The sequence below is a fragment of the Xiphophorus maculatus genome, chromosome 5 (assembly GCF_002775205.1).
Source record: "Xiphophorus maculatus strain JP 163 A chromosome 5, X_maculatus-5.0-male, whole genome shotgun sequence".
Lineage (NCBI taxonomy): Eukaryota > Metazoa > Chordata > Actinopteri > Cyprinodontiformes > Poeciliidae > Xiphophorus > Xiphophorus maculatus.
The window spans coordinates 23,255,655-23,544,012 of NC_036447.1; the positions used below are offsets into that span (position 1 = coordinate 23,255,655).

General features: G+C 39.7%; 6 protein-coding genes and 1 long non-coding RNA gene across 15 annotated transcripts; 4 read left to right on the forward strand and 3 right to left on the reverse strand.

Annotated features, from left to right (window-relative positions):
• The first annotated feature begins 46,078 nt into the window (after positions 1–46,078).
• On the forward strand, positions 46,079–49,359 carry LOC111608651. Its single transcript, XM_023334140.1, has 4 exons — positions 46,079–46,210; positions 46,512–46,879; positions 46,966–47,062; positions 48,667–49,359. Exons 2-4 carry the CDS (start codon positions 46,546–46,548, stop codon positions 49,034–49,036), a joined length of 801 nt encoding a protein of 266 aa, XP_023189908.1. The 5' UTR covers positions 46,079–46,210; positions 46,512–46,545; the 3' UTR covers positions 49,037–49,359.
• Positions 49,360–50,289: 930 nt separating this feature from the next.
• xpnpep1 (X-prolyl aminopeptidase 1) lies at positions 50,290–62,985 on the reverse strand. Of its 2 annotated transcripts, none has more exons than XM_005806510.3 (20): positions 62,850–62,985; positions 60,492–60,616; positions 59,664–59,727; positions 59,169–59,273; positions 58,932–59,024; positions 57,067–57,210; positions 56,774–56,869; positions 55,844–55,925; positions 55,089–55,299; positions 54,311–54,400; positions 54,129–54,179; positions 53,828–53,886; positions 53,057–53,134; positions 52,900–52,971; positions 52,730–52,790; positions 52,561–52,630; positions 51,783–51,956; positions 51,175–51,251; positions 50,960–51,058; positions 50,290–50,640 (listed from the first exon to the last, which is right to left on the reverse strand). In XM_005806510.3, the coding sequence occupies exons 2-20, from the start codon at positions 60,606–60,608 to the stop codon at positions 50,521–50,523; spliced, it is 1,863 nt and encodes a 620-aa protein (XP_005806567.1). In that variant the 5' UTR covers positions 60,609–60,616; positions 62,850–62,985; the 3' UTR covers positions 50,290–50,520. The 2 variants fall into 2 exon arrangements, with proteins under 2 accessions (XP_005806567.1, XP_023189907.1); XM_023334139.1 differs by lacking the exon at positions 62,850–62,985 and adding an exon at positions 60,774–60,893.
• Positions 62,986–67,198: 4,213 nt separating this feature from the next.
• Positions 67,199–78,235, reverse strand: LOC102220097. Its single transcript, XM_023334707.1, has 10 exons — positions 78,072–78,235; positions 74,375–76,445; positions 73,718–73,817; positions 72,827–72,904; positions 72,315–72,419; positions 71,443–71,575; positions 71,139–71,253; positions 70,466–70,590; positions 68,903–68,983; positions 67,199–67,757 (listed from the first exon to the last, which is right to left on the reverse strand). Exons 1-10 carry the CDS (start codon positions 78,109–78,111, stop codon positions 67,663–67,665), a joined length of 2,943 nt encoding a protein of 980 aa, XP_023190475.1. The 5' UTR covers positions 78,112–78,235; the 3' UTR covers positions 67,199–67,662.
• Positions 78,236–84,105: 5,870 nt separating this feature from the next.
• On the forward strand, positions 84,106–84,439 carry LOC111608588. Its single transcript, XR_002752749.1, has 3 exons — positions 84,106–84,165; positions 84,247–84,287; positions 84,350–84,439. It is a non-coding gene; the product is annotated as an uncharacterized LOC111608588 (long non-coding RNA).
• Positions 84,440–91,510: 7,071 nt separating this feature from the next.
• On the forward strand, positions 91,511–205,060 carry LOC102216510 (gamma-adducin). Of its 7 annotated transcripts, XM_023334603.1 has the most exons (19): positions 91,511–91,662; positions 109,094–109,130; positions 109,268–109,311; positions 122,257–122,354; positions 160,736–160,982; positions 175,713–175,851; positions 176,475–176,626; positions 177,599–177,679; positions 184,147–184,296; positions 184,394–184,537; positions 184,835–184,933; positions 186,229–186,405; positions 188,974–189,225; positions 189,348–189,452; positions 190,920–191,006; positions 192,420–192,443; positions 192,870–192,987; positions 196,473–196,565; positions 199,873–205,060. In XM_023334603.1, the coding sequence occupies exons 5-19, from the start codon at positions 160,788–160,790 to the stop codon at positions 200,112–200,114; spliced, it is 2,058 nt and encodes a 685-aa protein (XP_023190371.1). In that variant the 5' UTR covers positions 91,511–91,662; positions 109,094–109,130; positions 109,268–109,311; positions 122,257–122,354; positions 160,736–160,787; the 3' UTR covers positions 200,115–205,060. The 7 variants fall into 7 exon arrangements, with proteins under 7 accessions (XP_023190371.1, XP_023190373.1, XP_023190372.1 ...); XM_023334605.1 differs by lacking the exons at positions 109,094–109,130; positions 109,268–109,311; XM_023334604.1 differs by lacking the exons at positions 91,511–91,662; positions 109,094–109,130; positions 109,268–109,311; positions 122,257–122,354 and adding an exon at positions 122,434–122,527.
• A 29,370-nt stretch (positions 205,061–234,430) lies between these two features.
• mxi1 (MAX interactor 1, dimerization protein) lies at positions 234,431–274,550 on the forward strand. 2 transcript variants are annotated; one of them, XM_005806508.3, is made up of 6 exons: positions 234,431–234,855; positions 237,831–237,933; positions 246,552–246,581; positions 266,922–267,036; positions 269,590–269,788; positions 270,786–274,550. In XM_005806508.3, the coding sequence occupies exons 1-6, from the start codon at positions 234,630–234,632 to the stop codon at positions 270,947–270,949; spliced, it is 837 nt and encodes a 278-aa protein (XP_005806565.2). In that variant the 5' UTR covers positions 234,431–234,629; the 3' UTR covers positions 270,950–274,550. The 2 variants fall into 2 exon arrangements, with proteins under 2 accessions (XP_005806565.2, XP_014327042.1); XM_014471556.2 differs by lacking the exon at positions 234,431–234,855 and adding an exon at positions 237,223–237,708.
• An 11,494-nt stretch (positions 274,551–286,044) lies between these two features.
• Positions 286,045–288,111, reverse strand: LOC111608698 (anionic trypsin-2-like). The gene is made up of 6 exons (XM_023334509.1): positions 288,075–288,111; positions 287,721–287,910; positions 287,464–287,646; positions 287,259–287,320; positions 286,566–286,714; positions 286,045–286,464 (listed from the first exon to the last, which is right to left on the reverse strand). Exons 1-6 carry the CDS (start codon positions 288,109–288,111, stop codon positions 286,309–286,311), a joined length of 777 nt encoding a protein of 258 aa, XP_023190277.1. The 3' UTR covers positions 286,045–286,308.
• Between the last annotated feature and the right edge of the window lie 247 nt (positions 288,112–288,358).

The following is a 288,358-nucleotide window of genomic DNA, read 5'->3' on the forward strand; positions in this document are numbered from 1 at the left end:
CTTTTAAGTGCAAACTGGAGAAAAAAAAAAGTGTTGATATCTCACAAAAACTGGAAAATGTGACCGGCTCCCCGATGTGAACAAAGAAAGACTAGTTTTGTTTACAGACGGAGTAACAGAGCATGTAGGAGAAGATACGAGAAATGCTCCCGAAGAGCACTTCTATTCTTGGAGAGCGATGAGTCAATTTCTGCAGAACTCTTTATTTTTAGAGGAAGAAAAATAAATCTTTACTATTGTTTTATGTTTATTTTACCCCAAAATTATTCATATCTGGCAGATTTAGCTTTACCTGCATATTTCTGTGAATGGAGCTAAAACCTAGGGTGATGGCAAGAGCTAAATGTTGCTTTTATTTTCCTTTTTTGCAAAGGAGGCCTTCAAATCTAAAGGACATAAATCGACAAAATAGCCTTTTGGAAAAATGGATCAATTACAACAAGCGGTAGATTACTGTGATGCCAGTAAAGGTTTTGTCATCGACTTGGCATAAATTTCTACATGCCCATTCTTAATTATTTCTCTTCTTTGACATAGTTTTGTTATCGTCTTCCCATCAGAAACAAGCGATTTAGTTAAATGAAAACAATTTTACATCTAGTAAATTAGCATTTGGGCTTAGTTGTAAATAATTTACGGCGTCGATGTTAAATGATGGCCTCCCCCCACATACGTCAACCAAAAAGACAAATCAGGCTCTTACCGACGAAGATGTGTGACAAAAATGGTGTCATTTTGCTAGCAGAGAAACTATGAGTTTTTCTCAGCTGCCTAAATATGGAGCCACATTAATGTTCGTATGGTTGCAGTGGAACATGCATTTGAATAAGAGACGCAGAACATTTACGAGCAAAACTAAGATGTGAAAGTCTACGCTTTGTTATGTCCTTTTCAACATGAGCAAATAAAGCAACACCAAAAGAAAAATGCATTGAAAACGGAGACAAACCAGAGTCTGCAGACTCCCAGCTGCCGTAGGAATCAGCGGTTTGGGAAAAATTCGCTGTTAGTCGACTAAAGTGACGACAGAGAACGGAAGGAAAAAACCAAACAAAAGCTTTCTCTATGCTACGTTCAGATTTAATTGCTTGAAATAAGATCATCCAAATGTAAGTAAAAGTTGCAGGAAAACAAAAATGGTAGTCAGTTTGTGGTCTGCCATACGCTTCTTTTTTTTGATAGATTTTTACATTTTTTACCATTTTACTGTTAATCTCATTCCAGCTATTGAATAGAACATTTTCTGAGGCACAATTTACACTAAGGAATATGAGATAGGATAACTTCTAAAATATACTTATTTTTCCTCTTTTACTTTTTAATGAATCATAATTTCCAGTTTCATTTTCCCCCCAATGTATGTGTGATATTATTTTAACAAAGATAAAAATTAACATAATATAATGACTCATGTTGAAAGCCAATTAGCCATTAAATGATCAAATTGTTTGTTAAACAAAAGGACGGCACTGCAAAAAACACAAAATCTTCAATTATATTTGGTCTAGTCTTTAGTCCAAATAATTAACTTACAAGTAGCTGGTCATTAACATAAAGGAACCTGGTTTAAGTCAATGATTCCTTAATGATATTGATGAAAAAGTATTTTTCCCTCTGGCAGATTATTTCACTTACAACATGGAGAAAATGTCTTGTTAAAAGTGAAATGATCCGCCAGAGGGACTAGTAAGTTTTTGTTGTTAAAAAGTTACGTGTAAGTTATTTTTGTCGTATTTCAAGTGTTCCTGAAATAAGATAAGTGTTATTTCAAGACATTTGAAACTCAACCAGAAACACTGGTAAGATTTTGAGTTTTTACAGTGTCGATTAAACGTAGCTTCCTGAAACCTCATTTAGTGGTGAAGCCTGTTAAGGCTCGCGCCTTTACTCTTTAATCGCTAAAGCACGGCTGGTTCTTAAAATGAACTCAGTGAACTTCTGAACTCTCAGTCATTCACTCTTTACGTCTGATCCGTGTTTTGACGATGCTTCGTTAACTTTGACTCTTTCGAAAGGAATCCCCTCTGAGGGAAGATTTCTTTCACTTTCAAATCTGATGAGCAGGTTTACATCTTGGCAACAACCCTCAGCTATTTTTATTTTTTATTCATATTTTGGTTTTCAGGTTGAAACGATCTGAGCAGGTTGGGACGGACCTGCTACCCAGGTGTTGGCCACAGCCGGGCCGGCTGCAGACTGAGTTAAGAAAGGTGAGGGAGCTCTGTGGGGCGCCGGGAATCGCTTCTCTGTTTATTTACACTCCGGTTTTAACGAGCTTTATGATTCATAAGCCGGCACTAACGGCCTTTAAGGGACCAAATATTTATGTAAGTCAAGACTTCTTGTCCTAAGTGAGGAAACTCTCGGAGACGCACACATTCACTGGAACCGAAGGGCTCTGTTTCTGCCCAGCAGCAATTTCTCACTACAAACGCGTGGCCCCGAAACACCTCAAAGCAGACAGCTGAGATTAGCTGCTGATAAATTGGCTAAAATGCAAAACCCCGTGGGAAGTGTGGGTACGGCGGAAAAAAAGGTAGACGGGGGGATTTTTAAAATTTTTTCAAAGCAGAACCGAGGCAACAAAAGAGACAGTGTTGTAAACCCCTAAGAAGGATGAGCAGCGCTTGAGGACGGGGTCGACTGGGACTGAAGCAAAGAGTGATGGAGTGACGCGCTGAGAGAGCGATGGCGCTTCTGTCTTCACTGGTGGCTTCGTAATTAGCTCAGGAAGTTCTGGTTTCCATTATCGCAGTTTGTTCCTCGGGAACGCCGATGCGTGAGGCGACGACGTGCGCAGCGGGAGCCCAGAAGAACGGGCCGACCTCCACAGTGCCCTTGTTAAATTTTTTTTTTTTTAAATGTAATTGTATTTACATTAAAAAATAAATAAATAAAAATAAATTCTGATACAAATGATGTGGAAACGAATTGACTCAGGTCGATTGGGTAACCAGAATTTAAACAGTTGTACATTACTGTGCATTAAATGAACCAAACCCTTTGAAAAAACTTGTTCTGAGGCTGAAATCTTTTATATTTTGCTTAGCAACACAAAACAGGAACATTTTAGTTTATGTACTTTAGATCAACATTTGACTTTTCCTTGTTTTTCTTTTCTCCCTTTTTTCTTTCCTTTGGTTTATTGTTTTGTTTGTATTTTCTTCTTATTTGAATCGCCTTGTTGCTGAAAATGTGCTGTATACATAAATTTACCTTTATCTAGTGTTATCAGGAGTGAAGGAAAGCTACAAACATGGGTAACGCTCTGCATAGTGTACTGCGAAAGGACGTATTTAATTCATTAGCCAGTGATGGCTGGCAACCAAACAACATATGTTTTTCAACGCTCTAAAGCTCTTTTAATAGATTCAAAGTTCAAAAATGAAGCAAAGAAATCGCATCGCACCCGGCATTGATTTAAAGCTCTCGGAGTCGGGATCCTCTTTTTAAATCCATCGAGCTTGAACGCAGTCGGCACAGAAACATTCAGATGGAAAACGCTGAGAGCCTAAATTGCTAACACACCAGTCAAATCCTGAAATAAAACTTAAAAGGACATTGGGTCAGTTTTCCTACTGGAGCAAGAAAGAGGCAACAGTAGGAAGGAGAGGAAGATGATGAGGAGCGTACGGATATTTCGACATCCAGATTTGCCTCCTCCAGGCTTTGAAAGGAGACTCTTTAGACGTTTGGGCTCAGGCTTGTCAGGTTTGCATTAGACATGTGAGGGTTTTCTTCCTCCTCTGCCTCACTGTGATGAGGATGAGAGCCCTTGGTTTGATCCTAAACAGAGACAAAATGCCAGATTTATCTTTGTTTTACAGCTTCGGCCTGTTTTTATTTGATTTGCTGTGCTTATTCTTTGAAATATTTATACTTTGGTTGTTTGTTAGATATGAAGTTGTAAGGTGGGATACATAAAGCAATTCAAGTCACGATGTAAGGAGTTTGTTGGACTGTGTTGTGTCACGATGAAGTTCTCTGTTTTCTTTAAATAAGACCTAAAAGATTCAAATAAAAAAAATGTTGCCACCAAGATGGATGTGTTTTCGCGTAGAGAAATAAAGTCGTGCGTTTATTTTGGCAGATAAAGAAATAGTTCTATTAACTGTGTTTTGAGTAATCAAAAATAGAAACTTGATGATGTAATTTGTGTGTCTTTTGGTGCCTTGCAAAGGGATTTTATTGTAACCATAAATGTTTGTAAAAATGTAAATTTGAATCGTCGTGTGCATTTGTATTCAGTTCTGTTTGATGAATCGGAAAAGGTGTGGCAGAAAAGGACATGGCTGTCCAACTAAACATACTAGCAAAGAGAAAAGCCCATGGTTACTCTGGAGGAGCTGCAGAGATCTCCCTAAATACTTTTTTAGCGGAAGAGAGGAAAGAAAGCCGCTAGAAGTCCAGTTCTGGACAAACTCTTTGACAAAGACGGTTTATTTTTAGCATAAAGAAACATTTTGAAAAACAAACAGTGAAATGTTGATCAAGACGCGTGAATCCTCTTGGAAAGTAGATTGTTACTTTTGCAGCTGCTGCCTTTGAACCCTCAATCTGCTAATTTTGATGACATTATTAACTAAAATACCAAGGATTCTTTCCCGCTGAAATAATATTTTAAAACGTAACAAGCTTCCACTTATAGCAACATTTTGCGTAAAGCAGCATTATATTTAACAAGTTAAACAAACAAAAAGCAGTGATCCACTTTATAGCAATACTGAGTCACTATCATAAGAGTGTTGAAAGCTAAAGATGAACACAAACGGTAGACGTAGCATCAATTGAACCGTATTAGACCAGCTGGGTTCCACTGTCTGGTTTTTATCATAAAACATTCATCTGCTGGCGGCTATCGTCGCCCGTGACAACAGATTTCATTTAAACCAACAGGAGAGTTGCTTACTGGAGTGCTAACCTGACTCCAGCGCTGTGGTGACGTGGAATGTGTTGACTCGAGTTGCAGTGTCGCCTAATCTTCTCCAGGCCTGTCTTTTATGGCCTTCCAGAGCTCTTTATAATCCTTTAATAACACCAGAGCGGAGGCCTCTTCATGGCTTTAATCATGATGGCCTGGGTCAATCCACTTAGCGCCGTTACCCCCGTCACTTCCTTCCTTTTTCACCTAGAATCATAAACATCAGCAGAGCATGCGTTTAAAAAAAAAAAAAAAAGACAGAACACGAGTCTTCTTCTTGTTTAAGTTTCCCTTTTATCCGAAAAAAAAAATATTGCATAGTTGGTTCAGGTCCATTTTGAGCATCGATTTAGTAACAGAAAGCCTACAAATGTTGACGAGACCAATGATAATCAATCACGTATCCCATTAAAATGTCCAGACCTGTAGTAGTACCTACTGCATCAAATGGTGTCTGATCATTCATCAAATCTGTCCCTACCACTAAAATCAACCCCATCTAAGAGTTTATGAAAATAATAATGTCTCTCAAGACCATTTTCCTTTGGACACATTCATGCACAACACACTTAATACCAAATAGCAGTTCTCTTTGGTTCAGTACGTTTTCCATCCGTAGCCTCCACCTTCTCATTGGGCGAGAGTTACTGTCTCTCGAACATTATGTCTGGACTTCCTTTTGTTCTTTGGACAAAAAAACCATGGAAACGTCACCATCACTATTTGTGAGCCGTCTTTATGTGATGCCACAGTTTGTTGGTCAAAATGTGAGGCTTTCAAAATGCTCTATTTATAAAGCTACCCTTTCTATCCTTATTTAACATTTAACAATATTTGCCGTATTAAAATTGAGTAACTGATTATTAAACCAATTAGTTTTTAAAGAGCACCATATTTTTCTCTTTAAAGACGTCCAGGTCTTTGGACCTTTTCCATAATCAGTGAATGGAGCATATCTTCAAGGTGAGCATGTTCACTCCTTCCGATATGAGCTCTCAGAAATACATTCAGCCAAAGAAAACTCCCCGAGCAATAAATCCTATTCCTTTAACAGACAAGCTATTCCCAGAGCAGCCGATGCCGAGCGTCCAGAAAGGAAAACCAAACATCCAAACGCAACAACTGACTCCAATCATCTCGATCAGTCTGTCAATCTATTTGTGTGTTGGGACTTTCATCATGTCTCCATGTCACAGGATTATTGGGGTTTGTTGGAGTCGAGGCTGTCCAAAAAGGTTTTTTTTTTTTACACTTCTACAGAGCAGGGGCTGAAATCCCCGCCATCATGAGTTTCTTTGGCTCCTTACCTGAAATCAACGACTCTGTTTCGCTGTCAGTTTTCCCTCGTGGTTCGCGGTCATCGACATTTACGGGGGAAAACCTCGTACGTCCATCTGCGTTTTGTTAAGTGAGTGTTTACTAAATGAGTGAGGTCCAAAAAGAGACTGAAAAAGAAGGAGGTCTGTAGGGAGACATTTTAATATCCGATGGATTATATAAAGTTGTGTTGTAATAACAGGACGGTATTAAACAGGGAACTCCTCATTGTTTTAACTCAAGACTCACATATTTTACATCGAAAAGAAACCGAACGAGAACTTAATTTTCCCCAGAAGGACGTTGACCTAATTACTCGCAGAGACAAAAGGGTTGGCATCGAACGAAGCTTCTCCCTCTTCAGGACGTTCGTTTTCTAAAGTCTCCAGACGAATCACAAACAACAGAGCACTCTTTTGCTGAACTTCCCCCCCCCCTCCTAGACTCCCCACTCGTGTCCACATTTTCACTTAACCCAACCAGACAGATGTCATTCAAAACCAATCTCGTTCCAGTGATCGAGCCACAAAGGCTGAGGAGAGAAAAAAAAAAGAAGTAGAAGAAAAAAAATATCCAAGCAGAAGCAAAGATCTCACTTGTGGAGGCCAGGGCCGCCGGACGATGAATGCACCTTTAGTGACGTTCGGGCTTCGCAGGAATGTCATTAATTACATCTTGAGCTTCAGCTGAAGTCTAAAGGCTGGTAAAGTTCAACTCTACCCGCTTTTTCAAGATGAGTCGGCTTTTTTCTTTTCACTACCAGCCTGGTGTTTTTGCTCATCCAGAGTTTCCATAGCTCATTTGTTAAAACGCGCTTTCAGTTTGGAAAAATACTTCAACGAGTGATTCTTTGGTTAATTGACATTCCTTTCTAGATGCTTTCCTGCAGCATAATTTGGATTTGCTTCGAAATGCAATAATGATTTTATGAATTGGGTTTTGCGAAGAAAATGTTTCCGTAACAGATTGGCTGCATCGTTTCAAAGCATCTCGTCATTGCAAACAAAAAATCATAGATTACACAGAATCAAAAAAGCAGATGTAAGTTTTTTTCATTCCGAAGTTTATATTGTTAGATTTCTGTCAAGGTAGCATTGTCATCGGACATAAAAAAAAACAGTTTTTTCTACAGCTTCAACCAAATGTCTTAAGATTAATAAAACTCTGAAATGAATTAATATTAAAATGGTTCTCACCACTTTATCATTAAAACTACTAAGCATGTAACAAACATGTGCCTATAAAAATCTAGTTGTATTACTTTTTCCAATCAATTTGAAGGATGGCATCGGCTGAGATATGTTGCAAACAGTTAAGCGTTCTTCTTCTACTATGAATTTTTTATTTATTATCAACACAGAAGGTATTCCTCCTTCTTCTTTTTCTTTTTGTGCATCTGCTCTGTCTTCTCAAAACCTGCAGTCTGTCGTGGCAGACGGTCGCTTGTGCTGAGCCAGGTTCTGGTTCTGCTGCAGGTTTCCTCCCGTTAAAGGGGAGTTTTTCCTCTCCACTGTCACTACATGCTTGTTTGGTGTGAGGGATTGCTGTAAAGTCAACAACACAAACGGTTTTCCATTCTCGCTGCTGGTGGAGGAGTGAATGCTGCAGGTCAATGACCCGAAGCAATCTGCTGGGTTTCATTAGACATAAAACTTTTTGAACTAATTTGAATAATAATCTGAATTCACTACAATGCTTAATAACTAGGATCAATTGGAAAATATGTTGAACTGTGTTAAAATGACTTTTTTTGTAAAACCAAGATGACATTTGTTGACAAAATGCCGCTATTTAAACAAACTGAATTGAATGCAATGCTAAACATAAGAGAAGTACATTTGGTTTACATACAGAAGCTACAAATTTCACCTCAGAAAGAGGCTACAAGTTTTTTAGTCATGTAAAAATGTCAGCATGCTGAAGCCATCTTATTGTTGAGAGGTAAATTAATCTCCATTTTTAGAAAGTTTTTAGTCCTAAAAGATTTAACTGTAAAAAAAATTAAAAAAAATGAATTTTTGGTGTAAAGTTTGTTCATGGATCCTATAAACTCACAGATAAACTCTGCGTTTGCTTCAGTGCTTCAGTCTTTCGCACTTTCAAAGTAAATGTGGTTGCAGCGATTGAAAAACAGTCGATTCACTGCTATTCCCAACAGAAACCCAACTATAGAGAGTAAATATGCAAAATGCATTTTCAAATCTTTCCCACACCTGATCTTGGCCAGTGTCTGCTTCCTCTGGCAGTTGTGTCATGAGGTTGTTTTTTTTTTTGTAGTTCTTCTGGTTTGAAGGAATTGGTTCACGTAGCTCACGTAGCACATACTCCTCAAACTGGTTGGCATTTTTTCTCTCATTCTTTCACTGTTGTTTCCATTCTCCGGTACCTTTATTTGTTTTCTTCCCATGCGTATCGCCTCATTCCATCGGCCCTCCGACACACAGCTCCGTCTTCTTCCATCAGTGACTCCATCTGATCGCGATCCCTGCAGGTGCGACAGGGAAAAGACGACGCCTGATTTCGCTCCTATTAATTCTAATTTTGGGGAACGTTGTGCAATTGTTGAGGGTTTGAAATTAAATGTTTTATAATCACCGCCTGACTCTCGATCACGTTAGCAGCCGAGCACCTTTTCCTGGGTGACCTCTGATCTCAATTATCATTGCAGGAAACTTTTCGTAAACATTTACAGTTTCTGTTCCCCAGCTCTCCTCTGTCTGCCTCGCGTCGGCTCGTCCATTTTCGACTTGCTTCCGTCGGCTTGTCGTTCCTCTCTTCTTATCGACAAATCAGCATGGCCGATAAGCAGCTCTGATTGGAGCAGATAGCGGCAGAGATAACGGCGCTCCGTCATCTGACCCTGGAAAGGACATCAAATGACTTTTAGACGAGAGTTATGGTCCTCTTACAGGGAGCAAAGGGTCAGGCTGTGGGGCACACACACACACCCACACACACACACTGTAGTACTTAGAGAAAGTGCTATGAGGAACTTGTTTACCACAGATTTAGTTAAGGGATGGCTGGATTATGTTCTGACAGCCGAGGTGCTGCTGTATCGGAGGCAGCTGTGTTTCATCACTGCTTTTCCTATCAGCGGCGATTTTGTTGTCTAAAGAAATGCAGCATTGTGAGCAAAGATCAAAAGTCAATCATCAAGAACCCAAATGTTTTATAGACAGTTAATTATTTTTGAAGCACTGAGGTTTTATCAGAAAATAGATTTTATTTTTCACCAATTCTTCAACTGAGAGATTACGAACTCTGATTAAATTAAAAATAACTCTGAACAACAACATTAACTGGATTATTTATTGGAATATTTATTGGATTCACATAACCACATTTACCTGCAGTACAGGCAAGTATATGCCTGAACTGTTACAGAGAAGAAAATAAAAGCTGAAGTACAAAAATTGCAAGGATCAGTACCCAAGTTTTCATGTGAGTTGACTCTGAGTTCCTTATGTAGTGGATTTAGTTCTTAAATAATAGTTGTTTCTTTAGTTGTCTTTCAGGAAAACTACGTGTTTCAGTTTAAACCGGCTGCATCAAGGTTAAATGAGGAAACTAGTACTGACAAAACTGACCCAATGGGACATAAATTTGGACTTTTTAACATACCTCACAAGAAGGTTTTTATCCTTCTTGTATAAAGAAGGTTTTTATCCTCTAAAATAAATTTTGCAGCTGCAACTTGTAATATACTAACTGTTAGTAATATTTAGTATATTTTAACATTTTGTAAAAAAGAAAATGACTTGTGGATGTGCAAATTCAGTCCAGAGATTAGATTTTTATATAATGCTTAAAAATATTTTCAAACAGATAATAATATTTATGAGTTAGACTCAGTGTGCGTTCATATTTAATGAATTCAGTCATTCTTCCTTTTCCTAAACACACATTTAAAACATCATCATGGATGCATGCATGCTCAATGTAAACACATTGTGTCACATCTCTGCACATTCAGGACAATCCCATTCTCATTCATCAAAAAGAAAGTATCATTTGTAATAAATAGTCCCACAGAGGGAGTACTTGCTTATTTTTACAGCTGCAAGAACCTTGTTTAAACACTGAGTTACTGCTGTGCTAAAAGCTCCCCAGGATGGGGTGTTTTTATATTTGAAGAGAGGAGAATTAACTCGTCCTGTCATGCAAAGAAAACAAGTGAATTGACTTCCTATTTCAACACCGACCGGGGATCGCTCAATCTCCTCTGGCCTCACACAGACACGGCGGGACTGGACTTGATGGTATTAGTGGTTTATTCCGCCTCTCTGGAAGGTCCGACGGCCCGTTACTGCTAATGACAGCAGGAAGCTGTCAAAAATAAAATATAACGCAAAAATAAAAGCTAAACGTTTGGATACACCTCAGGGTACGACTTGTCGACAAAACGGGAGGAATTACGTGTTTTTTAAAGAGAGGAGAAAAAATATTTTTGTTCCATTTTTATTTTAAAACAGTGCAAAAGATCTGACGTCATTCCTGGGTTTCAACGTTGCTGAGAGGAGCCAGGATTGTGTAATATATGACATTTTTGCTCTTCTTGCTTTTCTAAAGACGTTTTTTTCCTCTTGACTTCGTCTTAGCAGCCTGCCCATTTTCAGAAGAATGTTTTTCCTGGCCTGTGATTCATGTAGGCATAATGATGACCGATGGACTATAATTCAAGGGATGGACCGATGCTTTGTCTAATCATAATAGCAAAGGGAAAATTTTTTAAGGAGATTTTTAGGAACTTTGTGACCAGCAACGAGTGTGTGTTCTCGAACTGAGCAAGCTAGGCTGCCAGCTAACATTAGCGTGTTTGTTTTCTGCTTTAACACGACTTGCAGATGATTTGGTTCATATTGCAGTGCGTCTACAATTATGTCTGGAACCAGTATTTACAAAAGAACATTGGGGTTTTTTTTATTGCAATATTTCACTGGAGTCATTAAATGAACTCGGGAATCCAGGAGATGTCCCTGCGAACTGTATAAGTCGAACTCTGGTGACCTCAGACATTCTGCCCGCCATGAGGATGACTGATGGTCAGCAGGCAGCTGGAGGCGAGATCCTGAAGTAAGACAGGAGGAGCACAGTTCCAGAGATCAGCCTGAGGGCAGGGCAGAGTAAGGAGGTGCTTCTGTCTTTCATGGAGGAGAGGCACGAGAGACAGATAGACAGACGTAACTCTGGATGCGGGGGATTAACCATCCGGCAAGGCCGCCTGTAGGTCGAGGTGACAGTCCGATCCATCGGAAGATAGAAACAGATTGATGAGGCTACTCAGGAGTTTTGAAGACCAAACAGTGAAAAGAAATGATTAAAAACCCTTAAATTGGGGCAGTTTTCATAGAAGGTAGAAGGCCAAACAGTAGCAAGCTGCTCCACATCCAGAGCACTTGATCAAATAATCATTGGCAAGTGTGAGCATCTCTAGCATCGGCTGTTTTGACAGTTTGCTGGCCTGCAGCGTTGCAGGAGGCGAAGTTGAGAAGGAAAGGCATCGCTAGAGAAGACGGTTCGTCTTTGACAGATTGCCGGACCTTTCCAAACAATTTGGAAGCCATCGTTCGTTGAGATGAAAAATGATTCATGGGAGTTAAACATTCAACACAGCTACTTATCTTCTGAAGGCATTCATCACAAAGTCAGGCCATGAAATGCTCAGGAGAAACGGTGCCAAACCCAAAGAGGCACAACTTCTACAGGCCTGAGCCGACACGCATCACCCGGCAAGAAACACGTCTTCAAATGACTGATGGGTTTTTATCTTAAATATTCAGCTACAAGATAAAAAGATGTTCCTGGCAGTAATTACAAAGGTCCAAAAATGTACCTGGGATTCAGTTACATGCAACAAGTTTCTCAATCTCTTGTGTTTTTCTTCTCATTTTGTCTGGTTAAAATGACGAGTTTAATACACACTGTTGGGATTTTATGTGCTAAGACAACAGAAAGTGTTGCATAATTATAAAGTGGAAGCAACAAAAGGCACATGTTTATCATGTGTTAGAATGGCCCATTCAAAGTCCAGACTTAAGTGCAATTGAGAGTCAGTGGCAAGAAATCGATGTTTACAGACTCTTTCCAACCAAACGTAACTGAGCCCGAGATTTTTCAACTTTCAGTCGTGAGATCTGCAAAGCAAAATTCAAAGAATCCATGTTGCTTAAAGTCAAGAGTGAAGTTTCCACAGTCAGTGTTGATCTGGGCTTCCATGTTACCTGTCAGTGTTGGCCCACTGTGCTTTTTGAAATCCACAGTCAATGCACCACTTGTACATTTTAAAGCACTTTATGTCTCCTTCTGCTGACTTGCTTTATGGCGATTCTGGTTTTCTTTGCGTTGTTACCACTCCACATAACTGCTCTGATCACAGCCACAAACAGGTTTCAACTTTTCACATTTTTGCAGATGTAGCTTTACACCAAAGGACTTGAAGCTAAAATTGCAGCAGGCCGACAGAGGGGGTTTTATTCTTTGTGGAAAGTGAATTAGAAAATGATCTTAAAACCCAAGCTGCAAACCCCAGTGAGTTAACACACGTTTCCTCTCTCTTAGCCGTAGCTCTACCGTCTGTCAACGACACCATAACCATCGATGTAAACCTCCCTCAGTGACCCCACACGCTGGTTTTATGGGCAGCAATGACCACATTTAGCCGACCCGTCTGAAAATGTCGCCTCCAATTTGTGGGCCTGCAGGTAAGAAAACAGTATGACCATGTACCGTGTTCGTTTGATGGACATTACGAGCCACAAGAGGTCAATCCTCATAAAAGCTGACCACGGAAAGGCATAAAATACAAGGTGAGAGTACGTAGCGTAACATGTTTCTGTGTCGTAAGATGCTGGCGGTGAATGTGTGCAGAGAAAGACAAAAACAAGCAGGAATTAAAAGGAAATAGAAAAACAAATGAGTAAAAAAAAATCTCATCCCTATACCACAATTGTAAAGTAAATAAACAACTCTAGTTTCAGTGTTTTTCAGGCATATAATGCTATTCTATAGCACAATCAAGTAACTAGTATAGATACATATATCAAATATAACTTAAAAGGCATCTGACTGCAATTTAAGGCACTGATATTGGGCCACTGTCTCTTTAAGAAGCTCCTGTCTTTTCTGACAGTCAGCCTTCGGGACGTCAGCAAAACAACGTTCCTCCATCAAGTGTTTCACGATGTTTTTGTCATCGTTTCACTGAGAAGCTACTCATATGAAATGAAAGGACTTCTCAAACAAGCACAAATGGATCAAGGCAACACTCCAGGTACGTTGTTAATAACATTATAACATGAGATGATGCTCAGAAAAGTCTATTCTACATAATATTGCCCCTTTAAAATTCAAATCAGAATTTAATAGCTGCGTTAAACAAAAAAGCTAAATTGACTTGAAGTCCTGTAAAATATATAAGGTGGGATTATGCAGGAAGCTAACTCACAAACCTAAAGAGTAATTTTGAGTTTATTGAGTTGCTCTGCAATCTTTGGATACAGAGAAACCGAGCATGGGATTTGTTTTGAAGAGATGAGTTTAGAGGTTCAGAACCAGGACCATGTTTTTACAGGACATCCATAAACCTCTGATGATCTTCCAGGCTCAGAGGTTGCCTGTAAAGTCCCATTTAAGAGCATCCAGGAATGCTCTTCACTCAGAATCTGGCTCTCCAGGTAAATAGACACCGTGGAGGCCGACATGTTTACGAGACCCCCCAGAACCCACTCTTTAAAAAAAAAAAGTCATCCCAGAGGACAGAGAGGATTCCTCTCCTGTCGATTTGAACGGGGGAATTTCAGACGTTAGTGAACCAGAACAAGTGGGATCAATGGTTGTCTAAGCCGATCCACTGAGCTGGAGAGAAGGACGAAGAGTGGGGGACTGTGGACGGAGCCGGGAAGACAGAGGGAATGAGGCTCTGTGTGTTTAAGTCCACACTTGGCTGCACGACTTTGTCAGCTTGTCAAGAGAGCGGTGAAAACGTCCTGCCAGTCAGAGACAGTCTGGCGTTTCCATTGTGCTGTTTTAATAAACAAAAAACATATTGATGTTATCACAGAGACGACTGATGAAACTCCATCTCTGTTCAATTGAGCATCTTATAAGAGAAAATAACACAATCCATCGGCCGCTTGGTAAATCATTATACAAATGTCTCTCCTCTCTTGCCGTTGTTCTGGGTTTACCCTGCAGCAGAGGAGGACTTCTACGAAAAGAACCGTAATGGATTTGTTATCTCCATGATCCATGTGGATCGGACTGGCTGTGGCAAATGGCTTTTAAACTTTCAACTCCGAGTCATTTAGTACGCTAATCCGCGCGCTGCTCGTTTATCAGTCTCTCACGACGGGCCTACTGTGAGCACATGGCTCCTGCACACGTCCACGACTTTTCCAGACTCGAGTTTCCAGAGTTCACTTTTAAAATATCAGGTTTTAAAGATCATCATTTGCACGGATATTTATGCAGAGGACAGACTTATAGTACAGGATCCACAAACACCAGAAAGGGAAGAAACGAGGTCACGAGGAAGGAATAAAGGAAGTTGGACACAAGGAAGGAAGTAAGAAAGACAAATGGGGCGTACAAGATGGAAATTAAGGAATGTGAGTTATCATCACCGAGGTGAAACGTATCCCAAATAGAATACTATTTGAAAATTCAATCAGGCAGCATTTGTCACCACGGAAAATCAAAAAAGAAATACGGTCACCAGGACACCTGAGCAACTTTTACTGCCCCGTAAAATGAGTTATTTCCCTCTGCTGCGCTACAGCTGCTGAGGCTTTTGCAGAAAAGACGGCAGGACCCTCAGGAAACTCGATACAGAGATTAAAACAATGTCTGCTGTTATTCAGACGGAGGTTCCTTACAGCCACCGCATTCCTGCGTCATGGATAAAGATCGGAGGTGACTTTTCAAAAAGCCATAATGCACATTATTAAAAAAAAAAACCTGCCTGTCTGAACTGAATCTTTTTTTTTTATTAACATTTTTTCATTTTGACATACATTAACATTACAGGACAAATTCCCACCCATCTCTTACCCGCACAGAATCGGCACATCATAAAACAGTTGCACAGTCGAAACAACACGAGATAAATGCACCACAAATTGATCCAAATCTTTCCATGAGTATACAAAAAAAAAAAGTGACACAAACCACTAAGCAGTGGCAGGTCTGTCATTTGCAGTCTTTCATTAGTTCCCCCAACCACAGATCAAACGTGGGCACGGAGTCTTTTCTTCCAAAATCAACCTTTTAGCAATCACCATACCAAACAAAACAGCCATTTTCTCACTTTTAGTGACTGACCGGAGGTCCCCCGATAATGGCAATAAGTGGCTCTGGGTCCCATTGTTTTCTAAAAACTGTTGGAAAAAAGGTGAAAGATTTTCTTCCAAAATGAGTGAAGCTGAACACATGACCAGGAGTGCGTCAAATTACCAACAGCAGCCTGACAACGATTACAAATTGGAGACACACTCGTAAAGAAAGTGCTCGGCTTCTCCCTCGACAAACCGAATCTTAGTGGCACGTCAAAGTACGAATAAGAGCTGCGAGGCATTGCATCGACTGATGAAATATGGAGATTTGCAAGAGGGAACAAATATTTCCCTCATTTTGCCGACATCGGACTGTTCCACACTCCTGTTTTGGGGAATAACAGATGAAAGGATAAAATTCCTCCGCTTGCTTAGAATTGCAAATGTTATCTTCTTCTACAATCTGCTCTCGGTTCAGGCAGCCAGCATGTTTTTCTAACAAAAAGAAAGATGTTGAAACAGATGAAATCAAAAAGCACTGTTTGGGTAAAGTTATTTTGTAAAAGTTGCGTAAAATCAGATTTTGATTCATGTCTTGTTCAAGATTTTACCACAGTCCCTGCACAGATTGTGCTTTTAGCCTCCGATGTTTGTCCCATTTTCGGAACCCAGGTCGCTGATCTGGACAGAAATCAATGACAGGAGCAGTGATACGTCTGCCTGCAGCCTGGCAGCTAGTTGTTTAAAATGGCTTTTGTTGGGTTGCATCAGATTAATTAGAACTGTGCAAAAATATGCCACGAGCTGAACTATCAAGTCAGCTTGAAACAGAAAACCAGAACATCAAGCGAACCTTGTGCACCTCTCTTATGGCTGCCTACATGCATACCTGATGATGGCATAAAATAGAGGCGGAAATCTGGAAAACTTCAACATAAACACATAAAGTTTCTTGCATTGTTACTTTTTTTTCCAAGAAAGGGATCAGTTGACTACAAAACAACAAAAACTTTACACTGAAACGGATCAGAAGGCTGTATGTCAATGGATTTCTTAAAAGATTTATAAAAATATTAAAATCTTTCAAGATTGCCTTATTACATCAGCAGTTGCATCAATCTTGAGACATCCACGTTAAATCAACAGAACCACTGAAATCTGAATTTCACCCTACAAAAAACACTTTTATTCAAAGGTAGAGAAGCTCAGTAGATTGCACAACATACTGTAGATAAATAGAGAACATTACATCTGACCTGATTTCTTGGGGCAATCCCACTCTTCCTTCTACCTCTGAACTTTGACCCCTTCCCATGCGGAGCGGCCACCGTGGCTCCGTAGCGATCAGGCGCGCCACGGACAGCTGGGGACGCTGAGTGTATTTGTTGTTTCTGTGGGGTCAGAGGCTGAGTTTAGCCCACTCGGTTTAAAACTCTCCCCTGCGCTGCCAATCACATCCTGAGCCAACGACGGCGTCCCGTTATTTCCCAACTGGCACTCAAATTATTTTCAACTTAAGGTGCTTTTGGGAGCAGTAAATGGAGCGAGAGCGCTAAGGATGATGAAGTAATGCTGCAGTGCGATCACCGCGAAAAGAAAAGGTTCTTGTGGGAATTGTAGGATGTAGCAACGGAGACCGAGAACACTCACTGAGATTCTGTATTTTGATTTAGAAAATGTTCAATCCGAATTTAAATAAATATTGTGTTTGTTGTGTTTCTTCCCTGTGAACCGGTAGATTCAGTTTGTTCCTGTGTGTCCAACTGCTGCTGCCGTTTATGTATTTAATTTATTTATTTTACTTGACAAAACCTACAAAAAGCAGCACATAACTGTGAAGTGGAAAGAAAAATATACAGAGATTTACTTTATAGAACTTACTTTTGCTGCAATCAGACATGCATTATATTTTGGTGCATGTTTTTGCCAGTTCTGGAAGAAAAAGAGACGGTAAAAGCACCCTCTCTAGTCTAAGGTATTTTACCGTAAATTAGATGTTTGTTGGTTTTTTTTTTACAGTGGAGATGCACAATTTTACCTATTGATTGCAAAAAAACCAAAAAAAACATTGCTACCTTGCTCAGGTAAGCTGCAGAGTCTCTTTTAAGCAACCGTTTTCATATCTTGCCACAAATTCTCAATTGGATTTGGGTCTGGACTTTGACTGAGCCGTCATGAAAGCATTGTGTAGTGTTTAAATCAGGCCACATTCACGTAAGAATGTGTCGGCGTCCTGTTGACACATTCTTATCAGCTTCTCTTATTATTGCTTTCCTTCCCTGGTCTGTTGACGGCCGTGTGTTGGCGGCTTTACAGTCGCGTCATACTCCATCCATTTTTAGAACGGAGCTCGGTTAGACGTTCAAAACTCTGGAAATTGTTTCATAATCTAATATTCCTTTAGACTTCCCCCACTACCTGCCTGCTGTGCTCCCTGCTCGTCTGTTTTGTTCACCAAGTCTTCACTGAAATTTGTTTATTAATTAGGTGACTCATAAAGTCAATGTGTATCTCTGGATTTTATTAAGGGGCCCTAGATTAGCAGGGATTGAAATCAAGTATATGTCATCCCTTTGCTCATCGTAACACTTGGATCTCTCTGGAAAACTCCGTTCAGCAACACCCAAATGTAAAAACTCCTGGATCCTTTCCATCGCATTTGAATATTCCGGGCATTTTTTGTGTTAATATATTGCAAAGATTAAAGTTTGAGTTTGTAAATGTGACATCATATGGAAAAGTCCAAGAGGTCTGAATACTTTGGTAAGGCATTGTATGGGCTACGTCCACCACACTGAAGCAATAATAACTCTTGGGGGAAACTCACAGGAGGTCTGTCTAAAAAGGATCAGCCAACATGAATTAGGCTCTAACCTAAAACACAGTATTAAGTTTCATTATAGACAAAGAGCAACGTTGCTCTCTCCAGCATGTATGTACGGGAACCTACCTGCACAACTTTGTCACCACTTCTAAAAGACAAGGGTCCTAATACAACTCTGAGGATGCAGCTTTGTATGCATTAATGTCGCAGCTGATTGAGAAGGCCTCCAAGAATATAATCTAATCCAAATCTGAGCCAAGTTCTCTCTTGCCTGCAGGCCAAAAGCTACGGTCGTAACGACTTGAAAAACACCTCAAACTGACTTTATTCCACTGAAACACTACCTCGGAAAGACCCGGTTTGCTTGGATTTAATCAAACCGTACAATGACAGCCTTAACGAGCCAGTCGTGAAAAAAAAAAGCCATTGACAGATTTAGTTAGACTGTGAGGTGATGTAGTAATTGGGTACTGAGAGATCAGACGGCAACGTCCTGATTTGTGATAAAGTGTTTGAGAAACAACCGTCAAAACCGAACTGGACGACAGCGGCCTGAACGGCGTCCAGGTCCGAGCGCTCACACCCAAACATCGGGAGCTGCCGTGTGTGTGGCTGAAGCAAATGTGTAAAAAAAGCACATGAAAAAAGGTGAACATTTTCGGTGTGTGTGTGTGTATTAGTTACATAGAGCATGTCATATGGAAATAATTGTCCCGGCTTGGATAATTTTCACTCCAGCAGGCAACAGTTTTGTCTATCAAGATTTATAACTTCTGACAGATGTCAAATAGATGCTATTAAGCTTTTTTTTTTAAGTTTCTCACAGTAAAAAAAAAAACCCATTTATCTCAACTCTAGAGAAAAGACTACAGTCACCATGAAAGCTACTGTCAAACATGTGTTGATACTGTATCTTAAAAACATATTCTGGGTGGGTTTAATGGGTTAGTTTCATTTGTGAACTGAGGTTCTGTGAAGTTATCAGTAACCGTTCCTTTACGTGTTTTAAGAAATCGCATCATCTTAAAAGAAATGAGCAGGTAAGAGGAACACTGCATTAATCCATCTTAACCAGGGAGTCGGTGAATCAGCTGATCGGATCATTTTCAAACGATGAGACCTGCACAGAATGGATAAATGTAAAATTTGATGCTGCTGCACAATTGATGCAAAAATCTAGTTTTGCCTGCTTGACAGCAATAAAGTCCTTTGTTAGAGGAATAAAATCCTAGCAGTGTGTTTCTGTTGATGTGCATTATGAACATCATTTTGATATTGCGTCAGGACAGGTTAGGTTAGTTTTCTGCTGTTGTCATCTTCTTTTATTTAATTTTTTCTTTATTTAAGCATCTCCTGACCAGTGCATTCCCAAATTTGTTTGGTAGACGGCCTATAAATTGCACCCAGTGGTAAAAATGTTTTTTTGTTGAATGAAGTGAAAAAAAGAAAAGGTTGCGCTGCCCTTCTGCTGGAGCCACTCCAAGAATTCCCCATGCTGTGGTGAGTGAATCTTCACTATCGCAGACAGAGAACCTGCATAGCAATGCAAATCTTATCACGGGGTCCTTGTTATGACATTTGAAAGGCGTTTTGGTCAATCCTGATGCATTTTTGTGATATATGTTGCATCTCTTTATTGCAAGATTAATGAAAATAATTTATGGCAGCCTGGTGTTAGCTGGAGGTCAGATTATGCAGGCTACTGTAGGAGAAGCATAGAAAGACAACGCTCTTATGTATTCCTCTTTTTAGCCTAAAGCCACATATCTTCATAAACCCATGAAATTGAAAGCTGACACACAGCAATTCTATAGAGGTATTACTGGCCGTAGTAACTGAGACCATCATAAATTGTTCTGAACTCAAAACTGTGTCTCATGTGTTGAATAATAAATAAATCATGTTTTGCATGTTCAGATAATAGAGCTGAGTAACCAAATTCAAACATTTCTTTTTTTAAAGATGACTTCCTGAACTGTGTCATCAGCACCAATTTAAGGACACCAAATGTACAAATACGTCTCTAAGCGAAACATAAACGATTTTGGAGGCCGAAAATATCACATTTGTTTATAAAACTGTTAACATAGTTTAGTCGTCATCACTTCCTCATCCTGGTGCACTTACAACGCTTCCTGCCCTTTGATTGAGCAGAAAAAGTGATGAATGATCTGCGACATGGATCCACATTAAGCGTATAACAAGACAAGATCGTAATCTGGGCTTTAAATTTGCTGACGCAATGATGGTAAACCAAATAATCCACAGGATTAAATCTGACTTTTACATTCAGGTTTGTGTATTTTCTCTGGGTGGACTCCACTCCGCCTCAGCTGACTTCATGTGTTTATTCTGATTAATGATTTCGGCCTCGTTATTATTAGCTTTTACTCAGTCGCCTGTTTCAGTGGACATTTTCTCATTATGGTAGAATGATTTGTTTTACTCCAGGTGCAAGCAAGGGTCGCCTGTAGTTTCAGGTTGAATTGTATAACTTTCAGACACAGCGCTGAGGTTTAATTGCCACTTCTTACCAAACGTTATAATCGTGTTTGTCATTTATCATTTAAGGACATTTATTTAAACATTTTTCATTCCTCAGGCTTGGAAATGAACCAAGTTCAAAACGTAGAAACACATGTTCTGTGTGGGGACTTTATTGCCATCTTCAGGATCACTACAGGTTCCCAAAGTGGGGGGCGGGAACCCCGGGTGGGTCGCGACATGTCAAGTGAGGAGGCTCACAAAAAGGATTTTCAAAATCATGAGGATGTGACCACTGAAGTAAAAATTAAACAGATGAGTAAATATATAATGAAATAGATAACAGTACCTTTAAATGTCTCATTAGATAATGCACAGTATTTTATAAAATATACTTTTATAAAAGAAATTCATTTTGAACTACATATTTGACTCTATATTTTATTTTTAAATAAATAGAGGATTTATTTTGTTTGTTTGTTTGGTTTTTTATGGAGTTGCCAGTTTGCTACATAATTTATTTTATTACCGGTTGTAGACTTCAGCTTTTGTTGTCTTATTTTCATTATTGCCCCCCAGTTTCAGTTTGTTTTGGATTTGCTTTGCACTTTCTTTCCAATCTGGCTTATTCCTTTGTTAGATTTTTTTCGGCCTTCTTCTGTTCATTCTTATTTTAGATGTCCTGTTCGGGTCCCGTGGTTCATTTTCATCCTCCTGTTCTCCCTCTCTCCCTTGTCTCTTGCTGTCTCTCACAGCTGCAGCTCGTTACTAATCAGCCACTGGTTGTCCATCCAGTAATTAAACTCACCAGTATTTAATCTCCTCATTGTCTGTCAGTCACTGCTGGATTCTACTGTCGAACGCCGTACGTTCCTACGGAGGAACATAAGGGCCCGTGTAACATGTGCTCTCGCCTCGTTAAACTTACCGTCAGCAGATCTCGCTTGGGTGTCTGCGTTTAGTTCCTCACCTTGCACCAAATATGCCACTTTCTGGCTCTGTTTTATTGGGATCACAAGGACAGAAAAGCAACAGAATCCTCTAAAACCACACTTGAATCATTTGACCAGACGGATGACAAACGGTGTGTTATTTCCACCTGACTGGCTGCGGAGGAAACCGTGGAGCCCACTGTGGTAGACACTATTGGTATGAATATGAGCTCACAGGGCAACCCCTGACACCTTATCAAGTTCCTGTCCTTCATGTCCACCGACGTTTTCGGGACTCTCCCCTTTGCTACATCTACTATAGCTGTGACTGCTCTCTAAGGAACTGACAGATTGTGTGCATCTCGAGAATCTCCCGGGTGTCGAACATGAGCATTCAACATCCTCAGAACGTGAGCAGATTAATTTCAATCCATAGGGTCATTTTCTTAGCATCAGAATTCAATGTGTGGGATTATCCAGTACACTTGAGGGAAGTCTGCTTAATATCTGAAACAGATGTCAAGAGAGCATTACACACTGTTTCACACAGAACTCAGAATTACAACCGAGCAGATGGGAGAGAAAGTTTTAAAGATAGGAAGACGGATCTCAGACGTCGCTTTACTTTAAAACACTTTACAGAAACCAGTAAGATTGTACCTGGGCCAGTTGGGCATAAAGCAAATTCAGAATCGCTGTCCCTTAACTCAAAGATGGTTTTAATAAGTTTTTATGTAAACCAAATCCTCTTCTGCTTCTGGGTGGTAATCAACAAGACGGTCTGCAGAGAAGGAAGCTGCTCCAAACAATCATTTATCATGAGGGCAGACACACCGTGACACCGTATCCCATGTTAAACAGGAGGTCTCCGGGGTTATGTTGCGCTTTCAGAGGGATTGGTATTTGTAAGGGCTACCTCAGCAATCAAGTTGCCTCCCATTTATGTTTCTGTTCCCACAAAGAGCAGCAACGCAGTTTTACATTATGCCAAAAAAAAGGGTGTGCTTACGATTTCTTTCAAAGAAGGTTTATTCCAAACCTGAAGATGTTTATCAGCTCAAAGTAATGCTTCTGCACCACTGTGGTTTGCTTTGAGTGTTTTGTTTCATTACTCCAATCATGCATACAGAAAGCTTTGTTGCACAAGGATCCGAGTACAAAGGTGTTGATTTAAGTGAGCCGGTTTGTGCGAGTCTGACTGGATTTCAGTGAGTCTGGTTGTATGTTTTAAATCCGTAACCGTGCACGCGAGTCCAGTTTTCAGCAGATCGATGCAGGCAGAGAGCAAACACCGGCTCTAGTGTGTCTAGGTCTAACTAACACGGCAGAGAATTTGATGCTGGCAGTAAGAGAATCCCGGAGGCTCAACTCACGTTGCCACCAATTTCCAAACGCTCACGTCAGTTTTATTTTTGTAAAGGTAAAAAAAACATACATCAAGACTTTAATTTATCTAGAGATACAAAATGAGAATGTTACACCAAAGAGAGAAAAAGCAAAGCAAAAAAAAAAAAGTTTCCTTCAGTCCTTTTTACAATCAATGCAGTCATTGTCTGCAGAGCTGGTGGACTGTTTTGCCATGCCACCGATGTGAAGGCCGATATAATGTAATTGGAAGCTAATCTACCCGCACACCCCGACCTTCAGCAGACGAGATGAGCTGATGTTAGGCTCGGATATAAACTGTTTACAAACCTCCCTTGTTTTATTTAAATTTGTTCAGACTAAAGTAAACTAAGGTAGATGAACCCAGTAAGCAGCATCTGTCACGGAATATTCCAGACATACCGTATTTTTGCTTTAAAACTAAAAATGTTTAACTTTAGCTAGTTATTTTAATTTGAAAACATTTAATGTGCATCAATGTTTTTTTTACCATGTATTTATTATTTTGAATTTTAAAGCAGTCTTTTACCAGCACCTGCCAAATCACCGATAAGTTTTCAATCAATGTTTATCTGAAAACAGCGACAGAATGGGGTTACCCAGTTATGGCACAAAAATAAAATTGAACTTTTTATAAATATACTCTTGTACTACAGTTGTTTTGAGATATATATTCCATATTTATCCACAGCTATCTCTGTACTACACTGCCCCCTACGGGTTTGGTATGTTTACATCAACTTGCAAGGGCAATTTGTGAGGGTTCATGTAGACGAAAACTTTTCTGAAACCGATCCCATGTGTACGATATATATATATTTTTTTAAATGATGTGGCAAAGATGTTAGTTTTTATGAAAAATGTATGTGAACAAAGCCTGAGAGTGTTACTTTTATAAGAGCGATGCTCATTCAGCTTCCACACCATGACTCTGTTTTTTAATTTGTCTTCCCCATCAGTGGTAGAAAGGTATAGAAACCTCACTTTAACCAGCTGACCAGCAGTGCACAGCAATACATGGAGGATCAATGCATCTTTAAAAAACAATAATCTCTAGGAGGCTTTTTCTGGCATGTCATTGAAAGCAATTTAAATCATAAAAATATCTTTTTTTTAACATTTATGAAAACGTAACATTACGTCTGATACGCAGTGGTTTCTTTACAAATAAAGGTTTTCTTAAGTTTTATCAGAGGCTTTCATTATGTTTTGAGTGAAAACACAGTAACACCTCTTCATTAATGAATGATAATTAATTTAGTGGCAACACCAAAGTTATTTACACTTTAGCAGACCATCTCAGTTGGTTTGCATTTCGCTGTCATCTTGGCCTCTTGTTTGAACCCAGTGCAGAATCAGACGTACGGTAATACATCACGACCGTATATTACAATATGAGTAATGAGTTGAACTGCCCTGGTGCAAAACGCAGTCAAAGACCTGCTGGAGAGCGATTTTATACTCTTGACAGATTTTTAAAAGGTTTTTTCTTCCGCGACACATTAACTGCACAGTTGAAGCTTAAAGGTACAGATGTAATTATTTCTTTAGAGACGGCGTGTTTGACTGCTTCCCGGTTGTGCTTTTAAAAGGGAAAGAAAAGCCTTTAGCTCACCGATCAAGCCTTCAGTGCCGTTCCCAATTACTCTGATAGGGAAATAATTAATGAGCCACTTGTCTTCCTGCGGGTAAAAATACATTTTACTATTTAGGCCTTCGGCTAAAATGGACCCTTCAGAGTATCGGGTTGAGCTCTAATCGAGAGAAGAAAAAAAAAACTCTCAGCAGGTTCACAAATTGAGCCAGGGGAAACAAGGAGATGTGGAGGGAGTAGGGAGAAAAAAAACTAACACAACCTGGGTCTCCACATTGACGAGCTGATGGTCGCATTTGTGAACTCTGAAAAAATGTTTGGAGTAACGCTTTGCAGCTCTGAGTCAAAACGTGACCAGAAAGTGCCTGTTAAAGTCCTTGTTATTGCAGAGCGAGTGAGGAAGACCCTCAAAGGTTCGGGGCAGGGCCGTGCAGAGACCTTTGGAGGGGCAGGGGCACAAAGTTAAAAAAGGGCACATTGAACAAGATCTTAAAACAACAACACAGCAACGACCCATATCAATCAAGACTTTAATTGGATCCTCATCATGTGGGGACAATGCAAAGCAAATGTAATATATATTTTCCCCATCAGGTATAAAGTTTCTGTTTCTGCTGCTGACAGTCCTGGAGATCTGAGCTGATCGGAGACTGTAGCTGTTAAACAGACCAGAGGAGAGAAGGTCAAAGGTTATGAAGTTATGAAATAAGCAAAATTGCTGCTATTTTACTAATTAATTCCTAATAATATCTATTTAACCTCTAGAACAACCTGGCTGCAGACTGATTTATAGATCCAAAAAGCTCAAAGGGGTTAAATCTATATAATAGTTTGATGTTAAACCTCTAGATCTAGAATTATAAGACTGGGATATCAAAGCAAAGAAAACTCAGTAGCTGCTGGTAGGGGCCATTCAGGGGCCTCCAGACACTCAGGGGCCCCTAGAAATGGCTTAATTGTAACACAGACCATAGATCTAAACCTGGACCATCATTTATAGAGATTATGACATTCAGCTGAGAAAAAAACAAATAGTACATTTAGGATTTAATTAGAAAATTTGCTTTGTAAAAGTTTAAAGAATCGTCTTGATAGTTTGATTGTTGCGTTACCATGGCTACAATATGATGTAATCTTTGTGTTTGAATTGGGTTTGTTCACAAATACATCACAGCAAATAACCAATAATCAGTGATCGATTTTAAACTCGGCCAATAAACCTGGTCTCCCTCTCACAGATTCACCTTATCAATATTTAAACATGTTAGTGATGCTGAGGTTCTTAGTAGGACGGGTTCCAGAGCGTGGGGGGTTCTGTCTAAGGCCCCATATTACCTTGGGCCGGCCCTGGAGGAACAGCTGCTGCGATGCGCATCTCTGGAATCTACCTGGAATCTACCTGGAATCTACCTGGAATCCCCCGGTGGCCCCTGTCAGTCCCCCGATGCTTTGGAGACATTTTGATTCATTTCATTTTGCATGTTTGGCTTTTTGCTGCCGTTCTAATTATTGCTACAATATTTTCTCTGATGTTTATTTTGTGAACTCTAAACGCTCTGGGCCGAATCTTCCTTTAACACTTGAGGTTCTGCAATAACTTCCATTTACAGCCGCAAACCTCCAGCCCAGATCCTGTCAGCCGCGGCTTTAACCCGCCTGGTAGAAACGTTAAGGAGAAGCAGAGCGAACAGTCAGTAGGTGGTACCAGGTGGTACCGGGGCTTTGAGGTCACGACTCGCGGTGACAGTCGCAGTACCGTGTCTTATATCAGGATGTCTGATATAAATATGTTTGTTCGGTTTGGACATGAACTTGTGATGGAATTCAGTTCATTCAACCCCAACTTTGACCTTGGTTTCTCCAAATAAATTGTGAAAGTGCAGTAAGTAATTACTTAGGTCTGTTGAAGCTCTAAACGTCTCATTTCAGTTACGTTTGTAAAAAAAAAAAAGGAGTTTATCTGGCCAAGCCAAACCTCTAAAGCCGAAGTTGCGAATTTATGATCGCTGAGCTGCAAAATAAATCTGTTTAATGAGAGCCGGTCAAATGTTCTGTGGCCCGTAAATTTTCACCAATTTCGTAAAACTCTGACCTGCTGATTTTAACGTGTTCTGATTTATCGTTAAGAGCGATAAGAGCAAAATTCAGTTTTCGACTTTCATCTGAAATAAATTCAAATTAACATCAAAAATGTTTAGAATAAAACCAAATTAATTTCTCAAAAACAGCTGCAGAGTTCTGCATCGTTCTGCTTCTCTGAAAACCTGCAGATACATAAAACTCCTCCAGGTAACGAGACAGACGTATTTACACAGATAAACATGTAACTGTAAAAAAAAAAAACCCTGCTTGATATTTTATTTTTGGCTTCCAGAATGATCTCAATCATGAAGCATTTGAGACTAAAAACAGTAGCCTTTCACTTTAAGTGCTTTATCAACCTCTTTTCTGTCATCAGTATTTTATTTGATCATGTACTAACTGCTCTGCTCCTTAACTAAAAGGCTCATTATGAATAATTTCTGTATCTTTTGAAGTATCTACATTTTTTGGCCATTTGACATGTTTTGATCACACCAGTTTACAATGTATTGGTTATTTCTCTTGTTCCAGTCAATACAAGTACAAAAATGATTTTGCACCTTTATGTTCAGACCATTTTTTTCAGTTTAAACGTGATGAATAATAATAATAATAAAAAAGTCGACAGTGGAAATCTACATACATAATTGCTTAGTGTCTGTATTTGCTAAATAATTAGTTTTTTCATTCCCTATCCTTGCTAGTGCAAATTTCAGACTGCGGTTTGCACTAAAACGCATCGTGTTGAACGCATATAAATTAAAACTGAACACACGTTACAGGCCTGACATCCTGCATTTTATGGCTTATGGACGTGATCTGCAGCAGAAACGGACACAGACAGCATGCGGTGAGGTCTGTGTGTTGTTTCAGATGAGTTATGTCGACTTTAAGGGGTGAGCTTCTCCACCTGGGTGTCTGAAAGGGTCCACCTCCCGGCTCTCAGAAGCCCGGGAGAAAACCGCTTTTCCACGCCGGCCCTCTTTCAAACAAAAGGATTTTTGTCCGACGTTCTGATTTCTCCTGTGAGCTGCGTTCAGGTGTTTGGGTGGACGATTGTGTCTGGAATTCAGATTCCCGCATACTTTCACTGCAGGAGATGTACCCTCACAATGTGAAATACGAGCAGAAGGTGTAAAAGGAGCAGGAGGGGGGTGGCTTTTGACTTGAGTGCAGAAAGCGATGCTAAAAGTTAAGCGGTAAAGCTGCTGTTTTTCCTGTACGACATGTCAGGTCTGCTGAGTGAGGCGCCCTAAAGTCAGTTTCTCTGTGGATATCAATACCATATGACTCATGTTCTGCATGCGGTTTTATTTGCTTATTCTGAATACTCTACATTTTGGCCTCTGTTGTGTTATACAGTACTGAGGTTTTTCATTTCTGGATGTGTCTTACTGTAGTTTTCATGATAAGTTTTTTTTTTTTTAGGTGATGATACAGCTGAGGCTCAAATTAGAACAAGGACACATGTAAAATGACTTAAAGTTAATATTAATAGCAAACAAAACATTGTTTGTAAATTATATACCAATACTTCATGATGCCACAGACTTTATTTTCAGTTTTTCCTGTGCTTTGTATTTCTGTTTTTAATTTATCTAAGGAAGACTTTGTGTGCCCATTTTAAATCTAATTCATTATTTTTATTATTACGTCCTGTTCAGTGTTTCTGTACCATCATGAGTCCAGTCTTATTTCCTTAGATTTGCTCCCCACTCAGCTTCTATCAGTCCAGTTGTTTGTTCTCACCTGGTTTCCATCAAACCTTTCCACATATTTAGCCTCCCTGGACTTTATTCCGGTTCTTCTACCATGTTCCAGGTTTCCTTCTTTGTTTTTAATGTACGATAATAATCTGTTTTTTACCCATTATTAAATCCACCATTCTACATGTAACAGATGTGGAAAGGATCACACAGGAATAGTACTCTGCGTTGGTTTTTATTCCTATAAAACAGTGGGACACACTCAGCACCAGGTATGATACACGATCACCGTCACAGTCCATCAGCTCAGTTAGGCAGCTTCTCCTTCTTTTTTTATATATTAACAACAAATGGACTAAAGAAAAGTAAAATCTTGTACAAATCAACATCAAACCACAAAAAAATTTGTGTATCCATTACATACCTATAAAACAGTGGGACACACTCAGCACCAGGTATGATGCACACGATCACCGTCACAGTCCTGCGGCCCAACAAACACATTTTGGAGGGAAACTTTATACAAATTTAATAAACGTAACAAATTAACTTTAACCAACACCAAAGTTTTTAAAAAAAAAAACAAACACTTGCACAGTTAACCTTATATTTTTGCAGAACAAAAGCTGTGAAAACTATTTTTAACAATATAAATATTATTAAAAGTGAGAGGTAGCTTTAGCGCGCAGCTTACCAGCAGCTTCTGCCTGACTGCTGCAGCTACGTCACTGAACGTTGCTTTGTGCAACACTAATAACGTCCCCCAAAAACAATATTTACATTAGGAACCCAAAATAAGAGCAGTTAAAACAGAAATAGCCATGTCAGCAGACATGTTAATTCGACAAAATAGAAATGAAAATGTTTTGAGAAGGTTCATAAAATAATAAATAAATAAAATGAACTCAGCTACATACACTCCACCATATCTCTGCCCCTGTTCCGTTAACATTTGGATGCTCAACAATCTGTAATTTTGAAACAAAACTCCTTATAGTTTTGTAAACGGAAAGTAGAATTTAAGAAATTATCCGATCAAAACTTTCTCTTTTTCATGAAAAAAAAACCCGAAGGCAGTAACTTGGATTTTAAACAGTCATCGTGGATGCTATCTTAAGATGCCTTGAGACATCAAACTCTAAAAGCATGTTAAGATTTTTAGTGACGTTTCGTAAAGCGAATATGATGCGGATGAACAGCAAAATTATTTAAATAGACTTTAACTTTCAAACGAAAAGGTAAAACGTTTTCATCCCCACCTACTCAGTTTTTTTTTAGAAGCCAACAACAATAATAGTTTCAAAAAATATTTTCCTACATCACATTTCATTTTTATTTAACCAGGAAATCACAACAATTCACATTTAACCTTAACCCTGTCCTCACCAAGCAGACATCAGCTCCTGACGGGAAACATCAGAACCGACACGTGCAAAATAAAATTTTAATAGTCATCAAATGTAGTGTTTTTTTCTCACTTCTACCGTTATCAAACTATGTTTTTTCTTGGTTATGATTTTAATCTGTAAGGTTTGTGGGTTTTTTATTACTACTGTTTAGTTTATTTCATCACAGCACTAACTCCTGCATTCCTGTTTGCATCATGAAACCTGACCTACTTTTTTGTCTACTTTATTTTTTTTTTTTTAATTTCTACCATCACCAACGAGGAGTCATTTGAGCTGTGAACGGCGTATTTTCAGATAATGTTCTTGCTTCATTAATGTTTACAATAAAACAGCGCAAGCTGCAGTCTAGGGAAAGATGAAGCATTTAACCTGCAATTTGAAATAATCCCTTACATTTCCAACAGTTGTGCGATTCACACGTGATTCGGATCAGCTGTAATTTCACGTCAGGACATATGCAATCCATCACCACAGATTGTGAAAGGCAAGAGGGAGTCCTCAGAGGAGCAGAACCTTAAAAGTCAGGATTTAAAGGGGATTATTGTGAGAGGCTTGTTAGAGCTCCTGAATGATAACGCACGTTTAAAGCAGTAAATGTGGATTCCTGCTGCCTTGTCAAGCCATCCGAAAAGTAAACTTAAGAGATAATAACCGATTGAGTTATTGTGGAGAGACTGAACGGCTCAAGTTGAATATTCCTCCCGACAGACATGTTGTTTTCACTCTGTGAGAAAATCTTCACTGGCGTCCTGACTGTGTAATTCATCGACGCGGTCCAGATGTCTCGTCGGGACGACATGCACCTGGACTCAAAGGAAGGCTATAGTGTAACCGCGTTTTAACAAATCAACCATCAAGCCGAACACAGATGTTTCCATGTTGGATGCTGCGTAATGGGACTCGAACTTTGGCCACCAGCAACTTTAGATTGGATAAACATATATTATAAGGTTGTAAAAATGAATGCATGTATGAAACGATATATTGAAAGACTTCCCTGTGAAGATGGATGGATGGTGGGGTCTTAAACTTAAAAAGTACAACACATCTTTGATAGACAGCTCTGGGGAAAAAAATTAAGGTGAAAATGATCAGTTTCTCTGACTTGGCTTGTTAAAGGTTTATGATTGAGTAAAATGAACTTTGTTCTTTTATTCTATGAACTACTGACAACATGTCTCTGAAATTCCACGCACAAGTTTAGTATTTATTTACAGATAATGAGAAATGGTTAAAATAACGAAAAAGATGCAGACCTCAAATAATGCAAAAAAAACAAAACAAGTTTGTATTCATTTAGAAACAACAATACTAAAGTTTGGTGGGCTAACCATGAAGCTTTCTATGGGGCTCAGTGCAGTGGGCTCTCCATTTTTTCCAGAGCTGTATGTAAAAAAATAGAAGCCATTAAAGTCCCATTTAAAATGGACCATTCCACCCATTTTTGTACAACAGGAATTTAATAAAATGCCTTTGACTTATGAATTATACAATGTGGGAATCCTGACTTTTATGAGGCATTTGACTAAAGATGAGTGTCAAGCATGTAAAAATGAAGCTGATTTAATTGGTTAATGAATGTTTTCGCCGGTCTCGGTGTGAAGTGCTTTGTCGGCGGCGGCTGAGCAGCGCCAGGCCTCCATCACAGACCCCCGGTCCAGCTGGCCGAGAGGCCGTATGAGCGCAGCACCTCCTGTGTGTCCAACCTCAGGAGAGGAGAACCTTATACCTCCTTCCCTCTCTCCATGCTTGGACGAGAGTGCTCAGCGTACCATGAGGCACAAAGTATGTGATTTCACTGTTTGACTTGGCCGCCCACACCAAAACTGTCTGCTGCAGAAGGAGCAGCCGGAGTCTGAGGGGAAAACGGTTTTTTTTTTCTTTCTTTCTTTCTTTTTTTAATCACTTGTTTGAAGGATGTGTGCTTTTTGTATTAGAGGCATAAAGAGGACTTTTGTTTGGAGGTGTTTCTGTTGTGTTAGTTTATCTGCAGCCTGAGATTCTGCTTATACTCTTCAGGCCAGATTGGATCATGGACAGTGTTTCAGTGCAGCTGGCGTGTGCAGAGTTTGGGTTATATAACGTTATTTGACAGTGAAGCTGGAAGCTGTTTTTTTGCGTATTTATTTAACACATTTATGTGTTTAACTTGTAATGCGGGATTTTAAACATTTGAAATTCACACACCTGAGAGCCAAGCCTGTTATCTCTAGTGTTTTTACCCTTTGGACTCATTTACGCTAAAATGTCTTCATCACAGACTACGCTTGTCCTTTGCTCATGTTTACAGATAAACCAAAAGATAAACTTTTTTTTTTTTTATCGCCCATCCTCTCACACACCTGGAAAACCATTTGAATCCTTTAAGGTTTCCTCCTTGAATGCCTAAATGTGACTCTTAAGACTTTAATCCCTGCTCAGCTGAGGGATTCTTGCAGAAGCTCCCAAAGAATCTCTTAAAAGGTGTAGTTAGTTCACAGAAAGGTTGTGGATATTTACTGCACTGCAAGGAGGTTTTTTTCATGCTTATATGCTTGAATTGAAAATTGTTTTCTACCTGTTGTCACTTAAGTGAATATTGATGATAAAGCTGTTATTTTCTATTAATTAAATGAACGTTCTTCTAATATTTGTCGTCATTGCAGAAGTACCAAACTCCTGACGTAGGCCAGTCAATTTTTAAGTTACAGTAAATTTGCCTTTTGTTTCACATATCCAATAGCTTCTGTTCTGTTAGCAGTCTCCCATATATAGTCAATAAATTAGCATATTATGATAAAGTTAATGTAATGTGGAGAAGCACATTGTATTGATTAACTACACACAGATTGGTGCTTTCTTTAAACCTATATTCCCGTCACGATGATTTTCCACATCCATATGATGGAAACTGACATTTCAGATCAGAATATTAGATCAGTTCATACAAATTGTGCAACACAGAAATGTGGGTTTGATAATAAGTATGTTTAATATTCGCCTTAGGGTTAAAATACACTTTGAATTTGACAAACAAGCCCTATTGGAACACATGTTAAATTTTTATAAAATATTCATGTATGTGGGTCAGAAAAACAAATCCTGGTAAAACATTTAAATCGCAATGAATCGCTTCAAAACTTGCTTTGAGCAGTGCCAGCTTTCAATTTTGTTGGTATTATTAACAAATGTTTCCACTTTGCCATATATAAAGTAGTGCTGTAGATTTCCGTGCCCTTCTCCTGACTGATACATTTGTCCTTCTGATCTCTTGTAACATCTCCACAAGCTGTGGCTCCTTTAGCAACAGAAATCCTACGATGACATCTAAACTTTGTTTTAAGGTAAATAAGATTCTCTTTAATCTATGTGAACAGAAGTAGACAAATTAGTTCAGAATGCAAAGAAATATGAAGACCACCTGGTTATGAGATAATTAATAGAATAAAAACAATTTGTTGGGTGAAATACAGTTTACTGAAAGACATGCCGTGCTGAAGTCACTGAAGGAGCATGTTGACATTTATGTCTTATCTTTTTATAAAATCCTCCATGAAATTAGCCAGCATGTTTCCAATGTATTTAAAGCTTTAATTTATCACCTAAGTCTTGCCTCTGACGTGTCCCGTATTTGTCTTTTTGGAACAAGTGGTTAATAATGAGGTCCGAACAAAATGCCACCCTCTTCCAAAACATTACAACTGATGAGACGCGTTAGCAGGATTCCTGCTTCTTTCCCGTGTCCGTCCTGTGAAAACAATCTCATGTGGAGAGCCGCATTCCTCTGACCATGTCCACACAAGACGTCTCTATTTTTGGCCACGGCTCCTGCATCCCACACACGCGCGATTCCCCTCGGAGTGTCTGGTGGCATCTTTTCCCAGACATCTTTTCCCTGGGTCGTCTTTATTTGTCATGTGGGCACTCTTGAAGCCGGCGTGTGGTTTCCAGTGAGAAATCTCGCCAAGGTTTGAAAAGGACGGGGGAGAGAAAAAAATGGGAAAAAGAGAGAAAAGAACAACAGATAGATGGCTGAAACATAAATCACTGGAATGCAGCGGGTGATATCTATCAGCCAGTTTCCTTCAAGGATGAGAAATGCATACGGGGCTTAAGAGAGTGTGGACTAAATTTAAGTACACGGAAAATCATCTTATACGTTGTAGTGCAAGTCTTGGCTCATTTGAAACGTCCACTGTAGATTCCAGTGCTTGAGTCGTAATGAATCATCATAATTAACGCCAGGCACAGTGCATCCGCTCCAGAGGATGATGGCGGACAGAGTTCCAGAAAGGATGTAAAATCTTTGAAACAAAGTCATTTTATTGAACAAAATGTCAAAAATATTGCTGATCTCACTTCCTCGTTTCCTCTTTTTCTAAAAAAAATTAAATAAATAAAGTAAACGTGTCGGTGGCATCTGCTTACCTTATGGTACGATGATAAAATGCTGCAAAAATGGTTTCCACCCTCACTGGTTTCTCCTAATTTGGCTTTTTGTTTGTCACACTTGAATCTTTCAGATCATCAAACAAAATTTTTGTATCAGAAAAAAACCCCTGCAGTTTTCAAATGATGTTATCATGTATTAATGGGGGAAAAAACTGGACCATATTTGGAAAAAAAATAAATAAATGATGTCCCAGAAAACTTAATTACTGACTATATCAACCTTTGCTGTAACAACTCCCATTGGGTTAACTGGAAATTGTTATTTGCTAGCTTGAATGAATTTGGATTCGGAAACTCTTTCATAAACTGTTTAAAAATATTCTATAATTCTTCAACAGCTAGGACAAAAGACCAAACATGTCTTCAGGTGTCCTTCTGAAGACAGATGGACACCTGAAGACAGATGGACACCTGTCTGGCCGCAGCAATCAGGCAAATTAAAGAGACTAAAGGCATAAAGTGCAAGTCGACAGAACATAAACATTTGAATCAGTCTTTTTGCTCATGACTCTCCAGTATTCACAAACATCTCTCCGTCATGTGATCGCAATCGATAAATGTGGCAGGGTCCCATATCTGCCTCAGTGATTACGTTAACATTTTCAATGTAATGAATTAATCCAAATGAACGTGCTGAAGCTAGAATAATAAACTGAAGGTCAACCGCATCACAATGTTAACATTTGCGTTCGCCTGTTGTGCTGTTGTTGGGGATTTTTTGGGGAGATAAATCTGCGAAGCAGAAAAACCTTCAGAAAATCAAAGCCCAGATCTTAAAAAGCATTTCATTCTAAATTTTAAAAAGCACCGACATCCATTTGGCTCGACGTTTTTAAAAATCCAGGTATTGGTATAACTTCAGAGAAAAGTTGTCAGAGATTTTTCCTTTAACATGGGGACTAAATGGGCTTCAGACATTGATGAATCTAAATGTAAGAAATGAGACTAAAGACGTTTCCAAAAGCTAGTGTTGCTGACTGATAGTTTATTAACTTACATTAGCCTGCAGCCAGTTCTCATCACACAGCAGGAGGGGGGTGTTCTCCACAGTCATAATTTATTGGATGTATAGGAATAGTTTTCAGATGAGTAAGGTATTGCAAAGGAAAGAATAATCACTGCGTCGTGCAGAATACCGACTGATTCCTCAGAGTAATGTAGTTCAATCTGCAATATTCACACCCCGCCATTAATCAAACACTGGCAACCGGTTTTAATAATGAAAAAAACTTTTTTTTTTTACCATTAATTTAGTCTAACTGGGACTTCTGAGAGGTTACACAAGAGCTCTCCCGCTGGAGTGTCTGGAAGGAACTCAAAGATCTTGTTAGTTTCCTATTTAAGAGTAGCTGTTTGAAACAGAAAAGTGAAAAAGCACTTTTCTTCTTCCCAATCGCAAACCGTTTCTATTTCCTTCATGCTATTACATGCCTGAACAGTCTGGGGCCTTCACAAAAAGAGGAGCTGGTGGTCCTGCTCATAAATCTTTGCACAGTTTAAGAGAACAAGGGAATAGTTAGTCTTGGAGGTATTATTATATAAACAGAGCTTTCTTTTCTCTTATCACAGATGTGCAGTGAGGCATGCAGGTCCATGTCTGGCTGTTGGGTTCGTCACAGAAAAATGGGAATCAAGACGTCCGTGTCTTCTTTAGCCTGACCAAATATGTTTGAAAATTGTCAAATGAGTAGTTTAGACGACTCAAAGATTGGTATTCAGAGGAATAACTGAATTTGATTTTTTTTAAATTAAAGACTCAACAAAGCAATCAATGGTTAGCACCATTAGTTTACAACATTGGATTCCAATCACGGCCCCGGGGGTCTTAATGGGTTTCTTTCAATTGTGGCTGGAAGAGTGTACTTGTTTGTCCTATATGTTTCTGTGTTGTCCTGTGATGGACCTGTCCAGGTTGGACTGTATGTCTCTTGACCAATACCTGCTGGAGATAGGCATCAGCTCCCCCTCTGCCCTGTAAGGATAACTGAAATCTGCGAATACTTGAGATCTCCTCTTATAACTTTTATTTCAACAGTTCAAATACCTTATTTGAAATACCTATTTCAACAGGTATTTCAAATAAGGTATTTCAACAGATATACCTTATTTTGCATAAACACATACAGTGAAAACAACCTACACACTAGTTTAACAGCTAAAATCAACAGTGTTCCTTATATCTGTTCTTGGGTTTCAGTCAATCGACAACAAGAAACACGAATGGTGCTGCTGCATTGGATGCTTTTGCAAACGCCAGCATGTCAAGTAGCATTGCACCTGAATTGGTTTTGGGTTCTCCGTCACAAACATTTTATTTTATTTTTTATACCCTGCCAGGGGGTATGTTTTGTGGGCTCTAGTGTCCCTTATTTTTTGAAAGTATGCTGACAGGAATAGGGGGAAGACATGCGGCAAATGTCGCCGGGTCCGGGAGTCGAACCCGCGACGGCCGCGTCGAGGACTCAAGGTCCCCAAACATGGGTCGCGCTAACCACTACGCCACCACGGCACGCCCCTGTCACAAACATTTATGACAGGCAGATCTGGTTAGACAAAGAGCCAATCGACTGGTAGGGAGGGGAACAACAGTGCAGAGTGCAGGGCAACAACATCCAGATAACCAGGAAATGAGAAACCACGAAGACATCTTTACGAGAACGTGTAAATCGTAAATCTCCAGCGTTGTTTAAGGAGCTGAAATCTCCCTCCAGATGCCTTTGATGTTCTGAGACTTCCAGTAGTCGAGGTTCCTGCCTGGTAATCTAGCTTTTTCTCACAGCTCCAGCACCAAAAGCTACTTACATAAAGATATCAGGAGTTTGCCTTTTGGGGTAAAGGCCAGCCTTGCACCTTAAGGACAATGGTCCATGTCGACGTTACGCCTTAATCAACCGCCGCATGTCTCTCTGTGCCACAGCTTCAACGGTCATAGCAACCCTGGCGGTGCCAGAACTGAAATTAAACCCTCCGAGTTCCTGAAAACTTCTCTTCCCACTGAATCTCATCCGTCTGACAGTCAGGATACCCGACGGTCTGGTGATTACAGTAATCGCCATTATTACTCATTTGTTAAAGATTCCTCACGGATGTTTAAAACATTGCTGATGGAAAAGATGGTAACTAGACAAAGACACAGTCTGAAGAGTACACCTGAATGTGGGCTTCCTATATTTATGTTAATATTTGATCAACTGTAATAACGCAAAGGGCTGCGTACTGTAGTTGGTCTAAACTGAGCGTTTCAGTGTTGTGTTGTTATACGTGTTTCGCGTCATTTTTTTCCTCTCCTCCCGTCCATCACTGAGTTTCTGGGGAACAGTGTGAAGTCCTGTTTTCTAATAAAGTCAGCTTTTCTCTGTAAGTGGAGCCACAGTGAGACGGTGGGTTTGAGGCTGAATGGAGCTTTGTTGGGTCAAGTGGCGTTGACCTCTGTTGATTGCTGACGGCTTGCAGATCTCTGAGCAAACACTTTTATTCTGCATTTCAACAGAAAAGTGCGGAGTTTCCCCGCCAAACTCAGCACAGCCAAAGATCGATTCTTACGCCAGGAAAGTTGAAAAAGAAAAAGAAAAACGTGCCTCTACCGCAAGTGGTGTTCAGGTGTTGTTTTAATAGAAATTAAAGAAACCATCACACACACACACACAAAAACATAGATTTTGAGATATAGATGCTTACATTCAACATGAACTCACCAGTGAGTTCAATTAAATAACAAACGAATCTGATGAGGTTTATAAGTAAAAATGTGCAATAACACCAGGTGATTAGAGTTACAAAAACATTTTCTTAACTAAGACTGGCATTCACCTTAAAATAATATTACTCAAGTAAAAGTCAAAAAGTATGCTGCAGTAAAACTGCAAAAAAAAAAATTCTGGTCAAGCCATTGCTTGATTTATTTTAATCAATGTTTTAGACTTAAGGGGAATCCCTCTTTATTTTCTACTTTTATATCTTTTTTTTTTTTTACTTTTCATAATGTCTTGCACCTCAACTAAAACCAAAGAAAACGAATCCCAAAGAACAACGCTGCCACCGCCGTGCTTCGCTCTGGACACAGCGGTCTTTCGATGACGCGCGTGTTTTTGTGCCAAACGTCTTTTGTAATTGTGGCTGAAAAGTTCAAGGTTGTTTTTTTGTCAGACATGAACACAATCTCCCAAAGCCTTAAGGGAGATTTCAGCCAGGCGTGGATGTTTTCTTGGGAGGAAAGGGCTTTGGGTGGGAAGGCGTGGAGACCTCTGGAGATTGTAGTTATTTGCAGAACACAACCAATACTTGGGAGAAGCTATTCCAACTCTTTTTTTATTATGTTTAGACAAACGTATTTCCTTTGGTTTTAGTCTCTGCTCTTTTATTTTTGTGATGCCTGGCTCGGTTTTGGGTTCTGTTGTTTTCCTTTAGATTAATGTCTAATATTTTTCATTTTGGGTTTAGTGAGATTAATTTCTATCCTGCTAGATCCCATTGTGCTCATTTACACTTTAAGTAGCTGTTGCTCTGCTCAGATTGTCACTATTCTCATGCCATCCAATCACCTCCACAGCATCTAAAAGCCATCTAGTTCTTTACCTCCTTGTCAGATTCTTCCTTTTCTTCTCCCTTCATGTCATCTTCTATGCCAGGGGTCAACCCTCCTTTGGAATAGTTATTGTTCCAGTCTGATAATCTCCAGTTATTTTTATATTTTCCCTTGTTTTTGTTATCCTCTTGTGCTGGTTCTCCATTTAAGGATCTTGCACAAAAAAAAATCACAATAAAATCCTGAACCTGACTCAAAGGGAACGTTAACAAAGTATTCCTGCGAAACTGCGCGCTCTTGTAAAAACAGGGTTTTGCACAAGACATAAGCTACATTAAATGTGGACTGAATAGGAAAGGATTCCTTGTGGTCTCGTTAGTCACATCGCTGATGCCTGACATTCTTTGGCTCTTTTTGACTATTAAGGAAAACCCGAACGCTGCGGCTCCTCATCCTGCTCGGTTCTTCTCTTTGGCCGAGGGAATTTACTGATGTCTGAACATGTAGACCGTAAGTTTAATTGCCCCTAAAGGGATACGTAAAATTTTCTGATTGAAGAAGTATTTTCACTTCACATAAACAGCAGCTTATGTTCATGGATTTGTGAGATTTTAGATGATTGGTTTAGGAAAAAAAAACCAAAACATGCAACAATTAGCTCGATAAATGGTAAGAGAGATTTTTTTTTTTCAGTTTCATCCTCCTCTAGAGTTTAGATATATATATATATTTAATGTCATAAACCCACATTTATTTCTATATTTCCCAAAGGACACATTTTCTGTCTCAGACGCTGAACAGAACAAGCAGAGGTCAGACACGACAACCAGCTGAGAGCATATTGCCTCTCAAAGTGCACCAGCCATTTATCTCTTCCTGGATTTCTAATAAATAACTATTAATCTTAATGCAATCTTTGTTAATGCTATTTGGATTGTTACCTCACCAGTGTGACACGGGCGTCTAACATTTTCCAGTTCTGCTTTTCCTAAAGCTCCTCGTCTCCGATGCAACCAGCTCTGGACTCGTTTGACCCGATGGACTGGAGATAATCACCATGTCGTCTCATTCAGAGGTTAATGCTGCTGTATTGGAAATCGAGCCTCGGGATCAGGGCTGTCTGTGCCCACAAAGGTTGAGATGGAAGATTGCTTTTGCAGAAATCTACGGAAGCACCTCATTGTACATTTTTTTATCTTTTCTGGACAGCAGCCGCGGCATCGTAAGATTCTTCTTCAGCATTGAGGATTGCATAATTCAAAATTTGAATGTCTGACAACCTCTATGTGCATTTTTGATTTTTGATTTGATTGCTGCTAAACGGAAATGAAATTGCGTCTTACATTTTTAACAGTTGCATCGATCATATTTTTTCCAAAGATACTGGAATGATTTCATAAAACGATCACGTGAGGCTGCAGTAGAGGTTAAAGAGAAGAAAAAAGAAAAACAGCAATCAGTTTTTATTACGGCAGGTGATAAAAAGGTCAAGGGAACTTTCCGTTTTTCTTATTTCCCTTTGCCAAACTGAACAGAGGAAATCGTGTGTTACAAACAATGTGATGAAAAGTTAAATGTAGAGTTAATCAGGTAGAATATAAATGCCTCACAGGCTTGTTATTTATCTCTCAGACTCTGCAGCTTTTTAAAAAATGTTATTATTATCTCATGCACAGGAGCCTTGACCCGATAAACAGTGTGGGGGGAAATCCAGCTTACTCTGCAAGCAGCTGCTCTGGAAAAATAGCATTATCATAATCCGAATGTGTGTAGAAATGTCTCTTAAGTAGGTCCAAAAATATGTTTTACAGAAATAAAACATGACCACTGGATTTTAAAGATGCCCAAATAGGAGAAATATATTTAAAGAAAAAAAAAAAGAAATGTATAAGATTAATTGAAAAGCTTGACCTGCTTGCAGAGGGGGGAACTCCTCATTATCATTTCACGATTTGCGATCCAAACGTAGTCGCTCAGAGAGAAAACGATTCTAATGCCTGGTTTTTGACTCTGGGCCTTACACAGTTCAGTTACTCAGAGTACCCATGCTGCTTTTGTGCTTTAATTATGTACGCTTTAAGTATTTCCTGCATGGAAATGAGGAACGATCTCACCAAACGTTAACAGTTTTCACATAGTCAAGGCAAAAGGATTATTGAAAAGTTGTGGAAAACGCCTAAACACTTTAAGCAGCAGCTCCGACTGCTGCTCATGCTTTCCAGTGTCATTTTGCATGACTTCTCTTTGTTTCTCTTGCTCTTTAAAACATATTTCCCTGATATGAGCTAATCTTTTCAGACTCTCAAGCCATTTCAGCACAGAAGCTAAATTGGAAATTCTCCCGTTATGTTTTTTAGGAACCTGAATTCCTTTGTTTTCCTGGACATCCATCAGCGTTTAGCAATCCCTTTTAGACGGCTGGAGCTCTTAGTAAATCCCAAGAATGTGCGTGTTGCAGCTGCAGCCAGCCGTCCCATTTACCAAGCGGTACTTGCTGCTGGCGACCAGAGAGATGAGGCCTGGGTTTCCTCATGGATGCAGCAGGCTGTTGCTTCTCTGCCGACGACGCGTCAATCTGTGGTGAGTGTGAGCGAAGAGGATGAACTGTCCTGCTCACTAACTGTGGCGGATGAGAGTTTAGTTTGGGGCTCGTTCAGGATTTGAGTGACAGAAGCACAAAAGGAATCAGGAAACACACAGTGCTCCTGTTAATAAGTACCTCGGTTTAGTTACTCCTCCAAATGTGAGCGCACCATTGAGTGCATCAAAAAGCATCCACATCCCTTAACCCAATTTTGTCACTTTACAGCCATAAATTTGAATGCATTTAATTTATTCTTTATTTTTTGTTTTTGTCATAGAGCAACAAAACATACAGTGCAGGATTTTGATGGTGGGTCAAAGTGATGCGTGGTTTTCACATGGCTGGATAAGCAGAATCGCCACCGCCATGTTTGATGGTTAGACGTTCTCAACTGGGACAGATGTGACAGTAATCAGCCCTGCTTCTAAAAATCAATCTAGAACATTTTTATATGTCAACTTATTCATTTTTAGTGGGGGGTTATTCCTTCCTTCCTTAGTTTTTTCCTTCCTGTTTTTCCTTTTATATGAAAAAATAAGGAAGGAATAACCCACCCCCATTAAATATTAATAAATTAACTGTGACTTATCAAAGTTTTCTAGATTAATATTTAGTATCTAAGTATTTTTTAATTTGACTGAGATAAAAAAGCAGAGTGTCTTCAGTCAGAGGCTTCTTCAAATGCGTTGTAATACAGACTGCTACAGGAGAACCTTCCTGCCCACAGCCATCACCATCTTGAATAGCTCTTCGAAGAATCCTGAACTAAAGAAAATGTCATATTTTAAAGGAATTTTTAAAGATAAGATAACTTTTTTTTATTATGTTAAATAATTATCTATAATATTGGAAAGGACCACCTGTTTGTTTCTATTTTTAGGATTTTTTTTTTAATAGATTGAAATGTAGTAACATGTTTTTCTTTTCTTTTCTGTGGGATGAAAAAATTTTTTTATTTTTTTTAAATGACAAGAAAATCATCTCTAAAAACATATTACCAGTACTTTTAGTAGTGGACTGTGTGGAAATTCAATGCAAATTTTACCGAAATATACTGACAAATTGTCTGTTATTTTATCTAAGTTGTAAAAAATATTAGCTCATTCATTTACATTTTTACCCAAAGTTATTTATTAAGAGTCTTTGTTGGAGGTCAAACTTGTGGCCCCGGAGCCGCAGGTTGCAGATGATGCTCCCAAAAAGCTTCCAACTTTCCAAACACCCCATGTTGCAGTTAGAGCTTATATTCCATAAAACCCCATAGTTATTGCACACGCAGAAATACACTTTGATCCGCTGCAGCTCCTTTTATTGTGTTCACACGATCACTCATCCAAATAATGACTGGAGTCAGAAACTGTCAGAAAGCAGTCAGCGGTTTCACTCCCAGACCTTTAACTAGCAACGGCAATAAATCAAGGCAGGACCTTCCCGCTGAACCACGTCAGGAGAAATGGGTCGCAGCAGAACCCTAATTCCTCACCAGCCTCTGGATAAACACAGCGAGGGGGGGGGGGGGGGGGGGGGGGGGGGGCAGCAGAATGGACCGGAGGGCGAGAAGGGGTGAAGCTGAGCGATGAGGGACGGGACAGGAATCCTCCCCGCTGGGTTTTAAAGAGTCCGCAGGGCTTTAAGGGGAGATTATTTTAGAGATGAATGACTGATTTTATTTATTTTTTATTTTTTTACAAGCTAAAGCAGAAATGAAATTCGGGATTCCGCCGATGCGTGAACATAAAAGCGATCGACTTGTTGCTCTTCTAGAGCAAACCTGGGAGGGAGGCGATGTCAGACTTTTAAAAAATAAATCTCACAGTGGGAACATCAAGAAAATGGGATGGAGAGGAAGAGATGTGATGTTTAAATCTCACTCACTTCATCTCTGTAAAAGCTCCTCCACAAAGAAACGTCTCAAACTCGACTCTTAACCTCGAGATGCTGGAGGATTTTCACACACGGGGGGCGAGAAATTATGAGGCTCTGCATGAAGACACGTTGCACTGATAAGTGAGGTGCTGCTGGTGGATCGGCTGCTATATTAACTGCTACATTAAACATTTACTCTCCATGTCCTAAAAGCTGACATTACTTTCAAAATACTCCTTACTACTGAGTCTGAATGCAACACAGTAAAAGTGAAAAGTCACTGTGGGGGGGGGGGGAGAACTGACGGCAGCTGTGAGAATTAAACTTCTTGTGACCTTTAAAACTCTTTCCGCAAAGTTTTATGTGCGAGTTAGTTGTGTTTTAGTGCTTTAGAGGTCTGGACGGGGCTAACTCTCCCATAAGTGATCACTACAAGGAAACAAAATGGCAGCGATGACCGTGAAGCGATGCAACCAGTCTTTTCCATCTCTGCGGAGAACTTTTGTCCGATTATGTACGGAATTGTTTTGGAAATGGACAACAAATAGGAGAATTGTCAAGGATAAAAGTAGCGTCACGTCATCCCAAACTGGATTTTTTTTTCTGTCCAAATTTTACGATCTGCTTCTCTAGGCTATATCGATATTTATGATTAAGCTTACAATTAAGAAAGTGAAACAGTTTCTCCAGATACCCGACTGAGTTGGTTCATGCAATCGATTATGCTCAAACGAATCCACCACACCAACATAATGCAACCAACGTGCAGTACGAACAAAAAAAAACATAGTTGCTGTGCAGAAAGTCTGGATGGACTTAATGAATTTCTGAGACAGAAAACAGCAGATTCCAGCCTCTTCATCTCTACAAAATTTCAAATCGGTATAAATGAGTCTGACATCTTCCATACACACAACTCTTGTTGAAAAACTCAATTGGCAAATATTCCAGACAAGTTCAATTGGATGGTCGGCGTCTGACACCTAGTGGAGGAAATTGTCTTGCAGGTGATCAGACGATCAGCCTGCTGCTCCTGCAGTGATTTCCAAACCGGGAGGGTCTGTATTTAAGTGCCAAAGAAATTAAGTTTTGCACAGATTAATAAGACAACTCACTGAAATGACGAAGAAGAACGTCAATTACGTCATGCGCTATTTTTACACATCAAAAATAGCACCAGGAAGGCAAGGTAAGGCTAGTTTATTCCAAGTGCTTCACAGAAAAATTTAGCAATTTTAAAAACACACCATAAAACACTGAAACTGGTACCAGACTACTGGTACCGTTCTGCTGTGACTAGTGTGCGTGTAGGGGTGTGTGTGTGTGTGTGTCGTGGGGGTGCACCTGTGTTTCATTGTATAGTAGAAAACCTTCACACAGCCCACGACAAATATGTAAAAAAAAATATGTTTTTATAAAAGTTACATACTGCATCTGTAAAACTGTAAGGACGTGTTAACATTCATAGTCTGAAGAGTTTCTAAACGTAACCACTTAATTATTTTTAACGTGTTTTATGAACATTGAAGCTGTTGTTCAGCTAACTGCAAACTGTTAAACCAAATATAAATAGCCATTTAGTACGTTTATAGAAGGGGCCGACAGCAACACGCAGTACGTCCAACAGACTCCTCTGTTCATATGAATAGAGAAGGTTCTACAAGACACTTTAATGAGCTTTCAAAAATACAACATTTGAAATTCATAGTGCTTGATGAAGGCCATCGTTGCTTGCAGAAAGCTGGAAGTGTGAACCCTTTGTCAGTCTGCAGCCACTGAGCTGGTTCTCAGTGATTTCAGAGGGTCCGTGGGGTCAACCTAACACCACGCAGAGAGGATTTCAACCTTGTTGCTGCAACGCAGCAGCGTTAACAGCTGCAGCAAAGAGCTGCTTGTCCATCACGCTTTCACACTCCGTACGGTCTAGAGGAAATGCAGCACACTTGGTGGTAATGTGAGTCATTAGTGGTACATAATAAAAGCCTGTTGTTCTGTACAGGGGTTTGGAAACACCGAAACACTGTTCAAAAAGTCAACTTTGGCTACAACAGTGCCACCCAGTGGATAAGACACGTAAATACCTGCAGATATAATGTTCTTCCTGGTGGATCTGAGAAATTTTGAAAATGAAACCTCTCAAGAATGTATGATTTACACATTTACAAATGAAAATCATTAGCACAATAAAGCAAAGTGGTAATTATTATTATTTTTTTTAGCAAAGTCCATTTTAATTTCTGTTAAACAAAAAAAAAAAAAGTCAATGGCCTTTAATTTCCAGGAACCTGATATATAGTTGATTTTTTTCTGAAATGGTCTTGTCTTCATCGTTGTTTTTGAAATAAGAATCGATTGGAGTTGTGTGTATGATTTCGAATTGATATATTGATAAACAATATGTGAACCAGATCATTCATATAATAAAATGTTAGAAAAGATAGAGGTTCTACTCTCTTTAAGTCTAAATTTCGATAACTATTTTTTTTCTTTGTCAGTTTTTCTTGGCTGGCTCTTGTTTTCTTCTCTTGTGTCTTTATCCCTTTTAAAGTGACTTGAGAAGTTCTTTCGTAAGCACACAGACTTCATACCTCAGTCTCTTTCCTGGTTCATTTTGTGTGGCAGCTTCTAAAACAACACAATAAAATCAGTTTAATTAGGCACTTTGGTATATTACGTAATGTCTATCGTGGTTCATCGTGACCTGAAGCGGAAAGGCGGGGGGGGAAAAAGTGAAGGCTGTTTTTGTTCCCTTATTTCTCGCTTGTTTCGGACATTTTGGAGCTATCGAGCTTTATTTCCTGGGAGTTTGTGAAATTCTGCTGTCAGTTTAAAATCCTTCGCTGAGCTGCCGCCTTCGAAAAAACACACAAGAACGAGGTAAACATCAAGAAGAATAATAATTAAAAAAAAAAAAAAAACGAAGCAGTTCATGCAGTTCAGTACCATGAGTTTTAAACACTTTGTTAGCAAAAATCAGATACTCTGCATAGATATGAAAATAATATTTGAAAACTGGTTGATGTAGAATAAATATATACAGCAATAAACTTAAATGTAACTTTGGCTTTGTGTCACTTTTCATTGATTTACAACTCTAGGCGACTTGAATGCATAAGCCGCACAAACTTTGTGTTTACTGACTTTTTTGTTTTGGTGGATGCAAACCCACTGGTTCTAGGTCACCACTCAAATCGCATTACGGTGTAACAAGCATGGCATCTCCCTCCCCTCGGTGTACCCCCAGAAAGCTGCGCAGAATAATGAGCAGTAAACCGGCCGGGCCAGCGGACAGGCAGGAAAGAGGGTGTCCAACTGGAACTGACAAAAGATGGGAAGGTGTCGCCATGGCAGCGGCCGAACCGTTTGAGTCACATGGTCGGGGAGCTCTCTTGAATCTGGCGAGAGGAGGCTCGGAGGAGTCTTTCTTCCCAGTTTTGGACGCCGATGGCAGCGAAATGAGCGGAGCCCCGATGGCGGAGAGACTCCATCTGAACAGGACGATAGGTTTTGAACCACAGGACGGGGAGGCGGACGCGCCCATGTTTGGTGGGTATGGCAACGTAGAAACGACTTCAAGCAGGAGTTTCTGTGAGATGCTCAGGGCGCTTTGTTTGTTTTTCTGTGGCACCCAGAGGTCAGAGTGTTCAACATCGTCATCATCGGCCTGGTCTTGTTCGTTCTCGCCGTCGCCGGCCTGTATTGCGTCAGCATCTGCTACAGCCGCAGCAGGTCAGCACAAAGTCTCTCTCACACCTTTCAGATGTTAAAGGTCGGCGTTGGAACGACACGCTGATGTATCTGGAGCGCCGTCGCACTGACTTAAACACTTAACGCTCAATCTTAGGCGTTTTCTCGATACACGGAGTATTCTGTTAAACACAACACTCGTTTAAGTTGTCTGACTGTAAGAATTAACTTTTACAATCAAGAAGATAATTAATCAATTCATTAGATAGCTAAAAGTCATAAGTGATTCTAAGATGCAAAGATTGGCCTATATGTTGAAAGCAAACTTTTTTTTTTTTTTTTTTTTAAAGTTTAATCTTTATCCAAATTTCATCTTACAAAAGAGGGACAATCCCATTAACTCGTGCAGCATTTTTTCATTCGAGTTTAAGGGAATTTCACAGGCTGTACAGAACCTTATAAAATGTTTAGCTGTTTTTGTCACTTATGTGATTCAGATCATCAAATACATTTTACAGACAAAGATAACTTTACTAAAGGAAAAAAAAGAAAGAATCACTTTTTAAATGATGATTTTATTTATTAAGGCGAAGAAGCTTTCCAAACCAGCCTGGTCCAATGTGGAAAAGTGATCGTCCCTTAACTGGTGGCAATAATGGGAAATAAGTCATTTACGTTGCTGTGTGGAGGAATTTTGATGTGTTCTGTATAGCAAAATTAGTTTTTAATTTGCCAAATTGGAAACAACCTGCTTCAGGTCATGAAACGGTGTCTGAATCAGATTTAAGTCCCTACGGCAATGAGAAAACGTTCATTTTTGTTTTGCTGATCCATTGACAGGTTGACCGATTACGATTGCTCTGCTACATGACTCACGTGAGGTGAACCATACGTTTACAAACTAAAGACTTCAGAAATCACACGTCATGAAGAAGCAAAGCAGTTTAGAAAGAGAACAACATTCGCATGTTGTTCTCTTTATAAACTGCAGCGGTGGTTTTGTGATACAGCCATCTTCCAAAAAAGTTTCGCTTTTGTCTGGACGGTCCACAGAAGATTTCCCCACAGGTATCAGGTATCTAGTGTTTTTAACATGTCATGTCTGTCATGCTGTGGTTTTCTGTTTGAAACTCTCCAACGGATGCCATTTACCTTGAGTCGCTTTGTCGACAAATGAACACTAACTTTAACTGTGACAATGAGGCCTGCAGCAATTAGCAAACACCTGGTGGAACTGGCCGTCTGCTGAGCGGAAGGAGGAGTGTCGGCAAGAGCAGGAGCTTCTTAAAGAGACAGGCTCATTTTCAAGACGTTAAGCTGATTGTGCTGGAAATTATATCATACCGCCCCTTTAAGATTGGGAAATGTTATGATGCCTCCTGAAATCTAATTCTTGTTCTCAGTCAGGTTCTATGAGACTGTGCATTAATTACAAGTGGTTTAATAAAAGAGGAAATTTAAAAACTGATGCTTGTATTTACTCGGCTCACCATTGTATCGTATTAAAATCTTGCGGTGGCAAAAAAAAAAAAAAAAAAAAAGCAAAAATGGAGAAAATAATGAAAGAGAACAAATTCTTTTTCACAGTGGGCTTATGAATACGAAGGGAGCTGTGATGTAAATTTGAATGTGAAATGTTCCCTCAGGCAGTCAAAGAGAGCCCTTATTTACGAGAGCGCCGTGACTCGTGGCGAGCCGGAAAATCCGGTGGCGGTCAAAGCTGTGAAGCGGTCGACCAGCTTCATCAACCCTCTGGCGTTCTTCAGGAGGCCGGAGGCTGCAAAGGACAACTCCAGGGTCTACTTCATCTACAGCAACCCTCTGCCCGTGGGACTGAACGAGGAAGAGGAGGAGGAACACAAAAAAGCCACCGCCACTAGCACCACCACCAGCGGCGGCGGCGGCAGACCGCAGCAGCAGACTTTGCTGACAATGCCGCCGTCGTTACGAGAGTACGCCAGCGACCCCAGCAGCGGATTCATCCTGGACCCTCCCATATTTTACATGCAGCTTTAAACAATTAGAGGAAAAGAAATGGCTATGAAGTTAATCTCGTCTGTAGCTTTGTCCACTATCAGAACCTTGTAGATTAAAAGGATTCATCTTCCGTTTCATTAACGCAGTGTAAAAATGCAAGAGCCAGGAGAAAAGTTTTGACTTTATAATAACCCGGACTCAAAATACGAATCATTGCCGTATAATTCTTATATTTAAAACTGAAAAAAAAATCCCACAACATATCTCCATAAGGACAAATGTATTAACTTGGCTTTTCTTTTTTTCCTTTTATCAAACATTGAAATGGATAGTTGTGGTACAATAAACATGTTTTCCTATCATTTCCTTTTAAGTCTAGTTTTTGCTTCCAGTGTTATTCCATGTTGATTAGGACTGACTTTTAACATTAAAAGTTATTTTAGATTAATTGATTTAAAAATACCTTGTTATAGTGCCTAAATACAACTCATTTGTAAACACTAACAAAACAGTTGGGGCTGCACAGTTGGTAGCACTGTTGCCTTGCAGCAAGAAGTTCCCGGCCCAGGGTTTGCATGGAGTTTGCATGTTCTCCCTGTGCATGCATGGGTTCTCTCCGGGTACTCCGGCTTCCTCCCACAGTCCAAAAACATGACTGTTAGGGGTGAGTGTTTGTCCTGTATGTCTTTGTGTTGACAGACCGGCGACTTGTCCAGGGTGAACCCCGCCTCTTGCCCGGAACGTAGCTGGAGATAGGCACCAGCAACCCTCCTGACCCCATTAGGGACAAGGGTGAACAGAAAATGGATGGATGGAACAAAACAGTTATTGTAATATTTATTACTATGTTAATAAGTGCTGCATTTAAGCATCTGTGGAAAGTGGGAGAGAAATTAGCTAAAAAAAAAAGGAGGGACATTCAAAAGACATGAACGTTGCTGGAGTCGTGAATTCAATAATTATACATATCCAGGATGTGAGCTTGTCCCTTTTGTGTTTTCTAACACCACTTCTGAACTTCCTGTCAGACGTTTCTTAGCTGGACTAAGTAGTACAAAATCCTCATTTCAAATGAGAGGAACTGTTGCATTTTATTTGGAAATCAAGGTCAAGTGGAAGAGGAGTGGAGAGGTGCAGAATCCAGGTGACGTTTCCAGTCAGTGATGGTTCACGGAGCCATGCCATCGGTCGCCGTTGCTCCACTGGGTTTCCTCAGATTTCCAAATTTAGAAACTAAAACTAAGCTAATAAGTTCAAAACGAAACAATTTTCAAACATCTTTGACGACAGAGTCGATTTTGCACATTGTACCTTTAATGGAAAGGATTGGCGAAGTCTTTAAAAACATCACCGTCACATTTTCCGAGACATAAAATAGAAAAAGAATCTGAAGTGACTATTAACAGGTTTTAATAAAACTGGTGGCGTTGTTTAAAAAAGGCAAGCAGAGCGTGGATCACAGACAGAGGGGAGAAGAAGTGAAAGGGTTATCGCAGAGCAACCACTGAGAGGACGTGGAGTCCTCAGACGACGGGTTGCGTCTCCCTGACCAGCCACTGCAGAGCCTCCATCCTGCCCTGCCGCTCCAGCTCCACACCAACCACCTCCCTGCACCTCCGGTGGTACTCGTTCACCCAGTCCTTCTGCAGGGACACAAGGGTGGAGAAGCCATGGGGACACCGGCTGCGTTTCCATTGCAAAATGGATGGAAACCGCAGATACTGACAGCAGAACATTTCTGAGGAAAACGGCGCACGTTTGAAGCTTTTATGTTTAATTTCATCGTGCATCGCGAACATCACCGTAAATGATTGTTCAAATCAAGAACTGGTTTTACAAGTTTAAATTTGTTGTGAATTTACTCTGCTTGGAGTCACGTCGGATTACAGTAAACTCAATGCATCTAATACATGATGCTTACAGTTTTCCAAAATTGATGTATTCGATGTACGGGTCTCTCACCTCCTTCTGGGTGAGCAGCTCCGTGTTCATCATCTTCACTTGGATAGGAACCAAAGTCAGAGGCTCAAACGTCAGACTCCCCCTGTTCCTGTAGTTGTACTTGAAGCACAGATGGAAGAAAAACAGAGAAGAAGGCAGAAATTACACCATATGATGATTGGACATGGCATTTTATTGATTTTTGAGATGATATTTTTTTGCAACTGTGTTTTTACTTTGGGCTTAGCGGGAACAACGAGGACCACGTTTTCAATACGAATCCCAAACGATCCGTCTTCATAGTATCCAGGCTCTAGAAAAACGACAGAAACAAGGGAAGGATAATGTAGTCTTTGGAGAATGTCGAAAAATATCTCAAATATCAACTAATGCCAAGGCTACTCAGATCAGGAATCTTTTACAGGCGGCTAAGATGTAATGTAAACCCACCTTTATTTAGATCTTTAAACAAGTGAGCATTCATGAGTGGGTTGTCCTCAACAAACTAAAAATAAATCTCCAAAAACACTGCAGCTTAAATGTTAAACTCTGATTATGACAAGGTAAAGTAGAAATTATAGATAAAAATCAGATTTGTTTTCTCTTTTTTTAAAAAAAATAGTTTGATATTCATTTTTTCCAAAAACATATCCAAGACTGAAAAATTATTAATGAAACCACAAAATGCTAAACATTTCCAAAGACCCTGAATGTAGTAACTCAAAGTCTAGTAGTTGAAATCTAGGAATAAAGCCCAAAAAAATTAAAAGTTGGTCATTTCTGTCTGCAGCCTCTCTGAGTTTGGTGACGTTAATCCCTCCCGCCCTCCCATCCCATGTCGTACCGTCACTGACGATCATTCCGGCCTCCAGAGGTTCGTCGGCGAAGGTTTTGTAGCTGATGCCGCAGGGCCCCTCGTGGACGTTGAGGAAGCAGCCCACGCCGTGACCCGTTCCGTGAAGGTAGTCCAGTCCTGACTCCCACAGGGCAGCACGGGCAAACGAGTCCAGCAGGTGGCCTGGACACACGGACGCAGTTAGTCACAGAGGAAAAGCTGTAGATTAAAGTACATAGCACATATTGCCTACATTTTTTACAGACAAATTGCCTCGGTGTGGACCCTTGGAAGTGGTTTTAATATTATGGGCGGCTCTCTGGGTCTGATCTGCAGCTTCCAGGTCAGATTTAAATTACAGAGCTGTTGTAATTTTATTAAAGGAGTTATCTTAAATATGAAGATTCCTAGTTTAAAATCCAAAATACGTACAGTGCCTATTAAACATAATCACCCCTTTGGATGTTTTATAATTTTAGTGCTTCTATAGTCAACAAAATTGGACTTTTCTGACCAAAAAAAATTACAAAAACAACAGACACTATCAAAGTGAAAGTTCTACAAAACTTGTCTTAATTTTGCAAAAATCAACCGTCGCCAGTCTTCAGTTATATGACAGTTTACTGATGACTTATAGTTAAAAAGAAGAAAAAAATACCAGATTCATTTCCATATAGTATTAGAAAGTTGAAAATGAATGAATTAATTCATCAGACCTCATGACTTTCTGATCAACACTCATAAATCCTCTTAAAGGAGTAATCTCTCCTAGAGAGGCAGTGCTCGCCTTTAGTTCCATTGGGGAAAATGGCAGCGCTGACAGCTATGTGTCCCTTCAGCACGTAAGTAAAGCATTCCTGCGGGGGAATAAAACGCAAAGTTATCCACATTTATAACAGATTGGGTGGTTAGAACCAATACGTCAAGCCCATTTTCACAACAATAAGCCAGTTCACCTTCTCAAAAGCGGAAGGCGTCCCGAAATGCACGGTGCGGGTGACGTCTGTGGTTCCATCGCTGCCAAACACACAACGCAAGTTCTCTTGGTCATTCATGTCAGTAGATATCAGCTGAACCAAGCAATGCATGCCATAAAATAACTGATATGCAACAGCAACATATTTACATGTACTGAGCTCCAGAGTCAATCAGATAAACTTCATTCACAGTAAGAGTTCTGTTGGTTTCAGGAAGGGGTCTGCGAGAAGGAAATGTGGGTTAGCTGTGTCAAAGGTCAAAATTATTCCACAGCTTGTGCTTGTTTGCTTGGTCTCCTTACTGACCGGTAATGTATGATGGCTCCATTCGGACCCACGCTGGAGATGGTGGGGAAGCTGAGGCCAACAAAGTCTTTCTGCTGACTGGAAAGAAAAACAGAAAGAAATTCATTCAGCACAACCTGCACACATTGTGTCAAAATCCCTAAACCTTAGGAAGCTGAACCACACTGAAGAATCTAAATTACAAACCACCGTCAGCGAATTATGCTGCATTAAATATGCTTATTTAATAATGTGTATAGCAAAAAAACACCCCCTAAAATAACAAAGTTTTATGAAAATATGTTTTTTTACACCTCCAGTGGTCACGTTTCTTATTCAAAAGTCCAGTAGAGGGCGATATTTCTCATGATTGGTGAATTTCACAAGTCTTCACACAACATCTTTTAAATGCAGAAATCAGGGTTCCTATACATTTTTTTTTATGTCAAACCTTCACACTTTTCCAAATGTACCAAAGTAATCTGTCCTTAACAGAAAAATCTTAAATTCTGAATACAAATAATTACTATGAATGTAAGACAGATATTACTACTGCCATAAGCTTTTGCTAGACAGCAGTAGTAAATGAAGAAGGAAGGAAAGAAGGATGAAGGAGTGAAAGGAAGCATGGATATTTTAGAGAGCTGGGCAGAATTCTCAAATATATATTTCTTTATTTCCTTTTATAGCACTTATTCAGACCTGCAACAATTCAGGTTTCTGTGGAATTAAAGGTGACACAAAGTCAACCGAATTGACGTCACAAACTGGACACGGAAAGCCGAAAATCACCTGCGGAGTTCCTCGGCCTTATCGGCTGCAGAGATCTCAGTCACGTTGCCGTTGGGGATCTACGAAACAGCCGCCGAAGCGACGACAAGTGGTGTGAAAAAAAACAACACTGGCACCCTTAGAGGTTTGAGTGGAACTAAGTGATGTAAACGCATCTACTTGAACAAAGTGTTCCCAGTTTCAAACAATCAAAAGATCCAATCGTGAGCCAGGCTTGATCCTTGCCTGTGAGTCTCCAGTTATACATCCATAAGTAGAGAATATATTTCTACTGATAGACAGGTTTTGTCAAAAAGAATACCTCCTTTTCCAACCAAGCAAAGAGTTCACAAAGAGCAACAGCATCCTTGATCTGTTGAGAGAGAAAAAAAAACAACAACAAAATACATCTGTCTTTATTTTTAAGCACAACTGAATTGAAGAGGAAATCAATGGCTCAAGTTTTATGTAAATTACATATTTTTAAGGTTCAAAATCTCTTACATGGGCCATTTTCATGCCCTTGATCTCGGTGGCGTTCTTTACGGCTTTGGAGAGGCAGAGCGGAGTGTAGGGAATCGGAGTCCTGTGAGCCTAAATGATAAGAGACATTATTAAGAGCCAACACAAATCAGCCTTTTAATTTTAATCTTTTTTTCCGTTTAGTTTTATTTAATTTAACCGACAAGTAAAAAAAAATGTCCTAGTGTTTTAATATGTATACATATCAACTTATGTATATTTGCGAAATAACAAAATAAATGCTTTGATACATACCTTAATGTAAATGAAGCAAAAATGTATTAAACATAAAAATAAATCATACACAATTTATAAAAAAAAATCCTAAGTATCTCAGGATTTATTTAATTCTAATAATTACAATCCAAATTGTTCTAATTTAATGATTGCACAGCAAACTAAGCTCAAAAAAACGTTTTTGTTGATATTTATTTTTCAAGTTCAGAACTATTTTTGAGCATATTTTTTTTAAGTATGCTAGTTCAATTATTAGCAAATCAACAAGTGAGCCTTTTTTTGTGCAGACTGCTAGAGGAATGGGTTAACTGTTGTACATCTAAAAGTAACTTCAAAACTGATGTCCTGGAGATGCATGTGGGTGTTTTCCCTACAATGTGTTTGTAACCTGCAACACAAATCACCATAGACCTGTAACAGCTCCGTGACGACGTAAACAAACAGCTTTTCCTGCTTTACTAAGAACTGAGTTCAACTTCCCTTTCTGACGAAGTCCAGAGCAAACCGTCCAGTCTTCTCTCACCTTTGGGACGACCTGCGTAAGAGCGCAGCTGGCCTTGTCACAGATCCACACTTTGTCTTTGGGGCCGAGCGCGGCGCAGATGGCCTGGAGCTCGGTGTAGACGGACTCATACGGGAAGGTCTGGACGCTCAGCTCGGGCCGCCTGGGGGAGTCCAGCTGCAGGTGGTCCCGCACTACCGTGTCAGACAGCCGCTTCAGGTCCACAAAAAGCCTAAAAGCGGGAATGGAGGTGAGGGGGAAGAATTCACTCGTAAAGAAGATACATAAAATTCTGATGCACTGCTTTAATTTTAAAGAGAGGCTCTCCTTTATATATTTACATATGCAGTATAATGTAATAATAATAATGCATAAATGCTAAGAAAATATCTAGTTACTTGTGCAAAAAGTGACTGAAAACGTGTTCCACATATTTCCTGGTTCAGTCGCACTGAGGCAAAGCGACGGAAGGAGCTCAAAGGTTTGACTTAAATTTCTGCTCTGATCATATTTAAGTAGCTCCTCTGGACGTCAACCAGTAGGGATTAATAAACACTGAGGAATAGCTTTGGATTTTTTTTAAACAGGAAATATGATTTCCTATATGTAAAAAAAAAAAAATTCCAACATACCTACTTTAGCTATGTAGCCATAATGACTCATAATTGTTGTTTTTTCTGTTATAGAAATCAAGTTTTTACAACAGTAGCATCTCTAGCTCAACTCAGTAGCTTTAGACTTAATGCCAGTTTGCGGCTGCGACGTCGTGCCGTTACCTTATGGAGTTCATTCCCACGATGGCATATGCAAAAAACACTGGGTTGTAATTAATGTCTGCACCTCGCAGATTGAAGAGCCCTGAAAAATGAAAAGCACAGAATCAATTCAATAAAACCGCAAAATTAAGTAGCAATATTTAGGTCTTAATCCACCATCAGGGCATGCGTAAAAGGAAAATAATTTGGCTTATTCATGACTCTTGTTATCAAACTGCCATTGTCAATGATAATAATCGAGCCTAAATGTGACTCGAATCTAATAAAGTCGGCATTTTACTGGGCGACCTAAATCCTCAGATCAAACAATCCCCAGCAAGAGACTATTTCTATATATATACTGTGTATATATATATATTTTTTTTATTTATTTATTTTTTTTTTTTTACTGTTAGTTGATGATTTTATCTCCAGTTCAAGAGACTTTTTTTTATTGATCTGCAAAATAATTAACCAAATGAGAGAACGAATAGCAGCAATAGAAATCAAATAACCAAACAGAAAGAACAAGTTCTTTCGCAAACAAACATGTAGGTAAGCATTTAAAAAAGGGCACATTCAAAACAAAAACAAAACACAGAACATAGTTAATTGGTGTCACAAAAAATGTAATTGATTAATATGTGGATTTTTTTTTTGTTTTAATCTTGGCAGTTATTTTCTAATATGACTTATTTTTCTGTTCTCTAATTAATTTAGCGTCACAGATACTTTGGGAAAAAGTGGAGAAGGGAAGAAAAAAAGAAAGCAAACAAATAGAGGATGAATAAATAAAAGTTTATGCCTGAACAAAGAATAAGTAAATAAATGATAAAGATGAAACACTATGAGTCTTATTATTTGGTTCTCTCCCTTCCCCTGGTCTTTCCTTCCACCATGGCATTAACTCAAAAGTCAGAAATATTTCAAAATTGATGCAACTTAACGTACACGCAATCTCATCCAGAGCTGTAGCCACAAACCAGCTGATCTTCCTCTCCGTCATCTTGCCTCGCAGCATCGTGATCTTGTCCTGCCAGGAGATACCTGCAGGTAGAACGGCATCCTCAACCCAGAGTACCGAGCTCCCGGAAAGTAATCGCACATGGAATGTTTCAAAACAATAAAAACAAAGAGAGAAGACTTTTTTTCTTTTTTTGTAAAGCTATTTTTGAGACTCAACCATAACCTCGTTCTACTATTGTAAACTAATTCTGCACGGAGCAACAGTGTCGATGCCTGACCAGTGTATTCCAGTCCCAGGGTGCGGAGCTGCGTGCTCGGCCTGTCCGGCCGGTCCGTCCAGACCACGTCGATCAGGTTGTCCTGCACGGCCACCAGTGAGTGGCCAGCACTGGTCAGTGCCTTGGACATGTTCTTCCACTGGTCTGAAACACAACATAAGTTTTTGTGGACAAGTATTTCTTTGCAATGATGTGCTTTATCTTTTTTGAATTTAATGTTGTTGTTTTTTTAAAATGACTCGATACTGTGTAAGGCCACTGTCACACCGGACTAAAACGACAGCATGAAATTACCGTACATAAAATTGGAATAAAAAATTTAAAAAAAAAAAACGTAGATGGTTTCCGCAGGGACTTGTAGGGCGCGGTCCCAATTACTCATGGTGGAGTGAGGGAGTTCCCGATGACGGTTTTAAACATACACAAAGTATCGGTGGTGAAACTGTGCTTGATGATGATGATGATGGTGGTGAAAACACCAGTCCCTCCAGAATGTTGCAATGTTTTTTGTGTGATTCTTGCGGCATAAAATCACTGATTTTGCTGCACTTTTAGCAAAATGTTGTGGTCAAAGTTGGGAATTTTATTCAAGTTTTATTTTTGCCAGAACGTTGACTTAGACAAAAGTTGAAATTGCTGCACGTAACCTTCCCTTCCCTTCTCTTTATCTCATCACGTTATAATCCCTCCTCACCTGAGAAGACCCTGCCTCATCGCTCCGCTGCTGGCCTCTGGTCTAATGTCTCCTCCCTGACCTTTTGCTCTTTCTACTGTGACAATAAAAATGTATTTTAAATATGTGTTTAAGCGCATGAGCACAGTTTCAGCAACTCCTACAACACATCTAAAAATGTTTTTCATTGCAAAAAGAACAACAACAAAAGGCAAATGATAGCATTTAGTGCAACACGTACTTTTGTCTTGCAAGGATGTCATAAAACAGGAAGTTAAATTAGGAGGCGGCAAAAGCGATTGGTCAAAATTCAGCTGAGCTGCAGTGATCAGAATAGATTGAAATAAAGAACGCATTAACGTTACTGGTCAGATTTGCGAAAAAGTTGCGACGATTGTTGAAAATTGCAAGTCTGCACAAAATTTCCAAAAAGAAGAGGGGATTTGCGTAAATAGTTGCGCTCGCAACTTCCTGGAGGGACTGCAAGACGTCTGCACAGAGGAGTCTGGTGCCGTCACGGCTTTGATTATACATGGCGTGTGTCTTGCAAACACAGCTGGTGCTACAATTCATCAGAGATTTTTAGGGATCATGCTAGGCAAGTTTTGAGCCGGAGAGAACAGCACACACCTCCAAATTGTGCATACGAGCCAGTTGGTCGAAGACCAAGGGAAGCTGCCGGTTTTTCGGGCTGCATTTGAAATGCAGAAAGCATCTATGATGCCGTCAAAGAGAAACCCTGGTGTTGTGTTTACCACAAGCAGTGGCTCATGGGTTTACAGTCGCAGCTCGACCGAGAATTCAACGCCTCGTTGTGATAATCGGATGGCATTTTTGTAATTTTCTAAGCTACAAAATCGATGAAGATGTGCAGATATGAAAATTTGGGCCAATATCGATGGCTGGTTTTGATACTGCCACTATGGCAAAATTTTAAATTTTTGTTAGAATAAAATCAATTAATCATCAGAATGGTCAACAGAGAACAGACCTAATTTACACTGAAGTGAATTTGTCCCAATTTGTCTGAAGCAGCAACAGTCGTCCTGGAGGCCGTAGGATTAACGGCGGCCCCTGAGTTGGGTCTTAATTCAGCTACATGCATCATCTTCTATAAAGAAATGTCACTCTGAGGTGTTACAGGAAACACACGAAGCTTGACGGGAAAAGGAAATAAACCAATGCCTCGTACCAGCAGCAATGATCCAAGGATCTACTCCCACTTTGGAGTTTTCTGGCAGGACACTGATCAGCCAATCCTCCTGTGACGGTGTCTCCTTCAGTCCTGTAAGTATTTAAAAGCAGTACAACTTGAATTTTACACCTAACTTAGGTTTTAAAGATGCTTATTATGTTGTTATTTGTTATTATTAATTTGACCCTTCTTTTTAAGGTTCCGGTCAACCAAAACACCAACGAGGAGGCTCACCCATCTTCATCAGAGCCCAGTTGTTGTCCATCTGCTGGCTGGCCTGGAGGAAATATCGTCCGTCTGTCCACATGGCAGCGTGCTGCTCTGTGATAATGGCTGTTCCTGAATAATGAAGCAGAACGAAAGAGCTGCTTCGCTTTGTGTTTGTTACACACAGGATCACATTCAGACTGACCAGGTCTGAGGAGCCGTGTTATACAGTTTTAAATGGTAAAATCTCTGATTACAGTAGAGGATAACCAATGAGCTCGTCTTCGCTCCATTACAAAAGATGTTTCCTTCTGAAGCGAGGCTTGTCTCAACAAAAAAAAAGCCAAAAAAAATAGGCTTTTACATAATCCTACAGTAAGATCAGGTGCTGGACTCAGGAAGACGAAAATGAGAACAGATATAAACCTGGAAGTCTCTCTGAACGTATGAAAAGATTAAAAGCAGGTGATTCTCAGTAGGCCCTTAGAGCACCCAATCTGCTCATATCCAAGCAAAGCATACCTGCAGAACCATTGAATCCACAGATGAATTCCCGTCTGCAGTCGCATGGGGCAATGTATTCACTCTGCAAGACAAAAGCAGGCTCAACACAGCATAATTTACAGTCGGTGCATACACAAGTATGATTGACAGCGAGAAGACCCTCCTCCTGACTCCGATTGGTTGCTTCTGATCCAACTGTGTATTTCTGAAGATGGCAGTAGCACCACAGCAAGGAGGGAGAGGAGCTAAATGTTTTCACAGAGTGTCTATCTCACGTTATACAATCACAACATAATGACAGTTTTAACAAATGTGTAAAAAAACACATTTTGTTTCTAAATTACACACTGCAGCTTTTACGTTGGGAACCATACCACGTTCCCAACGAAACGTTGAGACCCCGCATTTTTAAGCCAATGCGGGGTCTACTCTTTTATCATGTCTGTGGGTTTTGCAAGCGGAGGGTTGATTTGAGCAGAGACAAGTTTTGAGCACGAGGAGGAAAAGTTTGATAAAGCACAGTGAATATTTAAGATAAGATAAGATAAGATAAATCTTTATTGTCATTGTCACAAGGACAACGAAATTGAAGTTGTGAGTACAAGTATTACATGTTTTGAGAAGAAAGTCCTGCTTTCGAAATAAATATATAAGCACAAATATTAAAAGTTTTGAGAACAAAAGACATGAAATCCTGCTTTCAGACCGAAAAATGTGTGCTCTCGAATTATGGCACAGACAAAATTCCCCCATACATTTTGGTCTAATCTCTACAGGTAGATATGCATAAAATTATACTTGAATCAGGAAGTATTGCGTAAATGATGCGCATGTTTTTTCTCTTACTTGATGTGCATCTCCAGATGGGACTATGTAAGCATGGATTGGCTCTGAGAAATATTTGCAATTCCTCATTGCCTGCCGAAGAAGCCGCAGAAGCTCCCCTGTGATCTTTGGAGACATAGCTGTGTCTGCATTCAAGAAAATAAAATCACATATTTTCTGTATGAGCAATTAAAAACAAACAAACACTTTCTTATGAGCACATTTTACAAGTTGAAAAGTAGTAGTTAGGGTAAAAAAAAGCTTCCATCCTTCCTTGGATCTTGCTAATTAGCTGCATTTTACCTGACTTTTGAGAAGCCATGTCGACTGCAGCGGCACTCGGCCTGACTGACTCTACGTGGAGCTCAAAGTCACAGACTACACCCGGATCTTTAACCTGCCATAATGTGCCAGTTCAGCAACTATGACGGCACTCAGGGTTAAATATTACACAAACAAACTCGCACAAATTAAAGGTGCATCTCAATGACTCAGAATGTCATCAGACAATGTACTTATTTCAGTCGATTAATTCAGTGAAACTGATGGATTATACAGATTGCTTACACTCTCAGTGTAATATACTACTGCTGTAAATTGTTTTGGCATGCAACCAAAAAAAAATCCAAAATTAATTTTAATTGAAAATTTGAATATGACATTAAATTAAAAGAGTCATTTTAAAACAGGATTATTATCCACACTGCCAATAACATCCTTCACAAAAGACAATTGCTAAAGAAGCAATCACCTTTTTTGACAAACCTTTTTTGAGCACACACTTTCCTTCCACCAAACTTTCCATTGATTTGCTTTCACACAACACTCTGTGGAGATCAAGCTTCTTGTGTAATATTGCTATGTAGCAAGAAACTACATTTTGGGTTTTAGAAAATTAATAAATGGGATTTTTTTTTTCAATCATACTAAAGTAAGCAATTGAATTACCGTATTTTCTGGACTATAGAGCACACTGTTCTATAAGCCGCAGCTACAATTTTTTGATTAAAAAAACCCCAAAAACTGGAAACATACATATATAAGTCGCTGGTATCTCCACCACTCTCGGTTTTCCATAAGGACCCTGCAGAGGGCTGCCTCCTAATAAATCTGCTGGATTTATTAAGGACGCAGTCCTGCGTCTCCAACTCCGAACCATGGATTCGTTCACGCCGAGCTTACGTGCAGCGGCTCTATTTCCCTCTTGTACTGCCAGATCGATAGCCACCAACTTAAAAGCTGCATCATATGAGTTAGAGAAAATTTATCCGTCGTGCCTGCTGTTAGCATGTGTAGCAGCAGGCTGAAAATTAGCACTTTCTTTGATTTCCAATTTTGACTTCCAATGCTTCATTTCCTGCTAAAGAGCCGCCCCCCTCACCCTTGAAGGAAAATACACAGAAAAGCCGCACCGGGCCATAAGCCGCATGGTTCAAAGTGTAGGAAAAAAGTAGGGGCTTATAGTCCGAAAAATACGGTAGTCAAAAAATTTAAGTGTTCTATAATATTGTCACCTTCCTAAAAAAAAAAAATAAATAAATAAAAGTACGTATTTTGCCAAAAGTGATTTTGGCAAGAATAAAAAGAATATGTAAATAAAATTAAGTAATAAATATTTTTTTATTAAATAATCATAATCACCACCTCTTTTTTTTTTTTACCAAAAATGCTTTAGGCAAAAAATTAGTTTTTGGCAGAAAATGACTTAGGCTATTATTTTGGGAAGGTGGCTATATTCTTATTTACTGCACCTGTACGTAACAACCTCCAAACACAAGACCTGTGTTTTCACCACGTCCACGTTAATTTAAGGGTGGCACGCCACGACGTCAAAAAGAAGAAAAAAAACATAAACCGACCAATCACGTCTCAATGCTCTTCATCGATGAGCTCTCCTATTGGCTAAAAGCTCTGCGTGAGATTGTTGTCTACAAGTTCACAAAATGAATAAGATGAATTCTTCCAATTCCGTTCAGAATTTAGCAGCTATTTCTCATCATGTACAACATAAATAAATATGTATAAAAAAATATATATGTATAAAAAAAACTCTGGCCTGGTGGAGGTTTTTTTTTGTCTTTTTGTTTTTGTTTATTCCTGTGCAGGCAGGATCAACAGGCCGACGACATTAGTAACTCATTTATGAATTACGTGGTGGGTGTGGCGGCGTGAGGGGGTAATAAAGATGCAAGCGTTTCTCCCAGGAAAAGAGACCGATTTAGACCTGCTTTAAAGCGAGCAGCAGCTCCCAGACCCACGTCTGGTTACGGCGATCTGAAAACAGTCCGCAGTTCCCCCTGCGGGGAGAAGCTCCAACCCTCCGAAGCAAGGCTAGCTAAAGCACCGCTACGATCCACCGGCGAAACACCGAATACACACCCGCTCTTCCGCCTCTCAAAGGTGGCTCCGGTGACAAAAATCGAAGCGTATTTTTGTTTACCAGCTCGGACCTTGTGTCAATTTACTAAACAAGGAGGCTGCCATTTCGTCGCTGACGTCACTGGTCACATGACCGTGGCTTCAGCCAGTAGACGCGGAGGGATCCAGACTCGCCTCTTCCTCCGTTGAGTCTGTGGTGAAAAGTGTTTATTGTCCGTCTGCGGTTCAGGGTTGGCGATTTTCGCACGTTTAAGTTGAGGAACGTAAGAGAAAATTATCTTATGTAATTTTTTTTTTTCGCAGTAGGATTTAGAATAATAGTATTTAAATGGCCAACTATTGGCTTTCCCCTACAATTCCTAAACTAAAGAAGTAAAATCATCCATCTGTTCTTGTAATCGTAATAATAATTGTGCTATAGCAGTATGTGCCTGGAAAATTGACATTTTAAAATGTAGTTCACAAACAATAACACACACTAAAACACCTTGCCCGAATGAATGACAATAAATGTGGCATTTCTACAAAAAAAAAAAAAAAAAAAAAAGCAGACATACCAAAAACTAATTTTTAAATATTTCTAACCTCAACTGGTTCCTCAGTAAAAACCTGGAGGATCTTAATTTGAACATAAAGTTTATACAGATTCACATTATTTGCTGGATGACCACTATAATATTTGGTTGGTGGTATTTATTATTCACAGTTTTATAATAGGAGGATCCATCAGTGGAGTGGTGTCTCCACTGATGATTCGCGGTACAACCTGGTTTTATAAAGAGGCTGCAGACGGCAGCAGGAAGGCAGCAGCACACATCAGACACAGTGAGAAGATTTCCAGCAGCACCAGCTGTCCTGCAGAATTTCCTGGAGAAACCAGAGCGGAGCATGCAGGTTATTCAACACAGGAAGGAAACGCCATAATGGTGGGGCTTTGAATCATAATTTATCTGACACAGATTCAGTTTTTTTCTTCTATTGTTCTTCTATTGTTCTTCATTTTCATAAACATTTATTGAACGTGAAAACAATCATTATTTTTGTTAAAAGTTTGGCAGAAAACCTTCAGAATTGAGTGATGCTTTGCTGCTTTGTTTTCTGAAATGATACCTTACACTCTAAGGTCTTGTTTGGACTTTAAAGTCCTACAAACAGCATTTACTTGGTAAATATATAGGTTATGTGAGGAAGTTCCAACAACTAAAGGAAGCTGCAAATTATTGTTTTTATGCCTTTATCTAGTCACATTGTTAGAGAAAATTTGAGAATCGTCACAGTGGCCCTGTAATATGTCGGCAAGTTTATTACAACTCAATACGGTTCTTATTGCGCCTCTCCAGTCTTTTTGTACACAAAAATCAAAGTATCTGACTTTAAAAGGTGTCTAATTACTCTTTTCAACTAAAGGAGAATTCAGAAGCGGAATTCAAGTGAAATTTTTGCGCGTACTCACTTGCACATGGGCCTGTTTTTCTGAACGGGCCCATCAGCTCACTGCTTCTGACGGACTCAAGAAGTTGTATGCTGACATCTCCTTTAAAGTACACAAAGTCATACAAAATGTAACTATTATGCTAACAGTAGTCAAGGAGAAAGCAAATCAACATTTTGTTTTATTCCAGCTTGATGAAAGCCCACCATCTAGCTCTAATGTTGATAGTGGTGGGGGGTCTTATTGCAAAGGTAAACTTTTTACCTTGTGAGGGTATAATTAGCTGTCCTGTGCTACACTGTATGAACCCTCTGTACAGACTCCACTCTGTTTCCCCCCTGCAAAAGAGGGATGGGCCTGAAAATGAGACGCACAGACACTCAAGATTTTTTAAAGATGCTGGATTTAAGCTTTTCAGCAGTTTTTTACAATTCGTTGCTGTACTTGTGGAGCCAAAGATGATGATGTTGGTTTCTGTGGCATTCACCTGACCAATAGTCACTAGGTCAGCAAGGAGCCTAGGGTTGGCATTATTTACATTAGCACGTATGTAAATGTTACCAGCAACAGACTCTGTGAATCTCGCCTGGCGAGTCAGCAGTGTCCGACCTTGACTTACAACTGTGCATACTTTAATGCCGTCACATGTCTGCAAAGACAGTGACAGGTCATCCAAGTTTGATTTTTGATCAAAGAGAAGTGACACATTGATGGGAGATGCAGATGAAGGATCAGCAGTGAAGGTGAAGACACTGACACCAATGTTTGCCTCAGAGCAGGGATGAGCGAAGTGGCCGTACATGACGGGGAACACAGTGAGGGAAATGCTAACTGCAGCGCAGGATCCTGCACCTGTTACATTTAAGGTGGCTGTCTGCTTTTCTGAGTCAAACTGCACTTGGCCTGTGACTCCTCCCATGTTTAAAGGTGCTAGAAGTTTGGCACAGGAAATTAAATCTGAAAAAGACAAGATAAAGAGGAGACCTGTTGTTGACTTAACAAGAAGACTCTTGCCACTATAAATAATCAGACTAATTATCTGAGTCTTACTATTGCTTCATTTTTAACAGGTATTTCTTCAAGCTGTGCTTAGTCAGTTTTCTAATAGAGTTATGGAATCCATTGTTATTAATTAAACATATAGAATAATAAAGTTTTTAAATGTGCTTTTCCGGCATAAAATGTGCAGCTATGGCACCAAAGATATAAAGAATAAGACATTCTAATTATAAATTCTTAAGATCTTGTTAATTAAAAATATACTGTATGTAGGTTGCAAGAAAATGTTATATTGTACCCACAATTTTCAAATTTTATACATGTTTGTGATAAAAATGTCATAAAATAAGTAACTATTAAGATTAATATAATCCATCAAAAGATTAAGCACAGCCTCCCCTACTGTGACACCTTGTGATCGGCCTGCTTTGTTTACAATGGCTCGTGAGGTGAGGGATGACCAGAGAAGGGACTGTTTCTGCATGTTGCACCAGATGTAGAAAGTCTGCTAGAGAGATAAGAACCAGATAGTGGGTGGTTGTCTTCTCAGAAAGGGTTGTGTTGTTTGCTCTTACAAGAAAAACCAATCCAAAGTCTTGGTCAACCATAAATTCCTGAAGGATATGGAGATGAACAAAGCCTGAAAAACAGCTTTGCTGTGAGAACTGTGATGAGTGTCCTTCTTCACTGATGCTCCCTTACCAAGAACTAAACATTAAAATATATAAAGAAGAAAACAAATTCCCACATGTTCCTATTTTCAGAAGTTTATATGACAACATCCAGAGGATCAGTATCTGATTTAATGGTTTAAGATTTCAAAAGGCAAAACTAGTAACAAAAAATGATGTAGACTGTTTCTAAGGTGGTTTCCAACATCTTTAGATAAAACTGTATTTTAATGGATCTTTTTGAGGAGGTTGAACCATGCTTTCCTGTCTCAAACACAAATGTTTCAAGTGAAATTAGACGTTCATCCTTTAATGACATAATTTCAGGCAACAAACACTGTGTTATTGAATAAGTAAAGAAATGTTTTCTGTCATATTTATGATTGTTTATTGCAAATCAAATTAATTTACCCAAACACCACAGGGTGACCATTGGATTACTCCTTATCCTCTGCACTGTGTACAGTTAAGGTAAATAAAAAAGAGAAAATATAAAATAAATTCTTCTTGACTGCATCTAGAGTGTATTAATGTATCCGATCGTACACATTTAACATTGAGAGAAATTGCATCTTCTCTTTTGTTAAAAATGTGACACTTTTTATGTGAATGTCTGATATTTGGGCAGCCTTTGAGGGAGTAGAAATTTGAGATGAGAAATACACACAGATGTACAGACACAAATAAAATCAGGATAAACAGAGCAGAGAGAATTGACTACAATACAATTTCTAAGTATGATTTTCAAATAAAGTTCAGGTTAAGGACTCATTTTCAATGGTCATTAACATGAACTTCTACCTTGATAATAAACTGGTTTTAGGTTTATTAATCCTATGAATTTAGTAAAATGTTCTTCAAATGACTGGAAATGCATAGATTTAAGTAGATTTTATTTTAATTTCCAGGGGAGCAGACCCCACTAGGACTGTATCACTCCACAGCTGCTTCGGTCTCAGAAATATTAGCAGATGTTGGCAGGTATGATGTGGTCTTGAGATTCCGTTTCAAACTGAGTTCATACACCTCTGGAAAAAAAGAGTAAAGTTTCTCTGATTTTACTCTTTATAGGTATACATTTGAGTAAAATGAATATCGTTTATTCTATGCATTAGGAAAAAAATACCTGTCAGTAATGGGGTACTTCTCAAAAATGAATTCACTTTTCATCTGAAAGAATAATTTTCAAACAGTGCTGCTGCTGTTTTTCTGACCTTTGGCTAATTCGGAAAATAAGCATTTTGAGCCTCTTTTTTGTCACTCTTCAATTTATCCTCTTTCTTTGACAGACAGGAAGGAAGAAAGAAATACATAAATATGCATTCACGCACGCACACACAGATCGTGCTATATAGGTATGTGCCTGGAAAATTGACATTTTAAAATGTAGTTCACAAACAACAGTACCCCTTGCCCAAATGAATAACAAGACATGGGACATTCCTGCAAAAAAAACAAAAACAAAAGCAGGCATGCCAACAACTAGTTTATTAATATTTATAGCCTCAACTGGTTCTTCAACAAAACAAAACAAACAAAAAAAGAAACCCTGGAAGATCTTCATTTGCACGCAACGTTTATACAGATATGCACATTATTTGCTCAGTCACCACTGCAACATTTGATGGGTGACATTTCAAATTCACAGTTTTACAACAGCAGGACCCGTGTGTCTCCACTGATGAGTTGGGATGAAAGCGGGACTCTGCTTTTATAAAAAGGCTGCAGACGGCAGCAGGAAGGCAGCAGCAAACATCAGACACAGCGAGAAGATTTCTGGCAGCACCAGCTGTCCTGCAGAAGGTCCTGTAGAAATCAGACGACAGAAAAATGTAGATTTTTCTGGAGGAGTGAGAATCATTTAGCGTGGCGCTGTAAGAAATTTTTTTTTCGTTGAGACAACGATTTCATCTTTTTAGACCCAGATCATGTGCAGACAGGGTTCATAGTTTACATTTCCATGATTCCACCTTTTTCGCAGGTTTAGATTTACACTTTGGCTAAAAATTTTGTAAATTCTTGTTTTAAAAATCTTTGTTATATTTTCTGTTCACAATAAAGCAGACAATAAATGAACCAGCATAATGATGAACCACGACACCGGAACTAAAAAAAATCTTAATTTTGAATCTCAATGACATTAGGCTTAACATTATTATAATTCAGAGATTAATAAAAATAAGTCAAGATCCAAAAACACTCTTTTCACTTCCTATAGTTTTCATATTTTAAAGATTGTTTCAAATGCAACAGTTAAAATAATTTGTCTTTAAAGTAAAAAAAAAAAAAAATGGCTCCATTACGTTTAATTTCAGCAGTAGTATTTTAAAACATTACAGGTAACTTTTGATTTTCATTTTTAGCCATTCATAAATGCCCAATTAGCATCAGTTCATGTCCCAGTTTTGTTGCCATTTTGCCCCTGTTTGCTTTACATGCATCCATTGTTTTTCTAATGTTAAACTACAGCATATTAGTTTGCATTTGTTGATAATGAACTATATTTGATCAAAAGAGAAGTTATATTTTTTCTTCCTCAAATGTTCTTAAGATTTCATGTGACCTCCTCTTCCAATGAGAATAATCTATTTTCTCATAAAATATAGTTTATTGATCCCTGGTCACACTTCTATTTAACAGACCCAGATTCCAAATAATTAAGTAAATAATTTTGGTTGGGCTCAGATAAATCTAATTTGCCAAATGTTTAAGATAAGTGGCGAAGTTCCAACAATTAAAGGAAGTTTAATTTTGCTGCCTTTAACGAGTAAAATTTTCCACAGCAGCCTGTAATACGCCAGCAAGTTTATTACAACTATACAGTCCTTAGATTATTTTCTTTTTTGTCCATAAAAATCTAAATATGTGACTTTAAAAAATATCTAATTACTCTTTTGAAATAAATGTGGAGGTAAAAGTAGAACAAAAGTGGTATTATTGGAGGTACTTACTTGTACATGTGGTACTTTCTCTGAATGGGCCCATCAGCTCACTGGTTTTGACAGAACTTAGAAGATCTGTGCGAACATCCCCTTTAGAGTACGCAGAATCAGACAAAATGTTACTGAGAAAGCACATCAACATTTTGTCTTATTAAATATTTACTGCATCTTGATGAAAACCCACCATCTATCTGTAGTGATGGTGGAGAGTCTCATTGTAATGGTTCATTTTTCAGTTTGCAGACTTGTAAGGGAGCTTTTTTTTCTAAAGCTCCTCAAGGCGACATTTGCTGGGAATTTTCACTATACTGATAAAATTGAATTAATTAGCTGCCCTGTGCTACATTGTATGAACCCTCTGTACAGACGCCACTCTGTTTCCCCCCTGCGATAGAGGAATGGGCTGAAAATGAGACGCACAGACACTCAACTCCAGCGTCGGGTTACTGAGCGAGTTTCGGAGGATTTCTAAAGATATTCAATGCCAGTAATTGTTCATTGTCCTGATTTTGGGACTTACAAGCCTCCCAGTTGTAGTGTGGTAGCTTTAAGCACGTATAGGCCCATAGCAGCAACTTAAATTTGAAAGTAAATACAGCATACAGTATCCTGAAAACTGCCATTTTCCTAGCTACAATTTACTTCTATTGTTAGTGTCAATTTCTTTGACTACTGCTAGTGTTGTTGTTTTCGGTTCCAGAGGTAAAACCCTTTTTGTTTTTAACCGCGACTAATTGCTTGATGAAATACCATCACAACATGTTTACGTCGTTACATCACTAAATCAATACTAACCTGCAGCAAAGTTTAGCTGCAACGTTTCCCACAGTTGGTAATAACCACAACAAGATCATGCTGTAAATATCTGAGATGCATTTTGACTGCATTACATGTGCAGTCTGAGAATACAGTGGCAACAGCGGTCGTTCTGTGGCCTCACATTACAACCATACACTTCAAAGTATCTGACTGGGATTTTATCTAATCAACAAGTGCTGCATGGCTATAAAGTGGAAAAAAAGGATGGTTGTTTTACGATATTTCGTCAAATAAAAAGGTTATGAAAAAAATTTAGAGCATTAATGGGAAAAGCAGCCAAAATATTCACAATAAGTCTGGATTAGTTGCAGACATCTGCAGCTTTAGTGTGTTGACAAAACAACTACAAGCTATGCACTCCACAAATCTGGCTCTATGGAAGCACAATCCTGACAGAAAGCCTCAAGATTGAAGTCAACAAGCCAATTAGCAAACAACTAGATGTCACACTTTCTTTGTAAATAGTTTAAAAACCTTTTTTTTCCCCACTTCATTGTCATACATGACTTTGTGCTGGTTTATCACATAAAATCTCAGGTAAATTTATAGTTGCAACATAAAATGTCAAATGGTTTACGGGGTGTTAATACTTTTACAAGGCGTGACAGATTTATTCAATCTAAATGGAGAAGGGGGAATTATTTCTGGCATTTTGACTTATTTAAATAGCCTGTCTGATAGTCATTGGTGTGTTGCAAGTACAACACAAAGAAGATGCTGTGTTTTGGACACTAATGTCGTTTTCCTACTTACCCGACACCATGAAGATGACCGTTTGGCATTGGCCATCTTTTGTAAAGAAGGGAGAGCCAGGCAAGATGGTTATTCTCGCCATTTCTGCCTTCAGAACATCTGCGACTCTCCTTCGGAAATCATACCTGGGTATAAACAGAAATAAATAACTTTTAGTCTTGTGAGAACAAATAACCAAGTTCAGACCAAAATAAGTTCTCCTGAACTATTCAGTTCTGCACAAAACTGGATTGTTAGGCAGTTGTTTTTTTTACAGATCCAAACATTGTCAAAGGTTTAACCTACAATTGTGTGTGATTGCACCGACATAATGACACTGATCCTTTTTGTTTTCAGATTACCACTTCTTTTTTTTTTTGCAATAAAAACATTAATAAGGTTGCATATTCCACAACATCTATCTCTGCATACTTCCTGGTTTAACTCTGTTCTTGTCTGAAGGAAAACTAACTCCTATTGATTCTTAGTTTAATACCTCACTCTCTACAGCTGTAACATGGCACAAGAGATTCAAACTGGGAAAAAAAAAACAAACAATAAAATATTTCAAACAATGCAATTTAGGAGTAAGGCATGAAACTCACTATATGTTCGATCATTTCTAAATGAATTTGAATAGACAGAATGAGTGTTTTTAGAAATAATGCTGAAATCCGTATAGTTTGTTACTCACCGGCTAAAGGAGCTCAATTTGCGAAAGTTCTGTTGTGCAGACTGGGATCCTGGGAGGATGTCGGCACACGCAAGGATGCTGTTGCCACTCTTCAGCACAAGAGACCTGTAGACAACTTGGATCAAATGCAGAATATTAAGTCAGACATTTTACTAAAAACTCAACAAAATGAATAAAAGCTACTGGACGATGACATGGTGAATGGCAGAAAAGGATTGTTGTACACGAAACTGTAAAACCATCTTTGATGCTTAAGCCGCTGACATTCCCCACTTCTACAGACACTCATTCCCGGTCCTCTCACCTGTGTGGTCTCCTGAGAGCTGGATGTTGCTGTCGGAGTAAACTTCTCTCCCAATCAGACTGACATTGCCTTGTCTTTCAGAAAATTCCCCCACCACACAGCTCAACTGGTTTTGGAGTGAACAGCTGGAGCTCTGGAAGAGGAATAGAAATGACAAAGTTACCACGAAGCCACCCTACATAGTACCTGTAATCTCATACCTGTAGTCCGAGATTACAAGTACTCACTGTACCTGTCATCAGTACTATAAAAAGTACTTTGTTTCCACAGTTTGCTGCAAGTAGTTTTTTCTCTTTGCAAAAAAAAACAGTGGCCTTTGAAGTGATTGAAATATTTCTTATAAAATATGATAAAAACTGGAATGTTCTTAGTTTGCTGCTGTTTCTTTTAGCAGTTATCATTTTAGGCTAAGGTGTTTCTCAAATTATCCTCAGACTGAATATATTAACATCTGATGACGTGTCCCCATTCCCACCCATACCTGTCAAGTCTCCCGTTTTGGCCGAGAAACTACTGGTTTTTTGTCCCCTTTTCTGCCGTGCTCATGCTCCCGCATTATTATTTTCCTGTAAATATCCCGCATTATCCCTCTCCCCCCCCACTCTTGCGTTAGTTCCTCTCCCCATTGGTCTCGCGTTAGCCCCCCGGTGCACTCCCCCATTACGTTAGTTACGCGCTTACGTTAATTTCAGTTAGTTTCAACCTGCTCTTACATCAGTTCCCCACCCCCGCTGCTCTTACCTTTGATTTACCCCCCTAAATACTCCGTCCGCCTCTGACAGTAGCACTGGACAGCAACATTTCCCATATATTCTCAAAGTCAAACTTGACAGGTAACGCCGCCAGGTAACTCCCCCAACAGCCCGCCTCACCAGTAGTTTCATGTTGAAGGGGTTGAAAGTGTCTCCCACGCTGGTGCACAGGCCGCTCGTGGCATTCACACGGTTGCTTGCGATAAACAGGGAGGCCGCAGGAATCTGAAAGCACATTTAAAATCCAAACTATGTTTCCGCTGCCTTCATTTGTTGCATTGATGGACATAAATACAATTACACAAATGATTAGGAATAGCAAACAGATACCTAGATACTCCTATCAGTAGTATCAATAACTTGCACACTATTTGGTGTCTTATATTGTTGCCCCTGAAAATGCCTAAGGAAGTTTTGTTATCGTAGGATTTTGATATTTTTTTGGGTGTTTCCCAAACTTTCAGTCCCCGACACAAAAGACAGTAGTAGCAGAAATTTGTCACCTTGACTAGGTTATCCAAGTACTACTAATCCATCTACAAGAAGGTAAAGTGGCGACACAAACAGCACCAACTAACCATTTTCATTCAAATATGCAAGAACTGTGTTTAACACCATTACTCTTTACTTACGCTTTGACTTGCAGATGACTTAAGGTCCACATACAGTGTGACATCACTGCTACTCCCATCAGGAAACATCTGCTGGCGCTTGAAGGGACACAAACCAAAGGCGCCTGACATTAGTAGACGTACAGATTATTGTCAGCTGAATAAAGTGATGTGTACTGATGTGGATATCCATCTTCCTTTTAGTAACTGCTAAGGCACTTCCCAAATTATTTTGCCAGTCCAGAATAAGCTCATGTTGTCGTTTCCTCCTTGATAGCTCTGTAGAGGTTTAGGTGTAAAGCAAGACTCAGTGTGGGGCCTCTGGATGGCAGCTGACAGAAACAGCTGATGTCAGGGCGAGCCTCAGAGTTTAGAGAACATACATTCACAGTTATGCTAAGCTAAGCTGAAGCTTATACCCATGCTTCCCATGTTTTCTGTCTGTTTATTGCCTCTTTTCCTTCAGGACGCTCTTGAGTGCCTACTGTCATCTTCCCCTCATTATCAGTCCTCTAAATTTTGCACCTGGTGAATTTAGATGCATTTCTGTGTACATACGGTGCAGTGGTAAATCTTTATTTTTGTCACAGAAGAGGCAGGCTAATGCAATTTACATATTACTTACATAAGCTAAAACATATGCTGTTGTTTGGGATTAGAAGGCGATACATTCAAGTGTGTATGCACACACTTTACTGACACAGAACATCTCTTATTCCTGTTTCGGGCCCAAAACCATGTGGCCCATGAAAACCATTAAAAAAATGCAAATGTTTTCATTTGTGGTGCAGAATAAAACTAAATGCCTGTACAATACGGTTCTGGCTGTGGTTCTCAAACAAAGACAATACAGAATCAGACAATTCTGACATCCTGCAGCAGATTAGATAAAAGTAATTATGTGTTTTTTACCAGTGTGATTGTCCCAGTCACTGTTCCTTTAAATGTAGCCTTGGCAAGTGTCCATTGTCCATCTGTATACGTGTCTGGTAAGACATCTGCACACACCATCCTGTAGAGAAAACAGACACCTTCATGAAATGGGCTTGAAATAACCAAGCCCAGCAGGTTCAATCTTGTTGGATTTTTTCTATCACAATATTCTGATTAGAAGTCTTCTCTGAAAGAGGACTATACAGTATCTTAGTATTATGACACAAAACACCCAGGATTATAAGATCATGGCTTGAGAATTCACATAGGTATCCTCAATGGATTGGGATGATATGCTACTCTGGCCAGATTAGGGTGAATCTTGGATTTCTCTTTCATCTGCAAAGGCATCGGTGTGTTTTTACACCTTTCTGACACTTTTTCTCTTGTCTTCTTTATTTCATAAAATGCTTTCAGGAGGATAAGTACTTCCTGTTCTTTGGCAGAACTTTGAACCATTGATCTTTTGCACAAGGAATCTGTGGTAAGAGTGAAAATGCTACTACCCAGTTCTTTTTAAGAAGAAGGAACCTGTGGTAATCCTATGCAAAACATTTCATTACTTCTGCCCTTTTTTTTATCCATCAGCTTATTTTTTCATTATTATTATAAACTTGAATGCTTGTTGATTCTTACCGTGATTCATTGGTGTAGTGGACTACAACAGATCTTCCCATGATGCTGTAAGGTCCAGTAAGCGGCATGTTGGGGTCCATGTAGACACGTTGAAAGTCATTCTGGCCAGTAAGCATCCCAAACTTCCCACTGATGTCCCCTATCTCATATTGGTCCACAGTACCCGCACCGGGTGAGGGAGAGCTAGATGTGTTCCAGGCCAGTGGGTTAAAGTGGCCAAGGATGTTTGCATTTGAGCAAGGATCACTGCTGCCAACAATAATGGGCAAGATGTGGACGTGGTAGCCTCTAGCTAAGGACTGCAGGTTTGTTAAGGACACATTGATTACTGTAGGGCCTTGAGGGACAGCTTGAAAGAATTTCACCTGGCCTCTGGATGATCCAGGGCCAAACCAATTCCCTAAACTCGCTGCAGGGAGCAGCACCTTAGTAACATTGGCACAAGCAATCCTCGGGCCTCCTCTTTCTGCTTTATGGATGACCACAGAACGACCAGTAATGCCAGATATATCTAACCAGGAAGTGACGTCAGTGAAAAAGTGTTTGGAGTTCACGCCTCCTATGTTGGTGTCAAGATTAATGGTTGTATGTTTGTTGGCGAGGTCGCCGGCCTCACAACATAGGGGGCAGGATGGTTTGCAATAAAGGGCGTAGCTCCTATCAGCTGTGCTGATGTTAAAAGGATTCCAGTGGCCTCCTGTTGTGATGCACCTTCCTTCATCATCATCCCTCTCTGAGCTAATGGGGAATTCGTGAACGTGCCAGTTGTGGTTTTGGGTCGGTGTTGTTGTGGGATCTCCATACGACAGATCCATAAAGATGGACACATCTGACAAGGGATTGTTCACCAACTGAGTAAAGATAATCTTTCCCACCACAGGGGTCTGAAATGTGGCACTGGCTACTGTCACTGCACCGGGATAGTCAATGCTGGCACATGCATACCTATCACTATTGACCAGGTGAATCACAACTGAGCGACCAACAATGCTGTTCTGTCCAAACAGAGGAAGATTGAAGTCAGTGAATGTCATATCAAATGCACTTCTACCAGAAAGAGACATGTGTTTGGCACTCAGGTCACCTATCTCATACTTGTCATGAGTTGATCCAGGCCCTGCAGGGTATGTTGGAGAAGTTGTGTCAACTGCAAACGGATTCCAGTGACCACCCACATTATCATTTGAACATTGGCCTGACCTGACTGAAGGGACGGGGAAATTATGGACGTGGTAGGGGCCAACTAATTCCCTTAAGTTTGTCAGATTCACGCTAAGCTGTGTCACGTCAAACGGTGAAGCCTGACGGAAGATGAAATATCCCTTGATTCCTCTCATGCTCATGACGGCTCTCACTTCTTTATGTAGCATGTTGTATACCTGGGTGCACTTGTAACTGGAGCCCACCCTGAGGAGAAGATACGAGTACTCTGTAAAGCTACTCAAATCCAAACGGGATTTCTGAGGACTGAGAGGGTTGCCGACTTTCACACTTCCCAGATTTGTTAAAGATGCTGGATCTAATTTTTCAAGCAGTATGCCGCAATTAGTTGCTGTACTTGTGGATCCAAAGATGATGATGTTGGTTTCTGTGGCATTCACCTGACCAATAGTCACTAGGTCAGCAAGGAGCCTAGGGTTGGCATTATTTACATTAGCACGTATGTAAATGTTACCAGCAACAGACTCTGTGAATCTCGCCTGGCGAGTCAGTTTTGTCTGACCTTGACTTACAACTGTGCATACTTTAATGCCGTCACATGTCTGCAAAGACAGTGACAGGTCATCCAAGTTTGATTTTTGATCAAAGAGAAGTGACACATTGATGGGAGATGCAGATGAAGGATCAGCAGTGAAGGTGAAGACACTGACACCAATGTTTGCCTCAGAGCAGGGTTGAGCGAAGTGGCCGTACATGACGGGGAACACAGTGAGGGAAATGCTAACTGCAGCGCAGGATCCTGCACCTGTTACATTTAAGGTGGCTGTCTGCTTTTCGGAGTCAAACTGCACTTGGCCTGTGACTCCTCCCATGTTTAAAGGTGCTAGAAATTTGGCACAGGAAATTAAATCTGAAAGAGACAAGATAAAGAGGAGACGTGTTGTTAACAACCATTATCTAATTATCTGAGTCTTACTATTACTTCATTTTTAACAGGTACCTCTTCAAGATGTGCTTAGTCAGTTTTCTAATAGAGTTATGGAATCCATTGTTATTAATAAACAATGAATGAAATTCACTGGTTAGTTTTGTCGAACTGTTTTAACTAAAAGTTTTAACATTTCTGATGATGGGAAGATCATTTCAAGCTTTCAGTATCTATCTGGAGAGAACTTAAAGTTTCTTTATATGCCTTGCAACATCTGAGGGTTGGACTTCGACTACTGTCTGCAATATAATTTTTTTTTCTAAAACATACTGAAAGTTTGTGGTTAAAACTGAAACTATGTGAATATAGTTCCTACATTCAACAGCATAAGAGCGTAAGCTTAAAACACTAACCTAAGAACATTTACTCTTTAGACATATGCCAAGGAAAAAAAACAAAAAAACTCTGCACATAACTGTCCAAATGATAACACTCATTTAGCTAACTGTATCTTTTTGCTGAATTTAAATCAACCCATTTAAATTTAATGGAATCCATTTCTTGAACAAGAGGGATTTATAACCAACAGCTGCAATGTTCCGGCAGACATAGAAACAAAGCTTTTGGTTTCATCCTCCTCTTATCTGAAGCTATACAAAGTAAAACAGTGGGGTCCGATTTCAGACCGGGGAGGGTCAGGGTTCTGCATGCATTAGAGGTTTTCTTGCTTCAACACATCTGAATTCCCTCCAAAGCATTTCATCAAGTTCTACTGAGGCCTGATAAGGACTATTTCATTTAAATCAGGGAGTGGAACCAGGGGAACATCCAAAATATTCAGAATATTAACTCTTCTGGATCAAAATTTCACTTGGTAATTCACCATTACACACTAATTAAATCACACATTTGTTTCATTTAGGACGGCGTGCTGCCGAAATTAATGACAAAGTTTTCTCCTCGTTATCTCCCAATAGGAAAAAGTTTAACTTAAGAACAGCTTTTTGTATTGTCCAATTTTGAAATGTTTGTTTTTCTGAAGCACGTGACGTAAAAGCAAAAACAGAAAACTCTGAAAGGGAGAAAATGATTTCACTGCAATGTTGATGAAACACTAGGCCACTGAAATATGTTGTATGGGATGGAGAAATAATAATAGTTTTAAAAAATTAAGTGCGAGTCAGAATGTTGTCTTTATTCTGAATCCAGTTCCATTTCCTGGTTTTGTTTATCCTTTGAAATCTAGGTGAAGGATCCTTTTCATTGATGCGGACGAAGGAGTTATCAACTTAGTTTCCCTGTAGCATCAAGTTGAGCTGCATCATCATAACACAAGTTTTCATCTTGAAAACTGAGCAGATGATGCAACAAATGCACGGCTCTCAGAAAAAGTTAAACATTACAAATACTCATTCACAGCATTGAACCAAAAGTCTCCGGGCACGTGCCGCTGAGTGATAAGCAACCAAAAAAAAACATCTCTCAGTAAATAATGGTTGTGAAATCCATGCCAGACCTTTCTCTGCATAACCCATGATTTAAAACAGTCCTGGGTGTCTTAATTACTGCTATGACTCGCTTTCAAAAGACAAAAAAAAAATTACTCACCCAGTACAGCAAGCAGCAGGGCCGCTCTGAAAAGGCACATTTTGGCAGACTAGGTAAGTTGAATCAAAACCTCTCTGCAGACATGTGAGCTGGGATGTTTTAGGAGAGCAGAACGATGCAGGATCTGTGCGTGTGTGTCTATAAAAGCAGATCAACTGTGGCTGTATTTAAGCACAGCCTCCCCTTTGCTTCTTTTTTTTAAAACTGTGACAGCTTGTGATTGGCCTGCATGATTACAATGCCTCCTGAGGGGTGGGAGGAAGAGGAAACAGAGGAAGAGCAGTCTTGCTTAGTTGGAGAGGGTGTACATCTGCTTTGGTTAAAAATAGAGGTGGAGGACAGAAAAAAAAAGCCTGTTGAATGAGTTGAAGGTTTCTCCCTGAGAGATTCATGCTTTAAAATCTAATAATAAAAAAGGCTTTCAGTTTACTCAAGGTTTGTCTCAATGTTATGTTCTTTGTATTTTAAAAAATGTATGAAAAGTTAAAAGAAGAACATAAAAGGAAGCTGGTTTCAAACTTTCAAAGTTTTGAAATTTGTCAAACTCCAGTCCTCCAGGGCCGCTGTCCTGCAGTTATTAGATGTGCCACAGGTACAAAACACTGGAATGAAATGGCTTAATTACCTCCTTCCTTGTGTAGATCAGTTCTCCAGAGCCTTAATGACCTAATTATTCTATTCAGGTGTGGTGCAGCAGAGGCACATCTAAAAGTTGCAGGGCTGTGGCCCTCCAGGACTGGAGTTCGACACCGGTGATCTATAGACTGAAATTTGCCTCCTTATTTTTTTTATTCTTTTGCAAAATAGCCCCAGATCAGTCAGACTGAATGGAGGATACATGTTAGGACAGATTTTCAAGATTTATCCCAGATTCTTCCGGCAGGGCTACTAAGGGGCCCCCTCAATGGAGCTGATTTTTTTTTTTTAGTAATAATTTCTGTCACTATAATATCAAAAACACACAATTTCACCATGAAGTGATTTGTTTTTACAATAATATATATTTGATAATGTATGTAGAAATTATTATTTTATTGATAAAAAAAACAACAAATTGCTCTTGGGGGCCCCTGGTGGTCGCGGTAGGTACCGCAGCTTCGCGGTAACATGAGCTGCAACTTGCAGAGCATCCAAACGTCCAAAGCTCCGGTCAGAAGACAAGTTAGCAAAACAATGTCTCAAAAAAGGATTTATCCTTCAGGGAGGGAGAAAAGAAGAAGAACAGACAAAAGCCAAGATAAAGGTTTGTTCTAATATGTCGTGATAATGTCATGTAAAAGATTTGTAAAGCTGCTAATAGAATTTTAACGTGAACGGTCCAGTTCAACAGCCAAACATTTATGCTAGCGTCTTTGTGTTTGTATGTAAATGCGTTTAAACTTTAAATGAGTTTATTCTCATGGTTGGCTCTGTATGTTTCTGAGGTATTTTAGCTTCAAAACGCCGTGTTTGATAACGTTTTTTAACAATAATTAAAACTTCTCAATGTTTAACATTGTCTAGCAAAATGTTTTTCCATCAGGCTACATGGCTGCTACATCCATGAGCTGCTCTATGCTGTAGTTGGGGATTTGTTGTTTCCTGCTGAGCAAAATCATTTTGTGGCTAAAACAAGCAATATTTTACATCAACTTCTAAGTTATGTGAAACGTCTGTTAAAATAATTTGAAGGCTCAGAGTCAACCTGGTACCGGTACGGGTCCACGTTCTCAGGGGAGAAAGACTCACCTGGTATAAATGACATTTTTAGCTATTGGAGTAACGCTTAAGAGAAATTTATTTAATCAAAGAATATCATAAATATGTGTGTAGAGCTGCACCGATGCCCAGTTACTGATCTTTAGAGAACCTGACCTGCCGATTTTGATTTTGGTTGATATAAATTTTTTTTGTCTGAAATGTCACTAAATATAGCAAGAAAGTCAGTGATTTGGCAACAGTGGGGTGAATATTGTAAACTGTAAACGTGCAGACATGACCTGGTGGGCCGGTCTGTCAGTCAAACCTCTCACTGTAGAGCAGAAGAGGACAGAGGCTGATTTTTAAACCTTTGCTGAGGAAGATAAGATCAGGGGATAAGATGGGCTTCACATGTAAGTATCGGCCGATCATGATCCCCCAAAATTAAGAAAATCGGCGCCCAGAAATCAACTGGTTGATAAATCAGTTGGCTAATAAATGTAATTTATATTATACATGTATATGATGTAAACAGCACTGCCAGAGATGCAATAAGTTTATAGCAGGCGTGTGAATGATCTAATGATCAGACTGCTGATTGCAGCCAGTCCACAATGTTAGCAGAACTAGAGGGCCCCAAAACCACATTTCGCTTAGGACCCTATGGAGGCTTGGGCTGGCCCTGTTCCTCGGTAAGATTAGATCGGACAGATGGATCGGTGTGATACGCAGTTTGTAGTTTTCTGGCTGCTTCCCCAGAAACATTTTTCCATTTCCAGATGTTGGCTTTAGATGGTCAAAGTTTCTCATATTGTTTCATAACCATAACTGTAAACCTTTTCAGATCTCCATTGTTGACATGCCTGCTGTGATCTTTGTGATGCTGTTTATTCACTGATGCTCTCCTTCTGTGGAGGGCACAGAATGTGTTCTACATGTAAGATACAAATCTAATTTTACCTTTTAGTATTTGCAGCTTTGTGGTTAGGGGCACATGATTATATTGAAATTGAGAACAATGTGACTGAAAGAGGAAGTGACATCCATATTGGTGTAGCAAGCCCAGGAGAAGACCCACAATGTTGCGTGGATCAAAAGCATCTGAAGTCATCACTGATTCCCTCTCCTCTTTGCCTAAAATGTGTTGCTTTTGCACCCAAACAGTCTTGAAGAAATGGGTTGAATTCATTTTAGGTAAGGGAAGCACTAAAAATCAAAACTGCTGATATAATTTCAGATTCATCTAATGTTTTTTATTGTTATCTTTGCATTTTAAAGAAGTAGTATGTATCTCATGTGGTCAAGTGTCCCTTGTGCAAGTCAATGACCAGAGAAGGGACTGTTTCTGCCTGTTGCACCAGATGTAGAAAGTATGCTAGAGAGATAAGAACCAGATAGTGGGTGGTTGTCTTCTCAGAAAGGGTTGTGTTGTTTGCTCTTACAAGAAAAACCAATCCAAAGTCTTGGTCAACCATAAATTCCTGAAGGATATGGAGATGAACAAAGCCTAAAAAACAGCTTTGCTGTGAGAACTGTGATGAGTGTCCTTCTTCACTGATGCTCCCTTACCAAGAATTAAATATTGAAATATATATAAAAATGATAGAAAACAAATTCCCACATGTTCCCATTTTCAGAAGTTTATATGACAACATCCAGAGGATCAATATCTGCTTCAAGGGTTTAAGATTTCAAAAGGCAAAATAAAAAAAAAAGATGTAGACTGTTTCTAAGGTGGTTTCCAACATCTTTAGATAAAACTGTATTTTAATGGATCTTTTTGAGGATGTTGAACCATGCTTTCCTGTTTCAAACACAAATGTTTCAAGTGAAGTTAGACGTTCATCCATTAATGACATAATTTCAGGCAACAAACACTGTGTTATTGAATATTATATTATATTCCATATTTGGGATTCCTTGTTATGAAACAATTGAAATTCCCCAAACACCACAGGGTGAAGACTGTAGACTTTTGGCCTATATGCCTTTGGAAGTAACTCTAAGTACTTATTTCAGAAACAAACAGCCAATGTTTGCCATGTTTCCCACAGCTCAGGTTTTTGTTCCTGCTTTACTCATACACTCAGCAGCTTCCTGAAGTGACTAAGCATGTAAGGAAAATTGAGAAAAATTGTCCCCCTTTCTAAGAATATCCACCTGATGTCCAATAAAACACTCATCAACAACCGGGAATGATTTTTAACAAGCCCGCTTTATCTGTGATGATAAAAAGAAGAAATACTGAAGAATCTTTACCAGGTTTTGAAACAGTTTAAAGCTGACCACAAGAGTTCAGAACAACACACCACGCATTTGTCCTGGTCAACGTAAATGGGGGAAAAAAAGAAAGAAAAGCAAAGATTTTTTGCTATCTTTTTACTGACTGTATTAAGAGTTTATTCTTGTAGAGCTTTTGAACAATGAATTGAGGGAAACTGATTTTTTTCTTTTCTGTTATGGAAAAATTTAAACCCATTATGTGAAAGTCTGAATTTTGGGGAGCTTGTTTGTGCCCCACCCCCACCCGTCCTGCCCTATGATCTGGGTGGGTATCACTTGTGAAATGTTTCCTAACAAGAGTTTCAGGTGAGGTGCGAAAGCTTTTGAAACCCCCTGAGGAGGAGATTGAAAGCTGCATTGAGCGTTTCCTTCATTGTCCGAAGTGATAGTGTTGCCGACCTGAAAAGCGCCTCTCATGTTTGAGATGCTTGATTTAGATTAAACAGCTGAGTGTTGGTAGAAGAAGCTGCCTCTCCTGTGCTCTGCCGTGCGTTTGCTGCTGTTTTACGTCAACTATGAAGAGCTCTCCATACTCTTTGCTGCACTTGGCTGCATAAAACTTGCTGCTCAGTTCTTGTTTTGGTGGCTTTATCTGATTTTACCAGCAGTCTTAAAGGACTGGAAAAAATTTTTAAAAAGTCAGAAATGCAGGGTTAAAAATAAGAATTAGAGAAAATGTGATTTTGCAATTGCCATGGGAATCGATCTGCGGGCCAATGAGAAACACAGACCGATGTACAGACAGAAACAGGATATAGGCACAGATTATATCATGCAGAACAACTGGACAAGTTGGTGTTTTTTTATATTTCACAGACAAAAAATGATCATATAAATGCTTCAGTTTCACGTGGGCTTTGAAATATTGCCTCCTAGTCTGTGCTTGATTTGTTTTGGGAAAACGAATAAGCAAAACCTCCAGTCTCTAAATGTGCAAACCTGGAAAAGACAGTTTTAAGTGTTGATTTTGTTATGTTTGTCCAACTTCAAGGCAACATGGTAACTTTTTGTAGACTCATTGTTGATTACAGTAATTTAAACCCAAAAGGTTATGTTAATCTTCAGGATGTGCAACTCCACAGGACAACAATCTCTCCCACATCATCCAGCTGTCTCCTTGGTTCGAGGAATCCATAGTCAATGTCTCACTAACAGGGACTGGGACGCCCCAGTTGCACCCGTGTTTTTACAGTTACATCTATACGTGGCCACATGATCTGCAGCTGCTCAAATGTAAGTTTTGTGATTTATGCTGGGCTTTGATGTGACCAGTGTGCCTTGTACTGGAATTATATTACTGGAATTGTATTGGTGCTTTTCTGTGACTATTGTCATCTGTATGGTAATGCATGTGCACTTTCACTGCACAAGAGGAGGAGAGAGGATTTTTCTTTTCTTTGCACACAAATGCTGTGTACTGTTTCGATGTCCATGTGGGGAAAAAATGGATTTGTGGCACATTTGACAATCTCTACGTGACAAGCATTCCCTGCAAATGAAATTCTGCAGCTACTTTATTCAGATCAAAGCCACCCAGAATTACCATGACACAAGTTGTCCTATAGTCTTCTAAGTTTTGAAGTGTGACCCTCTCCCCTGCATATGTATCGACAATACTCATCTTATATTTGTCATTTGTTTGTCTTTGCTCCATTGGAAGTCGTTGAAGGAGTCCTCACCTCTCACCCTGAGGGGAAAACCCTACTTTGTCCATGTGTCTCCAAAGGTCATGGAGACGCATGTGATGAGGCTTCTCTCCGTCTCATCACACTCCAGGGAAAAGCATTCAAGCATAAATCCTGGAGCACTTGAGATACCTCCTCTGATTACAAAGTGCAGTTAGGTGGGACGTCTTCTTTGGACTTCGGTTGGGACATTTTTTTGGCTTGTTTTAATGAAAAGCAGGGAGACTGGTCTGTCATTAACCAAAGCAAATAAAACCCCTCCTGGCCACAGCGGTACACTCAAAGTAGCATTTTTGATGTCATCTTTGTTTTTTTGTTTTTTTTTGTCTGCAGAAATGAATTGTGCTTGACTGACTAACTCGCCATTTATAAATAGTTTTTTTGTGTTTTGCCAGAAGTTGACCCGCATGAAGCAACGCCTCTTCAGATGCTTTTACTTTTTCCGGGTAAAAGCTAAGTTAAAGGATTTATTCAAGATATGCACAAGAATCTAAATAATGAGGACGTTCTCTCTCTCTCTGCGTCAGGTCTGGGAGAAGCAGAGAAGCGGGCTAATGGCAGGATCAAGGTGAGTATGACTGGTGATTGTTTTGAATGAGGAAGTCTGTTTCTCATGTACGTCTCATACAGGTACCTCTGTCCTGCCATGAACTATTTAGACTTGGCAACTGTGAACTGTTGGCAGCACCATCAGATACTCTGGTAAATTGATCGGAACGATGGTGGACACAGTTAAAAAATAAAACTTGCTGTTTTTTATAAAAATGACACATTTAGTGTAATCCATTTGTAAATGGAGGCAAAGTATCAAACTGTGGTTGTTTGAAACCACAGTTTGTGATTGTGATTGGTTTGCATCTTTTTTTCTGTTTACTGCAATTTCTCTCCACCGTCTAAAAAAGTGCATGCAAACTCAACCTTCCACTCTACATGAGCGTAAGACATTAATCTCAAAACTGACGTCTCCAAACAAGCTGCTCAATGGTTTGCAGATTATTTGGCAAGTAGGACGCAACATGTGCTAGATGGTCAAAGTAAATTCCACCGTTCTTGAGGTCACTAAAGGTGTACCTCAAGGCTCTGTCTTAGGACCCATCTTGTTCACAATGCACATTACTGATCTGTAGTCAAATCCTTCCAAACATTCTTATGCAGATGATTCTGTAATTTACTATTGTTCACACTCAATCGCACAGACATTTGGACAGTCTGCTTTTCATGCAGTGCAGATTCACCTCAAAGAACTAAAGTTGGGATAAAATGCTGAAGAATCCAAAATACATCCCCTTATTAAGAACTGCCCAAGGTAAAACTCTCGAGTCGCCAGTTATAGTTACCTGGGTTACATTATCGATTGTGAGCTTCCTTTTAAACTTCATATTAAACATTTGATCTCCACATTATACTGGTTCTCCCTTAGAGCACGGAAGCTTCTGATATCAGATATTTTTTGCCTTTACTTGATTATGGCTGGAATACCATCCTTTGAATGCAAGACACTGGATGACTCGGGTTTGCAAAGCTCTTTTGGCTTGTTTCCAACTTATTTATACACTTTTTCCACACATGCTGCCTTTCTTAGCCACTCTTACAAAAGACGTCTGGACATCATTGGGTCTTGTACCTGGTTATACAAGATTATAACCAATTAAATAAAAAGTATTATTTACTATTTAATAATAAATAACAATGAAACTGGCAATGAAGCAACACTCAAAAGAGTTTAGTGCTTTGAAATTATACTCAATATGACTTGAAAGTGACAAAAAAATGTCCTAAAGATCTGTGGATGAAACTGATACCAACAGGGTTGCAACAACTTCCAACATTCTACAGCTAAAACGTTTAAGGTATGAAACAACAGGTGCCGACAACAACTTTATCTAACCGACAGTCTGCCCGTAAGATGCAGCAGAAATGAATTACGATGACCATTACGATTGGCAACAGACCAACACATTTAATGAAATAGCTTACTGGAAGCACCGTCAGCAAGGTGTGAGAAAGCACAGATAACACAAATACAGATATTTTGCAAAGTATTTTTGGCTCACATTTATTCTGGTGTTCTATGCTAAACTTCCATCCTCTGTTTTGATACATTTCATTAATAATTCAACGTATTTGTCTTTATGGTTCCAATTATTTATAGGAGCACAAAACCTACAGGAAGAGCTGTTCTCCTGATTCATCAACAGAAGATTTTGCTCAGAATGGGTTAATTTTTAATGAAGTGAAAACAAGGAGTAAGCTGAGTCAAGATACACTGGGCATTCGGTTCCCGGAATATGTCAATCATTTATGAAAAATGATTATTCTGCTTGAGATGAAAGAAGAGCAGAATAAAAAAAGAAATTAAATTAAAATGAATCAGCATGAAATCAAAATGTTTTCTGCTTGAACAAGATGTGTGTCAACCTAGTTCATAATCTAGAAGGCACATTTGTTTAAACAAGAACAGTTCAAATGTAGATTTTAAGGCAAGTCAGTTTTATTTGTATAGCACATTAGCAACAAGGCATTTCAAAGTGCATTATGTGATGAAAACATAGCATAATAATCAATTATGTTTTGTCAAATGTCTCCACAAATCATCAAGAAAAATCATCAGCAAATATACATCAAACATATTAGTTAATTTCCCAGTAGTTTTTAATCAAAGCCAACTCTACGCAAACATGTTTTTAGCCTTGATTTAAAGCAAGTCAGTGTTTCAGTTGTTTTGCAGTTTTCTGGAACTTTGATCCAGATTTGTGGTGCATAGAAGCTGAATGCTTTTTCTCCATGTTTGGCTCTGACTCTGGGAATGCTGAGTAGACCAGAACCAGTCTTTATTAGAGCACTGAGTTGATACCCATAGCTACTTGTTTATTAGTTTATTAGAGCTCAGTGTTTTCAGTTATTATAAAAGAATCATCCAGTTGCATAGCAACAACTCTGACCAGATGCAGGTTGGTAAAACATTAAATAACCGTCATAACTTTTCCTTCTAATGGATCTTCTGCAAACCTAAGGAATAAATTGATCAGCTACGTAACTCAAACTGGCCATAATCTACTATTGTCAGTTCAGACAAATATTTTATAAGCAAATATTCTGATAGTGTGGCAAACAAGTCTATCATGCTTTGTCTCTGAAAAAGTAATATGAGCTGGTAAATTATTTACCTTTTAAATTAAGCTGTATATGATCAATAATAATAATAATAACAAAAACTTAAGCCTATTAATCTGAAGACATTCTACTTAGAATTGAAACTTCTGGGTAATTTATGTATATTTGATATGTCAAATTAACATTTTTACAAGCTGTTGTAAATGTAAAATGAAGCCCTAGAAATTCCAGGAAAGCCGAGGGTGACATCATCACGTACGCTCTGCTCCAATCGGTGAACTGGCGCACTGCGTCCCTGTGGACTCAGCTAGAATGGACTTTCAGTTGTAATCACAGGCTGCGTACTTGCCAAGAGCTCAAGGACGTACTTGAGCTTGAGAAACGACCTTCAACTTCAGTTGTGTGTGCTTAGTTGAAGCAAGGTCAATACACAGCAGCGAGACATTCGATGCAACAGGCTTTCAACAGAGAATAAACCTTTACTGGAAAACAACAGGCACTGAGGAACTAAGAGCAGTCAGGTTGGTAATAAAAAGAACTGAAGCAAGAAGAAAAAGAGGATCCACGTCTTGCAGTGTCAAAATACACCTTGTTCCAAATTATTATGCAAGTGATGTTTTCTAAGGTTTTCCTAAATGCAAATGATGGTCAGTATAATTTTCAAGTCATGAACTATTACAGTATAAATCAAATTTTACTGAACAAAGCTCCCCATGAGAACAGTATTTTCTTCAAAAATAAACTCATAATGCTTTGTTCCAAATTATTATGCACAGCAGATTTTCTAAACATTTTATGGATTATAAAAACTGCAAACGGTCATTCTTTGAATGTGCAGCATTAAATGGTCGCATGTACTAAAATCAAAAACTATTTCAATCTAAACCATCTTAACAGACAGAGTTACATGTTAACATAGGACCTTCTTTGATATCACCTGCACAATTCTTGCATCCATTGAACTTGTGAGTTTGTGGAAAGTTTCTGCTAGAATTTCTTTGCAGGATGTCAGAAAACCTTCCCAGAGCTGTTGGTTGGATATGAACTGCATTCAGATCTTCTGCTTGAGGAAACTCCAAAGGTTCTCAATAGGGCTGAGGTCAGAGGTCAGAGGAGGATGGTGACCACACCATGAGTTTCTCCCTTTTTAAGCCCATAGCAGCCAATGACACAGTGGTATTCCTTGCAGCATTCATTGTCATGCATGAAGATGATTTTGCTACTGAAGGTACGCCTCTTCTTTTTGAACCATGAAAGAAAGTGATCAGTCAGAAAGTCCATCTACTTTGCTGAGGTCATTTTCACACCTTCAGGGACTCTGAAGGGGCCGACCAATGATTCTCTCCACATGATTTCGGCCCAAAGCATGACTCTACCACCTCCTTGCTGATGTCACAGCCGTGTTGAGACGTGGTGGCCATCCACCACCAATTACTGAATCCACCTGGACCATCCAGGGTTGCACAGCAGTCATCAGTGAACAAGTCTGTTTGAAAATTAATCTTCATGTACGGCTGGGCCCACTGCGACCGTTTCTGCTTGTGATCTCTGGTTAGGGGCCACATAGTAGATTCATGCACCTCAAGCCTCTGGAGGATCCTCCACCTTGAGGTTCCAGAGGCACCAGCAGCTTCAAATACCCGTTTGCTGCTTTGTAAGGGCATTTTAACAGCTGCTCTCTTAATCTGATGAATTTTTCTAACAGAAACCTTCCTCATTATGTCTTTATCTGTACAAAACCATCTTTGTTCTGAATCAGCCACAAATCTCTTCACAGTTTGATAACGCTTCAGTTTTTGATAAATATCTAATGTTTTCATATCTTGTCATACGACACTACACTATCTGATGATTTTCGTCAGCAGAGAGATCCTTTCTCTTTCCTATATTGCTTGAAACCTGTGGCCTGCTTAATAATGTGGAACATCCTTCTTAAGTAGATTTCCTTTAATTGAGCTCACCAGACAAACTAATCAACCAGCTCTCTGCAATTAATTATAGTGATTCAAAGAGCCCTGACACACAATACCATCTATACATTTAATAGCACAACAAAAAAATTGATCTTTATGACACTTTAATCCAATTTGTATAATAATTTGGAACACAGTGTAGGAGTTTCCAGTGCAAAATGAAACTTCCTGACGGTCCTGATCTAACAAACGCAGAGATGGAAGATTTTCTCTTAACTTGTAAAAATAAAAAACAGGCATCAAGTACAGTAATACCTGCTGAAGTGTTATTTTTTTTTATTAATTTTTTCTATGAATTGAAAGATAAATCTGATGTTTTAATTCTCTTAGCGTTCATCATTGTCTGAGGTCGGGTTGCATGTGCAGCAGGTACAGGAGTGGAAACCGAGACATTTCGCCTCTAGTGTGACACTTCAAACCTCATTCTGGGTGATCTGTGAAAGCAGAGAGCACTGGCTCCGTCCCATGGGCCTTCCTCCTGCTGGGTGTGTTTTATCCTTTCAGTGTTTAGTCTCTCAAAATGTGCAACATTCAAAGAAAGCAACATTAACTCTTATTAATCTGATAAAAAAGGGAAATAAATTTGGGGGATGGGCAGCTCTGTTGCATGGACTTGGTGGATCTCAGCAGAGGGAGAAAGCAAGAAGTCTTTACGGATTTGGTATGAACTTTGTCAAGACAGAGCAAAGCATAGACCAAACATGAAACGAGAATCTGGTGGGGAACAAAGAGAAAGACAGGAACTTGAATAGCTGGTGAGACAAAAGACTAGCGCAACTAAGATGAGGGAACACAGGTGGATTTAATGGAACTGAGGAACTGGAACCAAGAGGACTTGATAGTAATCTAAAATTAAATACAAATACACAAGAAAACCTAAAATTAAGAAACAAAGAGTGGCAACACCTAATGGAAAGGGAAATGAACAAACTTGAACAGAACTAAGTAAACTAACAAGGAAAGAGGATAAGAAAACCAAAATACTTGTGATAGAAATAATGCAGTAATAATCAGGGCTAAACTATGAAACCAGACGTGAACCAGTGTGATAAAACCAGATGAGCAAGGAGTAAAAGAAACTGACAGAATATGAAAAATGACTTTAACTAAAATGAAAGAAAAAGGAGTAAACTAACAGACACAACCTACAGAAACTATTGAGGAAGGGGAACAACAGAATAACTTATAAAATCAAACCTACTGGAAAGAACTAATAATGCAAACGCTATGAACCATAAATGACTCATAACAAAATCCACAAACCAAAGCCCAAACACCCAGGAATGTTGACAACCATGAGCACAAGGATGTTCTCCTCAACACGGCTGTCCTGGGCCGGGCTCCAGCTTGGGATGATTTGCTACATGTCTTCTCCTTCTTTCTCCACCCTCTTTCCTGTCAAATCTCTGTTCATTAAAGGTCACTCATGTAAAACAAAAACAAATCTTTAAAAAACGAGAAAGAAAAGCAGGAACTGGAGTAACAGTGAGTCAGTGGTCCAAATAAGAGTGTACTTTAGCTGAGTCAGACTCTTGTGAATTTCGGTCTCCACTGCTAAAGCTTTTCCAGAGACATGTGAACTATAAGGGGGTGTCCCTTTCTGACAAACAGATTTGAATGTTTAAGTTCTTCTAATCGGTAAACTATGAACTTATGTTCTTCAAAGTATTTACACTTAGGGACCGCTCTTTTTTTTTAAAAAAAAAAACAGTAATGTTGATAAATATAAATACATCTTTTTTCGTGACCCAGCCCTCCTCCCATTGTCCAAATGTCCTGAAATTGAAGCCTGTATTATTCTAAAAAAAAATATTTTGTTTTTTTTTCCACAAGTGCTACTACTACTACTACTACTAATAATATATTGATATATTAATATATTTCTATTGATATATACTGATAGATATAATATAATTATAATACATTGATTCTGTGTGTTTCATATCACACCCTACAACTTCATTTATTACAATAATCCTGACTAAAGTTCGGACTAAAGTGCGGAACAAAAAAACACGGAGTTAAAGTCAGACGGACTGAGGGTAAGAAATGACTGACCACTAGGAGGAGCCTGTGTACTACAGCAAAATATATGTATTTTATTCAAACATTTTAATATACATTATATATTTTTTTTATTTAGTTAGTTGTTTCAAACAGACAATAAAAAGTCAAAGTAGAAAAAAAATATTTAGACAAATAGTCATGACATGCAATTTTACACAATTTGTTTGAAAAGGAGGTAGAAGATAAATCATCTTATGATTTTCTGCACGTTGGCTACAAAAAAAATCATCTGACATGATCAATTCTTAGTATTAATGAGACCAAATATTCCGCTGTTACATACAGAACATATAACATATCTTAGTTGCACGCTGTTCTATTTGTTTACAGTGTAAACTACGTGGAGAAACTCCGCCCATTTTGAGCGTTTTTTATAAACGTAACGTCTAAATCACATTAAAACACTTTAAACATTTTTTTGTTTGTTTGTTTTATCCTTTCATTGTGGCCGAGTCTGGACAAACATAAATAATAAACGCTGACGTCCTGCCTGAATCACGTGTCCTGAGTTTGAAACGAGGGATTTGCGAAAAAGTGCGCCGCCGCTTTCAGTGAAGGAGACTGTACTTCCTGCCATATTGTGAGTCTGTGATTCCGCGGCAGCTGGTGCAGCAGATCTCTACAGCATGTTAGCTGGCCGCCGAGCCCCGCTGGCGGCTGGTTCAAGCCACAGTCTTCAGTGAAAATCTGTGACAGGAAGGAGACACGAAAGCACCAGGTTCAAACTATAAACAAGACGAGAGAGAGCGAGCTTCTGTGTTCATCTCTGCTGCTGGTCTGCGCCTCCAGGTAATTATTAGTTTTATGAAATGATGTCATAAAAATTGCAGTTTGCCATTTTGGATGTGCATCACCTTGTTCGAATGTAGGCTGTACTGAAATATCTCTTTCAAGACCACATCATTAACCTGAACATACAGTAAGTACTGAGTGTATTTACAGTCACTTTTATTAGCCTTAAGTCAGTTTATTTATAGAAAGCCATTTGTAGAAAATGTAAACAATTCACAGATGCATTCTGTTACATGAAGTCCAATTTATTTAGGGCTCTAATCGATCAGGTTTAGATTCAAATCCAGTGACATCCCAGATCAATACAGTTATAATCACAAAATTAGCTTTCTCACACGTCGAGATCATCTGGTTGAGAATGTAAATCGTGTTTTGTGACTTGAGATCTACTTTAAAATGAATAATAATGAAGAATGAAACTGATTAAGGCTCTCCAATATTAGAAAAATCAAAAAGTTGCGATACTCTTGCAATCACAATATCAATCTTTTCCATTCCCATGATGATCTCACCAACGCTCCCTGACTGTAAGCATTTTGGTAATGAAGGTTTTGCATGAGTTCAAAAGTATTTTGTGGCAAATCTTTTATCTTACAAAGGTGAGGCAAAAATGACTAGCTATGGGGGTTTATTTATCCGTTCTTAAATTTACTGATTGATATTTCAAAGGTTCTCACCATACTGTTAACATTAGTTATGAGAAACTGCACTTTCTAAATAATTTAAAACACTTCCTAACAGCTTTTGGACTAATGACAACAGCTTAAGGTTAAAACATTATAAGATAGTTGTTAAATGTTCATTTGCTAAATTAAACATAGAGAGTGTTGTAGTTTACTCAATTTAGGCAATTTATCTTGACTTGAATATTAGAAAAATGACATCTTCAGCGCATGAAGCGTGTGATTACTTACAATTTATGATATCATTATGTATATTTTAATATGTAGCTTTCTTTTTTCTTTTCTACATGAACAACACAGTTCTATGATGTCTTGATCTGTGACCTCAGCCTAATATCCAATACTAGAGTGTGATCGGCTTATTAACAACTTCAGTTTCAATCAATAAAAGTAAGAGTAAATACAAGTTAAATATATATTTTAGTAATCTAAATGTAAGGTTTATTTAGGGCTGTATTTACAGTTTATAACAATCAGATCATTTTAAAATACTGTATATAAAACTACTGCGGTAAAAGAATCCTGTTTTACTTTACCTAATATCTTGCCGTGCAGCTTTAAGCGGAGGCTAGGTGTGGAGATTTTACTGACAAATTAAAGTAAACCTTTGAAACACCCCTTCTCAATAGGAGCTCACAGGCTGTGCTGTGTGGGTGTCTGCAAAACAAATCAAGATGTGGGGAACGAAAGCCGTGTCAGTGCAATCGGAGGGAATTGCTACACAAAGCTGCAGGAACTAAAAAGATTTATTTTTAGCTGGAGGATGAAGACTGAAACAAAAGCTAGGTGCCGTGGCCAAACTAGTGACAAAGACAGCGAGAAGTTTTTCTGTGCTGTGTTTTTGAATATTTCAACTTTTTAAAATCTCTGCAAACTCTGGCCTTGTCTGATACACTGGAGGCTTCATACAAATAATCATGTCCTGACACGTTTACAGAGTTGCTTTCCATGTGGGAAAAAGAAAAACAGCTTTGTGTTGGGTTTTTGTCATGATTGTATCAGTTTTCTTGTCCTTTAAATTGATCTTTGTTTGTTATACATATAGCTCACTGCGTTTTCTGAATTTTGTTATTCAGTTGTAATTGCCTTTGCCTCTAGGTGTCCTTAGTCATCAGACCACCTGTTTCCACTTTTCACCCCTCTCAGTATATTTATGTTTTTGTTCTTTAGTCTAATCTTAAATCATCACGTTCTCTGCTCACCCTACTCGCCTTTTCTCTGTTTTCTAATTTGCTTTAGTTTGATTATTAAAAATAATAAGACTCCTGAGTTTCTACATTTGGCTCCCTTCATCTTTGGTATTACACATCCACATTTACCAATAAAACAACGCAATACTATACCAAAACTGAACATGAAAGAACCCTTTTCAAAAAAGAAAGAACAACATTTAATTATTTTTCTGTCCCAAACAAGTATCAGGATCTTGAGTTGCTTTGGAGTTTGCTTAGTTTCTTATTTTCATTAGATCAGTATTGTTTCTGTTCTTACTTTATTTCAGTCCTCTCCTGGTGATTCTAGTTTGTTTATTTCTTGTGTCTAGTTATTTTTTGTTACTCTGGTTTAATTATGTTTCTTAAGTCTTTAATGTTAGATTATTTTTCCTAGTTGTCCTGTTGCGTAGTCTCCCTCACCCCCATGCCATTTTCTCTCTCTCCCCTCACACCTGTAACCTGTTGGTCAATTACCCTGGTCTATTGTTCCAGCAGTCAGACTCCCAGTTTCCCAGTACCACCAGTTGAACTTTTCCTTAGCTGTTTTTGGTCATGCAAAATCTAGTGAGGGTTGTATATCTGTTAAACAGCTGACTTCAGGCTAGCTACTTTAGCAGGTTTCCCAACTAACAGATAAGCTAACATCAGCTTATCACACTTCTGCTGCTCTGTAAAGATCAGGATGACAAAAATTACTTCAGAAGCTGCAACTAAATAGGTTTATTATTGCTACATCTGTTTACTTAGGTTTATTTATCAAAATAAACACATTTTTGACAACATAGCTGTGACAATCATTATGTTAGCATCACTGGGAATAAGTACCAATGTTAGACAAGACAAAGCAAGTTTATTTGCATATTTCAGAAAAAAGGCAAATTGCATGATGACGACATAAAACATTTTATTGCCGTGGCATAATAAGGGAACGTAATGAAAACTTTGAATATAGCCTAAATCAATGGTATTCTAGATATCAGTCACATATCTAGAATACCATTCTAGATATGATATTCTAGATACCATATCTAGAATACCATATCTGGAATTTTAGGCTTTCTCTAAACAAACTCAACTTTTCAGCATTTTTGCTTTTTTGTTTTGTTTTGTTTTTGAAGTTTTTTCAAGATCAGAGAAACACAAACTAAATGCTTCACTGTGTTTAGTTCTGATTTCAGTGACGCTGAGTAGACTTGAACCAGAAGCTCCAAGTAATCTGAAAAGTTGATACATCAACAAATCTTTAATGTATTTTGGTACTAAGTTGTTCTAGACTTTAAAAATAAAAGTCTTTTATAGTCTATGCTCTGAGCTGCAGGGAGCCCAAATTTCAGGCCTGATCACTAGTTGCTGACTTTTGATCATTCCTCCTTTGGTCCAAAAAATATTTACCTCAGTTTTGTTTCTCTTCAACTGAAGAAAGGCATGGCACAAAGATATTAATGTACCGGTACTGATTTGAACCGTGCATCTGCTCAACATTTGAATGGATTGATTCATAGTCTCCTGGTGACATTTGACTGCATCACCTGTATAATTATGCTATCTTATCTCATTACAAACGAGCCTCAAAATGGAACCTTGGGGAATTCCTCAGGACTGTGGTTCCTCTATAGTCCATGTTTATGTAGATGTCACTGAACTTTTAAAAGGCAAAAGTTCATAGTCTGCTTATGACAGACTCAGTCCTGTCATAAGTGCGGAAACTGGACTGAAGAGTCAAAACGGTTGGTCATTAGCATTAGCAAGGTTAACATAATTTCAGATTCTCATACAAACCCATGCTTAAATGATATAAATCAATATCCAATGATCTGGGCTCAATACTCTTGGTGAAAACAAACAGTACTTTGGGAGTTACCTTAGTAATGCTCTCTGTTTTCACTAAAACAGATGCGATTAACGCTGTGAATGGTTGTCAAAAAGTAAAGTGAGGCTTATAGAAAAAGAAATGGAACATGGAAAATCCTATATGTAACTCATGTAAAACCCTTTTGACAATGCAAGAATGTTCCTGTTTGGAAAACTATCGCTACATCCATATTGTCTGTCAGCATCAATCAACTGACCTGATTGGTTGAAGCTAACTTGTGCACAACAACGCAACACAACAGATGATTTATCCAATCAGCTGGAATGTAAAGGAGCTCATGTGGATGACCCATCCACTTTTTTTTTTTAGACCAGTTTCCATTATGTAAAATTCCACAGAAAAGGCATGTGTGCCTGAAAGTATTTAACATACGCCCAGTGCCGACGATTTGAACCTGTCCAGAGGACAGAGATGACTTCATCATTACCTCACCCTGCTCTGTTAGAGGACTTATCAAAAACATGTGGCTCCTTTCTCCCTGCACACTGCAATTTGATGAAGCCTTGGACTCTGCTTTCTTTGTTTGAAGACATGAGTTCACAAAACTAGTGGAGTTGTGTAATCTTGCCTTTCTCAATATTCTCGGCTCACTATGCATATTTTCTCATATGCCGTATAGCTTGTGTTAACTTCCCCTTACACCCAGAGAGACCAGACGACAGACGTCGGGGTGGGAGGATGCTCTGTATCTGAAACAGGACTCAGTCTTGACCTTCTAGATTTGACACTTTGGTTCCTTTGGAAGTCTTACAAATATCCTGACATATAGTATCATTTTTATGGTGGCAAAATCTGCATATTTAAGACTCCCAAAAAACATTTTGTACTCCAGAAGCTCACAGGTTCAAAGATTACTTGTAAAGTTTTTCTGGCAGTGACAGTTTAACAACAGCAATCTCAGCCCTGCAGAGAAAGGATCAAAGTACAATTTTTGTTACTTTCTGTGTTGTTTAGAACAAAGAGTGGACTGGTGTGAGATTATCACGGTATGATGACCTTCAGTAAGAATAACACGGTTTCATTTAAGACAGAAAAGTAATTATTAATCCTTCTGCTGCTAAAATAATCCAATATATTCACTAATATAGCTTAGGGCTACACAATATATCACACATTTATTGTCATTGCAACATCAATACTGCAGAATTGCTTGGACTACAAGTAATTACAGCATGTAGATATCATGGATTACATTCTCTGCTGCAGCAATAATGTAATCTATTAGAATAATGTTTTTTAAAATTTTGATAAACTGACTTTCACAATCACCCATACAAATATAATAACTTTCAATTGCTTTTAAGCTGTATCTTATACCTTCTTGTGCTTTATATAGAGTTATATAGCTACATTATTAGTTGTGCCATCTGCAGAGGTTGGGCAAATATAAGCAAAAATTCTTCTAGAGTTGCCAGTATGTTATTATACTAGCATTAAAACAGTGCTGCCTCAATCAGAGTGATGGATGGGCCTCCTCAGATCTCCATACCACTACCTTTTGTGTTTTTGAGACAGAAAATATTTCTCAACAGCCAAATTTGCCTTTCTTGTAAGCAAGGAAAAACCATAGGATGATCCTCCACGGGAAGAAGAGACGAGGTCTTGCTCAGTGGGTGGATGAAGGTGAGAGCAGAGCGACTTGAGACATGCTGATTTGGGGTGGTACAATTTTCAGCTACAACTCATTAAAAGCCAGCAAAAGGCAGATAAAGGCAGAAAAAGCCCTCAAGAAGAAAACCGTACGGTAGATCAGGTAAGAGTGGTGGACATTTTGTGACAAAGGGGAAAACAATTTCTTTGTCATTGCAGTATTCAACAATAATATTTCAATGTTTTGGTTTCCGCAGTTATGAATTGCTGCTGTGTAACTGAACTGAATTGAAACTGAATACTTGCCAATGTCAAAAACCTTTAGATCCTTTGGTAAAGGAATTACTTGAGCCATCTCCCGTCTCCGGAGAACATTGGATCTCTTATCATGTGGATAAGTTAAAATGTAAACATTTGGTTGTTTTCACATGCAGCATGAATTCACACAAGCCTTTGTGAAGCCATGTGTCAGCAGTAGATCTTCCCATGCAGCTTAGACAGTTTCGCATAGATATTACAGTGCAGTAGCCACGGTAACGGGGTCAACCTCCGAATATGCTAGGATGAGAGGCGACAGATTTTTGGCCAAAGGAGCTTTTCAGACAAACAGAGGTTCTTTTCATCTCCCAACCCTTCTCCTGTTGTCCTCTTATTAAAACGTCTCTGTGACTCAAACGTTTCTCATCATGAAAGCTCAGTTGACTGGGAACGTTGACTAGACCAGGCTGTATTTTTCTTAATCTTCTGGAGTAATTGATTGCATCTTATTCATAATTACAGTTATTATCAAGTCGGCATACTTTATTATCTAGAGCTTTTATGAGTTGAAAGTCAGGCGTTTTTTCTTGTCCTAACTCCAATAGTCTGTTTTTATTTTTATTTTTTATTTTTTTTCTAAAAGCTCTGATGGTTGGGATTATATAACCATCTTATAATTCTTTGTAAGGTTAGATCCGTAACAGCTTGAGTCTTTAATCAGCTGAATTAGTATGAAAAATACCCTGGATGAGCAGAGAATGGCACTGACTCGGTGTGTGGTTTCGTCTGGGCTGCTTGCCAGTCGCGTTGGTTAATGTCCATCCCTGTTACTGTGCCCCGAGGGCCTGCATTAATATGCATATAAGATGAAAACTTCCAGGTCACTAAATCTATTCATTTCCCTGTCATTTCACATATTTACTGGCAGAGCTTAATTACTTGCATGTCAAGTCTATGAAACGGGAGACTCATTAGTCGAGAGTGTGTTCTTGAGGGCGTGTCCGTGTGAGCCAAATGTGTGTGTGTGTGTGTGTATTTCTGAGCCTGTGAGGAGATTTTGATGGGTGTCTACGTAGTGGGTGTTGATCCCCTCACGGTGTGGGAATGAAAGTAGGGCTTCTATCTTTGAAGGTGATGAAAAGGTCTGACTGCGTGCATGCAGACACGTGATGTTTGAATACTCTCGTCTCATTTCTCCTCTCTGAAATTCCTGGAGAAGCTAGCTGGTTGACCGTAACGACCCTAAAGCTGCAATACGCAACTTTTACAAAAATGTGTTTGTTCCAGATTTATTTTCCATGTAGTTACAGCAAGGTGTGAGACAGATAATCTGGGTAGAGATCGATCTCCTCCATGTCATCCCTGAGCTACTATTGCCGTCTGAAAAACAACTAATCAGAGCCAGGAGGAGGGGCCTAGCGTTGTCAATCAACCTCCTGTATGCTGCTCAATGCTCAAACTTACTGTTACAGGGAATCGTTTAAGGGCTGCACAGTGGCGCAGTTGGTAGCAAGAAGGTCTTGGGTTCGATTCCCGGCCCTGGGTCTTTCTGCACAGAGTTTGCAGGTTCTCTCTGTGCATGTGTGGGTTCTCTCCAGGTACTCTGGCTTCCTACCGCAGTCCAAAAACATGATTGTCAGGTTAATTGGTCTCTCTATATTCTCCCTAGGTGTGAGTGTGTGTGTGTATGATTGTTTGTCCTGTCTGTCTCTGTGTTGCCCTGAGACAGACTGGTAACCTGTCCAGGGTGAACCCCGCCTCTCGCCCAGAACGTTAGCTGGAGATAGGCACCAGCTCCCCTCCAGACCCCACTAGGGGACAAGGGTGTTAGAAAATGGATGGATGGAATCGTTTAACTGCCGTCATTGGTGGCTGTTACGTCCAACAAGGGCACAACATATTTGAGGACACGTAGGCAAAACTGAGGGTCTAAAAAAATTATTTTATTTTAAAACTCTCTTGAACTTTTCTTTTGGTTCATCTGCTTTAATTATATGTGGAGGAAAGAGAAAGAATTAAACGTCCTCAGTTCCCCGTGTCCCAAAAACAAAAAAAGGAACAAACAAAAATCCCAAAAGTATTAACAGAAAGTTGAACCTGGTGAGCCGATCAAAAAGAACAAGACGGTACAGCAGGGGGCAAACCCTATACAGGGCCGTCGAAGCCCTTACTAGTACCAGACTAAGGCAAAAAAGAATCTACTGCAAAAGAAATAATCGAAAACAGGACAACCGATCCCACCAGGCCAAAATTACAACAAAGAAATGGCAAACAAACAAAGGCTAACAAAAATACCGCATGGCAGACTGGAGACGCCAGCTGCATCCTAGGTGGTGGTGGAGCGAGCAGAAGGGTCGACTCCAAACATGTCAAAACCCAGCCTATTTATAGGCGGTCCAACAGCGCCACAAATTAACGAGACCAAGTTCATTACAAAAAGGAATTATCCAAACTCCAAAGTATATTAAACAAAAATCATTCAACTAAAGTCAATACAAAACAATCTAGAAAAAAATAAACAAAAATAATTATAATGTGACCGAAGCACATAACAGTGGCCATGCTAATTAGCCTTAGCATTGGTAGCAGGCTATGTTGTGGTGAATCAGAATAGTCTAGCAAAGAGCAAGTGTGAGGAGATGAGCACGAGAGTGATTGACAGCGCTAATACCCTCCCCCTGGCTCTGATTGGTTGTTTTTGACTGAGTGGTGTATTTCTAGATCTAGTTGGTACTGGAAGCACTGGAAGAAGGCAAGAAGGCAGAGGAGCCTTCATGGTCACTTTTAGTCAGTTTGAAGTTTTTCCTGTCTCACTTTAGTTTATGTTTAGTACATTTTCATTCATAGTCACTGTCTGAGTTGTTGGTTAAAGCAGTTTTGTTTACGGTTACATTTATTTATTTATTTTTTTAAAGATTTTTGTGGGCTTTAGTCACTAGTAACTCAACAAGAAGAAGAGCAGACAGAAAATTGAGGCCATGTAGTAAATGACCTAGGGGTGGGAATCAAACCCAGGCCGTTTACCGCATGTCACTCTCTGCTCTCTGCAACAAGGCCTCTCTGCTTATGGTGGACTTGCTCTACCAATGAGCCACCTGGTGCCCCAGACAGAAAGATTTTACCATCGGCTCTGGGAACATTATTATGAAATGCTTATAAAAGAGGAAATAAGAATCTCTGTGTGCTTGTTTATGAACTCTTTTTCACCTCTCGTGTGTCCAGGAAACACTCTCTGCTGCCTCTGTGACCAAACGCCTCCATTTACCAAATCATCTGGCGGGCACACCCATGTATCTGTTCCGGCTTGTGCACGCCCACACACACACACACACACACACACCCACACACACACACACCAAGCTATTGTTAAATCACTCACTCTGTAACAAATCCCAGCTGGCATCGCTCAGCTCAGCTAGCTGCTAAATCCTGATGTCAGTATGGCTATCTACTTTTTAATGTCTTCTGTAGCTACGTTAGCTTGTTTCTTAAAAAAGTCATCGTACTCGCCACCAAGATGAGGTGCTGGGTCAGCACTGCTGAGCCTTCATGTTTTGGCATTTATCCGTTGTGCTGAGTGACTCAGTCAAGGGTCTCATCAATTCAGTGAGCTGGATGTGTATTTGCAGTCATTTGGAGTCATGAAACGTTGAATTTTGTCTCTCCCTTTGCTATGTAAATATCTATGCATTACTGTTGGGTTGTATTTTTCAGTCCTTTCAGTTTCTTTATTCCCTGTTATGTTTTTTGAACTATTTTAGTATTAGTATTTAGTGCTAATTCAGGTTATGGACTTCCAGCTAACCATTTTTGCGAGTCCACCGTTTTATTCTCTAATAATAAATAAAATGGATATATTATGGCAAAAAGTTCATTATTTTTGCCATAATAGTGAAGGGTTTGAAGTGATCTAAAACACTTCAAACCCTAATCTTACTATTTGTTTATGCTCTTAAACCAATCTTGTGAGAAATTAATCATCAAGCAATGTATTTTTTGCCATTGCCTTGACAAGGTTTTGGTTGTATATCTTTCACACTAATCTTTCCATTTTAGACCGTTTTCTCGCCAGAAACGGCTCTAAAATTCAGCCAAGGGAGATGAAGTATTAAAGTAGTGCAGAAGGAGATGAGCCGTTATGGGAGCTGAAATGTAGTGGGATTTATGCTTATGTCCTGCTCCTGAATAAAGTAGGTTAAAAAAGGATTACTTGGGTTCCGTGCCTTGGACAGTCGGCCACTGACCAAACACTGCCGGTTGGGTTGCTTCATAGAAAATAACCCGCTCTGGTGTGCTCTTAAGTGTGTTTCCTCAGCATAGTTAACATATCCTTATGAGAGGCTTTCAAAAAGCTATGTGCATTTTGCAAAATCCATCTTGTTCCAGCACAGATAAAGCTGTACTTGTATAAAGGACAGAACTGAACATCTCTAGTGTTTTATGTTCAGATCCCTATTATCTGCTGTCATCTCCCTCCCTTTTGTAAACTATCTGAATGAACAGTTTGTACACTTCTGTAAAAAACATCTTCATCTACTTGTTGACCTCATTAGTAAGCACCTCATTTGTAAGTGTGTATACAGAAAGTTGCTGAGTCCACACTGCTCATCCCTAATCTCCACTCTCTCTGAGCAGAAAATTCCCCCAAGTGGCCACAGAATGATTTGCTGAGTTTATCTGGAAATAAAGTCAGCCCTCTCGCCATGTCACCACTTCTAACATTTGACCTGTTGGAGTAACCGAGTCTTCATGGATGCCGATGGAGCTCCTGCACAGCATAGCATGAAATTAGATTATGTCATTACAGATGATGCGGTGTCAGATTGGTAGAAAGACAATTATTCACCTGAAAGCATCTTTTGTTTTTTGTTTTTTTTGCACAGCATTAAAATACATAATAGTGTTGAAATCTCAACAGGTTATCTTTCACATAATAAAAGGCCTGTACAGAGTAGTACGACCCTTTTCCACTAGCACCTCTAAAGCATGGCTCGACTCGGGTCACAATTTGGATGTTTTTTTTTTTTTTTTACTACAATTAAGTTATCAACTCTATTGGGTGGGTTTGTCGCTTTAGGACAGCACCAGAGTCCAAAAAGTAGCGCAAGGTAATCTGTGCACAAGACTAACACGACACAACGCAACAATGGAGGACATGGCTGGTACCAAATAACCACTGGCTGTGGAACTCCTCTAATACTGAGTAGCTGAAGAGAGCCTTTATTTAAAACAGCTTAAATAGACTTGTTCACAATCTGCAATGCCATCAACTTTTCTCTCATTTCCTCCTGCAATGTCTTGTTATATTATAAGCAAACTTGAAAACTGTGACCAAACGCCACAGTTTGGTCACACGTAAATCTTGTGTTTATGTACCAATTTCATGCTGAGGTCATTGTTCATGCTGCACTAACAGCATATATGTGCCATCTTCTTGTACTTCTTTTTCTCTGCTGGAGGCTTGTTTTTTTATTAGTGACGCATGTTGCATTTGGTTCAAAATCCCCCTTCCTCCTAACCCTCACACTGCAAAACAATCTCTACATTTGTCTGTGGTGTGTGTTTTCCTTGATGTGTGCATGTGAAGTACACTTACGTCTTTATTTAATTGGACCGCTAACATTTGATTGGGCCCAAGTGGTTTTGCCTTGTGGTTGTTTAAAATTTTACACATTGTTTCCAATGAGCTGGTTCTGTTTCTACAGTAGGTTGTTATATTGTCATTAGAAACCGAAGCAGCAGTATTGGATATATTATTGTCTACATTTTACATAACATTTAAAACATAGATTTTTCTTGAAATGATCTAAAACATACATATTAAAATGTTAGTTACAGTATACTGGGAGCACATACAGCACCACCATCTGCCACAGCTCCTCTGCCACCATCATTACTTTTTCATTGCAAATGGGAATCTGGTGAGCCTGAGCAGAAATAAACAGGCTGAAGCAGATTTCAAGCTGTCACACCCAGTGTTCCCAATGTGTTACAAGTTTCAGTTACTCAAGGAGCAACATTGCATTACATCCTGTGCATTCAGTTTGCAACAATGTACTTTGTGAAAGACAGATCCACCCTATAACTGTTTTCTCTAAAAACAAAAGTGCAGTTTGTTGGTTAGTGTGTTGATTTCAGCTGGTTGTACTCTCACTAGCTTTAGTTTGAGGTTACAGCAATATTTAATCACTTTTCTAAAATCATGGACTTTAAAAAAGTCCATGAAAAGTCAGGCATAATAGATTGTTCATAGATTGTTCGACAGAGTTATATGTCCATCAACTTTAAGTTGAAATCTTGTTTTTCTTATTTCATTGAGGCAAGGAGTCACCCAACAAATATACTGCTTACATGAAAAGGTCACTGTCCTGAGAGTTCTGACACACACACACCCACACACACACACACATGCCCACACACGCACTTTGTTTCCACTGAGGATGTATCTGGTTGGAGCCATGGAAAGATACCCTATCAGATGTGCTTGATGATGTGTCACATGTCTTGGACTGTTGTCGCTGGTTGGGAAGTATGCGAAGGCAGAATTTCCTTTACCTCAGCAGAGGAAATCACGGGATGCGACCCAGCTTTTGTTTTCTGTCTTCTCAGGATGGTCACAGATACATGTTGGGTTGGTGGCTAGAGGGGGAAAAAAATAAAAAAGCACAAACATGAGGCTGTTAAACATCCTGCTTACTGTGCTTCTGCATGCTGCATGGACTGCTGTGTTGGTATAGTATTTCTCTAATGGTTGTTTTCAGCTTTAAGTGATGTCATCCATCTTGGGATCAGGAAGGCTTTGCTACTGTGGCCTAGAGTTGATGTTTTGAGTTCTGGCCAAATTCTGATGCTATTCCCTGGAAAATCTGCTTCATGGCCTTGGGACTTAACAGAGAGTGGAAAGTAGAAGAAATAGGCTTGTTGTTGAAGCGTAGGGTTAAAGTTTTTAACATATGAAGGATTTCTATAATGGACCGATCTGTAGTTTTGCAGTCCTCTTGAACCCTTTCTTCAACAAGGCTTTCTTGTTAAAACAGCTGTTTGGTGCACTGAGGGGTTTAGCAACACATCTGGCTAAAAGCACAGTAGAATAAGCAATACCTGGCTAATGAAAAGTGTATTTTAGTTTTAGTTACACAAATACAGTAAGTATTCAAAAAAGTACAAAACAATCCGTAATAGCAGGATAAAATGGTAGAATGAACACCACTTTTCTATACCCTGTTCAGCTTTTCCTTTACCTTCTGAAAGTATAAATACTGTTTTTGAGCTGCACACAAAATGCACAAATATGTTTATTTTTATTTTTTTCTCCTACATTTGTAATTGTATTTCCAGGGCCTCCCAAAGGAGCGGTTAGCATCACTGTTGCCTTGCAGCAGTAAGGTCCTGGGTTTGAGTTTGCATGTTCTCCCTGTTCATGTGTGGGTTTTCTCCAGGTACTCTGGCTTCCTCCCACAGTCCAAAAACAACAAACCGAACAACATGCATTGTTGTTAAGTTAGTTGGTCTCTCTAAATCAGGGGACTCAAACTCCAGTCCTCAAGGGCTGCTGTCCTACAGTTTTTAGATGTGCCACATGTACAAAACACTGGAATGAAATGATTGAATTACCTCCTCCTTGTGTAGATCAGTTCTCTCAGCCTTGCTAATGTCCTAATTATTTTATTCAGGTGTGGTGCAGCAGAGGCACATCTAAAAGTTGCAGGACTGCGGCCCTCGAGGACTGGAGTTTGAGACCCCTGCTCTAAATTGTCCTCAGGCGTGAGTACATGCATAGCTTATGTCCTGCGATGGACAAACAACAATGGACCGTTTCAGGGTGCATCCGGCATCACGGCCAATGGCTGCTAGGCGCTAGCCCCCCCTCATAACCCTTTGGTTGAAAGAAAAAAAATTAAATTTAAACCTTCTAAACTCACACACCGACATCAGCTGAATGGTGCTTCATGAGACAGATTTCACTTAGATGAGAAACAACATGTTTTAATATTAGCCACAAGATTAAATTCATGCTGTTGTCTGAAGAAAAAAATGAGTCTTGGCTCCACCAAGTCTGAAACCTGGAAAGCTTGAAGGTCTCAAATGTTTATGAACCCATTTGTTCATAATTTGGATAATTATATTGTTGGTCTAGGATGGAGAGGGTTTAGTTGCTCAGAGGTCTGCTTTCGAGTATTTATGCTTATTCTTCTGCGGATTACATTTTAATCCGAACAGATTTATTTAATAGCAGAGACCAGGGAGTGTTTGCTTCCTGATTGTTCACTCGCAGACAGAGGATTCTTTTATTATATTTGAACTATTCCAGCGTTTTCTGTGTGTGCCTTGATCAAAGTGTGTTTTATGTTACTGAATTCAAAAGAACGTCAATTCTCAACGACTGATTCTAGCAATAAACTGATCACAAATTTGCAATTCATTTCTCAGAATGTGCTGCTAAATGTTTCCATCTATAAAAAAATAATGTAGCATAACCACCTTTAAAAAAACTTACAGAACCATGTTGTGGTGCTATAAATGAAACGAAAATACAGGAATTGTGTTTGAGGGTTATATTTTTATATATATTATGCGACTTTAATCACATAAAGAACACTGGCTGATTGTTGCCTTTATCACTTTTGTGTTGCCAATGTACATGTTGTGCCTCTTTAATAGATTCGGCTAATAGACAATGAGAGTCCCTTTTAATAAGAGCAGTTTTGAATTGAATTAGATTTGTTGACGCAGTGAAACAAATGCTACAATGAGCTGTGATGTTCTGCTGGCAGCTCTTTATCCAACGCAGCTCCTTTGGGGGTAGATGAGTGGTTGCACAAACACTCACAGACCTGAGCTGCCGTCTTTGTCAACCTTTAATATAACTTATTCACCTGTGATTGTTTCTCTGGGGAAATCAGTCTCCGCAAAACAGCTGAACCGTGATTATTCAGATTTATTCATTTATTACTTTAATAAAATGTTCTGTTCTGTTTCCTGCTGAATAAACACAGCCTGACATTGAGTCTTCTCTGCCAGTTTGGTAGCTGGGTTAGGCAGAGGAACGGTGGTCAGCTCTGTTTTTTCGCAGCCTGGGTTCCCTCTGTGTTGGAGTTCATATGTGTGGTTTCTTTTCTAGATTCCTGCCACTTTCCAAAACATTAGTCTGTTGAGTTAATTGGTTACTGAGTGTGTGTGTGTGTGTGTGTGGGGGGGGGGGGGGGGGGGGGGGGGGTTTGTCCCATGTGTTTTTATTACCCTGTGATGGACAAGCGACCTTTCCAGGTTGTCCTCCCTCTCGCCCAGTGACTGCTGGAGAGAGACACCAGTCTCCCCGACAAAAGGCGGGTATAGACAACTGGATGTTCTGTATAATATAAAAATATAACACTTATTACATTTATTTTATTCATAGCTTTTTCATGGTCAAAATTTGCCGTTTTACAGCCTGTTGTATCTTTTCAAATCACTCACCCCTCTTCTGTAAAATATTGGGTTTCATTTGTGTTTCTGTTTTGTTCATTTCCTTATTGCTTATTTACCTTTCTTCCATCTAGCCATATTCAGCTCAGTTTCTACATTCATTATTGCTCAACAGGTTTTGCCATATTTAGTTTTACTAGTTTAGTGTTTCACAATAAGTTCATCCTTTTGTACTTGGTTACCTAGATTATTACTTGTAATTTTGTATTTCTTCCATTTGGATCTATTTCCCCCCCCCCCTTTTGCTTCTGGACCAGGGTTCTTCTGTTGCCAACCCATTGTTTCCCTGTGACTCTGCCCGTGTGTCATGGCAGCGTTTTTATAAGCCTCCTTTTCATTTTTTAAGTTTAGACGCTCTATTTTTCCCACAAGTGATCACTGGATCTTTTACAAAACCTCAAACCAGACTCTTACTAAATAAAAACAAAAAAAAAAACAGAACATTATCAGAGAACGACGGCGTCTAAAGGAGATCAGTGAGGATTTGCGTGACAAAACGTCTCATCTGTGGAATTTAATGGTACCAATTTAAATTTACTTATTGTAAGTCTGACCTGTTATTGATCCATATGGAGTGATGACACTGAACAAATAATGAGTTAATAAAATAGAAGTTCTCAGAACGTGTCTGGGTTTTATGTAACGGAGGTAAAGAGGGTCGTGCTGCGTTGCTGGACAGTCACGTCTGCCAGATCACCAAGGCCACGGCAGCGGTCAGCAGAAACACTCGTTATGCAACTGTGCTGGTTTCTCTCGTCTCCTTGCATCTCCCCTCCAGTACGACACGATCTGTCTGACAACTCCAGGGTTTTGCTAATGCAGTCGTATTCAACAAATTAGAGTTTTATTTGAAAAGTTCATATTAGTAACTCAGTTCATTAACTGAAACGCATACAGATTAATTACACACTGAAGGTTTTTAAGCCTTCATTTCTGTTAACACCTCATGCAAACGCGACATTTACGATTAGGGTATCGTATCAGAACAATAAATACATATTTTAAGATAGAAATGTGGGCTTGATAAAATGTATGTTTGATATTAAGATTATTTTCAGACAGATGCTCTTCAACCCCTCCAGCTCTAAGTGGACATGCAGTGCAAAAATACTTTAAAAAAAATTATTTACATTTTTTTAATTCTGTGAATTATTCAGTAACATTTCAAATTCACATTATTTCATGCAGAACTTATACTACTTTTCTAATCCAGGAGAAGAGAGTTATATGACAAAAACATCGAATCATTTTAGGAGGAAGATCGACAAATAATGACTTCATTCACTGGTTGTCAATACAAAAACATTGCTCTCGGAGAAAACTCCTAGGATATTTAGTTGAAAAAACTAACAAAAATAATACTTTTGTGTTCCAACGTAGCCTTGTAAAATATTTACACTGCAAGAGAGGATCTGTTTTACCAGTAAAAATACTTTTTATTACAGTCATACAGCCTCTGCTGTTTTCCTTTTAATTCTGCAGTCCAACTTTCAATGATCTAAATAAGCATAAATCTGAACTATAAATAAATTAAGTAAATTAATAATCTGACCAACATCTACATCAGCCAATGATCTCAGAAATCTTCTGCCTAACTGCATTTCTGCGACCACCAACTTGAAATGTCCTGTAAACGTTTGTAGGCCTCCTATTTTCAACCCCCTGGAATTGTTCCAAATATTTTTGAAGTGTTATTTGGGACCGGTCCCAAAACTCCCCGCTGACGAGTTATCATCATCATCATCATCATCATGGAAGTCAGGCTCAGTGACCTCAACAAAAACACAGCTCACATGTCATCAGTCAGCTCTTGTTCTCCCATGGCGAGCTGTGCTGCTTGGTGTTGACACAGTTGGTGTTTTTGTGGATGACACAGATGATCACTGAGGGAAAACCGATTCCTCTGGGCTTCCTGCAGTGTGATGGTACTGTCGGTGCAGAGCGTAAACTACAGTGGAATGGAACAGAAAATAATAGACCTTTGTTGTACCTCAGTGGAGAAATTCAGGTGTACCAGCAGCAAAGTGACAGAAGAGTCCAAGCATGTAGACATTACACAAAAATAACATTTCCAAAAGGGAATAATAACAGACTGAACTTTACAACATAATAAAATACTTTTCATTTATCAAATATAACATAATCTGATTATTATTAAAAAATTTTTAAGTGCAACCGAGTAGGATTACTTTTTTAAAAAGTACAAAATATGCATCAATATTTGTGTTAATTTATTTTTTTTAAATGGAGAAAAAACAAAACAAACAAGGACGTGCAAAAAATGTTTTTCCTTCCATGAAAGCAAGAGATTTCCTCATTTGTGTTTTTGTTCCTCTCCATTTCAGGTCTCAGAAAACTCGCGGTGGATGAACGGCATTCAGAGTAAATGCTTATTTCTGCCACAAGCTGGTTTAGATTTCTTAACCTTTAGATACCTACTGTGGTTTTACTGGTTGCAAAAGTCCTTCAAGACTGAAACACATGAAGTAAAAAAACTTTTTTCTTCTTCTTTTTGGTAGCTTACAAGACGTGACTAAGTTGAGAGAGCAATCCTTTCTAAGAGGTAAGAATTTCATGGGTCTCATTCCAGCTACTGAACTTTCACACCTGTGGATTAGAGCGACAGCACTGCTCTGTTTAGAGTATTTCTTCACACATAGCAAGTACAGGAGGTTGGAAATACAGTAAAAAAAGGGAAATGTTGAAGTGAAGTGCTCCATGAGGCCTTTCTTCCCTCAGCTTCCCATCTTTCCTCCTCTGTGGTTTCTGCCGAGGACACAGCAGCCACCAGGAGGGACGTTTTGGGCTCTTTTTTGGAAAACCTTGAACAAATGACAATGCTTTGGTTTGCGCTTAAAGGGATCCACAATAGACTGTACTGTTTTCACATCTAAATGAAATATTTAGATTTGACAAACATTTCATTTAGATGTGAAAACAGTACAGTAATTATACTGTAGGCTGCTTAGTTCTTTATACATTTTAATAAAACATCGTCACACGAACGCCGTCACCATGTATTGTCACACGAACGTGCATAGTCTCTCATCAGTGTCCATCGCTCTCTGTTCTCCTCAGAATATGCTCCAACTGTCATCTATTGCATTGTCCTGCTCTGTTCCCCGCTCCAATCAGATGATCACTCCTGATTTGTGTCCCTTGTGATCCTCTTTGTTCTACAATATTATCATGATTGCATCCCTATCTCTCCTGTGGCAATGGAATGTGGCTCAATCTCTAAGGCCTGAAACAACAAGGCGGGGATGGAGCCCTGAAGCCGAGCAGCTTCACATGTGACTAACAAAGTAAATCTACGATAATACGTCAATATAACATTCACCCGTGTGCGCGCACGCGTCTGTGTGCGAGCATGCAAGCGGCTAAAAGAGGTGGAGGAAAATGCGATCATTTCTTCCTTGAAGTACTTTCCTTGTAAGTTTTGAAAGGAAGAGGAAAATAATACATAAAATCACAACAAGAGAGCTGCTTTGGTGTTCTGAGTTTCCCCTTCTCGTCATTTTCAGCCCAGATGTTAAAACACCACTTGCACACCTGTCGGCTGATAAAATCAACTTTGTTGCTACTTTTGATGGTTAAATTGAATCTCCTCCTTTGTCTTTTATCATCTTCTGAGTTTTTGTATTTCCTCAGCCTTCATCATTTAGTTTGCTTGCGCTTACACACGACTGCGTCCTTCATTTTCTATCCTGTCCGAGTGTCCAACTTGCGCCTTTGTTTGGTTCATAACGGTATTAATGAATATTATTTTGTGAATATTGTGAAGAAAAACATACTACAGACATTATCTATCTAATCAAACAGCAAGCGTGTACAACTTCACCAGATTTAACAGAATGTAAATCCCATGTTTAACTTTCAAGATGTGAGCTGGTCATTTCTAAATGTATAGTTTTAGTGTAAGTGTGAAGCAGGTATGTAGAATATTTTATTATTATATTTTATTTCCCATGAGGTTCCCATCAGACTGCTATCTCTCCTCAACTGGGTTTGGTTTCCTTAGCAAACTTCCATCTTGCTCCTGCCAACGATGTGGAAGGGTTAGCTGAAGCGCTAGGCCAGTATTAGCGTCATTTTTCTCTGTTTCGATATGACTTGCGGATTATTCGACTGGCAGCATTTTTAAACGCTGTTCCGGCTAATTGCCTGTGGAAGAATGGCATCTCTGCTTTATAAAGTTAACGCTTAGCTGTCATAACTTTCTGCTCTCGCAGCTGTGCTCTGTGCTTCCAACACAGCAAGTTTTCATCTGAAGGAGACCTGCCACAGATGCAGACACAAAGAGAGATGCGTCGCCTTTTGCCGCGCTTTTATCTGCGTTGCTGTAATTATTTTACAAGCCTCTTTCGTGGTTTTATTCATGTGGTGTCATAGCAAGCTGGCTGATGCTACGCTGAGCAAGGATAAAACTTGTCTCACTCGTACAAGTGAGGATGGGTGTTGAGACATCTTATATTAACATTTGCTACTGTTGTAGTGAATTAGCTCTTCAGTCTTTTTACCCTGACCTTGCCCCATGCTCTCCACTAAAGCTGACATCTTTGTGATTTTGAACTTGTTCCCCATATTAAATGACAACCACAGCTAAGCTCCTAATGCTCCAATTTATAAATTACTCCACAATAGAAAGGAGATTAGCAGCTGTCGATGTAATCCCTTAATGAGTTTCATTGTGATTTCTATGTTCAGTTTCTCCTGGGCTGATGGCAAAAATTTAGATGCAATGAATAACTTAATCAGCTTTGACTTGTGACATGTTCCCGGGTGGACTTTTTTAACGTCGTTAAGTCTTTGTTTTTGCTTTCTTGTTGTTCCTAAAATAGCATAATAAAACTCTGAACTTCGCTCTTAAGCTCCAATATACTCACCACTTAATTGTACTTAATTCCTGTCTGTTTTTATTTAACTGACTCTGCAGTGATCACTCGTGAGACAAACTCCCAATTTCTTCAGAACGTTGTTTTTTCTTCTTCACTGGGTCATTCTTGTAAACTGGTCTGATGTGACTCGCGTTTGGGAGAACATGAAAGTGAAAGAGAGGGAAGGACGTTGCATCCTTAAAAGAAGCTAACGGATGCCAAACTGTTAATATAAAGGTTGAGAAAAAGCTGCATACACAAAGGAAGAACACTGAGACGGGTAGTAACTTTACTCGTAAACCGTTTATACAAATGAGTCTCAGACTTTCCGTCTGTCTTTTTCTGTCTGCTGGGTTTTTTCTCTCCCCCTTTTTTTATTTTCACTTTTCTTCTCTTCAGTCTCTCTTAGCCATTCTTCTATTTTTACTTTCTCCAAATCTTTGCACTTGTTCTTGACGCAGACATGCTGAAATTGTGTGTGTAAATACTAGTCTTCTTTGGGTTTGTTGCCATCCTAAACTCCAGATAGTGAGTAGCATGGAATCTAAATAATATTATTATTATTTGTTACAAATAAGCAGTTTTTCATATTAATATTGAGAACACTCATACTGAAGTGACAATGAATTTGTGATTTGTTCCAACCTATAAATGCTTGAAACCATCTTCCTCTAAAGCACATATGTCAAACTCAAGGCCCGTGGGCCAAATCCGGCCCGCCGTAGCTTTTTATGTGGCCCTCTAGATTCTAGACTAAACACTGCGTGTGCTTAAATATTATGTTTTCAATCAAATCAATGTAGTTTTTATCTGTTTACTGCCAAATTATATCAATCAGTCCCTCCAGTTGTTTGAGAATTATCATGGAAATTCACACAAAATCAACAAATCCCCACACTTTTTTGTGCTAATACATAATTTGCAGATTATGTATGCCTCAGTCTTAATTGATGTCAGATTATAGACCATAATCTACACAGCGAGTAATAAAAAGTCGCATTTATCGTTATAAATAAGCACAAATATTGCAAATATTTCCAAATTAGCACCACAAACACTTTGCTCTTTATTACAGAAATCACAAAAAGAATCACGGAATCCTGGAGGGACTGGAAAGATGTTCAATAATATTATTTAATTTTAACAATTAATTGATATTTTAACAGTTTGTGTATGGGTTTTATCAATACATTCTGGCACAACAGGCCCTTTTAGAGCATTCATGATAATGGTTTGGCCCAAAACAAAAATGAGTTTGACATCGCTGCTCTAAAGTAAGTGTTTACGTTTCTTTGTCTTATTTTGTTAGATGTCTCCTGTTGTCCACAGTTATGATGTACAGTAACTATCACTACAGGACAAATGAGCTATTATTTTTTCATTTTGGGTTTTTATTGCTATTGCTTAGTGAAGTTGAAGTGTTTATCTCTTGTATTTTTCACAGAAGTTTTTATGCTTTAGACAAAATATCTTTGTAAATATTGATATTTTTGTATTACTATAATTGATATGTTGAAAAATTTAAATACACCTAAACGTCTAATTCTACTGAAACCATATTTACTTATTGAAGTTGAAATGTATTTGAAAATGTATAGCAGTTGTTTTTTTAGGCATTTAATGTAAAAATGAACTTATGTTTTGATCCCATGAAGCATACCCCAAAGTAATACAATTGATACTCATTTACTCATCTGTCGTAAAGAAATATTTCAAATCTGTGTAAATATTTGCTGTGAGATTCTTAAATATCATGTTTTACATATAATTATTTTTTTACAGTTTACTTCCAGTAACTACCAGGTCACTGGAAGAGAGATCGTATTGACTGCTACAGCCTCCTGTGACGGAGAAAAGATGCAGAAAAACTATAATAAACAAAACAAATCCTCCAAAAACAAACTATTAAACTATTAAGAATAAAACAAGAAGGATCAGACAACCACTGATAAACTGGTCACATGATGAAGAGAAGTGTACTGATTGCAGATGAAGTAACTCTGAGCTTCAAAAACTTCTAATGTTTTAAATGTACAAAAAAAAAACCTCTGCAAAATAACATAAAACTACTTAAAAGTCAGGAAAATAACTTTTTTTAAAATGCAAAATCAAACAGAAGAACTCTAATATCGTCATAACCAGATCTGTCTACAATTCACCGGACAGGTAGATTTAAATCATATTTCCTGAGAAAAGGTTGATTACAGCAACATTTATTTGGCAAGGATAAACTGACTAAATTGAACTTGCTTATTCCTCGCTCTCTCCTCGACTGACTTCCACTGATCTCCGTCAGCTGATTATTTATTGTCCTTTCCAAGAACTGACACACTCCTGATTCTCAGATACAAACGGTTTTAATTACACTCTAAGTGGGAGTTTTCCTGATAAATAACAGCTGTCTCCTTTGTGCCTGGCTGACAAGAAACAGATTTTGTTGGTTTGTGTGCGCTTGTGTCGGTGCTAATTGTTAATGTGCTGGTTTGGGTTGGAGCTTTAAGGCCACATTTGATATGATTTGTCATATCTTGATTGCTGCTGTGTTAGGATGGGGGGAAAAAAACAGCGACGGCTCTGATCTTACCGATGCGACTCTGGATCTTCTGGTTTGTGGATACGTGAGTGTTTGCTCACTGATTGGTGTGGCTGAGGAATGTTAAGAAGAGACTATTGAATTTCAGTGCTTTCATGATGTCATTCAAAGTAGGAACTCTAAAAAGGCTGCAGTCATCGATTGGAGTACAAACGAGCAAAACGCAGCATATTTCACCGCTCTAGTAGGAGTGCTGGCGCGAAGACGCACATTTCAACTCACTCAGGGAAATTTCACTTTCAGCTCTCTTGGCCTTTGCAGCTCTTGCCGAGCAGAGAGGCAACAAATGACAGCTTTGTATTTTAGGAGGCTGGGAAAGTGGGGCAACACTGACACACACACACATGGATACACACGCCTGCACACGCACACAATCTGACAGTGTCAAAGCCAGTGCCCAGTTCTGTTTTGCTCAATAGGCTGATTCATTGAGGCCTCCTCATGACTCTGGAAGAGAAAATGGAGTTGCGGTGAAGGGGAGGATGAGCAGTCAGGAGTGTTGCAGCTCAGCACTGTGAGGCTGACATGACCTGGCAGTGGTCAGTGTGTGTTAAATAGGAGGCCATAATGACCCGACACACTGTCTATACGAAAACAAACTCACCTTATCGGAGTCTTTGTTTGCATGGACCAGTAATAATAGTTTTAATTGTGTAAATGTTAAAAGGAAGTAGAAACTACCCATTGGAATTTAGGGATCATTTTAACCCTTTCATGCATAGCGGTCACTGCAGTGGGCAGTCATGTACAAGACATTTTCTTGTTTCTTGTGGATGTTTATGTTGTAAATGAACTCACTAGTGCATCATACAACACACTGCCAACTACTGGCCGTCCACTGCAAGTACAATAACGTTTTTTGTTAAATCCAATATGGCAGACAGACCGACCCAGTCCCTCCTTCTACTGTAGAGGACTCTTACAGGTATATATATATTGTGACATCAAGTAACCCCTAAAGACCAGAAAATCGCAACTGATCACCTAAAAAAACAAATCTAGAAAAACTTTTTATTTTCTTTACAAACTGATTTCCCACCTTTTTTTTATACCTTAAGAAAATCAAAAATACTTTGGAAAACAAAATCCTGGCCTAAAGTATCACAATTCATGCATGAAAGGGTTAGAAATTGAAATATTTCCATAAGCATTATAGGAATTGTGTGAATCAGTATCAGTAATTGGAGACTATTTGAGCAAACCTTGCCACACACATAGATATAAGCCATTTGTTTTGAAGGTATTAATTTTTAAATTAGTTTTTTTTTCCACCTTTAATCCCCAAGAAAATTTTCTCTCCATTTAAATTTTCCCTCAATAACCTCAGATAACCAGAATAAGGACATTTCAACGGTCCATAACAAATATTTCATAGATTAGGGGTTTTTTTGTGGGGACAGTGAGCTCTTTCCTCTTATGAGAATTTTTATTTCGTGGTTTCTGAGCGACTTCTGAAACAGTCTTCAACAGGCTAACTCTACATGCTTCTCTGACTACCATTTCCAGTTTGGGTTATAGTTTCCAACTGTCCGGAAGAAAACCAGAATGGTATGCACGCCCACAACATGCTGGCTGGTAATTGGAAACCTCAAATATGTTTTGAACTTACACTGTGGCTTAACTGTAGTCTTCATAAATAATGTAAAGTTCTTTCTTTTTTGTTTCGTTTGTTGATAGCAAAAATAGTCATCTTGGTCTTATTTACCAATTGCCTCAACATTTAGGGGATGATTGGAGTATTTCACGATCAAGCCATGCAAGGACTTGAAAACATTCCCCTACTGTCGGTCCTTGTCTGCTCAGCCTCAACAGAATCTAAGCATGTATAAATTAATTTTGCCACCTTTATATTTAATTAACTTAAAGTCTGTAAGATTGGCAGCAGAAAGTTGTTCTCGTGAGGATTGTTCTGAACAGAAACGCTCGACGCTGAAGCGCGTTTGTCTGGATTTCTCTTTGACTGAATCTTTCAGTCTTGCTTCATGACTTAATGTCTCCCTCTGGATCGCACTGAGATGAAACTGAATGTCGATCACTCTTACAGCCTGTATTTAATTACTGTGAGCCTTTTTGTTTAACACGATATCGGTAACATTAAGTTTATTTGGCCTTTTCCCTTTTGCTTTCATTCAAATGAAAAGAACTCCATTAAATTAGAGCTAAAGTAAAAGACCTAGATATAAGGATTATGCTTGGAGCCTAATTTTATGTCATAATAATGAACACCTCCCAGTCTTGTTCCAGATATGAACTCATTAGGGGACGCTGTTATTTTTTTGCTGTCACAATGCATCGAAGTCAATAATGAACAGATGAAGGAGACCTCCCTGCAGCCCACCACACTTGGTCCGAAACGTCCGCCCTCACCACCTGAGACTTAGATGAGGTTAAAAAAAATGTTCTGTATAATTATCAAAGCCAGATGCTTGGGGCCATTTGTCATGTTAAATTATTACAACAGTCCACATTTGCTCATTAATATTGCATTAGGGACAGAATTGTTGACATTTTAGAGGGGGGAAAAAACCTCATGAGTTCATGAGGTGGCTCAATGAATAATGTACAATATAAAAAAAATAATAATTTCAAGCTTTTATCTAAAACTAATTTATTTGTATAAATCTGTTAGTTAGTGCTCGTCTTACAGTCACAGGCTCTGGGTATTGAATGCAACAGAAAGGGTTTATTTTTTAGCATTGCGCAACTTTCATTGTTTTTTGATACATCCTACACATGGTTAGTATCAGACCCAATAAAAGATGCAAACTAAAAAGAGTTTTTAAGTATTTTTCTATTAGTAGTTAGTGTTTTAGCACGGTTTTCTTTAAAATGATAGTTAAAGCGACATTAATTTGAGTTTTTCACATTCTTTCTAGAGTATCTGTTCTCAATGTTAGATGTTTAATGTCAAATGTGGGTGTAATTTACTTTTATTTCTTAGCCAGCAGTGAGAGGTGGATTTCATTGCGTCCGCTGCTCTGGCTGCTTTATCATGTAGTCTGACCACATGTGGGATTTTTTTTTTTTTAAAGCTGTAAAACAAAAACAATGATTTAACATAATAAACCAACTGCTTTAACAGACATTGCTGTTCTTTGTTTTTTTGCCAAGTCATGTTTTGTTTCCAGAACTGGACACCATCCAGCAGGCCAATGCAGGCAGCTGCAGGTGAATCCTAGCAATAGCTCTGGGGCTTTTTAGGGGATTTTAGCTTACGTCAGCATTTGCAAGCTTTGCTGTCCCCTTGTGCTTGCTGGTAGTGAATAGGATTGATGGGGTGTGCGTGCAGATCGTTTATACGTGGAGAACGTGTGTGTGTGTGTCTACTAGTATGTGCTGTGTGAAGGGGTACCGATGTATGTATTCATGCATGTTTTGTTGTTAAATGGAAACAGAACCTCAGGAAAAATGTTCTGTACTTTGATGCTGCAGCTTGGTGTGTGTATGTGTGTGTGTGTATTTCTCTTGGCACTCCTCTTTATGTTTTTGATTAGGCAATGCTGAAGATTACTCACATGCACCAGTGGAAAGAACCGCTGATTATGTCCAAGAAACTTTCTGGGCTTATTTTTGGTCCTATGTGGAGAATCACACCAAATTAAAACCTGATCAAGTGTAAAACATAATATTGTAAACAAGCTTTTCTTAAATGGATTTATCAAATCAAATAAAGCTGTCTTACATTCAAAGATTTATCAAAAGTGGAAATCAAATTGGACATCCTATTTTCTGTCACTCACAAACGTACACCATCAAGGACTCCCCAATGAAATTACGTCGTAGTGACTCGCCTTCTTTTGCAAAAAATAAAAGTGGAATGAAACGACAATATTCAGGACCGCGGTGCAACAGACAGAGGCAAATCCTAACTAAAAACTAAGCCTGAATCTGAAATTAGAGCTAAGCTAAGGTTAGAACGCAAACTTAATGCTGATGCATCATAACAGTAAAACAACAAAATATGCAGCTGACAGTCGTTGCTCTGGGAGATGATCAGTAAAGAGGAAAATGTGCAATTTGCAAAAGTGCCGTCTGATTGATAAATAAATACAAATATTCTCTGTGGATAAATAGGTCTGTACGTTCTGGGATCTATATATGAATTAGCTTTTGTTCAGCTCACCAACTGGTGAGAGGTTCCCCTCTTTAGTTTTGTCAACATTTAGAGATGTTGGGTTTCTACCAGTCGGTTAAGTGTTGCACCTCCTCTGTGATTGCCATTTCATCTTTACTGCTGACGAGAGCCACTGCAATTGTTTCACCAGCAAATGTGATGATGCGGTTGTAGGTGTGGACCACTGCACAGTCGTTGGTCATCAGCGTGAACAGCAGTGTGCCGAGGCCATAGCCCTGAGGAGCTCCAGCACTCCGTCTGATGGAGTTGAAAGTGTTTTTACCTGTACTGAGTAGGACCCAATTCCAGAGGCAAGTGTTCAGGCCTGACAGAATTAGATTCTCTGTCAGGTGGTGCAGAATGACGATGTTAAATTCTGAGTTGAAGTCTGAGTAGCAGTCGCTCTTCACCAGATGTCAGAGCGCCATTGTTCGTCAAGTGGGTAGGGCGATGTCTGCAGAGGGTCCAGTGAGGGTGAATGCTTTGACTTGATGTTCCTCTTGACGAGTTGCTTGAAGCATTTCATAAATATGGGCAACAGGACGATGGTCAATGGGAAAAATTGTCGTGACAGTGGTGTTCAGGGATATATTGAAAATGTCCGAGAGAACCGTGACCAGCTGTTCAGCATGTCCCAACCCAAACTGGGCATAGAAGATGTTCAGCACATCTGGGAGGGAGGCTGCGGTATCACAGACAGACAGGCATAGTCTGTAATTGGCAATTGGCTTCCTGACATACTGCTTGCGATGAGTCTTACCTCAGCCAGCTGATGTGGATTATGTCGACGTTTGGTGGCCTGGGGTTCGCAGCAAGCCAAGGTCACAAACTGTGGCAAGCAGCTACTCTGGAAGAGTTGTGTTTTCCGGGTTTCTTGTATTTACAAGAAATCGGCAGTTAAGCACATGAGCCCCATGTCACTTTGATGCTCAGACGTACAATATTGATCCAGTCAAGCTAATACAGATAACCATGTTGCCATGAAAGTATATGTGTGCAGATTTTGAAGCGTCACATTGGAAAAGGTTGACGGAAACGGGAAAATTCAAAATAACTTCCTCAATTTTGCAACAAAAGTTTTTTTTTTTTTTTTTTTTTTTCGCTCGCTTGAGTTCGCTTTTAGATTTTCCAAAAAAAAAGGTAATTCGCTAAAGGATTCAGATGTGCTGAATAAATTTGGATGTGGCAAATGATCCCATCCACTGGTGGGGCTGTGCCTTAATAGAGGCCCAAAACTTGGAAAATAAAAAATCCAAACCTCCAGCACATAGGCCAGGACTTTGCAGGGTGTTGATGCAAATACCCCTACCTTGCCTTTTTTTTTTTTTTTTGGCATTTTGTGACATTTTACAAAAAATTACTCAAAAAATGGAAATACCTCTAGTTTGCCTTTTTTAAATTTTTGCTGTTTGACATTTTAAAAATTTGCTCAAACTTCACATGACAGTTGGATGGAAACATAGCTATTAACCCCAATGTGAATCCTATGTTGCTGTCACATTTTGGTCATAGAAATGAATAGAAACGTCATAAATTACAGACCTAAACACAACTGGAAAGATAAACAGAAAAAAATATGGAGTGTGTCATTTAAGTTTAGATTTTGAAATTTGAAAGGATCTCATTTGTCTTTTCTAATGGGACTTAACTTTATGTCTTTCTCTTCTTAAAGGACTTACTGTAAAAAATTCTAGTAATAAATAATAGAGATGTACATCCCTTTATAACCCATAGAGGCTGCGGAGCCTCTGCATAATTTCACAAAAATATGTGCTAAAGTTAGACCAGGCATCCAGCTCCAGCTATGCTGCAGAAGGCCAGATGGTGAGGTTTATTCTGGGACAGGTATGCTCCGTCTTACGGGCTTGGTTAGACACTTTGAGAAAATATCTGCAAGGATCATTTTTGTGTCCGTATGCCATTTAGTTAATTTACATATCTTGCTTTAAAAATGACTTTGTGGGGATATTTTTCTTTTCTTTTCTTTTTTTTTTTGCGAACCTAAACTATTACTTGCAAACTACAAATTACTTATGATAAGGCATTCATTCTAGTTGAGGTTCAACAAACCGCAGCTCCTCGCAAATAGTTTCCAACGTGGGAGATTCACTTGCTTCCAGGGTTGATGAAAGATTGATCCTCTTCTCCCAGACGCAGCTTGACAAACATAAAACCACATTTACCTCATGGACAAACCGAGCTAGCAGGGAATCCCTGCCGCTAAGACGCTAACAGCCGGTTATGCAGCACATCAGTGATCCCGTGTCTTCAGTAATCCCCAATTTTTTTCCTGATTGAGTGATTGTGAACTGATACAGGCTCAGATTGTTGACTTTCTTGGAGCTGCTCTTTGTTATGGTCAGTGGGGATATTGTTTTGGTTCTAATTGTTGAATATTTTGGTTCTAACCTTTAAATTCATGGTTTGACTCCCTACGTGGAAACGTTTGCACAAGAATCGGCAATTAAAGGTTCACTGAAAGGATTTACTTCAATTGTAGCTTTTAGGTCAGACTCCAGTTCATTTCTTCACTGACCTTTTAATAATTGCATGTCTCATCATGCGTAAACAATAAAATCCTTGGCTTCAGTCCATTGCATTCAGTTGAAGTCTCAGTGATGAAAGACCACATAAATCAGAGGGAGTGCACAAGTTCAGTGGGTAGAAGTGGAATTTGGTAGTACCTCTCCAGTTGAGCACTAAATCTGGTACATGTCATGTAATGTCAGCTTTCAATAACAGACTTTGGGTTTCTTTTTTATCCTCTTTGACAGACAAAGAAGTAGGAGTTACAGATAAGTCATCAAAAAACCAGTGGAAACGAGCAAAAAAAAAAAAAAAAAAGGTTTTATTCTCTGATTATTTAAAAAAGGATTAACCATTTTAATTTCTATATTTTTATATGAATTTAAAAAATAAGAATCAGTCTCTACAGGAAGTTGCAATCATGACTATAAAAGCAAATTCACTTGTCACTTGCACGTTTTGCGCAGATTTCACAAACTGTTGCAGCTTTTACGCAAATCTGACCAATCACAATAATTTTTTTCTTCATTTCCTACTTTTCTGACCAATCAGTGGAACTCAACTGAATTTCGACCAATCCTCTTAGCCTCCTTCTTATTTAACTTCCTGTTTCACAACTCTTGAAAGCCAAATCTGCAAGATGAAAGCATGTGTGATGCTAAATGTTAACATTTGCCTTTTGTAAAAAATTTGTTTTGGAGATGTCCATCTCCATGATACTGTGTATAGAGTTCATGTTAACTTGAATGACCATTATGGATTTCTTCTTTTGCACTCTGATGAACTCGTCAGGACGTTATGTTATTTGCAGTAAGGGTGTTATTTCAAGAAGTGCAAACGTTATCTGCTATTTAAATATCAGCTATGATAAAATATTGTCCTTTTTTGTATTTTGGGAAAGTTTATGTGCAGCAATTAAAATTTTTTGTAATGCCATGTTATGGCAAAAATGAAGCTTGAAAAATCCACAACATTAACCGCAAAGTTTTGAAAAAGTGCTGCAAAATCAGTAACATTATGGCTGCAACAATCACAAAAAAAACAAAAAAACATCAACACTCTGACTGAGCTGGGAATTTGAAGTTAACTCTGCAAGAGGAGGACGATAAACTGCAGAAAAACATTTCTAATTTATTTAAGATTATTCTCATCTTTTCTGCCACCATGTTGTTGGTTTTTTAACCTCTTTGCTCACAGTTGAAGAACCTCAAGGAGCAAAGAGGTTTTAAACAGCAACCAAAAAAAGCCACATTTGACATCTTCATTAGGCCAGTCTAAACAAAAAAAGAAAAAGGGGGGGGGGGAGCCCTGTCACCTCACACTGTGTGATGCATGTGTGAATTTAAATCACCCCTCCCCCTTTTTCCCTCTCAATTGTCCCCCTTTTCTCTCCCCCAGTGTGCTGGCCAGTCCATTGCAGTGCTTTCCACCAGGCAGACATACCAACGGAGGCTGCCGGTTTAGAGGGAGGAGAAAGAGAGAGCGCTAAAAGGAGGGTAAGAGGAAAAAAAAAATAAAACAGAGTGGGAGGGGTGCAAAAAGGGAAAGAGGGCAGCAACAGTTTTGCACTGAGTTCTGGCTGAATGGGAGAGGCGTGTTAGAGCGAGGACTCGCTGCAGTGCAGGTGGATCACAGCTGAGGAGGAAGGCTCTGTTCGGCTGTCCTGCAGGTTTGTTCGGCAAATTCCTCCACTTTTAACAGCCGCTCGGAACATGGACGGCGCTCCTTTCTCTGCCGTAGTCTGAATGAATGAATGATGCTGCTGTTCGTCATCTGTCAGGGCTGCCGTAGCTCAACTTTCCACGCTTGTCGTTTTTATCTTCTAGACCTGCAGTGCTAACAACGAGCTCATTGATTTTTATCTCGGAAATTAAGCCTCCTCGGTCACTATGGTAACTTTATAGAAGTTTCTGCTGTGTTTTTTTTTATTATTATTTTTTTAAGTTCAGTTTTCTTCAGAGCAGCAGAGGCCATTTTTCCCTCCTTTCAGATTGAGTTCTTTTACTGTGGAGAAGAATAGAGCTGGGAGCTTTGAATGGCTTTCGCTATGCATATGAGAGGTGCCGCCTTCTCAAGTGTCAGCATGCTTCTGGGAAGGAGGCGGGGGGTTGCAGAGGAGGGTGTGTGTAGGTGTGTGTGTGTGTGTGTGGTGGCTGGTGCTTTAACCCTCTATCCCTCACCCATAAGAGATGAGTTGTTACCTGTGTTCTGTCTTGTACATGTCATAAAATCTGCGTTTTATCGTCAGAGATAACTGGAGCTGCTTGGCGGGTGTCCAAACTTTTAACTGCTGGCACAGAAAGGGAAGTGCTGCATTGAAGAAGTGCATCATTTCCAAAGCTGTTTGTTTGCCGCTGACAGACTAGGGATAAGGAGACTTTTATGAGGTGCCAGTTTATTTTTGACTGTTGTTTTCTGCTCCCCCCCCCATAAAAATCCCCTTTAATGGCTGTATAATCATCTGACCTATGAGGAGGTTTGTGGTTTTGTTATTTATTTCCATGACCCCCAAAATGCCTCCTCATAATGACCCCTTTTTTTTGTTGCAGTGTGTTGCTTGGAGTGTTTTTCATAACAATTTAGTGCTGCTTGAAGGCCACTTTTTTTCCTCTTTAGAACGCAAAGAAATCACTGGAACCGTTTCAGATCAAGCATTTCTGACTTTCTGACTTTTCCCCGCGCTCTCTGATGCTGTGATCTGGGACCCAGTTGAATCTTGTTTGAGCCAGAGTTGTTTTTTAAGGTGTGGAGTAAGATTTCTGCTTGCGCCGAAGCTCTCGCCACATCCTGTGGCGCAGATCACAGTATCTGCAGGTGAGTCGGTTCTGATTGATACCTGAATTCAAACTTAATGTTTATCTGTTAAGTCCGGAAGGTGCATCTCGATGTCAGGAAATATCATAGAAAAGTGAATTATTTCATTTATTTTTATTGAAGTGAAAATCACGTTATGTAATTTTATTGCACATTGTCGTTTCTTTAGGTTTTTGTCGTACTGATGTCCTTTATTTCCAGTTTTAGAAAGAAATTTGGCGTCGAGAAAAGGCGGTAGGACCCTGAATGGCTGCGTTGAGGATTAATATCATCAATGCCCCACACTGCGTTTTTGTGTCTTTACCAGCTCTAAGCTTTCATGACCAAAACTACCACAAACAAATGCTTGAAATACATCACAAACGTATTCCAAGGGCTTCCAAAAAACCTATATATCCTAACTTTTTGGTGATAATACAATTTGTTGTGATGTTCCTGGATTTGGTCAGCTACAAAACTGTAAGTTGGATTAACTTTCAATGTTGTTTTTGACTCACATCTGATGTGAATCTTTTATAAAGCTCTGATACGAAGGCGAAGTTCGTCATGTTAATTGCTAATAAAGGAGGGAAATGTGGGTTAATCGCAAAGCAGGTTTTAATATTCGGCAATATTATTGCAATATTTTGTTTTCCTAGTGGATTCGGTTTATAAACCTGTATGTAACCTCATCTTTTTTTTGTTTTTTTCCTAGTTAGCACAGCTGGAGTTCTTCCCTAGCTGCTTTCAAATAAAGTCTGACATCTGCTCCGATAAGTCAGTGGCTCATGTCAGTGGCACACCCTCATACATCTTTTAGTCAAAATTAACTTCAAGATTCACCCCGAAGTGCACACCTCGCACTCGTCGGCATGGTGACGGCCTCGCGCTTTTACAAATTTCAGCTCGTTTAATCAAATATTTGTGCAGCTCGTTTTTTTTTGTTTTTTTTTTTTCAGAGAAGCAATAAAAGCAGGACCCTTGCTGCAGGCTTTGTTTGCTCTCCTCTGAGGGTTCCACATTGTTTCATGAATGACTTTGCGTGCTGAGCTCTTGAAAAAGGAAAAAAAAAGAAAGACGTTGCTGCTTCGGGCTAAATGATTTGCAGTCGCGCTGGTCTCGATTTCATCTCCCGAGGTTCTGCGCTATCCCCACAAATCTAACTCCACATGCCTGTTCTCGGGTCGAGGGGTTTGAGATGAGAATTCAGACACGTTTTCTCTCCGACTTATTTTGCTCCAGCTCTTATAATTTTGATAACGTCCTTAAAGTCAGAATGTGTTCTCTCCCGGCTGAGGCTGAGGGACCGAGCAAATATTTAATGTTTTTGTGAAATACAATCGTGTCTAAGTCAGCTTTAGTGCCTCTCCGGTTTCTTTTCCTTGTTTCCAATTATTAGTGCTTATGGTTTAGTTTATACACAGTTTTGTGCAAAAATTTCAAATTTGTCTCTTTAAAGTTTTTCATTCCCAGGAGTCTTTTAAAGAGATATTTCCTAAACACTTTTGTAAATTGTTGCAATATAAAAGGGAAAGTGACTGAGATTACGCTTTTTCCCCCCCCTAGAGTTGTACTTATTAGGTCTGGTTATATGCAACCAGGCTGTGGTTATGTGTTTGTTGCGTTGTTTGCTGGCTTGCCATCCCATCATTATGTCATCGGCATGGTTTCCAGCTGTCTTCGCCAGCTGGACTTGATTTTGTTTTCTATAACGTCATCTCCAACCACCGACTCTGTGTGCATATATCCAATGTATGCATGCGACTGTGAACACATAAATCACACCTTCATAAACCTGGGATTTGTCATTCAAAACTAACAACACAGCAGAGAGTCACCTGGTGGGTCATTTCACTTCATGGGATGGATGATTTTATTTGATGAATAGGATTAGGATCTGATTAAACTGCTGATCTTGGTGTTGAGTTAAACCAAACGGGTCCTGAATAGAGAGAGACTGAAACAAGTTAATTCAAAGTTCAGATTTTTTTACACTTTTAGATCATTAAAAAAAAACATGCGAAATGGTAAACATTGGATCTGAAGTATGTGCGACTTCCTTCAATCAGACTTGCTATACAAATAACCTTTCAGGGCTTTTATTAGAATGAACGAATGAATGAATGAATTGTCACTTTTCTCTATCACAAAAATAGAGCTTCAAAGAAAAAAAGTTATATTGGAACAACCCCCCCCCCCCCCCCCATAGCAATCGCTTTCTCATTCTCTTCCAAGGTTTATTCAAACCAGTTATACCATTATACTTCAATCATTGACATTAGTTTAGTTTGGTATTTATGCAATTTGTTGAGTTTCGTCATACAGTAAATACTGCATAAACTTCTACATAATAAGATGAGGTAATTGTCTGGCTTCCTGCTTCTACAGCAATGAATTTAAGCTTCTTGATGAAAACCCAGGGATATGTGCAGCTCTTCCAGGCTCCTTGGATCAAACTTTTGGTTTCTAAAAGCAAATCCCAGCAAGTGAACTCCTCAGATGATGGGGAAAGAACTCAACAATACATTTTATTTTGTAGGGGTTTGATCAACCGCAGATATTTTTTTAAACTTCCTGTAAATCTATTAATGACTTTAAAAACGCAGACAAAATACCCTGTGCTTTGGGAGCTTGGAAGTGGGAGTGAATCCAGACCTAGCTGCTAATTTTGGTCATAAGATATATATTTAGATTTTGAAAACAGCTGCAGAGAGAGGATATAAACAAAGAGCACGTAGCAAAATATTTGTAGAATTTTATCTCTAACCCTGGGATATTTGCGCAACCGAGTACATTTCCCTACGTTCCTGTTAAGTTCTACATTTATACAGTGTTTTCAGCTTTACTTGTTGAGCTGAATCACTGAGACTCTCATTAGACCAGATAAGCTCTTTAAAGGGTGCAAATTTTGAACCTTTTTAAAAGCGAGCCAGGATTTGGTTCTGCTGTATCACTCAGCATCAAAGTGATGCCATTCCTGTTCCACTCCGTCTGCGGTTGGCGCTAAAATGGGAACGAACAATTTGAAAGGTGTTTTATGAGCATTTTTATGTTTAGCAGCTCATTGACTTTTACTATAATTTATTTCAAAGGCCCTGAATGAGTGCTAATTTCTCAATTCCCCCCAGGCACTCGATAAAAAGAGGGTTTGGAGACAAACGCATCTAAACAGTAATGGTTCACTTACTGTAAGGTATTTAAGCTTGTATCCTGGGTGAAAAATATTTAAAAATGATCATCCCATGACTAATTTGTACGGTGTATTCATGCAAAAACTTGCTGAAATCAAATAATAGTCGGTGAACAAACTTTATAGTGAGATTACAGCAAAAAAAGAGAAAAAGGTTAACGGCACCATCCGGTTACAGTACCCTGGAAAAATACTGAATTTTTATCACACAGCTTTATTTCAACAATTTTATTCTATCAGCAACTTCTCCCACTTGAGCTGTTGATCTTTGCAGCTCCTCCAGAGTTAACCAGGGCCTTTCTATTTGACTCTAATCTCCCTTCACTGCTACACCTGGATTTTCTCCTATTGAAATGGATTACTCCGGTAGAATTTCAACCAGGCTAATCAGCGAACAGAAAAAGAAGTTGTGAACGATGTAGCACGGTTTGGGGGGTGGGGAGAAGTGGGGAATGGCTGTTTACAGAGCAGGCGATTTCCAGTAAGTTTTATAGTGTCAATCTAGCATATTATATACTTACGTCACTAGCAAAAATTTGCAATTGGGTAAAGTTTAAAATCTGCACACCTCAAGCAATTGTTTCTCAACAGAAGACAGTCCAGACCCTCTGTACGAAGCAAAGTGTAGAACAAGGAGCTGGTTTTTACCAGGCTATATGTGCATTTAACACATTCTTCAGATTTTTGTTATTAAAAATCATCTCGTTATCTCCCCAATTCAAAAGGATTGACTGCTTTGTGTTGGTCTTTCACATAAAATCTTACTTGGGTCAGACATTGTGGTTGTAATGTAGATTGAAAAAGTGAAAACCTTGAAGGTGAAAACCTTGAAGCACTATGAATACTTTAGCAAGGCGCTACCACGACAAATTACATATTACGATTGTATTCCTGGGATCAGCCACAATTTTTTCCCCCCAAACCAGTATCTTCATCAATCAGCATAAGAGCTTTTGTCTCTTGTCAGATGTTAACTCTGATTTATAGAGTTTTCCTTATAATATCTCCTTTTCTACTTAACTAAAGCCTGGAAGTCATTTGTGAAGTCAGTGCTGGGGTTTATCCTGTCCAGAAGAGATAAATAAGTAGACATCAGTGCGTAGATACTTTGGTTTGACGTCCCTGTTCCATCGGAGGAATTACATCTGTGGTGAAGAAGAGCTCATCGCTGAACCATCTGTGGTTGACGTTTGGCTTAAGCCAAATCTAGTTACTAAAGTGCAGAAAATTTCCACCACTGCTGTTTTATTTATTTTTATTTTATTTATTTTAAGAGACATCCCAAGACAAGAGAGCAAAACGGCTGGTAGAAAAATAGAAGAAATATGAGCTCATGGTTCACATTTTATTTGTTTCGTTTCTTATTTATTGCAGCTCACGTCATTCAGGAAAGGTTGGTTCAGAATTTTCATTCTGAAAATGAAACCTAAATTAAATGTTGCATTGTGAGGAGTACTTTGGGGGGAAAAAAGCGAAGGCTTTGTGTATGTGTTTGGAAGGAGAGGGGTTGGCCATGCGATATTTGTTTGTATGCTACAGTGATAGAGATGTAGCATAAGATTGTCGTGGAAGGTCTATTTAAGCTTCTGGTTTATGTAGCTTTCTGTCAGACACAAATTTAAGTCGCGCACAGACATCTTCACTGTGTTCTGCGGTTAAGGCTATTGGTAACTAGCTGCTACTCTTGCTAGCTAGCTAGCCTTTTGGCAAGTGCAACTTTATTGCCAGTTGGCTAGACGTTGTTAGTTTTCACTCCTGGCTCACTTCTGTTACCAACCCATGCTAGGCCAGGCGCATTCTGTGTGAAAAGAGTAGAGCAGAGAGAAACACAAAGCCACTACCAAGAGCCACAAAACAAACCTCAGAAGTTTCGCTATTCATGCTATGTTTGATTGTAAATATAGCAGAATCCCCCAACCAATTCCTATGTTTATACTTTTTCATCCTGTCTTAGCTTTAATTCAAGGTGGGATTAAAACACTCTTTAAAAATCTTAAATGTGACTTGATTTAACATGAATCACATTGATAAATATCAGTTATCGACCCAAACAACAATAACATCAAATATCATGATCAGCCTTCATATCGTTTTTGTTTTTTTTTTCTTTTTTTGTGTGTGAATGAGTTATCTTTGATTTATATGTATGTGTGGATAACTGGATTGTTGTGGACACAGGGAAATATTGTGTTCAATACTTTACCCGTTGTATTTATACATAAAACATCTGTTTATATAGAATTTACCTTGTATTTTAATGTGGAAATGTGCATTTTTTCAGCTCCAAGTCTAAACTTCCACAATAAAATCAGCCAAAATATTACCTGCAGCAACCCGGGACCAATAAGTCCAGATCGAATTATAGACCCACCAGCTAAACATCCGATCTACGAATGAAGTCTACATTGGGACTGTTACCAAATCTCAGTCCAATCTCCAATCTCTCCATCTTCCCCACAACCACAAGATGTCATGATGTGCAACATTAACAAATGTGCATCCATGTGCTTTCTGATCTGGGTTTTAGTTACTAATTGGCTGCTGAATTATTTTACTAGTATCGATACTCAAATGTCCCAACATTTGATTCTTTTTGTCTGCTGTAGTACAACTAGATCTTATGATTGCTTTCCAGGCATAAAAATCTCTCTCTATATATATATATTTAGCAAATTTAAAGAGGTCCTCACACCCCAAATCTCAAAGTCCACAAATCACTCTGAGCCCCTTTTAAGAGGCCACATCCGAGATTCTTCTAGCAGAAGAGAAAATTGGGTCCAGAGAGGGAAAAGACGGAAGAAACCAAACCCGCACGAGTGTGTCAGAAAACAGAACAACGTATAAATTTCACGGGTCAAGGGTTACGACGTTCAGATGAACCATAGAGAAGCGCGGATTTAGATGTTTTTGTGGGTTGGGAGGTGAGTGAGTGTGTTGAGACGTTGCACATGGAAAAAAAAATAATATCAATTTTGCATAGATAAGGGGAAGAAACGAGCGAGAGGGAGTCAGATTTTTAGTGGGAGGAGATGTTATGAATGTCTTTTTTTTTTCCCCTTCCATTGTCATTTCCTCTGCAGCTGGTGCTGGATTGAGGGGGGAAAATAAAACATTACAGAGGAGATCTTAAATCTAAACACTGACGCTGCCAGTGGGCTGGGTCCTCCCAACCACTGACACGCCTGCAATAAAACACAACGTCTGATTTTTGTTATGTGCTGATAATGATTGCAATAAGCTGCCAGGCAAAGAGTAAAATACATGGAAGCAGCACAAGCTTACTGTTAGATGAATAGTTCTTATAATCAAGCAGGTGTATATAGACAGGTGTATACATACATTATGGAGTGATTTATATGTTGTTGGGATAAGTTGTTTGGCTCTCTCTTTCATATATGTGTCTGTATTTAGTCTGACAGGAGTAATTCCCCCTGATTTATGACCTCGCATGAGATCCTGACAGAAACCTCAATCAACCTCCTGCGTCTTCCCCAGGTCAGGTCTCCCTGGTGGGGCCCGACAGCCTGCAGGTCACGACCTTATTAAAATACTCTCTCGGTTGGGATTTTACTACTAGCATCTGCTGGACACCAGTGTTTATAGAGTGCGAGTCTTTCATATAGATTATTACTTGTAAACAAGTCAAATACAGGCAGATATTTTATGTTATATTACTGGATTCTTACTTGCAGTCTTATATGTTGAAAACCTGGGTATAGTTCTTAATTCACTTTAAAAGCTTTAAATTAGTGATAATATTTTTGAAAGACCCAATCTGAGTTTAAGGACTGGACTCTGATTTCCTGTTTTTGCTCAACTTTGACCTGCCGATACAGAGCTGCATCAAGTTGGAGTTTTCTTTATGAACGGTAATGAAGGAAAATGTAATTAAAACAATTTTATATTTAGAAGACGATACTTTTTTAAAATTTTTGTTTAGATGTAGCAGCTGCTGTGTGAGAGAGAAGTTTAAGCAAAATGGTCTTTCAGCGTTTTGTATCGGTGATTAACCTGGTTAGTGCAGCATTGCTAAGAATTAGTATTCCAGAAAGAATTTTAAATGGCTGCCAGTATTTCCTGCATTTTCCATTACAGATGGAGATGGAATACTCTGAAGGATAAAAAAACAGCAACCTGGCTGTTCTCAGGTTCGTCTTACTGCAGTCTACTGATAGTCTCTAAAGTGAATCCCAGACATATCCCCACATCTTAGTTAGATTTTTAAATATCTTCTTATCTTGCCTCTCTGTGCTTCTTCATTTTAGGCATTTCCGTGACTATGTGCAAAACTATGTGCATTAACAACTTATACTGGAGCTTGGGAAGAGTTGTCAGCTCAGTCTGCCGTCACTTCATCACTTTTGTATGATGAATTCACAGATCAGAAAGAAAAAATATATGTTTTTTTACATTCAACTCAGCTTGAAGCAAACTCTGGACCGCCTAAAAACCAAGGTCTCGGTTTGGTTGAAGTGAACTCTTGTGAGGTTCAAATTTATATGTGAATGCGAGCAGACCAGCCACCGCTCCAAAAGCAGGAAGCGGACTATGGAGGAGAGCACGCTGGGTAAATACAACCAAGTCTAGTTCTAGAGGGAGAAATGGCTTGTGGTCTTTTAACAACGATGAGAAAAATCCTAAAATCTGATTGTACTTAATTTTTGTTTACATTTTGTGAAGAAGGAAGTTGTGGTCGTGTCTTCTTAAGTTTCCTTCTGCAGTTCTTGGTGCAGTTCTTCCACAGGCGATTAGGGGAAACGGGATTTTCAAATGGTTTGGATCATTTGACACAGTGCGGTGTGAAAGCAAACCTCGGCAGCTGAAAATGTAACAAATGTTGCAACTTTGATCCCTAATCGAACCGAGTCTACCGGACTATCAGGTGTGAAAACACTCTTAGAAAGCCGCTCGGAGCCTCAAGGGAGACGTCTTGGCTTGGGTTCACAAAGGTTGTCACGAGTGCCGCTGCGCCGCCTCATTGAGAGTCCACCGTTTCACTCGTGCTGCCTGGAGTTTTGACAGGTGATGAAGCCAGAGATATGGAAGTCATTAAAATTCCTCGGAAACATGTGGACACTTGTTTATTTTTCCTCCCACGCGGGAGCGTGGACAGCTGCCAGGAGGCCGCTCTGTCCTCTGCTCAGCAAGAAAGTGCGAGTCCTGAGAAGGACCAAGGAGGTGAAAGATGGATTAGTGGACGGGAGGGAGAAGGATGAAGCTGAAACGGTGATGGAAGGTGGGATTCTGGATGGGGTGTGCGGGGCCAGGAGGGGAGGAGAGGGAGACACCCTCTACTGGACCACAAACAAAGAATCGGACAAATGAACGCCGAGGTTTTCATTCACCCGCACAGGATGGGGATTAGAAACGGATGGGTTCACACAGACTGCAGGGAAAATAACAGAGCGTGGGGACAAAGATGGATAGAAGGCCAAGGGAGACCAGATCAGGACAGGCGAAAAAAAAAAAAAACACAGCTGGAGAACGTCAGACTTAAACAATCAAACAGTAGATTTAAGTCCAAATTTAGAATTATTTTTAAACATTTCAGTTATGCTTTGAAAAAGCAGATTGGATCATCAGATCCTTTTTTTCCCCTGGAAATCCTGGATGGGTCATTTCTGCCGTTGTGTTCTGTTAAAGCCATAAGCGGTGTGGGTTGTTAATAAGATTCACATGTTGTCTCATTTTCTGTGACGAGTTATTTCCTCCGAGTGCTTTATGTTGTTTGACTCTATCCACTTACTGGCCATAAATCTGCAGCTCTTTCCTTATAACTGTGGAAATATCCCTCTGCGCTCATTTTTAAACAGCGGATTTGAGATGGGCCTGCTGTGAAGGAGGGAAGGGTTTGTTATTGGTTAAACAGAGGGGAACTCGAAAGCTTTACCGGGGCAGAGCGCGAACCTCGAGGACCCACAACTGGATTTGTGATCTAAGAGCTGGAGCAGGGGTGGGCGATATGGACTAAAAGATTTATCATGGTATTTTATGGTACCACTGTGAAAACGATAAAACTGATGATAAAAATTATTTATAACTTTTTTTTTTTTAGGTAAATGTATGACTGTGGCTGCGTCTCGCAGCAATCATAGCCCCACAAACACAAATGGTGCGGTCACACCAAACGCCTTACGCGTGTTAAAAACGCGTCCGACGCTTCAAGTGCGACGCGCCTGCACTTTGAATGCAGACGCTTGATGGTGCGTTCACACCAAAAACGTTTTGAGCGTCAAGCACATCTGGTTTACATTCAAAGTCCACGTGGAGTCGCGTCTAGGGTGCGTCAGACACATCAAAATCGCTTTTGACGTTGTTTTCCGTTGCCAGCCTATTTGTCGGACGCGCTTGGCGCGTCTAACAGTTCTGATTGCACCACGCTCGAAATGCGCCGTTACAGGCCCTCCAAATACATAGACTTTGAATGTAAACCAGACGTGCGAAACTCGTTTGGTGTGAACGCACCAAAGATCTGCTCTTGAAAAACTCTGCCATTTGTAACATGCTTCTTTAGGTCACCAGTCTCATAAATAAATTTGATTGTTATCACTAAACTGCAAACACCAGCTTCATTTAATCATATTTTCAAATGTTTTCACATTGATTGATACTTTCATTGAACAAACAGTGGAGAAAATGGTAAAGCAAGTTATCCTGACAATATGGACATGTTTGGGGGGGTTTCAAACATCAGTGTGAATTCATTGTGACATTGATACATCAAAATTCTTATCACAATTATTGGTAATTGATACAATAAATGTCCATCCCTGAGCTGAAGTGACAGGCCTGCTCGCTCCAGTAGACAGTCAGTAAATCGGCTCACCTCCCAGCCTGTTCTTCTTCCCAGAGATGATACTCTAACAGGCCAGTGGCTGTTACCAACCTCCTTTCTATCTGTACATTTCTTGGTGTCATAAACAAAGATAACCCATGAGGAGTTAATGTCCTGCTGTCAGACGAAGGAATATTAACTCAGAGTGGGAATGAAAGGATTTGGGGGAATGTCACGGCACATAGCTGTGGTATCGCTGTGCAAAGCTAGTAAAATACATCTACACGATCTCCTTCACTCCAGGAGACAGGAGGCTCACATACCAGCCTGCTTTCCTGTGCTTGATTTGTTTGTTTGTTTGTTTCAGACTTACTCCGCAGCATGTAACCTTGCGGTGATCCTTGCCGCTTTCAGCCTACATGACAAATTGGTGGATAATTACGATAAAACCTGAGTCCGATTCTCTGATCGAAAGTCGTTTCCAAGACAGCAGTGGGCTTTGAAATAAATCAGATGGTGAAGTTCCAATTTAATGACGGCGATTTACATCAGCACCTGGTTGTTTAAGGTCACGTCTTCGCCGTATCGTCCATCTCGCCCTCCCAGTTAACACGATGGTGGGAGACGCGGGTTTGGTGGCCAAAATATCGCTCTCTCTCCTGATGGTTGCTTCAATTACACAAATGTGACTGCCTTGTACTTATGAAAAGGTGGAGGTAGCTTATCAAAGGGTTTGTCTCTGGAGCCATAAGTACTATTGCTGACAGTGGTAGATCTGTTGCGGCATCAGGCAAATGTTTTTCCGTGTCCTGAAATGACCTAAATTGGAAGGAATATTTCAACTATTTAAAAAAGATTAACGCAAATTATTTCCCCCATAGCACATTAGTGGAATAAACACAAGGAACTTTTATCTCGCTATTGTAAAATGAGGATTTTTTCTGATTTGTTTTAGATCTGCTGCATTTATAAGCTTATATGGATAAAATCGCTCTTTTGTCTGTAAAGATGACGTGTAGCAGCGCTGAGGCAGAGGTTGAGGTTTCATTTCAGGACAAGAAGTCTAAGTTTGTTCATGCTGATTCACAGTGACATACTTTAATTCCAGGTAGCCATTAGCTGACAAGTTTTTCTTTTTTTCTCCAAATTAACATCTAAGTAATCCTCATCCTTGCAGGAAAACGATCAGACATCTAAGTCTGAAGGCTTTAGAGATAATCCTTCATTCTTTATGATCTGCCATCGGTTGTGTAATCCTGTCTTTCCTGCTGCTTTGTTGCTCTTGTTCTGCCTTTTTAAGGCCCCATTAGCTGTGGCGTTATTAGAGCCGTCTTCAGCTGTAATGGCATGCTTTCTGACTTTAAACTGACAGTGACACATGCGGTGGCCAGGCAGGCATCCTCTGAATCCACTATGTGGAACGTACAGATTCTCGTGTCGAGATGCCAAGACGGAAAAGCTGCCTGAATGCGGCGAGTAAGCACAAACGGGCTGGCAAACCTCCAGCTGCTGCAACAGCTAAGCTTTGAACTCGGTGATATCTTGAGACGCACAGAGGCCAAGAAGTAAAACTTTAGAAAAGGAATTGATTTTAAGAATGAGCTGAACTACTTTTTCTCAAACTAAACAAACACCTTTACGCTGTGCACGAGGACACAGAGTTTTGCATTCAGTAAAATAGTGTGGTTACACTGTATTTGTTTTTGCCATTTTAATTTTCCTGTGTCAGCCTGATAAATATCTGCTAAATTTAGAAATAGTTTGTTTAATTCTGAACAGACTAAACATGCTGATTGTGCAGAATGTTGTATAGCAAGTTCATATTAGCTGATTAATGAGTCAGGCTAGCTGCTGGGGTAACTAGCCTGCAGTCAGCTGCTTAATCCTTCTTTAGTAAGAATGACGGGTGTTGTTGCTAGTGTTTGAATGCCATGAGTCTGCATGTTTTCCATGACTGGAAATATTTCCAAACAACTGAGCTGATGTAAATGAAGAAAAGGTGTAGGAACCTTCTTTCAGCCAGCTGAAAGAAGTGCACAGCAACATTGTCTGGAGAGAGCCAATGATGCGGTTCATAGCTGGAAATGACTTTTTCTGGCATTGAAAGCCTCCTGAAACATTGGAATGTACTTAATTCATAAAGACTCCTTCATATTTATGACAGTTTTGTGTCAGTCTTACGAGCACCCCTTCAAATAAAGTGTTACCATGTTTTGTTTTTTTATGTTTTTTAACCACAATGCAGTTTTCTAAGTGTCCTTCATAGAGCCAGTTCCTTTGAAAGCAACACATTTCTTTGTATTTTGTTGGGAAATGACGGGAGGCTCCCTTCCGAACACAGCTGTGGCGGATGTTACAAGGTTCATCCTCGATTCAAAGTTTTCCTTCCTGGTTGCATCATTTGGTTTTGGTCTTCACTGTGAGTCATGTACCACACGGTGTGTCAGGAACAATAAGAGTCCGAAAGAAAAACACAGCTTTTCCTTTCACATCCTTCAAGCTCTTCCTGATGAAGACAGACTGTAGTTTGTAGATTGTTGTATTTATGGAAATGTCACTGGGAATAGTTTTTAAGGGAAACAGATGGATCTACTTGTTTGAGCTTCATTCATAGTTTTGATAAACTCTGAGATCATTCACCGTACCTGGAAAAACGGTAATAATACTTGAGTATACGCATCTTTAAAAAGTATTAAATTCATACATCTGAAATTAGAGCCTTAAAATGTCTTCATTCATTTTAAAATGTATGTTGGTTTTAAATATGTTAATCATAGGTCTTTAAATTTGTTTTGTCAGGACTAATCTCGTATATTCCCTTATATGTAGTTTAGTTTTCTAGCAGAACGTCTTCATAGCGTTCTGTGTCTCGAGGCAGATGAGGCTACTGGTAGCCAGCTGGCTACTGGTAACCAGCTAACTTTTGTCCTGAAATGTCTGGCCTTTCAGGACAAAAGCTAAGGAGAAAAATATTGCTGAAAATAAACCAGGATAAGGTGTTTTTTTTCTTTCTTTTTTTCCAGTTTATCACAAGTAATGTTGGAGACCTGAGTGAAGCACAAACTTTTGTGCAGCAAATTTCTTTTGTTTGTGCTGATGTCATTTTAAAGATATTAAGAAATTTCTCCAGAGGTCATTAAAGGTCAACCCCCCAACCCCTCCAAATTTTGGTTTCTGTTGCTTTGGTTTTGAAGATATTAATGAAATTTTAAAGGTCATTTTGATTTTGTATAAGTGTGGGGGAGGGGCCTGGTTGTCCTTTTGACCTTTAAACTTTCATTAATATCTTCAAAGCCAAAGCAGCACAAACAAAACGTTTTGCTGCACAAACGTTTGATGCCATTTTTATCTGATTTGAAGAAGGTGGGGAGGCCAACTTCACTCAGGTCAATTATGCATATTTTATGTTCATGATTGCATTTTTAACATATTTTTATTGTTTTAAACCTACAATATCAGAATCTGACGTCTTGTTGTCCAGCTGTTCAGTTTTCTGTGCAAAGAAAATTGGAAAACTATAAAAAACATCATATGAAAACACTTGAGGCCTCATGTGATAGTAGGGAGGTTGCGATTTTCCTTACTTTACAAGTTAATTCTTGTTTTCACCATTGGAAATTGTGAACAATGTTTGTTTTAGCGAGCTGAAGGCATGGAAATATCGGGGAGTAGAAATGGGGCTGAAGAAGTAGAATGGATGAAGAGTTTTGGAGGCCTGATGTTGGGAATTTGTTTTGACCACTAAAGCTAAAGCTACAAATACAAACACTGAATTTATTGAATGTGTGGTATTTATCGTTTCTCAGACCAATCGGGCCATGGGCACTTTAATGCATCACGCAACGCCAGTGGACTCGCATTACCTCGCCTGCAAACCCTGAAATGGTCGATTCCAGCAGAAACTTGTGACTTCTGGTCATGATCCGTTGCTCCCCTGCTGGACCACACATCCCGACAGGAAGTGGTCTTTCTAACACACATAAATACGAGTCTCTGTGACTGTAAGAGGAAGGAGAGGTGATGCACTGAAGCACTGCAGGCTACACATGTGGGGAGCCAGAAAATCACAGCGACAAGGAGGCACAGATTTTAAAAAAAATCTAAAACAATGGAACAGCAATAATTACCCAAACTGCAACCTTAAGAGTCACAGATCTTTAACATATGGCCTTCTCAAAGTAAACGTGGTAACATATGTGAAAAGAATGAGTGAATAAACTTGAAACTTGTCCTCAGTTCTTTTATTTTTGTTATTTCAGGCAAAAGATTAAATTAAGCTGTGACCTTAAAGATTGTTCATTTTTGAGTTCACTCAGTTTGACATTTCTGAGTTATTACATCAGCTTGATGATGAACTGTAGTTACTTTAGCCTTTAGTTATATACAAGAGGACAGTGTATCAGCTGGTAAGAAGATGAAGAACAGCTCCCTCTCCCCCAAGGCCAGCTCTCCAAGATTCCTGACCTTTTGAATCCCATCAGCATCCTTTTCTGACACTTCCTTTTCTATGATGGCTGCTTTGTATGAATTTGTGTCAGAACCCCAGAGGCTCGAGTCTGACAGGCCCGGAAACACGGAGGGACTAACTGGATCAGACAAACTCTCCCCTCCAGAGGCTCTTTTTTCCCCGTCTTCAGACAGCTTGTTGTGGATCGCTGAAATGTGATGGGCAGAGGTCACAGCATGCGACAGCGACTGATAAAAACACTGCATGTGGACTTTAATGCAGATTTGCTTAAAAATCTGATTTACAAGGAGTTAGTGAGCTGACTTTTCATAATATAGACCAATGCAAGTCACTGTTAGGACTTAGAATATCTGTACATTACATTGATGGGTAGAAAACTAGCAAGCAGCAAACACGCTCTAAGGGGTATTTTTGTTTTCAACTTTAATCAAACACAACCACTCACAAGTAACTGTATTTTTTATTTTTATTTTTTACTGTGTTTATATTCACATACACAAATAAATCACCTAAGCTTTTTGGAAACATTAAAGAAACATGTAAATGCTCCTTTGGGATATGTTGCCCTGGCTTTACTTAATAGAAATTGGTGAATGCTACAAATTTTGACTGAAAAAAACCCTGATTTTCATTCCAGTTTCAGACGGTAAGTGCTGTAAAATAGTAATGCTGAACTGAGCTCTCCCTCTTAAGGTTGCACTGAAACTATATCAAAAGAAGAAGAAAGCTGCACATCATCAAGCATGATGGTGGGAGCACTATGCTGTGTGGCTGCTCCCCCTGCCCCCAGCAAAATTAAAGTTAATACACAAACAAGAAATGGTTATGGAAATGAAAATTCTCTGTAAAATAAAAGGCACATTTTGATGACAGGAACATTTTCCAGGGCTTTTATCTATTTCACGAACGAATAACACGACTAAAGACGGATTACTGGGGTAGAAATATAACCTACAATTGGTGAGGTGGAAGTACATCTTCATTTCCTTTTTTTTGTATATTTTTAAAATGTATGCAGTTGTACGCACCGTTAGAGGGGGGATCCAGGTGTGCAGAAATTATAGCTGTGAAAGTTTTGTACCCAATAGTGAAAACACACAGCTGATCAAGTTTAAAATAAAAGGCAGACAATATTATATTAGATTTTGGGGGGAGAAATGTTTTGGATATCATTGTCACAATCTACCTTAACTCAGAGTTAAACATGTCCTTAAAGACCTTTGCTTTGCTTTAAAATGGCTGAAAAAGACTAACCTTTTCTGTATTTCTCATGGGTAATTGATTAATGGACCAGAAATAATCTCAAAATAAAGTCTCTGCAGAGTGTCTAAAATATATTTTTGTTCTAACATTTTTCTTGTAAATAATCTGCCGTCTTTATTCTAGTAAATTCGTGCTGCTTTGCAGTGACATTTTTTTCCCTCACAGCTGATGTTTCTCTGCCAACAGCAAAGGCACATTTGATGTTGACAAAATGGCCAAAGTCCAAGTGGGCAAAGGTTTCTTTTTCATCCATCACCACATCTAAACATCGGTGCCTGTTTTTTTTTTTAAATCTGCGGATGTGGGCGTCTTTAACCTTGATTGAACTGAGAACCCTCAATAGTCGGCCTTGACTTTGATACAAAGCTGTGCCTCCGATGTTAAAGTGCTCCCTTCTCTGTTTCTGGACTACAAAATTGAATGAAGCTGTCTGTTGGGAGGGCGGTTCATGAGCGGTTCTCTGTGTGTGTGTGCTCTGTCTTCGACCTGCAAGGTGGAATAACATCAGAGGGAATCTGGTGGGATGAGGAAGTTTCATAATTTCTTGCCCTTGTGAAATGAAGACTTTCCACTTGGCTTAAACAAAAGTGAACGCTTTCATGAAAAGCCTTGAAGTTACCAAATATAAGGATGGATGTAAGATTTAAAAGGTTTTTTTTTTGTTTTGTTCCCCCCCCCCCAAGTGTCTCACTGAAAAACTCCATAGGATGAGTAAGCTGAAGCACATTCAGCAACACAATCCCATCTGGTTTCACTGCTACTTTCATCTGCGCTCTCAGTTTCCACGTTGTGTTCCTGGTTCTGCTTCTCCGTCTCGATTCTTCTCTCTTTTCTGACGGGGTGGGGTCGCTGCTCGAACGCACTATTTGTTTGGAGTTTCCATGGAAACTTGTGAGCGTCCGGTTGTTTGTGCCTTCATTTGTGTGCAGAAATGGGACTGTAGTTCTGCTTCATGCATAATGATCTCATCCAGACACAAACTCTGACAGACCATATCCGTCTGTTTCCCCGGATTGTGTAATGGATAGTCCCGAGGCACATGGCTCTCACACACACACACACACGCACACACACACTTACACATCTCCATGGGTGACACCCTTCACTGTTTTGTCTGTTTTTTCTGACCACAGACCACAGTTTGTGTAGTTTTCCTGCCTCCATTTGGAATCAGGACTGATTTATAATTGTTTCATAATTTGATTTCTTGATCTTGGCAAAGCTAGACTGGAACTACATTATGTATTTGGTAAAAAAAAAAAAAGAAGAGACAATAAGCTCCTAAGCTCTTCATGAACTGTTGAACTTCACTGTTTTTCATATATTTTGATATTAATGTTGTTAAAATATCTTTGTTGCTCCTACATTATCACCTGGAATCTCCTTGGATCTTGTTGATGTCAAATGTTGTGACTGCAGAGTTACCTGAGTATTTCTGCAGATGACGACAATCTGACTTGTTGTCGTCCACACTGTACACTTTGGTAGTCTGGAATGGACCGAGTGAAAAGGAATGGTGAGTGTACAGTACCCTGTGGTGCTCCTGTGCTTCTGACTACACAGGTCTTTGGTCACAACTGTGGTGTGTTTGTCAGGTAGTCATAGATCCAGGCGATTGTTGAGGCCTCCACCTGTGTCTTCTGGAGTTTCTGACAAAGCAAATCATGCTGGATTGTGTTAAATGAACATGATCCTCACAATGCTGCCTGCTTTGCCCAGATGACAGTGGGTTTGTTGACTGGATGAGTTTTCTTTGGTACCGCACTACGACAAGAGCAAAGAATCATTTTTTTTAAAAATTGGTGGAGTTAAGCAAACTGACAACTAATGAAAATGTTGGGAATGCCATAAAAGTTTGGCTATTTCCTCTAATTTGGAGACAAAATGCTAAAAATCAAAGGCCATCAACGACAAACAGTTTAACTTTGCAGTAGTAGATGACCTTAATCACCGTCTCTGGTCTTCCTCTACTCCTTTTAACCCTTTGAGTCCTATGTTTCAAATCTCCGCATGGATATTTTGTGCTTATTTTAATTGTACAAAGTTCTTTAAGTGTCCTGTGAGTAAATCCATTTGCCCATTTACCCATAACCATAGAAACTTTCAATATATAGCGAGTTATTTTTGTAATTTACCGTCTATTAAAAGACAGCCCTCAGATTAATTTCACTCCCTGCTACAGCAGGAGCAAAATAACCATAATAACCTGGTATCGGCTGGAAAGCGCAATGTCTCCCCTTTCAGAAACTGTTGGATTTTTTCAGATAGCGCAAAGTGTAGCGGAATTACGGTACTGCAAATTTGTCTGTGTCGTCGCAGACGCGTTCGGTTTGGAAGGGTAAATTACGTCGGTTTATCATTTCACTGTGGTCAGTGTAAGTTTTCAACTAAATTACAAAAAAAAATATTAGCAGAGTTTTTGTTGCCTCTTATAAAGTCATGTAACGGTGATAATAGTTTATTTAATTGTGAAGAAACCAATTGTAAAAACTGATCAATTGTGAGAACAGCTGGTGAGCGTTGGGAGAGTGTTAAATACGGACTCCATAAAAGGTGTGTGTGTGTGAAACCAGTGATAATAAGACTCTGTTTGCAGGAACCACTTCATAAGTACCATAAACTGTAAATAAATTGCGCCTTTGCAATGTAATCCTCTACAGAACGGAGGAAAGATCAAACATTTACTTGGGTGACATTTTAAGTGCAATAATGACTTGGAGCAAACTCGTTCTTTGCTCCTTTCATCGTGTATTTGTTCCGTCAAACCGGCTAAGAGTAGGCTCTGGTATCGGCTCTTGCCATAGGGCTTAACCTCTTTGCCTGTTAGTGTTGTCATGGGACAGCGACTTTGCCAGTAAACAGTTTTCTTTATCTAAAGATTCATTCAGCATCACCGCCCCAGAGCAGTCATGAAACAATAGATAATAGCTACTTATTGCAGTTTGTCTCCCTGATTATGAGCTTCTGACTTATTAATTTCACATAATAGTGGTTTGTAAAACAACAATAACAAAAAGAAATAAATCAGAATACTTGAATAGCTTTCAGTAACACTTGTTACAGTGGACCCGGGTAGGCCTGTCACCATAACAAATTTTGCTTGACGATAAATTGTTCCACAAGTTATTGCGATAAATGATAATATTGTTTTGAGACCATTTTTAAGTATTGTAATGGTAATAATGAAATAATAATGAACACATTCTAAAAGATTAGTAAACTTTACCTTCTAATGAACATTTAACACAGGAAGACATCTTAAATATACAAAATAAATAAACAAAACAACAATTAAAATCAATTTTAAAGTCTTTGTAAACAAAATTGTCATTCAAAATAAGGCCTAGTTGAGACTAAAACACCAGACCGAAAACTTTTGTCATCCAGTTTTTGGTAGAAAAAGAAGAAAAAAAAAGAAATAAACAATAAATCATGTCAATGGAAATTATTGAGTTTTAATTTATCATGCAATTAATTGATTTATTGATTATTGTGACAGGCCTAGTCCCCGTACATTTGCAGGCGTAAATGTCTGCCGGCTGTAAATAGCTAAGATCTGCAAATACTTGAGAGCCCTAATATTTCTAAAACTGCCTATTTTAGCTGTTCAAACACCAAATGTACCTTCGTATGCATACATACACACAGTGTAAACCACATTAGCAGAAGCCAACACTAACAGTCTTCCTTATCTCCACTCTAGTGGTCGATCGGCATCAATGGAAAGTGAACGGTGTTCCTGGATTGGCTGCATTGCAGAGCCTAGCCAATAGCATGTCTCACATCATTGAGCAGCTTCCCAGGCTGCTTTTTTTTTTTTTTTTTAAATCCACAAATATGGGAATTTTTCCGTGAATAGTTGGGAACAGTCTTTCACTGAAAAATGATGCTAAAAAAGAATACTGAGCCGTGAATAGGTCCAGGTCCACTGTTATGCAGTTCCAGCTGCAAGTCGATTGAGAAACGCCTCAACCAGCTTTACACATCGAGAGACTTCATTTGTTCCCCTTTATTCTTTGCAAACTATCTCAAGCTCAGTCAGATTAGATGGAGAGGTTCTGCCAATTTTTGAAGACTGGCCACAGATTCTCAGCTGGGATGGACTGAACTTTCTTCAGCATCAAGACATTTTTGCTGGCCAGGTGTTTGCTCTCTCAGTCGTTGCAGCAGCGGTTAGGAATTACGTTTTTTGTAGAGTTTTTTCAGAAACAACATCCCTCCTGATACTCTGCTAATTCCAAAATAGGTTACACGGATGGGTTTAAAATGCAAAAGCGTGGTTTTGGTTTGCAATGAATCAGTCTTGATTACATGGCTCCAATTGATGTGAAAGGTTGATTATGTATGAATGAAATGACAAAGAGAGGAATTTCAAATTGAAGCTTTACTCCCGCACCCTTGTTTAGAGCAGTTTGTCATCCGGTCAAACAAACATTTTCGCCGCCGTGTCTGGGATAAAGTTTGTTTTTTTGGGGGTTTTTTTGATTTGGAAGTTTTTCAAAAAACCCCCACAGACACTCCGACACAATTGAGTTTACTTTTAGACCACCAGGAAAGCCGTCTGAATTTGAATGCAGCTCTCCGTCCTGGAGCACAACACTCGTTGTGCATCAGAGGAGTTTATGCTTTTATTGCAAACAAAAACCGCAGAACAAAAGCTTGTAATTTGATGCGGCCACCACAAGAGTCTCTCTAAAGTGGAGCATGCCGAACTGAACTGTGACGCCTCAAGGAATCCGCGCACAGAATCCTTCGGGAAGGCTTTGATTTGAGTCGCGGACCGGTTCCGGGTCACCGGGCGTCTGGCTCTGAGGACATACGCCGGCAGTTAGCAGCTGAGATACCCGGGCAGGAACTGTTTTTGTTTGCGTGGTTGAAGCAAACGGGGACTTTTCCAACTGTGTCTGCCACTGTGTCATTACCAGCTGTAATTACAGGGTGATTATCCTCAGCAGCTGGCAGTGTGTTTGGGCTTGTGCGTGTTTGTGTGCAGAAGCTTTATTCTTGTTTCATCTGCACTTATTTGTTTGTGACTATTTTAAAATAGTTGCTAATTCCTCAAAATGACCTAGAAGAATAAACAAATTTCATTGCCTTGAAAAAAGAGTTGGATTCTGTAAAGCGTTGGTGACTAACCATGGGCCAGAACAGACTGTTCCTGCATATAAAACTCAATACATTATTATTTTTTTTGTTAATGTTGTGCTGTTAACACAAATAATTCAAGCAAAAATAAGTGACATCATCTAATTTACTTCATCTCAAACCAAAAGGCAATACTCAATCCTGCTTTCCAGCTGACTTTTTTTATTAATAAAGGCTCTTAGTTTAATGTATGTCTGTGTTCTTATTGCGTTTTAGTTTATCTTTATATCATTTTAAGTAATTGTGTACATTTATCTCTTTTTATTGTTGCGATTAATATGATTTACAAGAAGTTATGTTTTTTTTACCATCTTTGTCTCATTTGTTTGTCTTGTTGTTTTTCTGTTTCATTAACGCCTGCTTTCGCCGTGTGATTTTTCTATGAAATTTCTTTTCCCCTTTCCAAATTAGATGAGAGAACCCAAATAAAGATGTAATATTCATTTTAACTCTCTGCTGTTTAAGGGATTAAAAATATACTGGACTTATAAGTAAATCCATACAAAGTCATGAAATGTGCTTTCCTAGGAATTTGAGGTTTACACAGCAGCAGAAATACTGAGTTTAGTTCAGTTTGCGAACCTCTAGAGACAAAGCAGAAATCAGTGTGTTTAACTACCTTGCTAACTTTCTTGGCTGCCTAAGGAAGAGGGAAAAAATTATTTTGGCTAAAATTCATGCCTTTACCTTTCACTTTGACTTGACAGGATCACCTTAATTTGTGAAACACCATTTGGTAGGAATACAAGCCTCAACATGTCATTGACCAGAACCTTTCAGGTGAATTGGTAGACAAGAAATCAAGCCAATGCTGAACCGAGTTGACCAACGCTGAAGGTTTGGTTGCCTGGGTTACCGTGCTTATGCACACCAGACCAGACGACCCCAGGTGTTTATTGAAGTCCTGTTGTGGAATACTTCATGCTACTGGTACAAAGTGGTTGAAATGCATCTCACAGCTTTGATTCAGAGGAATTGTGGGATGGAAAGCTTCAAAGCATCATTTTTGTCTCCAAGCTCACTTTCATTGTAGCGGCTTCCGTGTTACATTTCCTCTACAGCCTCTTGTAATCATGCAAATAACCGCAACCCGATACCCTACGTGCTTCTTTTCCTGATTGAGCTCAGCTTTGTTGTCCGTTTAGCCATTTGTTTGATTATCGTAGAAATCTACCAGATTAAAGGAAATAATAAAATATGAAAGGAAATACATGACAACATGGGTTTGTGGCAACAAAGGGCTCTGTTCCAAATATTTACTCTGCGTTTCCCCGGCGTTTAGGAAAAGGAGTGTGAAAACTGTCGTCTGATTGGCTGTCGCTGCTGTGAAGGCAGCCGTATGCAGGTACAGTGGACTATTTGGATCAGGTTTTGAGCTTCCAAGTGTGATCGTGAGTGCAGATAAACATGTGAGAATGCACTGAAAGAACACCAGCTGTAAAAACAACTTTTCTACTTCTATAGATTATAGATTCTATTATCAGCCATCATAAATATTTCAGATCATTTTAACAAGATATCAGGGAAAGTGCTGGAGGGAAATGAGTCAGGCTTGTAACAACCCCTGTCAGCTGCTTTGTAAGAAAAAAGTGTAATGCTGTCGTCCAAGAATGGGGAAAAATTTGGTTTTTGCATTAATTCAGATCATGTAAAATATACAGTCGTGATATAGAAACTAAAGGAGCATGTGAAATGCAAAGCAGCACAATTAAAAAATATTTGATGATGTGCACTGCTGGTCAGCTTGCTGAAGCAAGGCTGCTGCACTTTGCCATCAATTTTCTCTTAAACCAATGGATTTATTTATACATCTTTATCTTGTCAATTTTAAACTTAATTGGGATAAATTGTTTTTTTTTTTTTTTTTTTTTTGCTTTTCTTACCTTTGAAAAAGTTCATGACCTTGTATGTTGCATTTAAATGCAGTTTGCGGAATAATAATAATAATAAGAAAAGCAAAATAATCGGAAACATTCTTCTGAGCTTTTTGTTTCCCGACCTGAGGTCTCATTTGACCAGGGTGGGGTACTGGGTGGTAACGTCCCACTGTCACTTCCAGGCCCTATTCAATCTTACTTGAAGGAGGATGCAATCTCCGTAAAAATACACCCAGAGATGCATTGCTTCCTTAATCACCCACCGCCTCTTATTCTTTAGAAGTTTATTATTAGCACTTGAACCTTAAGGCACAGAGAGACCTTCGTAATCACACTGGCGGTCCTTGTGTCGGCGTGTTCCTCATCCTCGCTGCCTTTACTCGAACAGCGACCGCATTGTTCCTCTGCCGGTCGGCGAACGTGAACCTGTCCAGGTGCGTTAAACATCAGCTGCTCTCTAAATACCTCTTTACCACTCAGATGTGGATTAGTGACTACTTAGGATCCGTCCTGAACAAACGGAAAGCTAGATGGGCTGCTAAGAGCCGGATTAATGGTGGAGTGTGTCAGCCTTAAAGGTTTCCGTCTCTTTACCTGGAGAAATGTTACTTTAATTTATCCCTGTAGATTAAAACTGCAACACTCAACAAAAAAAGATCACTGCTGTTGTTGAATCTGTAACACAGATTCTTTGGTAAAGACGAAAGTTAACATTTATTGCAGGTAAATTTTGAATTTTTAAGCAAAACAAAGTGCAAAGATTGGAGGTTGCAGATAACAAGTTACTATGCTCTTCATCAATTTGTTCAAGTTTTTCCCTTGTGATGTTGCATTTGAGGTGAACACCAGGAACAAGCAATACTGGGGCCCAACATGTAGCATTATTCTGCCTCCCAGGGGCCAGCTTGGGCCCTCTGTTATGTGGGAAAAGAGAATCCGAAGTAAAATTAGTCAAAACAAGCTTGTTTTGTCTCGCGACCCTTCACGAAGCAAATCATAATCTGTTATAAAAAAAATACCACAACTGTCGCATTTCTCACTGTGGGGTCTGCCGAGGCAATTAAATGTATTTTTTCTTTTGCACGTAGCCGAGAAGCCTCAAAGTGAACTGAAGTGTTTATAGATTCCTAAATCTCTGGCGTCACTGCACATGCCCCCCTTCCGCCTCTCGTGTTACCGCCTGGCATTTGATGTAACTCTGTCCGTTGTCGGTACTTTGGCAGTAAAAAGCCGTCAGCCTCTGCGAGGCCGGCCCTTCTCTCTGCTGTGCGCTTTTCTGTTTTTGTCCGCAGCTTATCACAGAGCTCAAGGAGCGAATGACTACCAACAGTTGGATCGTATTATTTGAAAGTGCTGTGGTGTGCAAAGGCCTCATTAATCATTTGACTTGATAATAGTTGAGCAGTAATGGTAGAGTGTGCAGCAAACAAACCCGACTGCGGCTGAGATTAGTCTGACCATGTCTGCGTTATGTCACACCAGTCGAAGTGAAGTAAAGACTGAAGTAAAAACAGTTGTTTTGGTTCCTGCTGGGCTGTAATTACTTTATGTTCAGAGACAAGCTGGCTGTTTTCAAGCAGGAGGACGTGAGCGCAGGGACGATGTCTTGAAGTCGTCCCTGCTGGATTTGCAGCGGGCTGCATCAACACTGAATTTGTTTTGTGAAGAAAATAAAGGTTTAAGTTTTCAAAGTAAAAAAAATTTATTAAATACAATTCTGTAGTTTGAGATGATCTAAGAATTTTCATTAAACAGGAAACAAAATAAATTTTATATATAAAGACATCATTTAGATTTTTTTAAATTTCCAACATGAGCAGTCACAACTTATTTAAATTAGGGCACAAATGGCATCACTTCATTCAAAGTATATTAATTTAAGTCTCGATTATATTTTTTTCATTACTGCTCTTTATTTTACCATTGTTTACTTTGTTATCTTTATCGTGTAAAATATGCTACAGAAATGACTCGACTTTAAAATAATGAATCCTATTAAAAAACAGCTTTATCTGCTTCACTTCCTGTCAAGCTGCTGGGTACAAATAAAGTTACCTCCTTTGCGATTTTCTTGTAATTTAATTTCATAGAGCAGCTGCGTGAGCAATTCCTCTGAGCAGAATATTGTTCCTTGCCGTGAAGAGGTCACAGTTGGATGGAGAAGTGAAGCAATCATGTGGTGTTCCTTGGGTTCATAGTTCTTGTTTGTTGATACAAACCGTCTGTGGCCCCTCAAGCAGTCGCCCTGCTGATTTCTCTGCATGCATGTGACGCCATTCAAAGAAATCCGTTTCCTTTACATTGTTAGCAGGACCCAGATATTGAGAATTAAGACATGTTCGTGATATGTTGGCGTGTAAATGTGTTGTTTTTATTACCTCTGCAGGTCGCATTACAAACGCATGGCTGACGTCTTAGTTTAGCTATGGGAGCAAGGTGGGGTCGGGTCAAGTTACGGTTTGGGCTTAGCTGTACCCAGTGCATAGTGTGTGATGTCTTTATATAAATAGCTGTACAAGTTTGTTGTGTAGGTTTCTGTTTTTTGAAGCGGAGGTCTTCTTTAGGAGAAAACCGATGTTTCACTGGGAGGTGTGGTGTGGAAAAGGGAAGCCATTACTCTGACTTGACTAAACGGCAAAAGAAGCCAGTTTATTGTCGTCTTTTCACACAATTTGGTTTCTACTGTCACTGTTATTGGTGTATAAAAAACTCTATTTAAAATAAATGAACGAAGCTCAGCCTGGTGGGATGGCAAGTAAAGTCTGGTAGCCCGTCAGGCTTATAACACACTGAGGGAATGCCTGACTTTGGTGTTTGCACCTAATTTGCTAGCTAAAATGAGCTTGTTGCCAGTTAAACAGAAAGAAAGGAAGAAAAGTTTCATGCTGATATTTTTCTTTTTCATACTTATGACTTAAAACACTGAAATCATATTCCAGATTTCCAAGCTGTGTAGAAACTCAGAAACACAGGCCTCTGACATCACAGTGATTATCCTAGGATACCATTAAGTAATGAACCAAAATCCAGCTTAAAGCATATAAAACCAAATCAGGATGAAATTCTCACAAGTTTTCCTCCCCTAAACTGAGTAAAAAAAAACCTGAGTTCATTCATTTTAACTGAGTCAGAGGCAAACCTCTCCACCAGAAACACTGCTATCCTATCTTTGTTCTTTTTCTTCTTCTTCTTGTGATTAATTTCTTGCATGAGCAATGACACAGTCTCACCACTTAGTATGAGGTATGGCAAACAGTGCACCCTGAGGCAGGTTTGAACTGATAACAGAAGTCCAGACAGAGATGTCTCAAAACAATGGAGGGTTGTGCTTTGGCAGGTTTTCAGGCTCGGCGTGAATCACCCGGTGGGGCTTAATGGTGTGGCGTCTCCTGTGGTGTTGATACGGTTTATCTTGTAGGAGCGAATACCAAAAAAACAACCCTTTATCATCTACGTTATCAGGTGATGCGGTCAGAATGGACTGCCGCTATTTATTACCGAAGGCATGTAAGCCAAAAAGCTTTTGGCATGTAACCCGACACCTGCTCAAACGTTTGCATAAGTTGGATGGTTTATTCCGTCAAAGCAGCGATCGTTTCCAAGACAGTTGGAGCTTAAGTATCAGTTTAGTCAGGGAAGCAGTTGATAAATCACATAATGTGAGTCTTTTTTGAATGTGAGCCAATAAATATGGGTCATGCTTTTCTAACGGCTCCAGAAGATTTTTTTTGTTCATCTCCTACCTTCAGTGCTGCTTTTTTTTTGTTGTTTTTAACGCATCATCTTGCACTTAAGTCCAGTAATTGCTTCATATTTGAGTCCACTGGTTTGTTTTGGCAACCATCTCTGAAGTTTTTTTCTTATCAACTTTAATTCATATTTAGTACGGTTCATAATAAACATCACAGCTATAGACACATCCTTTCATAAGAAAAAAAGATGAAAATCCCAGTACTTTTCAGATGCTGTGGAAACGTATTTGCCTCAATACAAATTTTTTCTCTATTCTTTTGCTTTTTTTTTTAATACAATTAAGGTTTTACATAAACGTTTAGACTGAATCCCGTGAATATCAAAAGGCAGTTCTTAGTTGATTGACTTTTCAAGGGTAAAATGTTGTGAAAATCAACCTGACCGTATGTAATAAACAGAATAAAAGTTTTTGCCTCTCGTTTTATGTCCTATGGACGACTGAGGCACAATGGTAGGAGTGGTCCTCTTGCAATGCGATTCTATTTTCCTCCTGTCACATGTCGATGTCCTACAGTGAGAGTCATTATCCTCAACGAGAAATAAAAAATATTCAAAATGACTCAATTTTATACTTTTCTCAAGTCATCTTTGGCTTCGTAATCTTCGTAAGCAAACACTTTTTATTAGCACTGTAAAGGTTGCTAAATGTACATTTATCTAAACTTGGCCGCTGAAGGCTCATAGACTTACAATTGAACTTTTGTTTGTGCAGCTTTACATAAATGTGAAATACTGTCAGAGATAGACGTTCAAATCAGAGAGCTGTTGAGATGAATGAGTCAGCGAGTTTGTTTCAAGCAAACAGCGACGCAGTAAATCCAGGCCTGGCCTGACAGATTGCTGACAGGTTTTGATTGTTTGGCTCCTCGCACGTATGTGACTTGTGAACTGGATTACAGTCAGTTATTACAAGAGGAAATGCAGGTGCCGTGTTTGTCCCACCAGCATGCTTAGCGTTGACGCAGCTTCTTCACCACAGATGGAAATCTGTGCTGCACGATTCCACACCTGAGGAGTTCAGCTACTTCTACAGGTTAAGTTCTTCATCTAATTTTTATGAAAAAGTTTGTAGTTTGTCTATAATATCATATCTTGTCGCCTCAATCTAGGCGCTAGTTGGAATTTTTAGAATTATTTTGCACATATTTATGTCACATTTGGAGCTTTGTTGTATTTCGCCAACATGGGAATGGTACATGGTTCTTGTCTGGTTTAAAGCTCATCCTTTTTGCAGGTTTGACCTACTGATACCAATTTTAGAGCATCATTTTAAATACTTATTTCTAAATGTTGGCAGTCAGTGATTGTTTATATTAACAGCAGAGGCGATGTCACACTGTGTGTATGAGTGGGAGAACGGCCTATGTAGATCGGGATCTTACAAACTTAAGACAAAAATTATTATAGAAAGGATATTTTTACCTGTCCCTAATATTCTATGTTAGCAGTTATCACAAGCAAAGGTCAACCACAGATGCCAGTTGTATTTCCTAAGGAATGTATTTCTTTACCTTAACTCAGATTGCTGAGGTTGAAAGCTCAAAAGGTTAAAAAAGACCAGCTCATTGTTTAGTTCTCTCATTATCTGCCGAATGCCTTGTGGTCTCTTGCATAATGAAGAAACCACAGACAGCAATGCAGTTTCTATGTCATAAATTAACCTGTTATAAAGATTTTCGACCAGAAATGTGAACTGAGAGTTTTGTGCTCGGCTGAGCAAAGTGCAAGTGGCGTACAGTGCCCACCTTGGCTTTGAACTACCATTAGCTGTAGTCAGCGTTGACATGTATTTACATCGACCCTGGTGTGCTTGGAGGCATAATCGTGCAGCGGATACACAGGATAGCCATCAAAGTGCTACTGAACAATCAGAAAGTCTGTATCACAGCCTTTCATAGTTTTGTGCTGCACTTAGTTGTGTTGTTTTTACTCAAGAAAATCAGAGATGGCACCACAGTTTTTTAGGGGCGCACCAATAAATCAGCCCTGATTTCCCTGCATTTCTGAAAACTCCATCTGTGTTATGCTGCATGTACAATATCCTGGTTAGTATTAAATAGTTTGCAGATGATTAGCAACTGCTTCTGATAACTTGTTTAAACCCTTCATTCTTCCATTCTGATACCAAAAAACTGCTAATTTTGAAGTTTGATTCAGGCCAATCCAACTTAAAAATGTCTGATTACCTTTTTTTTTTTTTTTTTTTTAGTAACCAGCCAATTTTTTTTCACATCGGTGTTTATTTATAATAATGGTTGCTTCGGCCCTCTATATGATTTCCCATGGGATAACATAAACTAAAATAAACTTCAGGTGTTCAGCTGATAAGTTTGGGGTTGTGTATAACTTGTAAGGGTAAGTGGCATTTTGTGACATTAACAAAAATTAACAGGCTAATCATGCATTTGATGTCTGACCTTCAAACTGATGTTCACACGGTTTTTGACCTTTGACCGTGAGTCATTTCGTTTAGAATAGCCAAGCGGTTCTGAATGTGTGTTCACTGGCGAGTCGGATAAACCTGCTTTGGAGTAGCAGACGCAGCAGTAAAAGGCATCCAGTTGCTTCTGCTGTAGCAGGTTGTGTGGCTCGTAAACACTGACCTTTAGTACGGTTGCCCAGAGGGGGGTGGAGGGGCCAAACGGGGGTGTGGAGAGGGATGTGAAGACGGAGACGGCCAGCAGCGATTGTGGAATGTGGTAGACAAATCAGAGGGGGAATAGATCAAGAGGGAAAAAAGTGTTGGAAAAAAAAACAGTGTAGGAGAGAGAGAGAGAAGGAGAGAGAGAGAAGCAGAGGAGGAGGGGTGATTAGTGTGTGAGCTTGAGCTCTGATTGGTCTGTATATGTGTGTGTTTGAGCAGCGGCTCTGTGTGTGTGCACCTCTAGGCCAGTGGGCGGGGGATTAAACCCGCATCACGTGGTCTCTTTAGCTTCTTTTCCACACACAAAACACACACACACCCCTCCTCTACTCACACACACACTCACAGCTGTTTATACTCCTCTCTCCGATGAGCAGCGGAGCCATCAGAGAGCAGAGGCTGCAGGAGTCCGGAGGAATCGGAATCGTACGGGAAAAATCTGGACGACTAGTGTTGATTTTTTTTTTCTTTCTTTCTTTTTTCTCATCAACTACACGGCTTTCACTTTCTGTCATCCCGCTCTTCCTTCTTTTTGCGTATGTCCGTCCCGGCTGCTCCGTTGGAATCTGGAGTACAGACACGGATCAGCAGCAGAGTGAAAACAGAGACATGAGTTTCAGCCTCTGCTGCCCGCTCTCTCCCATTCACTGACAGAAGAGGGGAACACAAGGTTGGTCAGACTCCGGGTTACAAGTTTAAACGTCGCTCTTTTGTGTCAGTACACTTGATTTAACCTTTGTACTTCTTTTTGTGTTGTGATCACACATTCAGCACTCCTCCATGGCCATTGCATTTTGCAGAAAGACCATCGCTCCATCTACCAGCTGCCCTGCTGGGGACTTGAACCGACCTCTGGTTGTAGTTTTGGGGGGAATTCCTTGTTGCTATCACGCTCTCGGAGAGAAACACTCCTGCTCCATAAACGCGCTTAGCAGTCACAGTGCAGTGAGTGTGAGCGCCAGTGCAGATTAGCCCTGATTATTATCTCTAACGTGAAGCTCTGGAGGTTGTCTGGAAGGAAGATCGAGCTGTTGCACTGAGTCATTTAAAACAAAAAAAGCAAACAAAAATAGATGGAACGCAGCTTAAATGAAACATTCGTATGAGAATCGGATGCAGCTCTGCAACCCTAACCAAACGTTTCACTGCGTTTCATTCAGAGGAAACAAACTTTCGTCACGTTTTGTTGACGCCGCCGCATCGCGTAAGCTGGAGTGTTTGCCGCGCTCGCTTTCCTCACGGTTTCCCCGCTTGGATCCGTCTTGCAGGCATGTTTAGGCACGGAGATCAACCTCACTTTCCCCTTGAAATTCAATTAGCTTCGATTCACGTCAGTCCTGCCTTCTGCGTGGATTTAATCAGCAAAGTAAAGATTTGTTTCCAGCATTGTTGCTGTTGGCTGGTGACAGAACCCAAAAGGGTGGTTTCGTCTATTTATAGGGAGACGCAAGCAGGCCGGCTTTGAAGATACGATTGTTGTGTTTGTGTCAGTGAGGGAGAGACGGAGGGTATTGGTTGATGCCTTTCTCAGTGGCATTTGCAACTACCTGAAATGTCATCATGGATTCTAGTTGTTTGTGCAGTTCTTACAGCACTGTCAGAAACAGCACAGATGTTGATGTAAAAAGGAAAAAGTCACCCCATGAGTTGCACCAGACCAAGAGGTGCAGCAGATATCACCGTACAGCGGTAACTTTCCAGATGAGGCGGTTATCTTGCGATGAATGTAAATAGCTGGTGTGGGGGTCTAAATCAGCGGATCGTATCTTCTGGATCCTGTCCTGTCAGTACAGCGCAATGGTTGAGAGACACACAACAGGAGTGTGAGGCAGCTAGAGATTGAGGGCAGGACTATTTCTGTCAGCTGAAATGACAAGGGAAAATTGAAAGCAGCCATGCATCAACTGGGTGTGACTTCTCTGCTTTTGTTTAGTTCAGCTGCACCAGCCTGGTGAGATAAAAAAAAAAATAACGTGAAAAAATTATTTAAGTCGTTTAAAAAGAGTGAAATGCTCTAAAACAACCTATTTTAGATTAAGGTCGTAATGTAAGACATCACCTTCTTTGTTGGTAAAGCCGTTCGTCTTGCGGGTTTGATTGATGTCGCACTACAAAAACAGAAAATCTTACCAAATTTTTTGGGTCTAGTTTCCAGTGCAAATATCTTTAGTTTCATTTTATTTCAAGTATACTAACTTACAACAGACTTTTAAGCAAGATATAGAGGCTTGTTTCAAGTAAATAATTCCTTAATATTGATGAAAAAATTCTTGTTCTATTGGCAGATTATTACACTTATAACGAGACATTTTTCACAGGTTATAAATTAATCTTTCTGCCTATTGAACAAGTACTTTTTCATCAATATTAAGGAATTATTTATTTGAAACAATCCTCTGTATTGTGCAGTGAGAGTAAGACAACTGTGTATGACAACTATGAGCAAAAATACTTCAGTTTTATGGTATTTACAGTCAAATGTAAAACTAACATCTACTTATGTTTTAGGAAACAAGAAAACTGCTGCCCTATCAATAATCAAACATATTTATTACAGTACAATATATAGTTTTTGTGGAACCAAAATGTGTTTGGAATTGTTGACTAATAGTTTTCTAAGAGTTGTTAAGTTGTATTTTTCATGCTGATGCAATATTTAGCCAGTAGGTCAGAGTCTCACAGCAGCAAAAGTTCACACCACACAAATGACATTGCCAACAATGCTAAAGGTCACATAGAGGGTGAAGAACAGCTTAGAAAGAGAGGACAGAAGACAACGGGCATCGAACCTGAAATCACCATGGTGAGATTTTGTAACATAGTGCAGCTCTGGTTAAGACGGTGCAAATTAAATCGGCAAGATACGGCTCTGCTGTTTAATCTAATGTAATAATATATATAACATGTGTAGTGAAGCAGAGTTGGACATCATAAGCACCCATGGTTGTGTCTGGCTAACCGTAAATATCTCAATTCGAAGAAATGTGCCGTTGTTGTAATCATGGGGAAAAGGAAAAAAATGTCTGCCATCTTTCAGCCAGCTGACTGGTAGCGCACAGCCGCATGTGGAGGAGGGGCAGCTCTCTATGCTCCACATAGGGGAGAAAACTCTGGCAGGAGTTCAGGAAAGTAGAACATACTTATCAGAGTTGAATAAACGGATAAATGAAAATGCATTAGTCAAAGTGAAACGTTAATAATATCTGGGAGTCGGTGAAGGTTCCTCTGAATGAATCGCTTCTGTTTATTTGCACTGAAGTAAAGACTGATGCACCAGACTGGAAGACTCAGTCTGCATGGGGCAACTGTCATCCAGATATGTGCAGGCTGCCCCCATAACACAGAACATTGCCCCCTTGAGGCAAAGCCTGATAATGACAGCTGATATCATGAGGAATAACAATCCAGGTGTTTCCCACTTGGCCCCTGATGGAATCTGTCCAATCACTGTCAACAGAAAATACAATGCTTGGGTTTGAACTTTTTAATAGTTCTACTTTATTTTAACAACATATTTTGCCTTACATATATTTCAATATATATCTATGAAATATATTTTCATATATTGTGAATCTTTTGCCATACTTCCTACAAAGTACCCCATGTTTTTGTTTTTTTAACTGAGTGTGCAGGACTTGAAGAACTCTGTTTTAGGGCCTTTTTTTCCCGTTTTCCAGCATAAACGCATTCCCAGAAGAAATGAAGCATGTGTTGCGTAATTGTTCAGTGATTGGTGCGAATGACATTAGTATTTCTTGATCTAGTGTTGCACATCTGTGTAGAGACACGCAAACATTGGCTCCAAATATCAGACTAACAGTTCAGCCATATTTATCCTATAAGGAGAAGACGAAACATGAGGCAGGTTGGGCCATTTGCACTAAGTAAAAGTTGATTTTCTTTTAAAGTAGCAGTGAAGGCACAAAATAGCGTCATAGACATTGACAAGATAACAGAGATTAGCTCTTGTTATTAACCCTAATGTGCAACTTTGGAGGTTGTTTGGAAATAACTGGTTATGACCAACAACAGCAACCAGGTGTCTGCTTTGTGATGTGATCTGTCTTGTTGTCTGGTTTTAATGTCACCTCAGAGTTTACGTAACCTCTGCAAATGGAAACAACCTTTATGGATAGGAAGGCATAAAGTTACATTGGCTCTCCATTTTTTCCATACATCTGTTTGGTCCATCAATGAAATTTAGTGGAAAGATTGTCTAAAATATCAAGTCATTGCAGGACCCGGCTGTGGGTGGCTGCTTAATATTTTTCTTGATGCCAAACACTGGATTTTGATGAAATGTCAGTAAATAGCCCTACTAGAATGCATCTCTGCTGCTAATAAGAACCTTATGGAGTAAAAACACATCCTTTAAATAAAACGTTTTATTTAATTATTATTATTATTATTTATCTAATTTAGAATGTCAGGTAGTAGACTAAATCTGGCATTTATTTTGGAAATCGGGTTTTAGATAATCGATTTTTACTTAAAAGATAATTTAGTGAATCACTCAATTGTGAAGGAAAAGGACTCTTAGCTGTCTTATATTAAAACTTTTTTGTTTAAACTGGTAATGAAAAACCTTGAATTTTCATCCAATGACAGAAATTACAGTCATGCTGTTTTTTATTTGAATCTACCTGTGGTTTGGAGTAAACATGGAAGTCTTGTTTTGTTTGCATTGCCGTCATGGCGTGTTCAGCAGAAAGGGTCGCTGAGGGTCACGGGGTGAGAGGTGGGGGTAACCTTGCCTGGGGCTCCAGTTGCTCTCCAGCGCCCTTCAGTAAACACGGCTTGCCTCATCTATCAGCCGCACAGCTGTGAAGTTCAGATCAATTCCCATCCAGCGAAGTCCGCCAGTGTCAACGGGCCGTTGTGTCTGTAACTTCCAGTAGGTTACTGAGTTTATTTTGATCGAGAGAGAACAGCCTTTGTGTGCTTTGTGCAAATGAACCAAACACCTGCGGTGGTGTGGGAAACACAAACAAAACCAAAATGCAGCAAAGAACTTTCCACCTCAACTCGGAGACATTCAATATTTCCGGGATTTGGAAATACAATTATCTATTGATCGGCACACTGGGAGGTGGAGTTTATACGTGTGTGTGGGCGTGTGTGTGTGTATTTTGCTGGGAGTTGAGTGTGAGTTGGGGATGTTACTTTATTTTGGTGGGACTCCAACTGTTGCATTCACCAATGCAAGAATCCCACTCATGCAGCAAATTTCAAGCCTGGGCTTTTCCTGTCAGAGGTTTTACAAAGTATTCTGAATACATTTTACTTTTACCTTTTTAGAATGTTTTTTTTTTGCTCACTTTTGACTTTGATTTATCTTAAGGTAACACCAGCAGATCAAAAACTGCACAGTAATGTATCCAAAAAAAACACATATAGTCTCTTAAATCACCTACTTCAGTTTGTATTTTTTTCGTTGCTTTGGTTCAGTTTTTTTTGTTTTTACTGTATTATATTCTGTACATGTGAGTCCTCTGTAAGCAGAGCGCTGCTGCAAGGACGATGAATTCTGCATTGGGTTACATAACTCGATTCTCCCCAGCTGCCTTCAATTACAGAGGGTTTTCCTGTGATGTCTTTTATTCATTTCTGTGGTATAAATCAGCCTTAGATGGAGAAGAAGGTTAAAAAGTACAATGTTTCCTATTTTCCTAGTTTATGTTTAGAAGTAAAAACCACTTAGGAAGTAATGGGTGTGTAACAAGTTGTAGCTCAAGGCCCCTGGTGTGTGCAGATTCTACATCTATGAGTGAGAGGGTGGTGGATATTTTTCTATTTGTGTGTTACGTCAGTAAGTACTAAGTCCACCCAGAAGGTTTTAGCTGGGTTTCATTTTTGCTAAACAAAAGTTTTGTCATCTGTTGAAGCTTTTACATTTTGGCAGGCTTGTGAAGTTCATGAATAACTTTGAATTTTACATTTTCTCCAAAAGAAAAGTACTGTAAGATGTGTTGACATTCAGACAGTCAGTTCTCTGTTGGAGAACCTTTCATGGTCTTTTATGGTCTGTTGTTTTGGTAGAGATATTCCACAAAGGTTTTCCACATATATCTGAACTGATTTAAAGTCGTCATGTTAAAATATTTGGTCATAAATGTGTTGAATATTATCACAGACTCTTATCGGTTCTCCAAATAAAGTCTTGTAAAAACATTGCTTGGTCGACGTCTCTCCGCGTGGGAGGGTTTATTTTGTCTGCGAGCGAAGCCTCTGCTCCACTGGCTGAGCTACGTGTTGCTAGGCTAATCCTGGCCATCTCTATAAGTGGCATTTGACCAGAATGAGCTGCTTAGTGGCATCTGTCAAACCAAATAGCCCCTCCCACCCCCTTTACCTTCCTCCCATCTTCTGAGGTGACAGCAGTGAGGCTGTAAACCAAGGAAGGAGTCACTTGTGGAAGAGCGAGGACGAAATTGCGACAACGTCGGGTTTCTAAAGAGAGAAATCAGTGGGATCTGCTTCTTTAATTCTTTCCTGCTTTCCTTCTTCCACAAACCATCTGGCAGCGTTCTGCTTAGCTCCACCTCTTCCTAATTCACTACCTGATTACTAACAGAAGCCATCGACTCCTGGATGATCGTTCTTTTTTTCCCTCTTTTTTAGATTTTCTATTCTCTTTTTATTTTCCTTTTCGTAAAGCTACAAAGCCTTGCTTTTTTTTTTTTTTTTTTAACTAACTTGCAGCAACTCGTGCATCCTGTAGAGAACTTGTTGTCATGCCAGCTGACCTGAGAATGAACAGTGGGAGTAAACCAGCTCCCAAACTGGTCAAGGCCTGCACGTTCTCCCCTCTGAATGACCTGCACTTACTGGTGACGTGTGTGTGGGTGGGTGCGTGTGTGTGTGTGCGCGGAACAACAGCTCCGCTGTCGGGACGCGGCATCGACACAATGAAACGTACCTCTCTGAGGGCCGATAAAAGGGCCCGTCCCCTTCCTGTTTGACGAGCGCACAGCGCGATGCTGTTTGTCTCATCTGTCAATGACAGACGAGTCATTATCTTGTTTGCTGTTAAATCTGATTCTCCTATGCCTGGAGTTTTCCATTCCTCTGGGTAGGGCTGGGCTGTAGCACTGCAAAACTACAAGATCTGAAAAAGTATTTTTGGTCTGGTTTCTAGGGCACATAGCTTAATACACTTGACAAAAGACAAAACTAACTTCCAAGTGCCTTTTCAGAAAGGTGTAGGAGGTTGTTTTAAGTAGAAAATTCCCGAAAGTAGGGGCTCGCCGATTGCAGTTTTCTGGCCGACCACTGATCTTTGAAAATCCTGACTTGTCAATTCCCATTTTGGCCTATACTGGTTTTTTTTTTCTCTTTCTTTTTGTCTGAAAAGTCACTAAAAATAGTGATAAAGTCTTTCATTTGGCAACAGCAGGGTGATAGATGGAAGAACCTGTAAACAGCATAAGTATCAGTCATGCGCTCCCTAAATCTATACTTTATAGAGGAGCGTGTAGAGAAAAACCTGCTGCTAACACAAGACAGACCCCAAAAAGTTGTACAGCTGCAGCTACAGGCGAAGCTCATTCTAAGTAATGGTACAGGTGACTACATTTATGTACTGTTAGCAATTTGGAAAAATCACAGAAGAGCTCCCCAAAAATCCACAAAATTTTCAGATTTTAACTTGACAAAATGTGGGAAGGTTCAAGGGCCTGAAAAATGTTTGTCGATCACTCTCATTTGCCCGTAGTTATGAAGTCTTTGCACTAGAAATAAAGAAGCAAATAAATGAACTTAGGAAAATACACTCTGGCACATTTTCTCCTTTGCATTTTACGCCCAGCAAACAAATCTCTGAACCATGCCGACGGCAGGATTTGCAATCCAACATTATTGTAGTTCTGCTCTTCTCACCTCGGCTCCTTTGCTCTGAGAGAACCGATGGCTTGTTATCTTTGAGGTAAATGAAAGCATGTTCTTAAATGTCCTTCCCTTTGGCTTTCAGGTAAAGGGGTCGAAGCGGCAGCCATAGGCAAAGCGGCGACGGTGAAGCAGACATGAGTGCGGACGGCCATCAGGCGGTGGTGACCACTCCGCCGCCGCCCAGCGGGGGCACCAAGGAGCGCTATTTTGACCGGGTCAACGTCAACGATCCAGAGTACATCAGAGCCAGGAACATGTCGCCTGACCTCCGGCAGGATTTTAACGTTCTGGAGCAGAAGAAACGCGTCACACAGATTCTACAAAGCCCAGTAAGTGCAAAGCAGGAAACACGGACAAGTCCATCCAGGCTATGTCAAGAAATGTATTTTATAGCGGTAACGTAATCAGACAAAGACAAATATTAGGGTTGCACCAATAAATTGGACCCAAATTCTTTATATTTGGGAGATCAGGACAACATCAGCTAAGAGATTGTTTGCTGGGTAAGACCCCCACGGCCTTGTTTTAGCTTTACAACCAAAGCCGGCAGGGTGAAAGGCCACGGATGCACGGCTTCGCGTCATGTAGTTTAGAAAGCTGTTAAAAACACTTTTAATGTGATACTTGCTCATTAAAGGCTATTTGTCATCATGTCGGCCCCACTTGAATTTTCACACTGGAGCTGTGATTAATTATTAAGGAAATGGGCTGGAATGCTTCGGCTGCCACAGGTGTTTCACTTGGTGGGATTTGTGTGCCCTGCCCATGTCTGTGTGCTTCACATTCCTCCGCTGAGCCAACTACTAGCCTCCAGGTGTAAACATTAGGGTGAAAGTATTTATTTAATTGCCCTGTCGTGGCTGGCTGAAGGTTATTCAGAGCAATGTGAAATCTGAAATACAGGGTGTGAAATATAGTTAAGCTAAACTAAATGTTTTTTTAGTGTTTTCCTACTTTATTTTCCAGTTTAACCTCCCAACTGCAGGCAGATGCAACTTATAAGTTGTCGGAAAACAAAACCGTTCACGCCACCCGCTAATACTTGAGTAATCGCTTCTCCTTTTCTCTCTCTGTTTGGTTACTCTGCCCTAATCAAGACATGTCTCAATCAGTTCCAGCAGCGACTGCATCACTTGCACCTGTGTGCAACTGCGTGTGTTGATGTTGAGACACTGGCAGCAGAATCACAGCAGTCAGTGGTTCACTGAAGCCACAATGCAACCACCAGCCGGCACGCCCTCGCTCAGGCTCGCTGTCGAAACGCTGACTGCTCAAGTCTGGTCGTGTTTTCTCATAATTAATTCACTTTCTGATTGGAAATTGAGCAAACACAATAAATGTGGTTTTCTTCAGCCTCTGGGGTGGCATTAGCCAGGCATTGCCTTCCTGTGGAATTCTGCTCGATTCTAATATCTGTTCAATGCTGATGAAGTGTAGTCTGATAAAAACCAGACCCATATTTTAGGCTTTGCTTCAGAGGGTCTGGACCCTCGGCTGTTGAGAAATGATTTCTTACTGGACTCTGTTGAACTTTTAAGTTTTACCCAATCGCTAACGTTTGCCTGTGACATTTGTAATGCGCCAGTTTGACGCTACCGGAAATTGCCTGGGCTGTAAGCAACTGTCCTCCAATGCGAAGAGAGAAGTGCTGAGCCGAATAAAGATGGCGGTTAATGTTAATTCAGTGTTTGAAAGCATGGCCGACACAGACTGAAGGACTTTGTTCACTCCCTCCACTGACATTTAAAAAACTATAGGCACACTAGGTTTCTAAAACAGCGCAGAAAGTTGACGTCATCGTTCACAACTTCTTCTGTTCACCCATTGGCTTGGTTATCCAAGTAAGTGGGAGAAAGTCCGGATGTAGCAGGGAATGGAGAATCAAGTTGAATTGTACAAGAAGGCAATGGCCGGGCTAATTGAAGAGGATTTCTTCAGTAGATTTTCTACCAGCGAACACAAGTTGTGAACGATAATGTTGATTTCCTGCGCTGTTTTACAATTGTAGTCTGCCTGCAGTTTTAGCATGAAGTGAACAAAGCAGTTCAGTCCATGTTCCAAATATTGAATTAACTTTAACAGCAATCTTGGTTCAGCTCAGCACATCTCTCTTCGCAGTGGAGGATGGTTGTTTGAAGATTTTCCAGAAAGCTTCGTATCATCAAACTGGTGCATTACATAAATCGAGGTCAAATGTTAGCCATTGGATAAAATTTTAAACTTTACCAGAGTCCACGCCTCGGGGAAGGAATCGTTTCTCTATAGCCAATAGTCCAGACCCTCTGTACAAAGCGAAGCTTAGAATAATTTGCTGGTTTTCACCAGGCTAGCGTGGAATTATTAGGTCGCAACGTTGTTCTCCAAACTAACTTGTGGTTTTGCGGGTAGAGAGTTACGGCCGTTGTTGTAACTGACAAACGTTCGGCGAACTTTTAAAATCTGCTCCCCTTTCATTTGCCTTTTTGAATTTTTTAATCCTTGCATCTCATCTCATCTCATCTAAAGTCAGCCCATTTGTCCTTGTGTATTGTGACATGTTCACATGGCTCACGTAAACACAGCAGGCCATTGTGCTGTTCTGTGTGGCGCCCTTTGAACAGGTGCTTGGACATTTTACAACACCCCCACCATCCTGGGATATTTACTGTGCGGTATTGACTTAAGGCTCGTCTCTCACTGACGAGCGTGTAACCCTTTAGAGCTGGACAGAGGTGAAAAGTGTGTGTGTGTATTTGTATGCATAGTTCTAGTGATGTACTTTGAATAGCGCCAGAGACAGATTTACGGCTGTGAGATAAGAACTGCCGTTGAATGTGGAGTGCACGTCATAAAAAGCACAAACACAGACGCAGTGCCTTGCTAAAGTATTCACAACCCTTGAACATTTCTGCACATCTTATACGCTTTGTTTTGATCAATTTTAATTTGAAAAGTGTGGCATGCATTTGCAAGTCAGTAATTAGTTGAAATATCTCTCGCTGCCGTTGCTCTTTCATTTCACCTTTTTCCATTTTCCATTGCGACACAGTTGAGGCGCATTCATCTTTATTGTAGATCATCTTTATACATCAATTGTCAAAGCTCACCACAGATTATTAGTTGAATTTAGATTTAGACTTTGACTAGGCCGTTCTAGCGTATGAATATATTTTGATCTGAACCTTTCCGGTGTAGATCTGGTTGAATGTTGACGTTATTGTCCATCTGGAGGAAAACCTCTGTGTAGTCTTTTGGCCTGACTGGATGTTTGTGTTTACCCGTTCTTGCTCTGACTTTAAAATGTAATTACCTCTCTGCACATGCTCAGTGTGGTTTCCTTGGCATTCACTGTCTGCCGCCGCAGTCTGAAAGGGCAAGAGCACCTTCACTCCCTGCTGGTGTACCTGGCACACAGCAGAGCGAGCAGCCGGGTGCATCCAAGGGCGCCACCCTGAGCAGACAGTTTGCTGCAGACCGCTGCTGTGAAGTTATTGATTATCTGTCTGGTCGACCGTCAATAAAATGTCTAGCAAAGCAAAGCAACCGCTTTTCCGTCCTTTATCAGTAGCAGAATGGAGTAGAAAGGTCCTTTGTCGTGCCACGGTGGGGAAATTCAGGTGTGACAAGAGGCGTCTAGATTCACACAAAAATAAAAATATATATATATAAAAAACAAAATTAAGAATTGTATACTGTACGGAAAGGGCTAAATGAATTTAAAAGATCAGGGGTCTGCAACCTGTGGCTCTTAGAAACCAAAAGGTAAATATTTTTGATTATGGGTGCAAGGAGAAATTGACATTTTAGGAGTTTTTATGGGAGTTCTAATGCAAAATCAGCATATAACATCTATAAGAAGCTTTTTAAAAGTAACTAGCTTCAACCTGTGGTGCCTATTTGTCGTCATTTTCCATATTTATAGAAAATAAGCTAGAAAATGTTTAATAGAAGATTCTGTCTTAGCTTGGGTTCTACACAAGCTAATGATTTTACAAGGGTGAGTGAATACTTATAACAGTATATTGTATACTGGGGCTCCAGAGTGTGAGCAGTATGTTAATAAAGAAACAATGGAAAGTTATGTTTTATTTCCTATTTTTTCTTCTTTTTTTTTTTTCTCCCCAGAATTTGCCTTTTGGTCTCGTCAGCTCTAACTCAACCATTTGATGGTTAGCTGCCGTCATTATTTACAGCTGCACCACAGTGGGTTCCTGTTTGTTGTTTTTGCCTGCGTGGTCACACGCTGCTTTGTGTGTTTCTTTTTTTGTTTTGTTTTGTTTTTTTCTGCTCCGTGTGGTTTTGGACGTGATCCAAACCGATATCAGACACCAGCGAACAGGTGGCTCCCTGCAGTGGCTTCGCAGAAAGACCTCTGGCCTCTTAGGGCCGCTTTTCCAATAATCAGACACAACAATGACTTGTGTGACACCAGCTGGACGCGGCATGATGTCGGCTCCTCCATGTTTCCTATTTTGTAGAAAGAGCAGTACGTCATCGGCTGGGTTTCCTCTCCTTTCGTTTTCCACCCGTCCTTTTCTCTGTTTGTTTCCGCTGTCGTTTTATGGTTCTGGTGGCGGTAGCAGATTACACGTTGCGACCGATCAGACAGCGGGTTTTATTTTGAGCTCAACGCGTTGTAGCCCAGGCGGGACTGGATAAACTCAGACGACTTCATTCACTCCTCTCCTACTTGCACCTGTGTTTACGTTTTAGAAATCAAAGGCTACAACTAAACTGAGCTGTTTTTGTTGGGGAAATTATTTAGTGTGTGTTCAGCAGCAACACCTCAAACTGCCGGGGAGTTTAAGGTGAAAGAAAATCTGTCTCTGATTACAGAAAACACACAGAGCCTTAGAAAACTATTTACATGTCCTGAACTTCAAACTTCATTATATTTTAATTGCTTGATTTTTTTTTTTTTTTTTGGTGACAGACCAATACAGAGTTGCGTATAATTGTGAAGTCAAATTGGTATTTATTTTCATTTTACAAACAAACTGAGCATCATTTTTCAAGTTTTGCCACAAATTTTTGAATTGGTTTTTGGTTTGGGCTTTGACTGGGCCATCCCAACACATTAACATGACTCAGTCTACGCCATCCAATTGTAGCTCTGTCTGCAACGGCTGTTTAAATTACACACAGGGGAAATTTATTCACTAATTTAGTGACTTCTGAAGGAAAATAGACTGCACTGCCCATATCTATTTGAAATAAAGGAATTTGGGTGATCGTGGCTCAGTGGGTAGAATATCTGAACCGGGCCTTGATTCCAGCTTCTCCCTGCCGCATGTCGATGTGCCTCTGGGCAAGGCGCTCAACCTACGTTTACTTATCTGTTTGAATGTGTGCGTGCTTGAGTGTGAATGGACGAGTGTGGCTGTAGCATACAGCACTTTCCATGGCAAGAATAACTGGAAAAGCTAGTCATACATGCCATACTAATTCAGTCCATTTACCATTTCACTTACTGTGATTCTCCTCTTTGTGTTGGTCTGTTTACCACATGAATATGCAAATACATTGCATTCTGAAGTGACAAACATCAGGTTGCTCATGCATCCTTAAAAAGTCTTAGATTTGTGTCTAAAATAAGGCCTTAAAAAGCTTACATTTATTGTTAAACAGGAAGTTGACTTTAGCACTCCCATGGTCGTAAAATATGGGGGGTCTTTGAGACAAGTTTTACCTCAGCTGGGTCACACTGAGGTTTTTGTTGTTGTTTCGGGAACTGACGGTCTGACAGTACACTTCTCCGCTGTCCGACCGTGACATTTGATCGTCGCGCTAAGACCGCAGCAGGGTTAAATACATTACTCACAGGCCTTAAGTTGTGTCATGACAGGACTTTTTAAATGTTTTGGGGTTTTTAGGGACTTTTCTTTCAGGCAAAAAGTTGTTGCGTATTGTGACTCGAGTCGGTTGAGGCTACTGCTAATTAGCTGCTAATTTACCCTCGCTAGTTAGCTAGCTTTTTTGTGTCTCTCATGGGTAAGAGCAAATGTATCACCAGTTGGTGGCAACTTCTTCCTCTTTATACGGTGGACAGGTTGAATTTACTGGAAATAATGTCTGACATTGCTTAGGAACATTTAAAGATATTTGAGCAATAAAGTCTAGATGTATTAATGCCTTATGTTTTACTTTGTGAAATGATAAACAAGTCATTCTTCTTCTGCACCTCCATGTTATCAATATTCTGGTAATCATCATTTTATATTTAATCTTACTCTCTGCTAAACACGATCATTTCTGCCAGTAAGGTAAAAGTCACAGAAAGTGGTCTCTCCAGATCGTATCTGTAAGCAACTGGTTTGAATGACATACACATAATGAAATGTGCCTGCAGGTCTTATATGAGGCTCTCTTACGTGGTGTTCTGTTACACAGAAGATTTTCATGCACATGAGTTCATAAAAACAGACTTTATTTGGTGCAGAGACTTATGATGTCACCGTTGCTAAGTCAGGGTATTAATGTGTTTTTGTTATATTCCGCGGAAAGCCTCTCTCTGTGTTTGTCTTTAGTGGCTTGGGTTTACCATAACTGGGACCGGGGAGAGTAAAAGCCATCACGAGCAGCAGATTAAATTTAGATGAAATTGAATTGGACTTGTTCCTCCACATGCTGCTTCTATTTTAAGCACCCTCGCTCATCCTGCCTTTTTTTTTTCCCTCTTTCTCTTTCTCTCGTTCCTTTTCTTCGTCTTTACATCCAAAGCTCACGGTGCAGTTTGTTCTTTGTCCAATGAAAGTGATTTAGTGATTTCCCCCCCATTTGCACTTGTTTCTGTGGTACCCCACATGTTCCACGGATCACAAGCGGATGATTTATGGCACTTGGATGGTCTCTGATGAGAATCACCATGTGTGAAGGAAATGTCTCAAGTGTTGTTCACTGTGTTTTCCCGCTTTCTCTGTTGAGTCCTGAAGGTCCAGTTTGATAGAACTTTAGTGGTTGAAGTTACTGCAAAGCATCTCTTTAAGCATTTCCACATTTCCTCTCTGAGCCACGCTTTGGCAGTCGGGTCTCCCTTTGGGAATTTCAGGCTGTTGAAATTCCAGCAGAGGAGCAATTCCTTCAACGTCAAAAGTCTCCCAGTCCTTTAGGAGAGCTTAAGATGCAGAAAATTATTTGTTTTTTTCACTATAGTTTACTTATCTGATCATTCTGTTGGATTGCTTTTATTATTTGTCATTATCATTTGTTATATTCTTGTTCCCAAAGAGCGTATGAGTTGTATATGCATCAGTGCTTTTATTTTTCCAGTTGTTTTGCGTTTTGGGAAGCTGCAAATGTATCTTCCCTCAAGGGTAGTAAACGTACCATTGACCTTTGACACTGTTTTTGGGAGTTAACTGGAAGTTGTGAATAAAGTCAAGTTTGAGTTCAAAGCCAACGTTTTTGTGTTTCATAGAGATCAGATAAAGATTAGAGACATAAGCTTTGATTAGACGCTTTGGGAGTCGAGTTAATGACGGTTCAGAAGGTAAAGATGTGACGGATCTGTTGGTGGCATAACTACGATTTCTTGAAAAACAGTGATAAATGTTAGCTTGGGTTCATTTTGGATGTTTGCTTAAATCTGTCAAAATTTTAAAAAGCCATGAATAAACGTAATTGACAACATTATCATAGCTGTTATAGTCAACAGATAAAATTATTATAGCAGTGTTACAAATAAGTGTTTTAAATAGAAGCGATTTGAACATTTTATACGTTTTCAAACTTTTATGTGAAGACTATGACACTGTGGTATTTTTAGTAAGGATTATTATACTGGACGAAGAAGAACTATTGTTTTTGTATCAGATTGTTGTCTTCATTTTGTCGAACGTACTTTTTTTATTTTATAGGTTGATATAAATCTATCCCACCTTATCCCCTGTGATTTCTGCGCTCTCCTTGTAAAGCAGAGAGTTGTTGCGGATTCCTGAGCCACAGCAGCTTCAGCCTGTGAGCATTTTCACCGACGCACACTCTGAAATGAAACGGGGACGATCGATACCATTGGCAGGTTTCCGTGTTGACTCCTCTCCACTTTCTAACACTGTGACGTTGGAGGCCTGAAGAAGCAGCCTGGCGTTTATATAACTGGGGAGACTGTGTCTGAAATTACAGGCCTGGTCTGCCCTCAGACTGCTTGCCTTGCAGGGCCGAGTCGGAGTGTGTGTCCTTGTCTGAGGCGTATTTGTCTTTTCTGTTTCGGTGCTTTCATGTGGAGCCTGACGTTCCTCCTTATCCGTTTTACTTTGTTAGAGCGTCTTAAGGATGTCAGATAATGGAAATTCAGGTCAGTGTGCTCTTGAAGGTGAACTGTGAGGCATGTTTGTAGGAGTGAGAATGAAACGAAAGTCTGCTTCAGACGTTTTCCAGTCTGGAAAAAGACCCACGTTACAGTAAAGGTGGGTCTTTATTGTAACATGTATAAATGATCATGATTTAATTGAATGATAAATATCTTAAGAATTTAAATTTTTTTTTGTTTCACAGTAAAACCTCCCAAAACCGTTTGGTTTGTCAGAATTGCTATGTGTGTGTGTGAGGGTGGGCGTGTGTGTGTGTATGTACGTTTGTATGATTTTCTCCACCATTTATTCAATGAGATTATCATTCAATATTGATATATTTGAAAAGGTGATTAAATGCAGTGACTGTGTGCAGCTTAGTGATATAAATCACACTTCTTTGTGAATGGTGTCGTAAATAATTCTATTACAAATGGCTGTGTTTTTCAATAGCAGCATTTGTGTTTGTGGGACCAATTACCACTAATATAATATATTAAGCTACTGAATTGGCTGCATTGCAAACCCCAGCCAATAGCTTGTCATGTAGCATTGCAGCTAAGCATTTCACCTTCCAAAGCTGCAGGGTTTTTAAAAATATATATATATAAGATATGACTTAGAAAAACATTCTGTGGTTAGCTGAATCCCCAAATACTGAACTGTTATAAAGTGGTCCACTTTATACCGCTGTTTTAAAAACACTATCATTTCAAAACCACAAAAATTAGATTCCCGAGAAAGTGTTGGCGTTCCAGCGTGACTGGAGTTTTCTCCAGCTGTTTGGTTCCCGGATTAGCACATTATTATGATAATAGTACTCAACATGAAGACCTAAATGTGTGTGCGGGTGATATAATGCTGGAGCTATCTACAGTGACACAACCTTCATGGAAGAAGCAAGCAGAGACGCGTCCGACTGGCTTCAGTTCAGGAAACTTAATAAAAGTAACGAGTTTCTTCCCCGAAGGACGACGTGCAACAGTTTTACTGTCAACTGCATCCGCAGCAGTAAAAAGAAAAAAAAGAGATTAGCAAAAGAGATTAGCAGGACAGGAGAGCGCAGAGAACATGCAAAAAAAATGTTTTGGTCATACTTGGAGGAAAACATGAACAGACTAAAACCTGTTAAAAAGAAAAGTAGGGATTCTCATTCTATCGCCTTTTTGGCATTTAAGTAAAGGCAAGACCAACACAAGGTTTCCAATCAAGTGAAGTGAGGTAATGAAGACTGATAACAAAACATCAAAACAGCCCATAATATCAAATTGAGTTTTTCACTCGACTTTAAGTTCTCAACATGGTCAAGTTTTAATGCCTTTGCTCATTTAAAAAATTTAGTAAAAACGCTGCATATCCATTTCCTTATTGACCTGATTTAACAGGAGTGAACAAACCTGCTTACTGTTGTGCCTCAGCCAATAATTTGACTCTGGCATAGGAACGGATATTATTTCTGTTTGCTGTAATGACGTAACTTCACCTCTTATCTGACTTCCTGGTTTTGGTTTTTAAAGGAGCAGATGTGATGAAAGGCTTCTACCAAAATGCCACAGCAGCTAAAAAAAAAGAGAAAACATCACAGCTGACATGTGATGCTGTTTTCACTGCTACAGATGTGCGTTCGTGAGTGTGAGTGACATGATGTTGAGGCGGGGGGGGGGTTGGAGGGATTCTCTGAATTATTAACTATACGATCCACTTTATGTTCCCGGATTAATCTGTTTCGATGAGAGGAATCTAATCCCCACGGTCATAATCTCACTGAGAACGCGCACGCACATATCAGGAACCAGATGCCTGCTAGCTTAAACAGTTATTGATGTGTGTTGTCATGGCGCCTCGCGTGGTTTCTGATTGGTGTCATTGCAAGCTGATGCAAGTTTGAAACGTTTGGTATCAAAGTGTAAAAAAAACATACATTTTCTCTATGACTTTGCACATAGTAAAGTTTTGTTGTTTCTTCATAAATTAGAATATCTTCAAAAAGTCTATTAATATCTCATGGCTTCATTTGATGCAGAACTTATTTCTGTGAAGTTTTTAAGATTAGGGCTTATAGGTACTCAAAATTGTTCATCAACACCTCACCAGAAGCACAGGCTAATCTCCTCCTTTCAAAACTCTCTTACTATTTTTAGGTAATTCTTTGCGAGCTACTAGAACCAAAATCTTTCCTTCTGTTCTTTTTAAAGACCCAACGCTGTAAACATAAAAAAAAAATAAAATTAGTCTCAGAATCTTCTGGTGTTTTTTCCCACCCCCAGCATGTGGTGGCGCTGCACCAAAAACCACTGAAGGAAACTACATGAATATCTCTGAAGAAGACAGTGAGAGCAACTTCCATCTTCACAAATGGAGTAGCATGATATTTTAGCGGTTGTAGGATTTCTCTTTTGTCTTTGGTATTTTTCTGGCCAGCGCCAGACTCTCTCGTTAGCTTCTGTCGTATTTTCTCAGAATGCCCTGCGCTATAGTCTGCTTCCTGCTTTTGGAGCACTTGCATCCACATATAATTTCAAACCGCACCAGAGTTCGTTTTTTTTGGTCCGCATCAGAGTTTGATTAGATTTTCACACCTCCCCAAATGAACCGGACTTTATAGACAAACAAACCAGAGTTTGATTAAAGCGGACTAAACAGGGCTGGTGTGAATGCACCCTAAACACCGAACCAGGCTTGTATTTGTGTGTCAATTGTAAGTTGTTGGCATGTAATTATCACAACTTGCCCAACTTCCGATACAAAAACTTGTGTACAACTTAATGGTTGGAAGTTTCCCCTTTCCAGAAGCAACCAGCCAAATCTCTCATGTACATTTTTGTCGAGTCACAGACTTTTGTCGCAAACTTTTCAAGTTCTGCTGGCAAAATTGTTTCCAAAATTCTCACTCAGGAACAAAAACTGCATTCGCAACCAACCGGGCTACTAAGGCAACCTCACCACCAGGGACCGAGGAATGTCTGGCTGGTGTTCAGGACCAGCAGTGATATGTGGACTGTATGTGTCCCGTCACGCTTGGGCTGCTCTGCTTTTAACAAAAACACAGAATAAAACCAGAGCGGTCTCTGTTGCCGGTACGCTGATGGGGCTTTCTCATAAGGTTACTGGAGGGATGAGTGGGCAGAGGAAAGGGGAAGTTAACGGGTTAGACTTGTTTCTGTACCCGCATGCAGCTCTAACTGGGAGCATGTCATCTGTTGCGTTAGTGGTGAGATGAAATGAAGGCATGAATATTTAATGTTGCCATACTGGAGGTGTTGGCACATAAAACTGTCATGACCTGTTTTCTAGTATTTTCTTTATTCCACCTGTGCCTTTAAGCAGTTTGGAAAACCTCAAAGATGTCTTGGTTTGTAAGCTTCTGATTGGTTAATTCACACTTGTGATCATGTTATTGATCAAGCTAAAAATTTTACGTTTTCTATCAGCTGAGGATTGTTTGGTTCATCTTTACTTATTATTATGAGTCGAAGGTGTAGAATGTGTAAATTAAGTGTCTATTTTTTGTTTAATCTTTTTAAATGCTGCTTCTCTATTCACCTGGCAACAGTTTTAGTGTTTAATTTATACCACTTGGACTGGCATGCTAAGTTTTTTGTGAATAAAAGTCATTATACCCAAAGTGAACATTTATGATAGCTGGAACTACTCATTATTAAATAAATTGATTGCCATTCATCATTTTGCCATACTTAAGTACTCTTAAATGTAGCAGCAAGGAATCTTTTTGTAGTTGGGGTGTTTCCAAATTATAGCCTGGAATTTTAATGGATAGGTGGAGGCGCAGTTGGTGAAAACCTCAATAAATGTTGAGCCAAATTTAGCCAACATTAAACAGCAGCTCAAACAAAGTGATTTCTGGCCAAGATTATGTCTACAGACCAGGAAATGGCAAATAAATAAATAAAATACAGTGTGAAAGACGTTCTAGTTGCAGTGAAATAAAATGGAAAGTGTGATTTGCTGTAAAAGAAATCTGTTTTTATTTATGTAATTCAGCAGTAGAGCACCTTTTCAACCTACGCTCTGCAGTCACCTTTTTGGTTTTTAATGATATTTATGGACAATCAGGAGCTGATCCGGACCAGTTAGTTTGAAGAGTCTGCATGGAGATATCCAAATAAAGTGCGTAAAACCTTAAAATGTTGTAGTGATTTGCAGTAGCATAATTTCCCTCAGAAGTCCTTTTTAAATCCAGCCTTTAAAAAATTGTCAGGATTATTCTTACCCCTTACACATTCAAAGCATTTGAACATTTTTATCCGTGATTTTCTGTTTCCTTAGGGAACAAATATGACGTGACACAATGGTCCATCTCTTATATTCAGTAAAAAGAGTGGCATCATGGGAGACATCAGGTGTCCAATATGGCTGAGGAGGCATTTTAGAAAAAAATGTCCATCTGTTCTACGGTTACAAATGTAAATGTGTGAAGTTTTCTAACCTCAGCTGGACCTTTAATGTGAACCATGCGCTTTGGTCAGATGAAACTAAGATTGAGGTTTTCATCAGAAAAACACTCCAAGTGAAACATGAAATGAATATGATAAAACTCAATCACTTTCAGGTACGGTTGGTTTGTACACAGTATTGCACATTGATGAGCTGTGGAGATTCTATTTAAAAAAACTTAAAAAAACAAACATTAAAAAGAAAAAAAATAGAAGCTTGTTCTTGTGTGTGAGGAGAAGCCAAATCCTCACATCTCAAACTCACAGATTGACAGACTTTAACTGGACTGTATGTGTTTGTCCATCTGGGTAATCCTTGGCATTGGTCACAGCTTTAATGACATTAGCCGGTAAACGGAGGCTGTTGCACCTTCCTGAAAGTCGCATACAACAGATACCTGCTGTAATGTTTTATGTTGTTACCTCTGCAGTCTGGTCTTGCTTTGATTTTCGTATTCCCCGACAAGTCTCATAATTGCTCTGTTGTTTCATACTTAGCACAAAATAAAAAATAGCAGAAAACCTGCTCTGAAACATAAAGTGTGTCAGTACTGAATGGTCGTTCAGCCAGCTGTTTGTTTTTGCTCTTACATAAGACACTGTCAACATGAAATGCAGTAAATTGAGTCCCTGAACTCAGCAGATAACTGTGGCCTGAACATGAGGATTAGCGACAAAGACCCACACACATTCACACGCATAAGCAAATCACAACGTAGAAGAGTAAGGTAGCCACTCGGCCAATCCTGACACGTCTTGCTGTGTGGCCAGCCATTGCTGATCCTGTAAGGAGGAGTCCGACCGACACCCATGGAGGATCTCTAATCTACGATTAACACATCCTGCTCAGTCGTCCTGTTGGTTGTTCCTCCTGTTGACATGGTTTCTTTCTGAATGTTTCTACTTTTTACCGCCATCCGGCTGTGTGGCGCGGTCTGCTAGGCTCCGCCCCCATCACGTGTTTCACCGTCCTGTCCATGCATTCGTTTTGTATTTCCATTTTATAGCTTTTTGCACCAAACAGACTTTCTTAAATTAAAAAAAGAAATGCTAATTACAAACATCAACTCCCGCATGAAAGGTAAACAACGAAACCTCTGAATACAAGCTTCATTTTAAACAAGTAATGCTTCAGTAGAGATAGAACGATTAATCGGGTCAATCATAATCAATCGATTATTGAAACAAATGAACTAATTTAGTAATTTATTAGTCTAGAGATAAATGTAAAACTGCACAATGTGCCACTTTTTTTATGAGATTAATTGTTTGTTATAATAATTGCTACTTGCTGCCCTACTTTTAACTTGAAAATGTTCATGTCTGACCAAGTGACGCTATAGGTAAAACAAAGAGATTACAATATTTGTTTCAACCTCCCATCCACAACTCTGTTAAAATTAAAATAGCAATAATTTCAAGTAAACAGAGTCATTAATCATGCATGTAAACATGGGTAAAATCAACGTCTTGTGAAATATTAATGAAATAATAACTAACCAGCACTGTTCCTATGGGTGTGTTGTTCCTGTTTGGTGTAATGTGCCCATAAGCTAGCATGACACCCACAATGCATAGCAGCGCTGCCCCTCTATACACCACTGTCTGAAGAAGAGCTTGCTGCACTTTAATCACTTATTCAGTCTTGCAATTAAAATGAAATCAACCTATAAACCGTCTGTGCCGCTGATGTCTGGAAAAAATAGGATATGTTGTTTCACCTCTTCCCAAGTCTGGAAATGTGTGGAAAAAAACATTGACTTTTTGCATTTTCATCTTCAATTTTCTAATTGGACAATAATCTAATAATGCCTAATATATTATGTGGTTTTAACATTGTTTCATTTTTGACAAAATGCACACTCATTCTAAAAAACATCTAAATCTTTAACTTTTCTGCTTTGAGACTTTATGCAAGTTCAAATTCAGGTTGAACTGGACCTTTTAAAACAGAACAAATCATAAAAAGTACTTGTTTTTATTATTTTTTTTTACCTTTATATGTAAAATAAAGGTAGCAAAATTTGCCAAAAATAAATAAAAATTGTTTAAAGAGTTTGCATTTATTCAAAAGCACCATGATTTGTATTTGTTCAGTTCAACAGATTGTGAAATGGGGCTGGTTTAAGGTAATCCTGGTGTACTTTCTTTGTGCTCATGTTTATGTCCAAAATCCCATTAAAAAAAGTGATTGCAAAATGGTAAATGATGTGTGGAAATTTTGTAATTGTAGCCAAATCTGTGAAAAACGTAACCCAGTTTCACTGACATGTCAGCATTTAAAACAGATTTGAGGGAACACAAGTTTCACTCGGCTCACGTCTCTTTCTGTCTCAAGGCCTTCAAAGAGGAGCTGGAGTGTCTGATCCAGGAGCAGCAGCGGAAAGGGAACAACCCGACCGGACTGCTGGCCCTCCGGCAGATCGCCGACTTCATCATGGCCAGCTCGGTGGCCGGCTTCAACACTTCCCCTCTCAGTAAGTGCTTGTTGTGCCCTGGCCCGTCACCCACGGTAACCAGACACAAGACTTCATGAGAGCAAGCTGTCACTGCCCACAGAGCAACCACTTTGGGTCGGCCTCAAAAAAAAAAAGAGAAGCAGATAAAAAGCAAAACGTCACGCCATCAGTATTGGGAGAAAACGGATCCATCTCCAAAATGCTTTAATGCTCTTAGATGTCCCAACTCCAGACAACGGAAGAGCCGGGAATACTTCACCGCGTTTTGATCCTCCTCCGAGTTTCGTCCAAGAGTCCATATGCGAAGTCTGCTTCCAATCAGAGCGCAGGAATGCACAGCTAATGCCGAATTAGACGTTGAAGGCAATGTAGCAGTTCGTTTCAGACCCTCCTTAACAGATACTCAGGCTGACGGCTGAGGAGGGGTCGGGGTTGAATAACATCGCAGAGTAATTTAGGGTTCCAGCGAGGAGCCAGATGGACCAGAAGATAAAAATCCAGATGTGTTTAGAAGGGTTTGTTCCTGAGTGAAGTTCATTTTTCTTTCTAAAACCTCCTCATCCGTACAAACAGCATTTATAACCTGCCTTTTCTGGGCTTTTTATTTTTCCTCCCTTTCTGACTCAACTGTGCTCATTTAGGTCTGGGGATGGTGACTCCCATTAATGACTTGTTCGGGGTGGAGTTCGCCTCCATGGTGAAAGGCGAGAAGCAGACGCGCTGTAAACTGGCCAGCCTCTACAGACTGGTGGACCTGTTCAGCTGGGCCCACTTCGCCAACTCCTACATCACAGTAAGACCAGCTCAAAACGGAAGAAGGGGGACAAAAAAACCCCCACAGCGCTTAATGTGTGCGGTGTAGACGAGAAAAAAGCCTCAACATAAATGAATCTCTAATTGTAGTAGCAGAATCTCTCAGTGGGAGTAAACAGCTTTTATTTGAGTATGTTTAATCAGTGGGGGAAGAAATACATGTTAAAAATGTTAGGGTTTTTTTGTTTTGTTTTGGGGTTTTTTACAAAACTGACTTGTGAATTTAATTGCACTTCTTATTTAATAGAAACGCTGCAGATGTGACATTATGTTTATTTGACATTAGCGAAGTAACAAAGTTTTGCGCATATTTGTAATGGAAACGCAGCTATTATCACATTAACACTGTAGTCCAGGGAAAAACGTACAGAATAAATAAAAATAAAAAATGCCCCATTTATGTAGTAAGATTTGTTGAGAAGCCATTAATGGTGGCCACCAACAATTATTTCTAACATGAGATCTTTCCCCCAATTGAATTATTTTTCTGAATTGTTTTTATTTCACATTTTTAACATAAAGATTATGGTAATGCACTAAAATATTTAGTTATTTTCAGGGTTTTTACTCATTTTTACCAAGGTCTGAATGAGTGACTGATATGCCCACAGAGCAAATGAACTCAGTGATTTAATGCTTACAAATATACCACCACATATAGCTAGAAATATGAACTCATGGCTATTTCTTAAATCTGTAAATCATGCTAAAACCCCAGTATTTTTATTTCTGGTGTTTAATTGGAAGAAAAATCTGTGAACTGCATGTTTCTCGGAAATATCTGAACAAAAAAACATGGGCGCTCTTAGTTATTCATTTCAGAGCAGCTTATCCAAAGTAACACAAAAAAAGGAAATTAGTAGGTAGTTAGTAGGTCACATGTATTGTTCTTTCTTTAGGTTGACATTTAAATAAAAAACCTAACATTTGACCTCCTCGTTTCCCCTTTTAGGGCCGAGTGAGTAAAGAACAGGACCACATACTCATCATCCCCAGAGGTCTGTCATTCGCTGAAGCGTCTGCATCAAACCTGGTAAGAAACGTTCAGGCTGCTGCAGCGCGATCTGCTCTCTAGTTGTTACTGCTGCTCTCCTGCTGATGACTTGAGAAATGTGAGAAATGTCAGGTACACCTGATATGAATCTTTTATTTACAGAAAGTTTCCACTGGGTTTATCTGTATTTGTCATGTTCGGAGTCACTGGCTCCACTCATGTTGACACAAGATGTTCCCACACCCTTAAAACGTCTTACATTCATGTATTTTAAACGAAGGCCTTGAAAAGTCTTAAATACACAAAATATTGAAGTTGGCTAATCACAGGTCCTAAATTTTGTCATGGCAGGACTATTTAATCTCGTATATTCTATGTAGTTTATTTTTCTTGCGGGACTTTTCTGTCAGGCAAAAGCTTGAGTCACATGCAAACATCTGTGCTGCGTTCTGACTTGAGGCGGTTTAGGCCAACGCCAATCAGCTGCTAACAAACCCTTGCTAGCTAGCGTTTTGGCGTCTATCATTGGTAAGTGTAAATTATCTCCAGTTGGCTGGACAGCGTTTGTCTTTGCCACAACCTCACTTCTGTTGCAAACAATGGCAACATTCATTCTGTGCTATAAAGTGTGGACTACTGTATAAAATATGCAATTTTTCTTTTGTAGATTTATGTCTTGGTTTAAATTCCATTCATAAGGGTCTTGAGAAAATTCTTAAAACGTCTTAAATTTGAGTTGGTGGAACCTTCTGAAACCCTGTGACACTTGAAAATGTAGCTTGTTTTTTTTGTCTGTCATCAGATACAACAAACAGGAAGAAGATAGTTTACCTCTGGTTTCGGCTCACAGAATGCTCGGTGTTTGTTTTATCTCAAACGTCAGAGTAAACAGTCAGGTGTTTATTTGTTGGCTTCTGCTGCTGTTATTCTGGATTTCTTGGACTTTTAAGCTTCATTTATTGATTCAGTCTTGCATTTGAGCTTCTTCAAATGATCCAGTCTTAGAAGAAGAAGGGCTATTCTCGTCTTGGTAACAAAACGAGAATAAAGATCAGGGCCCTCACCCTTGATCTTTACTTCCTCTGTCTGACCTGCGGAACGGGTTGGAACAGTGATTGTGATCTGTGTTGACGTTTCTTCTGGACAGTCAAACTTTGTAGTGACTGGAAGAAGTTGAGCTCCAGTGTGTCTCTTTCCTGCTTTTCTAGATGATGTGCAAAGTTTTTACTCAGCAAATTGTGTTGAATTTGATATATAGAGAAACATTTGTATGTCTAGTGGGTCTACTCTGTTCCATTGCCATAATGTTGTCCTTTCTTTCTTATAATTCCTATATTAATTTCTTCCATGTTTCCTTCTTCCCTTCCTTTAATTTTTCTTATTACTCTTTCTATTACTTCATTTATTTCAGTGTTTCCTTGGTTCTCTTCCTTCCATGATGTGTCGTCACTTCCTTCGTACTGTCCCTCCTTCACTCCTTGCTTCCTTTCTTATTTCTTCCTTCCTTGCTTTCATAAGGCCTGTCCACTGTAGCTATATATGACAAGAACATAAAGAATAAATAATTATGGAAAGTTGAAACTTTAGCTGCCCAGTCTATTGAATTGCAACATCAGTGTGTAGAGTACTGCAACTGCAAAATGCGAACTTGGTTGCAATAATGGTGACATCCTGCTGTATATTCAGGAATTTATACCTCTGCATATCGAGGATACATTTGAGTCGATGTTAAACCAGCCGAGTAGCTAATGTTCACAGAGAATGGTGAGAACATTGTGTCACCACCATAAAAAACAGAAGAAGAAGAAGAGAGTTAATCGTAATCAATACAGTCCTCTCAATATTTTTAGGAATATTATTTAAATATTTTCCTGATAGGAACGACGACTATTTAGAAAATATTGAAAGTCTGATCGTCGTTCTTAGGATTGTGCATAAAAGTGAGGGGAAGCTATCAAAGTGCAGCTCTGGTCACATGCGTCATTCTCTGCATGTTTTGTTTCTGTCTTTATTTGCTTCTCTAATCTCTTCCCTCCTTCCTTTCCTTCTCCTCTTTCAGCCTGTGTTGATGCTTTGAGGTCTCTAGTTACATGGTTGACTTGGAGAAGCATGGAGATTGATTAGGAGGAAGTCATCCGGAATAAAGACTCCGGAGGTTGCATCGGGGTCAGATGAGTGTAGAGAGAATAACAGAGAGAGAGAAACAAACGGAGAGAGAAGAACTTTGGTCAGTTTCTGTCCGATCTCAGTAAAGGTTTCAAATATACAAAATATACTGTAATTGTTCTTTTTAATGGAATTTAGTCAATTGCTCTGACTTGGCTGACGTAGTCTACGGTACTTTGATTTTGCAGCAGAATTTTCTTTCATGTTTCCCAAGTAGAAAATAGGGACTGATTACCGAGCCAGAACTAGACGTTGGGATTTCAAAACTGCTGAAATTTCCGACGTGACCAAAGTTTCCTCCACCTGTACAGGACGTGTAACAAACTCTTTGTCAGCTGCCTGATAAAATGACCTCAATACTTTTAACTTTGCTTACAAAAAAGGCGATTTGGCTCTTTATTTATTTATTTAATTTCTTTTCCAGGCTGGGAGATTTAACAAAGCATCCTTTTGGGTAATTCTGGTGCATTAGCAGCAATGCTAATAATGTGCAAAGTTCATGTCAAATAAATATTTTTTTATTCAATGTTTTACAGCTAGAGTTGGCAAATTATTTTCGGTTAATTACTTTTTTTAATTATTATTATTATTAGTGAAAATTAAAAATGTTCCCCCAAATTCCCGTTGGATGTCATTTGGATTTTACGGTGACGTCCCATTTGGATGCCACCGTAAAAAGACTGTAGTTCAGTCTCCAGTGCAACTCCAAGGAAAAATAAACAAAATGACAATATATACATGTCATAACATTAGGTAATTATTTGGTATTTTCAGCACTAATTATATATATTTTTATATAAATAATAGCAATTAAGAGAAGTTTATTTGCATATTACTTTTAATCATCAAGACAATTCAAAGTTCTTTATGCCTTAAAACATAATATAGTTTCATAATTATGAAACTGCAGTAAGCATTATATTTTGTCAAATAAGCATCAAATTCAATGATCAATGTTTCACCTTCTAGGAATCAAAGTGGGTTCTTAGCCTTGATTTTAAAGGAACTCTGTGTTTCAGCAGTTTTGCAGTTTTCTGGCAGTTTGTTCCAGATTAGTGGTGCACAGAAGCTGAAAGCTGCTTCTTCATGTCTGGTTCTGGTGCTGCTCTACAGCACCAGAACCAGAAGACCTGAGAGGTCTGGAAGGTTGATGCAGCAGATCTTTAATTCAATCGCGTTAAACATTTTCCTGTTATGTGAAAATAGTGAAAGCACAATAACTGCAGCATTACTCAGTGTTATTATGATAATCATATTCCTGCCGATCCATTCTCTAACTCAAAGCTCTACCATTTGTCTTTGTCTACATGTTTTAAAGAATTTTTTAACCAAGCTACTGATGTTTTATCCACCTCTCTGTACTGAGCTGCATCACCTTTATTTTTGTTTTTGAAGTTTAGATGTGCAGCTTGTTTTTGACTGACAGGACACAATTTAAAAGGCGTGACAGACGGAGCAAAGCGATATGTTGGACATGTGATGTAACCAAATCAATGCTCAACAGCCTGGCAGCCGTCTGTGTCTGTGCAGAGATGAATATGATGTTATTTATGCTCGACTGGTACCATTCGCCTTCATCTGGGGGGGTGACGGATCAATAAAACGTCATCTGGTGAAACACCCACATAGAAGCGGAAAGGTCGAGCTTCGACTAGGGCGTATATGTCTGGTCAACCCAACAATTTGGACAGCAAAACCTATTGACTGCGTGGATTTTTACTGCTATTTAGGTACAGGTTACATATGAATTTCTTTACCCAAATAGCGGCAGGGAGAAAATTGAAGTTGAAAAAGAAGAATGAAGGTTTTAAGGTCCAAAATGTTCTTACACCAAAAAAACAACTGTGAAGAAAGTGATGAGTAAACGTCGTATTTTAAGTCCGGGATTTGCTGTGCCTCGGCTCTTTGTATTATTAGTCGCTGGTCGGATAAAACTGGTGTTCGATATTTATTCTCCTGTTTTTCTGAATCCCTCTGATTAAGTCTTAGAGAAGGGATAGCCTCAAAACATGAGGATGCAATGGAAGCAGCAATGTCTGATTCAAGGTTTGCGACGTTTAACACATTAATTACGATGTAAAATCATTAAGCACATATAAACCATTTTAAAAAAACGTACTAAAGTTATGGACCAGTGCTGTAACATTGTCACTTTAAGGATGTGACGGTAGAAATTCACACGGATCTAAAATAAACGTGTGTGATGAATACAGTTTGATATACATTAAGTCATTTTTAGCTCAGTTTACCGTTTTTATCAGTCTTGTACCTAAATGTAGGAAAAAAAGTCAAATTTCTGAGGTTGATGACTCTAGCTTATCTTCAGACGGCAATTTATTGCACAAAATTTTGTGCATTTCACAATAATGTTCAACTTTGTGTTTGTCTGTCATGTAAAAGTGCAAACAAGGGGTTTGGTTATGTTGTAACCAAAACTTCATGTGGTCTGGAAGCGTAGCCAGTCGAAAAGCGTAACTTTCTTCTCCTCCTCTCGATAAACTAAACCCTTTGTGAAAATATTCCCATCTCATCACCTCTGCTGTGGTTTTCCTCATTTCGTCAAAGCTCTCAGACTGGTTTTGGTTTTGTGCCTCGTCGTTTGGTTTTGTGGTCCAGCTGTGAATCCATCAGCACTCTTCTTTAAATTGATTTGACAAAAAACTCACTGACAGTTTAGAAAATATCAGATTAATACTGGATTCTGACATTTCCCCCCAGGTCTTCTAGCTCCCTTTCCCTTTAAGGTTCCTCTGTCAGGTAATGCAATTACTACTAATTGACCTGTAATGAAGTTGTCCATGCAAAGGACATCATGTCCATTCCCTGAATATATTAGTGTTCCCGCTGGTGTTCCAGTTTCTTTCCTCTAAAGGAGCAGATAATGTAATTTTTTGTTATAATATTGACTTATGTCAGGAAGTTGGTCTAATGCCTTTGTTAAAGGGAGAGTATCCGGTTTTGTATCCGTCGCTGCGTGGGCATATTTCATTTCACTTTACTGGGTCTGCTTTTATTCCTTTAGCCTCTCTGCTTTCCTCTCAGGAGAGCTGTCGAGATGTTTATGCGCTCCACTTTTCCTTAAACCAGCTCAGTGAAAAGTTTGCAGTGAAAATATCTGGAAATAGACTAACTTACCAGAATTACTACCAGAAATGTCCTGATCTGTGTGTCCATAACGCTGATCTGGGACGGGTGTCTGTGCTGAGCAATAAGATAAGATAATTTATTAGTCTCCGATAGGAGAAATGTTTCTAGGAAGCAGGGGCAAGCTGCAGTACAACAATAAAAACAATTCTTCAAAAAAGACAATAACCATAGATATGTAAATGTAACATCAATACAAAAAGTATTGATGCTAATATAATGTTAGGCTAGGTTAAAGAAAGCTACCACAAAACATTTCCTCTGTGACAGATAACACTTCAGCTGGCCTTTACACTCACTTTGTTGAGCTGTTTTCAGATTGCCTATCTGGTTTAGTGTTAAACAGTGGTATGGTTATTACAGTGAGAGATTTTGACATTCATGTTGACACTGAAAGCGACAGCGTAAAGGTGGACTTTAGCTACCTTTCCCAGACCTACTCACTTTTGTTTTCATGCCTTCGTCCTTGTTCTGCCGTGACATAGAGTCTGGACAAATAAAAGTCCATCCTGTCTGACTTGATCATCCTTTGAGTTTAATGGAGTTTGCCAAACCTGAGAGAAAATTTCATTACTGAAGCTCTTCAGCAATCAGCTGCTACTGTCCTTAACTTGTTAGTTTTCTTAAGCGCAGAAGCTTTTCTCGGATCAGTGCTCTGTATTCTCAATCACCAGTTGCTCATAAAAGACGGGGGGCCCGGTAAAGCTGCAGGTTTCTTCCTGATAAAGGGGAGTTTTTCCTCTCCTCTGTTGCTACACGCATGCTTAGTACACGAGATTGCAGCAAACACAGCAACACAACACAGTGTCTCAACGCAATCTGCTGGGTTTCATTAGCCTGAAACTTTTTTTTTTTTAGCTAGTTTGAATAATAAACTGAACTTGACTGCATTGTGTGATGTCTAGGATCAGTTGATATGCATGTATGTCTGAATGGATTAATTGGTGTTTTTGTAAAGTCTGGTTTATTTGTATAGCGCAGTTCTGCAGCAAGGAAGGCAGTTCAAGGCGATGTACATTTGAAAAACATAATACAATTTAAAAAAAAACAACATTGCATTACTGTGGCAGAACAAAGAGAAGTAATGACAAAGTGTATTTAGATGACATGTTGTGGATTGCTGCTACATAAATAAACTGAATTGAATTACAAACATGCCTGGACCTGATCTGGACATACTGTCCTCGTCCTCTCAGGTGAAGGTGAACATCATCGGGGACGTGATCGAGCAGGGCTCCACCACCCTGCGGATCGACTCGGCCGGGTTCAGCCCGCACGCCGCCATCTACTCCATGCGTCCGGACATCCGCTGCATCATACACGTTCACACTCCCGCCACTGCGGCTGTAAGCTCACCCCACACTTGTTCTTGTTGCAAGCGCTCGTTTTGACGAGATGGCGTGAGGAATAATCTGTCTTTTCCTCTCCTTTATTCCCATTTAGGTGTCATCGATGAAGTGCGGCCTCCTGCCAATCTCCCAGGAAGCGTTGATCTTGGGAGATGTCGCCTACTACAACTATCAGGGCAGCCTGGACGACCAGGAGGAGCGCAGGGAGCTGCAGAAAGCCCTTGGCCCGACAGCGAAGGTTGACTTCCCCTCAGTCTTTTTATATAATCGTTAACCAAACATTATCTGCAGGACTTTTAAAAATATCTAAGCCAGAGGAAGTTCTATATCTGGAAGTTCAAGTTAAGAAAATAAAGACGTAATTATCAGGGCAGGGTGCGTTTTGAAATAGGAAGCAGCGGCGCATCCTGTGGGAGTTTCCTCCGTGTTTGGGTTAATTTATCATTTTTGTGTGTCTGACCTGAAGCACGCTAGACAAACAAACCTCCCCTTTTGACCTGCAGTTTTTGTGTGTGTGTGTGTGGTTTGTGTGCAGGTTTTGGTGTTGAGAAATCACGGCGTGGTCGCTCTCGGGGAAACCGTCGAAGAGGCTTTTCACTACATCTACAACGCCCAGTACGCCTGCGAAATCCAGGTACTGCTGCACATCCCCGGCTCCCCTCGTCGTTCAGCCGACCGGCTGATTTCCCAACACATCTAATCTCCCACCAGCTGCTTTCATGTTGCTCCACTCAGACCATTTTAAAAAACAATCCACACACTTTTAATCTCTCGCCATGTGGACAGTGTTGGCAAAACACAGTGTTATAATTGGAATATTAGGAGTTCTGTGAAGAGGGGAACAGTATAATTAGTTTTTTCCCCACATTATGTCATGTTGAAACCACAAGCTTTACTGAGCTATTTCTGTACATGGTCCAGACAAATGAATGTCATTTTGAGCCACAAAAGTCGCACAACTTATTGAATAAAACCAACTTGGTCTTTGATAACTGTCCACTCGTTTTTTGTTGTTGTTTTTAAGAAACCCCTATTAGCTATTTTTGAGTTTTTAAATAAATAAAAACATTTATTTTTTGCCAAAAGAATATGGACACATTTTATTTCCTTAATTTTTTTTTTTTGCTAGTGCCAAGAATCTAAAATTGCCTCTTGGGACTTTTAGTGTCATTGTGGAAATTCAGTGCAATTATTTCTTGAAACAACAACAAAAAAAAAACCTAAAACCTGAATTAGCGTTTTTGTTTGTGTTTAAAAACATTAGCTCTTTACCATTTTAGTTGAAGTTATTTGTTGTATGTGATAGACCAACACAAGGTAATACACAATTGTAAAACAAAAGAAAAACTATGCAAGGTCGTCAATAAAATGCATTCAGGTTTGTCGTAATGTCACAAAATGTGAAAATTTTCAAAGTTTCTGAACGTTATGTAATTATAAGCCACTGTAGCGGTTTTATTTATCCTAATGAAGGATGGGAAATCCCACCTAGATGATAACTGGGAATGAATTACTAACTCAAATAAAATTTCATCCTCAAATTACGTAAGTCCAGACGGTCTTTGCTCATGTGTTTTGTGAGCGCTTGTAAACACGGCGGATTTGAGCCGACAGCTCGCCCCTCCTCCTCCCTGTCTCCTGTAATACAGCACACCAAATCTCCCAAATGACTGTCACCCTGTCAACCAAAAGAAAAACATTAATCCATCTTGCAAAGCCCGGCTTAAATTCTACAAATAAATCCCCCCGGGGCGTGTTTGCTGTGCGTCCCTCTCCGCGTGTTCTGGGCTGATTTACTCTTAGACTCCCTGGTTTTGTTGAATCATGTAAGTTAAATAAGATGAGTTCCAGTTAAAGTGTTTGATCTGAAATCTTAGATGGCAACAGAAGCTCAAAGCACTTTATTTATTTATTTATTTATTTATTCAGGTGAATGCTATCTCGTGTGCTGGAGGAGTGGACAACCTCATAGTGCTGGACCCAGAGAAGTACAAATCCCGCGTGTTCGCCGTGGCGGCGGCGGCGGATGTCAACATGGCCGGCCAGTACAAGTGGAAGATCGGAGAGCTGGAGTTTGAGTCTCTGATGAGGATGCTGGATAATCTGGTGAGTTTATCAACTCGTTTGACATCGGGCTGATTAAAACTCTGCGTCGTCCTCCGCATTTGTTGGCACTTCTAGTAAAGGTGGTCGATGCTTACCCATTGAGTGGCAGCGTCTCTCTGTCAAGAACAGTGGGAAGAATTGTACACCAATCGCAGTTTTATGGCCCATGACTGATCATTTAAAAAGCCTGAGCTGTTGACTCCAATTTTAGTCGATACTGATTGTTTTCTGTCTCAAAAGTTGCTAAATACAGCAACAAAGTTGCTAGTCAGTCATCAGAGCAAACGGGGACAGTGGCTGATTCCCAGACCTTTAGCAAAGTCAGTCAGATCGGTTTCTCATGAATGTGTCGGCCGATCGCCGCTAGTCCAAATGTAAGGAAATTTGGTCTGATTTACCACTGCACCCCCAAACAGAAATACATAAACAACAAAAATAAAAAGATGTGCACAGCGCTCAACCATTGTAAAAATCAAAAAACTGAAAAGACCATCATTCCTAACAGACCCACGTTTTTATTAGTACACATAAAAGCAGCAGCTGCTTAATGATGATTAGAAAATGTTTTTTTTTTTTTGTTTTTGTTTTTTTTATATGACATGTTTATTCAGGCAACTTTCATTTCATAAAATCCAGTGCAATCAGAAGTCGTCTATTTCAGGTTGGCCACACATACTTAACATTCAGGCCTTTAAATGTCTTGTATTCATTTAAAAACATTGGCTTTAAAATGTTCAGCACAGGTCTTAAATTTTGTAATATCATGGCAAGAGCATTAACCTCATCCTCTCATATAGGATGAGTAATGTTTCTTTGTTTTGTTGTGGGACTTTTCTGTCAGGCAAAGGTTTGAGTCGATATCTTCATCACATCCTGTGACTTCAGTACCATGAGCTACCTGCTAACATACGCTAGCTAGCTAGCCAGCCTTATTGCAAATTTATCGCCAGATGGCTTGACGACGTTCGTTTTTTCCACTGGTTCGTGTCTGTTACCAACCCATGCTAGGCTAGGTGAATTTTGAGCAAAAAGAGCCCTGCTAAGTTGGCACAGTTTATCCAGCACACCGCTGTCTCTCACGCTGATGTTCAGCACCACATCCGTTGCTCTCCTTTATCCCTCTGACTCCTACATTTTGTGTAAGTTGTTGCTCTTAGTTCAGGAGGCCGAGCCAGCGATGAGAACGGGGGGCGACAGAAGAGTTGTTGTTCTCCTTCTAGATCCCTTCAAGCTTCCAGCTGTGAGCGTGTTGAAGCGTCTGCGCGGAAAGCAGGATGTTGCCGGAAAAAGTTCCCTGCCAGCTCAGCTGCGGCGATGAAGGCGAGTCGAAAGGTCAGCTTTGACGGCGGGGGTGCAGATGAGAAGAAAAGCTGCGTGTGGAAAGTTGACGGAACAACAGCAGTGACACAACGGAGTGAGAGGAAATGGGAATGTGTGAAGGAAAAATGGAGAAATGAAGGGGGGAGAGGAGGAGGAGGGATGAAGATGCAGATGGGCGTGAGAGGAAATGGCTCGGAGTTTGTCCTCTGTGGTGTTTGAAACCCTGCAGCTACTTTGCTGTTTTGTTTTTGTTTTGTCGTCCGTCTGAGGTTACTTTAATGCAGCAGGAAAAGGCAACCTGTATCCGACTTGTTTTCCCTGTGGGGATGGGTTTGTCCAGGGTGCAGTTAGTTGTTCCCACCACATAGCCTCGTTGAAAGCTGGTCAGAAGGTTTTACCCTTTCATCCTGTCATGGATGAAAGTTCGTGACAGACTAGCATGTAGTCGTCTTTTCTCTTTTCACAAAATCTGGACTTCACATAAACCAGCGGTGCCCAAAGTCGGTTCTCAAAGGCCGGCATCCTACATGTTTTAGTTCTCTCCCTGGTGGTACCAACAACCATTTCAGCGTGTCAATGTTCTTCTAAGGTCTTCTAATGAGCCACCAGTTGATCCTGGTGCGTTAAACCAGAAAGAGAACTAAAACATGAAATGCTGGGCCCCGAGGACCGACTTTGGGCCCCCCCGACATAAAAACTTTTAGCCTTTTCTCCCAGTTGTTACCCACCCAGCAATTTCCTTTTGGAATATGTTGCCTTCTGAAATTACATTGATGGCTCATCGTGTAAATTTAAAAAATATATATATATCTTAAAAAAATTTTCAATATTGTCTTGATGGGATGTTTATATTTACATTTAAAGTTTGTTATTGTTGTATTCCTCTTCATTGTTAGTTGAGTTCTGATGTGGCTGAAATGGTTTGTGCTGTAAGGTTTTCCGTTATCTCCTTATTGAAGCAGTTGATTAGAATTTTGTGCTTTAATTTGATTTTGTTTGTGTCTTAAGGAATACCATGATGTCTTGTTTTGTGATGTTTGAAAAGAATTTTTACGATAATGTTTGGTGTGGACCCCAGGAGGAAGAGTCTCTACTACGGTAGAACCTAGAAATGGAGATCCTTAAATAAACAAATATCAAACTGCAAATATTTTACTAATGACGTGACGTCCGAAGGCGATCGGTTGCGCTGTATTTTGTTTTGGGGTATCGGAGAAAAGGGAGTTTGAGACTGTGCTTTCTTTTCAGGGCTACAGAACGGGCTACGCCTACCGACACCCCATCGTTCGGGAGAAGCCGAGGCACAAGAGCGAAGTGGAGATCCCCGCCACCGTCACGGCCTTCACGTTCGAGGAGGACGGCGAGGCCATGCGCCTGCCCTTCAAGTTCCTCCAGCAGCGGCAGCAGAGGGAGAAGACGCGCTGGCTTAACTCCCCCAACAGCTACACCAAGGTCAGCGTGGAGGCCGGAGAGGAGCGCTGCAACAGCCGGACGACCACGGTGAGAACCAAAACGGTCCTCGGCTCGTCCGCCTCAAAAAGTGTGGTGCTAGAGCGCCATCTGGTGGCAGAGCAGTAAACAAACAACCTGATTAAGCTGCAATCTGGTCTACCTTTTTGCAGTGGATGAGGGCGGATGAAACAGGAACTCCGATCCGGATTGAAGACCCAAATCAGTTTGTCCCTCTAAACACAGATCCCAGTGAGGTGCAGCAGAAGAGGAACAAAGTGAGTCCAATTGTTTATGTTTTCTACCTTTTAAAGGCTTCCACAGCAAGCACTTACAATGACAGACGTTTGGAGATAGTTTCTATAAACAAAACAAAAGTGTTTGTTGCGAGTCCAGAAGGAAAGGAAGGATTGTGTGGCATTTTCACTTCTTTATTTTGAAGCGGTCGATTCAGTACAAAATACAAAACGGACACCTGACAGGTTTCAAGAAATCACAGTCCTTCTAGAAACAGTAAGTGGGACGTGAGGAAAACGGACGTTTATGCAACGAAGGCTTTCAGAGACGGGCTGAGCGTCTCTGAAAGCCTTCAGAGACGCTGCAGCCGCTCTGTCACGTTTACACGGGTGACGGAGCGGCTGCAGCACACGAAGAGAACGACTCGGTACGGATGAGTAGAATGAACTAACCATGCAGAAATCACATGGTAATTCAGTTCCTGACAACCCTAGCAAGGTTTTCATGGTCTTTGGAAAATAATCCATCTCAAACAATGCATCACGGGTCCTGTATCGTTCTTTACACATATTCATCTTTTGCTTTACGCCCGACATTCTCAGAGCTTTTGTTGCTGAAAAGTTGATCTTATTCTACGGGTTCCTGCACTTTTCCGAGCTCGAGTATCCAGAGCTTCCAGTCATTTCAGGGTTATTCTAATATATAAAACCCTACAGTTCAACATGAAGTTTTGGGGAAATTACTACAAAAAGAAGGAAGGACACTTGTTCCATACGTATGTACTAAATCAGATGTGCCACGCTGCCCACTGTGGGTGATACATAAACTTTGTCGTCCATCTGCTGGACGATGTTTTCCTATTTTGAAAACCAGCTCAGGGAACTGTGTCTGTTTTAACACAATCTAAAGAACTTCAAAAAGTAATGTAGGAATAAATTAGAAAATGCATTAGATCTCCATTGTAGGAGTTGTTTGCGGTGTTGACAGTTGTGGCTCCGATTGTTTCTATAAACAATGTTGGTTTGTGTAGCGCATTTCAGCAACAGGGCAGTTCAAAGCACTTTACAGCATAAAAACAAAAATGTCATACAGTCAGCGATTAGGAAACGAGCAATAAGCTTTACATTTTGTCAAAAAGTCAAAAATCATCAAAATCTTGACGATGACAACAAGATTTTGAAGACCCACAATCAAAAATACGTGTTTTATGATGTCTGCTTCAGTGAGTGAAACATCAGTCAAACATGTTGATTGATGTTTCACTCACTACTAATCAAAGGCAACTCTGAACAAAGGAACTCAGTGTTTCGGCAGTTCTGCAGTTTTCTGGAAGTTTGCTCCAGATTTGTGGATCATAAACAAATGAAAACTTGTCATGAATGAATATATATATATATATATATATATATAATTGTATTTTATTTTTTTCTGAACTTTGCTTCCAAACACAACAGCAGCCTTGAACCCTTCATAATCTCTGCGGTGTGTTTTCGTCTGTTTGGTTCCAGATCAGAGAGCAGAACCGGTTAGACGTGATGACGTCAGGTCCGCGCTCTCAGCACCTCGCCGGCATTCCTGTCGATCAGCCACGACAGGTGAGAAATATCTTCTAGTTCGTCACGGCTCCACTAGCAGACTTGTGCGGCTCTGGGCCGAGGCACTTTATGCCTTTTGACATTATTAGAAAAATGCATGTTGTCACAAGAATGCTGTATGTGTTAGAGAGACAGCAGTTCACTGCTCTGCTCTTTCCTTACCGTATTAATTGATGGATGTCTCTTTTCTTATTTTAAATAAATAATCTACTGATAAGAATTTAAAAATGAGTGAGTTATGTATATATTAACAAAACCAAATCTGATGTTCCAATGTTGGATCGACGATGTTTCCTTTCAGAGCTGTCAGAATGCATTTCACATGTCAACAAAGTAGGACCTTGTTTATTTTTTTAGATTTGAGGTTAAGCTCATATTATTTGGATTCATTACACAGAGTAATGAATCCAAATCATTTATTTATAGTGATTTTGATTGATGATTTAGTTATTACTGATTGCAGCTGATTAAAAACCCCAAAATCAGTTGGAATATGACCAATATTTAAAAGAAAAAAATACAGAAATGTTGGTCTACTTAAAAGTATTTCCAAATACCGTGGTTTATATGAGTCGATATTTTTATCAGGGCACTTTTTTTTCCATGAACTACTGCATCAATGCAGCGTGACACACGGTTCTTCAGATCTTATGAATTTCCCCCCAAGCTTTTGAATTGGCTTTGCTTTACAATCGTCCCAAGGCAGCAATTGGAAACTTTCAGACCACACTTTTTCCTTCTACTAAACTTTCAGAGTCATGTGCCCAAGCACATGACTCTGAAAGTCATCTTTGGCATCAATTAGCTTCTGTGGGTTTCTCTTCTGGTGTTTTTAGATGATGACTGTTCAAATCCTCTGTCTCCGCCATGATTTCAGTGTTTTCAAAATGGCCACCACATAACATTTCTGCATTAAAAATCCCTCATATGGGGCATGCTGTGGTGGCGCAGGGTGTTAGCACGCCCCACGTTTGGAGGCCTTAGTCCTCGACGCGGACATCGCGGGTTCGACTCCCGGTCCCGACGACCTTTGCCGCATGTCTTCCCCCCTCTCCTCGCCCTCCTTCCTGTCTGCCTACTGTTGAAAAAATGCGAGCCACTAGCGCCGCAAAAACTCTTCGGAGAAAAAAAAAATAAAAAAAATCCCTCATATTATATTCTAATCTACTTAGAATCACAGGGATCAACACTCAAAGCTTCACAAGTCTCCTTGCGAGTCTCTTGCCTATTATCTATTATTCAATTTCTCCACTAGGGGGAGACAAGCATGTTTGGAAAGCAGGAACCTCTCTAAAGCTTCACTCTAACTACAGGAATAACACTAAACACACTTCAGATAGCAATAAAAAAGTCTCATCCCGACACGTCTGTGCTGATTCTTTGTGTTTTTTTCATTGCTGTTTTGTCTCGAAGGATCTGGGGCAGATAAACGTGCCGGTAAATATTCTGAAGCATTGTGCTTGTTCGTTCCCGTTTGCAGTGGGTTTTATTTCACCCTCCACACATTTCATTTGATTTGTTTTTGTTTTGAAACGCCGCATGACACTGTGCCTGGAGACCAAACTACTCTTAATCAGTTTGCACCAGTTTTCCGTTTATTTGGGACACGTTTCACGTATTGTCACGGGATGTTAATTTATGGTGTCTTAATCGGAGCATGATGATTGTTCTCGACTTGTATATGCATCTAAATCTCAACAGGAGTGTTTACTGTAACTTGTCATTTGTGTGTATGGGATTGACTGGAGGATATGTGTTGGATTATTAGACGTAATCTGATTTGTTTTTGTTATAAACAGTGTTTGTTTCGACCTTTTGCTCTCCCTGTCCTCCCCTCTTCTTCCTCCTCCTCCTCTTCCTCAGCCATACGTGCCCACAGAGGAGGAGCAGATGGCTCCTCTTCCTCCCAACCCGTTCAGCGAGCTGTTGGAAAAGGAGCAGCACCACAAAAACGTGGAGAGAAGGCAATTTGGCCTCAGCGGTACGACACACACTCTGTTTGATCTGTGTTTAAACTCTCTCTCTCACACACACACACACACAAACTCCTTGTGGTCAGTGGAAATCTGTGATGGTTCATTGTCCAACAAAAATGTTGGCAGCCTTAAAAAATAAAAATAAAAACATGAGCTCAACAGCCCAAATGCAACCTTCAAATTAAGAGCATTAAAAGAGAGATGAGTTTGAAGAAGAGAAGTTGGCTTCATGGTGTACATGTCCCTTTAATGAACGCTTGGTGCAACAGGGTCCAAATATTGATTTCAAGATATTTTTTTATGTTTATGGTCAGACCAGAGGTCTATTTCTGCTTCAGAGGCTGAAAACTAAACTGAATGCCGACACTACAAAAATCTGACCAAGTATTTATGTTTATTTTTATTTATTTTTTTGTAGTGTAAATATCTTGGTACACCTTAAATAAGACAAAACTAACTTACAAGCAGCTTTTCAGCAACATATAGGTGCTTGTTTTAAGTAAATAATTAATGAATGAATATTCATGAAAAAGTTCCAGTTCCACTGGCAATTTCAATTATAACATGGAAAAAATGTCTTGGTGAGATTTTGTGTTTTTGCAAGGAACCTTTTCCTTAAAACCTGAAGAATTGTTATTTTACCCGATGCTGCAAAAACAACTAAGAGGTTCTCTCCCCCTGCAGCACAGCGCCTTCACACGTCTCTGAAACAAAGTGAGAAAGTCCTGTTGTATTCCTAGTTTGAATTTCTTTAACAGTATTTCTAGATTTTGAAACAAAATGTTCTTGTTTTTCATAAAAACAATCTATTACAAGAAAAAAATATATACCATCTGCTAGATGTCGGCATCTTTCAGATGAATGTTTAAAGTTTCAAGTGCATTTCTTTCTGCTAATTTAAAATCCAATTATGTCAACCGCTTGTTGACCGGCAGATCAGAGCAAACCCTCGCAGCCGATGGTTAAAAACTCTATCCGTCTCCGGTCGGAAGCGCTGCATCTCATTAGCGGCGCCGTCAAACAAGTGGACAGCGTCAAAACTCAGGAGTTCACGGCTGAAGACGTCGCTGCTTCCTTTTGCACCGCTCTGTCTGCACACACTCAGAATCAGTGCTAATCACATTATCTTTCTCTCTCGCTCTGTGTTTAGAAAGACGATCAGAACGTCAATAGTCAGCAGACAGCGGTTAAGGGGTTCAATCGTAGCTCGGCAGAGCTCTGGGCTCGCTGGGCCACGTTTTAGATGCGGCTGTTTAGTGCGTCCGTGTGTACGGGCAAGGGGCATGTGTTCACGCATGTGTGCGGTACACGTCCAAATGTTCTGCACCGTCGTGTGCATATGAAAGCGCCTGCGTGACAGGCCAGCGTGACTAACACAGCAGACTGAACCGACAGCAGGTCTTCACACCCTCCACACAAGCGCAGCCCGTTGCTATGACACTGTTGCCCCCACAGCCCCATGAATCCCCGGTGACCCATCTGGATGCAAGCTGAAGTCCGTCTGGAGAGGCCCGAGACATGCTGCACGCACACACACAGGCACACACGCCCACACACTAATGTGCTCACATGCAATTGGTTGCAGGTTGAGTTCTGATCGCCTCCTGTACGTTGTGGATGCTCATCGTTTGGAATCCAACAAAACTTGGTATAAAATATAAGTGCAGACTCATGCAACTTTGAAAAGTACTTTTTATGAGTTTAGTACTTATGGATGAGCTTCTCTAGAGCTTGCTGAGACATTAGTCTTTTAATCCTGGAAATGTTCTTCAGGTGATTAAAGGCCGACTTAGTAACTGTCTTCATGTGGCTCTGAAGGTTCAGGTCAGAGTTCATCGCTGCACCCAGATTTCAGGCCTGATTGCTGGTTTCTATCTGCAATAACTGAAGCTGGGCGCTGACTCGGTAACTTCCGTTTTATTTCTGTTCAGCCCAAGAAAATGATGGCACATCCACACTTTGATTTATTCTAAGCGTCTTTTCTGTGCTTGGATGGGTTTCTGATTCACTAAGTGACATTGTAATAAAGAGCTGCATACAATCTGCATAGATGTGGTAGCTAATCTCATTTCTGATTGTAGCCGGAGCTGGTGGAGCCATGTAAATTTTAAATGGGAGGGGTCCCAGGATTGGACCTTGGGGTACTCCACAAGTGACTTCTGTCCGCAGCAATTACCTATTGATATAAAAAAAAGTCCCTAATCCTGTCAAAAATATCCCTTGAAGCTAAGCTGATGCTTCAAATCTCCACATTGCTCATGTAACCGGTTTCCACCTTCATGCCCCACATGGATGAGACAAACGTCCTTATAATTAAAATCTCTTGATTAAAAAAAAAAAGAAAATAAATTACTAAATCTTCTTTTCACTTCTACAGTAGCTTGATCAGATTGTTTGGGAAGTTGTAGTTTGTGTTTTTTAGGAAGTTATGCTTTATGACGTATTACATGTCACAGGCTCCTTTTAGAGTAGATCATTGTCAAAATGGGTATATAATAAGTCGGAAAATGGTACAAAAACACTTTAACTTGCCTGCATTTATGGATGAAAACCTAGATTTATCTTTCCACTATAGTCAGCAGGACAGTGAGGGAGGTAGAAAAAAAAATCTGCAAGGTTCACTAACCCAGAAAGTCTGCATAAGAACCATTACACTTACTCTAGTATCTACTTCAGTTATTTGTAATTCATGCCAGAAAAAAAGCCTTTTCTGTCCTGCCAACACAAATGTAACTTTGAGATCGCCAAACGCTACTGCAGCTCCAACTGGAATCACACATGTCGATCAGTTGAGACTGTGACTGGACTTTTGGACACATTCAGACACGTCTAGCTTGAAATTAAAAATAGAGAAAAGAACCTAATCCTCTGTTGTTCTGTATGGTGGAGAGTATGTCATGCTCTGGGCCGCTTTATCTTTTAAGAGAATTGGGATTCTTGTTAGATTGCGTGTCATCATGAACCACCATAAGCCCCACGTTGAACTCATCACGTCTACATAGTGACAAGTTTATTTCCAGGCCTTTTTAACGGCTTTACGTGAGGATCAAAGTTGACGCATAGGTTTTGTAGTGTCGTAAAAGCGTCGCCATGGGGGGAGCGGCAGCTGCCACTTGTGGTCAGCGAGCCGCCACTCAGAGCATCTGCCTCCTCGCTGGGATATTGAGTCCTAGCCTGTTGCAAAGCGAGCTCAGCCACCCACTGAAAAAGAGTGATGGCAGAGAGAGAGAGCCCGATGATCAGCAGACAAGGATTTTCTTTTTCAAGTTTTGTGGGAAACCAGCTGTGCATGGCCTGATTCTAACATGTGTCTGTGTGTGTTGTCGCTAATCTCTTCCTCCCCTCCCTCTCAAATCCCTCCGACCTCTCATCCCACTCACTCCCTCTGTCGTCCCTCTGCTTTAACCCACCAACCCACCCCCACTCTGCTCCACTCCAACGCCGTGCTGCAATCCTCTCACCCGTTCCTCGCCAACCAACATCCCTGCAGATGGCGAGCACGAGCTAACCTCCGACGACGGCTCCACGCTCTCTCAGTCTTTGTCTGTCGCCCAGTCGCCGCAAAGCACTCCAGCTAAAGAAGGTATCGCTCACACAGAGGAAGATTGCACTGCTGTCTGTCTCGTAAATCTGATGTTCGTTAACATTTGAGCATGCCAGTGAGATGCTAACTTCAACTAACGGATTTGAATGAGCGAGGCTTTTTCTACTCATTTGTTTTAACTTGATTGTGAATTAATCATTTTCGAACAAGCCAAAGCTTTTAAGATTAAGTTGTTTGATGTTTTGTCCTAGTCAACATAGTTTTTTTACTTCCAGATTTAAATACGTATACATAAACAAAAAATATAATTCTAAACTATGTTCTTTCATCAAGTTATAAGTACTTTTAATTCACTTGGGTACAAGATGAAACATTATGAAACTGGGGCTTTTAATTAGAAAATCCATCATGCTGGCAAATGTAACTTTCTAGTTTTCAAAATCTTTCACTGTGGATATCTGTCATTTAGAAAGTTGGTTATAAAATTATAACTTGTGCACATGGTAGGTAATGTATTATTTTATAAATGAGTCATATCTCATAAGCGAGGTGAATGGTTGGATTGTGAAATATAATTTTTTAGGTTAAGGGTAAAGAGTAGTGATTTATGCCATTTAAAATAAGCTAACTAGAAATCCTGTCTCCCAATCTGATACCATGTAAAGCTTATAGAATATACAGTATATCATTTATGTGCTTAAATACCTGCACAATTAAAGTTTGTGAAGGTAAGTATGCATATTTACTTTCCATGTTGATATGATGCATTGGTAATTTAGCATATAGCATGTTTTTTGGCTAAAGCAGGTTGTCTGTTACAAAAAATTTATGTCCAAACGGGACTGTTTACAGAAATGTTTTCATCCACACAGAAACACCTACAAAGCTTTTTACTCCCGCTGACCTGTAGGTGGCGCTAAGCAAGCGTCTGCACAAGGTTGCCATGAACACAAGAAACAAGAATGGCGAACAACAATGCGCGCATTGTCTTTCAGCAGAACCTCATTAAAGGTTCTGCTGAAGCAACGTCACAATAACAAACATGGTAATCTGGCATTGTTAGCTGCAGCAGCCAATGCAGTCTTTTCACTGTCGATGAATCAGGATGAACAAGACGCAGACTGTTAGGAGGCTCCCACATCCACCAAATGAGCTGCACAGTCATCCGTACAGTTCAGGAAAATGGGCAGTAAATTTTAATTAGTCAATATAGATGCTAATCTAAGATCAGACAATATGCCGACTACAGGAGTTTGAGTTGACTCAGGAACTCCAATGATAATCAGCAAAATAAATAAATTAACACTTTTTTTTTCAGCTTATTATTGCAGTAGTCTTAGAAAGTGTAGATTCAGAACAAACCATAACCAATAAGGCTTCAGTATAATACCTACTAACTCTGAATAAAAACATATGGATACACCTGCAACTAAACATACCTCATCATTTGGTCAAACTCTCAACTTGATGCCATCAGCTGTTTGGTTTACGGCCGGGTCGGTTTGGATTGCCTTTATTTTCTAAGTGAGTAAAATCATTATTGGGATTCTGCGTTGTGTATTTGGTGATGTTAGAAAAAATGTCTGATATTAACATTTGATATCAGACTTGCTTCATCCGAAATATTTCAGTGAAACAAAGTAAAAACAGAAGAAATCCGTATGGATCGCTGCATCTTGGTTAGCAGCTTACCAAGCTATATCTGCATCCTTTGAATAATTCACCTTTCAAAAAGAGCAGCTCTATGGAAACAGGTAAATAATTAAAGTTAATATTTCATAGTGTGTTTATTTCAGCTGAAAACGAGCATAAAATGTCCTCAATATAGTGAAGGGTATTCTTTTAAAGCTTCCACAAAATAAAATGCACAAAGTCTACTTAAAGACTAAATGAGGGAAATCATCTTTTTTTTTTTCTTTCTGTCTTCCACTGGTTTAAAATATCACAAGCCCTCCTGGTTAAGTCGAATAAATGCTCTGGGATGACAGGCGACATGATGTTGACCTACAGTATTTTCTCCTTTAACATGTAGCTTCTCACATCTGACACTTGAAACTGGTTAATGCACCTCAAAGAGACACAAAGATCACGCTCGACCCATTAGCTGTCGTAAATAACGGCACCCGGGAATCGAGTTCCTGTCAACTTCCTCCCGGCACAAACACGAGAAACCCCTCCCAATAGCAATTACCCCTATGACATCGCCCTAGCTCACATATTCTGACATATTCTAATTATGGGGTCAGACGGTTCTTGCGCTGAAACCAGGTCACCGCTCCGTTAAGTCAGCGTTCTCAGGTGTAAATACACAGGTAGGTCCGTATGAGCAGCGTTACGTGCGAGTGAGGTTCATGACACTGTTTTGTTAAATTGAAAAGGAGGGCAGACTCTCTGGGCTATGAGGTCGCTGGATTTATTAATTGTTTTCACATGCTGTAAATTACAAAATGTGTGGAGCACGATGAGAGGAAAAGGGAAGTTGAGCGCGGTTTGAAGGGGAATTAACGTGTTTGGTAAATCCTGTCGCCTGGGAGGAAAACATCCTCACAATAACATGGTTTGTATGATAAGCTGATGCTCTGTGCAGCCAGTCATGAGCAAATGTTTTAAAATAACAGTTATTTTATAGATTTTAGAGAAAAGCATCAAGTTTATGGAAAGTTTCAATATTTACAGGAATATTAACTCTTCTTGACTGAGATTGAACCTTTCTTGCTTTTTTGTTTCACTCACTTTTGAATGCTGACCAAAGGTCCTTAATGGGATGTTGATCCAGTTCACGATTACTGAACAAAATTACCATTGCAGATTGTTTGGTTTATTTGCGGCAATATTGAAAGTAGCTGCATTTCCATTACATACGTGGGCAAATCTTTGTCTATGTTCTGCCAGTGTCCAAAAAACCCCCACAGTTTTGTAATTACGGTGTTTCTGTTTAAATACGAAATTAAATTAAAATCACTGATGGATGGACATCAAACTGATGTTGTTATATTGCGCATTCCTAGTATAAATACATTGGTAGAAAATATGGTCTGTTTTAGAGGCTCAAAGAAAAATAAGAAGGTACAAAAAGGTGATAGAAAATAGCTCAAGAGGAGTGTGGAAAACATCTGCGGTCTGAAGCAGGAGGGTGGTTGTCCCGTTAGACCGTCAGTTCCCAAAACCACACACACACAAAAAGCTTGTAAAAGCGCACACGGGGTCAATGCGATCCCGACGGACCACACAGAGTATTAAGCTCGTTGGATTTGATCATAAGACTGCGGGAGGGTCAAAAAAAAAAGATTGTATGTTTTTCCTAATTAGGTGCTAGCTTCACACTGCCTTCCTCTCCTCCCTCCAGAGAACCACACGGGCCTGATGAACGGCAAGGACAACCACGATGACGAGCTCTCCAAGCGCGTCAGTCAGCTGACCACCAGCGTGGAGAGCGTGGAGATCACCGTGCGACCCGGCGAGAAGATCGAGGAGCCGCTGTCCCCCGAGAGCTCCCCCTCCAAGTCGCCCAACACCAAGAAGAAGAAGAAGTTCCGCACGCCGTCGTTCCTGAAGAAAAGCAAAAAGAAAGAGAAGACTGAGGCCTGAGAGAAGCGAGCGGGCGAAGTCGGGAAGAACGCACCTGCGGAAAGAGGGTGTCGAATTCCCCCTTTTTTTTTATATTTGATTTTTTTAACCAGAGGTTTTATGTACAAAAGGCAGAGGAAAGATTTAACAAGAAAAAAAAAACAGCAGTTTGGGATTTTTATGAAAAAGTCATTTTGCAAAGAAAGAATGTTTGTGAGATTTTGGGGTAGCCAGGTGTGTAGGCCCACCGATTAAAGCTGCAGCAGATGGGAGCTATATATATATATATATATATATATATATATGTATATATATATATGTATATATATACATATATATATATATATACATATATATATATGTATATATATATATATATATATATAGGGCAGGCGTGGTTGTGTCTATATACCTGATATCTCATGCAGTACTCCAGCTCGCTCCTTGGAAGCGTCACTTGTAGATCCTGAATAACTGGCTCGCTCCTCTTCCCCTTTTTTCTAACCTCGGCTCAATACTAAACTGGAAACCTCTTTGTCCTTCATATATTCTTTAATATTCCACCTCGCTCATATTTTGTCTCACTTTGTCTGCACAGAAAACATAAAAATTTAACATCACACTGGAAAACTAGTTTTGGGAAATAAAAGCAGTCGGAGGATTTCAGCTGATGTATTTGCTGTGGCTCCCAAATTACTCTTCGTGACTTCTTTCTCCGAAGGAGGATTGTGGTTTATAGATGTGGTTAAAGATCGTCAGAGTAGATAGCGAGGATGAATTCTGGCTGCTTCTAACTACATTATCTCATATTTACGTAGCATTTTCATACTGCGTCCTCTTCGTCTCTCTCCGCTGTTGTTTTTGTTTGTCTAGATGACTGGGAGAAAATCTTGCTTTAGTTAAGAAACCGCTGTTTGTTTCATGAAATGTGATCTTTTTTCTTTTTTTAATTCAATGCAGCTTTAAGTCCGTCAGCCCCATGTTGCACTAGGTTTGGGCCAGTTACCAGCTTCAGTCTTATACAGGTACATCTCAATAAATTATTATAAGATCATGTATTTCAGTAGCTGAAACTACACCTGTCACAATAACACATTTTTCTGGATAATGAATTGTCCCAGAAATTATTGCGATAAAGGATAATTTTGTCGTTTTGAGATCATTTACAAGTAATATATGCAAATGTGCATGTATTATACTAATAAAAGTAAATTTTGTCCAGAGCACTCCATACTGGACCTGGAAGATATTTTAAATGGCCAAAATAAAACACAACAACCAAAACCGGAAATAAACACCTCACACAATCAATACCATAAATAAAATATATTGTTATATCTTTGTAACTGAAAACATTTAAGATTGAATTATTACCTAAGACTAATAAAAAAACAGCATTTTAAAACAGAAATTTAGGCTTCATTAAAAGTATGTTTAGCGCCTGCTTAGAGGTTATTATTAAAAAGGTACTTTTAATCTGACAAACGAGCTTCAGAAAGCATATTCTGATTTACTGAACGTGACTGAAATCTTTTTTACAAATTTATATTTTAAATCCCTGTCAGGGGTTGCACTTCAGTAATTAAACATCCAGCTAATGCATCTGAAGTTTCCAACTTTAAAAATAATTCCCTAAATTTTGCAACGCTGATATAACCCCTCCCTCACCAAAAAAAATCTTACAGGAAGTTATGCACAAACGTAATTTTGGCCTTCCTCGTGAACTAAACACGTTCTGCTGATGTAACTTTTGCATTTACATTGATCCAAACACACACATTCGGTGCAGGTGCTAAAACTAAAGGAGCGCCACCTATAACTCGTTATAGGTACTGCAGGGGTTTACAAACTACTACAAAACTTAGCAGGTGTTGATTCCTCACATTTCATTTGGTCTACTTCTCAAAATAACAGACTGGTACAGCTAACATAACTGTAATAATGTTATATAATGTGTCAAATAATTGTTGCTTTTTTAAGATTCAAAATGGTATCAATTATGTTACAGATTTTAACTGTTATTGTGTAGTGAAAATCTCACACACTTCTGAACTCGAGTCCCGGCGTAGCGCCTGCTTTAGCGAGAACTGGATATCATGGCTAGCGTCGTAATCCTGAGGAACACTCGGTTCCTACTTAGCACAATAATGTAAAAACTGGATATGCTGGCTGTTGACTTGCAAATTTGAGCTTCTATTCTGTTGTGCAGCACTTTTCTTGCAGAATATAATGTGGGTTTTTGTTTTTGTTTTTTTCTTTCACCAGCGAAGGAGATTATGAAGTATTTGGTAGAATTCGCGCAAGTGGCAAGCGAGGAATGGTGTTCGAGAAAAGTCAGGGCCAAGAAAGTGAGCGGAAAGAAAAGAGAGGGATAATCTCGGGTGAAATAAAAAAAGGTTTTGATCGTATCCTGTTCGTGTCTTTGCTGTTGTTCAGAACGCATCAACCGATCGGCCCCAGGCACGTTGCTCTTGAATGTTGTGTTAAACAGATACTTTCTTGATCCGTTTCTGATTATACCCTTGTCTGCACAATCTTATTCGGAGTCCAATCAAAGGTCCTGTAATAGCTGTACAATGACAGCAGGTGGCAACATTATCAGTGATAAATGCATCAAAGTGGAAAAGAAAGCGTCCCCGGTATATTTTGGATGGTTACGTTATTTTACTCTCCATTTAAAAACTAATTATTTCACAAAGACCTCCCACGTCACAATTATTAAGTCCCTGGCACTTCATTGATGGTTTTCTAGCTGTAAGAGTCACGTTACGGCTTTGTGATGTCCATAGTCCTCCCACCACCGTGTGGCGCTGTAGGTGCCGGTGTTCTTTGGTTTACAGACCTCTCCCTTCGTCCTCTAAGCAAGAGTGATGTCTGACCAGAGGACACACTTCTTTTAGACTACTTATTTTCTTTCTTGCTTTCGTTACGTTTACGCTAGCCGTACCTTGTTCTGCTCCGTGGCTCTCTTTGAATCCATTAATGATGCTTCTCAAGTCTTGACACTTAAAAATGCTGCTTTGTCAGCATCAAGAACTCTTTTTCTCAAATCTAAGCTGATTTTTTTCTCTCTTTTTGTTTAAACCTTTCTGAAATGGCAGCTTCAACGCTTTCTAAAGTCGCTATACTCTGTGTAAACTGGGATCAATTTCTTAGTTTTAAGTAGGGATACACCGATATGAAAATGTAGGCCGATGTTGATATCCAATGCTATTGTAGCCAAAAACTGATATTTACTGATATATCATATGTATATATTTTCCTACACTTTTGACGCCGTTTGAAAGCAACATCGCCTCTCTGCTTCAGTTAAACATCCCATAATTCTGTGCTGCATCACTGTCACTTGACCAAACAAACACCACATGACCAACTCCATCCAAAACACACACACACGACAAGATGGAAATAAATATCAGTTAGTAATATCTGCTCAGTTTTACTTATCGGTCCAGTTCCGGTGTTGAAGCCGATGTACCGTTCATCCCTAGTTTTGACTAGATTTACTGGCTAAATAAGAATGTGAGTTTTTAAGGTGGCAATTAAAGAGTTGTGTAATGAGTTGGAAAGTTTTGTTTCACTTTCTCAAATACTTGCATCAAGTGGAAACACAAAATTATGTATGCTTTGAAAGGTAGTTTTGAAAAATGCTAATCTGAAACTGCCTTATTCTTCGAAAAAGCACTCAGGAAATATTTGACAAAATGTAAAATTTCCCAACTAAATAGTCCTGGTTTACACTCAATCTTTTTCTTTTCTTTTTTTTTTTTCTCTTAATCTCCACTTTTAAAAAGCGTTTCCAAAAAGAATCTCAGTTTTTGTTACCTGCAATCGGAGTGGAAAATCTCAGTTTTTCCAAAAAACATCTAGGCTGTGTGTGGACGGGGCCTGAGAAATGGGAGCCTGGTGTGTTGGTGTGTTTTTCTTAAAGCCATACCGTATTTTCTTTTCTTTTCCAGCTTTATTAAGACAAAGGTTACGATTCTCATCTGCCCGCTCAGGCTTCACTGTTCCTCTCTGTGAAACATTTACAAAATCCCCGGCGACTGCACTGACTCTCCTCTGGCCTCCAAAAGCTCCCAACTCATAACCACATACTTGATTTATCCTAATTTCCTTTAAGAACTGGAACGGGACATGATGGATGCTTTTATTTTCATTTGATCCCACTCTGGGTATGCGTTTCTCAATCTCACTGCAACAGTCAGATGACCCTCAGCTGAACTCTGCTCAGCCCAAACCGGTGATGTCTTGCTGCGTAGCCCCTTTTTCTTCCCTTCCCCCCATCGCCAATTAAATAAATGTACCAATATCCCAGCTAGCAATGTGAAATATTGGATTTGGAGGGCAGGAGCATCTTTAGCTGCGTTAAACGCCAGCTTCCTGGGGTCTGGGAGAGGGTGGGTGTGAGGCGGAGTCGCGCAACTGAAAGGTGAAGGGAAGCGAGGCGTGACTTTGGAACTGGAGTTTGTGTGTTGTAGCTAGAGACAGGAATGGATGAGCTGAAACTAACACACCATGTTTTTTTATCACTCGGATTGTCTGTTTTTTCCTCCTTCCGTAACATCTCTCCTTTTGAAAATGTCTTCTTTTTTTTCCTCCATCCTCTTTTGTACCACAGTATGCTATCTTTCCTTTTAGTTTGCAGAGAGCTGCAGGCCTCCTAAGTATTTCATGAGCTGATCCTGCTCTCAGATGAACTGAATGTGCATTTCATTCTTTCTTTTTGTTATTTTCTCCTCTTGTGTTTTTAACAGTTTGCACCTTGCTTTACTAATGCCTCTATCCATTTTTTTGTTTTTCTGTCAAAAAAAAAAGAATGCTTTTTTTTGCTTTGGCATGTCAAAATGAGCCAAGCTACTTTGTGACCTGTGAAAATCCTATATAAATGGTTATCTAATGGAGTTGCTTTTAGATGTGTTGCTAATCTGTGTAAATTCACAAATAAAAACTGTATTTTAAGAAAAGGAAGCTCATTCATTTTTATTTGTTTTTTTCCATGTTTTGTGCATCTCCGACCCATTTTCATAAAAGTTGAGTTCGGCATTGCTCATGCTCCTGTTTGCTTTGCCACCTTGATTACTTTTAGGTTGCAGCCTCGCCAGCAGATCCAGAACCATAACAGACGATGTTGAATGAACATTTAAACCGGTGCCTTTTAAACCTTTACATACGGCGTTGCCATTAAATTGTATAAGATGTGTGCGATTAGACTAACTTTTGAAATTGCATCTGCCTTTACATTTTCGAAGAAAAAGCGCAAAACGTTAAGAAATTAGAAGATATTTCAAAATTTCTACTAAGCAGCAGCAAATTTCTACCTTATTTCTGATTTGTTTGCATTTTAAATATCTTGTGTTCAATTGCTATATATATATATATATATATATTGACTCATTAAGGGCTACTTACTGACCCACAGGTCACAGAGGTTTGGCTAAAAGTCATGAAGCATTGGTCCGTTACACTTAAATGGAATTACAGTAGGTTCACCAAGTGACTACTTTTACACAAAGGGCAGCATTTTTTTCCATAAAAAAAAGATGCTGCAGAAGTTGCTGAAGAGGTTGCACAGAGGTAGAGAAGGACAAAAAGAATCGATGTGGATCGGTGCTACAGATTTTCACATTGTAGCACTGTTGGCTTTGACAGGAAGTTAGAAAAGTTCAACTGTAAAAGTTTCATGTGATCTTTTTATAACCTGTTTTTTTTTCAGTGTAGCAGCAGATCTTTTTGAACCACTGAACTTTTTAGATTTACAGAAGACAAATTTCATATGATTTTTCAACACAAGGTAGCTCTTTATTCTTAAAAACAAAAGGGCTATGCATTTTTCCAAAAACGTTTACTCATAAAAATGAGAAAACTATGGCGTCCACATGTACTCGTATTACCTTTACTCTGATATCCCTCAATAAATGGTTGGCGGGAAAATGGACGGAGCTGAAAACGGGACAATCCTGGAAGAAACCCTGCAGTGACGGCAACCAGAGTACCGGTACTTCTAAAATCTAGGTTCAGATCAAAGCCTATGGACCAGATAAAGTCATCCCTCTGCTGTTGACCTATGCGCAGAACACATTGTTAGCTAAACGTTAATATGTCCAACAGTGGAGTCAAAAGAAACACCAGGAAGCAAATGTAACAGCTGTGATGTTACTCCGTTCTCTGGCTCAAGTTGGACAGGAAGTCAACACATACTGTAAATCCAGAGCGATAATCTTTAGAGATCAGATTATCTGAGTCATTTCAAAAGCCAGAGCAACCCAACGCCTAGCAGAGCTGGAGCTACATTTACATGCTGTAACCTTTGCTTCAGCAATAGTTTGCAGAACCCATCAAAAGGAGAAAATATTCACTTATAATTAGTTTTTTGTTTTTTTCCCGCTGACATGACCTACAAAACTTCCACATGACAAAGGTTCTCCCTGTGTGTGCTGCATTGAAGCCTAACACGTTCCTGGAAATTGCAGATGTGGAAAAGCAAGATTTGTCAGCCTAGAAAGGGGCTGGGTGCCACGCCTTCCTAAACTGTCATCATTTCCAAGGAATGTCAAGAACTTTGAAAGACCCATGCAAAGATCTTTTTGATCTTAATGGATTTGGTTATGAACTTTATTATTAAAAAGGCAGTGGCGAATGAGTGGGGTGGAGGGAAACTGTGGTAATTTACAATAACCTTGGTGGCCAAGCTGGAGAAAGCGAAAGAATAACTCTGGTCTTGTGTGTTTGCTGTAACAATTTGAGTGATTTGTGTACTTTTCTCTTCCTTTGCAGAGAGGTACTGATGAGATGTGTCTGTACAGTGACTTTTAAATACGTGTAAAATTGGTGGAGTTGCTCTTTAAAGACTCGAAAGCCATCAAAGGACTTGCCTGCTTCCAGTTTCTTTAGCTACATCTTCGTCCTCTGGTATTATTAGGCATCATGTGTTTTCTTTACGCTGCAGAATCCAGGCATTCGAGCGACAGAAGGCCTTTTAAAAGCCTTTGTGCCTTTTCCCCCACTTCTTATGCTGGAAGATTAACTTAAAAATATGCAACAAAAAGGGGAAAAAAATAATATCTTGACAGCTTTGCGAGTCACGCGGGCTCCAATCAATTCCCATTGGACAAAATAAACTGCTATACCAGCTTTGTTTGGCACTTTCATGAGTACTTTTAATGTTTAAATGTTTACAAAGACTTCAAGTTTATCAACATAGAAGCTGAGATTAACCCGAGCACTTTAAACGGATATTTGTCAGAAACCACATGAACATTTTTATTGTGTACATGTCAAAAGAAACTGATTACATCTCATATTTCCCCCCTTTGTGTAAACGCATTTATGTTTTAAATACGGCTAGTTTATCAATGTAAACTCTATAATCTTGTCCCAGCATAAGTGAATGTGACATCTGCATACTGCACTTTATATGCCTCCTATTATACAATAAAATCGTATGAACTATTCTAGGACTGACCATTTTGTTTGAAATGAAATGTGCTTCGTAATGCAGAGAACTGCAGTTTGGAATATATCTCAAAACAATAAATCCACAAATGTCCAGATGGATGCGCTCCGAGGGGAGTGTTGAAACCATGACACACACACCCCCACAACCCCCCACAACCCTCCACACACACGCCCTCTTCACTTCCCCGACACCCCGGCCAAGCAACCCACGACTCCGATCCTCACACTTCACCAAAGGCGGCAGAGATGCCCAGATGCCACTGGGATGAAATACAGAACGATAACATAAGGGGTCAGTTAGGACTGAGGGCAAATACTCACCTCCTCCCCTACCCCACTGTGGGACCACACACACACACACACACACACATACACACGCCAATATGCAAAGTCATAAAACTGCTTCAAACATGAGGCGTGTATAAACACCCTAGTTCTAAGTCAGACCACATGGTCATCTGGGAATCTGGATAATCTCTTTCTTGTAGTTGGTCAAGCGCGCACACCGCTACATCCGTCTCTCCGAGACGTTATCTGTCTCTATCATTCTAAAACTGAAAAGATCATTTGGCTGCTGCTTGGCTTCGCTCTCTTCAGTGACAACCTAGATCAGAAGCAAATCAGAGAGCAGTAGAGTCGTAGAGTTTAGATTTGCGGCCCGAGCCTGACCAGAAATTCACTCCGGGTCGACTCAGAATTATTAGCTTGATGGTCTGGTCAGCTCAAGCTTCTGTGGAGCTTCTCATTCTCGTTTTGCAGAGAATGCAAAACGAGAATGCACGATACAAAGTTGTGTTAATCTACTTATTATAGCAAAAAAAACAACAAGCCCACCACACTGCATGCCGCTCCGCTTGAGCAGCAGTGGAGATGGGATTCTTTCCCAGAAGATTTGCACCTGACTCACCCTTAATTTACAGCAAGCGACAAGATGGAGCCAGAAGATGTTAAACAAAAGCTAAAAACAGGATCTTGGACTCTGGGATGAAGCCAGAGTACCTGGAAAGAACCACATATGCACAGGGGGAACTTGCAAACTCCATGCAGGAAGAGCCCAGTGCGTGATTGGAATATTTGCATCTTAGTAGGAAGGAAAGGCATGATCATAAAGAGTTTTTCTGCAATGTGACAGGGCTGGAAAAATAGATCACAAACCGCACTGAAACAGTCCTGCCAAAAAGAAAAAACGCACCATAAAGCGCTAAAAAAAAAGTGGAAGTGATTTAATAATGAGGAAAACTTAAAGGGGCCTGATCTAAGACGGCACCTTCCTCTAATTTCCGCTTGATTTATTTTCACTATCAAGAGATCTGTGTCACAAATTTGGCAATTGATTGGGAGGAATTAGTGGCAAAGATTGCATTTAGTCACCGTTTCATTTATTCCCCCGGCTATTGACTGCCGGCTAAAGGTTATATATAGTCCACTCTGTTATCTTCTCCTGCTATTGTACACTGAGAGCGGTATCCTCTCCCAGCTGGAAATCCAATCCTCCACTGGAGATCAATAGCATCCTATTTCCTTTGCACTACTCAATGATTCAATAGTAGCATGAAATGGACTTCTGCTCGGTTTTTAGTAAAATTCAGCACATACTCGATACTAAGCACAGTCTGACCTCTGCATATATTGATGAGTGTCAGAGCCATGGCCCCACCCTGACCTGATCATTTTGTTGGTCTTGTGGTTGAACTGCTCTGAGAATCGATGTCCTCTCATACAAAGAAGATGACAGAACCTGGTGCTTGTGCATTCTCAGCAGAAAAAGGAAGAATTGGAGCTACTTATTGTGATCTATACTGCCTTGTCGACAACAAACGCAGTGTAGCCCTCCTTATCACCACAAGCCAGGGATCGCAGGAAGGAAGAGACAGAGAGGGGCCTGAAGAAACATTGATCCGAGCCTGGTTTGGCTCATTGATGGTTGAGAAAGATGAACCCAGACGAATACTTTACAAAGTATAAACTTCCCTGGATTGGGCTGAAGTGGGATGAAGGAGGCTACGCTGGGCCTGACTGCCCCGGGCACGACTCCAGTCAATGAAGCTGACCTGAGGGGAAGGACGTTGAACTGAATGAAGCTGAACTGGTTTTTTGCACCGCACTTGACAGTGATTATCGGGAAGCATTGGAATTTCAATGACTTGGAAAAACAAACAATATTTCAAAGGAGCTGCACAAGGGGAGGTTAGCTTCAGACGATATGACCCCGATCTGTAAAAGTCCCGCTGAATTTGGGAGGAAGTCCTGGGCTGAATGTCAGATTTTGGAGTCTTTTTCATGAGCAAAGTCGTAACACAGCGTTATATGCATAAAAAGTCAACGCTGCCACACTTTCAAGTTGAGGAAAACATTAGTTCACTTGCCAAACTTACATATCTGGACTCCAGAGCTGCCAGACAGTGATTATGTATAAATGATTATAAACCTACACATAGTCACACCAAGCAGCAAAGAAAAATTACGTTAATTTGGGATTGTAAATTTTAAGTTGTTGATATTTTTCAAACCTATAATCACATCTTGAAGGTTGATCAGCTCAGTGAAGCTGCCTCCTCCCCCACCCTCACCACCACCTTCTTCAAATCAGACAAGTTTTTTGTCAGTCAACTCGACTACATTTGTGCAGCAAAAACATTTTTGTGCTGCTTTGGCTTCGAAGATATGAATGAAAGTTTAAATCTCAAAAAGTCAACCAGCCCCCCACCCCCACCCCACTCTGACTCCCACTTTACTTGTACTAAATCAAAATGACCTTTAAACTTTCATTAATATCTTCAAAGCCAAAGGAACCCAAAACACAAAAATTGCTGCACAAACGTAGTCGAGTCAATTGACACCAATTTTATCTGGTGTCAATCAGATAAAATTATCAGCCCCCCCCCAAAAACATTTCTTAATATCTTAATATAGCGGGGCACAAACACAATTTTTGTTGCACAAACGTTTGACACCAGTTTTTTCTGACTTGAAGGTGTGGGAACCAGGTTCACTCAGTTGTATATCTAATAACTAAAACCTACAGCTCCAAAGAGCTCAACAAAAAGAACTGGATTTTCTTCTTTCTCTGCGTTGACCTCCATTGCGAACCTCCATTCTCAGGCGTCCTCACATCTAGAAACTTCAAAACACCCTGCAGCATATATGCATCCTTTCAGCGTTACAAGGAGGGTCAAAGGACATCTCAGATAGAGAATATAAATTGTCTTAATGGAAATGCTGCATTGTTGACTTTTCCTTCCATTTTGCTTATGTTTTCATTTCTTCCTTCCTTTCTGTCAAAACTCGCAGCAAGAAGAGATGAGAAGTGAGGAAGGAGAGGTGAACACCCCCAACAGCAGCCTGGTTCCTTCACCAAAGGGGTGCATCTGCCATGAAAGGGTGGATGGTAGGGGCAGGGGGTCAACAGGAGCAACCCGGCTGCTGGGAGTTGTATCTTGCGGCCTGATCCTCCTTTGTGTCAGCCACTATCTCTACAATGGAACGCTAATGGGAGGCTTGGTTTTCCAAGTGACACTGATTAATGGTTGGGAATGTTGGCTAAGATCCTGCTCCCCATTATCAGGAGGAGCCTATACTTATCTGGCCTTGAAGTTTCAAGTGAGGTTGGGCCTTCAAAGGAATGTTTAGATTTTTGGGAAGCAGAATCAAAGATAGACTAAGCTTGCAGGGTATCTCGGTAAATTACAGTTACTGCAATTGTTCCCCCTCCTCCTCCGCTGGGCCTCTTTATTTTGAGAACACAACAAAATCACGACCGATGACAATGACTGGAATGTATATTAGCAGTAGCATTCTGTGTCTTTTTAGCCTTCAGTAGCGTCCCTAACCCACAGAGTTGATCCCTGATGTTAAAAGAAGATAACCCACCAAAGTCCATAAAAACTGCAGAGTGCGGCAACACTCACCTGAACATTTGGGATAATATGACGAAAACACGCATTTCCTAATCCTCTGAAGGCGACACAGAGGGTCTACTTAAGAATTTTAAAAAAAGATTCAACAAGCAAAGCAGTCATTCTTCAAATGCCTTATGGCTTTATCAAGGAGGAATTGTGAAGTAATTAAACTTAGAGGTAACACAATGCCTAAACCCCTTCTAGTTTAATCCCACTGTTCACTATAAAAGCAACGTCTGTATGTGGAGTCCTCACGCTCTCCTCCTCCCCTTTCACCTCCAACTAGCCTTGTTTTTTGAACGACACAGAGGGAAGTTTTAGGCTCGTTCTGCTTTCTTGGATGGACCCTCTGAATGCCAGCAAAAGAGCTGAGTCACTCCCTGCATCCTCTTTTCCCTTATTATTGCTGGCCATCTAGTATTTCTCTGCGTTGAACTGTTTCTACAGTTCAAGCGACTCTTTGTAAAATAATTTGAGAAAACGCTACTCCGGCAAGGCTAATTCACAGACTGCAAACTGGAAATGATAATCCACAAGACGATGAAAGCATGATGGAGCCTCCGGAGATAAGCCACTCACTTTGCACCAACACATCTTGTGTTATTGAGAGTTTTTTAAAAATAATTGATAGGTAAATGGAAAGAAAATCCTTTTACTTATGTAAACCAAGCAAACTCTCTAAGTCCTAAGCTTGTTCCAAGACTTGGACTTATAATAGCTGGACTGTCTGGATGAAGCCGGCCATTTGACGGAAATCATCTAGTGGCCCCCGCGGAGATTTCATTGCCCAGCAGCGTGATGTGAAATCCCCGCAGTTTGTCCGTCTGTCATGCTTGCAGTGAGTCCTGGTGCACACTAGACGGCTGCCTGCAGCACTTCGCTTTTGGACTGAGAGTCAAGCTTTTAATTATTTATTTTTACCCATCTCTTACTCTTCACTCTAAATAAGAAACGTCCATTTGCCTAATAGCGAAACATTTTTTTATGATTGGTCCTAGTAAATACAAACGTATTCAGATAATACTCCCTGCATTACAGAGCAATTGAAGAAATGGCAGTTTTCTCTCAGAGTAAAGCACAAATAATTAACTCTGCAGCTTATTCAGTTGTTTACATGACAAAGTATCAAAGCAAAACTAATTTTGTAGTTGTATGAATTAGTGACATAACCACATTGGGCTCCATCTCACTCAAAGCCCGTCATCTCTAGCTTTATGTGCTGTTTATTGCCTTCATTTTTATTTTATAAAATATCTGGCACATGCTATTGCCCAACCTCTGGTTTTAAAAGTATTTAAAAGATATCCATCATACATTTATATTGTTTGTACTAATTAGCCTTGTTAATAAACACAAATATTAGCATGTCCCTCTGGTATTCCAACTTTAAACTAGAACAAGACAATATGTGTGTATATATGTGTGCGTGGAGGTGTGTGTGTGTGTTTCTGACATTAATGGAAACTCCTAGGCCGAGTCACTGCCCAGGTCTTAACGTCAGAGTTGTGGTGGGGGTGACCTGAAACAGGCTGTAAGCAACTTAATGTTTCTTATTTCACAGAACGTAAGTTGTATTACTCAGCAGTAGCATCATGCTGTTTAACAAGTACGACGTTAATCTTCCAAAGCATTTCAGAGTTTATTGTCAAACACCGAATTGTCATCCTGGAAGCCACCGCCAGTTTCGTCTGGGCTGTATTTCACTTTTGCTTTTGTTTTTCTCTCTCTTGGTTCTTATTCTCTCAAACCCCTCTGCCCTCTGAACGCCATGCCAAAACCTGATATTAAAAAAGATTTCCTAAAAACAACACGGGGAACTTCCTGCCCCCCACCTGCTTCTCATCTACACTCTGCCAGTAGAGATTTGGAGGCGTGACAACAATAATTGGAGTGGGTTTACCATGGGAGGGACAAGTTTCGCTTCTGTCTATCCTACTCAAACTCTTTATCTTCTGCCAACATAGATGTTGAGGGGAATAACAACAGTGTAAGACTTTACAAGAAGAGAGCAGACACGTGTGCGTCTCCCTAGTGGTCAACTCTTTCAGGAAGCATAAAAAGAACAGAGAGAATGAAAAACAGAGGAAAGGTGAAACAAATGGAAGGGAAGCAAAAGAAAAAATATACCAGAAGGCTATGTCGTCATACTGATAAATACGTATCAGTATTTTAACAATAAGATATCTTAAGCCACCTCAATATTAAACAAAATAAAGAACCCAAATGCAAGAGTTTTAGCGAAAACCAAAACAGACTGAATTTACAAAACCAAGGCAGAAGGATCATGAGACAAGAAGTGAAATTTAGCAAAGACAAAATACAACGGATGGTACATACACAGCGAAGGGCGGTTACTAGACTGGGGACAGGTGAGAGTGAATAACTATAAATGTGGCTGAGCGTTAGCTTAGTTAGCTAAGTGGATAGATGACAATGTATTAGTAAAACACAAGGAGAGCAGGAAAATCAGCTAAATAACTAGGTAAAAGATAATTAATCACTAAAATAACAATAAGTACAAGGCTAATAGTTACAAGCTAGCTTGGGAACCAGAGTTATATGGAAATAACTAAGGGACTACAACTCAAAACAGAATAACTGAAAAACCTTTAAAAGAAACGTAACCACAAAATGAAGTCCAAGTCTGTCGACTCATCATACTTTCACTCAAAACTGTAGTTCTTTAATAAGCTTTAGCTTCTGTTGTGGTATTCACCTTTTTCTTTTCTTTGCTAAGAGTTTTGGTCTTAAGGATTTTTTGTTTTTCTTGTGATGTTTGGTTCCTGTTATAATATGGTAGCTTGACATCATTGTTCCTGACCTGTATGCTCTACTTAAATCCATTTAGTCCTTTTATTTCATAATATGCGACATTGTTTTTTTTATTGCTGTTTATCGTCAGATCCTTGTTTTCCATTGTCACAGTGATATTAGTCATGCTTTTCTTCACTGGTTGCCATATTTGCTTTGGTTTGACCGTTTGTTATATTGTTCTCTGCTGGGCTGCTCTTGGACATCCTAACCAATTTGATTTCATTTGAAGAGGAGAATTTGACGAAAACCTGAACAAAACAAGATTTTCCAACAGAACAATGATTCTAAACACATCAATAGAGCTGGAACTCTTTGGCTTTCAGATCCATCGTTTTTTTTAATTTTACCTTTATTTAAACAAGAAACAATCACATCATTCCACCCTGCCAGAAAATTGTATGTCTAAGAAAAAATTTGTTGGTTTGAAATGCAAACCAGCTGGAGAGAAGAACCACTGGGAAAGAGGAAACGAATAGCAGCTGAAGATTTTCTCTTGCTGTCATGTTTTCCTGCCACTATGATTCTGTTCAGGAGTCACACGAGTCACACTGACCTCGATTCGCTGGTTACCACTGAGGGCGCCGGCACCACTAACCGTAACGCTCTGGGACCTACACACACACCCGCACGCACACAGACATGCACACGTACTTCATTACACAACTAGAAGAGAAAATCTTTTCTCCCTCGCTTCTGCTTTAGCAAATGCTACAAGTTAGACAGTGTTTTCAAGCACAGAGCCACTTACACAATCACCTTCTTTCATCTCTCATGTAACTACAATATGGCTCACTCATGCTCCAGAGCGCATGTCAGCCCACCAAGAATGTGCAGCACACACTCAGAATTGCAGATTATCCTGATGAATGTTTCATGCGTTTGTCTGAGATCTTTTTTTCCCTTTGCATCAAACATGTAGGCGCTCACATATAGGCAACTTTCTATACCCGAGAGGGCACTCACTGATGCATAACATCCTGCAACTTTAACTTACTTCTTATCTGCTTCCAAATATCAAATAGCCTCTGAGTTTCATAAACGCACCCTTACATCCACAAGCAAACTATTACACTGTTTATGCTACGTAATACATGGCTCCTCGTGCGGACAGTGTGTCATTTTGCCTTCTCCTCTCTCTCTTGCCGCCTTTGTCTTTGCTAGTTATCTCTACTTTCTGTACAGTTTATGAGACGGCTGCCAAGGCTCTTGCATCCATTTCACTGTCCTTGATAATGCACACAGTGTGGTGAACCCCCACCCCACCCCCTCCCACCTCCCAGATGAGGAGTGGGCTGAAAAGCATCTCACTGTGCCCGAGGTCCCACCACATAAGCCATTGTAAGCCTTTCAGTATGACAATACAGACTCTGCAAGCCAGGATATGGGTCATTGGGTCAAAGGGACAAAGTGTTGCGTATTAGATAGGAATTATGAATGCTCCCCTCTCCTCGTCCCTATCTACCATAGATAATCACCTGCAGATTATCCCTCTTTGGATCCTGTCCTTAATCAAACTCCTCTTAGGGAAAGTAGATGGTGTGTGTTGACATGTTTTGGGGTGAGGCTAAAAGTGAGAACTCTGCTAATCAGCGGGAGACATTGAGATGCAGGAAGAGCTATCAGATGAGGTTAAAGCGACAAAAGCAAGGTAGTCTACTTTGGGTGAGTTATGTACGGGGTGACAGTGACATAACGATGATTACATCTCCCTCAAGATAAAACCGAACAATAAGCAAAAATGACTGAAAGCTTTTTTTTTTTTTTGTTGCTTATCGTCTTTTCCTCTTGCTCTGTATTTTTCCATTTTCCTGCCTTGGCTACCACTTCATCTTAAAGTCTGTCAACTTATCAACTAAGAGTTTAAGAAATAAATAGGTCAGCATGTTGGTTGTTAATTTATTATTATTATTATTTACTAGCTGGTTGTGAAGTTAGCACATGTTCATCAATCAAGCTAAGTCCAGCTCAGCTTATCTGAGCATGATGAGTGGAATCAGGGCAAAACGATTGCGAGCCCGACCCCGTCTAAAGCTCCACATTATGTTTTATCTCATTTGTTTAATCCCGCACAAAGAACATCTACATGGAAATCCATGGTTATTTAAATTTACATGCTATAAGTCCGACAAGCCCCGGTAAGCTAACGTGCAGCTAAAAGTCAAGCCAAGATGCTAAAATCGTATTATCCATTAGCTAAATCACAGGTTCAGTTAAATTCTGTGTATTTAAATAGCTTCACTTCACAGCATTTGTCAAAGACAAAAAGATCCAAGTTACATATTGGAGTAGGAGTTAGAATTAAATCTAACTCCACCCATTTAAATGCATCTCTCTCAGCTAGGCTACATTTTGGATAAACTAAACACTTTTTCACTGAATTCTTGGGGGATAATAATGACTTACTAGTTTTGTTCATCAATCTGGGGCAGGATATTTCTTTATCAATATTGCTACACTCTTTAGAATCACAAACGACCAAGAGTAGTGACTGACAAAGCAGGTTGTTTTTTAAATTTTCTAGTCCAGAGATGACAACATCCCGCTGAAATTGTTACATGAATGTGAAAGTGGTTTTGCAGTAAGGAGGAATCAAAATATTGAAAGCATACATCATCTTTATAACTTTTCAGGAGAAGTCTTAACCCACAAGAGGAACTTTGAGACCCATAAAATCATTATGTGGCTGGGCCCGTCTGTCTGTAATTCCCCAGAGTGATGAAAGATTGCCCGCGGCAGAATTTTGTCATTCTAAAATCTAAAACTCTGTCAGCAGTCAGGTAGAAATTGTAGCATCAGCTCCAGTCTTCCTACATTGTGAATCTGATGTGCTTCTTTCTCTCTGTGCAATTTAGTGAGCCATGCAACGGTTGTGTAACATATAGCAACAGTAAAGGGAAGCAGCTGAAAGTCTCACTTTCATAATAAATATGGCTTTTAGTCTTGGTTTAGTTGTCAAAACAACATTTTGAAGATGCTGTCATTTGCCTCAAACTATGAGTCTCTTTGTTCATTTTCAAACAACAGCATGATGTTTCATCCTAAAACGTCACTTCAAGCTCGCTATACAGGTGCTGGTCAAAAAAAATAATAATAATGACGTCATGAAACAGTTTATTTAAATCAATAATTCCATTCATAAAAGTGAAATCTGTATATTATATTCATTCGTTACACACATACTGATATATTTCAAATGTTTTTGTCTTTTAATGTTGGCGATTATAACTCACAACTAATGAAAATCCCAAATTCAGTATCTGATAATGTTCCTTTTTGAATGAAATTACTGATTTAAATAAACTTTTTCATGATATTCAAATTGTTTGACCAGCACCTGTCCGTTTGGTTGTAAATGACAAAAGCAAAGTAGTGATAGACAATCTCTTCTTCCATTGGCTCAGACACAGAGAAAACGAAGTACTTGATACCACCAATATTTGTGGGCAAACATGAGAAAGAGTCACTTGGAAACATCAATTATGTTAATAATGCAGTCTTCCAGTGGTATTGTTATCTAACAGATTACATAATCATTTTTACTTTGTATGTAATCATAACAGATTGCATAAAAAGGAAAAGTAGATAAAGTAAAATAGCTCATTTTCTTATTTAATAAACATTATCCAATTTTCTATGTAAGACCCAAGGTCGCATCAATGGTCTGGCTGCTGATTCTGCTAGAACTTTGTGTTGTCGTTGTGCCACATCATTATCCCTCAGATATGGATAACTCCTTGTCTTAAAGTAAAGCTTTAAGACTTTGTTTGCCAATAGGGTTTCAAACAGGGAGACCGTTTTGTGAGGATGAGAAGAAATATAAACTTTTAATTTTCTCAAATTTATCAAATTTATCCTGCATAGCAGGAACTTTTGAAGACAGTAGAACTCATTTTATTATTTTCTGTTTTGCCAATTGACCGCTATACATCCACTCAACATATTCCCATCGTAATGCGTTTTTTCTCATAAAAGCAACATTTTCCCCATTTCAAAAAATCCCTATATCGGAAAAAGAAGTCATCGTTGTCTATGTGTTTATGTATGTGTAGCAAAGAGGGAAAGCACTTTATGCATGACAGACCTAATGACCTCCCTGTGGCCTACAGAGATAAAAACATCTGGTCTGTGGCTGGATTCTTTCCAGATCTGCAGCTCAATCTGGACATCAACATGTCCTCCGGTTCATATTTTCCAAAGCCACTTTGCCCTGTTCAGAGTTGCGAGAGGACTGGTTCCCCTTCCTGCTGCCATCAGATGGAAACAGGGAACATTTTTAGACAAATCATTAGGCAAGAAGGACAAGACAATCACATCAACATGTTTGACTGTATAAATAAGGAACATCGTGAAGTCAAGTCAGATGATGAAATTCAGACTACCTTTTACTCTTTTTGTCACTTACGTTTTGTGGTCATCAAACAGATGAAATCAAATAGACAAAAATAATTTGAGAAAATACAAAATACAATTTTTTTTATGCTTGAAAAGAAAAAAAAAACCCTATTCCAACCCGAAACGGCCCAACGTGGAAAGTAACTGCCGAACAACTGATTGTGTCAAATTTAGTGTCATCAGCTGCCATAAACAGTTTGCAGTAATTGGCAACAAGTCTTTTACATCATCATGGGGGACTTTTAGCCTACTCTTCTTTGCAGGATTAAAAAAACAGAATGTTTTAGCTGCAAGCCAGATGCCACAGAAAGCATCCAAACAGTTGCATTGATGTCTGGTTAGTAGCCCATATGGAGTCTATTTTTATTTTATTTTTTTTAAATATTGGGGGATCATTAAGATGTTTTTGGAAATTTGCAACAAATCTATTAGTTCTTTTGGGTGGTTTCACCAAAGTCTTACAAATCCCTGTGTCACTTTTTTCCCAGACTGATAAATGTCCCAGGTGTTGTTTCTCATCTCTTTCAAAGTTTCAGTCAATCAGTGAATTGTGTTGCTTTATCGCAGGTGCGAGGCAGGTTCTGTGTCCGTAATTTCTTGATACTACAGGTCAGGCCGTAATAAAGCCACAACTCTGCAAAAAAGCTGAAGAATCTGGGTTAATCCCTGTTACTTCATGATTTAGTAGTCCTTTGCAGGATAGCGTTTGTACTTTCTCAGGTTATCTTTGTCTTAGAATGCCTTTGATGATCTGAAACGTGTGTAGTGCACACAAACAAGATAAAGAAAAAACCACTGCACTCTTGTGCTTTTAAGTTAAATGGTTCTCATGTCCTGGTCGTGCTTTTACTTTGGCATTCTTCCCACTTTCATATCTGCACATGCTGACCTGGTGAGTTGCAAAAGGTCGTGGCCCAGTAGCGCGGGGGTGTTGGGTTGTTGAAGCCGGGGCGAGTCCAGGATGTCTGAGCCCTTCTTGTTATAAGCAGCGCCCCCCACGCCTCCCTCCTCGTCTGCCGTCTCTTTTAGTGGGGTACTGAAATGAACTCCATAGGAGGGCGCGGCGCTCCGTTGCAGGCGTCTGCTTGCAGCACCCCACCCCAAAGCCGAGGAGGGCCAGCTAGCCATCTGCGCCCTTTGTCTGAGTAGTGGGGGATAGCGGGGCTGTTTCATTTCCAGACACCCCTTCTGCACACAAGTATACGCAAAACGGGACGGCCCGCAAAAGAGGGGCAAACGAAAAGATTAACTACAAGGTGGAGGAGGTGAAGAAGATCCGGCCTCGTTCTGTTTATCGATTATTCACGTCCCTTTTCATTAGAAAGACCGAAAGAAAGAACAACTGCCCCCCCCACCCAAGTCTCTCACTCAATCAGAAGAATATATCAGCACTTGGCTCTTCTTTCTTCCACTTAGTTTCTCCCATCACTGTGGCACACAATGGCAGCCTCTGTCTGCCTGGGAGTAACCAATGGACTCTCCAAAACGGTTCACATAGCTCATTGTCTTTGTCCAAACATTTTAGAGCAAGAAAGAAAAAAGTCCTTCATCGTTCCTTCCTCGCTCGCTCACTCTCTGAGTTGTTCAGAGAAACGCCTTCTCAAAGTTATGTTTTTAATTTGCGAAACAACGGATCAGGATTTGTGTCGATGCATTATAAAAAAAAATAATAATAAAAGAGTTACTGCATCTTTGGTGACTTGACTTATAATCAATTTCCATGTCCTGTTTTGTAAAGCTCCCTGGGAATAAGGCATCCCAGAGCAACCTGAGGATTGGACAGGACACATAAAATCACCACTCAAAACCTGTAAGAACAGTTTGGTTCTGATAACGCTTTAGACAACGGATTTAGATCCATGCCATGAAAAGAAAAAAAAACACAACTTGATTAAATGGCAAAACCATGAGGGATTCCCTCTGTTTGTATGTGTGCTTACCATGACAGCTTGACCTCATCAGTGAACATTTGTTTTTATTTTTTTTTGCGTACGCTTGTCTGGCTCAAATCATCTCAACAGTAAAGTTCCCATTTCTGCACTCGCTCACCCCCATCCAGCCTCATTGTGTGCAGAGAATGAAAGACCTAGTTTTTGGCTGTAGAGGTTGGAGGACCCTCTCCGCTGCTCTTTCCCTTTGGCCCTTATTGTCTGGCCGGGCCTCTGCCTTGCTCAAGGCCCATTCTGGACCGATTTACCCAGAAACAACCAACTACTGAGGTCATCCTGTTTCCACCAGTGGTCACCAATAGGAGAAGATGGTCTTAATGCAGTTTTTACGTAGTTTTTTAGACATATAGCAAGGTTATGACAAGAGAAGCACTCTTTTAGTTGTATAAAATGGGGTGCCGGTCATTTCTTCCCTACTATATTTTGTACTCTTATGGTTTTGGTTGTTTCTTACCAGACTTATTCTGGTACCAAATGGAGTTTTTTGGCAAGCGAAGATTTGTATCGACCATGAATCAATTGCTGCCTCCAGAGGGATATTTCGTACCCTCATTAGCAAATTCTACAATCTGTTCATGGTCTACTGCACAAAATCACTGATATATGACTAAGTTGGTCAGAATTATTTGGCTTGCTCAAGAATCAAACTCAAGATCCAAGCAGGCATCTGAAGATTGCCGATGAGTTCGCCCAACTCCATTTTGCATTTTAGAGGTTTTGGTTGTTTCGTTCTTCATATTGTTCTTTTTTCAGGTGCAAACAGTCTGACGCAAGACGTTTCATATCAACATTGCATCCGTTTTTACCTGCTTTGACCAATATATATGTCAAATTTAATAATATTCTGCTGTTATGTAAGTAATAATGAATAATAGATTAAAACAGGAAGTGGTTTCTAATTGTTTAGGTTTGATCAAGGTTCATAATCTGTTATATTTTGAGTTAGTTTGATCCACTGGGTCCAGAACTTCTATCAGTGGAAACAAAGTAGATGAGAAAAATAGATTATCAAATGTGTTTAATACATAATTAGACATTTCTTTCATTAATAAGAACTGTTAACCTTTAATTTACCTTTTGGTACTTATTTATGTAACCAGAAGATTTTGAAAAAAAGGTCAACAAAAGAAAGTGTTAAGTTTAGAAAACATTTTACAAAATTCATATTTCATTTTGTAAATAGGCCTTGCTGCTTACATAGCCAGAGGATTGTTTTGAAAAAGGGATTTCCAAGCAAGAAAAACCCAAAATATGAGGTTAGAATATAGAAAATCAGTTGCAATGGGCTACACACACCATTCACCATTCTTCTGTGCAAAGTGAAGAGTCTGGTCTGGTCCAGAGCTTCTGTTTACAGAAAGAAAAGTTCACAGAGTTAAACGGCAGAAGTAGCTTCAGCTAAACACTGGAGCTCTGAGCCAGGAGTTTTTTCTAGAGAGAAGAAAACAAGGAGAAAACGCAAAGTGAAAGGCAAAAATGGTCACAGAGAGGAAACAAAACCTTGAGTTTATCGTGAAAAAAATGACCTCTACAGCTCAGATTAAATAAGCAGAACTAATGACCTCTTCTAGTAATGTCTACATATATTGTGAAAAACTAGGTATTCACCTAGATATGAGACAAAATAAGTTTTTTTTTCACAAACTTTCTTCAAAAAGAGTGACACGTTGGACAAAAGTTGTGTTCCTCTGCAAGAACCTTTGTGAGTTTTCTATGTTTGGGGGAATCACCCTCTATAGGTCACCTTTCATGTCACGGCTTCGCAGCTGGTTGTAGATTCATTATTAATCACAAATTACACCAACAGGTCAGATATCAAATAGTTGAATATCAGGGCATTTCATCTCCATCCAACTGGAGTTTTAATGCTGCTATCACAAAGCGCCATTTTAAATTCAGATTCAAATGACCTTATTTAAGCAACTCATTGGTAGCCTCCCAGCCCATACATTCCCTTCTGCTGTGCATTTATTCATCTATAAGCATCTGCAATCCATGTTTTCAGTAGTCTAATTTTGTTAAGAGAGCTCTTTGCATGATTTGAGCCAATTAACATAACTTCAGCTCAAGAGAAAAAGAATTGTGAATCGCCATGAGGAATGATTCCTGCACTTGGTGATGATATTCGATCTTAATCGCGCAGGCATGCTTCATTATTAAGTCTAATTCCATTACTGGGTTTTTATCTGCATAGCTCCAGTCCATCCTGATTATAAATGGCAGAAACACAAAATCTTTTGGTACTTTTGGCTTAGTTTCTAGCTCTAGTTTTTTGCAACACTTGAAATAAGACAAAACTAGCTTCCAAGTAACTTTACAGTAAGATGAGGGATTTTGTTTTTAGTCAATAATTCCTTAATGCTTATGAAAAAGTCTTAGTTCCACTGGCATATTATTTCACCTGTAACGTGGGGAAAACATCTTGTTATAAGTGAAATAATCTACCAGTGGAACTAGGACTATTTCATTGACAAAAAGGAATTATCGACTTGAAACAAGCTCCTATATCCTCTTGAAAAGTTACTTGTAAGTTAGTTTCAAGTGTACTATTTGTGTTAAATCGGCACTAGAAACTATAACAAAATTACGTGGTAAAATGTTTTTGTTTGTTTCATGGTGGAGATCAATCATGCAGTGTGTGCTCTCTGTTTGCTTCACTGCTGATCTCAACTTGCACGACCCGAACATCCCGTGATAACCAATTCGGGATGAGAAAGTGTTTTGAAGTATTCAGACTTATAAGGATTTGGCTTCTTCAGTCAAGCGTTCAGGGGTGTATTTGTCCAGGGTCTGGGCCTGTGGGGGTGTAGGGGTGTGTGTGTGTGTGTGTGTGTGTGCGTGTGTGTGTGTGTGCGTGTGTGTGTGTGTGTGTGTGTGTGTGTGTGTGTGTGCGTGTGTGCGTGTGTGTGCGTGTGTGCGTGTGTGTGTGTGTGTGTGCGTGTGCGTGTGTGTGTGTGTGTGTGTGTGTGTGTGTGTGTGTGTGTGTGTGTGTGTGTGTGTGTGTGTGTGTGTGTCTACGTATAGGTCTAAGGCGCTGTTGCTAGGTTTTATGATGAAATGTCTGGTGTGTATAAACGTATCCACCACACTTCCCTTTAGGTTTAAATGAGGCTCTTTAGCCATTAGCCTGCTCCCACTCCCACTCGCCCCCTGCCCCCCTCTTACGTTTTCACCCACACAAACATACACAAAAGGGTGCTAAATGGGGCATTTAAGCTGTCACGTTGATGAGGGCTTGGCGGGAGTCCGGCTCCACATGATGATGTTGTAGGGGAGGCCTCTGAGGTCCCCATCTCCTCACTTTCACCACGATTCATTTGCTATAACGTTCCCTTTCTCCCACTGATGCTCGTCAGGGGAGCCCACAGACATGTGGCTGTAAATTATCAATGTTTGTCTGAAAATGGGTCATAAATGTCACACCCACATACCTCGGTATGATGCAGTTGTTTGATTAAACAGAGTTCACGGTTTGTGGCTTTCTTTGTTGTACTGCTCAAGTATGTACTTTGAGAAAAAGGGTGACAAAAATAGATAAATGAAGATTACCTAACAAAATAATAGCCTGTAGTTTAAAAATATAACCTCTGACATTTAGACTGGTCTTATCTACCTAAGTATATAGTTCTTCTGAGTATTTTTTAAAGGGTTTTCAAAAGACCTTCGTCTATGTGAAATATGAGCAGTGATGTCACAAGGTGAAGCAGATACTTCGCTAGCAGAAGGTGATTTATGGAGGGTTTGCAATACGTCTTGAATTTGTACCACAAACAGTGTGGGTTATTTGTTTGCTTTATTTTTTTTCCCAAAATGTCCTACACAGTTTAAAAAGTACATAGTTGTGAAACATCTTGTCATTTTACCCCAAAAGATTTGAAATTATATGTATTGACAAGTTCAGAAGAGGATACACATTTTAACAATATTTCTGCACATTCATCACACGCTAAAAATGCTCACCCTTACCATATACTCGTAAATATGTAACAATGGGACGCAGCGCAAAATGAAGTGCGGAGGGTTTCACTTTGTAAGCAACTACCAAATATGTGATTTTACTGTTTTATTTTTTTCTCTTCCAAAACACAGCGGTTGGTCTAATGTTTTACCTTTTTATCACAAAATAAATAAAGTGAACAGAAACATTAGAAATAAATGTGAAAAAACGTTTGAACTGGCCTCTGAACTGGCAAAACTTTCACTCTTTGGGACACGTTGCGCACAGACATTACATCTTTTTATTTCCACAAGGACTTTGCATTGACTTCCATTTATTTTGAATTCATTTCTATAACCTACCCCTGACCCTCACCCTAAACCTAACCTCAGTTTACACCTTAGTCCTAAACCGAACCTCTGGTCTACAAACCACACTTCTTCTTAAGGGGCCCTGAGTTTTGGGTTGTGGGCCCTCACAATGTAGTATATGTTGGAAAAATGGGCTTTAAAAGGTGAGAAATGCTAAGACCCACGTAACCCCCAACAACACACACACGCACACGCACACACACACACACACCAACACCCATCACCTCCAGGCGGCATGCCCCCTCCTGCTGGGTCCCGTCTTATCCTAATGGGATTGCCATGGTGGAAGTCTCCCAATAATGAAAATAATGAAATCAGCAAAGACCCAAAGAAAGGTTACCACTGCTCTCACAGGCAGTATCCCCTGCCAGGCTGCCAACCCCCCTCTTCTCCACCCCCTGCACCCGACAATCCCTGCAGACGCACAACAGACAGAAATCCACAAGGGGAGAATAGAAAGGAGTGGAAGAGGAGGTCGTTCACAGACAGTCCCAGAGCTGGGGGGAGGGAGAGAGATGAAGAAGTGAGACATGAAGGAGATACGCAAAAAAATCTGACTCGTCTGAGAAGAAAGAAGAAGGAGCACAAAGGCAAAACAAGATAAAGGTGCCTGATTCTGTGTTGAACTTGTCAGATCACTTGTTTCTAACAGAACAGCCTAAATGTTTCAAAGCATATGCTCCGAAAGCTTAGCAAAACCCTATTTTCTGGCCTTTTTACCACCACGCTGCATATACCTGACGTGTTAATCTGTGTTCTTAAAGGTAACATTTATTTTTGTAAAGTGTGCTCTGTATTTAAACCAACCTTGGCCTATTTCTTTAGCAGGGATTAAGATGTAAATACCACAGGAATCAACCTCAAAATAAAACTGCTTTGTAGACTACAGGCTGTAGAAACACGTGCTGTAACAAGAATTGCTGGATGCGTAAGCCGCTGAACACGGGAGTTCCTCTGGGACAGGAAGTGGGAGCAGTGACAACAGGAAGCTAGTGTGAAAATGACAACGGGAGCCTTCCCACAGCGTCTCTCTGCATGTCTGCTTGCTTTCTTCCTATCCTCTGGCTCATCTCTTTCACCTCTGCTTCAGCTCCTCCGGGTGCTCATCATCATCTGTGGTCTCCGGGGCTCCTGCGCCCGTCACAGCGACGAGAAAAATGAGGACAATATGAGCGTGTAAAGCGTGCCAGCATTGCTATGTGTTGGGTAATAAGGCTTCGCTTGTGTCCCTACAGTGGGCGTCGGTTAAAGATCCTATTCTGTTGATAATGATTATGACTTCCACATGAAAGCAGCAAAGCAGAACTCTGCTTGGTCGTGGTACAAATTAATACTGCACCTGCGGGCATTGCTTGAAGCATTATTTCTCCTTTCCAGGCAAGCATTAACAAAATATGCTTATAAGAATTTACTTCAGTCAGTTTCATACTGGAAATACCAGATTATTTATGCGTTGTGTATTAGAAGAGCGTTTGTCAAACAGTTTTTACCATTTTTTTTTACAGGTGCTAATGCTACATTGACATTAGTGGCTAATGCTTAGCAAGTTCCTGTATTGCCACTGCTTACAAATCATTTGTAACGTCACCGTATCAGTTTTTGTTCTTCAAAGTCTGTAAAATAAAATACTGTTACACCCAAAAAAAAGTACAAATTGAGACAGCTTGTGTAAGCAAGTGTTCCTGGCCAGCCATGCGAGAGGCCTTTGCTAACTAACTCTGTGAACTTAACCCAAAACCTACTTCCTTTCTTACTTCAAAATAAGAGTCTTAAATGTAAATACAAGGTGTCAAGCACACATATCTGTTGCCCATAATAACAGTTTAGAAAACCTTCATCAGACCAAAGGACATGCTCACAGCAACTGGTTGTTAGCACTTTGACCAGAAATGCTGCGGCTCTTGCCTTGAGATCTCGTCACACCCCAAGTCTCTGGTCATCTTTGTTAATACAGCCTCCTCTGACTCTTTCTACTCTCTAATTTGAGGACTGCACAAACTGCCCCAAAGCCTTCCCGGCTAATTTGACAATGTCCCACATCAGAGAGCGGGCGGGTGACTCTTACAGAGGGCTGTTTTAATATTGCGGGGGCGTAAGGTGCTGTGCCTCCAGCAGAGCAGCAGACAAACCCAGAGACACCAGTCTGAGGCTCCTGTGGACAAATGACAGCTTTAGCATCCGGAGTATTTTCTAATTGGTGTCTCATAGATGGTCCCTGCTGGGGGAGGACGTTTGATTTGTGTATTTCCCACACTCTTACCTCTGTGTGCCTAACTGTGTGTGTTTTTGTGAAGCAGTTTAAGAAAAGCGTTATTGCATCTTAATGCTCATATTTCACATCATGGATGTATCGGTGACAGCCTGTCTGTGTGTCATTAGGGTGTAATAATCTGTAAACATGAGCCTGTTTTCACTGTCACTCATTTTCTGCACAGATCTGGCAATTAGTGGAAATTCATGTTTAATTAGTGTTGCTTACTACATGACTTTGCACAAACATTTTTCTTTTTTGTCTCTAGCAGATTGCTACCCTGTTTTACCCTGTCACACTTTGATGTTTCAGATTATAAAACAATATTATATATTGTAAAGTAAAGCAAACCAAAAAAACCAGTAGATAAGTTGAAATGTTTATGTATTTATTATTTATTTATTAAGGAAAAAAAGTTATGCTGAGAAATCCGGTGAACTATGAATTCACTGTAACAACTAGTTTATTCCTGAATTTCCAGATAAAAAAACATTCCAGTTCCTGATATGATGAGTCTCGAGGCCATCACACTGCCACTACCGTGTCATGATGCTTTTTTTCTGAAATGAAATGTGCAGCAGGATGAACACCTTTGAATAGGTTACAGATTTGTCTCGTCAGTCCACTGAATAGTTTTCCAAAGATCTCGTGAATCAACAAGATGTTTAATACATATGTTAGATGTTCCTGTCTGTTCTTTTTGTATCATAAGCACTTTAACTGGGGCAAGTGAGACTTTTGGTGATTCTTGTCTTTTGCTCACCTCCTGGATGAGTCGCTAATGATCTCTTGAAATAACTTTGATAGACTGATCCTTTCTTTCTTCTGTCTTTTCTCCATGTAGATAATGGCTTTCACTGTGGTTTCTGGTCTCCCAACCCAAGTCTTAGAAATGGCTTTGCAACCCTTCACCGACAATCAGCAATGATTTTTAGATCAGTGCATGATTTGCTGTTTTTTGGAGAAATTCTAGCCTACTTCCTGTGCAAACAGGTTGCTTTAAAGTCATTCTAGATTCTACACATCTGGATGAAAATGCTGAAAGTATTTTATGATTTTAAAATTGGGTTGTTTTGGTTGCTTGTGACAGCTTTTTTCCCCCACTTTTATTAACAACACTTTTTGAAACCTTTTACTCCCATTATCTTTGGTTTAAAAGCAAAGTCAGGAAGTAAAAACAGAAAAATAAATCTCTGTTAGGGGCTGAATATTTTTCCTCTGCTCTCTATGTATCCATTTCTCTGCGTATGTGTTTGTCTATCCCAGTTTAGCCATTGTCACCAGATGTCAGTCCCTGGGAACACAGGCAAACAATGGTCACTAAGAGCCAAAAGTCAATTGCCCTGGGGAGGGGCAACAGGTTTATGTCTTTTCTTCAGGATATTTGTTGGAGGGGTGCGCTCCCAGAATAGGACACTGGAGTGGAGTGATTTAAAGAATGGTGAAAATATGCTCTGGGGAGGCTGCTGAGACAGGAAGTGAGAATTGAGACGGAGCGTCACAGTCGTAGCTGCATCAGCATTGCTGATTTGAGAAAACAGTGTGGGGTGCGGCTGTATAATGTGTTGTTTTGATACCGTATCACAGGGAAAGGCTGCGGAATATCCTGGAATGGAGATAAAACCCAGAGAGCATTTCCCCCAAGCGGCTGTACAGTTTGTGCCAAACAAAAGAAAAGCTCGGCTGCAATCTTGATGGAAGACAGATTAGTATCGTGGCCAGAAAGCCCTGACAAAGCAGGGACCCACACAGCGTGTGGCCCTTGGGAAAACAGGCTCCCTGACAGTAGTACAGCCCGCAGTGTCAACACAGGGTCAACAGAAGAAGCTCTGACTGGAAAAAAAAGAATGCTTTGGCACTTTCCCACAATTATTTGCCTCCCACATCCTGACTGATTGATGTTGTTTTAAACAGGCACCAATTAAAAACCAGCACCTGTGCTGTCTCTGTGTCTGTTTGTGGAGTCAGTTTTGTAAAGAAGAGCAAGCTGAAACGCATCAAGTTAGTGGAGGGTTTTCAGAGCAAGGCAATCAAACCAAGGCTTTGTGGATTTGTACGTGTCAACGTAAACAACCACAGAGGCAGGTTCACATGTAAGCCATCAATTACAGTAATTGATCCGTTGATGGAAAACGACAGGACTTGTGTTTGGTGTTTGTGTGCTGTGGGCCTAGCCTCCCGTGGAGAGCAAATACCTATTGTTCCTGATGAGAACAGGACACGGAGGTGAACAATCAGCGTCTTTCGGTGTCGCTGCTGACCGCATGTGGGAGACACAAAGAGAAACTTTGAGGTAATTTGGGTCAGTCCTTCTCTAGAACTCCCTTGAAATGTTGTGTTGATTCTTATGACATATTGTTACATGGTTTGTAATTGTCTTTCCAAAGACAATTTTTTTTGATGAGTCTGGTTTATCAGATTAAAAGTACCTTTTTAAAATAACGGCGTTTAAGCGGGCAGGGCCAGATTTACAAAAATGTGGGCTTCTGGGATGGAGCAACTTTTGGTGCCCTATCCACTAAGGAAAAATAATTTCATAATGCAAATTTTATCACACTGATAGGTAGTCATATAAAACAGCAGGTATGGACTGATGCATTGTAGGTTTAATATGTCCTCTACACAAAAACTCCATGATGTTTCCAAATAAATTGACTGTAGTTTCATAATTTTCAAAGACTTGAATATTGTTTATAGTCGTAAAAAAATTCTAAAATAATATATGATTTGGGCTATTGAGATGTATATAAAATGCAATAATTGCAAAACACTCATTCATTCATTCTCCTGCTCATTCACTCATTCAAAAGAAACAGAAAGAGAGAGCGAGAGAAAAGAAACATTTTTGGGGCCCTGGGCTACTGCCCCACTAAGCCCTTTCTAAGGTCTGGGCTAGTAACCAGGTATTAAGCATACTTCTTAAGCCCACATTTCTGTTTTGAATAATTGTTTTTCTTTTTTTTATTGGTCTGATGTGAAATTCTAATTTTAAATGTCATGTTTTTATTTAGATGTAAGTGGAAAATTATCACAATTAACAGAAATAAAGGCTTCCAAACATCCAGCTGTGTTTAATTCGTCTGTATAATATTGTTTCACTTGCTGATAAAGTTCCTTAAATGAATGGGTTTTTCAAAATCATACTTTACGGATTTGGTCTGTACCTTGAACTTTTTCCACATAGTAAACACAAAGTTATTGTTGTTTTATTGGAAGCTATGAAATAGACCAACACAAATTAATGTATGATTGTTAATTGGACCTAAGTGGTTTTCATTTGTATTCAACCCACCCTATGTAATTGCTATGTAGAAACTCCTAAAGGTTTTCCTAACTCAGTCAGACTGGACTGAGGGTGTCTGTGGAAATCAATTTTCAAGCCTTTAACATATTGGATTTAGATCTGTTCTGGTCATTCCAATACATGACTATACTTTAATCATTCGATTGTGGGTATGTTGAGTCGAAAAAAGTTTCAGTGAATTTCATATTAAACTTTTCTTTTCAATATTTTTACAGTCTTTGGGTCAATCCATCCTATCTGTTATTGTTTGTTTCCCTTTCCACACCCACTCACACCCTGAGTGCCGGATCTCGCTCTGTGGATGTTGCGTAATTACCTATGAACACGCTCCAGCTCAAGTGGTCCTTTGAGGATGATGTAAATTGGTGACATTCATGAAAATGTCAGCGAGTTTTCCGGGAAAGCAATAGTGGGTAGAATAGAAAACTATTATATGAAAGTGTTTTATTGTGGCAATGCGTCTACCATTTGTGTGCTACTGTCTCTAAAAGATTTGAGAGTTTCATTTTGTTGCGTTCTAATGTGACCTCTGCTTGCTCAGAGGATGGAGCTGACTCAGAGATGACGCAAAATCGCCTCTGCAAAACAAGAACTGGGGCAATTTACATAATGAATGTTCTCACTTTCCAAACAATTTTTAATTCATTCTGCAAGTTAAATTAGAAAGTTTGCCCAACAAATGTAAACAAACATGTAAAGACATTAACTTTTCATTCAACTCACTTTTTCAGTTCAACTGAACAAGTCTCCATTGGTTGCACAAATAGCTAAAAACTATTTTGAAGTGGCAATTTTACCATGACTCTGCACTCTGGGGAGTAATGGGCGGAGGAGGTGAACAGGAAATGAATGCAAAGAAGGATCCTTCATAAAATAAAAAAAAACACTGACAACCCTTAGCATCCTGTTCATGAGACTGCTTTATAACAACAGAGAGTCTTTGAACTGCTACTGGCTGGAATGCAGACCTACCCAGATCTACTGGAAATCCTCTCTGGTGCCAGCCATCAGCATCAACAATAACTTTTTGATTAACCTTTTGTGATATAATACTTAATTTTTCTTTGGGATAAAAATAAGCCTTTTATGAATTTGGTTTTAATTTGAAAGTCCATTCGACTACATCTGCTTAAAGGTTTAAGGTACACCATGGACAGCTTGACAGTCAATTTTAGAGACACACAGCATGCACATAAACACTCGCATCTAATTTAGAGGGACCTATAAACTTAACAGTCATGTATTTTGACAGTGGGAGGAAGAACAAACGCATGAAGAAGACGGACAAGCAAGTTCCAAGCACAAAGACTTTCGGGCCACCAGTCGCGCCACCATTCAACGGTTTAACACTGATCAAATGGATGCGTGTCTTTAATGGGGATTCTTGAGCAGGGTCTGTGTTTCTTTAAGGATATCAGTTTTTGGAAGGTATTATCTGGTTTGGACTCTTGATTGGTATTATTGGACATTGCTTTACTTTGTGCCTCCGGCTAATGCAAGCCACTGAGTTAAGTGTTCTCGTTGAGCGGCCGTCTCATTCTTCTTTGGCTGACATTGGCATTTGTTCGTCTATTTCCCTCCTTCCCAAACCAATAAGCTGATCTTTGCAGAAGTTGAAAGAACTCTTTCTTATCATGAGTGTTTGACCTCTGCACTTGTCTTTGCTGTTGATTTTGAAGCTGTTTCACTGCAGTTTGACACGAGCACTGTCTTCAAAGGAAAGGATCACAGAGTGGCCTTTAATCTGAGTGATTCTGGTGAAGAGGAAGGGTTTGACTTCACTTTGTGCCTGTAGGACATGCCTCCCCGAAGCAGTGGTCTCTCATAAATCTTTACTTTCCCACTGTTACCAGTGTTTGCCCTCTGGGACACGTGACTTGTGTTGTGCAAAGTTTCTTAATTCTCCTGCCTCGTGGCTCTCAGGCTGGATTGTAAATGCTGTAATCAAATTTTCTGAGTTCGTCACACCTTGCATTTACCACCTAAGATACGTGAGCTTTCTAATGGCATCTTGTGATCTAAGCAGGGATGTTTGGGTTGAAATCCCAGAGACACTCCTCATCAAAATCCTCCGATTTGGACGTGCGCAGGTGCTAGCAGTTTTCGCAGTCTAAAATAGGCCAACAACTCAAAGGGGGTTTCCTTCCTCCACAGCCACCCCTCACTGAGGCTTTGGAAGTGAAGGGGCAGGAGAAGGAGAGACCTTCAGAGATTCCCCCGTGAGCGCGCTGGACTTGAAAGTTTCTGTTTCTGTGAACTTTACATCAAACGAATATGTGCCGCTGCCAGCCCCTTTGAAGTGGCAAAGGAGAGCAGGGGTAGGAGGGCGGGTTGAAGTGGGTGGGGAGGTGGTTAGGGTGGCTTGTCAGGACTTAATACAGGGCTGTGCCTCAACGTGTTCTGTGTCAAAACGGACCCCAATGCGGCAACCCATCAAAAGGTCTTCTGAAAGTGGCACGAGATCAAGGAAAACAAATGCACCTCTGAGTGACTTTTTTTTCCCCCCCATCGGATACAGGTGCATCTGATGCTACAGTGACATCTTTGTGCTCCTCTGTCAAGACCCAGACGTTTGTCTGGACTAGTCATGTTAGGTTTGGCATGTGTTTCAAAGGCACAAAAACACCAAGTGACACTACCGACACTAATGATGAGAAGAAAAGAAAATACAGGCATAGCCTCTGCCCTTAGTCTGCATATACATGTTTGTTCTACCAGTCCTGCAGCTCGTTGTTCATACTCTAAAATGTGATCCATAGGAATATACAAGAAAATAGTGTTCCAACCCCTCAAAGCAGATTTATCTCAACTCACATCCAACCGGCCACGTGTTGTTTGCATGTACTCCAAACAACATGTGTAAATATAAACGTAAGTATGTGGTTTTATGTACATGTAAGGTAAGAAAAGCTCACATGAGGAATTTTATTATAAATCAGAAAGCAGTAGATTATGTTATACACAGGGCCTTTTGCATTCCCTGGCACCTCTAGTAGAAATCTTTTTTATTATTATTATTATTCTTTATAAATACACTAATCTTTTATTGCAGTGGATAATTTCACACTGAAATTGAAAAAGTATCGGACTTTTATTTTCTGTACAAATATTTTGTGGAGTAAAAAGACTTTCCTAAAACATGTAAAGAAATATTTTTCTTCTTAATTACTGTTCTGCCATTTTGATAGTACATACAAAAATAAATGTAAATCGGGAATCTTTTAAATGTGTGCTTCAACTTCTTTTGCTCATCAAAGACTCAAGGAAATGAGCCGATAGTCTGTAAGTATAATTTTTAACATGTTCAAACTCTTTCTATAGCGATGCACCATAATGTTGTTGTATAAAGTCGACAACTTTATTAAGTTGTAATAATAAGATTGATAGCTGTAATGGCACTAATTATTTCTCAAATTGGTACGCAATGATGATCTCACATGACATTTTAAACTGTTTGGACATTACTCGATTGATTTCCACGCTTAAGTCATTCCACAGCTTTGCCGCCACCCACTCACTCACAAAGGGTTTTCTTGTGGTTCTGAATTTTAACATTTTTAAATTCACACTTTTCCCTTAAACTGCAGAGTCCTTCCTTTTTTTTATGGTGGTTGCAATGTAGCAAAATGTGAAAAGCTTTAGGGGGTTGGGAGAATGTGTTGAATTTCGTCCATGCAACCAAATAACCACAAAAGCTACTAAACTGGCTTGTTATTATGAATGCAGTTTCTCGTTGCTATTAGCTAAATAGCAGGCAGATCAATAATTCACTTCTGTCACTGTAATTGTTGACCTGACGCTAATGAAAACCAGACTTGTTCCATACATTATTATTGTACAGTACTGAAAATTTGCTTTTAAAAAAATCCCAGACAATTCCAGAGGGCGAGCACAGGGACCATGCGGACTCCTCAGACACCGAGGGGCCGCCCTCCTCCTCTTTCCCATGCGCCAGCATCCACTGACATTGGCCACATTAAACACCCTGCATTCATAAAAAAACAGAAAGAAAGAAACGAGAAACCATCTAACAAGAGCAACGCCGACTGCTTCCTGCTTGCCGCACCGCACTGCTTTCAGCGCTCTGCACGTCGTTAGAAAGCGCTAAAACTCCAGAGAGAGGGACGGAAGAAGAGAAGAAGGAGAAGAAGAAAAGGAAAAATGGCCAAAACTGAGAGGCAAAGACGAAGTTTGAAGAGTGACGACTTCTTCTTTGATTCGGAAGCATCCCTCTTGGATCAGCAAGATTTCGACATGTCCAGCTGCGCTTTCAATGACGTCTTCAACTCCAAAGACTCCCACATGGAGCAGATCACTTTCCTGAAAAACGTTCAGATGCTACTGGATGCTGCAAGGATTGTGGAGAGCGCCGAGCGCAAGGACGGAAGTGAGTTGATCTCTGCTGCATTTTTATTTTTTTTATTTTTTAAAAATCCCTTTACATTTTTCATCTGAATTTCAGGAGGACAAAAAAAAAATCACCTCATTGTCAACAGTCTCAGACAACAAAGGGCTGAGTTCATGCAACTCGTGCACCACTGTCTGCAATAAGCACAGCCTGGGGCAGGTTTGCACGGGCAATACGTGCGATTTAATCATTGCGTTAGTAAATGAGGGGGGTGTGGGGGGAATTGCGTGCTTTGATTCGTGTTTAGACTGTTTCTGTGTGTGTTATCCGCAGCAGGCATCGTCGCTGTGTGCCTCTGCAACTCTGAAAAACAGGGATCAGTCATGTCCCCTGCAGCACAGTTAAAGTACAACATAGACCCCGATGATGTTTAGGTGTGTATATGAATGTTCTAATAAAATCTGATCACATTGCGGCGTCCTCCGGGGCTCAGTTTAGGATGATGTCATTGTGCCCCCGCAGACTCTACAGGGGGCCATATATGGCAAAAACAGAGTTGTTGTTGTTTTTAATACGCAGTGAATGCAAGTGAGTTTTACAGAACGTGTCATTCTGGGCTTGGCGTGTCAGATTCCCCAATCTCGCAAGCGTTTATGCAACTATAAATAAGTTATGAGACTTTCTGCAGACGGCAAATCTCGAAGTGCACGAAGGCTCAGGCCTTTATGGCAGCAATCTGGTGGCGTTTGATTAAATAATAATACAGTATGAACAGTGCAAATTGTAAAATATAATATCCTTATAATCGGGCATGATTTGTTGGACATGCCTTTGCATTTTAGCGCAAGTCTACAAGAGTCGCTTTGCGTTCAGCGCAGAAATATTAATAATTCCAGGGCTGCGCACATGAGAAGGCACTTTTCTCCCCCCCCACCCCCACTTGCAACGTGGGAATTTTCATCACCTCGCTTGAGACAGCTCTTCTCTCAATTGTTTGCTTCCTGCTATTTGGGGGCGTGTTGCAGTGCTTTCCACATGGCTCGAATCTCTGCCGCGGTTGGTCACCTGCGGGTTAAGCCCTCCACGTCCGTCAAAGTCGTCCGCCAATTAGGCTTGTGCTCGTCTGTGATGTCATGTGTTGCTGGGCCTGGCTTGAGCCGAGAAAAACACTCCCACCGCCCCGGTGAAGTCTGGGACTTAGAGTACTTTTTCTTTTAATCCTCATTGCTCAGTCATGACTAACGCTATTATATAGGCGTTTCTCTAGATATCGTTTATTACTAATGCAGCAACACACCATGATCAGTTTTTCTCTTTGATTTGATATTTGTTGTAAATTATTATTTAGATAAATTCGATAAAATTAACCCTTCCGAAAGCAAACTTTCATATCCAAAGGTATAGCATGTCAAAGAGCCAAAATCTAGTAAATAACGTTGTGTAAGACATGTTTTGTGATATAATTTATAACAAGTGGTGATATTTAAAATAAATGATCTATAATTTAACATGTGGAATTATAAAAAACACACCAATAAATGTCAGAATTGAAATGTAGCTTATAGCTTAGGCAAAGAATAGGTATCCTAACATCTGATTTATTGTGTTGTCTTTAATAATCTCATCAATGCTCACACCTCCTCACTGCAAATTGTTTTATGATGCGCTGTAGCACATGACTGTGAGAATCATAAAAAACCTAATAATTAGGTCCCACAAGGAGATTTCAATTATAACTACCATATTTTTCATTTTTCATTGATAAATTCACACCTTAAATGCATTTATGATAAATGCCCTAAAATATATAGAGCTTAATTTATTTTCTCATTTTAATGCAATCCAATGTTATTTTTATATACATATGCAACATCCATTCATTTATCAGAATTTGTCACTTTTGGTGCTCCATACTGTGCTTGTTAATCTTGTTCGTAAGTTTTATCTTAGTGAAATTGTGATTTGCAACAGAACCTGATAAAGCATCTAAATTCATTTTCTATTCATTTATTTCAAACAAGTTTTTTTTTCCCTTAAAAATCTAGCAAAGTAGTAACATGTGCATACAAAACCAAGAACAAATTAGCTTACTACTTTTGTGTTTGAAAAAAAAAAGAGTAGGAAGAAGTGAATGCTTATTTAATCCTACCCCCTTATCTCAATTTGTACTATCAATTTATGATAACAAATATTTACTATATTTTTTATTATAAATGTGATAAAATATATCTAAATACAAGTTGCTCATTTTACTTCGGAAAAAGTCCGACTTGTAACTTCAAATGATAGCGTAAAGCAAATGCACTAAAATACTCAATGTCCCAGAATACACCGCGTTTAAACCAGCCTACCTCACTCAAACCCCTCCTTAGTTCCCGCCTCCCAGCTGAGCGGCTAGGTAAACAAACAGGAGAGGAGAAGAAACGAGCAGCAGACGCTTTGCTGGGTTCTGGCTCATTTAGGGACACTTTTCTATTCACATCTTTTTTTTGTAAAAAACAAAAAATGATATCCTGTTTCCTAGAAAAAATATTCCTTTGATACACGGGTGCTAACATTTTCTAACAAGATTTAAGAACTGCTGGCTGTTAGTAGTAGCTTGCTAGCTCGGAAAGACTGGACTTTTTGCACCATCTTTTTTTTTTTATTATTAGAGCTCGTAAGAAAAGCTCCGTGTAGGTCAATAAGGTGTCCTTTTTTTCCAGCCAGTTCCATTAGATGCAGTACTGTCTTCGGTAAATAAACACATTTTAAAAAGCGACCGAGCGTTCCTGCCGTTTGCGAAGTTCAACGTTAACGGCAGACAGCCTCAGGGAAGAATGACCGATGTCCAGCTAATAAATATCCAGCTGTTACTGGAGGCAGCGGAGTACATAGAAAGAAGAGAAAGAGGTGACATGTGTTAATATATTTTAAACTGACTGTAAAAAAGTGTCTCGGGAGCAGGTTTGTGTGTGTGTGTGTGTGTGTGGAGCCGTGGCTGTCAGTTATAACCGTTGGTTTCCCGTCCTCAGAGTGCGAACATGGATATGCTTCGACCTTCCCTTTAAACCAGAGCACAAACTACCAGAGGCAGAGGAAGTTCCGAAATAAAAAGTTCAGCAGCAACCACAACAGGTAAGAATATCATTTCTCTGTCGGCTTCTGGCTTTGTTTTTTATTTTATGTTTTTTTTTTTTTTGCTGGGAAATGTAGCGTAGCGCGTAATAAGTATAGAGTAATTTGTGAGTACTCGTAGGAAGACACGTGTGACGTAAGCAGCGTTTCATCAGCTGATTGTCAAACTGACTTCCTGATCCAGATTAGAGATCCTGATAAAAGTGAGTTCAGAAGTAATAATATTGCAGCGTTATTTTGAATAATGTCTAAATCTTCAGGCATCATTTTAAAAGGACTTTTGTTTATTTTTTCTTGTGTTAATATTAGTGCTCATACATCTTTGGTAGATTACCTAACGTTCTTACTTTCTCTTTCACCTTATAGACAAACTCGCTGCTGGTTTCCTTATGGTCACGAGATTTGCTTGTGAAGGACTAACAAGGAAAACGTAACCTTAGATCCAACCTCTCTGTACAGCTACCGCATACGTTCTTAATTACATAGGCGTAATCCTTAAAGTATGATAACATTCAGTTTAAAAATAAAGCAGGAAAGCATCATTAATATTCACTGCTGCTAAAGGAAAACAACATAGCACCAGTTACAGCTATAATAATTGATTGTAATAATAATGAATGAATTTAAGTTTGTGATTGATATGAAATGAAAAAAAAATATTTTTTTTGTTAGTTTTTCTTTGGTTTCTGTGGCGCTAGTGGCCTTTATTCAACAGTAGAAAGACAGGAAGGAGGGCAGAGAGAGAAAGGGGAAGATGTAAAAAATTGATTTGAAACAAGCACTTTGAATTGCCTTGTTGCTGAAAATTTGTTATATAAATAAAATAAAATAACTTTACCTTACTTGGACATAGGACTGTGTAATCTCTGTGTATGGTGGGCCTGCTCTAACACTGAATCATGTGGACCCTGCATGGTTATAAAAATCTCATCAGTCAGTCGGCCAATGATCGGAATCAGACAGTTTTCCCCTGATCGTGACGTCGAATAGTGACAAATCAGCAAAACCAACAGTTCTTTATTCCTTTATGGCCAATAAAAATCACATAGTCATAAGTTCATTTACAGTGGCAGGAATAGTCTTCACTCATTTGTTTTTAGTTGTATTAGAATCTACTGACTTCGTCTAACCTGCCAAACTGTTTTTATTTCTTTCATACATCTTGAAAACTGAGTCAGACCTCGAAGGAAGCCCTAAATCAGTATCAGATACATGAAACCTGATTGATTCATCCTGTCAAAAAATGAATAAAAATAAAACAGAAATGTATGAACTAATGAATCATAAAAGCAAATGATTATTCCAATCACTGCTAAATAATATCACATATTGCTTATAACAATTAAAGTAAGCGATGGTGACATTCATTTACTGTCATTCTAATTTTAATTATGCCCTGCTGTCAAGCTAATGCTAATGTTAGCTGCTAATTACCATCTACTCACCACTGACATAGTGTCCTCTCTTGCTACTTATGGTGTTAGCTTTAGGAAAAAGTTCCCAGATTTTTATTGTTGGCAAGAGTGAATTGCTTTCTTTCAGCTAGCTAACATGCTGTGTGAAGTAACATGCAGGGGAGGGGCAGCGCTGAGGATGTTCCAGGCAGAAAGAAAAAACAATGCTTCATTAAAAGGACCTTAAACTGTCAGCGTAACTCATGCCTAGTTCCAACATAAGCCTCTTCTCCACTCCAAGACATGAGCCTGTAGTTGGATGCAGAAATGGATCTTCCATGTCAACTCCCGCTTCCACCACCACCCTTCCTGCAGGCATTACATCCTCTCCTCCTGCTTAGATACATATGTAACGCTGCCCATTAACAGTCCCACATCAAACACAAGCTCCCCCTCCGATTGCCTTCTGAGCCTTTTAATATTGACGTGAGAATGGGGCCACAAACAGGAGTTGCACGTTACTCGTCACGAGCGCTGAACGCTGCCTCGCTCTGCATGGCAACAGTCATGATCAGAAGTCTGTTTATGGCACTCAGGATGAAAAAACAAACCCAGAAATATGTAGGAATGCCTCAACACAATTTGCCCTTTAAGTTGTATTTAGATGGAGCGGTTGTGATGAAGTGACAAAATCAGTTGTTGGTGGGAATAAAATATCAGTACCAAGCAAAAATGGCTTTCTTCAAAGCGAGGAATACTCTAGAAAATATTCTCCGTGAAGATATTTTCATAGGTCAGTCTAGATCAACATGCTTTCTACCTAATACCATTTAGAGCTGCATATTGTGATGGAGCTCACATTATTCCTGTCTTGAGCCATAGTGTGTCTTTGCAGCCACACTAGGGCTGCAAATAACAATTATTTTAGTAATCAATTCTGACGATTAATCGATTAATCTGATAAAAATGTGGCACATTCTGCAGGATTTTCATTTAACCACTTAAGCTTTTTTACACAATCTTAGAAATACACAAAAAATTCAAATAAGCAAACAGTTCAATTACCTTTTTATTGATAAACATTTTATTGCCTGTAATGCAGTTTCTTTTAGTGTTTGCTTGATCATTTGTAGCAAAGGATGTATCTGCCGCTAAAAAATACTGTCTACTAATCTGTTGATAATGTTTTGCAATAATAAATGGATAGCAAAAGGGGGCTTATTAGGAGATTTCTTTTACACAATTTGAACCAGGTGAAGCTTGAGGACTTCTAGGTTAAATGTTTGCATCGTAAATGAAAGACTTGCACAGTTCTGACTTAATTACTGTTCTGACTGTGTTTTTCTTTCAACAAATGGCCTTTTTTACAGTCTGTACTCTCCAGGTAACAATTAATCAATTACTAAATTAGTTGATGATTATTTCAATATTTGATTAATCACAATTAGTTCCATTAATCGTCGAAGCCCTACTTCAAACTGCAGCAGTGCCTCCCATTAAATTGAATTGGGATTTTTTCTAATTTTATGACTGTTGACAGATAGAGGGAGTAACACTTGCTCACCTTGTTAGGATGCAATGCTGCACTCTGAAAACTCATTCCCTGACCTTCGTGTGGACTCTGTTTTAACACTTGATAGATCACTCACAGCCTGCACGTGTCAACAGAAGGACAGTGAAAATGCCCTTTGTCCATGACCTGACTCATCAGGGCTGTTTTGTATATAAATAGCACAGAATATATGTTTATTTCACTGATGACCTGTAGCTGTAATGGACCGTCATAATATAGCTACATCTCATTCTTCAAAGTATTGTTTTTTCCTCCCCTGAAGCAGTAGTAGGGTTAGGTTGTCCTCTTGGAATGGTTGATAACATACACTTTAGGGCGGAAACAATTGCGATGAATCGATTATTGAAATAATCATCAACTAATTTAGCAATCGATTAATCGTTAGCTGGAGTACACATACTCAAAAAAGGCAATTTGCTGAGAAAAACATCACAATCAGAGCAGTAATTATACAAAGGTGTATAAATTTAGCATTTAAGATAAAAAAAAAATATCTGTATATATTTTCTACCTAAAACTCCTCAAGTATTATAGTATAAACTGCACCTGGTTCAAATATCGTAAAATTGTCATATTGAGCACCCTTTGCTGTGCAATTATTAATTCGTTAATTGAAAACATAAAATAACCCTAAGTTGTATTGGTGTTAAGTGATGCAGAAAGGGCTTATTTAAGTATTTATTTTATATTTACTTAGCTCTAGTTGCATCCTTTGCCACAAATAATCAAGCACATACTAAAGGCATGCTATGATGTTGCATTTAAGCAATGAAATATTTATTTTCTCATTTAAAAAAAGGAATTGAGTGATTTACTTGTCTGAATTTCTTACATACTTGTAAAATTCTATAAAAACTATGCTTAAGAGGTAAATGAAAAATCAGCAGAATGTGTCATTTTTTGTATTCGATGACTTGATTAAGCGTCCGAGTAACTGATTACTCAAACGATTGTGAGCTGCAGTTCTAATATTCTTTCTAAAATGTACATTAAAATTCAAATTCATCTTGCACGTTTCGTTTGCTCTCCAGTTTGCAGCTGCCTCCTCGGTAGCGGGTTGAGGCTTAAAGCCACAGGCTTATCTGACTCTGTCCTCTCTCGCCTGCCGTTTATAGCAGGGATGCTTTATCTCGCTGACCCACTCTACGGGCGTGCACACTCGCACACATGCACGTACACTTACAAGAACACAGGAGGACGCCTGCTGCTGTTACGTCTGGCCTGGAGCCACTTTATAATCTCTGCTGCTTTTGTTGTCATGCACTGGAGATTCAGATATTGTCAGTCAGGATGCAGGAAAATGGTTTCTGATTATAAATCTCTGTGAGAAAGTAATCTAACTTTGATTGTTTTCTTTAAATAAGAGGCCACACTAAGATATGCTGTGGCTGTCCGTGTTGGATGATTTTTGGGTCAGGGCTGGTTGGTCACACCCGAGTGACTAAAGTTACTTAATTAGATTTTTGCAGTGGATACTTACGGTTGAGTATTAGGGCCAGGATGAGAAAACAAATAAAGCTGAATCACAAGAAAAGTAATAATATTAAGAGAAAAACGTCATAAGGGAATAAACTCATACTATTACGAGAATACAGTCACAATACTACCAGAATAAAGTCACAATAATGCAAGAATAAAGTGGTACGACAAAACAAAATGATTTTATGGGAATAGAGTTGTTATAATATGAGAAAAAAAATTGTATTGATAAGAGAATAAATTCATAATGTTACTAGAATACACAAAAGTTATACTTTTATGAGAATAAGTTGTAATAACACAAGGAAAAAGTTGTATGACAATAAAGACTAAATAATATGCGAAAAAACTTATAGTATTACCAGAATAAAGTCGTAATGAAGTAGTAATTTTATAGTAGCTCCAACGCAAAAACTAATAAGAAGTTAAAATATGAAAAGTTGAGCATCTTGTAAAGTTATACTTTTGGTGTCAGTTTTACAAATTGGACATGTTTAATTTTTTTAACACATAAGCATCAAATTATTATCAGCAGCAGGGCTTTGAAACAATTGTACAAATCACTCTGTCTATTTGGAAGAAAGAATGATGAACTAGATGACCTGGTCAAATCAGACCTTGATAACTATCAAGCAAAATTATGTCTTTATCTTACCAGTTCTATGATTTTATTCCCGCAATATTGAAAAAACAAACTCTTAGTCTGACCCTAATGCTCCGTCGTACAAATTATTTTTCTAACATAATTTTCAGTTTACATAAGCGTCCTGTTTTGATGAATGTTTTAACAGAATGGAAGCTACTCTCCTTGACATTCTGTAATTGCTCCTATAATGTGTTTATGTCCTGTGAAAACACTGCTCTTTATTCCTAAAAGAGCAATAATCAGCTGAAAACAAGCAATTTTTTATTTGTAAATAAAACAAACAAGTTTTAATTGTCCAGCTAAAAGGGGATGAGGATTACTAAGCAACCCAAATGCTCCTGACAACTATTGACTCAAATGATGAAAAAAAATGACACATGCATTCATTCATCTTCTGTTTGGCGGACTCACAGATGCACACATCTGCTGATCTGGTCTCTTTTTAAAAGTGGAATTTTTTTGGAAACATTTGGCAAGCTTAACTTAGTTTTGATTCTGATCAGTTTGACTGAATGTCTTGGAGTTGGGAGTTTCCAAACATGACCTCTGAGATATAGTTGATGCAAATGGAAACCTTTAATTCAGGTACTTAAGAGAGTTTCAAGTAAACAACTATTAGCAGCTTATCAGTGACTAAAGTATGTTGCCGCTCCTTTTACTTGTCGTAGATGGTGACGTGTGCAGTCTGTCACTTGAGCACAATGGTAACTACAGAGGCCTTATTATTCTATTGTAAAGAGAAGGAAAATATTTCACTCTGACCTTTTTTTTAAAAAAAAACAACATTTTTGTAATATTACAGCCTCAAATATCAATGTTTGTTTTGAGGGATTCTCTGCAATAGAAGACCAACACAAAGTGATGAATTACCGTTATATTTCAGAAAAACAATTTGTGGTTTGTGAAATAATTTTGCAAACAAAAATCCTAGTGTCCTGCCTTAGTATTTAAGCACTTTTGGCTGAAAGTCTTTTGAGGCGTGTCTCTACCTGATTTGCACATCCAGAGACTTATCAGCGGCCTCGCCGCAACCTGAATTTTTCTTCCCAAGAACTCTGAGCCGCTTCAGAAACTTTTCTATGGCTTTCTTCTTGATGTGCTTCCATACAGACTCGATTTGTGAAAGACAACAATTTCAGGATCTCTGCAGCTCCTGAGTTACAACAAGCCTCTTGGCTGCTTCTCTTTCCTGACCTGTACGGATGAGTGCCTGGTCCAGAATTGTGAATAAAAGTGGAAAAAGTACACTTCAATTCAAATCCAAAACACTTTATTTATCCTGAAGGGAAATTAAATATCTTTGCACCTCATATCATCCAAGTATCTTCAAGGAGTCGTTGTGGATGGTGATGCTGAGGGAAGGAAGGATCTCCAGTAGCAGTCAGTCTTGCAGCGAATCTGCAGAGGCTTCTAACTACATACTGTGGCTATATGACTGTCATGACATGGGAACAAATCAATTTCCAGGCAGTAGATATGATATTCCACAGCGACGTGTCTTAGATGACACTCCCAGTTGTTTGCAAGCACTACTAATCCACCTCATTTGCTTTTGCCGCTCCTCTCTAAATCTCTGTCTGGCGGTATGTTTAGAAAGCCAGGCAGGGAGACGTTGGAGTCGAGGATATAATCTTCGCCCGTTGGGTTGGATGGATGGATGGAAAACATTAGGGCTGCAGCCGATGATTATTTTAGCAATCGATTATGTTATAGAATATTCTGACGATTAATTGAGTAATTGGATAAAAATATTGGCACATTTTTCAGGTTTTTCATTTAACATAGCAATAGAGATGCATTAAAAGATACAAATAAGCAAACAATTAAACTATATTTATATATAAGGGGGAAAAAATGCGGCAACAAAGCAGTCCTTTAGCGTACTACTGAACATATTTACAGACAAAGAAGGTTTTTCTTCTTAAATGCAAAAAGTGTATATCTTCGTGCGGTTTTGTCTAAATTACTGCGCTGACTGTGTTGTTCTTTCAGCAAATGGTCGTTTTTAGAGTCTGTATACTCCAGTTGACTTGACTCCAGTTGATTAATCGATGACTAAATTTGGTGGTGATTATTTCTATAATTGATTAATCACGATAGTTTCAGGTCTAGAAGAGATGGTTTGAATTTCCTCCTCCTTCTTCTGCTCCTTGGTCCTGTCCTGCATCCACGAATCCTCACTTTAAACTCCTATGGCATTTTAAGGTCGTAGTTCAGGTATTATTTGAGGCTTTTGAGATTGTAATCAGCTGCTCCCAGTTGTAAAAACAAATCTTTGTTGCCACCGTTACGCATCACAACAAGTGTACAAAAAAACCCCTACCGTAACAGTATAATTTCTTCCGGCTGTGCAGCATCTAAGACCAAAGGAAATTAAGGAATATGATTTTTTTTTCCTTCCTTCCAGGCAACATATTACTTCTCTTGTTACCGTTTTGTTTATTCGCATCCAAATAAATGAAATAAAACACCATACTATAATCAAACAAAAGAAAAAAATGGATTCAGAGAATGAACGCCACACCTACAATCTACCCGTCATGCTGCATTCATGAGCCCGAGCCTCATTCAGAGAAGGCAGGGTGTAGTTTGTGTGTCGAGGGACGTTGGCAATTTAGGAATCAGGAGGAGGCCTGGACTCCTTTCAGTTTGTTTCCATACAAAGACACTCTTAGGCATCAGCTGATTCACTTCGCATTATTAACAGAGGACTGAACCCTGGATGCTGCTGCTGTGTGTGGGCGTGTGTGTGCGCGCGCATGCTTACAGCTGCCCACATGCACACACACTCTAATGCTCTACTCAGAGGAAACATAAGTGCCTTCAATGTCACACTCGTCCTCAAAGAGGTCTGTTGTGTGTTGTTCAGTAAGAGGCTTTATGATGCTGCAGTGAATGCCTGGATGTCATGTTAATATTTGTTCATGTAAGGTTTTCTGTATGCTGGATTTATTAGTGTCTTGACTAGATTCCACATCCCAAATCTGAGCCTGTGTTTGTCGACCTCATATACCTATTCTCAGATTACAAGTAGATGTTCTTTTGCATACTTTCCTGATTAAAGTCTTAAGACAAGAGGGAAAAGTTACAAGTGTTTTCACTTTGTGCTGCTGGATCGTAACGAGGTTGTAAGTTGAGCCTCAGAATGGAAAAAGAAGAAATGGTAGGAAGAAACAGAACAAATAACGGACATCCGGGGTTTACTAATATATGTGTATCTTTTAGGAAATCTAAAATAACTATTGTTGTCTCAAACCTGTACAGCATTGGCTCAGCAACCTTCCATGTTCTAAAACATAAGGGCTTGTTTTTTGTTCCTGTTTTTATCTTTTTGCATTTTGAAGCTGTACTTGTAATCTTTTTATTCAAAATGTCAATACTTGATCCCTTCCTTTCTCCTTCTCTCTTAAGATTATGTTCAGGACTGTATTAGGTTCTTTCGGAAAATGTAAAATCTGTATTTCACTCTCCATGCAGAACTCTCCATTGACTCCTTCTGGTTTCTTTCTTTATGTTTTTTCTGCAGGTCAACACACAATGAACTGGAAAAAAACAGGTGAGTTGGCAATTCCAGTCACATGCTGGCACACCCTTCCTTTATGTGAAAACAAGTTCACTTGGTTTCACTTTCACTTTGATAGAAAACAAGTTTGTTTGTTTGTTTGTTTTTTTTAAATACCAAACTTCCTCTAACACTGACACATTCCCAGCCAGTTTCCAGGAATACACCACCATACCGTAAAATGGTTCGGTTTCTGAAGTTCATATTGTTTTCTCTGTTGGTTTCTAAATAAGCTCAAAGGTTTGGAATAAGTAGTGATGAGCAGTTCCCTCAACGTATACATTTGCTTTCAACTTAAATGTAAAAGAAATTACACTTTATGCCTACAATTGACTCTTTTTAAACTAAATAATGAACCCTATAATTTCACAAGAAACACTTACCTTGATTAACTTACAGTAGGTCTCAAGAAATTAAGTGACATAAGGGACGCTAATGCAACATGTTTTTGATTGAGGTGGTATTTTAGGTTTGAATAGCTTTGCTGATGGGCTAGGTCCTTTTAGTACAACTGGCACACAACAAGTCTTTTCCAGCATCCCATCAGTTTGTACTTTGAAACAAAAACGAACCCCTTTGGGTAGAGAGAAGCAACTTTGTCATTCATTGCTGTTGTTTGCTGTACCGCCAGATTTGCGGCTGTACCAGAAACATTTATTAATTTTTTGTATGCAAACAAAAAGGGAATAAATGTGATTAATTGCTTCAAAATTTTTAATGCATTAAAATCTATGTAATTATCTAATTGAATTTAGCATGTTAATGTCCCGGGTCTAATAGGTATAGAAGTGCTGAGCTGTTTTTTCCATGTGGTTGTTGGTTGCGCCTCAGCTAAATGTGACATAAGATTAAATTGTAGACCAGGTCCGCTTACCAAATCTGGAATTTGAAAAGCGTTGGGCTAATGGAAATATGTCTGACTTTCATGTCCTTTGGACCTAGGATACGTATAGTTCTCGCTCTTTGTTCAAAAACAATTACACCTCACATTTGACCCTGTTTTTAAATAAAATCTGTTTAATGTATGTTGTCCCTCGTTTGTATTTTGAATGCTACCTGGAGGGTAGCAGGTCTGTACAGTAAGCGCTCTAGCTGCCTGACTTCATATTTTAGGGCTTTGAGATGTGGTCAAAAACATGCAAGAAAATCTAAGCTGAAAGCTTGAAAACATTTTTTATCACAACTCTGAAGTTTTTATTGATTGGAAGAGAATGTTGGCGCAACAGAAAAGTCAACTCTTTATCTAAAGTAATGCATTTAAGGTGGTTTCCAAGCTTCTATATTGTTCTAAAAAGCTTATCTTGGGCGCTCATAATGATTTCTATCTACAGGGTGAGGAAGTGGCTTTTCAGATTCTGGTTTGTAATTTTTCTTCTTTTTTTTTACTGCCTTATCCTTTGAAGTAACTAAGAAAAGCCCTGATCAGATCAAGCTTGCCACCCACATACGGTGTTTACGCTCTGTGACTCTGCAGGTTTCAAGAGTCAACCTGTAAAGGGTTCCCTTTGACTCTATAAATAGGAACAGCTAGACTTAAAGTATTTATTGCAAACAGAAACAAGCCTTCCTTGTATTTCATTATGTCAGAGTGTGTGGGTGCATTGAAGAGACGTAGGAGGATGAATCAATTCAGAGTAATTAGATATCACCTCAGCTTTTTTTTTTTTCTTCTTTCTCTCACCACACTCCCTGGCAACTTCCTCTGAAAGGATGGGAACATTGGAAGGAGATTCAGTGGGTTAAATATAGATGAGAGATGATGTGTCATTTTGGTGCTCACATGCAGAAGCCAGCCTTTTCGAACTGACTGGCCTCGGCAGATTGCAGCATCCGTGCAGGTCTGCGTTTTACAGTGTTCCGCCTACACAAATGCATTCCGATAATAGCGTCGGCTCATTTGTGTGTTCACTGTACGGAGACTGTTTTGGAGACTCTCGATGCTTATCTGTGTTGTGCGGCTTGCTTCGATGGCCATTTATGGAATGTAACCACTTCTGCCAATCAGAACAGACCATGGCAAAGCCTGTAGAAGGAGGAAAACAGAATCATTGTGGGTTTTCCGTCCTCGCTGACAAAGCGCCAAACTACAGTCTGAAAGAGGTTATTAGTAATTATGTTACTGTCATTAAGCCCAAACTTAATGACAGGCACCCCTATGAGGAATGGATGCGACTTTCTGCTCGGCACTTTGGCAATTCCCACACTGACACCATATACTCAACACAGTGAATATTATATTACAGCTTAGTAATTCATATTTCCACGAGGAAAGAAAATACGGATAAGAAGGCTATTGTTAATCCATCTTTCAGAAGCACATTTAAAGTCAAACATTTATAATCCTCTTTCTTTGCCAGCAGCTAATCCAATTCCCCTACAGCGTGTGCCAGGCTGCAAGTTATACGTATCAGGCGTAGTTGTTCACCCAAGTGTGTCTGGCTTATGCCATGATTCTCCACCCTCTGCTGCAGCAGCACCATCAGCAGCTCTTGATCCATCTTGAGACCTGACCACAGCATTTTCCAACATTTATCAAGCCTGTGTATCGGCAGGCGGCGAGACAATCTGCCTTGCATGACTAGCACAGGTGTTGATAACCTCTGCAGTGTGCAGACTTGCCGAGACAGTGGAGACCGCTAAAGGTCGATAAAAGGCACCGAAAGAGAGTAAAAAAACCACAAGCACATTCCAAATACTTGGAAGGAGATAACTTGCTCTGCTCACTCAATCTTTTGATCTTGTTCCCCATACCAGCCTTGTTCCAAAGTATGCAGCCTTGGTAGTGTTAATAAGAAAAGGGGATGAGCCCTGTGTTTTCACTACTTTGATTACATGGATTTTCTTTTAAACGTTGCAAACTGTTGGATGGTCATTCACATCTCATCTTCATGGCTTCAGTTCATCTTTATATTTTTTGTACTATTTTGAGGATAATACTTTTGACTTCAAATGCGGAGGCACAATTGCTAACAAGTCATAGTGCGTTCAGACCGAATGAGATTTGAGTGTTAGGGGTGACTGGATTACATGCAAAGTCTATGGTGGTCACACATTTAGGGCACATCAGAAAGTCTTGTGGTGTGTTTAGCACTGCGCGTTTCATATCTCGAGCCTTAATGTGTGTACAACGCATCCAAAGTTGGAAAATCTCGGAAAATCTGGTGTTCTGGCAAGAGATGCAGGCACCAATGCGAGTCATCAAACTGGGTTTGGATGAGACTAAGATAACACCGAAAGCGACCTTTGTCAGCGCACAGCACCTGGAGTAGGTTGTGGAACTCAACAAACTCAGAACTTCTTTGAATTATCCGGTAGATCCAGACACAGACCAGAGCAGCTTGATGACGAAGTTCTCTTGCTTCAGTAAATAAAGCCAAGTCTCCCTCAATTTCTTCTGCCATTGTACAAAGAGACCAGCAGAGGAAACAAATGTCAAGAGGCTTCTCCCAATCGCTCTAGATGCGCTTCTGAGCAAAGACACGCATCTAGAGTAATACTGATGCTTGCATCCAACTTGAGGCTTTGGACATCTTTTTGACATGAAACACATTCAGTCTGAACGCAGCATTTCTCATCTATTGAAACTTCTTTCATTTCAATGCAAAATCTACAAATTCCAACATTCCAACATTCCTTTGGTAGACGTTACTATGGCATTTCCAATTACAAGAACCTATTCTATTGCCAAGTTTGCTCCCTCCAACTTTGGAAAGACTTGGTAAATTCTCCACACTGAGCTGTTTTAATTGTGTGTAGGTTTTCCAGAGCTCTCTGAAATACATTGACATCAAGTAAGCACAAAAATTCATTTTGCTACATTCGCACACAACATGTGTGTTATTGTCTTGCACTGTTTTTGTCCAGCGAACATATTGAGGCATTGACTGCTTGGAAATTCTTGAACTTCTCCAGAGTTGTAGGGATTGATCCAAGTCCAATTGGACAACTCTATCTATCAGTACAATGGGTTCAATTTCTAATGATCGTACACTTGAGGTTTCTATTGGGCTGATGAAAGGATTTTTGTAATTCATGTAAAATGACTAAGAGTTTCCATTGAGGTATTATAAAATATACATATCTCAGTTCCCATTTCTCGGCACATGATATGCACTGTTAATCCTTCAATTTCTTGTTGATCAAACCTTCTACATCTGCTCATTAATATTTTAGTCATAGTTTTTTGCCTGTACAAAGCAGAATACTCCTTCAAATAGAACTGTATTTTTCAAATGCCAAATAAGAAGGACTTTATACATACATTTTTCATAACCAGTGGACCACAAACTCACAAGTGTTCTTCCAGCCATGAGCTTTGGTGAGCATTCAAACAGGATGTTCCTAAAGAAAAGGAACATCTTTTAGCAATCTCTCAATTGCCTTCCCACTGAGCACAATCTATTCTCAGGCTCCGCTGCAGGGCCTAAAACAGAACCCGTTTGTTCTGACCAACGTGACAACTTGTAAGCTTTTCTTGCCTTAGAAAAGCAGCTTAAGGGACCTGATCTTTGGTCTACTGAGTCCAGCTTGAGAGAACACACGTGCCGGGGTGTGTTTTTTAACTGCCTTCTCTCTGAGGCCATCCGTTTCGTGTTGTCAATGGCCTCTCTTGGCTCTGGCTTACCTAACGATGGTCCCAGAGGACAAGGAAGTAATTGACAGGGTAATGAGATGAGCCGGGTTATCGGTCAAACAAACCTGACTAAGGGACACCTTGAGTAGCACGCAAGCCTAATCCGTACTCCAGATTTGTGTACAGCGAGCCTTTTTGTGCTATAATTACCAAAGTGGGATGTACTCATCTGCCACTACAGTTGAAGGATATAAATAGCTCGAAGTTTTAGATCCCCATCTGTAATGAGGAAGTTACAGTACATTGTGCTGTTGTAAAGCTTATGTTTCTTGTTTGCACATCGCCCGTGCTTGGATTTACTTGGAGACGAGCCATGAACATTCAATTTTACATGTATCATCTTGAGGTCTATAATACACAGTATGTTCTGCTGAGTTTTTGTTTTGCTCCCATTCAGCCTTTTTACGATGCAACTTTATTTCTGTTTTCTGGTTATCCGGTGTGTAGCTATCGCTGTAAAACAAGTAAACTGCAAACAAGCAAAACTGGGGAGGAAGTGACTAAAATTGACGCATCTAAAACAAATGATGGAATAACTTCAATTTATATGATAGATCTACTCAAAGTGGCACATAACAGTAAAATGTCTGCAAAATTATATTACTACTGCATCATGCAGCAAAGCTTCTTTTAAACTGGGACAGAAAGCCGGGCAAGTTGTTGATGTTGAGTTGGTTGGAGCTAAATTGTGAGTAGTCCTGGAAGAAAAACTGTAGGAGGCTGCAAAAGGCTTGAGACTAGGGCTGGGCAATACTTATCACAATATTCTGTTACTGTAACTGCATGACGCAGCATTCATAGCACCACAAACACAAATACTGCTCTGGAAACTATACCCATTTGTAATGCGCTTATTTAGGATACCAGTCACATACAGAAGTGTGTGACTTGTGTCACTAAACTGCACAGAGTAAGTGCATTTAATCATATTTTCAAATGTATTTGTCTCATTTAAAACACTGTTGAGTAAACAATAAAAATAGCAATCCCGACAATATGAACAGTTTTTTAAAAAAAAACATAATTAATTGGAATTTATCATCAAATCAAAAATCCTGTCATGACAAGAAACTGAGCACAATAAATGATAAACTGTGATAAATGCCCACCCCAATGCGACCAGGGCACCGATTCATGTTCTTCTAGTCCAGAACATGAATCGGTGCCCGATTCATGGGCACCGAGGGCCGGCATCCTGCATGTTTTAGTTCTCTCCCTGGTTTAACGCACCTGGATCAAATGATAGCTCGTTAGAAGGTCTAAGAAGAACATTGACATGCTGAAAAGATTCTTGGTACCACCAGGGAGAGAACTAAAACATGCAGGATACCGGCCCTCAAGGACTGACTTTGGGCACCCCTGTGCTAGCCGGACGTCCCTAAACATACAGCCAGAGATCAAAGAATGTTCATGTGTGAGAATGGTCCAGTCAAAGTCCAGACCTGTGCAACTGAGAACATGAGGAAAGAGTTGAAAATAGACATTCACAGATGTCTATTTCAAACCATTGAGTTTGAAAGAGCTTCATCAAACGTAGTCTGTAGATGTGAAATATCGATACAGACCTGCCCCAAAAGACTGCATGTGCAATTGCAAGGGAAAGCTGCGCCTCAGAGTGACCTAAATACAAATCACGTTTTTTAGACTTTTAATTTTAGAAACATTTAAAAGGACGCAATATGTACCTTTCCATTCACAATTATGCACTGGTCTGTGTTGGATCTTTCACATAAAGTCCCAATGAACAATATTAAAGTTTGTCGTTTTAACATGTCAAAATGCGAACCAGTGCGAAAGGTGTGCATACTTTTGCAAGGTTCTGAAAAGCTTATCCTCCTAGTTAAGCCGTTATTTTTCCACACACTACACCACATTACACTGAAGAGTGGTGTAACTGTTTGATTTGCTAAAGGTGGATTGGCATATGGGCTCAGTCTGCTGTTAAATAAAATGCACCCGGTGTGAAAAGGAGTGATTTATTCTCTTATTTATTGCTTGCAGCAGGTGTTCTAATTAACCACATTTATTAGCGACCGAATGTTCATGCTGATATGTAATGTTCCGCACATTGTCTTCTTCTTCCCACATGACGAGGTTTGTAGTCTGTCCAGCCTGTGCTCTTAAAACGTTAACACAATACAGAGTCTTCCAGGAAGGAATGTCTCTGTTTGCGCGGCCAGATCTTACAGCGCTCTGTCACATTGACCTTCGTGCTGTTTAGTCACGGCTATGAAAGGAAAAGAGTGAAAAATTAAGAGAAAGAAATGTGGTTGCAGAAGATGCAAGCCTGTGTGCTAAATATGAACGTGGCTTCTATTTTTAGCCCCACAGCTGGGGAGAAAGGAGAAACACCACTGCCTGTGGACCAATCATAGAGGTTAGCTTTTGACCAATGAGAGCAATGAGCTTAAACATGAGGGGGAGAAGTCTCCGCCTCTTATACTTTCATAAACGCTGCTTCACATACTTTCTCATCAACAAAACCTTGAGAGAACATCTTCATTTGTCATGTAAGAGTGAATAAAGTTACAACACACAGTGAATCTAACTGCCACCATCAGTAACGGGGGGACTCACTATGACAAGCGCGTGCGGCTTAATTTATGTAGAAAATGTGAGGCTACATCAAAGATATTTCCTCTCCGTTGGAATAAGAAGGTTCTGTTCCTATTGCATGGCACAACATCAGGCTGGATCTCACAAGGTACATTTTTAGGTCCTGGCTACATTCGAGTCTCCTTTTTAGTGACAGATATTTTGAGGAGAAAACGAGGCCTGTTGTTGGGAGAGTTCTGTTCTGCAGACTGAGAATCAAAAAGGAGATTAATTGAAATTAATGTTCAACTTTTCAGGGGTGTGGTCATCGTGCAGCGTAAAGCATTTTCCCATCTTCCTTCTTGATGTTCCTCTGCCCACCTCTCTTCCGCCAACCCCCACCACCACCTGGCTCGATTTCCATGCTCATCCCTTTCATTTGCTCCATGTCTCTGTCTCTTGCTTCCTTTCCTTTGTGCTGCCTTCAAACCTTTGTCAGTGGAGGAGATTAAAAGGCAGTGTGCACGTGTGAACTAATCCGTGCGTTAGTGATGGGCTTCAGCCCTGCAGTCTCTTTGCCCAGCCGCACGGAGAGCACATCTCCCACCCTTTCTTTTACTCAGGCAAACTCCACACATGCATGCTTATGTGTGTGATCACGTGCCGATGTCTGTGGTGGCTGTTTGCGGAGAGTAAATTGCTGCATCGTTGCATCCATTTTCTCTCAGTCACCCTGTTTGCCTCTTCCGGTCATCTATGTCTTCCCTTCACTCTATTTTATCACAGGCATGGCCTCTATTGGCAGGACTCCTTTGGCATGTCAGGAGTTGATTCAAACATGATTCAGAAGGATACATCGATTATTGAGATTGCATTCGTAACAGCTTCCATTAGGAATCAGGCACATTTTTAGCATAAGCAGGTGACCTTATCAAAATTAAATCATCAATAACTTCACTTTATGGTGACATTAGATTGAGTTTATTTTGATTATTTCCACTGAGCAGTACAGCACAGGTAAATGCGCTTCACAGTGACGTGCGGTCAGGGGAGGCAGGTGAGGCAGTGCCTCACCAGCCATCATGGAAAGAAAGAAAATATATAATCATAAAGTAATTTAAATTGTTATATTCATCCGGTGGTTTGTACTAAAAAATATTTATTTTTCATGTAGCTTCACCAATTTCGATTTTTATTTGTTCAAAATCGCTGAATTTTCTTATTTTCCCATTCAAATGCTTGGAAGCGATGCCGGTGAGGCAGCAGCGAGCTCTGCCTCACCTTGGATTGCGCAACCCCTGGCTCTGCGCTGGCTGCTAAGCGGAGAGAGCATGTTGCTGTACGGCGTCAATAAAATGGTTTAAACAAATTTAATATGTGAACTTATTTCCAATAATTTAGCTTATGTATTTAATGTACAGTGCTTTTTGTCACCAACTGTGTTTGTGTAACGTGTTTCGTGTAATGAGCGATTATAAACGGCAGAGAACAGGTTCGAGGTGAGGCAGGCAGTTCTCTTGCCTCATGGCAGGGGGCGCTTAAGATCCCAGACGTTCGTCTTGTTCACTCCTCAACTGCCGAGTAAGTGACAGCGAGCTAGGCTAAACGATTCGGGAAGCAAGTCAAGTGCAGCGATAGATTTTGTGAGCTACAGTTTGTATGTGTAAGGATGCAGAAGTGAAACATAACCTGTAAACTGCTGTCAATCTATGCATCTATTTGCAAATCTGATTCTGATGACGTCAGCTATGAACCTCACCGCACGTCACTGGCGCTTCAGTACACTACTTTCACAAAAAGTGGCCAACCCAACCGACCTGTACTGAACCATTTCTTGGCTCCCTTCACTTGTAGGTTCATAGGACAATAGTACAATATGCTTAGGGCAGAACTACTGGTGTCCCACAACACAGTTCATTGATTGTGGGACAGAAAAACATCACTGCTTGCAACAAAAACATATCAGTGTGTCACATTGGTATGATGCCACCTTAGTCGTTTTGGTTTTGCCTCAGGGGGCGATGGTGGTAGGAGTTCATCCTGTAACTGGTGGGTTTCTAATTTGAATCCCTACTCCGTCTGTCTCAGTTGTTGTGTCTTTGCTTGCATGCTCATGGTGGTCACGATGCATGGCAACCTTGCTTCTGTCAGACTGTCCCATTGCAGTTTGGGTTCTCTGGACTTGATAAAGTCAAGTAAAACTGGCAGTGGAAACACTCTCTAGACCATATAATATAATACCAAAACCGCATAGTCCATTTTGTACCACTTAGAGGAAACGAGATGTTAGATCTTCAAATTTTGGGATTTTACTCTCATGAGTGCTTCATGTTGCAAAAATCTTGGTGCTTTACGTCTGTTGACTATGATTGTAAATCCTTTTCATGCATGTTTGTGGTGTGGCTCTTGTAGTCATTTTTTCTTCTAGTGCAGAGCGTGCAAGATGAATTGCTTTTTCTCCCAACCACTTGTTATGTGTTTGCCATACACAGTCTTGTTGCCACACTTACAAACCTGAGAGTTCCACCTTTGCTTTTGTCAAAATTTGGTTATATGTAAACATTAGGAGAATACAGTATTGCAGTTTAATTCAGAATCGTAAATGGCTACTTCTCAATGCATCAAGTAATAAATTGTACCCTCCAGCTCTGATGGCCTCAGTGGGTTTTGTGAGTGAGGCTTCATATTTCCTCACTTTATTTACTACATGGCTGATTGGTGTTTTGTTCATTCATTTAGCCGTAGTTATAACTTTACAAGTTTTAATTGTGAAATCCCTTTTTGGGACTGAGGTCGCAATTGGCTCAGAGTCTCATTCCCATCCCCCCACAAGCAGTGATGCCTCTATAGCCCTGTTTCATCCTGCTACCACCATCAGTTTCTGTAGTAGAAAGAAGAGGTCTAAGCATTTACTTCATTTCCATTTTTCTCATTAAGTTTAACATTTGGCGGTTGGTTAACGCTGTGCAGTAAAACTGTTAAGTGCACAATAAAACTTGTTAGATGCAAAGTTCAGGCAGTTCATTTATGAAGCCTATGTTCTGGAGTGTAGAAGATCTGCTTGTTCTAAAAAGTTATTTTAAATTGAAAGAGGTTTTGCTGTAGCTCTATTTGGAGCTAGCTGAAGGACAGACTTGTTGAGATTTTACTTCTGCTAAGGTTTGAACTTGCCATGTGAGCACCTCACCAGAAATTCACAGAGAAATTGACTGGAAACTGCTATGATACAAATTTCAGCTTGATAACCCTAACTGGTGACTAACAAAGAGGGAAACATAATATCCCGAACTTTTTCTGGTCAGTGAGCGCACCATGCGCAAGAGTTACCAGGTCATGCTGAAAAGAGTCTTCAGTGTGGAAGTTTAAGCTCAGGAGAGTTACTGGTTGAACTCACATTGGTACCCATTTCCAGTTTCTGGACAGATTACACAGTCAGACTACCCCTCCTCCCCCGTTCTTTATTTCTCAGTCTCTAGATTTCTCTCTGACTCTCTCTGCACCCAGTCCATCTGTCCATGTTTCATGAAAATGATTAAAAGGACACCAACAAAAAAAAAATACAGTTGTTAAAGGATTGCTTTAATCTCATATGTGGAAGTACTATGCTGAAGCCTACGGTTCAGGCTTTGGAGTGACCAAATAAAACTTTTACAATATTAATCAAAATATATAGCTTCTAAAATAACCTTTTTGTCTATTCAGCGAGAACGATTGTGCTTTTTATCTTTACATTCAAAATGGTAGACATCACTGAACCTATTGCCTATTGGTAAGTGGTCTTCACTTTACGTAATGGCTTTTAACCCTGTTTTAGCTTTCACTAAGCGATGTGGTAATGCTTTTCATATTTTCACATTAACACAAGCACTCAAGCAGTACTTCTGATTGAGTATTATACTACACATTATTTCGGGATGTTTTAATAGATTTTTTTTTGTCTGCAATACCAGTTTGAGTCATTTAAGATTTGGCATTCGCCCATACCGGGTCTTAATCATATACTAATTTAAAATGAAAAAAAAAAAAAATCAAAGCCATGAGTACGCTTAAGAAAGCTTTAAACTGCATTCAAATAACACACTACATTTGATGCATTAGTTTTGTGATCGTGCTCATGTCAAAACAGACACCTTGATCTTTGCTCCTGCTGGATGGGGTTTTCTTGAAATTAGTATGTAGTGGGTTTTAATGACATCTTGGCAAGTTGCTAACTATGTAATCACGTGTCATAAACACAAAGTTAAAGCCAATGAAATTACTTTGAGATAGAGCTTGTCTGCTTCCATTTGTTATCTTTTCAACTTGATGTTTATAGCTCAGATTATAAAGCTGTAATTGACAACGTTCCACTTTTGCAGCCAAGTTGGTGCCACCTTGATGATAGCAGTAAACTTAGGTAATATTTGCTTCTCCTTTGGTAAATATATACATATATACAGTATGTGTGTATGAACTCCAAGCACATTACTTAAGCTGTTGCCTAACATCAATCATGTGACATATCCAGAAGAGAAGGAAAATCTAAGGTTACCTTTAAGAAATATGACCCAAACACATAAACCTCAGCTTAAGCTTCCCTATTTTGTTAATGCCGACTTATCTGTTGATGCAAGATGTTAAATGTGCAATGATCGTTCTATTGATCTCTAAATGTTGGAGTGCAATCGTCTGCTGTCAACACGATCAATTCACCGTCTAAAGTAAGAGCAAGACCATCGCCGAGCACATACACATAGACTGGCGCCTGACTGGGGACCTTCAGACCGGCATCTAGACCATGTATATTACATGTTATCATCTGCAGAGCGAGGATCCAGTGTGACACATGCCGTTTTATGATGTACGGCCCAGGAGACTGAGCCGCCTTTAACACAGACGTAATGGATTTAGAAAATACCGAAAAGGGGTGGGAGGGACATCTTTCTGGTAGATTTGCAAGTCTCCCTCCTTAAAGCGAGGTAATTAGATGTCGAGAACGACATTTGATGTTGTTCTCAGTTGACAGACTGCAACCACTCCAATAATCTTTAACCACGTTGTGAATTATGATGTAAGGCTGCTTTAAATGAACCTCGATGCTGCAGATCAAGTAAGGCACAGAAGGAACAGTGGATTTCCCTCATGAAAGTCAAAGTTTTTTTCCACTAGTCCAGTGATGTCTTCATTTCCTCTCTTGTGTCAATTTAAAAGATTAACCACAGAAGCAATCATTGCTCATGTGTAATTAGTGTAATAAGTGGGTGAAGGGTCGCGTTTGCTTTCTCTCTACTTGTTTTAGAAATGGGTCAAATTATGTATGTGTCAGTGTGTGTGTATGTGTGTGTTAAATGGGTTTTAGAGAGTAGGGGGATTTGTCAAAGAGGAGAGTATTGACCAGTATCTGGACTGGAAATGTGACCCTCTCTTTTAAAAGCCTGTCCACTAATTATGTCAGACATCTTGGATGGCCTGAGAACTTATCCATTATTTAAGTATTCACAATCTAGGTCAGCTGTATTTCTTCTTCTTTTCTATGTGGGTAACCCTTCAGCTCCTGGTTAAGAGGACTTTCAGTCAGCAGAGCATATTTAAAAACGCTGTTTTGTCATAGTAGTTTTCAAACATGTTTTTGGTAACTGCATGGGAACTTATCCATACCACTTTTAAATTTTCATGCTTTTTTTCTCCCAAAAACCATCTGCTTGTCTTCAGGTTGCATTAACACTAGTAAAATGTAGGAACTGTGGAATCTATGTCACACACTGAAAAGACATAATGGTCAGTGGATTATATTTTCCTTTTTGATAATCAGTGACTTTTACAAGCAAAATTATCTCCGCAATTAACTTGGACTAGGTTGTAACATTTTTTTCTCAAAACACCAGGCTCATTGCTGTTCATAGGTGAATTGACACTTGTGCCAGAATTTAACCTGTATCGTCTATTTATTTTTTTGTCATTATGTGATGACCTTTACAAAAAACCGAATTTGTTTGTTTTCAGATGAAAAAGGACCCTAAAAACCATAGATTATAATACCTTACAGGGGCATTGTTTTTTCTTTCATTTAATTGTTTAAACTAGAATACCTGAACTTATTTATCCAAGGGTGCCCAAGTCATGTCATAAAGTTTTACTATCCTCTGACTTTTAGAGGCATTCCTTCTCCAACAAAGTTATTTATTGAAGTCCTTTGTGACATATTGTATTTTTTTCTGTCATACTCTTCCCCCTGTTTAAAGCTGATAGCACCGAGCTACTTTCTGATTAATTAGGTTCATAATAATCTGACCATGTGAAGGCAGTGGTAGGGCATTGAAAGACAATAAGTTCATTCTTTAATATAAAAATCTAATTAAATTAGCATTCAACCTCAAATAAAAGCAACATAGTAATACATTGAATTTCACGTCATTGATCCCACCCCACATGCACTATTCAAAATGGCAGCACTTCCACAACGACACTTGGTATTTCAGAAATTACTCTTCATTTCCTGGTGTTCAGACCCTGATAACACTTGTTTTTGAAAATGTAAGCTTACCTGGCAAGATAGGAACCACTACGACATCAGCTGAAGTATTGTCTGGAAATGTTGACTCTTTGGAAAGGTATGATTTTGGAACATCTAAAATGTTCTGACATGCATCTTCTTACAGTTACAAGTCCATTTGATCAAGATATTGTAGAAGGTACAGGAGTCTTCTCTAGCTATTTGCCCACTGCTCCACCTGTTTTTGTGCAGTTAGGAAGAAGGCTATTAAACTTTTTCTTCACTTTCAAGACAGTGAAATTATGCTGTTTGAAAATCCTTATGGACACCAACAACACCAAACTGTCATGGTATGGAACGCAACATAAAGTGTCACTTCGTTTGTCTCAAACTACAGCTTGTGAGCTATAAGCAACGTTTGTAAAGCAGCTGAGTGTAGGCTGGCTAACCAAGCACTAAAAGGAACAAGGTGACCAAAAAGGATAATATTCCTGCAGAACGACTACTACTTTTAACAAAGGTTTCTACTTATTGTTTGCTTCATTCTATGTATCAAAATCACAATATTTAAAAATGAAGATATGGTAGTTCACTCAAAAATATCAGAATTTCAGTGTCATAGTTTACAGTATTCTTAGGTTATTACACCACTGTCACTGAGATCAAGACGTTACAGCTAATTTCTAATGACTCGAGTCTTCTTGATCTGATGGGATTTTTTTTTCTTGCCTTGAAGCGATTGTTAATATTGTTTCAAATCAGAGTAACGAACACTATCAAGACAATTTTACCTGTCTGTAATTGCATATTAAATCTGATTTAGAATGCATAGTGCGTTGTGAGTGCCTTGCAGTGCCCCACCAACAGCAGAGGTGTGAAGTGAGTGCTGAGCAGTTGTACATAGAATGTGCGTAGGTTTCAGTTGGAGTTGAGGTGGGCAGCTTCTCTATGTAAACTTTGAAAAAAGACTGTGCTTCAGTCCCATTGGAAGCAGATTCGCTCATTTGAGCAAGTGGAATGGTATCAGTTGTGCCAATAAATGTTCTAAGAAGAGGATGATTGTTTTTCACTGGAACTAAAATTAAAGCAAGAAGAAAGGAAAGTAATGGAGGCAATATTCACTAAGGGGCAGTAGGGTGTGGATAAAAATAAAATGCAGTCTGCGCAGATTCACAGGGAGGCTGGTTTCGAGAGCAGGATGGAGGCAGAGGAGAGGAAAGGTGCGGCGCAGTGACCCAGGGCTGGCTGGCTGCTCGCTCACATGTCAAAGCCAAAAGGCAGAGCTGCCTGCCTGCACACCCATCTGGGGCCTGTCAGGAGCACAAGTCACAGAAGCACAAACACACACACACACGCACACACACATACACACACACGCCAACGGATGCAATCGTCAGCTTGACAGAGACCCACATGTCTTCATACTTGAGTGGAGTGAGTAGTTTGGAAGCAGCCCATTGTCTCAGGAGGACAGGAAGAGCTGTCGGCTTGCCAGCTTTTCCTTGAGGATTCAACAGTGGCGTGCACATTGCCATAGTTCACTGTGTTCTTTTGGTTTTGGTTTATTTATCTGTGAAAAAAATTGTTGGGTAGTTCAAACGGTACCAAGTGTAAGATTTCACACTTTTTGATGGTTTCTAACAATCTGAATTTGTAGATCTGTCGGGAAAAGACCTAGGCATGGGCCGGCTAACTGCATCAAGGCAGGCTATAAAATGTTCCACTTAAAAAAAAACTCCAGTTAACATTGTTGCTGTGGTTTATAGTTGTTTTAACGAGATGCCTGGAGGAAGTGTTGGTGGGACCTGAGTTTTCACTGGAATATAGGGTACAGCAACCATGTGCCTCCCCTGCCTGTTGCTGCCAGTGGATGTTTAACTAGGTAAAAGAAGGCTCCAACACTGACAAGACAAAATCAGCTCATGCTGTTTTAAATCAAAGAAATTAGATGGTGTAGTAGAGTTTTGTTACATTTTTTTTAAATTTACAAGTTTGTCCTAATTGTCCAGCAATTTCTAGTTGCTGGACAGTTTCATTAATAACAAATGTGGGAAGTTTTCATATTTTGTTTGTTAGTAAAATAAATAAATAAAATCTTCACTGCTGATGATTTTGCTGGTAAAACCAGAGCTGAAAGTGCCTGAACGGTTCTTTTGAATATTTTCTGAGCAGGTAACTCCCATGCAATGGTGAGAGATCTGCAGCTGCTTTAGATGTGGTTTTTCTTTAAATAACCACTCACATTATAGATCGATCTGTCCATAAACGTACTCTCAAAGACACCGTGGGACGGTGGGGGCGGCTGTTTGCCTGCATGTAACTGCTAGGTGCCTAAAGAAAAAAAAAAAAAAACAACCCTTTCATTTATTCTTCCACCCCAGCATCTATGTTTGCTAAACACTAGGGGAAAAAAGGGTTATTTTGCCTTTGTTGGCTCTTTGGCAGTGAGGGTTTGACGTCCCTGCTGCGTGTGACAGTTCAGAGCAAAGGTCTTGGTAGCAACAGGCCACGTGTTATATAATCCGTCACAGATGGAGAGTTCCTCATTCAGACAACCTGCAGCTCACCGTGCCATTCATTAGACACTAAACTCTACATGCCGCTGGAGGCTGCCAATATGTTATGTATTATTATGCTGTAGGGTATCGAAAAAGTGTTTTTGCTCATTTGGATTTGCTGATGTTTCTTGTGCAATCTATGTACCATAAAGGGCTTTTAATTGTAGAAAGTAGTTTAATCCCTTTGTGAAAGATGTTCTATTGTAACAGGGACAAAATTATCCACATGTACTTAACAGAACCTTAACATTAGCAGCAGAGGACACAAAGTTATGGCTCTTCTAGGTAAACCCATAGCTGTTTATGTAACTGGCACAACCAGGCTTTTCTAAGAACTCTGGAAACAGAAGGCTCTGTTGCTGGTTAGTGTGATTGTAAGAGGGTTAATGGGGGAAACACAATAAAAAAAGATTGTGCCTGCATATTCTTATTAGAAATACTAGATTAGAAATACAGCACATGCCCCCAGCCTTTGCCGGATTTGTGCATCAAAGTACATTCTGTTGGTTAATGCATTTCTAAAATGAAAATGGCAGGTGGCATTAGTTTTGAATGACTTTATGAATAGGTAAAAACATGAAAAATTATTTTCAATATTTCAGAGGAAAATGACCTTATTTCAATTTCTGATTGATTGATGCATATCTCGTATTTATAGTCACATGATTTCACTCGTACTCCAGCTGATCCTATTTGCAGCTTTTTCGGCAGCAAGTCTCCTTGATAAACAGGTGCTTTTAAGAGGTATTGATCATGTGATAGGGGGGTCATCACCAGGAGTCTAGGTTTATGACCGTGTAGCCTCTAAGGGGAACACTTAGACCTCATTTAGATTAAACCCATTGATGCCGGAGTCTATCTTTGTCTGTAAAAACCCAGCTGACACTCAGTCTCCACCAAAAAGACATTGCCTTCTTTTGGGGCTTTCAGAACACAAAGGTTGGACACATTTTACAGCTTTTCAAGTCAAAATGGACTCTTCCAACGTAGCGTGCATCCACTGTCTGGTTTGCGAAGGTGGCAGTTGCACTAACCGACATGAACCAGCCCCCTTGCAACTCTTCACATGCCTGTGGCCGTCCTAATGCAATCAGCAGGTTTCTACAACAGAGTACTTTCTAAATTCTTTTCCTGCTAAGACTTACGCTGATGTCCAGTTACCAGACTGTTCTGTGCAACTGCCATAAGCTGCAATTAGATGCCCCTCCCTGTTTTGTCCTTTTGCGGTTACTCCGTCTTTGTCCCTCCTTTTTTTTTCTTTGCTCATGTAGCTTCTTTGGGCATCTGTAATTATCTAAGTGCCACACACTTGGGTTGCGTCATAACCGCAGAGATAAACAAAAAAATGTTACATTGCATACAGACTTATATGCAAGATATAAGTCTTCTTGACTTATATCTTGCATATAAGTCAAGCTATAAGAGTCAGGGTGTCTGGATGCTGATAACAAGTTGCATTTTTCCACCAGAAGAGATGCAATGGCGCCTAAAGTAGTTGTGAATAAATGCCAAAGTGGTGAAAGAGGTGAGCACGCTCACCCATGTCAACATCCAGTGGGTGTGGAAGGTTGTTTGCGGTGAATCAGCAGTGGGGATCAGCTGCCCAATAAGTGACGCTCCATACCCACTCGCACACTATTTGCGGTCTATGTGCTAAGAACCATAATAAGATATTTGGCCTGGGAAAAGTGTTGACGTGCCACGTAGCCTGGCTTCCCCCAACCGTTTGTCATGTCAGTGGGTGAGGGTGAAAGCAGGACGAAGACAAAGAGTGCATGTAAATGGGGGGTTATCAGGGGTCGTCTGGCGTTGGCTGTAATCTCTACTGAGCGTCTCCGGTGTCTGCAGTTAGTACATTGTTATGCCTGACGGGCCAGAGTCTCAGACAAACAGGCCCACACATGAATGCAGTGCCCTGCTCATCCCTCACAGCTCTCTTTATCAGGCCCAACGTGGCCATCTGTGAAGAAAATCCTAGTCATTGTGACTTACAGTAAAATGGCGCATGATGATATTATGTACATACACAATGCCTTGCAAAAAGCATTCAAATCCCTTGAGCTTTTTCACATTTTGGGGACCCAAACTTTAATGCGTTTCATTGGGATTTATTTGATGCCCCTTCACCCCCACACCTAATTTACTCACTTTGCTCAAATGCCACTAAAAAAATCTGTAGAAACCAGTGATCTTCAGAAGTCACCTACTGAAGTAGTCTCATTATAAATCCAGCTGTTTTACGAGGGCTCCAATGGTTTGTGAGAAAATATTAGTGAACGAACAACATCTTGAAGACCAAAGAACACAAAAGATAGGTCAGTCAAAATTGATGAGTACTTAAAAGCAGGACTAAGTCATTTGGCTGGAAAATCAGCCAATTGCCACAATAAGTGCAAGTTTCAGTTTGCCAGAAGTATTGTACTGGAAACAGCGAAACATGGGAAAACGGTTCTCTAGGCAGATGAGATTAAAAATGCACTTTTAATATATCATGCAAAAGACTACAAGCTTACAACCACAACATCACCCTCAATGAACGTCTGATGGCAAAACTCAACACAAAAAACTCTTTTGCCTTGATGCCTGAATTATCCATTGCAGTTCCTCATTAGACTGATGGAAAGAGTGGGCAGAAACTCAACCACGTTTAGTTGCGTTGTGCCGTATTTAGTCTATGAGCTCTCCCAGATCGAGCTCTGTTGTTAGTTGTTAAAAGGTGGGAGTTGATACCTGTGTATGAACAGATGAAAGGTACAGATAGACATATCCATCATGGAGAAGAAAAGGGGGACTGAATAGAGCTGATTAAACAGCCTGTTGACCTGAGCCAGACTGATAGTCATCATTTAGACCTCATTTGTGTGTGCGGGTGTGTGGGCGTGTGCGGGCATGGGGTGTGTGTGTGTGTGTGTGTGTGTGTGTGTGTGTGTGTGTGTGTGTGTGTGTGTGTGTGTGTGTGTGTATGCCCATGTGTATTGTGACTTTCAAAGCTGTGGCCACACGGGCTGCACCAGACAGCTGTAGACTTGTTTAGTCTGCAGACATGCAATGTTTATTCTCATACAATAACCATATACAGTACTGGTAATGGCTGTAATAGTTTGCCCTTATTCTCTTATCAGCACCATCCATGCATAACTGAACCATGGCACAAACACACACACATGCACGCACATCCCCTCTCGCATGCAGCCACCAGTCCTAAGGCAGCGGAGCATAGCAGAGAACCACATAGCCCAAACGTCTGCAGTGAATTCCCGCTCCGGTCCTTTGGGTACGTCTCCTTTAGGTTCCCCCAGAGATCACTTCTGAGTCTACGGGTGCTTAATGTCTCTCCGATCTTACCCCCCAGGCTGAGCTGAAAGGGCAGCCCCCTCCTAATGGAGCTCTGATTTTGTTAAAGATACAATTATCTCACTTTACCTCTCAACCGGGGGGTCCATTAGCGGGATAGATAGTACCTGCTGTCCATCTCCAGTCACTGAATACGGAACTGTCAAGAATGATGGAGTGCTGGAGTTGAGCAGGCTCCAGGAAAAGCCATTACATCACCTTCCCCGTTGCTGTACCTTTGGTTGTAATGTAAATGGGTGGCGTAGCTTAAACTCAAATAACTGTGGAGGATGAGGCATAACCTTGAGAAGGGAGTAAGACATGAATTATATGTAAGCTGTTGTCGGGAAGCTAAACATTAATGTAAATCATCCAGTTGAGGAAAGGATTAGAAGTTTGGTATCCTCTACAAAGGACAGTTCACCCTTAAGCATCAGTTTTGAATGGCTTCAAATTAAAAAGTTGTTTAGCCTTTTAGAAGTTAAGATAGTTTCTCAAAAATGCTCATCCAACAACTAGAAGGCATTTTTAATTGACGATGTTTGGACAATCCAAGCCCGCAGCCCACTGTGTTTTGCACAATTGGTGCACACCCCTTCGCACCCAGTTCAATGTGTAAACTATAAACCTAGCTTAGTCTGTCTTTACTGTTACTGTTACTGGTGTATAAAAAAATCCAAATTTAAAATAAACAACGCTTAGCCTGGTGAGGTGGGAGGCAAGCACACCAGACTTACAATACATTGGTGAAAACACTGGCAATCCAATCATTGTGCTCCTTTCTGTTTTTCTTTCCTCTATAGACGAGCCCACCTGCGGCTGTGTTTGGAGAGGTTGAAGACCCTCATACCTCTGGGACCTGACTGTAGCCGCCACACCACCCTGGGCCTACTCAATAAAGCCAAAGCACACATAAAGGTATGTATGTAACAGGTTGTCCTAGTTACACAATTTGACAGACATTGCCATAAGACTATCACAATGACGCACAGTGAAAAGAAAAAAACCCCAGACAGACGATGTATTGTCTGATCACTCTGACCAGTTTCCCTAGTAACTGCTAAAAAACAGCAGCCCAAAGAATGATGGTGCCACCACCATGTTTCAACATGATGAGCAATGTGACGCATGCAACATTTTGCAAGTGAACTAAACGTTAAAGCTCGGTCTTGTATGACAAAAGCATCTCCGAACACAAACTGTGGATGTAATGTGGCAAAATGAGGAAAGTTTCATGTATATTTTTGCACCATATTGTATGACTGCACTTAATTATCATAGAGCACAAACATTTCCATATACAGTGTGTCTCTTTCTATTCATGCGACCAGGTAGGCGACTTCTCATTTCTGTTGTCACTCACACGTGTACGTTATGAGGTCTGGCATTGTCTGATTGTCATCACATACTGTCATGGAAAAAAATCGGGGGGCATTTAAACACGTCACGTCGTCTTCATTTTCCATCTGTTCACTGGACATAATAATAATAATAATAATAATAATAATAACAACAACAGGTATAAAAAAACTGAAACCAATTGGACGCCGCTACAAAAATACAGGATTGCCTCAGATGGAGCAATCTGTATGTGAGAATGTTGGCCCGACGTGCTGCTCGCACGTGACGCAGGGGGGGGCGAGGGGTGCCAGCATAAAGCCAATATTGTTGTTCTCCACCGTCACCACTCTGCACCTCTGCTGCTGTCAACTGCAGTCTCTACGCGGCTTATTGACGGCCTTTTGTTTTGCTCCGTCACTAGGAGAGTCACGCATGTTAGTGCTGGCCACTGTGACAGAAGGCTGTTAGGTCGGAACACAGAGCTGCTGTATCAGGCACGACCACGGCCCCCCCGCAACCCCCACTCCCTGTTTGTATCGTAATGGGCATAGGGCTGCATGCGAAATGTGATAAGTGAATGTGGTAACTGGTAGTTTGAAGGGGGGGGGATCTTTATCTGTTACTGAGTTTGCAGTTTCACACATTTCCTTTAGTTGAAAAATTGCTTTCCCTACATAGCAACACCTAACCTCAGCATCTCTTCTTTTTGTGTTTCCTCTTTCGCTGTTATTTTTCAACCCCATCTGTGGTTTCTCTTTGTAGTTGTGTGGATATTTGCATGATATTTTAGCTGGGGAGGTCTGGCAAAATCAGAGTGATTGTGGGTAGGCCCGTCGCATTAAGCTATAACTCAATTAATTGCATGATAAATTAAAACAAGCTTAATAATTTCTCCTTTCTCTCCTTTTCTAACCAAAAAACTGCATGAGAAATGTCTTCAATCTCAACTAGCCCTTTTTTGAAGAACAATTTTGTTTGCAGAGATTCCATAATTAATTTTATTTGTCATTTCTGCTGAAAAAAGGAAAGTAAGAGACTTGAACTGAATCAGTAGAGTTGATCTAATCTGAAGCTGATTTCACATCGCTTCCCATCTTGGAATGTATGCTGTCACATTGAGAAATGTTTAAAGCTTAGGAAATACGGAGGACTTTATAGAACATGAAGTCTTTGAAGTACGTGTTCCCCTTTTAATTGGCTCCCCTTTGCAACAATACACGTTTAATGGGAACCAGGGTTTTGAATTTAATGTTCTTTTTTTAAGATTTTTCTTTCATGCGTAAGGCTCAACCAACCATCTGGGAATGACATTTTTCCTGCACTACAAGTGCCACCCGGTGGTCAGATAATTCCATGCAGAACCTAATCAGAAAAGTGTGTTCTGCTGGCTGTGAGTTTCACTTTCAGTTTCAAGCGTCCTGCATGCAGAAGTGAGTGAACACTTCATCTGCGTAGCATAGCAGGAGATTAAATAGAGAAGTTATTATTACGTCACTGTTGTGATATTTGAGGCGAAGGTGTGATAAAAAAATGAAACACACACAAGTAAGGAACAGATGCCACCAGTGAGGGACCCCAGTACTGTCAGAGTACGTCGAGATGACTCCCAGGGCCCAGCTGGAGGCGCAGAATTATTGGCTCATTTTTATTTGTCAAGCTGTACCTGGAAGACCCCGGCCTCTCCAGGTGTGACAGCAGAGCTTGACGCACCCTGGAGAAGCTGCAGCGGGAGAGAAATGGAGGGGGTGGAGAGATGAAGCCCCTCCGCCTCCCCCTGAAAGAGGCTGATGACATTTTGTCAGAATCTGAGCTAAACATGTACAGAGCTTGACATGGTGTGAGTTTAGACCTGCAGGAAGAGGTTTGATGTCGCCACAATGTAGGAGAAAATGCTGCAACCCTCAGAGTCTGTATGGGTGTATAATATGGGTAAGTCATGTTAGTGGGGCAGTGATTGTGTTTCAGGAATTCAAATCAATTCAGTCAAAAGTAGCATTTCGGCATAATTTTAGAAGATAAAAACCTACGTTGGAAGCAAACCTGCACTTACTTTTCAGAATTATCCAACAAATTATCAAAACAAATTTTCTGCGATTTTTTTTTAATTTTTTTATTTTTTGTCCTCTCCAGAAACTTGAAGAAGCCGACAGGAAGAGCCAGTACCAGCTGGAGTCCCTTGAGCGCGAGCAGAGACACCTACAGCGTCAGCTGGAGCTGCTGAGAGGAGGAAGCGCCGCTGCCGTCCAGAGCAGCCCGGGGGAGGGGGAGAGGATACGCATGGACAGCGTGGGCTCCACCCTCTGCTCCGACCGCTCGGACTCCGACCAAGGTTCCAGCTCCCCGCGGTTCTTTGGCTCATTTTGCAACATTGAGAGTGGAGGAGGTTCAGGTGCTGTTGGAGGCCATCGACAGAGATTCGCTAATGTAGGCAAAGCTCGTCAGAGTTGATGGTAGATGGAGCTAAATGCAGCGTGATGCTGGAAGAAAATGTGTTGGAGTCTGAGGGTGGAGGTTCCCCCTAAACCAACATGACCTAAATATCCATTTTGCTTTCAGGCCAGCCGAACACAAACCCGTTTAGATTCACAAATGATGCCGCATGACTTTTTGAAAAAAAAAATCACTTTACTTAATTTGTGTATATACTTTTTAAAGAACAACCATTTCTTCTCTGTTTCTAAGACTTAATATATAAAGATGAACCTAAAATTTTGAAAAGAAAAGAAGATGGATTTTTTTCCCCTGCGTAATGGAAAATTATATATAAATAAATAAATATAAACATAGATTTCGATGCAGGAAAAAAATTTAAAATTTGTTAAAAACCTGTTCTTGTTGTAATATCTACATTTAAAACACGAGCCGGTTCTTTTTATTTACTTTATCCAAAGTTATTAAGAGTAAGCATTTTCCCCCCGTGGCAAATATCTTGTCTCAAAAAAAAAAAAAAAGACTTTAATATTCTCTTGAGAAATGTTCTTACTATCTTGAGAAAACTACATAAAAAAAATAATAAAAGTGCGTCACCCTCTTTAGATTAGATTTATTTTTAAAAAGCATTCTATAACGTCTTTATATATGCGGCTTCACTTCACAACAGCGGAACTGTGTCTGTCTGTCACTTATAATCCACTAAGATTTGTGGCTGTACATTAGATTTTAGTGTTTTTCATTTGTGTATTGGTTTGAAAAAAATAAATAAATAAATAAATAAAATAGAGTACGGGATCTAAAAAGATCCATCGGACTTCAGCTGTAGAGCAGTATTCTACATGAGACATCCACGCTTCATCTCTCCTCTCTTCCCCCCCTTTTTTTTTCTGCAGAAGAGATTGAGGTGGACGTAGAGAGCACCGAGTTCTCCCATGGAGAGCTCGACAGCGTGAGCATGGCCAGCACCAGCGACCTGGACGACCACAGCAGCCTGCAGAGCATGGCCAGCGACGAGGGCTACTCCTCCTGCAGCGTCAAACTTGCCTTCTCCTCCTAAAGCCGCCGCCGCCGCCAGCACCGACCAGCCCTGCCAAACCCGCCTGTCCTTCTCCTCCACCCCTCTGCCGTTTTCATAGCCCATCCAGCCATGGCGTCGCCAACGACGACAGCATCCCCTCTCCGAGCCTTTTTTCCTTTTTCTTTTTTTTTTTTTTTTGTTACATCCACTCCATCCCGCCGTCACCTGTGGCCCTCTCTCCTCTCCCCTGACAACCGGGTTTAAGTTTGGTTTAAAGGGAGAACGGAGACTTCACACACACACACACACACACACACACACACACACACACACACACACACACACACACACACAAGTCTTCTGGATTTTTTTAAAACCCACTACAAGAAGAAGAAGAAGAAAAAAAAATCTGTAATTGAATTTAGGTGTGATATTTCCTTTTGATTTTTAAAAACATGCACAATCCCTGATTTTACTCAAAATGCACTTAAAAATTTTTTATAACAGTGAACTTGCTCAAGAGTTGTCGGTTCTCCAATGCGGGCGTCTGAACCGAAGCTTAACGACGGGGAGTTTTGGGGGAGGGATCTCCGCCTCGACTAAACGGCCCCGCGGGCGTCACAAACGTCTTCCCCGTCGTCTCATTGCTTGTCCACAGCACAGAGGCTCACATCCTCGAAATCGGTGCTACCGGAAAGGCAGGTCAGACTCGTCGCCACGCGGAGAGCGTCTTCTGCGTGTCGAAGCGATCGCAGGAGAAAACGGGCGGAAGCTACAGTATGCGGTTTCAAAAGTCGTAACTTTGTGCGAATCGTTTTCGCTCCTGTTCCCCTCAAACAAGCAGCTACGACAAGCCATCCAGCACTCGCCTACGTCGTAGCTGTCCGTATGTAACAAGGCACAATCCGAGATGAGATGAAAACACACACACACACACGCATATAAGAAAAAAAAGCAGCAGCAACGAGAAAAAAAAATCGTAACGGCTCCGCAGTTTGGAACAGAGGCACGACCTTTTTTCCAGCAGTAAGAAGCAATAACTCCCGCAGTTTTTTGTCTTTTTTTTTTTTTTTTTTGTCCGTTTCAATCCCTTTCCTTTCTCAGTTCTGTGTGACCATCGGAATAAACAAATTAGAGCAATTAATATTATTATAGTTATTACTTTTTTGTACATACAAATAGCTTAATAAATCAAACTTTAAAAAAAAAAGAGTTTAAAAAGCTCATGGATAGAGCTGTTGCTGTTTGACTTCTGTTTATGGTGCATTATAAATGAAATTTTTATCTTTTAAACATTTCTTTGCTGTTTGAAATAAACTATTTACTCGGCGCCCCGACCGGGAAGCGACGTTTTATTGGTGTGACGGAGAAAACCCAGACAGAGCAGCTCTCTCTCTCTGTGTCCTGTCAGGACTCTCAGTTGGAGGATGCGGCTGTAGTTTGGCGCAGTTATTATTATTATTATTATTATACATTTTTTGTTTTTATTTATTGGCTTATTTCTTTTTGTTGTTTTTTTTTTTTGTTAATTCTTGTTTGATATTCCTCGTGCATGTGGCATTCCTCCGGTGGGTCGGGTGTTTCTGAAGGAGAAAAACGGGTCGTATGATGTCAATAATCTCCATCCTAACCTTTCACTGGCATTACGAATTGCACTTCAACCACAGTTTCCTTTTTCTGCTCCACCTGCCATCCATTCATTTTCCCATCCGAAATGAGAACGGGAAGCACGCTGCTCGCTCTTGAATATTTATTTCTCAGTCCCTTAAAGAGCACAAGCAGTGGGGGATGAATGGGAGGCGAAAAAGTTAACTTATTTTGGTTCTGTCTTATTTTACTCACTATTATTCCTCATTCCTTATTTTAAGAATTGTGTATTTTATGTTATCGTTAAGCTTCTTTTTATTCTTTTCTTTTCGGGGTGGGGAGGATTTTAAGGAATGATAATAAATTTTTTTTTTTTTTAAAGCGTAGCCATTTTGTTTGATTATTATTATTTTTCAGATGTTTGACTCTATGGACACTTGAAATGTACTCGGGATCCCTAAGCTGCTCCTAGTGCTGAGCCTCGCCTGTTCTGAGTCGCCGGCCTCGTCCAGAACCGTCTCCGTCCTCGAGCAACCGCTTCAGTCTGGATTTTTTTATTATTATTATCATTTTTTTTTATTATTTAAAAAAAAAAAAAATCTGCTCCGAGGGTCGAGCTGCTTCTGCACGAGACTCGCTCACAACCAAGACTTTTACTGGCAAATACTGAGCCAGCTACTACACAATAAACATAAAAAAGGGGGTCTAAAAATCAAAAAACAACACGAGAAAGAAACTAACAAAAAACGCCACTTTCCTGTATTGAGAGGATTGTCGTCTCTATTCGACTTGTGTTTTAGTTGACTAAATATGTCTTACATTTACCTCCGTTTGAGGATTTAATGTGGAAAAAGAAAAGAAAAAGAAAAAAAAGACCGTAATAAGAACAAACCTTTGGTTGCCTAAGGGCGTCACTAAGGTGTGGGCTCCTCCCCTCAGAGCTCTGTGGAGGTTGTTGGACTTGGCACTGAATCAGAAAGTCACCACTTTTTTGGTGCTTTATTGTAAAAACAAAAATGCCAAAAAAAAAAAAAAAAAGAAACACACCTCAGAACACCTCAGTGTCCTCTCTCTCTTTCTCTCTCTCTTTGAGGGACAGTTTACATTTGCTCCCCCCCCCCTTTTAATTTAATAACTTCCATCTTAGTGTTGCTTTATTGTTGTTGTTTTTTATTCCTTCATATGTTGGCTTTCTGAAACTGCACTGCTGATAGTAGAAGAGCTCCATGGTTGACCACAGATCTCTCTCTCTCCCTGTGCAACATGCTGTGTTTTACCGCACATTTGATTAAATGGCAAAACTAGACGTGATGAAATTGGTGGCCAAAATCGGACAATATTTGATCTTGACCGGAACCAGCTGTTCCGATTTATTGGCACTTAAAACTTATGCAAGTGTGTGTGTATGTGTGTGCGCTCTTGAAGGACCAAAGCTTTAGCAAAGAAGGACCTGATCTTGAACTAGCCTACACACATCTTTTTAGGCTCTTTTTTTGGGGATGAATTTTAGCCTTCCAGGGTGTGTTTATCTTAGAATGACTGGTCTACACAGTGTGTGTTGCACTAAATGTAAAAGCGGAGCTTGATTGCGGGTTGGATGCAGACTGGGTCCTAGATCAGCTAATAGGCAGGTCTGGAGAAAAAATTATTTTTGGCTAGCATATCTTCTCAAAACTATATTTTTCTCTTAAGTGTTTAAGCTCAAGTTTTAGTTTTTTTTCTTTCTTTTTTCCCCTGGTCTCTCTCTAAACTAATGGGCGCCTTCTTCCAGGAGCAGTGCAGTAGAGAGCCTACTGTTGTTGTGAACCTGTGGCCATTTTGTTTTGTTTTTCTTTTTTGTAAAACATGCACTCTGGTGATGATGATGAGGAGGAGGAGGAATAATCTAGTTGTGTATGTTGAACATGCAATACCGACAATAAAGCCACCAAGATTTTCAAACCTAAAGGACTGAAACGAGCTGTCAATGCCACAACATGTCTCTCCTGAATGTACTGTAAAGAGATGGCTCACACTGAGATGAATAAAGTTTGTGACTTTGAAACGTCTTGTATATCGATGTGAGAGGGCTGATCGTCTGCTTTCCGTCCATCAGATATGTTCAGTGTGAACTCTTATTCACTTTGTCGCGCTGAAGACGTGGCAGCGTTGCACAAACCGTCCACAGGAAATCATATAAACATTGATTTGCTGTTTTAATTCTCTTACTCCTAAAGTCTGCAGCACTTAGCTGAAAGTTTCTAAGTGTTTAATTGGTACCAAAAAAAAAATTATTTTGTTTATTGTACCAGAAAATGTTAATTATGTTACAAAGAAAAATGTTTTTGTCTCTTTCGGAGTGATGGCTTCTTCCCTCCTGAGTGGCTCTTCAGCCCATGTCAGCACAGGACTAATTTCTCTTTGGATAATGACACTGCTGTGTCAAATTTAAACTAAAACACATTCACTCCTGGAAATATTTTATATGATGGTATGACGGATGAAAATTCTCACAGTCTTGCTACCGGGAAGAAAGGAAATCCCACAAATGAATAACTACGGCCAAGTTAACTTTACTCAGGTTAAAGGTCGGATCTGTTTATTATAACATTTTGCTACAGTAGTGAAAAAGAAATCATCACAGATTTAATACGCTGTGCAGTCTGAGCCATCAGATCAACCAAACAGTTGAGAGCTGGTAACTCTTGTAACCTTTTCTGAACCTTTGAAGTCTGGTGTTCAGAAGCTGCTCATTTAGCTCAGAGTGGAAGGTGAACGTTGCGTCCCCGTTCTCTGGCAACAATCTAAGGTGGAAAATGTCCAGAATTACTGAAAGAACCAGGAATATAGTGAGAAGATGCTTTTAATAATTACAAATGAACTGGAGTTCAGAGCGATACATGAGTTTAGATTAACAAACCAAAAGCCTTTACGTTGGTGACAAACCTCAGAGAAGCATGATGGATGGTATGGATTTTTCTGAAGATATTGAGCTGAAGTATTCGTATACATAACCGAAACAGATAAAAATGTTGCTGTGTCAAACCGCTTTTTCAACTTAAAAGAAAAAGATGATTTGTTTTAAAAAATAGATGAATTTGAGTTTAGGTTTCTTCACAATATCATGCTAATATTAAAAATGAATATTAGCATTTTGTCCTAATTCATTCATGTACATAATGAACAGGAAGATGCCTGAAATTGAACCCTGTGGCACCCCCTGGTGGACATTTAATAAATTCAGAACACAGACCTAGAGAACGAGAAACGACAGATTCAAGAATCTGTGAGAAAACACGCAAATGTGGTAGTTTGGTAGTTAGTTGAAACTGCTGGGTCACTTCCCTGTAATAAGGGAGTAACAAAAGATGACTCCAGACTAACGGGATTTTTTTTTATTTTGGATTACATATAATTTTAAGATGTAATGCTAAAAACTGAGCTCAAATGTTTGTGACTGTATGCTTCTTCTGTGTAAACAGAAATGAGATTTATTGAGCATCTGCATTGCTTTAAAGGAGAAGACTCCAAACACGGTTTGGAAAATCTAGAAAATTATGTTTCTGCTCATTTTTCTGTGCAACGTTGCTCACAATTTGATTATGCAGGAAGTGCATCATGTCTTCAAGTCCAGATTCTGATTTGGATTTAGTTCTCGATTTTAATTGGGGGTTTTACTTCGAAAAATATAATACACAAAATTTTTAATTGTGATGCTTTAATTAAAAAAAAAAAAAAAAAAAAAAAAAAAAAGCAGGGTGGTTTTTGCAGAAGACCGCTCCGAGAAAATGCCTCGTCGAAAAACAGGCAAAGGAACAACCACTAGGTGGCGCCGGATGCTTTGAAATAATCAAGGGAACGCTGATTCTTTGCTCTCCAGTGATGACACTCTGCATGCTGAAAATGAAACTTAAATACACCGCTGTAATACATCTCTGCTGTCAAACTGTACCGATTGTTGTCTCGGGACTCTTAAAATGCATTTATGCTGATCTCAATTCCAGCGGAGATGACTTGAAGTAAAACAAGTGAGTCTAAAATTAAAATCTCACTAGTCAACAGAACAGAGGAGAGATGTCTGGCATAAACCACAGACACGATTCTAGAAAAAGAGCCTCATGCAGACAGCAGATCCAGCAGAACCTGACTAGAACTCCAGAGTAAAATCTACCTTGAACTAGAAATGTGTGAGAGATACTTGGAGAAAATATGAGAACTTCTGTGAAAAGGTGAAAAGACTTAATTAAATGGCAATCTTCCTTCAGGTCAACATCTAAGACTGGTAGACAACTGCAAAAACCATTTCACTCAAGTTTTTTCAGCCAGACGGGATGAGACTGGCCACTAGAGGGCAGGCTGTCCTAAAGATTTCCTCTTGGATTATTCTTACCCCAACAGTGGTGCCTTCGTTTATTATTATTATTATTATTATTATTATTATTATTATTATTATTATTATTATTATTATTATTATTAATTATTATTAGTTTTTTTTAGCTTTTTCCACTTTCCAGAGTCAGACTCTTTTAGTTCTGCTGCTGCTTTCCCGCAGATAGAGGAACCTGCCGCTTATTTTATGCAAATACATTAACCCTTCTAGGACTACCATTATAAAAGTCCGCATGAGCATCTTTTTACATTTTTGGATGCTGCAGAGTCATTATTAGGAGCACTCCAATGTTCTTTACATCTATAAAATCCTTATAAGTCCTCCTTTCCAAGTTTGTATGCCATTTATCAATAATAACTGATTAAAAATAGAAAATTTGCAAAACAATAACAAGAACTCCATCCGTTTATAATTTTTTTGACATATTTTTGTAAATATGAAGAGTTTCCTAACTTTATTTACCAAAGTTCCCAATACAAAAAAGTTGCACACAAGCCTTCTAAACCAAACACAATTTATTTGGAGTTTTTTCAAAGCTTCGTTTCAAAGTTACAGCCAATTTTCTAAAAACAATAAAACGAGGGAAAATAAAAAAAATGCTTTTATCAGTGCAATCAGAAAAAAGAAGTGCAGAAGATACATTGCACATTGTACATCAACAATAAAATACAAACATTTAAATGAAAGTGTGTCAGTCTTTGTGTATTCACATGAGAAAATGTCTGTCCACATGACAGACATTTGCAAGAGCAGAGCCAAATAGCACGTGCAGGAAACGGAAATGACTTTCATGAAATCTCACCTGAAGTCATGTGACATTTCATGAAATCTCGTAGTATTTCATTCTGTCAACGTCAGAACAACACAGGAAGTGATTGGCCAGACCCGAGCTGATCTACAAATAGAGGGATGGATGCCACATCATGTTTGTGGACCCATCCTTTTTACTATAAATCTGTGAACTCGTCTGCGCGCGCACAGCAACTCGGGGGGGATGTTTAGGGTCGGAAAAGGAAGCGCAATTCTTACAGTTTAATATGCAAAAAAAAAAATTGCTCTACCTTACGTGGTTCGAATTCTACCGGCATTTGAAAAATATGTATGCATCTCAGATCGCCGGCGATCTGGTAGCCCGAATCGGGTTAAATGCCAAATTCGTCTAACGCTGAAGGACATGCTGTCCGTGTTTTCCATTTACAGATCCAATGCTGACAGCAAATAAAAGCTGCTAACACCTTCTCATCAGGGTTTTTTTTTTTATGTAATTAATATTACCAGAAATGTCACAAATAACAGCCGGTGCATTTAAATGTGCTGATGCTCGTTTTCTGACAAACCTGTTCACAGATATATTTCTTTATTTTGACTCAGATCTTTGAACAGACTGAGTTAAATCTGGATATGGAGTTAAATATCAGTCTGGTTTTTTTTTGTTTGTTTTGTTTTGTTTTGTTTTTTTAGCTTCATCATTTGGTGGAAACCAGAAATCAATCAGGGACTGACGACATCGGAGTCAATGAGGGAAATCAATGACCTGTTTACACCCAGCCACAAGTTTCATTCAGGTTTCATGGACATATGAATATAATAATCAAGGGTTGTTATATTCTCTTGATTAACCTGGTCTTGTTTTACTTGGTCTGCTCTTAGTTATCTTTGTTAGATTACGTTATTTATTCCTTGTGTTAGTCTTGGTTACAGTTAGATTCATCTCCCAGTGTACCTGTTCTCCCTGCCAGTCTCTCTCTCTCTCTCTCCTTCCTGTCTGGTCTCATCCCACAGCTGCAGCTCGTTACTAATCAGCCACCTGTTCCCTACCCAGCAATCAAGCTCTCCAGTATTTAAGCTCCTCATGGCCAGAGAGTCACTGCTTGATTCTACTGTTGTCTTCCTGGTGGTCTGTCCTTTGTGTTCTCGCCTCATTACGCCTGCTACCATTTAATCTCATCTTGCACCAATCATGACAAACTGCACGCCATAATAATCTTACTTTTGCTTAAGTCAACCATGCACACACAGGTAAACTCTGGTAGAGGCATTTATTGCACCGGATTTTATTTAGAGATTTCGGAGTAGAAGGAACACAAATACTACACAAAAATGTTGAAAGCCGTGTATCGCAGTTGCTTGCACCTGATAAGAGATCGTGACTCTTTTACCACCAGAGTGCTATACATATGCATATATTTTTTAAAAATAAATATCTGGGCCGCATCTCCATATTGCAGTCATGGTTTAGCTCCCCTCTGGTTCGCCTGCGAGGGAGCAAACAGCCAATTACCGCTGTGAGGAAAGAGCCGGTGGGAGTCCACAGGGGTCGAAAGTTGAGGCAAAAATTAAGCAGGGCAGTAGGACTGAGTGATGAGTGGAGATATTTCTGGAGAAGAGGAGGCGGGTTGGTGGGGACAGGTTTCCTCCGGTGGCGCGCATGAGTCACCATCCCCACGGCGTCTGACATCACGGCGGCCTTATCAGAAGAGAAAACGCAGCAAAGCGTCCTTCACCGCCAATGGATTGGAGGTGGACGCAAAACAAATTATGCATCAGCTCTCCCGAGCCGGCTGGTAGCGCATAGACAAAGCAGGGCACTGTTTCTGCTGATACAAGAAGCCAGGTGTAGGGGTGCGTAGGCGTGTGTGTGTGTGTGTGTGTGTGTAATGGCAGAGTGACAGACAGTCAGAGTAATTGCAGTTGCAGTGACAAGGATGGAGGCTGGTCGCGTCATACCCTGACCGTGCTCCAGGCCATCCAATCATAAGCAGTCTCTTTTTCTGTCTGTGTGTGTCAGGGTGTGTGGGCGCGTGTGTGTGTGTGTGTGTGTGTTCTCAATGGGTTCAGTCATGCTGTCACTAAGTGGAGACCCATCGGGCACGTAGGGCTCTCCCTAAACTCACGTAGTCCAAAACTTTTTTTTTTTTAAATCACAAAAAAACAACCTAAGTAACAAACAGAAACGGGAAATAAAAAGGAAGATTTGCATTCCGTGACCTGTGAGTGAGACAGAGCAGACATCTTGGAGGGTTTTCAAAAGACGCTGCAGGACAGGAAATAGAGAGCATTTCTGAAGGCTTGGATACAAATAGAAACGTTGTGATAAAATGTGAAGCAGTAGCGTTTTCTAAGCGCTTATCTGAGCAGTAGTTTGTGTGTTTTTTTTACATATGGAGAAACTCGACAGCTGCTGCATGCCATGCCACACATTTGAACTCCCAGAAATACGTTCAGCAGTGGAGCCTGAGAAGAAGACAGGTGGATTATTTCTGAGACAAGCTGTTGAATATTTGAGACAAATGTATTCAAACACATAGATGATAAACACATAGATGAAGTTCATTTATATTTCTTGAGTATTTGGAAGAATTGCCTTTTTAACTTGTGGGATTTCGGTCAAGTACACACAATCACACACACACTGTTGTGTTTTTATTACTTGTGGGACTATACATTGACTTCTATTCATTTTCTACAACCTAGGCCTTACTCTACCCCTAACCCCAACCCTAGCCCTATCCCTACCCATCACATACCTAACCTCTAGCCCAAAAGTAGCATTTCCCCTCATGGGTACCAATAAAATGTCCCCACAAAAAGCAGTGGTCCCCACAACCCCACATTGTAGACAGAAACAGGTTCCCACAAGGATATAAAAACCAAGTTCACAGACGCACACACACACACACACACACACACAAGTGTTTACAGATACACACCATCTTTGGCTGCTGTTTCCACTAAGTACACCTTGTATTAATTAGTACCATGTACTTTTCAGTGACGTTTTTGTATGCGTCTGTCGCTGTGGTTTCTCTGTTCTGGTTTTTTTTTCTCCCTCTCTTTCTGCAGGTGTAGGAACAGACTTCTAGGATATTTTCTTGAATTCTCTTTTACACTTCACCCCATCCTGTATTCTTGCCTCCTTTTTTCATTAAAAGCAACGAAACACTGCACAGGAACATTAAATAAGCAAATAAATAAAATGATCTAAATAATTGTTTTTCATCTCGGTCACGAAACGTTTCCTGCTCCTGCATTGTTTTTCAGCTGCCGGCGGGACGGTGTCGGGCCTTGTTTTGGTATTACACAGACCCGTGGGTGTGCCGGATTTAATCTGGTGTTTATTAACAAATCCCGCCCGCCTTTTACCTGGAAAGCTCATCACCTGACAGACTTTCCGAGTTCTTGTGCTGTTCAGCATTACTGATGGATTCACAGATGTGCAACTGAATGAAAGTTACTTATTCGACAAGTACGCTAACCTGCCGTCAATGTTTCACTGCGGACAAAATGTAGTTTGAGATTTCATGTTCACAGGACAACGTAACGCAGTGCATTAATATGAAGTGCAACAACAATTATACTGTACATGGTTTTCTTTTTCAGATAACATTTTCTGAAAATGGCAGCATTTCTGTTCAGCCATTACATCGTGCAAACTGACAACCTCCCACCAAACTAAACCACTGCTATTATTTCTGTAAACGTCTTGCTGTTGTTAGCAAACAACTCCTCTCTCTCACTACAGCAATACACCTTTGGTTGCAAGAGGAAGAAATGAGAACAGAAATTGAGTGGGATTAACAGAAAAAGATACAACTTTTGAATATAAAAAAAACCCCAACAAAAATGGGATGAACTGCTTTCAATGACTAATGACAAGCGTTTCATAGTTTCCCTGTTTCCCAAAGTGACACACATGTATCATGATGAATCTCCCCCGTGTGGGTGAACTGCCCCCACTCCCACCCTACTCTTAACCCACTTAATCTAAACTCCCCTCTGTCCTCTGTGTTTTTTGCTGATAAATGTTGCAAATGTAGCCCTTTGTTGATAAGTGACGTGTCATTTTCGCTGCCCTGCTCCCGCCGACACATTCTGCTGACAAACGCTCGCGCACACTTTGGCTGCCTTGGTCTCTGTGTCACAGACGGACTGCCCTAACCGGGCACTCTAGGATAGTTTGGAGTGTTTATGTAACAGGGGTTGGGAGGACTTGGCGTTTTATTTTGAATCACCATATCTTCCCTCCCTCCTCTCCCGTTTTCATCCTCCCCTCCGTTGTGACATGCCCGCATCTGTAGCCTCTGGAGAGGTTACAGCTCCGGGAGGATGGCAGCAGGGATTCGTCAACCTTGCCTCCCTTCGCTCTCCTTGGCTGGGTCCAACTTCCCACCAATCCAGAGATTCCTCACTGAAGAAAATAGCCCACTATAACGTCCATGAAACAGGAAGTGCTTTAGAAGACAAGAAGTGCTTGACAGATCTGTCAGAACATTTCATACTCCGCAGAAGGGCTGAAATGATTAATCGTGATTAATCGATCATAGAAATTATAATCGGAAAAAATTATAAAATTGAAATGATTGATTATAGAAATAATTGTGATTAATAATAATTGATTGATCACTGCCTGGAATATATATATACTCTAAAAAGGGCCATTTGAACGATCAACCCAGAGCAGTAAGTCAAAACTGTACAAAATAAACCATAAACATAAAGCACCACAAAGGACATCAGTAAGTTTTACAGAGCAATGCATTCTGGGTACTGAATAAACGTCATTCTCCGGATCACATCACAGATGGAGGATGTGAGGAGCATCTGATCTGGGATAGCTGTGACACAAGAATATTCTGGAAGAATATTGTGGAGAAATTGTTTGGAGAAAAGTAAAATAAAGAACACAATTTATTAACTATATTGAAACAGTTAGTTTTTTGTATGATAGCATTCAGCACCTATCCACTCAGCCCATTCAGTGAATCCTGTGTGAATCATGCGTTTGGGTTTGGTGAAGAACAAGAGGCATCCTGTGACAGGTGGGAGGACTGAACCCGTTGGAGCAGCTGTCCTGAAGATGTCTCATTATGGAATCATCCGCTCCAGTGTTTTATTTGAGTCAGACTTAAAGGGATTGGTAGGTGAAATGTGCAACCACCAGCCTGTTTGGACAGTGAGCCAGCGTTAGCCAGAAGTTATCTCATCCAACAAACCAGCCAGGGGTGGATGTTTTAATTTTAAACTTCCTGTGAAGCAGTGATTTAAGAAAGAAGATTTTCTGCTTTTGTAGTTTAATTAAGTAAATGATTTAGAAATCAATTTTGGGGATAAAGATTTTCACTAAAGGCATTGCTTCTCCAACATGAGAGCAAAAAGTGTTGACTGCTAATCAAATTTCTCAGTTTCCTCAAATTTCTATTCTATAAATCATGGCTGGTGCGTAAAAAGATCGTTTGTCTGATCCAAGTGGGTGACGGGACTGATAATCCACAAGCTGATTCACTGTTAGTTCACCTGCTTTTGTTTCTTTTTTTTTTGAGAGCAGGTTTGGAAAAGGCAGCTTTTGTGTTTGTCAAACGCTGAGTAAGCGATGGGTGGTCTGATGACAGCAGAGAAGTGTCGGGGCGGGACCGCATCATGGAAAGTGTCTTCAGCACAGCGTCCGCAGGCGCCCTGCGCCGCCGTGGAATGTATTTAGGTTGCACCTGGTGTGCAGACGTAAATCTGCTACAAATTTATGGTCAGGAAACGCGTCACTGCAAAAGGTTTGAATCGACCCGTTAAAAGCTGCAGCAGACATTTGTTATGTCACCATTACAGTGTTGTGGAAAAGTATTAACCCCCTTGCAGATTTGTCTGTGTTTGATTTTTGTAATACACCATTAATACGAGACAAAGATAAAATTGAGAAAATATGGTCAAATTAAATTCAAACCAAACTGACCTTGTGTGAAAGTAGATTTTTTTTTGCCTTGTTAAATCATGAATTGAAAGAGGTTAACCAGATTTGTTTTTTAACAAGGTACAAGAAGAAGACACATTTTGCACCGATAATAAAAAAAAAAGACAAGAACCGATGAGAAGTTATCAGTCTGGAAAAGGTTAAAAAGTCATTTCAGTGAAATCCATAACTGCAGAAATAAAACAGTGGCGAGTCTCTTTAGGAGTAGCCAATAAATCAAAATCACCCTAAAAATGGATCATACAGGAGCGTCGCAAACGAAACCAGAATAATCTAAAACACAGCAGGCCTCAGTTGAGGTCAGTTTCCACAACTCAACGGTAACATAGGGACTGAAATGAAACTGCACCCAGGGGAGAGATGGCACATATCCCCCCCCCCTCAAAAGAAGAAAAAAAAACATCTGGGTAAATATTCTACAGACTGACATAAACAAAGAAAAAGTTGAACTTTCTGGAAGTTGTTCTAAACAACAATGTTATCAGCCTCCAGGTTGAATATTTTTGTTAAAATATAAAATCTAAACTGGGCCATTTTGTTGAAGTTTGATGCTTTATTGTACAGATTATTGCAACAAAATGGTCAAGATAATCCACGCAAACACTCCACGCATTCAACTCTACATGTCATGGATTGGTTTGATGTTTTTTTTTGTTTTTATTAAAATAAAATACAGGTTGTTGGTATCATAGTAATACGACATATTACTAAAACTACTGGAGAGTTGGGTCGGACTCTCCGGTCCAGTACTCAACTGGTTTGAATCCTACATAAAGAACAGGAATTTCTTTGTTTCAACTTGAAACTTCTCATCAAAGAGGTCAAAGGTCACATGTGGGGTACCCCAAGGTTCAATCCTAGGACCCCTTTTATTCAATATTTATATGCTCCCACTCAGGTTATAACAGGAAATAATATTAGATACCATAACTATGCAGATGACACACAGCTCTACATTACGATGTCACCAGGTGACTCAGAGCCCATCCAATCACTGAACAGATGCTTAGAACAGATAAATGTGTGGATGTGCCAAAACTTTCTCCAGTTGAACAGAAACAAAACTGATGTTATTATTTTTGGACCTAAAGAGGAACGATCTAGAGTCCATGCACAGCTTCAGTTATTACAACTAAAACATAGCGATCTGAAACCTGGGAGTAGTGATGGACTCTGACCTGAACCTTCAAAGCCACATTAAGACAGTCACAAAGTCGGCCTTCATCACATTTCCAGAATTAGAGGACTGATGTCTCAGTAAGATGCAGAGAAGCTCATCCATTCATGGATGAGTTTATCTTGAGTCGCATCGATTACTGCAACCATGTCTTCACAAGTCTGACTAACGAATCAATCAGACAACTGATTGATTTTTTACTCAGAGCAGTACATTGCTGCTCATGGTTTTTCTCACTAAAACCAGGAAGATAGAGCACATCACCCCAGTTCCACTGAGAGAATATAAACAACCAGCAGAATTTAAAATACTGCTGGTGGTTTATAAATCACCAAACGGCTCAGCATCACAATACATTAGAGATCTGCTGTTGAGGGTGTGCCGTGGTGGCGCAGGGGGTTAGCACGCCCCACGTTTGGAGGCCTTAGTCCTCGACGCGGACGTCGCGGGTTCGACTCCCGGTCCCGACGGTCTTTGCCGCATGTCTTCCCCCCTCTCCTCACCCTCCTTCCTGTCTGCCTACTGTCAAAAAAAATACGAGCCACTAGCACCGCAAAAACTCTTCGGAGAAAAAAAAATAAGATCTGCTGTTGTTGTACCAACCTTCTAAACCCCTTAGGTCTTCTGGTTCTGGTTCTGCTCTGCCTCCCCAGAACCAAACGAGGAGAAGCCGCATTCAACTTCTATGCTCCACAGATCTGGATCAAACTTCCTGAAAACTGCAGAACTCCTGAAACACTGAGTTCCTTTAACTCTAGACTAAAACCCCCACCTGCTTAAAGTCGCTTTTGAAGCATAATTAATTGAGAATTTAACGATGGCACTCGACTTAATGTAATGTTTTGATTGCTGATTCTATGTTGCACGACTTTGTGTTTTTATAATGTACAGAACTTTGAAATGCCTTGTTGAAGAAATGTGTGATACAAATAAAATTTTATTTGATGTGTTAAGAGTAAAAAATGAAGTTTAATCTTTCAATGTCAAATAATTAGCTCCAAGCTAAATATTTAGCCTGCATGTCTGTTTTTGGAAGGTGTCCGAAATTCAAACTATTATTCAGAAATATTTTTGCTCAAAACTCATCAGGATTTACCAGATGGTTTACAAATGATAACATTGTTTTCTAAACTGGTTGGTCAACTTAATGATGAGTTTAACAGCCTTTAAAACAAAAAATATGTTCAATAATTTAGAATCTGTTATTTTCTTAACTAATAATCAGAAATAAGCACAAGAGAGACAATCTGATCTGATAACAGACATTTATTTTCTGGTCATGTGACAGTGGATATTATTACTGATTATTAAGTAAACAGCAGCTTCACTTGAGAAATAATATATTAACACAGATTAGCTTGTGAACAATAATTTTAATTCCCAAGGAATTCAGCTATAAATCAGAAAATGAGTCAAGTGAAAACTGAAATTTAAAGATTGACTTGAACTTTGTAATTTTGTGATGCTGGGAACATATGCATTTAGCCACAATTCACCCACTGAGAAACCCAGGATTTCTTTGGTTATATAATTGGATTAATTGTGTCATCTATCCACTTCTTGTAGGCACAGACATCCATGAAACCAGCTGGTGTAGCGTGTGCATGCGTAATATCTCCAGAGAAGGCATGGACGCCATACAGCCTGTTCCTGAACACCCATCCTCCACCAGAGTCGCCCTGTCACAAACACAAAGCTTTCAGTTGTTATGCTGCTGTGATTTATCCAGTAAAATAAACATCAAGCTTTTGTGCAGAAAATAGTTTAAAGACCGACATACAGCAGATGTGTCCTTCTTGGTGGTTTTCGCACTGTACCAATTCTGGTAACTGTACTTAAAGTACTTGCATCTTGACAATGCCTCTTCCATCTTGTAATTTTTATCAATCTTTAACTCTGCACACTGAAGATCATCAGAAAGATGTGTGACTGTTGAGAAAAAGCAGCATAAACACGTAAGGTCTGTTGAAGTGTTGACACATTTTGCTCAGGCTATCACCTTGTTTGTGGTTATTACACTGCAGTATGTTACTTGTATAAAATGCTTTTTTTAAAATCAAAACTGTCACTATGTCCTCACGGTGAATATGAAACAGATACTCTATGAAAAGATTGACCTCCTAAACCTTCTCCCTGTTGTCCTAGTTGTCTGCAGAAATGCACCACTCCATGTCAAAAACAACCAATCAGAGCCAAGAGGAGGATCTTAGCGCTGTCAATCAATGCTCATGTACAATCTGTTCACTGTACAGGGGAGCAACCTGTTATGTGAGCTTGTTCAAATTTTCAGGCTAAGCTCACAGTTTTCTCAGAACTTCCTATTTCAGCTTTAAGCAGTTTATCTCAGAGTTTGTGATCAAATCTTCAACCAGCTTACTAAGTTCAGCTACAATAGAGTCTAAAAATGATTTGATTCATCTGAATCATTTGAGGTAATAACATAAACAATGAGAAACATAAACATTCATCTCACTTCTACTGTTGAAAATGCCAACTCTTGTTGGTCCATAACCTGCAATCTGAACCTTGGTGCCGCTGAAACACAAGAAAAAGAAAACTAAAAATAAGTCACATTAAGAAAAACAACTAACTGTGGGAAACCAAATATTCCTGCATGAACTTTGCCTCATCTTGCAGATCAAGAACCAAGTTCTGAATCTTGAGAAGATAAAACTTACAGTAGGAGAGTATCTGGACAGTCAGGCAGTTTGATTGGTCGGATTGTTGTTTTATCTGACAGCTTCAGGAGCATAATCTCATGTTCACGACCGTTGCAGTCTCTATAAATTTTACGTTGAGTGATTGTATAAGTCATCTTTGCAGCTGTTTTAGGATGAACTCCTACATGTACCTCATTAACCCTGGGCAAAGAAAACACAATTATTAGAGAAACAGAGTTATAGGTGATTTTTCAGTAAAACTTATCCTCACTCACCATCCTCGATCTGACTCCCAGCAGTGAGTTGCAGTCAGAACCCACTGATCACTGATCAGAGATCCTCCACACATATAATGCTTTTTTCCATTAGATCTAAGGATATTCACATGATACTGACGTTCATCATCTCTACAAGTCTGACCTCCAATGATTCTCTTCTGCAGAGACACTGAGCTCACTGCAACACCTGGACAAGAAAGTTGCTGGTTTTAGCAAATTAAATCCACACAGTAGAAATAAGGAACCAACATGACAGCTTTATAATGAAAACAGTAAAACACAGATCAACATAACTCATAGCGTTCAGAGCCAGTGGAAGAGTATCCAGTGTCTCCAGTGTGTCCAACTCACCCAGCCCCAGCAGCAGCAGAACCTTCAGCAGAGCCATTGCTGGTCCAGCTTCCTGTGAATGTCTGCAGTCCTGCAGCAGCTTTTAAACTCTGTTCACAACTTCCTGCTGGACAGGAAGCCACCAATCACAAGTTGGACCCTGATCTGTCCAATCACATGACATCAATCTGTTTCCTAACATATATAACACTAAGAATTTAGACTTGACTGGAAAATGTGTTTAGAGACATGGACTTGACTTTACTTGAAAAGACTTGCTATTTAACATATAATCTTAAGTTTAA

Excerpts from the sequence above, each read along its gene's own strand:
- LOC111608651 (XM_023334140.1), top strand. The coding sequence starts at position 46,546 with ATGGCATCTCCCTCCCCTCGGTGTACCCCCAGAAAGCTGCGCAGAATA. Across the intron at positions 46,880-46,965 it reads GGCGGACGCGCCCATGTTTG|AGGTCAGAGTGTTCAACATC; the intron begins GTGGGTATGGCA and ends TGTGGCACCCAG. Across the intron at positions 47,063-48,666 it reads ATCTGCTACAGCCGCAGCAG|GCAGTCAAAGAGAGCCCTTA; the intron begins GTCAGCACAAAG and ends ATGTTCCCTCAG.
- LOC102220097 (XM_023334707.1), bottom strand. The coding sequence starts at position 78,111 with ATGTGCCTTTTCAGAGCGGCCCTGCTGCTTGCTGTACTGG. Across the intron at positions 71,576-72,314 it reads CCTTCAACATGAAACTACTG|AGCTCCAGCTGTTCACTCCA; the intron begins GTGAGGCGGGCT and ends TTCCTCTTCCAG. Across the intron at positions 68,984-70,465 it reads GGTCATCTTCATGGTGTCGG|GGGATGTTCGCACAGATCTT; the intron begins GTAAGTAGGAAA and ends CGTACTCTAAAG.
- xpnpep1 (XM_023334139.1), bottom strand. Across the intron at positions 59,274-59,663 it reads TGGATTCAATGGTTCTGCAG|GAACAGCCATTATCACAGAG; the intron begins GTATGCTTTGCT and ends TTCATTATTCAG. Across the intron at positions 51,059-51,174 it reads TTGTTCCCGCTAAGCCCAAA|TACAACTACAGGAACAGGGG; the intron begins GTAAAAACACAG and ends CTGTGCTTCAAG.
- LOC102216510 (XM_023334603.1), top strand. The coding sequence starts at position 160,788 with ATGAGTGCGGACGGCCATCAGGCGGTGGTGACCACTCCGCCGCCGCCC. Across the intron at positions 160,983-175,712 it reads CACAGATTCTACAAAGCCCA|GCCTTCAAAGAGGAGCTGGA; the intron begins GTAAGTGCAAAG and ends TTCTGTCTCAAG. Across the intron at positions 184,297-184,393 it reads ACACTCCCGCCACTGCGGCT|GTGTCATCGATGAAGTGCGG; the intron begins GTAAGCTCACCC and ends ATTCCCATTTAG.
- mxi1 (XM_005806508.3), top strand. The coding sequence starts at position 234,630 with ATGGCCAAAACTGAGAGGCAAAGACGAAGTTTGAAGAGTGACGACTTC. Across the intron at positions 234,856-237,830 it reads CGCCGAGCGCAAGGACGGAA|AGTGCGAACATGGATATGCT; the intron begins GTGAGTTGATCT and ends TCCCGTCCTCAG. Across the intron at positions 269,789-270,785 it reads CCGCTCGGACTCCGACCAAG|AAGAGATTGAGGTGGACGTA; the intron begins GTTCCAGCTCCC and ends TTTTTTCTGCAG.
- LOC111608698 (XM_023334509.1), bottom strand. The coding sequence starts at position 288,111 with ATGGCTCTGCTGAAGGTTCTGCTGCTGCTGGGGCTGG. Across the intron at positions 287,647-287,720 it reads TGGGAGTCAGATCGAGGATG|GGTTAATGAGGTACATGTAG; the intron begins GTGAGTGAGGAT and ends TTCTTTGCCCAG. Across the intron at positions 287,321-287,463 it reads TGTCCAGATACTCTCCTACT|CGGCACCAAGGTTCAGATTG; the intron begins GTAAGTTTTATC and ends CTTGTGTTTCAG.